Below are 281443 nucleotides of genomic sequence, written 5' to 3' on the forward strand. Positions count from 1 at the left end.
TTGGTAACCATAAATTTGTTTTCTATGTCTGTGAGTCTCTTTCTGCTTTGTAAATAAGTTCATTTGTATCATTTGTAAAGATTCCACATATAAATGATATCAAATGATATTTTTCTTTGTCTGACTTACTTCACTTAGTATGATCATCTCTTGGTCCATCCATGTTACTGCAAATGGTATTATTTCATTCTTTTTATGGCTGAGTAGTATTACATTGTGTATATATATATCATATCTTCTTTATCCATTCATTTGTTGATGGCATTTAGGTTGCTTCCATGTCTTAGCTATTGTAAATAATGCGGCTATGAACACTGGGGTGCATGTATCTTTTCTAATTAGAGTTTTTGTCTTTTCCTGATATATGCCCAGGAGTAGGATTGCAGGATCATATGGTAGCTCTATTTTTAGTTTTTAAAGGAAATACCATACTATTTTCCATAGTGGCTGCACCAGTTTACTTGGATTTTTCCTTTTAGTCTTTTTAAAACTTGAAGTGTAGTTGAGTTACAATATTGTATTAGATTCAAGTGTACAGCATAGTGATGCAGTATTTTTGCAGATTATACTCCATTATGTTATTACAAGATCCTTTTAGTTTTTTATTCATTTAATTTAAAAATAAATTTATCCTGATTTTACTCTTTGTTATTAAAATAAAATGGAAAAACCCAGAAATTTTAGATATCATTAATTGCTACTAATGGTATCAAAACACTCTTTTTAAGGATAGCTTTACTCCACCAATTTCCTCTGATTCTCGTTAAGATATTTGAGGAATTAGAATTTACAAAAAAAAATTATCTTGAAAAGAAAGTTCTAACTTGACACTCCCTGGATATTTGCTGAAACTTGTATACTGAGGAAGATCATTTGCCTGAGAGTCCTATATATCAAATTCCAGGTATTTAAGCATCTTAAATAGAGCTTTTGTCTGGGCTTCATCTACTGCTATTTTTCAAAAAAATTTCTGGTTTTTTCCGGATTTTTTTTTTTTTTTTTTTTTTTTTTTTTTGCGGTACGCGGGCCTCTCACTGTTGTGGCCTCTCCCGTTGCGGACCACAGGCTCCGGACGCGCAGGTTCAGCAGCCATGGCTCACGGGCCTAGCCGCTCCACGGCATGTGGGATCTTCCCGGATCGGGGCACGAAGCCGTGTCCCCTGCATCGGCAGGCAGACTCTCAACCACTGCGCCACCAGGGAAGCCCTTTCCGGAATATTTAAAGTGAAATTTATTTTAAAAATTTATTGCACAAATATGTTCACTGGAAAGTTGTTTGATACCACAAAACTGGAAACAATTAAAATGCACATCAAATATGAGGTTGATTAAATAAAAGAAAGCATATACATGAAGAGTAAAGTGACTATGCATCTGGTTTAGAGCAGTGGGCTCAGGAGGTCACACTAGTCCTGAGTTTGAATCTTGACTCAACCATTCCCAAGTTGTGCGATATCAGGCAGGTTAACTTCTCTAAGCCTCAATTTCCTTTTCTATGAAACTGGGATCATTGTGCCTACCTCACTGTGAGGATTAAATGGGATTATGTATATAAAACATGTGCCATAGTACCTGACACTTGATAAATGCAGGGCTCAAACAATTTGGCACATGGTTGGTGTTTAATAAAGATTTGTTGAATGATAACAAATTTTAAAAAATGTTATATGTTATGCTATAGCAGCTGGGGAAGACTAATAATACATTGTTAAGTAAAGAAAGACAGTTACTATGATGTCAATTTTATTTAAAATATTATATATATATATATATATAGAGAGAGAGAGAGAGAGAAATATATAGAGAGAGACAAAAGATAGTTTTGAATCATTGAAATGTAAAAAATGGTTATGTACAGATAGGACTCTGAGAGGTTTTTAATTTCTATTTTATGCATTTCTTAGGTAACCCAAATGTCTCCCAGTCTTCTGGAACCATTTATTCCTGTAATAACCAAATGTCTTGAGTTCCTACCCTAGGTAACGGCAGGGTCTAGCTCGCTACCCACCCCTCTTCCTCTAGGGTAACCTTCTTCTTAGATACCTGTTCATGAATTAGTCCAAGCTTCAGTTTTCCCAGTCCCTGGGTTCAACTCCTGCAGCTGCTGTCTTCTTTCAGCACCTCTGTCAGGCATGTAGCCTTCATCTCTCCATTTTCATGGCCCCAAACCACCAAGGCTAGTCTACTGACTTTCACTAAATTACTGGTAAGTGTTTTTCCATACAGCATCTAATAGGAAACAATTTAAAACTGAATACTGATATCTTAAAGAGAACATTTAGTGGCTATCTTGTGCCCTAGACCTTAGCCTACCACCATTTGGCCAGGTACTGCTCCTCAAGCCAAGAATTCTTCATTTCCATTTAATCTCTCTTTTCCTAGTTCCTGAAACACCCAGCCTCTTTCTCCAGATTGCTCCCTGGAAAAAAATCCAAGTTCTTCTTTTTATATGCAAAGAAATCTAATTCTCAGTCCTCATCCCAGACTAGGCTCTGGCTGGACTCATCTTGCCTTTCACATAAGGTTACTGTTGGGGAACTTTTCTAAACAAAAAAGCCATGCACCCATGATCTACACCCTCAGCTAAGCAAAGAGACAGCATAAGCAAAGTCATGATTTTCCCTTAATTGGAAATTTGCTGATAATATCTGGAAAGGAAGAAAATTCATATTCTTGGATGTGCTCAATTTTAACCAGTGCAAAATCTAGAGGTAATTTTTTGTCTGTCTGTTACAGATATTTTCCAAATGTTTTACAATGAGCATGTATTCTTAATAAAATAAAATACAGCAAATATTATAAAATATTAATCTTTTAATTGATGAATGTCTTAAGTTTTCATTTCAGAAAATATCCACATATGTTAGTTCTGTTCTCCTTGCCTTAAGTGCTTCCTCACCCCACTCCCCACCTCCTGCTTTTTCTTTTTCTTTCTTTTTGTTTGTTTGCATCTTACAGGGGTAAAAATAAAAAGCTTGTGAACTTAAAAGGGACAGGAAAAAGATGGGCTCTGAGGTACAGGGAGATTCCAACAAATTTGTCTGCTTGCTATAGATGAAAATTATATAAATGTCTTTCTCAATTGTGAATATTCATTTAGATGAAACCAAGCTGGGGTCAGAATTCCGAATGCTGGATTTTACATAGCATCTTCAGAAAAGGGGGTCTAATGTATTGTAGCAATTAGAGTTTAAGTGCATAAACATATCCATGTTTTTACACCTATGGGAGATGGCTTATACATCATACTAAATTAAAAACATTTTGGTAGAGCAGACCATGAACACACATTTTGAATTCTTAGAATTTGGCACGTATTGGCTTACAAAATTTACCACCTAGACTAGATCTGTAATAAAAGATCTGTATGTTAAGACTAAGATTATATTTTAGAAAATTTCTGATAATATCTGGAAATGATAAAAACCTGAAATTTAAATAATATGTACACCTTTATTAAATATAAACAAGGTTACAATGTTTATCATTTAGACTTTGTTTCTAAACTGGATTACATTTCTACCTTGTGGCAAAGACTTATTATTGATGCTTTTGTTTAAATATTGCAAAAAACTATTTTTTCCCTGATAATATACCAGTTATAGTGTGGAGATAATTTGCATGGCTGATGGAGACAGTCTCCTTCTGTTTCTAAGATGGAACAAGTTGTGTTAATAAGTAACTGTGAGCAAGAATATGCATTTTTGTGTGTCCCCTTAAAATCACCATTGTATAATGATAAAAAAAACATTAAAAATTAAAAACAAACTAGCACCTAAATCACCTTCAAGTGATGGAAAGTTCATGAGCCAAAGTACAAAAGAAACTTGTTAACAACTCTAGATCACTAAACTATAATTTCTAATTTTACCCCTTTAAGGCATCAGCCAGAAACCTAACACGTCTCCTCCTCTTATAAAGCAAAAAAGCAACGTCATTCATCCCCACAATAAATTATGAAAGTGATTTGATTTTGTAAAGCAAACAGCAAAATTCCTTCACCTCTTTTCTGGCATTTCAGAAAAGCCAAAATGAGAACTGGGTTTTCCTTATTTTGTCTGGAGTTTCAGTTGTGTGACTTAAATCAAGTTACCTAACCTCTCTGAATCTCAGTTCCTTTACTTGAAAAATGAACATAATAATATAATCTACCTCACTGGATTATTGTGAGCATTAAGTGAGCTAATATAAGTAAATTGCTCCTTAGACCCATGCCTAACACCACAGGAAGCATTCATAAAATTTTAGCTCTCATTGTTATTACAGGTCAATCAAGATCAGGAATGTATCTACATCTAATTTGTGTTGGGTTTGGCATAGTTCTGCAATGTGACTTAATTTGTCTGTCATGCTAAGAAGGTGGGCTCTCTAGTTTTCATTTATAGCTAGTATAGGCAAAATGGTGATTGTACTCTTTAGTTCTATTCGAACCTTCCATCTATGGGATGGGCTTTGGACTCTCCCCATTCTGGCATGTATTAGATTTTGGAAAATTAATCTTTCTAAGTTCCAGTTTCTTTATTGATAAAAATGGGGAACAAGAGTATATATCTCACAGGGTTGCTTTGATGATTAAATAAGTTATGCATACCTAAAGACCTTTTCGCAAAGTGTGAGACTTCACAGCTTCAACCAATGTTTTCTGGTATGTTTAGAAAATAAAAGACACTCCATCTACAACATTAGCACCAGTTATATAATATACATTGTTGAGGAAGTGAGCCAACAGATAAAAAGATGGGAGAAGGAATTCTGCGAGGGGGGATGGGGTGAATGGACAATATACCTGATCTTACAGATGTGGGGGGTGGAGAATAAGCATAGCATGTGTAAGGAGCAGGATAGTGTGATGGTAAAAACCCTGGAGTTGGAATCAGATAGACGTGGGTCTGAATTCAGGCTCTTTGCCAACTGTTCATGTCTTGGTTAGGTTGCCAAATCTTATGAATCAGTTTCCTTAGAACTGGGGATAATAGGGTTGCTGTGGGATTGAATGACAAAATGCAAAGTGCCTCCCACTGAACCTAGGTCATAAAATAACTCAATAAATAGTAGCCATAGTTATTCTTAATTATTTGTAAACAAATATTTTCTTCATTAGGGACTTGAGCACCTCAATAGGAGAACGCTTTTAAGCATTCCACTTTCTATGGTGTGGGGAAAAGGTAATAAGTGGAAGTCAGAACAGAAATAGGAAGTGAATTATTTCAGGGCTGGGGCATGGGGAAAACAGAATGGGTTAGGACAAATATCCTTACATTTGTTGGTTAAAACAGTGGACACTATTAGGGTGTCAAGCATATGCTCTGAGATTCCTCCCAGCTTTCTGCTTCAGCCTCTTAAGCTCTTGGGAGGAGGAAATAAAATGGTGTAGCGACCCCTGCCTCGCCCCTCCCCCACCACGTGGGGGAGCACTCACACACGTAAATAAGGGCACTATGACTTCATCACTGTGATGCAGTGATGGTGCAAGGTGGTGAAGCAGTAATACTCTCCCAGGTTCATTTTCTTCTTCCCCTCACTACCAGCCTGTTGGCAGGGAAAGGCCAGATGATAACCTGAAACCCAGCCAAGCCTACAGCTGTGATAGCTGGTAAGGTCAACTCCAGCAAATCGGAGGCATCAGTAATCTTCTTTAGGTAGCACTCCTTTATTTTTCCCATTCTCATCTTGATAGAAGGGTATCTCAAAGAACGAATCAAGTTGAGAAAAAAATAGAAACATCCTACAGCCTCCCACCACAGCACTGTAGTTAAGGGCTCCTGTTACATGAAGGCACTTAGTCATTGGCCAACCAGTTGTCTGCCAACCCATCATCCACCAACTAGTTCTAAACCAAATAGCCCTCAGCCAACCAGACACGAATCAACTGGGTATGAATCAATCAAGCTTACCAGACATGAACCAGCCAGGCACGATCTTACGTGGTATGAACCAATTGGACATGAACCAACCAAGTATAAGCCAACCTGACATTAACCGACTGGATCAACCAGGCATGAGGCAACTAGGCCTGTGCCAAATAAGCATGAGGCAACCTGGCACATGCATGCAGGCTTGAGTCAACTTGGCATGAGGCAAATAGTCATGAGCCAATCAAGCACGACCCAATCAGGCACAAGTCAGCCAGGCCTGAGTCAATCAGGCATGAGTCAACTGCAACCAGACCCAAGCAAATCCAGCATGAGTGAACCAGGTATAAGGCAAACATGCCCAAGCCAATCAATCATGAATCAGCCAGGCATGAGGAAACCATGCCTGAGCCAATCCAGTACAAGTCAACCAGGCCCGAGCCAATCAGGCACAAGACAAAGAGCCATGAGCCAAACAGGCAGGAGACAATCAAGCATGAGGCAACCAAGCATGAATTCTTTCTAAGTAAGACCTGCGGAGGCTCGAGACTGCCTATGTTTTCCTCTATGAGTTTTATAGTGTCTGGCCTTTAATCCATTTTGAGTTTATTTTTATGTATGATGTTAGGGAGTGTTCTAATTTCATTCTTTTACATGTACCTATTCAATTTTCGCAGCACCACTTATAGAAGAGGCTGTCTTTTCTCCATTGTATATTTTTGCCTTCTTTGTCATAGATTAGGTGACCATAGGTACGTGGGTTTATCTCTGGGCTTTCTGTCCTGTTCCATTGATCTATATTTCTGTTTTAGTGCCAGTACCATACTGTCTTGATTCCTGTCGCTTTGTAGTATAGTCTGAAGTCAGGAAGCCTGATTCCTCCAACTCTGTTTTTCTTTCTCAAAATTGCTTTGGCTATTCAGGGTCTTTTGTGTTTCCATACAAATTTTAAAATGTTTTGTTCTAGTTCTGTGAAGAATGCCATTGGTAATTTGATAGGGATTGCATTGAATCTGTAGATTGCTTTGGGTAGTATAATCATTTTCATAATCATTTTCACAAAATTGATTCTTCCAATCCAAGAACATGGTATATCTCTCCATCTGTTTGTGTTATCTTTGATTTCGTTCATCAGTATCATAATTTTCTGAGTACAGGTCTTTTGCCTCCTTAGGTAGCCCTAGGTATTTTATTCTTTTTGTTGCAATGGTAAATGGGAATGTTTCCTTAATTTCTCTTTCCAATCTTTCATTGTTTGTGTATAGGAATGCAAGAGATTTCTGTATATTAATTTTGCATCCTGTAACTTTACTGAATTCATTGATTAGCTCTAGTAGTTTTCTAGTAGCATCTTTAGAATTTTCTATGTATAGTATCATGTCATCTGCAAACAGTGACAATTTTTGTTCTTCTTTTCCAAATTAGATTCATTTTATTTCTTTTTCTTCTCTGATTGCCATGGCTAGGACTTCCTAAACTGTGTTGAATAATAGTGGTGAGAGTGGACATCCTTGTCCTGTTCCTGATCTTAGAGGAAATGCTTTCAGTTTTTCACCATTGAGAATGATGTTTGCTGTGGGTTTGCCGTCTACTGTATATGGGCTTTATTACGTTGAGGTAGGTTCCATCTATGCCCACTTTCTGGAGAGTTTTTTTTTTTATCATAAATGTGTGTTGAATTTTGTCAAAAGCTTTTTCTGCATCTATTGAGATGATCATGTGGTTTTTATTCTTCAATTTTTTAATATGGTATATCACATTGATCAATTTGCATATACTGAAGAATCCTTGCATCCCTGGGATAAACCCCACTTGTTCAAGGTGTATGATCCCATTAATGTGTTGTTGGATTCTGTTTGCTAGTATTTTGTTGAGGATTTTTGTGTCTATGTTCATCAGTGATATTGGCCTCTAATTTTCTTTCTTTGTGACATCTTTGTCTGGTTTTAGTATCAGGGTGATAGTGGCCTCGTAGAATGAGTTTGGGAGTGTTCCTCCCTCTGCTAAATTTTGGAAGAGTTTGAGAAGGATAAGTATTAGCTCTTCTCTAAATGTTTGATAAAATTTGCCTGTGAAGCCGTCTGGTCCTGGACTTTTGTTTGCTGGAAGATAATTAATCATAATTTCAATTTCAGTACTTGTGATTAGTCTGTTCATCATATTTTCTGTTACTTCCTGGTTCAGTCTTGGAAGGTTGTACTTTTCTAAGAACTTGTCCATTTCTTCCAGGTTATCCATTTTATTGGCATATAGTTGCTTGTAGTAGTCTCTTATGATCCTTTGTATTTCTGTGGTGTCCATTGTAAATTCTTCTTTTCCATTTCTAATTTCATTGATTTGAGTCCTCTCCCTTTTTTTCTTGATGAGTCTGGGTAAAGGTTTATCAATTTTGTTTATCTTCTCAAAGAACAAGCTTTTAGTTTTATTGATCTTTGCTATTGTTTTCTTCATTTCTATTTCATTTATTTCTACTGTAATCTTTATGATTTCTTTCCTTCTACTAACTTCGAGGGTTTTTTGTTGTTGTTGTTGTTGTTCTTTCTCTAGTTGCATTAGGTGTAATATTCAGTTGTTTATTTGAGATATTTCTTTTTTCTTGTTTCTTGTGGTAGGATTGTATTGCAATAAACTTCCCTCTTAGAACTGCTTTTGCTGCATCCCATAGGTTTTGGGCCATCGTGTGTTTTTGTCATTTTTTTTCTGGGTATGATTTGATTTCCTCTTTGATTTCTTCAGTGATCTCTTGGTTATTTAGTAGCATATTGTTTAGCCTCCATATATTTGTACTTTTTACAGTTTTTGTTTTTCCTGTAATTGATTTCTAATCTCATAACATTGTGGTCAGAAAAGATGCTTGAAACAATTTCAATTTTCTTAAATTTACAGAGGTTTGATTGCTGACCCAAGATGTGATCTATCCTGGAGAATGTTCCATGAGCACTTGAGAAGACCGTGTATTCTGCCACTTTTAGGTGGAATGTCCTATAAATATCAATTAAGTCTATTTGGTCTATTGTGTCATTTAAAACTTGTGTTTCCTTTTTTATTTTCTGTCCAGATGATCTGTTAATCGGTGTAAGTGGGGTGTTAATGTCTCCGACTATTATTGTGTTACTGTAGATTTCCCATTTTATGGCTGTTAGCATTTGCTTTATGTATTGAGGTGCTCCTGTGTTGGTTGCATAAATATTTACAATTATCTTCCTCTTGGGTTGATCCCTTGATCATTATGTAGTGTCCTTCCTTGTCTCTTGTAATAGTCTTTATTTTAAAGTCTATTTTGTCTGATATGAGTATTGCTACTCCAGCTTTCTTTTCATTCCAATTTGCTTGGAGTATCTTTTTCCATCCCCTCACTTTCAGTCTGTGTGTGTCCCTAGGTCTGAAGTGGGTCTCTTGGAGACAGCATATATATGGGTATTTTTTTGGATCCATTCAGCTAGTCTGTGTCTTTTGGTTGGAGTATTTAATCCATTTACATTTAAGGTAATTATCAATATGTATGTTCCTGTTACCATTTTCTTAATTGTCATGGGTTTTTTCTTGTAGGTCTTTTCCTTCTCTTGTGTTTCCTGCCTGGAGAAGTTCCTTTAGCATTTGTTGTAAAGCTGGATTGGTGGTGATCAATTGTCTTAGCTTTTGCTTGTCTGTAAAGCTTTTGGTTTCTCCTTCAAATCTGAATGAGAGTGTTGCTGGGTAAAGTATTCTTGGTTTTAGATTTTTTCCTTTCGTCAATTTGAATATATCATGTCACTCCCTTCTGGCCTGCAGTGTTTCTGCTGAGAAATCACCTGACGACTGTATTAGAGTTCTTTTGTACATTATTTGTTGCTATTCCCTTGTTGCTTTCAATATTTTTCTTTATCTTTAATTTTTGTCAATTTGATTACTATGTGTCTCGGTGTGTTCCTCCTTAGGTTTATCTTGCCTGGGACTCTCTGCCTTTCCTGGACTTGGGTGACTGTTTCCTTTCCCATGTAAGGGAAGTTTTCAGCTATTATCTCTTCAAGTACTTTCTCAGGTTCTTTCTCTTCTCCCTCTGGTACCCCTATAATGCGAACGCTGGTTGTTTAATGTTGTCCCACAGGTCTCTTAGACTGTACTCATTACCTTTCATTCTTTTTTCTTTATTCTGCTCCTCAACAGTTATTTCCACCATTCTATCTTCCAGCTTACTTAGTGGTTCTTCTGCCTCAGTTATTCTGCTGTTGATTCCTTCTAGTGTATTTTTCATTTCAGTTATTGTGTTGTTCATCACTCATTGTTTGTTCTTCAGTTCTTCTAGGTCCTTGTTAAACATTTCTTCTGTCTTCTCGATCCATGCTTCCATTCTATTTCTGAGATCTTGGAACGTCTTTACTGTCATTACTCTGAATTCTTTTTCAGGTAGATTGCCCATTTCCTCTTTGTTTATTTGGCCTTATGGGATTTACCTTGCTCCTTTGTCTGCAACATATTTCTCTGTTGTTTCATTTTGTCTAACCTATTGTGTTTATGGTCTCCTGCAGGCTGTAGGGTCATAGTTCCTCTTGCTTCTGTTGTCTGCCCTCTGGTGAGTGAGGTTGCTCCAGGGGCTTGTATAGGCTTCCTGGTGTGAGGGACTGGTACCTGCACTCTGGTGGGTGGAGCTGAGTCTTTTCCCTCTCAAGGGCAGGGCCGTGTCAGGTGGTGTGTTTTGGAGTGTCTGTGAGCTCAGTACGACTTCAGGCAGCCTGCCTGCTGATGGCTAGGGCTGTGTTCCTGTCTTGCTGGTTGTTTGGTGTGAGTTTTCTTGTGCTGGAGCCTGCAGGCAGTTGTGTGGGGTTGGGTCTTGATGTTAATATGGACTCCTCCAGAAGTGTGCATGCTGAATAATATTCCCTGGGGCCAGGAATTCTCTGGCAGTCCAGTGTCCTGGACTTGGTGCTCCACTCTGGAGGCTCAGACCCAACCACTGGCCAAGGAACGAAGAGCCTGCAAGCTGCACGGTGTGGCCAGAGTAAAAGGAAAGAAAAGAAAAGAAAACCAACAGACAAACAAAACCCAAGACAAATAGCAAAAACAATGGCAAACAAATAGCAGCAATAACAACACTACACACACACACACACACTGAAAAAATAAAATAAAATAAAATAAACCAAGAGAATAAGCATACAAAAGAATTTAAAAATGAGAATAGTCAATAAGGACTAAATGAACAAGAACAAAAAATGAAAAAGAAAACAAAATCAGAAAGCAAACACAGGCGCTTCCCTGGTGGCGCAGTGGTTGAGAGTCTGCCTGCTGATGCAGGGAACATGGGTTCATGCCCCGGTCCGGGAAGAGCCCACATGCCGCGGAGCAGCTGGGCCCATGAGCCATGGCTGCTGAGCTTGTGTGTCCGGAGCCTGTGCTCCACAGTGGGAGAGGCCACAACAGTGAGAAGCCGTGTACTGCCAAAAAAAAAAAAAAAAAAAAAAGCAAACACAAAACAAATACATAAAAATGATCAAAAAATATAAAGAACAAAAATAAACACAAAACAAAAGAAAAGTAAAGTAAAAATAGGAAAATCAAAAAATATATTAAATTTTTTATAGAATAAATAATAAAAAATAATAAATAATAACAACCACAACTGAACAAAATGAAAGAAACAAAAAAAGAATAATAGTAATAATAATATTTTCCTAGGCTGTCTGCTGTCAGTGTTCTCACTCCCACAGTGAGCTAGAGCCAAACCCTGCCTCCCCAGGAGGCCCTCCAATACCTCTATTTAGGTCTCTGGACCCACTGTGGGTACTGTGGGGGCAGCTCAGACTCTGGGCTGGCCCAACTCCTGTGTGTACTTTCCCCCAAAGCCCACTGCTGCTAAAGGTAGAACAGACTCAGTTGTGATAGCACTTTTTGTCCATTCACATACTCCACAGATGCAGGGTTTACCAAGCTGATCTCTGGGATTTATTCCTTAGCTTTTGCAGCTGCATGGAGAGATTTCCATTCCTCTTCCTTAGTTGCACCACCCTTGGTGCTCAGCTTTGGTTTTGGCCCCACCTCTGTGTGTGCACCACCCTCAGGTGCCTGTTTCTTTCCCCAGTGAGAGGGAGTGAAAGCAGTGGCTGATTGGGGCACACTTACTCACTTAGGCCAGGGAGGGGCATGGCGGCCACAACTGGGGTGTGTGTGAATTGCCTGCAGCTGCATAGACAGTTGCAACAGACTGGGGTGTGCTCGCTCTTGTGGGAGTCCCTCCCAGTGCCTGCTGAGGCAGGGGCTGGCATGTGGAGGCAGTGGTTGCCCTGCCCCCTTGCATGCCACTCAACAATGGAGCCTTGTTTCCAAGGTAGACCATGCTTCCTCTAGGGGCATTCCACCTGTGGAGCCCCTCACCCCCATCCCCTTTGTTATATATGCACAGCCAACATTGGTCCTGTCCCTGGATCTGCTTTCTTAACCCCATGCTTTAGCACTCAGCCCCCATCAGCTTTGGTGGATTCCCATTTCAGGCAGGGGTGACCAGGGCTGATTCCCAAGGAGGCTTTGGGATGGGCGGCACTCGGGTCCCCAGAGCCTACGCGGGTGGAGGAGACCTTGGCTTGAGGGGCGGGCAAGGCTGCTCAGATGGGTGACCCTCCCAGTGGCTGTGGAGGCTGAAGAAGCCAGCAGGTGGGGAAAAGGGTTGTAATTGTGGCTCCACCCCTTGCATGCCACTCAGCAATGATGCCTTGCTTCTATGGTGTCCCGGGCTTTTTCTGAAGACTTTCCTGGCTGTGGAGCTCCTTACTCCTGTCCCTTCAGGCTGTCTTTTCACAGCCAACAGCTGTCCCCTCCCTGGGTCCATGCTCCAAACCTCACTTTCCAACACCGAGCCCCCTTATGCAACAGGTGACTTACGACTCAGGCTGGAATGTGCAGAGCTGCTGTGTAGGCCATGTGTGCAGTTCTTACTTTGTCCTGCCTTCCACAGACCATCCACTGCATTCTCCTTTGATCCCCTGAATGTCCTTTTCTGTCCCAGCTGCTTTCCCCACCGTGAGGGAGTTTATCTGAGCGTGGGGACCTTCCCTCACTTTCAGCTTCCCGCCAGGGCTGCTGGTCCCTGTTTTGATTCCTCTTTCCTTTTTTTCTTCTTTCTTTCATCCTACCCAGTTTTGAGGGGATTTTTTTGTCCTTTTAGGTGTCCAAAGTCTTCCACTAATGTTCAGCAGGTGCTCTATGAGAACTGTTCCATTTGTAGATGTATTCTTGATGTACTTGTGAGGAACAATGAATTTCATGTCCTCCTATTCTGCCATCTTGACTTCTCTTCAATTTTAACTTTAAAAGAGGATCTTTGATAAAAGGAATGCTTAACTCAAATGAATGACCTGTCAGTGATAGAATTTCAGGTATTAATGGCTAAGATTTTAGGGTAGGGCCTCTTGCTTTGAAGACCACACCTACATGTAGAAGCTAATGATTGACTGCCCAGAAAACAATATTTATCCACAACAAATTTTCCGTATAATTTCAGACTGTTCTTTGACTCCTGAAGCCCATCCACAGATAGCCTCCCAGAAGTCCAAGGAGCAGGGTTAAGTTTCTGATTTAAAATTCATTTTAATGATTTTCCTGGAAATCATCCCAGTGCAGTAAAGGTGACAAACTATTAGCCATACTTCAGCTACTGTGCTGAAGTTCTGTGGCACTCAAGGCAATCATGTATGTAATACACAACCTAAACAATTCCATATAAAAGCCCATATAAAAGCAGTAGCCTAGATTTTTAAAAAGAGTAAATTTGTGGCTGGAACAAGGCACAGGTTATAGGTAAGGAAAACTTGTAAAAGAGTTTTGTAATGGAACTGTTTCCATATATATATATATATGTATATGTATATAATTTAAATTAGGCCAAGTTTCTGTTCCCTTTGATCAGAGCATGTATTTTAATGGACAAAATAAAATACCAGAAGTTTTCTAGTGAAATCTATCTGCTGAAATGATGCTAGGCCTGGTTACAGATCTGTAAGAACTGGGTTATCTATCTTCCCATGCCTTCCATTCTATTCTATCCCCAAAAGTTCCCACATCATTTCTCTAACTGGCATTAATCCGCATGACTAGGTCATCAATCAAAATACTATGCCCAACATGTTAATTATTCTAGAAGCACATTTTTCCAGGTAGAAAATAATTTTAAAGGTTTTTTTTTCTTAGCTTAGTATCTGACGCCCAGTTGGCAATTAATAAATTTATTATTGAATGACAGTGAATCTTTCTATCCAGAAAACTTACCTTCCTTATCTTTCCAAACAGTGCCCATTGTTATCACCAAGGGAAAAATACATCACTAGATTCTCCGACTTCAGTGAACCTGTATCTGTGAAGTTCCTAACCACATTTACTTTTGAATTTGCCTCATGTACCTGAATATACACTAGATGTTTCTTGGAAATAATTCTAATGACTATTCAGTGTAGAAAAATAATAGAAAAGCTAAATTACTCTGCATCACAGACATTAATATAATGATTAATTAGGTTTGGGATGTTATTCTCTGATACGTACATGTCCATTCACCCTAACTCCTGTTCACTGATAAGTTTTCAAAGCATTCTCTCTTTGCTTTGCAAGGGATTTACGAGAGTTTGCCATCTACAAACTGTTTCGATCTACATATATATGTGTACATCTACAAACTGTTTCCATCTACATATATATGTGTAATATATACATATACATATATATATTACACACACACACACACACACACACACACACACACATATATGTCACATATATAAATACTCATTCCTTAACTGAGTATTTTTCAGGTTTTACTTACTGCCCTGCCACTAAAATTCTTCCAACCATCCTTTGTATGAATCTGTTTTATCTTATTCTTAATCAAATAATACCACAGCATTATTTGGGGATCTAGTCACTTTATGTCTAGGAAGCTATAACTTCTTGCTTACCAGACTTTCCATTTAATGCCTTTTATTATGGTGGTTCTCAAACTGTGGTTTTTGGACCATTGATGATCCATACGAAGGACTGTGTATTATTAATATCTGATTTTTGTTCCTTATGCAAACACTGAGTGCATACTAGGGGAAGGCCACATGCTAAGTACTATAAAGGATATCAGATTATTAAATTATAGTCCCGGCCCTCAAAGAGCTTACAGCGTCTTAGGGAAGGTGCTCAAAACAGCAGCCAAGAGGCTCAAATTCCATTGGGCTCTGGTTGTACTGAGAATAAAATCCAAATTTCTTAGCAATGATGTACATAATCTGGCCCTTGCTGTCTTCCTTATATATTTTATACATTTTTTCCATTATAAATTTAATGGAATTCCAGTCAAAATCCCCAAATTTTCACGTGGAAGAATAAACATGTGACTGTTTCTAGAAAAATATCAAAAAGAAGAGTGATGAGGGGAGAAGATCCCTATCAGATATTATAAAACTGTAAGTAATTAAAATACTATGGTAATCTATTACCATAGATGCAGAGATAGATCATTGGAACAGAATGGAGAGTCCAGAAATTCTGTTAAGTATATATGAGAATGTAGTACATGATAAAATGGAAACTTCAAGACAGTTAATAAAAGATACGTTATTAAATAAACAGTGTTGGGATAACTGGGAGAAAAAGATAAAGGTGAAATTCCACCGTCTTACATAAACACACACAAACAAAACCAAATTAATCAATTTAATATAAGGAATTTAAAACAGATTGGTGGAGGAAGAGGAAGATGGTGGAAGAGTAAGACGTGGAGATCACCTTCCTCCCCACAGATACACCAGAAATACATCTACACGTGGAACAACTCCTACAGAACACTTACTGAACACTGGCAGAAGACCTCAGACCTCCCAAAAGGCAAGAAATTCCCCACGTACCTGGGTAGGGCAAAAGAAAAAAGAATAAACAGAGACAAAAGGATAGGGACGGGACCTGCACCAGTGGGAGGGAGCCGTGAAGGAGGAAAGGTTTCCACACGCTAGGAAGCCCCTTTGCCAGTGGAGACTGTGGGTGGTGGAGGGGGAAGCTTCGGAGCCGCGGAGAGCACAGCAACAGGGGTGTGGAGGACAAAGCAGAGAGATTCCCGCACAGAGGATAGGTGCCGACCGGCACTCACCAGCCTGAGAGGCTTGTCTGCTCACCTGCTGGGGCGGGAGGGGCTGGGAGCTGAGGCTTGGGCTTCGGTCGGAGTTCAGGGAGAGGACTGCGGTTGGCAACGTGAACACAGCCTGCAGGGGGTTAGTGCACCACGGCTAGCAGGGAGGGAGTCCGGGGAAAGGTCTGGAACTGCCAAAGAGGCAAGAGAATTTTTCTTCCCTCTTTGTTTCCTGGTGCGCGAGGAGAGGGGATTAAGAGCACTGCTTAAAGGAGCTCAAGAGACCCGCGTGAGCAGCGGCTAAAAGCGCGGACCCCACAGACGAGCATGAGACACTAAAGCTGCTGCTGCCACCACCAAGAAGCCTGTGTGCGAGCACAGGTCACTATCCACACCCCCCTTCCAGGGAGCCTGTGCAGTCCGCCACGGCCCGGGTCCCGGGATCCAGGGACAACTTGCCCGGGAGAACGCACGGCGTGCCTCAGGCTGGTGCAACGTCATGCTGGCCTCTGCTACCGCAGGCTCCCCCAACACTCTGTACCACTCCCTCCCCCCAGCCTGAGTGAGCCAGAGTCCCCGAAGCAGCTGCTCCTTTAACCCTGTCCTATCTGAGCAAAGAACAGACGCCCTCCGGCGACCTACACTCAGAGGCAGGGCCAAAGGCAAAGCTGAGCCTCCGGAGCTGTGAGAACAAAGAAGAGAAAGGGAAATCCCTCCCAGCAGCCTCAGAAGCAGCGGAGTAAAGCTCCACAATAAACTTGATGTACCCTGCATGTGTGGAATACATGAATAGACAACAAATCATTCCAAATTGAGGAGGTGGACTTTGAGAGCAAGATTTATGATTTTTCCCCTTTTTCCACTTTTTGTGAGTGTATACGTGTATGCTTCTGTGTGAGATTTTGTCTGTATAGATTTGCTTCCACCATTTGTCCTAGGGTTCTCTCCATCTGATTTTTTTCTTAATAATTATTTTTTTATTTTAACAACTTTATTTTATTTTATCTTACTTTATTTTATCTTATTCCTTTCTTTCTTTATTTCTTTTGTTCTTTCCTTCCTTCTCTCCTTCCTTCCTTCCTCCCTCCCTCCCTCCCTGCCTCCCTTCTTTCTTTCTTTCTTTCCTTCCTTTCTTCCCTCCTTCCCTCCCTTCTTCCTTCCTTCCTTCCTCCCTCTCTCTCATCTTCCCTCCCTACTTTCTTTCCTTCTTTCTTTCTTTCTTTTCTTTCTACTTTTTCTCCCTTTTATTCTGAGTGATGTGGATGAAAGGCTCTTGGTGTACCAGCCAAGAGTCAGTGCTGTGCCTCTGAGGTGGGAGAGTCAACTTCAGGACACTGGTCAACAAGAGACCACCCAGCACCACATAATATCAAATGGCGAAAATTTCCCAGAGATCTCCATCTCAACACCAGCACCCAGCTTCACTCAACGACCAGCAAGTTACAGTGCTGGACACCCTATGCCAAACAACTAGGAAGACAGGAACACAACTCCACCCATTGGCAGAGAGGCTGCCTAAAATTATAATAAGTCCACAGACACCCCAAAACACACCACCAGACATGGACCTGCCCACCACAAAGACAAGATCCAGCCTCATCCACCAGAACACAGGCACTAGTCCCCTCCACCAGGAAACCTACACAACCCACTGAACCAACTTTAGCCACTGGGGACAGACATCAAAAACAACGGGAGCTACAAACCTGCAGCCTGCAAAAAGGAGATCCCAAACACAGTAAGATAAGCAAAATGAGAAGACACAAAAACAAACAGCAGATGAAGGAGCAAGATAAAAACGCACCAGACCTAAAAAATGAAAAGGAAATAGGCAGTCTATCTGAAAAGAATTCAGAATAATGACAGTAAAGATGATCCAAAATCTTGGAAATAGATTAGACAAAATGCAAGAAACATTTAACAAGGATCTAGAAGAACTAAAGATGAAACAAGCAATGATCAACAACACAATAAATGAAACTGAAAATACTCTAGATGAGATCAATAGCAGAATAACTGAGGCAGAAGAATGGATAAGTGCCCTGGAAGATAAAATAGTGGAAATAACTATTGCAGAACATAATAAAGAAAAAAGAATGAAAAGAAGTGAGGACTGCCTCAGAGACTTCTGGGACAACATTAAACTCACCAACATTCGAATTATAGGGGTTCCAGAAGAATAAGAGAAAAAGAAAGGGACTGAGAAAATATTTGAAGGTATTATACATGAAAACGTCCCTAATATGTGAAAGGAAATAGGTAATCAAGTCCAGGAAGCACAGAGAGTCCCATATAGGATAAATCCAAGGATAAATATGCCAAGACACATATTAACCAAATTGTCAAAAATTAAATACAAAGAAAACATATTAAAAGCAGCAAGGGAAAAACAACAAAAAAACACACAAGGGAATCCCCATAAGGTTAACAGCTGATCTTTCAGCAGACACTCTGCAAGCCAGAAGGGACTGGCAGGACATATTTAAAGGGATGAAGGAGAAAAACCTGCAACCAAGATTACTCTACCCAGCAAGGATCTCATTCAGATTTGATGGAGAAATTGAAACCTTTACAGATAAGCAAAAGCTGAGAGAGTTCAGCACCACCAAACCAGCTTTACAACAAATGCTAAAGGAACTTCTCTAGACAAGAAACACAAGAGAAGGAAAAGACCTATAATAACGAACCCAAAACAATTTAGAAAATGGGTATAGGAACATACATATCGATAATTACCTTAAATGTAAATGGACTAAATGCTCCCACCAAAAGACACAGATTGGCTGAAAGGATACAAAAACAAGACCCATATATATGCTGTCTACAAGAGACCCACTTCAAACCTAGAGACACATACAGACTGAAAGTGAGGGGATGGAAAAAGATATTCCATGCAAATGGAAACCAAAAGAAAGCTGGAGTAGCAATTTTCATATCAGACAAAATAGACTTTACAATAAAGAATAGTAGAAGAGACAAAGAAGGACACTACATAATGATCAAGGGATGAAACCAAGAGGAAGGTATAACAATTGTAAATATTTATGCACCAAACATAGGAAAACCTCAATACAAAAGGCAAATACTAACAGCCATAAAAGGGGAAATCGACAGTAACTCATTCATAGTAGGGGACTTTAACACTCCACTTTCACCCATGGACAGATCATGCAAAATGAAAATAAATAAGGAAACACAAGCTTTAAATGATACATTAAACAAGATGGACTTAAATGATATTTATAGGACATTCCATCCCAAAACAACAGAATACACATTTTCCTCAAGTGCTCATGGAACATTCTGCAGGACAGATCATATCTTGGGTCACAAATCAAGATATGAAAATTGAAAACACCTGAAATTGTATCAAGTATCTTTTCCGACCACAAAGCTATGAGACAAGATATCAATTAAAGGTAGAGATCTGTAAAAAATACAAACACATGGAGGCTAAACAATACAATACTTAATAACAAAGTGATCACTGAAGAAATCAAAGAGGAAATAAAAAATACCTAGAAACAAGTGACAGTGGAGTCACGACGACCCAAAACTTATGGGATGCAGCAAAAGCAGTTCAAAGAGGGAAGTTTATAGCAATATAATCTTACCTTAAGAAACAGAAAACATCTCGAATAAACAACCTAAACTTGCACCTAAAGGAATTAGAGAAAGAAGAACAAAAAATCCCAAAGTTAGCAGAAAGAAAGAAATCATAAAGATCAGATCAGAAATAAATGAAAAAGAAATGAAGGAAACGATAGCAAAGATCAATAAAACTAAAAGTTTGTTCTTTGAGAAGATAAACAAAAGTGATAAACCATTAGCTAGACTCATCAAGAAAAAAAGGGAGAAGACTCAAATCAATAGAATTAGAAATGAAAAAGGACAATAACAACTTACACTGCAGACATACAAAAGATCATGAGAGATTACTACAAGCACCTCTACGCCAATAAAATGGACAACCTGGAAGAAATGGACAAATGTTTAGAAATGCACAACCTGTAAAGACTGGATCAGGAAGAAATAGAAAATATGAACAGACCAATCACAAGCACTGAAACTGAAACTGTGATTAAAAATCTTCCAACAAACAAAAGCCCAGGACAAGATGGCTTCACAGGCGAATTCTATCACACATTTAGAGAAGAGCTAAAACCTATCCTTCTCAAACTCTTCCAAAATACAGCAGAGGGAGGAACACTCCCAAGCTCATTCTACGTGGCCACCATCACCCTGATACCAAAACCAGACAAAGATGTCACAAAGAAAGAAAACTACAGGTCAATATCACTGATGAACAGAGATGCAAAAATCCTCAACAAAATACTAGCAAACAGAATCCAACAGCACATTAAAAGGATCATACACCATGATCAAGTGGGGTTTATTCCAGGAATGCAAGGATTCTTCAATATACGCAAATCAATCAACGTGATACACCATATTAACAAATTGAAGGAGAAAAACCATATGATCATTTCAATGGATGCAGAGAAAGCTTTTGAAAAATTCAACACCCATTTATGATAAAAACCCTGCAGAAAGTAGGCATAGAGGGAACTTTCCTCAACATAATAAAGGCCATATATGACAAACCCACAGCAAATATCGCCTTCAATGGTGAAATACTAAAAGCATTTCCAGTAAGATCAGGAACAAGACAAGGTTGCCCACTCTCACCACTCTTCCTCAACATAGTTTTGGAAGTTTTAGCCACAGCAATCAGAGAAGAAAAGGAAATAAAAGGAATCCAAATCGGAAAAGAAGAAGTAAAGCTGTCACTCTTTGCAGAGGTCATGATACTATACATAGAGAATCCTAAACATGCTACCAGAAAACTACTAGAGCTATTCAATGAATTTGGTAAAGTAGCAGGATACAAAATTAATGCAAAGAAATCTCTGGCATTCCTATACACTAATGCTGAAAAATCTGAAAGTGAAATCAAGAAAACACTCCCACTAACCATTGCAACAAAAATAATAAAATATCTAGGAATAAACCTACCTAAGGAGACAAAAGACCTGTATGCAGAAAATTGTAAGACACTGATGAAAGAAATTAAAGATGATACAAATAGATGGAGAGATATACCATGTTCTTGGATTGGAAGAATCAACATTGTGAAAATGACTCTACTGCCCAAAGCAATCTACACATTCAATGCAATCCCTATGAAACTACCACTGGCATTTTTTACAGAATTAGCACAAAAAATTTCACAATTTGTATGGAAACACAAAAGACCCCGAATAGCCAAAGCAATCTTTACAACGAAAAACAGAGCTAGAGGAATCAGGATCCCTGTCTTCATACTATACTACAAAGCTACAGTAATCAAGACAGTACGGTACTGGCACAAACACAGAAAGATAGATCAATGGAACAGGATAGAAAGCCCAGAGGTAAACCCATGCACATATGGTCACGTTATCTTTGATAAAGGAGGCAGGAATGTACAGTTCAGAAAGGACAGCTTCTTCAATAAGTGGTACTGGGAAAACTGGACAGGTACATGTAAAAGTATGAGATTAGAACACTCCCTAACACCATACACAAAAATAAGCTCAAAATGGATTAAAGACCTAAATGTAAGGCCAGAAACTATCAAGCTCTTAGAGGAAAGCATAGGCAGAGCACTCCATGACATAAATCACAGCAAGATCCTTTTTGACCCACCTTTTAGAGAAATGGAAATAAAAACAAAAATAAACAAATGGGACCTAATGAAACTTCAAAGCTTTTGCACAGCATAGGAAACTATAAACAAGACCAAAAGACAACCCTCAGAATGGGAGAAAATATTTGCAAATGAAGCAACTGACAAAGGATTAATCTCCAAAATTTATAAGCAACTCATGCAGCTCAATAACAAAAAAACAAACAACCGAATCCAAAAATGTGCAGAAGACGTAAATAGACATTTCTCCAAATAAGATATAAAGACTGCCAACAAACACATGAAAGAATGCTCAACATCCTTAATCATTAGAGAAATGCAAATCAAAACTACAATGTAGGGCTTCCCTGGTGGTGCAGTGGTTGAGAATCTGCCTGCTAATGCAGGGGACACGGGTTCGAGCCCTGGTCCGGGAGGATCTCACATGCCGTGGAGTAACTGGGCCCGTGAGCCACAAGTACTGAGCCTGCGCGTCTGGAGCCTGTGCTCCGCAACAATAGAGGCCGTCCATGATAGTGAGAGGCCCGCTCACCGCGATGAAGAGTGGCCCCCACTTGCCACAACTAGAGAAAGCCCTCGCACAGAAACGAAGACCCAACACAGCAAAAATTAATAAACTCCTACCCCCAACATCTTCTTTATAAAAAAACAACAAAAAAACTACAATGTGATATCATCTCACACCAGTCAGAATGGTCATCATCAAAAAATCTAGAAATAATAAATGCTGGAGAGGGTGTGGAGAAAAGGGAACACTCTTTCACTGCTGGCCAGAATGTGAATTGGTTCAGCCACTATGGAGAACAGTATAGAGGTTCCTTAGAAAACTACAAATACAACTACCATATGGCCCAGCAATCTGACTACTGGGCATATACCCTAAGAAAACCATAATTCAAAAGGAGTCATGTACCAAAATGTTCATTGGAGCTCTATTTACAATAGCCTGGATATGGAAACAACCTAAGTGTCCATCATAGGATGAATGGATAAAGAAGATGTGGCACATATATACAATGGAATATTACTCAGCCATAAAAATAAACGAAATTGAGCTATTTTTAATGAGGTGGATAGACTTAGAGTCTGTCATACAGAGTGAAGTAAGTCAGAAAGTGAAAGAGAAATACCGTATGCTAACACATATATATGGAATTTAAGAAAAAAATATATGAAGAACCTAGGGGTAAGACAGGAATAAAGACACAGACCTACTAGAGAATGGACTTGAGGATATGGGGAGGGGGAAGGGTAAGCTGTGAGAAAGCGAGAGAGTGGCATGGACATATATACACTACCAAACCTAAAATAGATAGCTAGTGGGAAGCAGTCGCATAGCACCGGGAGATCAGCTCGGTGTTTTGGGACCACCTAGAGGGGTGGGATAGGGAGGGTGGGAGGGAGGGAGACGCAAGAGGGAAGAGATATGGGAACATATGTATATGTATAACTGATTCACTTTGTTATAAAGCAGAAACTAACTCACCATTGTAAAGTAATTATACTCCAATAAAGATGTAAAAAAAAACCAGATTGGTGGTTGTTAGAGGGGGGAGGTAGGGGTGGGGGCAATGGGTGATGTTAGTTAAAAGTTAAAGGTTTCCAGGTATAAGATAAATAAGCTCTGGGGATGTCATGTACAGTATGGTGACTATAGTTAACAAAACCATAGTGTATATCTAAAAGTTATTAAGAGAGTACATCTTAAAAGTTCTCATCACAAGAAATAAATTGTAACTATGTGAGATTATTGATGTTAACTAACCTTATCGTGGTAATCATTTCACAACATATACATACATCAAATCATTATATTGCCCACCTTGGACTAATACAATGTTATATGTCAGTTATATCTTAATAAAACTGGAAAAAATAAAAAAAAAATTAAGAAGGGAACAAAAGTGACTATTTTTATAATCCAAAAGTGGGGATTTCCCTTCCAAGCTTGAGATCCAAACTATGAGGAATTGACTTGAATGTGTAGAATTATTTTAAAAAGACAAATAAACAAAGTCTAAAGTTAAATTGGGAAGAACACCTCACAAGCAATCACAACAGACTTCTCCGTAAAGTCTATGAGCTTTATAATTCATAGACTTTGTGATATCTACCTTGAATGCTCAGAAAAACTTTTGGCTTTACTTCCTGATTTCTGGTTGTATCCAAGGCTAGTTACCTAGACAGTTGACCTTCACAGGAATGATGTATCGACATAGTTAATCTTCTCTCTATATATTGTCTTGTTGCATATGCTGTTTTGGATTTTAAGTTTCTAGATGACTGGAGTTAAGTCTGACTCACTTTTAATACTACCCAGGACGTCGTACATTAATAAATACTCAATAAAATCTTCATGCTTATCATCTTTAGAATTTGTTACTAGGAATTCTCTGGCGGTCCACTGGTTAGGACTTGGCACTTTCACTGCTGTGGCCCAGTTTCAATCCCTGGTCAGGGAACTAAGATCTCACAAGGTGCTCAGTACAGCCAAAAAATTTAAAAAAGTAATTTGAAAAGTAATTTAAAAAATTTGTTACTAAACCATAAACTGAATGTTTTCTCTACTTTGACAGGAATTGGCTGCCTGTGAAAACATGCTAGATGCAATGAAGTTAACAGCAAAGGGTAAGATGTTTTATGGTATTTTCAGAGCTAGAAAAAGAAGCATGGCATAATGTATGCACAAAGCACTACTTGTACCTAAATATGTGGACACTGTTGTCCTTGGTACACAAAGAAGTTGTCATTAATAGTATTTAGATATACAGGGCAAAAGTTTGTATAAAAAGCTATTGTTTAATAGCTTTGTCAGTGCACCACTATTTTATATTTTCCTCATTTTTAAAGTATGAAATTGATAGTTAAGAGCTTTTACATCTTTACAGTGTCAATAAATTTCAACTAATTTTGGAAATGTAAAATGAGAAGTGTAGTTGGTCAAAGACAATATAATTTAATGCCCAATGTTAGTAGTAGCTTGATAGGATGAAATGGATAAAAGCAAAATGACTTAAAACTATTTTCAAGATATTTACTACATTTTGAGAGCCAGCAATATTAATAGCCAATGCTAGTGTTTTATGATGAATTGCAACATTTTAGGCAGGAAATGTGAACACTGAGAGAAGAGATGATTAAAGTGTACAGACAGTCCCTGACTTACTTACGGTATGACATTGAACAATTTTTCAACTTTATAAAGCAATACGCATTCAGTAGAAACTGTACCTCAAATTTTGAATTTTGTCTTTTTCCTGGGCTAGCTATATGCAATAGGATACTCTCTTATGATGCTGGGCAGCAGCAGTGAGCCACAGCTCCTAGTCAGCCATGTGATCATGAGGGTAAATAACTGATACACTTACAACCATTCTGTACCCATATAACCATTCTATTTTCACTTAGTATTCAATAAATTACATGAGATATTTGACACTTTATTATAAAATAGGATTTGTGTTAGATGATTTTGCCCAACTCTAGGCTAATGCAAGTGCTCTGAGCAGGTTTAAGGTAGGTCAGGCTAAGCTATGATGTTTGATAGGTTAGGTGTATTAAATGCATTTTCGACTTTTATGACATTTTCACCTTATGATGGGTTTATCAGGATGTAACCCTATTGTAGGTCAAGAAAAGTCTGTATAAAATTATACACTTGGAATTCTAAATGAATTTGAGGATCAGCTTTACCACTCCTGTAAAAAAGGATGTTAGAATTTTGATAGGGACGACATTGAATCTTTAGATCACTTTGGGTACTATTGACATCTTAACAATGTTAAGTCTTATCTATGAACACGGGATATCTTTTAATTTATTTAGGTCTTTAACTTCTTTCAGCAGTGTTTTATAGTTTTTAGTATGCAAGTATTTCACCTCCTTGCATAGATTCGTTCCTAGGTATTTAATTATTTTAGAGGCGATTGTAAATGGAATTGCTTTTTAAATTTACTTTTTGGTTTGTTCTTTGCTGGTGTATAGAAATAAAACTGATTTTTTGGTTGATCTTGTAGCCTGCAACTTTAATGAATTAATTTATTAGTGTTAGTAGCTTTCTTTTGGATTCTTTGGGATTGTCAATCAGTAGGATCATGTCATCTGCAAATAGAGATAATTTTACCTCTTCCTTTCTAATTTGGATGGCTCTTATTTCTTTTTCTTGTCTAATTGTCTAACTTCCAGTACAATGTTGAATAGCAGTGGTGAGAGTGGCCATCCTTGCCTTGTTCCTAATCTTAGGGGGAATGCTTTCAGTCACTCACCATTAAAGTTAACTTTTTAAAAAAATAGGTACCCATTATCATGTTAGGAATTTCCCTCTATTCCTAGTTTTCTAAGGGCTTTCATCATAAAAGGGTGTTGGATTTTGTTAATTGCCTTTTCTACACCAGTTGAGATGGTCTTGTGTTTTTTTCCCCCTTTGATTGATTTCCTTATGTTGAACCATCCTTTCGTTCCTAGGATCAATCACACGGTCATAGTGAATGATCCTTTTAATATGCTGTTGAGTTCAATTTGCTATTTTGTTGAGTACTTTTGCATCTGTATTGATAAGAAATATTTATTTGCCTTTTTTTCTGCTAGATTTGAGCTTAGTTTACTCCTTTTTCTAGTTTCTAATGTGTAAGATTAGGTCACGACTTGAGATCTTTCTTCCTCCCTCCCTCCCTTCCTTCCCTTTCTTCCCTTCTTTCTTTCTTTCTTTTTTTCTTTCTTTCTTTCCTTCCTTTTTCTTTCCTTTATTTCTTCCTTTCCTTTCCTTCCTTCCTTTCCTCCCTCCCTCCCTTCTACTTCCTTCCTTCCTTCCTTCTTTCCTTTCTTTCTTTCTTTCCCTCCCTCCCTCCCTTCCTTTTTAAATGTTGGAATTTACAACTATAAGTTCCCTTCTGAGCACTTATTTCACTGAATCCCATAAGTTTTTTATATTGCTTTCATTCTCATTTATCTCTGTTTTCTAATTCCTCTTGTTATTTCTACTTTGAGCCAAAGTTGTTTGAGTGCATTGTTTAATTTCCACATATTTGTGAATTTCCTAGTTTCCTTCTATCAGTTTCTAGTTTCAATCCATTGTGACTGGAGAAGGTACTTTGTATGGTTTCAATCCTTCAAAATGTATTAAGACTTGCTTTTTGGCCTAACATATGACATATCCTAGAGAAAGTTCAAGAAAAATTGTGTATTATGTTGTTGGGTGGGATGCACAGTATATTTCTGTTAGGTCCAATTGATCTATAGTTTTGTTCAAATAATCTATTAACATATTTATCATTGGTCTGTTTTTTAAGTACATTATTGAAATTGATGTAATGAAGGTTTCGAATATTATTTTAGAGCTCTTTCTGTCTTCAATTCTGTCAATATTTGCTTCATATATTTTGGAGCTCTGATGTTTGGTGCATATATGTTTATAAATGTTATATCTTCTTGGTAAACTGAACCTTCTATCACTATATAATATCCTTCTCTTCAGTAAGAGTTTTTTACTTAAAGTCTATTTTGTCTTATAGTAGTACAGCCATCCCAGCTTTCTTTTGATTACTATTTTCATGAAATGTCTTTTTCCATCATTTCACTATCAACCTTCTTGTGTTTTTTTTTTTAATCTAAAGTAAGTGTCTTACAGACAGCATATAGTTGGATCATTTTTAGAAGTTCATTCTGCTAATCTCTCTTTTGATTAGAGCATTTAATCCATTTACATTTAAAGTAATTACTGATAAGGAGGGACTTCTGACATTTTCCTATTTGTTTTCTATATAGTTTTTTGTCCTTCACTTCCAACATTTCTACCTTCGTTTGTATTTAGCTGATTTTTGTAGTAAAATGTTTTGATTCCCTTCTCATTTCCTTATGTATATATTCTATAGACATTTTCTTTGTTGTTATTGTGGGGATTACATTTAACATCTTAAAGTTATAACAATAAAATTTGAATTTATACTAGCTTGATTTCAATAGCATACAAAAACTCTTCTCCTGTACATGTCAATTCCCCTTTTATGTTATTGATGTCACAGATTACATCTTTATACATTGTGTGCCCAAGAACACACACTAATGACTAATTTTATGCACTTGTCTTTTAAATCATGTAGAAAATAAAAAGAACTACAAACAAATTTAAAATAACACTAGTTCTTTATAATTGCCCATGTATTTACCTTTAACTAGGCACCACTACCTTTATCTTTATTTCTTCATATGGCTTTGAGTTACTACCTATTTTCCTTCCATTTCAACCTGAAGGACTCCTTTTAGCATTTTATGCAGGGCAGGTCTAGAGATAACAAACTTCCTCAGGTTCTTTGTTTAGGGGGGGATGAGTCTGGGGATATCTTAATTTCTCCTTTTTTTTTTTTTTTTTCTTTTTGCAGTATGTGGGCCTCTCACTATTGTGGCCTCTCCTGTTGTGGAGCACAGGCTCCGGACGCGCAGGCTCAGTGGCCATGGCTCATGGGCCCAGCTGCTCTGTGGCATGTGGTATCCTCCCGGACCGGGGCATGAACCCATGTCCCCTGCATCAACAGGTGGACTCTCAACCACTGCACCACCAGGGAAGCCCCCTCTCCTTCATTTTTGAAGGACAGTTTTGGTGGATATAGAATTCTTGGTTGACAAGTTTCTGCACTTCTCCCCTCCTTCCCTGTCCCCAGTACTTTGAGTATATCAATCCACTGCCTTCTGGCTTCCAAGGTTTCTGATGAGAAAGCAGATGATAATCCCATTGAAGATCCACTGTATGTGACAAGTTACTTCTGCCTTGCTGCTTTCAAGATTTTCTCTTTGTCTTTCAACAGTTTGATTACATGTCTTGGTGTTGACTTTTTGGGGTTTATACCACTTGGAGTTTATTGAACTCGGATTTGTAGATTGATGTATTGCATCAAATCTGGGAAGTTTTCAGTTGTTATTCAAATATTTTTTCCTTTCTCTCTCTTCTTCTGAGAGTCCCATAATTTGTATCTTGGTCCATTTGATGGTGTTCCACAGATACCTTAGGCTCTTTGCTTTTCTTCATCTTTTTTGTTCCTCAGACTTGATAATTTCAGTTGTCCTATCTTCAAGTTAACTCATTCTTTCTTCTGCTTGCTTAGAAATTCTGATTTTGAACCCCTAGAGTGCACTTCTCATTTATTATACTTTTCAGCTTCAGAGTTTTTTGATGGGGATTCTTTTTTTAATAATTTCTATTTATTGATATTCCTATTTTGTTTATACATCTTTTTCTTGTCTTTGTGCATGTCACCCTTTAGCTCTTTTAGCACCTTTAAGACAGTTGTTTTAAAGTCTTTGTTTAGTAAGTCTGACATCTGGGGTTCCTCAGGTATGTTTTCTGTTAATTTACTTGGTTCCTTTGAATGGGCTATACTTTCCAGTTTCTTTGTATGCACTGTGATTTTTTGTTGTTGAAAACTGGACATTTTAATCTTATAATGTGTCAACTCTTGAAATCAAATTCTCTTGCTTCCCCAGGGTTGGCTGTTTTTTTATTGTTATAGGGTGCCTGTGTCAGAGATCAATCTGAGTTAAATGTTTTAAGGTATTTTAAGGTCTTTTCTAAGTCTGTATCTTTCCCTGATCATGCATGGTGGCTTTCTAGATTCTCCTGTATACATGGCTGTTTTTGAATGTCTAACAAAACTGGTGTGGCTCCTTTAAATCTCCTAGAAGCTGCTTTAGTTGGTGGAGGTTAGAAAAATAGCGGCCAACCTCTAAGTCCTCACCTCAGCATTGAGAGTAGCAATCCACTCCAGCAATTCAGGAGTCTCAGCAGTCCCTACAACTGCCTGCCGTGAGATGAGGTAGGACATGATGGAGTTGGGGGGTGTGTGCTTGGAAGCCACCACTGGGCTGATGGCTGAATTTTGCCAAAATTAACTGCAGTTTACCAGCTAAGCTGTCCTCTGGAAGTTGTAAGTATTCAAATAAACTCTACTGTTCCAAAATATTCACTTCAGGCAGTTTATGCCAGTACAGTTGTTGTATAGGTGAAGAAAGGAATTCTGGTGCTGCCAACTCCACCATCTTCCTTCTCTCTACTGTAAATTTTCTAACATATTTTATGTGAATTGATATTTCAGATGTACTCAGGGGTGGCATTGGGGATCATCCCCTTTTCTACTGCTTGATTGCAGAAGTACACAATCATCAAAAACCATTAGGTAAAATAAACCTTCCTTTTTCAATTTAATCTAGAGTATATTTTCTCTATCCTGAAAACAAAGTACAGTTTGATAGCATATAATTACTATTAAGCAGAGGAGAAGAGCAAAAGTACATAAACTGAGTCTTGTTTTTAAGAGAAAATGTATGGTATGTACTTATGTTTGTAAATGCATAGAAAAAAGATTTTAGGAAGAATATACTCCACACTGTTAAAAGATGGGTTATCTCTTAAAGGTTGTATTATAAAGGACTTAAACCTTCTACCTTATACATTTCTGAAATTTTGTCCAGCAAGCTTTTATTACTTTAATAGTTATTTTGGAGGAAAGAACATTACAAGATTCAAAGTATTAACCTCTTTATACCCTCTCTTTCCTCTTCCTAGGCAAAGTGACTGTTGGATTTGCCATGTACTACTTTACATATGACCCCTGGATTGGCAAGTTACTTTACCTAGAGGACTTTTATGTCATACAAGCTTACCGAGGTCAAGTAACACTTACAGTATTACTTATACTTTAAAAAGGTATATTTTAATTTAAGGAGAGTTAGTATAAATGTGTTTAAGTTAGTTTATGTAACTTATTTCTATTTCATGAGCCTGATCACTATCCTAGTTATCCTTGCTTATGGTGAAGACTCAATCACAGATTAGAAAAAGATTTATTAGTTCCCATCAAGGCTTGAATAAGCCAAGTTATGAAAGCTATACTTTCATGTTTAAAACGTGCTTTTACATTTTGTGTTGGTTTGTCTAAAATGAATAAGAAATATATTCTGTGATAAGATGATAGTGATAGGGACACATTTCCTCTTCACTGATCTTTAAAGTAAATCCAAAATCTTTTCCATTACCTTTGGAACCACATGCCAATTAGGAAAAAGAGATATGAAAAACATTCATGAGTTGAATTTCAACACAAGCTATTACTAGTATGTAACAACCAGATACAGGGTTTAAAGTAAAGCAAATAACTTTTTAAATGGAGTTTTTCAACTTATGTTTTTTTCATTTTGCATTATCTATTTAAAAGGTCTAGGTATTGGAGCTGAAATGCTGAAGAGGCTAGGTCAGGTATATATTACAGTTAGTATTCTTATTCTATATGCTATCCTTTTCTTCATCAAATGTTATTACTTAACATGGCATAAATTAGATAATTTATCTTAACATCTGAACATAATCTCAAAATATGTTTAATTTTTTAATTCTAATTACACTGGATCTTCAAATCAGATATTCATACAGGTCATAATTGAGTTATGTTTAATTAAGAGTTGTGTTCTATATAACACACAACCACATTATATACCTCTGTGCTACAAAGCAGAAGTAAGCAAAAGGGAGATTAGAAGGCAATTTTACCCATAAAATAGGTCTACAGTATGAATATGAGAACAGTATAAAAAGATTCTTTTATATTTTGGAAATACACATGAGAATTTTAGGTAAACTTTTTCTATAGAATAAAGAAAAAAATAGTGAAGTAGATTTATATAAAACCAATGAGTAGACTTTGCAAATGTGTTTTGGACTTCTAAAGAAAGTATTTTAAAACTTGATGGGAATTTTTTTCTTTTTACAGATTTAGAGAAGTCCAAGAGATAACTATTGTATTATTTTTTGGGAGTATTTTACACACACACAGTGCCTTGCATACAGACCTTTAATAAAATAAATGTACTAATGAAGATTATACTTTCAAGTAACAGTAATATCCATTTGTTTTTAAACAGATAGCCATCAGAAGCCAGTGTAACTGCATGAAGTTTCTGGTTGTCATTTGGAACCAGGCTTCTACTGACTACTATACTTGTCGAGGGGCTTTAGACCTTTCCTCCGAGGAGGGCAGGCATCTGTTCAGGTTTAACAGAGAAGAACTAATGGACATGGCAGGGGAAGAGTTAAAGATGACTCATCACAAATTGTCCCAATACAGGCTCCAATATTTAAATGTCACCTGAGTCCAACAGCAGTTTGATTTTGAGTGTTGTACAATACAACAAGTGAACAAACTCGTTTCAGCAGATCTTTTACTCTGAAAGAGATTTTACCAGTCAACTTTCCATTATCCAAACTAATATACTAATGGCTAGTAGCAGAGCTGATGATCCAAAATAGCAGATAATTCAAAAATAACTTACACTTGCCTTTAGGATATTTTTTATCCTCTATATCTTATTATATTTCAAATGCTTATATTTTTACACACTAACAGACCTGAAATCAGGGTAAGTATTATCATTAACTGGCAGCACTTTTTATTTTTTACCATCTTTATTGGAGTATAACTGCTTTACAATGGTGTGTTAGTTTCTGCTTTATAACAAAGTGAATCAGTTATACATATACATATGTTCCCATATCTCTTCCCTCTTGCATCTCCCTCCCTCCCACCCTCCCTATCCCACCCCTCTAGGTGGTCACAAAGCACCGAGCTGATCTCCCTGTGCTATGGGGCTGCTTCCCACTAGCTACCTATTTTATGTTTGGTAGTGTATATATGTCCATGCCACTCTCTCACTTTGTCACAGCTTACCCTTCCCCCTCCCCACATCCTCAAGTCCATTCTCTAGTAGGTCTGTGTCTTTATTCCCATCTTGCCCCTAGGTTCTTCATGACTTTTCTTTTTCTTAGATTCCATATATATGTGTTAGCATATGGTATTTGTTTTTCTCTCCCTGCCTTACTTCACTCTGTATGACAGACTCTAGGTCCATCCACCTCACTACAAATAACTCAATTTCGTTTCGTTTTATGGCTGAGTAATATTCCGTTGTATATATGTGCCACATCTTCTTTATCCATTCATCTGTTGATGGACACTTAGGTTGCTTCCATGTCCTGGCTATTGTAAATAGAGCTGCAATGAACAATTTGGTACATGACTTTTTGAATTATGGTTTTCTCAGGGTATATGCCCAGTAGTGGGATTGCTGGGTCATATGGTAGTTCCAGTTTTAGTTTCTTAAGGAACGTTCATACTGTTCTCCATAGTGGCTGTATCAATTTACATTCCTACCAACAGTGCAAGAGGGTTCCCTTTTCTCCACACCCTCTCCAGCATTTGTTTCTAGATTTTTTAATGATGGCCATTCTGACCGGTGTGAGATGATATCTCATTGTAGTTTTGATTAGCATTTCTCTAATGATTAATGATGTTGAGCATTCTCTCATGTGTTTATTGGCAATCTGTATATCTTCTTTGGAGAAATGTCTATTTAGGTCTTCTGCCCATTTTTGGATTGGGTTGTTTCGTTTTTTGATATTGAGCTGCATGAGTTGCTTGTATGTTTTGGAGATTAATCCTTTGTCAGTTGCTTCATTTGCAAATATTTTCTCCCATTTTGACAGTTGTCTTTTGGTCTTGTTTATGGTTTCCTTTGCTGTGCAAAAGCTTTGAAGTTTCATTAGGTCCCATTTGTTTATTTTTGTTTTTATTTCCATTTCTCTAGGAGGTGTGTCAAAAAGGGCTTCCCTGATGGCGCAGTGGTTGAGAGTCTGCCTGCCAATGCAGGGGACACAGGTTCGTGCCCTGGTCCGGGAAGATCCCACATGCCACGGAGCAGCTAAGCCCGTGAGCCATGGCCCCTGAGCCTGCGTGTCCGGAGCCTGTGCTCTGCAACGGGAGAGGCCACAACAGTGAGAGGCCCGCGAACCGCAAAAAAAAAAACAAAAAAAGGATCTTGCTGTGATTTATGTCACAGAGTGTTCTGCCTATGTTTTCCTCTAAGAGTTTGATAGTGTCTAGCCTTACATTTAGATCTTTAATCCATTTTGGGTTTATTGTTTTGTATGGTGTCAGAGAGTGTTCTAATTTCATACTTTTACATGTACCTGTCCAGTTTTCCCAGCACCACTTATTGAAGAGGCTGTCTTTTCTCCAATGTATATTCTTGCCTCCTTTATCAAAGATAAGGTGACCTGGCAGCACTTTTTTCTTGGATTTGATGAAATATCGGTGCATTTGTTTATAAACAGATCTGAGGTAAAAAAATTTATTTAAAATGCTGAAGCTTAATTTTGAAAAGCTTACCTATAAAAAACTAGCAAGTGAACTGCTTCCCCACCTTGAGCAGATCAAGGACCACTGCCTCCTTAACTTCATCTCAGAACTACGTTCCATCTCTGAGCATCCATAGTTCTTTTGTAGTACCTATCTTAGGGAAGATACTACATAGAACACTGTATTTGTGTATGTTTCTATCCTTTCTAGTAGAATGTAAGCCTTTTGATAGGGTGCAAAATAATTATAATTCTGTGTTACAACCAGCATGGTAGAACATGTGAGTTTCTACTACATACCAGGTATTCATGGGCATAAAAGCTACACAAATATATGATTCAGTCATACCCACAAGGAGCCTTGTAAGTGAAAAAATACTAACCTAGTTTTAGTTTTATAATAAAATGTATGTGCTATCACAGCTATAAATACCAAATGTAAGGGAATGTACAGGAGAGCGCATCTATATCCTACCTTGGAAAACTGAGAAAGGATAGGTTTGAAGGATGAGTAGGAAGCTGGAATGAAGCAGGATGAGACAGAAAAAATCCTAAGAGGAAACACCAACATAGGCAGAGAAAAAGAGACATAAAATAGCAAAGCATGTTCAAGAGGCAAGTGGTAAGTTATAGATAATATATAACATACATTGGCAGTACGGTGGGTGGAGAGAAGGAAGGAAGGATTAAAGTTTAGTTGGGATCATATATTAAGGGCTTTGTATGTCATACTAAGGGGTCTTGATTTGATTCTGTAGGCAATGATTAGCCACTGAGGACTTCAGGAACACAACTACCCAAAACAGTTGTTAGAAACATAACTATGTCATAATAATATGACAGATGGGTTAGAAGAACAAGGTGGCAGACACTGTGTGTTAGCTTAAACTCAACACCCATTCCAAATCCCTTACCCCTTGCCTTTCTCTCCATAGACAAAAATGTGACTTGCCAATCTTCCTTGAGCTAAATGTGGCTTACATGACAAATTCTGGTCAAGATATAGACATAAGTCTTTTGAGGAAGCACTTACTTCTCTGATAAAAGGGGGTCAGAAGCATCTGGTACAGTTTCTGTAACCCTTCTTCCTACTCTGAGTGTGTATGTGTTCCCCAGAGGTATAGGAGCCATTTTGTGATCATGAGGTGACAAATCAACATGCTAAAGAGCAGAGTAGAAAGAGAAAATGTCTAGATCCTTGATGATACCAATGAGCCACTATACCAACCCTGTACTGACCAATTCCCAGACTTTAAATAGACTCTCACTTATTTAAGCTACAGTTAACTGGTTTACTGTTACCTATAAGGAGAATGCATTGTTAAATGACAAAAAGCAAGATTGATATCAGGCAGATTAACCAGGGGCTACTATAATAATCCACGAAAGTGATGAAGAAGACTTGAATGACAGCAAGGATTAGAGAAGGTAGAAAAGATTTGAGAAAAACAGAAATGAGAGAGATGTAGAGACAATTTAGTTTTAAGTCTATTGACATTGAGGATATCTATGGGATATTAGGTGGATATGACTAACAAATAATTAGAAAGATAGCTATACACTTCTGGAGAAATATAGGAGCTGGAAATATAAATAATAATGACATATAAATGGTAGCTGAAGTCAGTAAAGTATGTTGAATGGAAATGAGAGAGCACAGAATGAGAAAAGACTAGAAATGCAACCTGAGGAGCCTCAGAATTTAAGGGATTCAGAGCAAGAGAAGAATGAAGAATAACAAGAGGAGCAGCAATGACACCAAAGGGAGAACTGAATTTTAGGAGGGAGTGGTCAAGAGTCAAACATTACAGAATATTCAAGTAGGTATAGAGGCCAAGGTGTCACAACTTAGAGAGGAATTGAAAGTGAGGAAGTAAGAAAGTGACATTAATTACTGTTTTATGAAGTCTGAAAATCATAGGAAAGAGAAAGAAAAGATAGCTCAAGAGGAAGAGGTAGAGTTGGGGAAAGGTTTTTGTTACTGTTGTCTTTGGATAAAGAAGATCTGAAGCTATTTAGAGATTGAGAAAACAAAATGAATGAAAAGAGAAACCAAAGACTGAAGATTAAATGGGATGGAATATGGTACTGGAAAAGATAGGAAAGGAGGAGATCAGGAACACAAATAGAAGCATTAGCTTTAGAAAAGGGGGATGCATGGCTGAAAAGAGGTAAGTCTTGAAGGTAGATGTGAAGAAGTTGGGAAAAACTATGTGTAATAACTTATTTTTTTCTCTATGTAATAGGAGACAGTCATCATTGGCAGGTATAGGAGGTTTGAGAATAAAAGGTCTGTAATGCCTCTCCTGGAAAACAGAATAGGAAACCACCCAGGAACCAGTAGAAGGAATGCTAAGCAGCATTGGGGGTCCCATGTAGCATATGTTCCTCTCAAATAGTTAGAGGTATTTTGGGACATTTAAGAGGAGTTAACATTAATAAAACAGAGACAAAGCCAAGCCCAAGTGTCATAAAATATGGATATTTTATTCCAGCTCTGGGAAATGAAAAACAGAGGGGGAGGGAACACATCCTTCCACACACAATTCTAATTTGGCTGACATTAATTCATAAAAGTTAAACAAACATATATGTGCATATATATACATAATTATATACACACATACATATTTTTTTCAGATTTTAGTCTCATCAGTGTTCATATATTTACTTTTATTTTTTTATAAATACCCTTAAAAATCACCAAATGCATCCTAATACTTTTACCTCTGCCTCCTCATCGATCATTTAGTATTGTTCGGATTGTATTCAATTTGAGTTTTAATCACTTATGTGATTTGTCTAACTGTACATTAGAAGATGTAAGGGAAAAACTTGGTTTAAATTATACTCCATGCATCACAGTTACCCATTACATGATTTTTTTCACTGTTATTCGCAACTTCACACATCTTGTAGTTCTCTATGCAGACTATTTCAGCTTCTAGTGCTGTACATATCTACATCTTCTGGATGGGACTGCCCGTGATCCATGAGCTTGGGGTCAGCCATAAACTGTGTAGCACCTGATAAAGTATTAAAATGAAAAATATTAGTCATTCATTTAACAAATTTCCTGTTGATATGGGGCACACATCAGCGAACAAAACAGATAAAAATGTCTGCCAACATGGACCTAACATTCAAGTTGGGTGAGAGAGACAATAAACTAAATGACATACCAGAAGGTGGTAAGTGCTACGCAAAAAAAAAATTAAATAAATCAGGAAGGAGGGGCATATGGAGTGCTTGGGTGGTTTGCAGTTTTAAATAGGGTGGCCAGGGAAAGCCTTCTATATTTGAGCAAAGAACTGAAGGAGGTGAAGGTGTGAGCCCTGTAGATATCTGAGGGAAATGCCTTACAGGAAGAGCAGGCAGCAAGTGTAATAGAACTTAGGCATGTCTGAGGAGCCATAAAATGGCCAGTATGGCTAGAACAGAGTTGGCAAGATATGCTGATGGTGGGTACAATGAGAGTGGTAGGAGGTATGATCAGAAAACAATGGAAGGTCAGGCCACATAGGGCCATGGCAAAGTTTTTCTCCTTATTCTAAGAGATGAGAAGTCTCTGGACAGTTTTGAGCAGAGGAGTGACATGATGTTATGTTTTTTAAAAGATTACTCTTGGCTATGGGGAGAAGAGAGTATAGGGAAACAAGCATGGAAGTAGGGAGAGCAGTTACGAAGCTATTGCAGTACCCCAGGAGGGAGATGCTGATGGCTTTTATTAGGGCAGTAGCAGTGGAGGTGGTGAAAAGGTACTGGATTCTGGATAACTTCTTAAGGTAGAATGGACAAGATTTCCTAAATGGACTCAATATGTTGTGTGAGTGAGACTCTTTAACTTGAGAAACTAGAAGAGTGGAGTTGACATTTACTGAGATAGGGGAAAGTGTAGAACCATGTTTGGGAGAAGGCAAACGAAGTGTTAAGTTTTGGATGTGCTATATTTGAATTGCTAACTAGACATCTGAATACAAATATTGAGTAAGCAGTTAGAAATGTGAATCTAGAGTTCAGCACAGGAGTAGCCTGTGCTGGTTTATAAATTTTATGCTCCTAGCCTATATATGGCATTTAAAACTATGAGACCATATGAAGTCTTCCAGAACATCAGAAAAGAGGTCCAAGAAATGAGCCCTTTGGATACTGCAACTTTTTGAGGTTAAGAACATTAGGAGAGGAGAGTCAAGATGGTGGTGGAGTAGATGGATATGGAGTTCATCTCTCTCCATGGGTGCAGCAGGACTACATCTATAGATGCAACAATTCTCATGGAACACCAGCTGAAAACTAGCAGAAGACCTTGGACGAAAGGACTATACAGATCCCTTCATAACTGGGTAGGACAGAAAAAAGAAGAGAGGAGGCAGGATGGGAAGAGCACCCTGGGGTTGGGGAGCTGAAGCAGAGAGATTCCTGAATTTGAGGAAACCCCCTCTCTGACAGGGAAATCAATTTGGACAGAAGGGAAGCATTTGAGGCTGTCGGAAGAGGGTGACACAGCCGATCTGTGGCAAACAGGACAGAGTAAGAAATACAGATGGTCCATACCACAGCCCTACGTACCCCAGACTGGGACATGTGTTCACAGGTGTGCAAGGGGGCTGGGAGTTGGTGCGTGGGGATTGGAGAACAGGCCCAGAGCGAGAACTGCTGTTGGCTGTGCGACGGACTGAGGAGACAGGAGGGAGAAAATCCACAGCAGTGAATGCCTATGGAGGAAGACCAGACTACCATGGAAGCAGGGCACTATTGCTGAGTCACACGTAAGTGGAGGAGCCACTATTGAGCCTCTTCCCACATGCCAGCGCCTGACAATGACAATAAAAGAAGCCTGCTCAGGGATGGCTCCTGTGCACTGGCTGCTGAGCAATAAAAAAAGCCCCCTTAGAGCTGGCCCTCACGCACTGGCTGCGGGGTAATAAAAATAAAAGCCCTCTCAGGGCTGGCCCTCACACACCTGCTGCCGGGTGCCAGAAAAACCCCGGCCAGGGCTGGCCCTCATACATATTACGCTGGGTGCCAGAAAAGGCCCTCACTAGGGCCATATCTCTTTTGCCTGTAGCTGCTGGCTTCTCTGCACATTTGGTGCCACCAGGGCTCCTGCGATCCAAGCAGTCATACCACCTCTGTGCCTGGTCCTCCCGGGGCTGACCCAAGAGCTCCAAGGCAGCCTCAGGACCAGACACCTGTGGGTGGACCACACGTAGAGATGGGGATAAAACCAAAGCTGAAACTCAGGGATGGGGGGGACTAAGGAAGAAGACTGAAAATCTTTCCATTAGCTGCACAAGCTGCAGATTAAATCCCTGCAATCAGCTAGGTAGACCCTGCATCTATGGAATATCTGAGTAGACAGTGAGTGTTCCCACAAATGAAAATGGTCTAGCTCTGGCAGCTGTGGAATTTGGGGGCAAGTGCACACAGGTAGTGGGCCAGATCAGAGTCAGAGTGGTACCCACAGGGCCCACAGCAGGTCCGGAGACCAGCCCAGAGGCAGAGGAGAGCCTCTTGGGCTGTGGTTCACAGCGTGTGCAAGGACAATTACCGTGGAGACCCCAGGGAAACATAATTATTACTATTAATTTTATTATGTTTTGATTCCTTCTGTTGTTTGTTCTAGATTATTTTTTGGTTTCTTTTTCTGTTTTTGTTTGTTGTTGTTTCTTTTTTTTAGTCTTTTGGGATCTCTGTGTTTTATAACGTATTTCTATTTTTTAATATATTTCTATTTATACTTTGCTTTTCTGTTGTGTTCTTTTCCCTTCTTTTCCTCTTTTTCTTTAATGTGTTTTTCTTTTTTAATATATTTCTATTTCTACTTTGCTTTTCTGTTGTCCTGTTTTTTTCCCTTTTTATTTTATTATTATTATTTTTTAAAAATCACTTTTATAGGTTTGTTCTGTTTCCTTGCTTTATTCTTCAGTTGGCTGGCATGGCACACGCTCTGGTTTTGGTTTTAGGTTATGTGTTTTTGTTAGTTTTAATCCTAATTGTTTGATTTCATTTTTGAGTTCTTCTATTTGTCTGGCTGTTCTCTTGCTTTTTGTTGTATTTGGCTCTGGTTTTGTTTGTTCCTTTTTTTTCTTTAATATATTTTTTCTTTTATTTTTTTATATTTGTTTCTACATTGCTTTTCTGTTGTTCTGTCTTGTTTTGTTTCTTTGCTTTATCTTTCAGTTGGCACTCTGCTTTGGTTTTGTTTTTTGGTTTTGAGTTTTTGTCAGCTTTCTTCTTAATTCTTTGATTTTGTTCTTGGGTTCTTTGGTTTGTCTGGTCTCTTGCTATTTGATTTATCTGGTTCTGTTTTCTGTTTTGTGTGTGTGTGTTTGTGTGTGTTTCCTTGTTTCTGTTTGTTTGATTTTACTCTTTACCATTTGTCTGGGGTTTTGTTAGTGTTTTTTTTTTTTTTAATCCCCTTTATCGCTGGGACGAGCAACTTGTGGGGTCTTGGTCCCTCGACCAGAAGTCAGGCCTGAGGCTCCGGAGTGGGAGCACCAAGTCGAGGATGCTGGACCACTAAAGAATTCCCAGCCCCAGGGAAGATTAATCACCTAGCGCTCTCATGGAGGCCTCTATCTGAATCTAAGACCCAGCTCCACCCAACTGCCAGCAGCTCCCAGTGCTGGATGCCTCACACCAAACAACAAACAAGATAGGAACACAAACCCACCTGTCAGCACACAGAAAACCTAAAGTCATACTAAGCTCACAGACACCCCAAAACACACCATCTGACACGGCCCTGCTCATCAGAGGGAAAAGACCCAGCTCCACCACCAGAATGCAGGCACCAGTCCCTCCCATCAGGAAGCCTACACAAGACACTGGACCAACCCCACCACCAGTGGCAGAGAACAGAAGCAAGAGGAACTACAATCCTGCAGCCTAGCGAAAGGAGACCTCAAATACTGTAAATTAGACAAAATGAGAAGACAGAGAAATATCTTACAGGCAAAAGAGCAAGATAAAAACCCACAAGACCAAATAAATGAAGAGGAAATAGGCAAACTACCTGAAAAAGAATTCAGAGTAATGATAGTAAAGATGATCCAAAATCTTGGAAATAGAATAAAGACAAGAATGTTTAACAAGGACCTAGAAGAACTAAACAGCAAACAAACAGTGATGAACAACACAATAACTGTAATTAAAAATACTCTAGAAGGAATCAATAGCAGAATAACTGAGGCAGAAGAACGGATAAGTGAGTTGGAAGATAGAATGGTGGAAATAACTGCTGAGGAGCAGAATAAAGAAAAAAGAATGAAAATAATGGAGGCCAGTCTCAGAGACCTCTGGGACAACATTAAGCACACCAACATTCGAATTATAGGTGTCCCGGAAGAAGAAGAAAAAAAGAAAAGGTCTGAGAAAATATCTGAAGAGATTATAGTTGTTTCCCCAACATGGGAAGGGAAATAGTCAATCAAGTCCAGGGAGCACAGAGAGTCCCATACAGGATAAACCCAAGGAGAAACACACCAAGACACATATTAATCAAACTAGCAAAAATTAAACACAAAGAAAAAATATTAAAAGCAGGAATGGAAAAACAACAAATAACATACAAGGGAATCCCCAGAAGGTTAAAAGCTGATCTTTCAGCAGAAACTCTACAGGCCAGAAGGGAGTGGTGGGACATATTTAAAGTGATGAAAGGGAAAAACCGACAACCAAGATTACTCTATCCAGCAAGGATCTCATTCAGGTTTGACAGAGAAATCAAAAGAGAATTCAGCACCACCAAACCAGCTTTACAACAAATGCTAAAGGAACTTCTCTAGGCTGGAAACACAAGAGAAGGAAAAGACCTACAATAACAAACCCAAAACAATTAAGAAAATGGGAATAGGAACATACATATCAATAATTACCTTAAATGTAAATCGATTAAATGCTCCACCCAAAAGACACAGACTGGCTGAATCGATACAAAAACAAGACCCATATATATGCTGTCTACAAGAGACCCACTTCAGACTTAGGGGCACACACCGACTGAAAGTGAGGGAATGGAAAAAGATATTCCATACAAAGGGAAATCAAAAGAAAGCTGGAGTAGCAATTCTCATATCAGACAAAATAGACTTTAAAATAAAGACTATTACAAGAGACAAAGAAGTACACTACATAATGATCAAGGGATCAATCCAAAAAGAAGATATAACAATTGGAAATATCTATGCACCCAACATAGGAGCACCTCAATACATAAGGCAAATGCTAACAACCATAAAATGGGAAATCAACAGTAACACAATAATAGTAGGCAACTTTAACGTCCAACCTACACCAATGGACAGACATCATCCAAACCCAAAATAAAGGAAACACAAGCTTTAAATGACACAACAGACCAGATGGACTTAATTGATATTTATAGGACATTCCATCCAAAAACAACAGAATATACTTTCTTCTCAAGTGCACATGGAACATTCTCCAGGATAGATTACATCCTTGGTCACAAATCAAGCCTTGGTAAATTTAAGAAAATTGAAATTGTATCAAGCATCTTTTCTGACCACAACGCTATAAGACTAGATATCAATTACAGGAAAAAATACTGTAAAAAATACAAATGGAGGGTAAACAATATGCTACTAAACAACCAAGAGATCACTGAAGAAATCAAAGAGGAAATAAAAAATTACCTAGAAATAAATGACAATGAAAACATGATGACCCAAAACCTACGGGATGCAGCAAAAGCAGTTCTAAGACAGAAGATTATAACAATACAATCCTACCTCAAGAAACAAGAAAAATCTGAAATAAACACAACCCTGGCTCTTCTGTAAAATGGGGCTTAGAGCAGTAACAATGTTAATTATTTATTTTTAGTATTCAACATAATGCACACAAAGTGGTACATACAATACCCTATGCATGGTAAGTAGGTAAGAACAATTTTTATATTTACTTTGTGACATAAGACTAAAAATATGTTTTTCACAAACTTGTTTTTATTTTAAATGTTTTTCAAACTCTGATTCATTTTGAAATGATTTCTTTTTTACATTTGGAAGACACACCTTTTTTCCATAGAGGAAATTAATTTCCAGTTTTATGATGAAACTGAAGGGGAAAAATTTACATACAGTTATTTATTTTACACCTACCTTTTCATAAACAGTTTCTGCTTTATGAACTGGGATAGACCTATATGTAATTTCACCACTAAGTATATTTTAAAAACAGCCAGATCTTAAATAATCACTATCTATGACATTAATACAGTTCTCCACAGACAGATTTTTAAACTGGGATCCCTTTGGGGGAGGGAGGTCTGTGGATAGAATTCATGTGATCTATGAAGTTGAAGGGGAAAATCTGTCTTTATTTTCATTAACCTTTGACTGAAGATGAACGTTTTCTTCGATAATGAATGCAGGCAACAAACCACAATACTATTCATGGTACCTTAGACTTTGTCACTAATAGAAATCACAGAGAATCATGCTGCAGCTGCAGATATCTTGAAATATTTACACTTACTACTACTTCAAAATTATAGCCTTAATCAGATATGTTGTTAGATACTGTTGATTAACACAATTAAGGAAGCTCATACATTACTATGCATTTTAGTTTATGCATTTAAAACATTCTGAGAAGGGGTCTGTAGCACACAGAAAAGGTTAAGCTTAGTGGTTCTGTCTGCTTCTTTCCCAAATGCATCTTTACTGCCACCTGGTGGAAGCCTTTGCTCAGTACAAGTGAAAAGTATACTATGAAATAGTTTAATCAATGTTTTTTTTAATCAAACAGACATACTATAGTAAGCATTGACAAATAGTTATTTTATGTAAGTCTGAATGTGTCTAATTTTATTAACAATTTCAACCAATTGACTAAGTTCTCTAACACTTCTACTCACTACCTTAATTTATATTCTTGTCCAAAATATGGTCAAAGGGTCCGATCACCTAAATTTGAAAGGCTCCTTTGCCTTTAGAGCTACACCTCTCAAAATTTGTTGAAAGGCTTCAAATTTTTAGTTTATCCATAGCTTATGTCAGATATTATTAACTAGAGGAATATGCATAGAGAATTCCCTGAGGAGCTTTTCCTACAATCCACCTGCTTGGAGGCCTCACCTCTGGAGATTCTGATTTATAATTCTTGTTAGAGTGAATTTTAGAAAAAAAAAAAACTCAAGAAATTGTGATGTGGATCCCTCTGGTTTAGAACCATTCAACCTAGGTCATTTGATTTCTGTCTTTTTTTTTAAAGGGTCATCTCATGCTTTTCTGAGTAATTAAGGATTATATCTTTCCTCTTAGAAATTTCTTCATCCCTTTTGATCCAGGGATCTCTGTCCTCCCAAAGAATTACCAATCATAAAAACTCTTCTTGAATCTCAATCCCCTAATCATTGTAATGATTTTCTTTGTACTTTATCATATTTAAATCTCTAATGAAAAACAATTTATGCTTAGTTTTTTTTAGTAGACTTTAAAAAAAGCTGGTGTTATACAAACAGGAAAGGAATAAAGATATTTAAAGTTATAAAACAGCAATGAATTATTATCTCAAATAGCCATTAGGTGTTATCTGTTCACTGATAATTTAGTTCACGTCTTATCTCATTTATATTTTAAGCAAGTTAGGTACAAAAAAAATAGGACAGATCACTAATAAATTGCTGAGTGAAGTTACGAATGTTAGAAATTCTATTTTTGTTTCTTTTGTATAAAATTGGGATGATATTCAGTATTCAGCTTTTCAGTAACTGAAACACTAAAAGATATTAGTCATTGCAAAGTAGTTTCACATGCTGTTCTATTCTTTCCAATCTTTTTTCTCTCTGTACTTCAGTTTGGCTATTTTTTTATTGTTCTGTATTTGAGTTCATTATTTCTGTCCTCTTTTTATATATGATCTGCTATTAAACCTATCCAATGAGTTCATAATTTCATGTACTGTATTTTTCACATCTAGAATATCCACTTGATTTTTTAATAGATTTCAACTTTCTGTGAAATTCTCCATCTTTTTATCCATTTTGTTCATCATGTTTTCCATTTGACATATTAGTAATAGTTAAAGTGCTTTTCTGCTAACTTCAGTATTTAGATCACCTGTGGGTCTGCTGTTATTTTTTTTCTCTTTTGTTAGTCACATCTTCCTGCCTCTTTGCATGATTAGTATTTTATTTGTATGGTGGACACCGTGTAAAAAAGAACTGAAGAAGCTCCAGATGATATCATCGGCCAGAGGGGGGACCCTTTTCCTCTTTTAGGAAGGGTGAAGTACTTATCATCTCACTCCAATCAGGCACTGAGCTGAGCTGCAGTTATAGTAAGAGTCAGTCAACCTCTGGTTCCTCCCTCCTCCTCAGGTATGATACTCTCTAGCTTCTGATTGACAGCCTGAGTTTCTGTCTCCCTCACACTAAAAGACTGTAGGAAATTTGGTTTTGCCCTTCAGGGTTCTGAGTTTGACTATTTAGTGTTATGACTTATAAAATAATCTGGGAAATATCAAAAGGGGAAGATGAGTCATGTATATATGGCATACATCATCCCTCTAATACAGAAATCAGCAAACTTTGCACAGGGCCAAAGTAAACATTTTCAACTTTGTAAACCATAAGGTCTCCATCACAACCACTCAACTCTGCCATTTTAGGGTGAAAGCAGCCACAGACAAGACAATACACAATGAGTGTGGCTGTGTTCCAATAAAACTTTATTTATTTATGGACACTGGAATTTGAATTTCATACAATTTTAACTTGTCATGAAATATTTTTATTTTTATTTTTAAACTATTTTAATCACATAGGAACCATTTGTGAAATGTACAAAAATAGTCCGTGAGCCAGATTTGGCACAGGGTCCATAGTTTGCCAACCTCTGAGAGGGACATTAATCTTGTGAGACTGTGAGAGATTTCATTCTGCTTTCATCAGATTTTGAAGAGGTCCATGTCACCAAATTTCCAAATTTGTGATTCCCAAAATAAGTTATTGGCATAAATGTATATGGATGATAGAGAACAACCAAACTCATATTCAGAGCCATGATATATAGTTGGACAGTACACCCAATCTATTCTGTATGGTGAGAAGTGGTGGCCATGGCTAGGTTCCCTAGCTAAGTAATGTGCTCCCAAAGTGTGCTCAATGACAATAAATTTGTTTATCGGCAAAATGGCTAATTACTCTAGGCCAATGATAATGATATCTTCTAACACGTACTGAGAACTTAGTATGTGCTTGACGTTGTACTTTTTGCTTTACATGCAATATCTCATTTAATCCTCACAACAAGCATGTCAGAAAAACACTATTATTGTCCTCCTTTTACAGATGAGGAGACCAAGGCTTGAGGTATTAGATAACTTGCCCCAGGCAATAAAACTAGTAAATGTTGGATTTAGGATTCAGATCCAGGTTCTATTCTAAAACCTGTACTCATAATCACTACTGTTTTCTGTGTCTTGGACCTTTGGGATTGCATATGAAATGTGGAAATAGTCTCAAGGGTCTCAAGTATAATCAAATCTGAATACTATATAAGGATGAATAGTACTGGGTATTTCTCTCTTCTACATGTCTCCTTAGAATGCTTTTCATTTACCACATTACCCATGACAGGCAGGCAAAATGTTCCAGAATCCAGATATGTGAAGAAAAGACATTGGCTGGGGATGGTTTGGTCCCATTGTGAAGCTGCAACATCTCCACAAAGATCTCTGGAGTTGACAGGCATTTAGAGAAATGACCAGATATATTATATGCCTGTGGGAATACGATCAACTGGGGATTACTCAGAGAGAGTCTAAACACTGTATAACTTATCTTGATTAGAAAGGAGACGTGACAGGAAATAGTAAAACTCAAATCAGGTTTACTCAGTGACAGCTTTTATAAAGATTAAGTAAGAGAGGAGGAGGCTGAAATTAGAGACTAAACTCTGGCTTTAAATTAGATAATCTATATGCAATGGAAAGTGCTGGAACTTTGGTGTCAGTAATATCTGGACTATAAACACAACTCTATTCATAAACTATAATTTTGGGCAAGTTACTTAAGCTCCCTGAGTCTCAGTCTCTTTATCATAAAACAATTATAATTACATATATACCAGAGTTTTTTTGTTTTGCTTTTTGGGAGAGGATTGAATAACATAACATACTAACAGTTCTTTGCACCACAGTAGTTGCTCGGTAAAGGGGAGATATTTTCATTATTCCCTAATTCTCTACCTCTGAGTTGGTCCTATTTGTAATAAGACAACTTAATGCATAGTACCATTTACTTGGTATAGATAAACCTACATAAACCAGTGACTGGTGAGTTTATGTGAATACACTACTGAAATGGTACTAAACACTCTGTTACTTTCTTTTTGATCACAGTAAAACCATGGTAGTATTTACCTAGGAAGTATAATTGTCACTATTTGGTCCCACAAAGTATTAATTGCCTGTATCTAATACTAGCAAAAATATTAATATTATATAACTTGTGTTATTTTTACTATTTGATGCTGAAAGTTCTTAGTATCTAAACTAAATAAAACTGATGGTAGAAGAGAAGATTGATAGGGGTAGATAGCACAAGAAATGGAAGCCTGATATTTCTTCTATGTAGATGTGACTCGTCATAGCCTGTAAACTGGTAGAATCCAGAAAGACACATTTTCCCCCACCTGATTAAAAATCTCACATCTATAAATTGATTAAATGCTTCACTCACCCAACCAGCCAGTGCTATTATTCTCTACTCCCATATGCCAAGAACTATGTTATGAGCTATGTGGCAATTAGAAAAAGTTCCACATATCTGAGTACCTCATAACCTAAAAAGATACACAGACTACAGATATGAGAAAAACAAAACATTTATGAGGAAAACACATAAATAAGTTCAAACTACTAATTATAATACTATAAAATTATTTAAGAAAAGAATGAAAACAAAATTGAATTATTCCAAACAAACCTGAGGTGGATTCTGATTTGGTCTTTGTTTCAGAGCTGAGTTCTGTTGACAAAGGCACTGAATGTTTCAGGTTGTGAGTTGTTTTTGCAGGTATTTCTATTTCATCAGAGCTTCCTAGCTGTTTACCAAAAAGGATTTTTCTTTCATAAGTAAATCATTTTACTAAAAGAATAAAATATCTTAAAAAATTATAGCATGTGTCTTTATTCCTGTCTTACCCCTAGGTTCTTCATGACACTTTTTTCCTTAAATTCCATATATATGTGTTAGCATACGGTATTTGTCTTTCTCTTTCTGACTTACTTCACTCTGTATGACAGACTCTAGGTCTATCCACCTCACTACAAATAGCTCAAGACCTACTAGAGAATGGACTTGAGGATATGGGGAGGGGGAGGGGTAAGCTGTGACAAAGCGAGAGAGAGGCATGGACATATATACACTACCAAACGTAAGGTAGATAGCTAGTGGGAAGCAGCCGCATAGCACAGGGAGATCAGCTCAGTGCTTTGTGACCACCTGGAGGGGTGGGATAGGGAGGGTGGGAAGGAGGGAGACGCAAGAGGGAAGAGATATGGGAACATATGTATATGTATAACTGATTCATTTTGTTATAAAGCAGAAACTAACACACCATTGTAAAGCAATTATACTCCAATAAAGATGTAAAAAAAAAAGATTTTATAAAACCTTCCTCAAAATAGAAATAGCCATAAGGAAAGTTGTAGCATGCTAATGATACAGTACTGTAAATCAAAATGCAATTGGTAATAAGGCCATAAATAACTTAGTTACAAACTGACTTTCTTTTGCTAATTGATTTTATGTCAATCTTGAGTTTAAATGCTATGTATCAGGGACTGAAAATTAATACGAATGCTATCTTTACAATGTATGTGCTATAATAGTTCTTGCTGCCCTATTCCTAATACAAAGCATGAAATGTTCTCAAGTTTGAGAGTACTGGTGTCATAGGAAACATGATTAAAACTAATCAATAAGGAACTATGAAATAATCTTCTATATAAGTTCAAACAGTCTGTTTTTGGTTGATTGTTAAGAATATAATTCTGTCTTGAAGCAATAACATGTAATATGTGATTTCCACATTTTTATAAGAAAACAAACTCTTTGTTGCTTAACTCATCAAAATTCTAGTTGTGAAAATTGATTTAATGGCATAATTCCTAAAGGAATTTACTTTTATAGATATCCAAAATTTCATCTTAAAATCAAACCAGAACACGAAAAATCTAGACCTCATTGCTTAGTCCATAATTAATATTAATATTGCTTCCAGTGAAATGGGCTTTATGTTATGTTGTTGACTAAAATGGAAGATGTTATGATTCAGGACTCTATTCATATATTGTTGCCAAGAATACCATACACACTTTACAAAGACCTAACAGCAACATATGTCTTAGGACTTAACTCTAGGAAAAACTGTTTCTCTTCTAAGCAGTCATTTTTAGTTTTTTTCATATTACTATATACAAAATTAAGAAAATTATTATTTTTTTCATTTACTATGTATTAGGCACTATTATTTGTACTAGGTATGTAATAATACATTGAATTTTCACAGAAAAATAAAGAAAATTATAGCATGCAAAGGTAGTATATTCCTTCATCTCTTTTCAATCCATCCTTGACTTCTGTCTAGGACTCTCATTACAAGCTAAAACCCACCCAAACAAAACTCAAAATCTACCTTTTTGGTCCATTTAAACTCTACCTTAGTTTTTTCTTTAGGTTCAGGAAGTGACTCTTTTTTGTTGTTTTTTGTCCACAATGATTTAACTGCTTCATAAATCTGCTGGCTTGTAGCATATGCCTTTTTCCCAGTTACCTAATTAAAACAAAAAGTGAGTCAAATAATATACACTTCTAAAAGTTAAAATAACAAATACTAAAAAATTTACATCTGGTATTTTATAAGAACACCCAGGTCAGAATCAATAATAAAGATATAAATCTCTAGATCATGAGAACACAAAGCCTCATTTTCTATATCTTATATGAAAAATTATTTGCCTCATGTAAAAGGCTAAAATATATATATTTAGTACACCACCAAGAGTGAATCCTAATGTAAACTGTGGACTTTTGGTGATAATGATGTGTCAGTGTAGGCTCATCAATTGTAAAAAATTTAGGAGACTCATTAGCGCAGTAGGTAGTGCACAGCCTCATAATTGTAAAAAATGTATCCCTCTGGTGAAGATGTTGATAACGGAGGAGGCTATGCATGTGTGGGTGCAGGGGGTGTACCAGAAATCTCTGTACTTTCTCCTTAATTTTGTCGTGAATCTGAAAGTACTCTAAAAAATCAATAAAGTCTTAAAAATGTATAGTTTGCATTCACACTGTAACGTGAATTTAAAACTCTGTTTAACAGGAGTTTGGGAAAGACAGTTTGAGATAACAAACAGCTGACTGAGAAAAAGATTTTAAGATGCTAAAAAGTTAATGCTTTTGCTTAAATTTTTATGTTGCTTTCTCCAATCACAAAGAAAAATAATTAATGTATTTCTCTAGAGAATGATACGTTTTTGGTAGAAACGTGAAATAAACAATGAACTACAAACACACTAAAGCAGAGGCTAGGATGCTAACTGAATTCCTGAAGCTGCTATTATTTTCATTCATATCTCTTTTCCTTTGGAAGAAATCTCTTTCTGATTCCTCCTTTCTATTCTTTTCCCATCCTTTTTTTTTCTTATCGTTAAAGTAATGTTAATAGCTATTGATTTCTCAAACTTTAAAGAGGTTTTGAGGCGCTTTCTAGTTTTACACTTTCTATAAACATAAATTTTTAAAAACTATGTTTTTCTTCCTTAAATAGAAATATTTTTATTATTTTTGCTAAGTATATATCTATACTTAAGAAAAATCAGTCAATCCACTAGTAACGAAAGTCCTCTTCCTCCTCTCAGTGTAATCTTTGTTAACAACTGTACGGATATTCTTCTTGAATTTTTACTCTTTTATCTTCATTATATATGCACACACATAGCATTTTAAAACAAACAGAATGTTGATACATATACATCTACCAAAGGGATGATGTAGATCTATATGCACTGACATGGATAGAAATCCATGATGAACCACTGAATTGCAAAAAAGAGAAGAAAGAATAGATTACCAACTACAATCTCAATTATGTTTTAAATTAACATTTAAAATAAACTGCCCACACATACACTTTTTTTCCTTTTAAAACACAAATGGAATCACGTGATACATATTGAGGTGTGATTTTTTAAAAGCTTAACAATATGTCACAGAGATGTTTCCATATCAGTTTATATGCCAGTAGATCTGCTTCTAACAGCCACACAGCTAGTATTCTATATGGATACATCACAATTCGTTTAACAAATCCCCTATTGATGGGCATTATGACTTGTTTAACAAATCCCTTGTTGATGGGCATATGGAATACTTCCCTTTTTATACTGGCAATTATAAGCCTGCTGTAATTAGCACCCTTACACAAATAACTGGGACCATATACTGTTGTGGTATTTCCTTGGAAAAATTTCTAGATGTGAAATATCTGGATTAAAGATTATATACATTTTAATTTTTGATAATATTGCCACATTGTCTCTAGAAAGTCAGTGCTATACTGTAGCAATTTACACTCCCACCAAGAGTATATATGTTTTCCAGTCCCATTTACCAGCAGAAGTGTTATGATTTTTTTAAATCTTTGTCAAATGGAAAGGCTAAAAAACAGTATATAAATGATTATTTAAATTTTCATTTATTTGATTGCTGATGAAGTTAAGCATCTTTCATATATTAGGCCATTTATGTTTCTTATTTTGTGGAATGCTTGTTCATATACTTAATTTTCATAGAGGGCATTCATTCTTTTCCTACTGATTTATAGAAGTGTTTAATATATGGAAGGATATTATTTAATCCTTTGTTAATATGTTGCAAATAGGTCTTCCAGTTTTTCATTTATCCATTTACTTTGTATACGGTATACTGTAGTCAACAGAAATGTATCACTTTGATGTAGTAAAATATATTCATTTTTCTTCTTCGATCACTTCTGGATTGTGTTTTGCTTAAGAAAGCCTTTCCTATCCCAAGATTACACAAAAATTCCTCTTTTCTCTTCTAACATTTTATAGCATTATATTTTATCATTAGATCTTTATTCCACCTGCAATTTATTTTTGCATGATATTTAGTAAAGGTCTAAGTATTTTTCCAAAAAACCAATTATTCCAACACATTTCTTGAAGAGTCCATCTTTTCTTTTTTTTTCTTTCTGATTCCCAGTTAAGTTTACTATCTTTTTTCTTTTTAATATCTTTATTGGAGTATAATTGCTTTACAATAGTGTGTTAGTTTCTGCTTTATAACAAAGTGAATCAGCTATACATACACATATGTTCCCATATCTCTTCCCTCTTGCGTCTCCCTCCCTCCCACCCTCCCTATCCCACCCCACTAGCTAAACCACCGAGCTGATCTACCTGTGCTATGCAGATGCTTCCCACTAGCTATCTATTTTATGTTTCGTAGTGGATATATGTCCATGCCATTCTCACACTTTGTCACAGCTTACCCTTCACCCTCCCCATATCTTCAAGTCCATTCTCTAGTAACTCTGTGCCTTTATTCCCATCTTACCCCTAGGTACCTCATCACCTTTTTTTTTTCCCCCTCAGATTCCATATATATGTGTTAGCATACGGTATTTGTTTTTCTCTTTCTGACTTACTTCACTCTGTATGATGGTCTCTAGGTCCATTCACGTAACTACAAATAACCCAGTTTCATTCCTTTTTATGGCTGAATAATATTCCACTGTAAACATGTGCCACACCTTCTTTATCCATTCATCTGTTGATGGACACTTAGGTTGCTTCCATGTCCTGGCTATTGTAAATAGAGCTGTAATGAACATTTTGGTACATGACTCTTTGAATTATGGTTTTCTCAGGGTATATGCCCAATAGTGGAATTGCTGGGTCGTATGGTAGTTCAATATTTAGTTTTTTAAGGAAACTGCATACTGTTCTCCATAGTGCCTGTATCAATTTACACTCCCATCAACAGTGCAAGAGGGTTCCCTTTATCCACACCCTCTCCAGCATTTATTGTATCTAGATTTTCTGATGACGGCCATTCTGACCGGTGTAAAAAGATATATCACTGTAGTTTTGATTTGCATTTCTCTAATGGTTAATGATGTTGAGCATTCTCTCATGTGTTTATTGGCAATCTGTATATCTTCTTTGGAGAAATGTCTATTTAGGTCTTCTGCCCATTTCTGGATTGGGTTGCTTGCCTTTTTGTTATTGAGCTGCATGAGCTGCTTGTAAATTTTGGAGATTAATCCTTGGTCAGTTGCTTCATTTGCAAATATTTTCTCCCATTCTGACGGTTGTCTTTTGGTCTTGTTTATGGTTTCCTTTGCTATGCAAAAGCTTTTAAGTTTCATTAGTTCACATTTGTTTATTTTTGTTTTTATTTCCATTTCTCTAGGAGGTGGATCAAAAAGGATCTTGCTGTGATTTATGTCATAGAGTGTTCGGCATATGTTTTCCTATAAGAGTTTGATAGTGTCTGGCCTTATATTTAGGTCTTTAACCCATTTTGAGTTTATTTTTGTGTAAGGTGTTAGGGAATGTTCTAATTTCATACTTCTTTTTTTTTTTTTTTTTTTTTTGCGGTACTGCGGCCGCTCACTGTTGTGGCCTCTCCCGCTGTGGAGCACAGGCTCCGGACGTGCAGGCTCAGCAGGCATGACTCATGGACCCAGCAGTTCCACGGCTTGTGGGATCTTCCCGGACTCGGGCACAAATCCGTGTCCCTTGGATCAGCAGGCAGACGCTCAACCACTGTGCCACCAGGGAAGCCCTAATTTCATACTTTTACATGTACCTGTCCAGTTTTCCCAGCACCACTTATTAAAGAGGCTGTCCTTTCTCCACTATACATTCCTGCCTCCTTTATCAAAGATAAGGTGACCATATGTGCATGGATTATCTCTGGGCTTTCTATCCTGTTCCATTGATCTATCTTTCTGTTTCTATGCCAGTACCATACTGTCTTGATTACAGTAGCTTTGTAGTATAGTCTAAAGTCTGGTAGCCTGATTCTTCCAGCTCTGTTTTTTGTTCTCAACATTGTTTTGGCTATTCGGGGTCCTTTGTGTTTCCATACAAACTGTGAAATTTTTTGTTCTAGTTCTGTGAAATGTGCCAGTGGTAGTTTGATAGGGATTGCGTTGAATCTGTAGATTGCTTTGGGTAGTAGAGTCATTTTCACAATGTTGATTCTTCCAATCCAAGAACATGGTATATCTCTCCATCTGTTTGTATCACCTTTAGTTTCTTTCATCAGTGTCATAATTTTCTGCATACAGGTCTTTCATCTCCGTAGGTAGGTTTATTCCTAGATATTTTATTCTTTTTGTTGCAATGGTAAATGGGAGTGTCTTCTTGATTTCACTTTCAGATTTTTTCATCATTACTGTATAGGAATGCCAGAGATTTCTGTGCATTAATTTTGTATCCTGCTACTTTACCAAATTCATTAATTAGCTCTAGTAGCTTTCTGGTAGCATCTTTAGGATTCTCAATGTATAGTATCATGTCACCTGCAAACAGTGACAGCTTTACTTCTTTTCTTTTTTTTATAGCTTTTTTTTTAAACATCTTTATTGGGGTATAATTGCTTTACAATGGTGTGTTAGTTTCTGCTTTATAACAAAGTGAATCAGTTATACATATGTTCCCATATGTCTTCCCTCTTGCGTCTCCCTCCCTCTCACCCTCCCTATCCCACCCCTCCAGGCTGTCACAAAGCACCGAGCCAGTATTCCTGTGCCATGTTGCTGCTTCCCACTAGCTATCTACCTTACTACGTTTGTTAGTGTGTATATATCCATGACTCTCTCTCGCCCTGTCACAGCTCACCCTTCCCCCTCCCCATATCCTCAAGTCCATTCTCCAGGAGGTCTGCGTCTTTATTCCTGTCTTACGCCTAGGTTCTTCATGATATTTTTTTTCATTAAATTCCATATATATGTGTTAGCATACGGTATTTGTCTTTTTCTTTCTGACATACTTCACTCTGTATGACAGACTCTAGGCCTATCCACCTCGCAACAAATAGCTCAATTTCGTTTCTTTTTATGGCTGAGTAATATTCCATTGTATATATGTGCCACATCTTCTTTATCCTTTCATCCGATGATGGGCACTTAGGTTGTTTCCATCTCCGGGCTATTGTAAATAGAGCTGCAATGAACATTTTGGTACATGACCCTTTTTGAATTATGGTTTTCTCAGGGTATATGCCCAGTAGTGGGATTGCTGGGTCATATGGTAGTTCTATTTGTACTTTTTAAGGAACCTCCATACTGTTCTCCATAGTGGCTGTACCAATTCACATTCCCACCAGCAGTGCAAGAGTGTTCCCTTTTCTCCACACCCTCTCCAGCATTTATTGTTTCTAGATTTTCTGATGACAGCCATTCTGACCGGTGGGAAAAGATATATCACTGTAGTTTTGATTTGCATTTCTCTAATGGTTAATGATGTTGAGCATTCTTTCATGTGCTTGTTGGCAATCTGTATATCTTCTTTGGAGAAATGTCTATTTAGGTCTTCTGCCCATTTCTGGATAGGGTTGCTTGCTTTTTTGTTATTGAGCTGCATGAGCTGCTTGTAAATTTTGGAGATTAATCCTTGGTCAGTTGCTTCATTTGCAAATATTTTCTCCCATTCTGAGGGTTGTCTTTTGGTCTTGTTTATGGTTTCCTTTGCTGTGCAAAAGCTTTGAAGTTTCATTAGGTCCCATTTGTCTATTTTTGTTTTTATTTCCATTACTCTAGGAGGTGGGACAGAAAGGATCTTGCTGTGATTTATGTCATAGAGTGTTCTGCCTATGTTTTTCTCTAAGAGTTTGATAGTTTCTGGCCTTACATTTAGGTCTTTAATCCATTTTGAGCTTATTTTTGTGTATGGGGCTAGGGAGTGATCTTATCTCATACTTTTACATGTACCTGTCCAGTTTTCCCAGCACCACTTATTGAAGAGGCTGTCCTTGCTCCACTGTACATTCCTGCCACCTTTATCAAAGATAAGGTGTCCATATGTGTGTGGGTTTATCTCTGGGCTTTCTATCCTGTTCCATTGATCTATCTTTCTGTTTTTGTGCCAGTACCGTACTGTCTTGATTACTGTAGTTTTGTAGTATAGTCTGAAGTCAGGGAGCCTGACTCCTCCAGCTCCTTTTCTCGTTCTCAAGATTGCTTTGGCTATTCGGGGTCTTTTGTGTTTCCATACAAATTGCAAAATTTTTTGTTCTAGTTCTGTGAAAAGTGCCAGTGGTAGTTTGATAGGAATTGCATTGAATCTATAGATTGCTTTGGGTAGTAGAGTCATTTTCACAATGTTGATTCTTCCAATCCAAGAACATGGTATATCTCTCCATCTATTTGTATCATCTTTAATTTCTTTCATCAGTGCCTTATAATTTTCTGCATACAGGTCTTTTGTCTCCTTAGGTAGGTTTATTCCTAGATATTTTATTCTTTTTGTTGCAATGGTAAATGGGAGTGTTTTCTTGATTTCACTTTCAGATTTTTCATCATTAGTATATAGGAATGCCAGAGATTTCTGTGCATTAATTTTGTATCCTGCCACTTTACCAAATTCATTGATTAGCTCTAGTAGTTTTCTGGTAGCATGTTTAGGATTCTCTATGTATAGCATCATGTCATCTGCAAACAGTGACAGCTTTACTTCTTCTTTTCCGATTTGGATTCCTTTTATTTCCTTTTCTTCTCTGATTGCTGTGGCTAAAACTTCCAAAACAATGTTGAATAAGAGTGGTGAGAGTGGGCAACCTTGTCTTGTTCCTGATCTTACTGGAAATGCTTTCAGTTTTTCACCATTGAGGATGATGTTTGCTGTGGGCTTGTCATATATGGCATTTATTATGTTGAGGAAAGTTCCCTCTATGCCTACTTTCTGCAGGGTTTTTTATCATAAATGGGTGTTGAATTTTGTCAAAAGCTTTCTCTGCATCTATTGAGATGATCATATGGTTTTTCTCCTTCAATTTGTTAATATGGTTTATCACATTGATAGATTTGCGTATATTGAAGAATCCTTGCATTCCTGGAATAAACCCCACTTGATCATGGTGTATGATCCTTTTAATGTGCTGTTGGATTCTGTTTGCTAATATTTTGTTGAGGATTTTTGCATCTATGTTCATCAGTGATATTGGCCTGTAGTTTTCTTTCTTTGTGACATCCTTGTCTGGTTTTGGTAAGGGTGATTGTGGCCTCGTAGAATGAGTTTGGGAGTGTTCCTCCCTCTGCTATATTTTGGAAGAGTTTGAGAAGGATAGGTGTTAACTGCTCTCTAAATGTTTGACAAAATTCACCTTTGAAGCCGTCTGCGCCTTGGCTTTTGTTTGTTAGAAGACTTTTAATCACAGTTTCAATTTCAGTGTTTGTGATTGGTCTGTTCATATTTTCTATTTTTTCCTTGTTCAGTCTCAGTAGGTTGTGCATTTCTAAGAATTTGTCCATTTCTTCCAGGTTTCCATTTCACTGGCATAGAGTTGCTTGTAGTAATCTCTCATGATCCTTTCTATTTCTGCAGTGTCAGTTGTTACTTCTTTTTAATTTCTAATTCTATTGATCTCAGTCTTCTTCCTTTTTTTCTTGATGAGTCTGGCTAATGGTTTATCAATTTTGTTTATCTTGTAAAGGAACCAGCTTTTAGTTTTACTGATATTTGCTATCATTTCCTTCATTTTTTTCATTTATTTTTGATCTGATGTTTATGATTTCTTTCCATCTGCTAACTTTGGGTTTTGTTTGTTCTTTTTTCTCTAATTGCCTTAAGTGCAAGGTTAGGTTGTTTATTTGAGATTTTTCCTGTTTGTTAAGGTAGCATTGTGTTGCTATAAACTTCCCTCTTAGAACTGCTTTTGCTGTATCCCATAAGTTTTGGGTCATTGCGTCTCCATTGTCATTTGTTCCCAGGTACTTTTTAATTTCCTCTTTGATTTCGTCAGTGATCACTTGGTTATTAAGTAGTGTACTGTTTAGCCTCAATGCATTTGTATTTTTTACAGATCTTTTCCTGTAATTGATATCTAGTCTCATAGCGTTGTGGTCGGAAGAGTTACTTGATATGATTTCAATATTCTTTAATTTACCAAGGCTTGATTTGTGACCCAAGATATGCTCTATCCTGGAGAATGTTTCATGAGCTCTTGAGAAAATTGTGTATTCTGTTGTTTCTGGATGGAATGCCCTATAAATATCAATTAAGTCCATCTTGTTTAATGTATCATTTAAAGCTTGTGTTCCTTTTTCATTTTCATTTTGGATGATCTGTCCATTGGTGAAAGTGGGGTGTTAAAGTCCCCTACTATGAAAGTGTTACTGTCAATTTCCCCTTTTATGGGTGTTAGTATTTGCCTTATGTATTGAGGTGCTCCTATGTTCGGTGCATAAATATTTTAAATTGTTATATTTTCTTCTTGGATCTATCCTTAGATCATTATGTTGTGTCCTTCTTTGTCTCTTGTAATAGTATTTATTTTAAAGTCTATTTTGTCTGATATGAGAATTGCTACTCCAGCTTTCTTTTGATTTCCATTCGCATGGAATATCTTTTTCCATCCCTTCACTTTCATTCTGTATGTGTCCCTGTGTCTGAACTGGGTCTCTTGTAGATAGCATATATACCAGTCTTGTTTTTGTATCCATTCAGCCAGTCTCTGTCTTTTGGTGGGAGCATTTAATCCATTTACATTTAAGGTAATTACCGATATGTATGTTCCTATACCCATTTTCTTAATTGTTTTGGGTTTGTTATTGTAGGTCTTTTCCTTCTCTTGTGTTTCCTGCCTAGAGGAGTTCCTTTAGCTTTTGTTGTAAAGCTGGTTTGGTGGTGCTGAAATCTCTCAGCTTTTGCTTGTCTGTAAAGGTTTTAATTTCTCCATCAAATCTGAATGAGATCCTTCTTGGTAGAGTAATCTTGGTTGCAGGTTTTTCTCCTTCATCACTTTAAATATGTCCTGCCACTCCCTTCTGGCTTGCAGAGTGTCTGCTGAAAGATCAGCTGTTAACCTTGTGGAGATTCCCTTGTGTGCTATTTATTGTTTTTTCCCTTGCTGCTGTTAATATGTCTTGTTTGTATTCAATTTTTGACAGTTTGATTAATATGTGTCTTGGTGTGTTTCTCCTTGGATTTATCCTGTATGGGACTCTCTATGCTTCCTGGACTTGATTAAATATTTCCTTTCCCATATGAGGGAAGTTTTCAACTATAATCTCTTCAAATATTTTCTCAGTCCCTTTCTTTTTCTCTTCTTCTTCTGGGACCCCTATAATTCAAATGTTCGTGCATTTAATGTTCTCCCAGAGGTCTCTGAGACTGTCCTCAGTTCTTTTCATTCTTTTTTCTTTATTCTGCTCTGCAGCAGTTATTTGCACTATTTTATCTTCCAGGTCACTTATCCGTTCTTCTGCCACAGTTATTCTGCTATTGATCCCTTCTAGAGTATTTTTAATTTCACTTATTGTGTTGTTCATCATTGCTTTTTTCCTCTTTAGTTCTTCTAGGTCCTTGTTAAAAGTTTCTTGTACTTTCTCTATTCTATTTCCAAGATTTTGGATAATCTTTACTATCATTTGTCTGAATTCTATTTCAGGTTGACTGCCTATTTCCCCTTCATTTGTTAGGTTTGGTGGGTTTTTACCTTGCTCCTTCATTTGCTGTGTGTTTTTCTATCTTCTCATTTTGCTTATCTTACTGTGTTTGGGGTCTCCTTTTCGCAGGCTGCAGGTTCATAGTTCCGTTGTTTTTGGTGTCTTTCTCCAGTGGCTAAGGTTGGTTCAGTGGGTTGTGTAGGCCTCTTGGTGGAGGAGACTAGTGCCTGTGTTCTGGTGGATGAGGTTGGATCTTGTCTTTCTGGTGGGCAGGTCCATGTCTGGTGCTGTGTTTTGGGGTGTCTGTGTCCTTATTATATTTTTAGGCAGCCTCTCTGCTAATGGATGGGGCAGTGTTCCTGTCTTGCTAGTTGTTTGGCATATGGTGTGCAGCACTATAGCTTGCTGGTCGTTGAATGATGCTGGGTCTTGGTGTTGATATGGAGATCTCTGGGAGATTTTCACCATTTGATATTACATGGAGCTGGGAGGTCTCTGATGGACCACTGTCCTGAAGTTGGCTCTCCCACCTCAGAGGCACAGCACTGACTCTTGGCTGGGACACCAAGAGCCTTTCATACACATGGCTCAGCATAAAAGGGAGGTAAAATAGAAAAAAAGAAAGAGGATAAAATAAAATAAAGTAAGATAAAATAAAGTTATTAAAATAAAAAATAATTATTAAGAAAAAAAATTTTTAAAGTAAAAAAGGATGGACAGAACCCTAGGACAAATAGGGAAAGCAAAGATATACAGACAAAATCTCTCACAGAAGCATACACATATACATTCACAAAAAGAGGAAAAGGGGAAAAAATAATATGTTTTGCTCCCAAAGTCCACCTCCTCAATTTGGGATGATTCATTGTGTATTCAGGTATTCCACAGATGCTGGGTACATGAGGTTGATTGTGGAGATTTAATCCGCTGCTTCTGAGGCTGCTGGGAGAAATTTCCTTTTCTCTTCTTTGTTTGCACAGCTCCCGGGGTCCAGGTTTGGATTTGGCCCCACCTTTGCATGTAGGTCACCTGAGGGCGTCTGTTCTTTGCTCAGACAGGGTGTGGTTAAAGGAGCAGCTGATTTGGCGGCTCTGGCTCACTCAGGTCAGGGGGGAGGGAGGGGTACAGTGTGCAGGGCGAGACTGCGGCGGCAGAGGCCAGTGTGTCGTTGCACCAGCCTGATGTGAGCCGTGTGTTCTGCTGGGGAAGTTGTCCCTGGATCATGGGACCCTGGTAGTGGCGGGCTGCACAGGCTCCTGGGAGGGGAGGTGTGGATAGTGACCTGTTCTTGCACACAGGCTGCAGCAGTAGCCTTAGCGTCCCAGGCCCGTCTCTGAGGTCTGCGCTGATAGCCGTGGCTTGTGCCCCTCTCTGGAGCTCCTTTAAGCAGCGCTCTTAATCCCCTCACCTCGCACACCATGAAACAAAGAGGGAGGAAAATGTCTCTTGCCTCTTCGGCAGTACAGACTTTTCCCCGGACTCCCTCCTGGCTAGCTGTGGCACACTAGACCCCTTCAGTCTGTGTTCATGCAGCCAACCCCTGTCCTCTCCCTGCGATCCGAACGAAGCCCGAGCCTCAGCTCGCAGCCCCCGCCCACCCCAGCAGGTGAGCAGACAAGCCTCTCGGGCTGGTGAGTGCTGGTTGGCACTGATCCTCTGTGTGGGAGCCTGTCCTCTTTGCCCTCTGCACCCGTTTCTGTGCTCTCGTCCACGGCTCCGAAGCTTCCCACTCCACCACCCGCAGTCTCTGCACGTGAAGGGGCTTCCTAGTATATGGAAACCTTTCCTCCTTCACAGCTCCCTCCCACTGGTGCAGGTCCCGTCCCTATTCTTTTGTCTCTGTTATTTCTTTTTTCTTTTGCCCTACCCAGGTACGTGGGGAGTTTCTTGCCTTTTGGGAGGTCTGAGGTCTTCTGCCAGCATTCAGTGTGTGTTCTATACGAGCAGTTCCACGTGTAGATGTATTTCTGATGTATCTGTGGGGAGTAAGGTGATCTCTGCATCTTACTCTTCCACCATCTTCCTCTGCTTCCGTCCACCTTTTCTTTACACACTGATCTGAAATGCCACTTCTACCATACCCTCCCCCTCCCTCCACCACGTATACGAAGATATACTCTACAAATCTGTTTTTGGACATTTTCTTTTGTTCTCTTGGTATATTTTATTATGTATGCTATAGCTTAGTATCAATCCCAATACATGGTACATGGACAACAAACTCTGGTTGAATGAATGTCATGTTTCCTCCAAATGCAGGAATTTTGTAAGAACCGAATTAAATATATAAATTTGAGAACATCTGCCATTTTCCAATATTGAGTCCTTTCATCCAGACAAGACATACCACTAAACCTATTGAATTAAAAAAAACGCTGTTCAGTAAAGTTTAACAGTTTTTGAAATATGTTTTAAAACATTATTTGATAAGTTTATTCCTAGATATTTTATAGTTTTCAAATACAGATTTTTTGTTACTCTTTACATAAGTTAATAATGAAAATCTTGTGAGAAAAAAATATAAAAAGCAAAGAGTAATTCCATTTTGAAGTGTATTTCCAAAATAGTGAATAACTGGAGTGTGACTTTTATTTTTCAAAGAACCTTCTGGACTACCATTTTGTAACCTTTTTTACACCATAGACAATCTTGGACAATCTCTTGAAATGTATGAGCCATTTCCTTCTGAAAAATACACATATACCTTACATTGTTTTAAGAGACTTGTCTGATTAACTAAAGCTGTTTTAAAAATGTATAATAGGAGGAGCTTCAAGATGGCAGAAAAGTAAGACGCAGAGATCACCTTCCTCTCCACAAATACATCAGAAATACCTCTAAATGTGGAACAACTCCTACAGAACACCTACGGAACACTGGCAGAAGACCTCAGACCTCCCAAAAGACAAGAGACTCCCCACGCACCTGGGTAGGGTGAAAAAGAAAAACAGACACGAAGAATAGGGACGGGACCTGCACCAGTGGGAGGGAGCCGTGAAGGAGGAAAGGTTTCCACACACTAGAAGTCCCTTCGTGGGTGGAGACTGCGGGTGGGGGAGGGGGCAGCTTCGGAGCCATGGAGGAGAGCGCAGCAACAGGGATGTGGAGGGCAAAGTGGAGAGATTCCTGCACAGAGGATCGGTGCCGACCAGCACTCACCAGCTGGAGAGGCTTGTCTGCTCATCCGCCAGAGCGGGCAGGCGCTGGGAGCTGAGTTTCGGGCTTCAGAGGTCGGATCCCAGGGAGAGGACTGGGGTTGGCTGCGTGAACACAGCCTGAAGGGGGCTAGTGAGCCACAGCTAGCCGGGAGGGAGTCTGGAAAGAAGTCTGGAGCTGCCGAAGAGGCAAGATCCCTTTTCTTGCCACTTTGTTTTCTGGTGTGTGAGGAGAGGGGATTAAGAGCACTGCTTAAAGGAGCTCAAGAGATGGGCATTAGCTGCGACTATCAGCACAGACCCCAGAGAAGGGCATGAGACGTTAAACCTGCTGCTGCCACCACGAAGAAGCCTGTGTGCAAGCACAGGTCACTCTCCACACCTCTCCTCCCGGGAGCCTGTGCAGGCCGCCACTGCCAGGGTCCCATGATTTAGAGACAACTTCCCCGGGAGAACACACGGCAGGCCTAAGGCTGGTGCAATGTTACGTTGGCCTCTGCTGCCGCAGGCTCACCCGGCATCCGTACCCCTGCCTCCCCCGGGCCTGAGCGAGCCAGAGCCCCCGAATCAGCTGCTCCTTTAACCCAGTCTTGTCTGAGCAAAGAACAGATGCCCTCAGGCGACCTACATGGAGGGGCAGGTCCAAACCCAAAGCTGAACCCTGGGAGCTGTGGGAACAAAGAAGAGAAAGGGAAATCTCTCCCAGCAGCCTCAGAAGCAGCGGATTAAATCTCCACAATCAACTTGATGTACCCTGCACCTGTGGAATATCTGAATAGACAATGAATCATCCCAAATTGAGGAGGTGGACTTTGGGAACAATGATATATATATTTTCCCTTTTTCTCTTTTTGTGAGTGTGTATGTGTATGCTTCTGTGGGTGATTTTGCCTGTATAGTTTTGCTTTTACCATTTGTCCTAGGATTCTGTCTGTTCGTTTTTTTTTTCTTTTTTACTTTGAAAAATTTGTTTTTGTTAATTAGTTTTTACTGTTAATTTTAATAACTTTATTTTATTTTATCTTAATTTATCTTCTTCTTTCTTTCTATTTTTTCTTCCTTTTATTCTGAGCCGTGTGTAGGACAGGCTCTTGGTACTCCAACAAGGCGTCAGGGCTGTGCCACTGAGGTGGGAGAGCCAAGTTCAGGACACTGGTCCACAAGAGACCTCCCAGCTCTACGTAATATCAAATAGCAAAAATCTCCCAGAGATCTCCATCTCAATGGCAAGACTCAGCTCCACTCAACGACCAGCAAGCTACAGTGCAGGATACCCTATGCCAAACGACTAGCAAGACAGGAACTAAACCCATCCATTAGCAGAGAGGCTGCCTAAAGTAATAATAAAGCCACAGACACCCCAAAACACACGACCAGATGTGGACCTGCACACCGGAAGGACATGATCCAGCCTCATCAACCAGAACACAGGTACTAGTCCCCTCCACCAGGAAGCCTACACAACACACTGAACCAACCTTGACCACTGGGGACAGACACCAAAAACAACAGGAAGAACGAAGTTGCAGCCTGCAAAAAGGAGACCACAAACACAGAATGTTAAGCAAAATGAGAAGACAGAGAAACACACAGCAGATGAAGGAGCAAGACAAAAACCCACCAGAGCAAAGAAATGAAGAGGAAATAAGCAGTCTACCTGAAAAAGAATTCAGAAAAATGATAGTAAAGATGATCCAAAACCTTGGATATAGAACAGAGAAAATATAAGGAACGTTTAACAAGGACCTACAAGAACTAAAGAGCAAACAGTGATGAACAACACAATAAATGAAATTAAAAATTCTCTAGAAGGGATCAATATTAGCATAACTGAGGTGGAAGAACGGATAAGTGACCTGGAAGATAAAATAGTGGAAATAACTACTGCAGAGCAGAATAAAGAAAAAAGAATGAAAACAACTGAGGACAGTCTCAGAGACCTCTAGGAAAACATTAAATGCACGAATATTTGAATTATAGGGGTCTCAGAAGAAGAAGAGAAAAAGAAAGGGACTGAGAAAACACCTAAAGAGATTTTAGATGAAAACTTCCCTAATATGGGAAAGGAAATAGTTAATCAAGTCCAGGAAGCACAGAGAGTCCCATACAGGATAAACCCAAGTAGAAACATGCGAAGACACATATTACTCAAACTATCAAAAATTAAATAAAGAGAAAAAATATTAAAAGCAGCAAGGGATAAATAAAAAATAACAGATAAGAGTATCCCCATAAGGTTAACAGCTGATCTTTCAGCAGAAACTCTGCAAGTCAGAAGGGAGTGGCAGGACATATTTAAAGTGATGAAGGAGAAAAACCTACAAACAAGATTGCTCTACCCAGCAAGGATCTCATTCAGATTTGATGGAGAAATTAAAAGTTGTAAAGATAGGCAAAAGCTAAGAGAATTCACCACCAAACCAGCTTTACAACAAATGCTAAAGGAACTCCTCTAGGCAGGAAACACAAGAGAAGGAAAAGACCTACAATAATAAACCCAAGACAGTTAAGAAAATGGTAATAGTAACATGCATATCGATAATTACGTTAAATGTAAATTGATTAAATGCTCCAATCAAAAGACACAGAATGGCTGAATGGATACAAAAACAAGACCCATATATATGCAGTCTACAAGAGACCCATTTCAGACCTAGAGACACATACAGACTGAAAGTGAGGGGATAGAAAAAGATATTCCATGCAAGTGGAAATCAAAAGAAAGCTGGAGCAGCAATTCTCACAGACAAAATAGACATTAAAACAAAGACTATTACAAGAGACAATGATGGACCCTACATAATGATCAAGGCCAAGAAGATGTAACAATTGTAAATACTTATGCACCCAAGATAGGAGCACCTCAATATATAAGGCAAATACTAACAGCCATAAAAGGGGAAATCGACAGTTAAACAGTCATAGTAGGCGACTTTAACACCCCACTTTCACCAATGGACAGATCACCCAAAATGAAATTAAATAAGGAAACACAAGCTTTAATGATACATTAAACATGATGAACTTAATTGATATTTATAGGACATTCCATCCAAAAGCAACAGAATACACATTCTTCTCAAGTGCTCATGGAACACTCTCCAGGATAGATCATATCTTTGGTCACAAATCAAGCCTTGGTAAATTTAAGAAATTTGAAATCGTATAAACTATCTTTTCCAACCACAATGATATGAGACTAGACATCAATTACAGGAAAAAATCTGTAAGAAATACAAACACATGGAGGCTAAACAACACACTACTTAATAACGAAGTGATCACTGAGGAAATCAAAGAGGAAATCAAAACTATCTAGAAACAAATGACAATGGAGACATGATGACCCAAAACTTATGGGATTCAGCAAAAGCAGTTCTAAGAGGGAAGTTTATAGCTATACAAGCCTACCTTAAGAAACAAGAAATATCTCAAATAAACAGCCTAACTTTACACCTAAAGGAATTAGAGAAAGAAGAACAGAAAAAACCAAAGTTAGCAGAAAGAAAGAAATCATAAAAACAGACCAGAAATAAATGAAAAAGAAATGAAGGAAACAATAGCAAGTATCAATAAAACTAAAAGCTGGTTCTTTGAGAAGATAAACAAAATTGATAAACCATTACAGACTCATCAAGAAAAAAGGGAGAAGACTCACATCAATAGAATTAGAAGTGAAAAGGGAGAAGTAACAACTGACACTGCAGAAATACAAAGGATCATGAGAGACTACTACAAGCAACTGTATGCCAATAAAATGGACAATCTGCAAGAAATGGACAAATTCTTAGAAATGCACAACCTTCCGAGAATGAACGAGGAAGAAACAGAAAATATGAACAGACCAATGACAAGCACTGAAATTGAAACTGTGATTAAAAATCTTCCAACAAACATAAGCCCAGGACCAGATGGCTTCACAGGCGAATTCTATCAAACATTTAGAGGAGAGCTAACACCCATCCTTCTCAAACTCTTCCAAAATATAGCAGAGGGAGGAACACTCCCAAACTCTTTCTACGAGGGCACCGTCACTCTGATACCAAAACCAGACAAAGATGTCACAAAGAAAGAAAACTGCAGGCCAATATCACAGATGAACATTGATGCAAAAATTCTCAACAGAATACTAGTAAACATAATCCAAAAGCACATTGAAAGGATCATACACCATGATCAAGAGGGGTTTATTCAAGGAATTCAAGGATTCTTCAGTATACGCAAATCAATGTGATACACAATATTAATAAATTGAAGGAGAAAAACCACAGGATCATTTCAATAGGTGCAGAGACAGCTTTCGACAGAATTCAACACCCATTTATGATAAAAACCCTCCAGAAAGTAGGCATAGAGGGAACTTTCCTTAACATAATCAAGGTCATATAGGACAAACCCACAGCCAACATTGTCCTCAATGGTGAAAAACTGAAACCATTTCCAGTAAGATCAGGAACAAGACAAGGTTGCCCACTCTCACCAGTATTATTCAACGTAGTTTTGGAAGTTTTAGCCACAGCAATCAGAGAAGAAAAGGAAATAAAAGGAATCCAAATTGGAAAAGAAGAAGTAAAGCTGTCACTGTTTGCAGATGACATGATACTATACACAGAGAATCCTAAAGATGCTACCAGAAAACTACTAGAGCTAATTATTGAATTTGGTAAAGTAGCAGGATACAAAATTAATGCACAGAAATCTCTTGCATTCCTACACACTAATGATGAAAAATCTGAAAGTGAAACTAAGAAAACACTCCCATTTACCATTGCAACAAAAGGAATAAAATATCTAGGAATAAACCTACCTAAGGAGACAAAGGACCTGTATGCAGAAAATTATAAGACTCTGATGAAAGAAATTAAAGATGATACAAATAGAGGGAGAGATATACTATGTTGTTGGATTGGATGAATCAATGTTTTGAAAATGACTATTCTACAGAAAGCAATCTACAGATTCAACGCAATGCCTATCAAATAATTACTGGCATTTTTCACAGAACTAGAACAAAAAATTTCACAATATGTCTGGAAACACAAAAGCCCCCGTATAGCCAAAGCAATCTTGAGAAAGAAAAATGGAGCTGGAGGAATCCAGCTCCCTGACTTCAGACTGTACTACAAAGCTACAGTCATGAAGACAGTATGGTACTGGCACAAAAACAGAAAGATAGATCAATGGAACAGGATAGAAAGCTCAGAGATAAACACACGCACATATGGTCACCTTATTTTTGGTAAAGGAGGCAAGAATATACAGTGGAGAAAAGACAGCCTCTTCAATAAGTGGTGCTGGGAAAACTGGACAGCTACATGTAAAAGAATGAAATTAGAACACTCCCTAACACCATACACAAAAATAAACTAAAAATGGATTAAAGACCTATCTGTAAGGCCAAGCACCATCAAACTCTTAGAGGAAAACGCACACAAAACACTCTATGACATAAATCTCAGCAAGATCCTTTTTTACCTACCTCCTAGAGAAATGGAAATAAAAACAAAAATAAACAAATGGGACCTAATGAAACTTCAAAGCTTTTTCACAGCAAAGGAAACCATAAACAAGACAAAAAGAAAACCCTCAGAATGGGAGAAAATATTTGCAAATGAAGCAACTGATAAAGGATTAATCTCCAAAACATACAAGCAACTCATGCAGCTCAATATCAAAAAACCAAACAACCCAATCCAAAAATGGGCAGGAGACCTAAATAGAGATTTTTTCAAAGAATATATACAGATTGCCAACAAACATCTGAAAGAATGCTCAACATCATTAACCATTAGAGACATGCAAATCAAAGCTACAATGAGATATCATCTCACACTGGTCAGAATGGCCATCATCAAAAAATCTAGAAACAATAAATGCTGGAGAGGGTGTGGAGAAAAGGGAACCCTCTTGCACTGTTGGTGGGAATGTAAATTGATACAGGCACTGTGGAGAACAGTATGGAGGTTCCTTGAAAAACTAAAAATAGAACTATCATATGACCCAGCAATCCCACTACTGGGCATATATCCTGAGAAAACCATAATTCAAAAAGAGTCATGTACCACAATGTTCATTGCAGCTCTATTTACAATAGCCAGGACATGGAAGCAACCTAAGTGTCCATCAACAGATGAATCGATAAAGAAGATTTGGCACATATATACCATGGCATATTACTCAGCCATAAAAAGGAATGAAACTGAGTTATTTGTTGTGAGGTGGATGGACACAGAGACTGTCATACAGAGTGAAGTAAGTCAGGAAGAGAAAAACAAATAGCGTGTACTAACACATATATACGGAATCTAAAAAAGGAAAGGAATAAAAAGTTCAGAAGAACCTATGGGCAAGATTGGAATACAGATGCAGACCTACTTGAGAATGGACTTGAGGATATGGGGAGGGGGATGGTAAGCTCGGACAAAGTGAGAGATTGGCATGGACATATATACACTACCAAACGTAAAATTGATAAGTAGAGGGGGGCAGCCACATGGCACAGGGTGATCAGCTCGTTGCTTTGTGACCACCTGGAGGGATGGGATGGGGAGTGTGGGAGGGAGGGAGATGCAAGAGGGCAGAGATATGGGGACATGTGTGTATGTGTAACTGATTGACTTTGTTGTAGAGCAGAAACTGACACACCATTGTAAAGTAGGTATACTCTAATAAACATATTAAAAAGAGTTATAATAAATGATGGTCATAGAATGCTGAACATTCATCATTAGTAGGTACTCTACAATATACGCAACTACTGTCTTTCACAAGTGATTTGTATGCTTATCAAGATTAAGTTGTATTTGTTTCCAGATCTCTAATCAGCTTTACTATAATTAAACAGTTTAAATGTAACATAACAGGATGAAATATAAGTGTAAAGAGAATTGTTCTGTTTACAAAAATTAAGTATTTTGTAAAGACTCAAAAGTGAATTAGTAAAAAAAAAACAAACTACTGTCAAATTAGAGGTGCTCAAGATAACTGTAAAAGGCTAGGAGAAATAAAAAATTAAACAGGATTCTGCACTCATATTATTTAAAAAATGTTTTTAAGTGTTGATTTGATGTTTGGGACTTCCCTGGCAGTCCAGTGGTTAAGACTCCTTGCTTCCACTGCAGGCGGTGCAAGTTAGATCCCTGGTCAGTGCAACTAAATCCCGCGTGCTGCGTGGGTGTGGCCCCCCCAGCCAAAAAAAGGCGTTCATCAGATTTTAAAGAAACCTCTAAACTGCAAACAGTAGAAGACATATTACAGATATGGATAATTATAAGAAAGATGTTATGGACCTTTAACTAGGAGACTCATACTCATAGAAAAGTCCTACTTCAAAAGACAGAAAAATGAACACACATTATGTTTTAAATTGAAATAAAATATTTAAGATACATATTTATGATTTTTAAAAAACTTCTTGCTTTAACATTTTCAATTAATTGTTAACTACTGGTCCTGATAATATCAAATTAGAAGGCTCCTATTGTATACCTACAAGTTTTTATATAGTTTTGGGCAGGGGAGTCACAGATTCTCTTAAGTCTATCATGGATCTCAGGATAAGAACCCATGTTTTCTCTCTCTCTCTCTCTCTCTCTATATATATATATATATACATACACACATATGTATATATATTACAATTCACCAGATATTACATGTGATGCTGTTATATGACAGTCAAAGAAAAGCAAAGGTCTCAACTCTAGGAATTTAAGTAAAAATCATTATTTAACTACAGAAGAACTTTTAGGAACTCACATTAATATCTTTTACCATAGAATTTTTTATTTGGAGTCCTGCAATTCTTTTGTTTTTATTTTCCTTCTGTTAAAGTAAAATTAAACTTCATACTTTATTTTTAAAATTAAAAATAAGATGCATACTATACTATGATCCTGTTCTTACGAAACTGTATCTATTCATCCATCTATCTTTCTATGTCTATGTATGCATGAAGAAATGTCTAGAATAGCATTCTATCAAATTTTAACACATATTTTTCTGGATGAAAAATTTCAGGTGGTTAGTTGGTTTTTTTCTTATTCTGTTTTGTAATGCTTAAATTATTTAAGAATAAGTAGGTACCAATTTTATTTAAAAAAAACCCCCACAAAGTCATTATTCTAAACAAACAAAAACAATCAGTGGCAGCATCATGCACTGGGAAGAGAAATGGACAGGGAAGCAAGATGTCTGAAGCTGAATAGAACCCTGGACAAATCAGTCACTGGAACTTCTCTGGGCCACAGTTTCCAAATTGGCAAATGAGAAAATGAGGAAGTTGAACCTAATGATCTCAAAGGTTTCTTTTAGTACTAACATTATATGAACTTAAGTGGCTAATTCCTATGTAAATTCTTAGAAAATATTAAAAAAAATAAGTTTATCATTTTACCCATCAATTACCTCAAGTTTAACTAGATTTAATGAATAATGCTCTCTTCCTTTGCTGTAAGCTTTTATAGCTTGATCATATTAGAAACTACATAGGGCACTATATCCTTGACATTCTCAAAATACTAAATAGGCAGCTTTATCGACATCAATAATTAAAGAGATGAAGTAATGAGAATACAAGTACAGAAAGTCCTGGTAACACCACACAATACTTCAAATGTGAGGGGGAAATGTTAAATGTTGGTAATTAAAGTAGAAGGAATGGAAGAAAAAAACTATATCCCAAAGTTCTCCTTCTCAATCCAAATATGTATTAAAAAATAAAATAACAATACTGACACAAACTCTTCAAATCATTAGGAGAATCTTTGGATTTGTAGGGTAAACTCACAAGAAAATGACAAAACAACTATAATATGGATTTCAAAATTGAGTGTGCATATGTGTGTGTATTTTTTTTAATCCTCAGAAGCCTCTGTTTTCTATCAGTTGGTTATTTCTTGCATTATTTTAAATTGCTGAACTGACAACTGCCAGCAGGTATAATTTTCTGTTAATTAAAAACTGAATTTTACACAGCTCAACAATGGAGCAGTATTTCTCCCCATAAATTCTAATTCATTGTCTCTGAACTTAACCCTCAAATCAACATTTACTTCCTTGAATAATATTTAAACAAATTCATCCTATTTATTTGTGATAATCATGTAATCAACCATGGCATTTACCACGCTGAGATGCTGATGTGATTTTGCCAACATAAGAGAATACCAACTATATTTCTCTGAAAATTAAATGTTGCAGGTGCTGTATGACATTTAAACATTGTCACACTGAGAGTTTAAACAAGTACTGAAATGAAGCTATTGCTTAAAAAGAACTTACCTTTGCAATTATTACTGATTGAACAGGGTAGCAAACAGTTGCTCCTAAAGTGGCCAGTCCCAGTGGATAAGCAATTCTCTTAAACCTAGAACCTATGACATTCAAACAAACTATTAAACTCCAAACAGATGCTACCAGAGACTTGATGCTTTTATAACTTTCATGCTTTCTTTGTTCCCCTTTAAGCCGTCACCCTATGTTAAATTTTCTTTAGGTAATAATACCAATCAAGATGATAGGTAAAATGTCTTTAAGTATTACAGTTCAATTAATACCCCTTAGTTGTCATGTCTAATTTAAGAAAAGTATTCTCAATCTAACATAATTACCTACACAAAGGGGGTTGATGATTTTCTTCTTTTAAAAAACTAGGTATTTTTTCATGTCCTAAGAAACCCACAGTTGTAACCACATTTTTTCAAGTATCTAATAAAACATGACAATATAGAGAATTAATCAACTACCATTTTTGTGACACCATGTTAAACTGAAATGGACTCTCAGAGATCCTTTTTTGATTAAGTCCTTAGATAGCTAAAGGATCCAACTAACTGGTCAGCTAAGGATTTTAAAAGGGACATAATTCCTTCGTGTCACTGATTTTGAATACTAAAGTAATAATTTAATAGAGAAGAAGAAATATCATATGATGCCGCTTATATGCAGAATCTTTAAAAAATGTGACAAATGAGCTTATTTACAAAACAGAAACAGACTCACAGACTTGGAGAACAAACTTATGGTTACCGGGGGGGATGGGTAGTGGGGAGAGATAGGGAGTTTGGGATTGACTTGTACACATCACTACTATATTTAAAATGGATAACCAACAAGGACTTACTGTATAGCAGAAGGAACTCTGCTCAATATTCTGTAACAACCTAATTGAGAAAAGAAATTGAAAAAGAATAGATACATGTATATGTAAAACTGAATCACTTTGTTGTACACCTGAAACTAACACAACATTGTTAATCAACTGTACTCCAATATAAAATAATAAAAAAAAAAGTTAAAAAAATTGCAAGTAACTTGCAATAATTCATTCATTTCCAAAAGTGCCTTAACTAAGCATCTGAGTCATTTTCAAACTTTTTTTTTTAAATAGCAAAATCCTTTAAAAAAGTCTTTTGAATAGAATCTCACCTGGAACTTCATATATAAAACTTACAGACTTGAAGCTACTCTGGTTAGCCTGAGGGAGTGAAGCTCATTATCAAGCCCTATCTACACCGCTTTTTCCTTATCCCTATACAACCCCTAAACACTTCCATGGAACCCTAGGTTCTATTGAATAGTGTGAAACCCACCACTCTAAGCCATAGCTTAGTTCCAACAGACTGTTGGTTGAAAACAATATGTACTTTAAATGCTTGTCTGGGTACCCTGGACTGTAAATGTGATCTGGACAATTAGATGATGGGGTTTCTAATTAGGGTAAGTACTTTTATTTTCTGAAACAGCTCTTACAACCCTTAATTTAAAAATGAGACACCCTATCTGGTATATCAGTAAAGACTATGATGAAAAATACCTGGCAATGTTTGCAGGCAACTTTATAGTTTAGGGTAGGTAAAAACAAGATGTATTTCTCTGTCCAGTTTATTAGTAAGGAGGCCTTCTACAGTCATGTCTACAACAGACAGAGCATTGAGGGAGGTGGGTAGTAGGCTGCTTCAACCTTTACTGTAGCTTTCCTTTAAATATTGACAGGTTTTTGTGATACTGGGAAAGAGGGTCTAGCTATATTAAAATATGTCTTGCTCACTATTATTCTAGTATCTGTAGTTTGGTTGTTGATTTTACTGACCTAGCATCCTTTAATGTAGGTTTCCTTGACTCAGTCAAATTCCCCTAATTGTGCTGCTCCTAAACTTGGAAGGTGGCAGTTTTTCCTTGATGTGTCATCTTATTTTATTTTTTATTTACTTTTTTTGTAGTTGTTATACTTTTTTGAAACCTTTTAACACATTTTTGACCAGAGATATATTATGGACACAGGTGTCAGTTTCTGCAAAAATCCCCCAGTCAATAATGTGTTAAAATTGAAGTATAGTTAATTTACAATGCTGTGTTAGTTTCAGGTGTACAGCAAAGTGATTCAGTTATATATATTTTCTTTCACATTCTTTTTCATTATAGGTTATCCCAAGATATTGAATATAGTTCTCTGTGTTATATAGTAGGTCCTTATTGTTTATTTTACATATAGTAGTATCTGTTAATCCCAAACTCCTAATTTACCTCCCTACACCCCCACCTCCGCTATCCCCTTTGGTAACCGTAAGTTTGTTTTCTATGTCTGTAAGTCTGTTTCTGTTTTGTAAATAAGTTCATTTACATAATTTTTTTAGATTCCACATATAAGTGATATCACATGATATTTGTCTTTCTCCGTCTGACTTACTTCACTTAGTATGATAATCTCTAGGTCCATCCATGTTGCTGCAAATGGCATTATTTCATTCTTTTTTATGGCTGAGTAATATTCCATTGCATACATATATATACACACACACACACACACACAATGGAATATTTCTCACACATACATCTTTGTTATTATTTTCAATATTAAAAAGGCTTACATTCATCCTCTCTTTACTTGATATGAAAGGCCAGTTTACAAGAAAATAAATTTCACTTGGGTTCAATAGCCCTACTCCTGTAAGTAGAAAGGGACTCTAGACACAAGACACTAACTAGCTATGTAATATGTACTATGAAATCATTGAATGATTTCCTTTCTCTGGACCTCTAGCTGTAGCATTATAGGGTTAGACTAAACCAACATCTTTCGTACATTTTTGACCATGACTCATACTAAAGAACAAATTTTACATTATGACCTCTCTCTCTCTCTGTTTCTGTCTCTGACGTTTCTCTTTTTCACACACACACATACACACTCCACTGAAACAGAAGTTTCACAATATTTATCCATACTGAGTACAAAACACTCTGATATTTGCTATTGTCCTCTATTTTATTTTTTAATAAAATGCTTCCTGAGAGTCACCACATTTATTTCACTACCTACTTATAAACTGAGCTCTGTAATTTGAAAAATACTGGGTTAGATTATTCTAGCTCTGACACATGGAGTCATTGTGAATGACCTAAGGAACATTTTCTCTTACAAGTGGATTATGAGTTTCTCACTGAGAAATGAGTAATATGCTTTGGCCGGTTTCATTCAAAATTTAATTCTTTCTCTTATTGTTACATGTGGTGATCCTGATTTTCAATGTCTTTCCTAATGAATAATTTATAACATGTATTCAATTAGAAGTTGCATATAGTGTTAGAATAAAAAATATGATACAAGCTATGATTAATACTAGCTATAGGGAAGATCTATTGGGATAAGATATATGGGCTAGAGTTAGAATGCTGGAATGTTCTTATAATTCAGATGTTTTGTATCTGATTAGGTGTACTTGGGTTAAGGCTACTTTAAGGACTAAAGCTGAGCAAACCAACCATAACATATCTGATGTCAGATTCCAGGTTGGTTCAGAGCTGTGACTTGCAACAACATGTAATTTAATTTGCAGACAATGACTGGCACTGGGGACAGAGGATGAATGGAAGGTGCCCCAGATGGCTACTGACCAGAGAACTGCACCAGCTTAGTAAGGGCTTAGGTGAGGAGTGGAGGCAGTAATCCTACTGAGAGAGATTTCTATACCCAGAGATGGAAGATGGGCAAATACAAAATTCACCATGTGCTTATGAAAGAGTTATTTAGTGATGTGCAGAAAAGAGTTAACATATGCCCAAGACTGCCGTTGTTAGAAAGGCATGCTTACAGGACTGGCCATTGGCTGGCATCTGGGAACCTGACTGGTAAGCAGTTCACTACACTAATAGAAAATGTTCCCTGAATCAGAAGAGTGGTACAGTAAGTCTCCTACATACAAACGAGTTCCATTCCGAAAGCGTGTTTGTAAGTCCAATTTGTTTGTTAAGTCCAACAAAGTTAGTCCTAGGTACCCAACTAACACAATCAGCTACACAGTACTGTACTGTAATAGGTTTAAAATACTTTTCACACAAATAATACACAAAAAACAAACACAAAAAATAAAGAAAACATTTTTAATCTTACAGTACAGTACCTCAAGAAGTACAGCAATACAGTACAACAGCTGGCATACAGGGGCTGGCATCGAGTGAACAAGCAAGGAGAGTCACTGACTGGAGGAGCGAGAGGAAATGGGAGATGTAGAGCTGAAGGATCATCAGCAACAGGAGATAGAGGGCAAGCTGCAATTTCACTCATGCCTGACGTTGATGGCATAGGTTCTGGCTCCTTGCTGGATTCATTTCTATCTACCCTCTAAAAGAAACGATCCAGTGATGTCTGGGTAGTAGCTCTTTTCTTCTCGTCACAGATGACACTGTAGCACTGGATTGCATTCTGAACGGCTGCTGCAACCTTTGTGTACCATTCTACATTAGGGTCCTGTGCCTCAAAAACTAAGAAAATCCCCTTGCCATTTCCTGCGCCGTGAATCTCTTCAGTTCTTCAGTTACTTCTTCCTCTTGTCTCTCTTCATCCTTTCTCTGGGCCTCCAATTCCATCAGGTCTTCATTACTAAGCTCCTCATGTTGCACAGAAAGCAGTTCAATGAAGTCGTCCTCTTGCAGATCTAGCTCCAGCTTCTCGCTGAGGGTCACTAAGTTGCTGAAGACCTCTTTGGACTCCTCATCCACCTTTTCAAATCCACAAAAATTGTGAACAAACTGCGGGCAAAGGTTCTTCCAAACCCCATTCATGGTGATGGCCGTAACCTCACGCCAAGCAAAGTCAATGTTTTTTATGGTCTTGTAGATGTTATAGTCCTTCCAAAATTGTCGCAAGGTTGTTCCTGATTCGTCACTTGCCTTTACTTCCTGACGAAAAGTGTGACGTAAATAATATTTCTTGAAAGTGGCTATAACTCCCTGGTCCATAGGTTGGATGAGCGATGTAGTATTCGGTGGTAGATGCACTACTTTGACATTGGGATGAAAGTTGTCCATGAATGGGGGGGTGGCCTGGAGCACTGTCGAGCAGCAAAAGAATGTTGAATGGGACGTCCTTCTCCAAGCAATATTTCCCTACCTCGAGAATAAAGTGGTGGAAAAAGCAGTACTGGAAAATGGCCTCTGTAACCCAGGCTTTGGGGTTACTCTTCCACACAACAGGAAGAGAGCCCTTGGCTGTTTTAAAGGGCTCTTGGGTTCTCTGAATGATAAACTAAGCGAGGCTTCAGCTTCATCTTGCTGGAAGCACTGCCACCAAACAACAGAGTTAGCCTATCCTTTGCTGCTTTATAGCCTGGCATCAACTTTTCTTCCTTGATGATATAACTTCGGTCTGGCATCCTCTCCCAGTACAGTCCTGTCTCATCCACATTAAAAACCTGCTCGGGTAAATACACGTCTTCATCAATAATTTCCCGAAGCATTTTAGGAAATTCCCAGGCAGCTACCATATCTGCACTCACGGCCTCGTCACTTACTTTTACGTTGTAAATGTTGGCTCTAGCCTTGAACTGATGAAGCCAGCCATGCCTGGCATTAAAAGATGGGCCCTCTGATTCTTTGCTGTATTTCTTCTTCAAGTCTTTATACAGGCTTTTCCCTTCCCCTTGAACCAGCATTAAGCTAAGTGGGACTTAACGCTGATGCTGATCCTGCATCCACACACTGAGAAGTTTCACCATGTCCTCCATCACTTTTCCACGCTTCTTTGATATTATTGTCCACATCACTGGCACAATAGATTTCCCATGTTCCACGATCTTGTTCTTGTTCTTTACAATCTTGCCGATGGTTGAATGATTCATGTTATAAGAAAGAGTGACGTCTACCATCTTTTCGCCTCGCTCTACTCTCTCAATTATTTTCACTTTTGTTTCCATCGTTATCACTTGGTGCTTCTTAGCAACGCCAGACACGTGAACTAACTTACATGATTGGACATGCGAATGCCTGTTTGCATCTTTGAAAGTTTGCAACTTGAAGTTTCATATGTAGGGGACTTACTGTACACTGTGCTTAAACTGTTTGTATAAATAAATTCAGAAATTAATATAATGGCATTAAAAGAAAGATTATATATTTTTAACCCTACCTTTTCTCGCTGAAATGAAGCCTGCCAATCCTGAAACTGTAATCACTCCAATTTTCGGAAGAAAATCTCGAGGTGGATTCTTCAAATAGACATATGCATCTCAAGAAATCATTTGAAAAATAATATAAATAACTTACTATAATTGACATTCTATATAGGTATGATGAAGAAAAGTTAGAGATTTGCTAAGATAATAGCAGATGGTTTAAAACATTCTTCAAAAGAACTACACAAAATAATGATTTGACCAGCAACTTAAAAAGCCAGTTGTTAATAGTTACTTGTTACAAAATAAAATCTTCCTTCCACAGCTGATTTAATGGTATTTGTTTCCTTAATACAGGCGATTATTACACTTTAATGAAATATAATGCTAGAGTGTACACTAGCATTATATGGATTAAGATGAATTACTATAAAGCAAATTCCTCATTGTGTATGTATTATATTCTTATAATGGAAATGCTTCTGGCCTTATCTGTTCAAACATTGGTAGGATCTAGTAAGAACTGAAATAGATACTTTAGCAGGAAACTTTGAATAACAGCCTAAGGAAACATGCAGCTATCACTCTGCTTGCCACTACTCCCCAGTAAACTCAGAGAAGCCATTGCTCTTGGTTAAAACCAATGAGCAGAATGAGAAGTGAGTCTAGACAAAAAATAGATGGAAAGGGGGCAGAGGTCCAAATTTCTTGGCTTTTTGTATATTTAAATGGTTTCTGGTTCCATGCAATCCAAAAAACACACTCTTCTATCATAATTATTTATTTAATTATTAATTATTAATTTAATGGAATTTAATCATATTCTTCAAGGTTGATGAGGAATATAATTTGGACTTAATTGGAATTAATTCCTACACACATTAAATAATGATAATACATACACAGAGGCATTTCAACATCACAGAGGCATTTAAAATTTTAGGTGTTCTTTCTGTCCCCCAATACACATTTATTTTGACAACTGGCTTAGTCTAAAAAATGTTAGGGAGCTATACCTGCTGCCAAACAACATTATCAAACTAACGAGTCAAACACAATTGTTTTCCAACACTAGCTCAAATATTCTAGGGTGACTAATTGATATCGTGTTTCCTAGCAATCAATAGCAAAATACTATGTATTTTAACATCAAATAGTACTTATTTAAACTAATTAATAACAATGGAGATATATGTTTAATTTATGCTGTATGAGTATACAATATGCGTTTCGTACCTAAAACAGCCAGTTTGAGTCCAGGTGTTGCCACTTACTAGCTATGTGACCTTGGTAATCTACTTAACCCCTCTAAACCCCAGTTTCCTCATCTGTAGAATGGGAGTCATTATAATACCGACATCCAGAAATTTGCTACAAAATAAAATTAGATAAATTATGTAACATGCTCATCATAATGCCTCAACATATAATTGCTAAATAAATAACAGATACTATTGCTTTGTTATTATTATTATAAACTGCTATATAGAGTATCTTCTGAGTTGGTAAAACGTGATAATGGATAACATACCAAGTTTATTTTTCTCACATTTAAACCTTGCAAGTTAAAAAGACAATAGAACATTTCTAATTATAGACAGTTCACTCAACCTACCTTTTCCAAATTGTACTGTATCCATTATCCCATATTTCATGAAGACATAAACACCCTAAGTAAAAAGGGGGAAAAAAGGACATCTGCATTTTTGAAGATGTTGACAATTAGGTCAAATAGCCCACATCTTTGAGATTATATGAAATTGCACCAAAATCTAAATCTAGTTTTCCTGTTTATTCTCTATGTGGACACTTGTTGAACTTAGCTTCTCTTCACTTCTTGCTTTTCATTCTATTTAACATGGATAATACTTGTTTGCTATATTCCTCATATAAATGGGTAAAGTAATGCCAATAAAATAATCAGAGCAGCTCACAGAAAAGTTATTACAGAAGTACAGAGATTTATCATCTTATTTTATGATAGCGTAGAAAAATGAATGGAATTTTTTAGAAGCATGAAGAGAGGTATATTTCAGCTTAGAAGCAACATCTGATTAATAAAGATGAGGCAGCAACAACATAATGATTTGTGGAGAAAACAACAAAAAGCCTAAAGAAAAGTGCTTCATCTTCTCCCTTTTTCTTAGTGTTCATTAGAATGAGAAAAATAAATCTAAATAAGACATTTATCTTAGAATAGAAATCATCCCACACAGACTAGTGTCCATCTTGTTTTCAACAGGAACATAAATTATCTGCAAATCAAGATTATATTAGCCCACTGAAGGGATTAAAGCTTTAAATCAAAGATTCTTTTTACCTGTTTCTAACTATTTATTTTAATGCAAGAAATATTGTTACACACATTTTTTGATATGTACTATCTCAAGTACATCAGAAGAAAAATGAAGGCATGGAATAATTTACCCATAGTAATTGCCCATAGTCATGCTGTACTCTATTGATAAAACTAGAAAACACAGTCTAAATATGTGGTCTCCATCTCTGAACTAGTTGCTATGAAACCATGGGATAAAAACAAAAAAAGAGATTTTCAAAGCAAAGACAATAGATATTATTATATTAGATAGGAAAGAATTAAATTATTTCTATTGATATATCTTGGTATTAGTAACTTTGTCTCAGACAGATACTTTCATGATGATCAGATGCAGAAGTTCATCCTGTTCATCATGGTTTAAAGCTGTACAAACCAACACAGACCCTAACTGCCACTGAGCTACTTCTCCTTGGGGACTGTCTCTTGAGAAAATTTCACCTCAAAATTATAATGCTTACTGATCAGTTGATTGGGAATAATGTAACTGTTGAGGAAGAAAACTTTGGGGAAATTTTCCTTAGCTGTGTTTAGGAATTCACTTTTACCACTGGAGGTCGCTGCTACCTAAATTTCGAAACACTAAGGAGTAGGAATAGAAATTGAATTTGCCCTGTGATTCTAAGTTTAATGTAGAATGTAATTTGAGACGGAGGTAATTTTTAAAGAATAGATTACATTTTAAGGAGAACATTAGAGAGGAAATGTTTACATTGAAGATGAAATGCATTTGAAAGTGCCCTTCTTCAATCTATTCATTTCAGCATATTACCAGAGTAAAAAGTCCTTTTAGTCTTAAATTGGGTGATAGTAACAACAGCAATTTGAAGATCTCACAGGAACAATTAACCTCACTGAAAACAACTTTGAGAACACTAGGGAAAATTAGGTGTCAAGAGACTTCAGTCTGAATCATCCAGCTGCTGGCATACAGCCTCAGGGGCATGACTCAGACCCTAATTAGTTAAGCTATTTCCTGCTGAGACCAAACTGTTAATAGTGTGTAGTACAACTAGTCAAACTATTAAAAGTGTATTATTAGAATTATAAAAGTCTATTAGAATTGTCTGACAGGCACAAATTTAAAAAAAATAACACCATGTATTCATCAGACGTTTTAAATATCTGAAATGACCAGAGTTCACAGATTTGATATTTCATAAGACCATTAGAATTTTCTTTTTAAAAAGAATGGATTAGAAACAAAAAAAAGCACAAGGGTTCACAATTGGATAGGTTAGACTTGAGGAAAAGTTTTGTGGTTATTAGGTCAGAATGATGAAAACAATGGTACCACCATTATCATTATGACACTGACACTGCAGATGTTGATGTTAGCACACATCTATGTTGATGTGATGATTATGAAACAGCAGTATTGTACTAGCTTACTCCACCCCTCTGCTGCTGGATAATGATGATTGAAGGCTAAGTATTAAAATAAGGTGAATTCTATTTTGCCCAATAGCTGACTATAGTCAAAACGGTCTTATGAACTAAACCTAACAAGTGAATATTTTACTCAGCCAAATAACTAACAATGCAGAAGTAATCTCAGAACTTCATATAAAAGGTCAAGCAATGTTTTGTACATGCCACGTGACATAAATGCTTGCTGAACTACTTTAATCTATGCAGTAGTGGTAGAGTAGATTAAATATGGCCACAAATTCTTTGCTGCTACTCATATTGAGAGATGGTATCTAATTCCCCTCCCATAAAAACTGGGTTGGCCTTAATGACTTCATTTAACAACAGAATGCTGTAGAAGTAACCTTCCTGGACACCTGAAGACAGGTAAGAAGCTTGGCAAATTCTGACTAAGGCCTCTTGCAACATATTCTCTAGGAGCCCTGAACTGTCCATGTAAGTTATCTGACTACCTGAGGCCAGGTGTGGATGCTTCAGTCAACATTCCCAGCTGAGCCCAGCCTTCTAGCCATCTGTGACAAGGTGCCAGCGAAGAGAATGAAGCTGTCTTGGACCCTCTAAATCAGCCCATTCACCTGATGAATACCACTGGGTGGCCTCTGTCAACACCACATGCAACAGAAGAATCAGCTGTCTGAAGTCTGATTAAATTTCTGACTCACAAAATCATGAGATAGAACAGTTGCTGTTTTAAACCACTAAGTTTTGGGGTAGTTTGTTACACTTCAATGAATAACTGGAACAACTGTTATGTAATAAAATGAGAACCCTCTGATATGAAACCACTATCAGAATTCACTTACCTTGCACCAGCCAATATAACGACCAGTTGTAGTGCGAATGGACTCAAAGCCCATTTGTAAATGACCAGGCTGCTCATCAACATATTTAGACTGGAGAGGTGGTGCAGTATATATGGGGAGCTAGAAGGAAAAAAATTCATGTCAAAAATATAAAATAGCTGAACTTCCTTTTCCAGCAGTATGGCAGAATAAGAATCCTCATCAACATTCCTACTGAAAACAACTAAAAATGCTGATAAAATGTATTTTAAGCCAGCTTTTACCTTGATGTCATTTGCTGTAAAACAGATGGTTCATGGAGTATGGGATCAGGAAACAAAACCCAGAATGAGCTTGAGGTGGGCAATCTTACTGGAGAGCCTATGAAATTGGCATCTCAAGGTGCTGCATGCTCAATTTAAGGTTGAACTAGAAATAAACAGTTCACTCCAAGGAACTGTTAGGAAAACTGATTGTCTCAAAGATTGAGCACGGAGTAGAGAGGAAAGAAATATTTCCTAAGAATTGGCAAGCACAAGTGAGAACTCATAATGTGCAGCATAAAACTATCTTGATAATCTAAGAAATCTCAAATTAAGTATACATTTAAGGTGCTCCCAGGCTGGTATCCCCCACAGATGCTTGGCAGAAGCAAATGAACATCTCCTCTCTGAAGGAAGCTACCCAGACTTCAAAGATTTACAACAGATAAAGGTCAAAGAAATATGAGACCACAATTTTGAAAAATTAAAAAACACAAAGAAGCAAAATCAGAAAACACAAGGAAGCATCTGGACAAGAGCTAGCAGAAACAACAAAGAGCAGAATCAGAGCCACAAAAAATGTATATACTAGAACATATGGTATCAAATACATATATTTTTTATTTTTAGAGAAATAAAAGAGGAAATTTGAGTTAAGAGCAAGAGACTACAAAAATTACCAAAGCTAATGAAAATAAAGAGAAAGAGAACTTCTAGAACTGGAAATTAAAACAAATAAAGAACTCAACTGATAAGTTTTAATAGATTGGATACAGTTTACAGTTGCTGAGAGATTTTGTGAATTAGTAGACCTAAAGAAATTTTTATGCAAAGAAATGAAAAATAAGTATGAAAGAGATATGTATGATAGAGTGAGAAATATTAATATATGTCTAATCAGAGTTCCAGAGAAAAGGAGAAAGATGGGGCAGAAGTAATATTTGAAGAGAATAGTCAAGATTTTTCCAGAACTTATGAACACTTGACAGGTTCAGAAAACTAACATATCCCAAACAGGATAAATAAAAAGTACTCCACAATTAGACAAGTTATAGTAAAACTCTATAACACCAAGGACAAAGAGGGGATATTAAAAAAAAAAAGCCAGAGAGAAAAGACAGATTACCTTCAAAGGAATAAAAATTAGATAAACTTTGATTTCTCAAAAACAACACTGGAAGACACAATATAATATCTTCAATGCACTAAAAAAAAGTAACTTAACTGAGAATTATATACTCAGTAGAATATCTTTTTTTCAAAAATGAGGGGAGAAGGACACAGACAGACAAAACCCAAGATAATGTGTAACCAAATGACCCTCAGTGGGAAATTTTAAAACATGTACTTAAGGCAGAATAAAAATATTCCCATTGAGAAGGTTTGTGATGGAAGAAGGAATGATTAGCAAAGAAAGTGGTAAATATGTGGGTAAAACTAAAACAATGAATGTATAAAATAATAATTTTTAGGCATGTGTTTAAAAAATAGAACTACATCTCTGAGTATCAATATAGTATAAGTTAGGAAGGGATGTCAGAAATTAAAATGTTCTCGGTTCTTAATATGGTTTGGACAGAGGGTAAATATACTGATGAGACTTGAAATGAATGCAGGTTAAAATTTCTAGGGTGACCAATAAAAGAAAATAAAAAGAAGGCAGAATTAACAAACTATGTTATAGAAAAAAAAGAGAGAGAGAAAATAAAGCAAAGAAAGGAAATAAAAGAACAGAAGAGGTAAGAAAAACAAAAACCACAAAAACTTGGTAGAAATGATTCCAAAGATATTAAAAATTATAATAGATGCAAACGGATAAAATGATCTAGTTGAAAGACAAAGATGACGAGATTGCATTTACAAAATACAGCCAACATTTTGTTTATGAGACATTGTTAAAACAACTATTTAGAAAGGTTAGGGAAAAAAAGGAATAAAAAATACATATTGGGCAAATAGCCACCAAAAGAAAGCTACTATAAGCTATATTAATATTAGACAAAACAGACTTTGAGACAAAAATCATTACTAGAGATCAAGTGCCTATATTAAGACAAAAAGTTTAAATAATGAGAGAGTACATTCTTAAACTTGTATACATCTATTAATATATTCTCAAAATACATGAAACAAGGGGAAATAGACAAATTTGCCATCATAGAGGAAGTTTAACTTATTCTCCATGATGGCTGATCAAAAACCAGATTAAAAATAAAAACTAATAGTAACGAGCAGAAGTGGGCAAACTATAGCCCATGGACTAGTCACCAGTTTATGTAAATCAAGTTTTATAGGGTCACCAGCTATACTCATTCATTAACGTATTGTCTACGGCTGCTTTTGTGCTACAACAGCAGTTGAGACGATGTGACAGAGTTGCATATGTTTAAAATATTTACTATAGGGCATTTTAAGAAAAAAATCTATTGACTGCTGGTACAGAAAAATATATTCAACAAGCTTGATCTCACGGATATATATAGCACAGTGCATTGAACAACTGCAAACTACATAATATTTTCAAGCACAAATGGAAATGTATAAAAAACTGACTGCACCCTGGACCATTTCAGGAATTGAAAGTCTTAGGAAATTTCAAAGGACTAATATACAGAATATGTTCTCTTAACACAAAACTCCCACAGCTAGGTCATACTTACTAGTAACAGAATGAGTGTTTTCTTCTTTACATCAGAAACATACAAAATGCCACTCTCACCACTTCTGTTCAACATTTTACTGGACGTTCTAGTCAGTGCATTCAGAAAAGAAAAAGAAATAGAAGACACTAAGTTGGAAAGGAATAAATAAAACTATCTCAAATCGGGAAGATGGCGGAAGAGTAAGACATGGAGATCACCTTCATCCCCACAGATACACCAGAAATACATCTACACGTGGAACAACTCCTACAGAACACCTACTGAACGCTGGCAGAAGACCTCAGAACTCCCCAAAGGCAAGAAACTCCCCACATACCTGGGTAGGGCAAAAGAAAAAAGAATAAACAGAGACAAAAGAATAGGGACGGGACCTACACCAGAGGGAGGGAGTAGTGAAGGAGGAAAAGTTTCCACACACTAGGAAGCCCCTTCATGGGCGGAGACTGCAGGTGGCGGAGGGGGAAAGCTTCGGGGCCGCGGAGGAGAGCACAGCAACAGGGGTGTGGAGGGCAAAGTGGAGAGATTCCCTCAGAGAGGATCGGTGCCGACCGGCACTCAACAGCCCGAGAGTCTTGTCTGCTCAGGGCGGGCGGGGCTAGGAGCTGAGGCTCCGGCTTTGGTCGCAACGCAGGGAGAGGACTGGGGTTGGCGGCATGAACACAGCCTGCAGGGGGTTAGTGCACCACGGCGAGCAGGGAGGGAGTCTGGGGAAATGTGTGGACCTGCTGAAGAGGCAAGAGACTTTTTCTTCCCTCTTTGTTTCCTGGTGCGCAAGGAGAGGGGATTAAGAGCACTGCTTAAAGGAGCTCCAGAGAAGGGCCCAAGCCGCAGCTAACAGTGAGGACCCCAGAGACAGGCATGAGACGCTAAGGCTGCTGCTTCTGCCACCAAGAAGGCTGTGTGCGAGCACAGGTCACTCTCCACACCTCCCTTCCGGGGAGCCTGTGCAGCCTGCCACTGCCAGGGTCCAGGGATCCAGGGACAACTTGCCCGGGAGAACGCACGGCACGCCTCATGCTGGTGCAATGTCACGCTGGCCTCTGCTGCCGCAGGCTCACCAAGCATCCGTACCACTCCCAACCCCAGGCCTGAGTGAGCCAGAGCCCCCAAATCAGCGGCTCCTTTAACCCCGTCCAGTCTGAGCGAAGAACAGACGCCCTCTGGCGACCTACACTCAGAGGCGGGGCCAAATCCAAAGCTGAAACCCAGGAACTGTGAGAACAAAGAAGAGAAAGGGAAATCTCTCCCAGCAGCCTCGGGAACAGCGGATTAAATCTCCACAATCAACTTGATGTACCCTGCATCTGTAGAATACCTGAATAGACAATGAATCATCCCAAACTGAGGAGGTGTACTTTGAGAGCAAGATTTATGATTTTTTCCCCTTTTCCTCTTTTTGTGAGTGTGTATGTGTATGCTTCTGTGTGAGATTGTTTCTGTATAGCTTTGCTTTCACCATTTGTCCTAGGGTTCTATCCGACCGTTTTTTTCAAAAAATTTCTCTTAATAATTATTTCTTATTTTAATAAATTATTTTATCTTACTTAATTTTATTTTATCCACTTTCTTTCCTTTTCTTCCTTCCTCCCTCCCTCCCTTCCTCTCCGTCTCTCTCTCTCTCTCTCTCTCCTTCCTTCTACTTTTTCTCCCTTTTATTCTGAGCCGTGTGGATGAAAGGCTCTTGGTGCTGCAGCCAGGAGTCAGTGCTGTGCCTCTGAGGTGGGAGACACAACTTCAGGACACTGGTCCACAAGAGACGTCCCAGCTCCATATAATATCACACAGTGAAAATCTCTGAGATCTCCCTCTCAAAACCAGCACCCAGCTTCACTCAACGACCAGCAAGCTACAGTGCTGTACACGCTATGCCAAACAACTAGCAAGACAGGAACACAACACCACCCATTAGCAGAGAGGCTGCCTAAAATCATAATAAGTCCATAGACACTCCAAAACCCATGACCAGATGTGGACCTGCCCAACAGAAAGACAAGATCCAGCCTCATCAACCAGAACACAGGCACTAGTCCCCTCCACCAGGAAGTCTACACAATCCACTGAACCAACTTTAGCCACTGGGGGCAGACACCGAAAACAACGGGAACTATGACCATGCAGCCTGCAAAAAGGAGACCCCAAACACAGTAAGATAAGCAAAATGAGAAGACAGAAAAACATACAGCAGATGAAGGAGCAAGATAAAAACCCGCCAGACCTAACAAATGAAGAGGAAATAGGCAGTCTACCTGAAAAGAATTCAGAAAAATGATAGTAAAGATGATCCAAAATCTTGGAAACAGAATAGAGAAAATGCAAGAAACATTTAACACGGACATAGAAGAAATAAAGATGAAACAAGCAACGATGAACAACACAATAAATGAAATTAAAAATACTCTAGATGGGATCAAGAGCAGAATAACTGAGGCAAAAGAACGGATAAGTGCCCTGGAAGATAAAATACTGGAAATAACTACTGTAGAGCAGAATAAAGAAAAAAGAAAGAAAAGAACTGAGGACAGCCTCAGAGACCTCTGGGACAACATTAAATGCACCAAAATTCAAATTACAGGGGTTCCAGAAGAATAAGAGAAAAAGAAAAGGACAGAAAAAATATTTGAAGAGATTATACTTGAAAACTTCCCTAATATGGGAAAGGAAATAGTTAATCAAGTCCAGGAAGCATAGAGAGTCCCATACAGGATAAATCCAAGGAGAAACACGCCAAGACACATATTAATCAAACTGTCAAAAAATAAATACAAAGAAAGCATATTAAAAACAGCAAGGGAAAAACAACAAATAACACACAAGGGAATCCCCAAAAGGTTAACAGCTGATCTTTCAGCAGAAACTCTGCAAGCCAGAAGGGAGTGGCAGGACATATTTAAAGGGATGAAGGAGAAAATCCTACAACCAAGATTACTCTACCCAGCAAGGATCTCATTCAGATTTGATGGAGAAATTAAAACCTTTATAGACAAGCAAAAGCTGAGAGAGTTCAGCACCACCAAACCAGCTTTACAACAAATGCTAAAGGACCTTCTCTAGGGAAGAAACACAAGAGAAGGAAAAGACCTACAATAACAAACACAAAACAATTAAGAAAATGGGAATAGGAACATACATATTGATAATTACCTTAAATGTAAATGGATTAAATGCTCCCACCAAAGGACACAGACTGGCTGAATGGATACAAAAACAAAACCCATATATATGCTGTCTACAAGAGACCCAATTCAGACCTAGAGACACATACAGACTGAAAGTGAGGGGATGGAAAAAGATATTCCATGAAAATGGAAAGCAAAAGAAAGCTGAAGTAGCAATTCTCATATCAGACAAAACAGACTTTAAAACAATAATTATTAGAAGAGACAAAGAAGGACACTACATAATGATCAAGGGATCAATCCAAGAAGGTATAACAATTGTAAATATTTATGCACCCAACATAGGAGCACTTCAATAACTAAGGCAAATACTAACAGCCATAAAAGGGGAAATCGACAGTAACTCATTCATAGTAGGGGACTTTAACACCCCACTTTCACCAATAGACAGATGATCCAAAATGAAAATAAATAAGGAAACACAAGCTTTAAATGATACATTAAACAAGACGGAGTTAATTCATATTTATAGGATATTCCATCCAAAAACCACAGAATACACATTTTTCTCAGGTGCTCATGGCACATTCTCCAGGATAGATCATATCTTGGGTCACAAATCAAGCCTTGGTAAATTTAAGAAAATTGAAATTGTATCAAGTATCTTTTCCAACCACAACACCTTGAGACTAGATATCAATTACAGGAAAAGACCTGTAAAAAATACAAACACATGGAGGCTAAACAATAAACTACTTAATAACTAAGTGATCACTGAAGAAATCAAAGAGGAAATCAAAAAATACCTAGACACAAATGACAATGGAGACATGACGACCCAAGACATATGGGATGCTGCAAAAGCAGTTCTAAGAGGGAAGTTTATAGCAATACAATCCTACCTTAAGAAACAGGAAACATCTTGAATAAACAACCTAAACTTGTACCTAAAGCAATTAGAGAAAGAAGAACAAAAAAAACCCTTAGTTAGCAGAAGGAAAGAAATCATAAAGATCAGATCAGGAATAAATGAAAAAGAAATGAAGAAAACGATAGCAAAGATAAATAAAACTAAAAGCTGGTTCTTTGAGAAGATAAACAAAATTGATAAACCATTAGCCAGACTCATCAAGAAAAAAAGGAAGAAGACTCAAATTAATAGAATTAGAAATTAAAAAGGAGAAGTAACAACTGACACTGCAGAAATACAAAAGATCATGACAGATTAGTATAAGCAACTCTATGACAATAAAAGGGACAACCTGGAAGAAATGGACAAATTCGTAAAATAGCACAACCTGCCAAGACTGAATCAGGAAGAAACAGAAAATATGAAGAGACCAATCACAAGCACTGAAATTGAAACTGTGATTAAAAATCTTCCAACAAACAAAAGCCCAGGACCAGATGGCTTCACGGGCAAATTCTATCAAACATTTAGAGAAGAGCTAACACCTATCCTTCTCAAACTCTTCCAAAATACAGCAGAGGGAGGAACACTCCTAAACTCATTCTACGTGGCCATCAACACCCTAATACCAAAACCAGACAAGGATGTCAAAAAGAAAGAAAACTACAGGCCAATATCACTGATGAACATAGATGCAAAAATCCTCAACAAAATACTAGCAAACAGAATCCAACAGCACATTAAAAGGATCATACACCATGATCAAGTGGGGTTTATTCCAGGAATGCAAGGATTCTTCAATATACGCAAATCAATCAATGTGATACACCATATAAACAAACTGAAGGAGAAAAACCATATGATCATCTCAAGAGATGCAGAGAAAGCTATCGACAAAATGCAACACCAATTTTTCATAAAAACCCTGCAGAAAGTAGGCATAGAGGGAACTTTCCTCAACATAATAAAGGCCATATATGACAAACCCACAGCCAACATCGTCCTCAATGGTGAAAAACTGAAAGCATTTCCACTAAGATCAGGAACAAGACAAGGTTTCCCACTCTCACCACTCTTCCTCAACATAGTTTTGGAAGTTTTAGCCACAGCAATCAGAGAAGAAAAGGAAATAAAAGGAATCCAAATTGGAAAAGAAGAAGTAAAGCTGTCACTGTTTGCAGATGACATGATACTATACATAGAGAATCCTAAACATGCTACCAGAAAACTACTAGAGCTAATCAATGAATTTGGTAAAGTAGCAGGATACAAAATTAATGCACAGAAATCTCTGGCATTCCTATACACTAATGATGAAAACTCTGAAAGTGAAATCAAGAAAACACTCCCATTTACCATTGCAACAAAAAGAATAAAATATCTAGGAATAAACCTACCTAAGGAGACAAAAGACCTGTATGCAGAAAATTATAAGACACTGATGAAAGAAATTAAAGATGATACAAATAGATGAAGAGATACACCATGTTCTTGGATTGGAAGAATCAACATTGTGAAAATGACTCTACTACCCAAAGCAATCTACCGATTCATTGCAATCCTTATCAAACTACCACTGGCATTTTTCATAGAACAAGAACGAAAAGTTTCACAATTTGTATGGAAATACAAAAGACCCCGAATAGCCAAAGCAATCTTGAGAACGAAAAATGGAGTTGGAGGAATCAGGCTCACTGTCTTCAGACTATACTACAAAGCTACAGTAATCAAGACAGTACGGTACTAGCACAAAAACAGAAAGATAGATCAATGGAACAGGATAGAAAGCCCAGAGATAAACCCATGCACATATGGTCACCTTATGTTTGATAAGGAGGGAGGAATGTACAGTGGATAAAGGACAGCCTCTTCAATAAGTGGTGCTGGGAAAACTGGACAGCTACATGTAAAAGTATGAGATTAGATCACTCCCTAACGCCATACACAAAAATAAGCTCAAAATGGATTAAAGACCTAAATGTAAGGCCAGAAACTATCAAACTCTTAGAGGAAAACATAGGCAGAACACTCAATGACATAAATCACAGCAAGAGCCTTTTTGATCCACCTCCCAGAGAAATGGAAGTTAAAACAAAAATAAACAAATGGGACCTAATGAAACTTCAAAGCTTTTGTACAGCAAAGGAAACCATAAACAAGACCAAAAGACAACCCTCAGAATGGGAGAAAATATTTGCAAATGAAGCAACTGACAAAGGATTAATCTCCAAAATTTACAAGCAGCTCATGCAGCTCAATAACAACAAAAAAACCAACCCAATCCAAAAACGGGCAGAAGACATAAATAGACATTTCTCCAAAGAAGATATACAGGCTGCCAACAAACACATGAAAGAATGCTCAACATCATCAGAGAAATGCAAATCAAAACTACAATGAGATATCATCTCACACCAGTCAGAATGGCCATCATCAAAAAATCTAGAAGCAATAAATGCTGGAGAGGGTGTGGAGAAAAGGGAACACTCTTGCACTGTTGGTGGGAATGTGAATTGGTACAGCCACTATGGAGAACAGTATGGAGGTTCCTTGAAAAACTACAAATAAAACTACCATATGACCCAGCAATCCCACTACTGGGCATATACCCTGAGAAAACCATAATTCAAAAAGAGTCATATACCAAAATGTTCATTGCAGCTCTACTTACAATAGCCAGGAGATGGAAACAACCTAAGTGTCCATCATCGGATGAATGGATAAAGAATATGTGGCACATATATACAATGGAATATTACTCAGCCATAAAAAGAAACGAAATTGAGCTATTTGTACTGAGGTGGATGGACCTAGAGTCTGTCATACAGAGTGAAGTAAGTCACAAATAGAAAGACAAATACCATATGCTAATACATATATATGGAATTTAAGAAAAAAAATGTCATGAAGAACCTAGGGGGAAGACAGGAATAAAGACACACACCTACTAGAGAACGGACTTGACGATATGGGGAGGGGGAAGGGTAAGCTGTGACAAAGCGAGAGAGTGGCATGGACATATATACACTACCAAACATAAAATAGATAACTAGTGGGAACCAGCCGCATAGCACAGGCAGATCAGCTCGGTGCTTTGTGACTACCTAGAGCGGTGGGATAGGGAGGGTGGGAGGGAGGGAGACGCAAGATGGAAGAGATATGGGAGCATATGTATATGTATAACTGATTCACTTTGTTATAATGCAGAAACTAGCACACCATTGTAAAGCAATTATACTCCAATACAGATGTAAAAAACACGCAAGCAAACAAACAAACCAAAACTATCTCCATTCACAGATGGTATGATCTTGTATATAGAAAATCCTAAGGAACCCCCATAACCCCTACTACAACAAATAAACAAATTCTGTAAGGTTGCAGGGTAAAAGATCAATATACAAAAATCAATTGTATTTTTATACACTAGCAATAAATGATCCGAAAATGAAATTAAGAAAGCAATTCCATCTAAAAGAGCATCAAAAATAAAATACTTAGGAATAAATTCAACAAAGAAGTGTAAGACTTGTACACTTAAACCTACAAAAATGTTGAAAGCAAGAGAGAAGATGTAGATAAATGGAAATACATCACAGACATCCCATGTTCTTGGATTACAAGGCTAAATATTATTAGAATGGCAATATTTCCCAAATTGATCCATGGACTTGAAGGAACCGCTATGAAAATCCTGATTGTCTTTCTTTTCCCCATATAACGAAAATTTGATGCTAAAATTCATACAGGTGTGAAAGGCAAACAGAATAGCCAAAACAATCTTGAAAAAGAAGAACAAAATTGGAGGACACATACTCCTCAATTTCAAAACTTGTTACAAAATAATAGTATGGTATTGTTATAAGGATAGATATATAGATAAATGGAATAGAATTTTGAGTCTAGAAATGAACCCATGCATTTATGGTCAACTGATTTTTAACAAGGTAACAAAGAAAATTCAATGGAGAGACAATAGTATTTTCAACAAACAGTACATGGACAACTGGATATTCACATACAAAAGAAAGAAGTTGGACCCCTACCTCATGCCACATACAAAATATTAACTCAAAATGGATCTCAGAACTAAATATAAGAGCTAAAATTATACAACTCTTAGAAGAAAACATAAAGGTAAATCTTCATGACTTTGGGTTAAGCAATGATTTCTTATATACAACATCAGAAGCACTAGCAACAAAAGCAAAAAAAAAATAAATTGGACTTCATCAAAATTAAAAACTTGTGCTGCAAATGATACCATCAATATAGTAAAAGGACAACCTATGAACAATACTTACAAATCATGTATTTCATAAAGAACTTGTATCTGGAATATATAAAGAACACTTGCAATTCAACAGTAAAAAGGCGATTACCCAATTTAAAAATTGACCAAGAATTTGAATAGACATTTCTCCAAAGATGTACAAATTACCAGTAAGCACATGAAAATATGCTTGATATCATTACTTATTAGGGAAATGCAAATCAAAACTCCAATGAAGTATCATTTCACACCCACTAGGATTGCTATAATCAAAAAAGAGACAATAACAAGGGTTGGTAAATATGTGGAGAAACTGGAACCTTCATACACTGCTGGTGAGACTGTAAATGGTGTAGTTGCTTTGGAAAACATCCTGGCAGTTCCTCAAAGGTTTAAAGATACAGTTGCCATATGGACCAGAAGTTCCACTCCTAGGTCTATACCCAAGAGAAATGAAAACATATGTTGACACAAAACTTACACAACAAAGTTCATAGAAGTATCAGCCATAATAGCCCCAAAGTGGAAATAACCCTAATGTCCATCAATTGATACATGGATAAACACCTGCTGTATTTACAGAATGAACTATTATTCAGCAATAAAAGGAAATGACATACAAATACATTCTATAACATGGATGAAACTTGAAAACATTTTGGTAATTGAAAGAAGTCAGTCACAAAAGGCCACATATTATATGATTCCATTTATATGCAATGTCTAGCATAGGCATATCCACAGAGAAAGAAAGCAGATTAGTGGTTACCAGGGGCTTAGGAGAGACTGAAATTGAAGTGATGATAATGGGTATAGGCTTTCTTTCTTTCTTTTTTCTCTTGGAGGGGCTTTCTTTTTGTAGTGATGAATTTTTTCTAAAATTAGCAGTAATGGGCTTTCCAAGATGGCAGAAGAGTAAGAGGATGTGAAGTTCATCTCTACCCACAAACACATCAAGAATACATCTACAAATGGAACAATTCTCACAGAGCACCTGCTGAACACTAGCAGAGGACCTTGGACACATAAAAGGAGAAGAAAGATCCCACGCAACCAGGTAGGATGAAAGAAAGAAGAAAGGAAAAGGAAGAGGAGAGGAAGCAGATTATGACCTGCACCGCTGGCGGGGAGCTGAAGATGAGGAGAGGTTCTTGTGTCTGCGGAAGCCCCCTCACGAGCGAGGAGATAAGCTGGGACAGAAGGGGAGCTTCGGGAGCTTGGAGGGGAGCCCAGCAACTGGTTGGTGGCAGGCAAGACAGTGAGACCTACACAGGGGGTCCGTGCCAGAGCACTGCACACCCCAGCCTGAGACAGATGTCTGCTGGTGCACACAGGGGCTGCGTGCTGGAACATGGGATTTGGCGGGCAGACCAGGGGAGAGGGCTGCTGCTGGCTGTGAGGAGACAGCCTGAGGGGACAGGAGTGAGGAGCTCCGCAATCAGGAATGCTCATGGAGGAAGCCAGGACCACCACAGAAGCAATGTGTTCGTGTTGAGTGATGCGCAGTGGGTGGGGCCCCCATTGCAGCCTTTCTCCTCAAGTGCCAGCCCATGCCTCCATGAGCACTTGGGAGGGCTCCCACCGGAGCCGGCACATGTGCCCCTGCAATCGTCTCCCCTGCCCCCCCACCTCTCTGCCTGGGCAACCTGCTCGCCCCAGTCACTGCCTGATGGGCTCACGCGTTCCAATTGCTACTCCAGCGCCCTGCCACCAGGGTGGCCTGCTCGCCCCAATTGCTGCCTTGGCTCCTTCCTGCCTGATGGGCTCGTGTACTCTAGCAACCTCTGGAGAGACTCCAGTGAGAGGAACACATGCAGAGGTGGGGCTGAAACCATAGCTGCGCCCCAGGGGTCGTGGGACTAAGGAAGAAGAGCTGAAATCTCTCCTCGCGCTGTGTGAACCACGGAGTTACACCTCCACTGATGGCTTCCTAAATTCAGTGCCTGCGAAACATCCAAAAGGACAAGTGCTCCTGTAGCTGGGACAGGTCTGGCTTTAGCAGCTGTGGGCTTTGTGGGCACGTACACGTGGGGATTGGGCCAGGTCAGAGTCTGAGCTGCCTCCATAGCTCCTACAGCAGGTCCAGGTGCACAACTACTGCAGTCCTGGGACCTGACCTCAGTGGATCTGTGTGAGTGACCAGGTGAAACCAATGCTTGAGAGTCACTATGGCCAAGTGCTCGCATACCCACAGTTAAGGTGGGACCAACAGCAGTGCCAACAACAGTGTACTTTGTGAGCCCACACAATGGGCGAAAGGGGACACAACAGAGCACATTCACAGGCGAACAGCTCCAGAGAAGGAATACACATTGACTTCTCTCCCAGTGGGAGTGCTCCAATCCCACCCACTTCACACCGCAGATGAGAAACACAGCTAAAATCTGGAGACATCTACTCCAACAATTAGGGAGCAGACCCTGCCCCTGACAGCGCAGTGACAACCACAGAACAAAGGGGAGGCCCTCTCAATATCCAGGGCAGGCTCTGGTCACCACACCATCAGTCAAATCACCTATCAAGGGGATAAGACCACAAGCCTCGGGACCAAGCTCACCCACTAGGGGGCAGGCAATAGAAGCGACAGGAACTACAATCCTGCAGCCTGCAGAAAGGAGACCACAACACCGTAAGTTTGACAAAATGAGATGACAGATATGCTGCAGATAAAGGAGCAAGATAAAAACCTACAAGAACAACTAAATGGAGAGGTGATAGGCAATCTATCTAAAAAAGAATTCAGAGTAATGATACTAAAGATGATCCAAGATCTCAGAAAAAGAATGAAGGCACAGATTAAGAAGATATAAAAAATGTTTAAGAAAGACCTAGAAGAACTAAAGAACAAACAAACAGAAATGAAAAATACAATTACTGAAATGAAAAATACACTAGAAGGAATCAATAGCAGAATAACTGAGGCAAAAGAAGGGAAAGAGCACTGGAAGGCAGAATGGTGGAAATCACTACTGCAAAACAGAATAAAGAAAAAAGAACAAAAAGAAATGAGGACAGTCTCAGAGACTTCTGGGACAACATTAAACACACCAAAGTTCAAATTATAGGGGAAGAAGAAGAAGAAGAAGAAAGAAGAAGAAGAAGAAGAAAGAAGAAGGGGACGGGGAAGGGGAAGGGGAAGGGAAAGGGGGAGAAGGAGAAGGAGAAGGAGAAGGAGGAGAAGAAGGAGAAGAAGGAGAAGAAGGAGAAGAAGGAGAAGGAGAAGAAGGAGAAGAAGGAGAAGAAGAAGAAGAAGAAGAAGAAGAAGAAGAAGAAGAAGAAGAAGAAGAAGAAGAAGAAGGAGAAGGAGAAGGAGAAGGAGAAGGAGAAGGAGAAGGAGAAGAAGAAGAAGGAGGAGGAGGACGAGGAGGAGGAGGACGAGGAGGAGGAGGAGAAGGAGGAGGAGGAGGAGGAGGAGAAGGAGGAGGAGAAGGAGGAGAAGGAGAAGGAGGAGAAGGAGAAGGAGACGGAGGAGAAGGAGGAGAAGGAGGAGAAGAAGAAGAAGAAAGAAGAGGAGGGGGAGGAGGAGGAGGAGAAGAAGAAGGAGGAGAAGAAGGAGAAGGAGAAGAAGGAGAAGGAGAAGAAGGAGAAGGAGAAGGAAGAAGAAGAAAAGAAGAAAGAAGGAGGAGGAGGAGGAGGGGCAGGAGGAGGGGGAGGAGGAGGAGGGGGAGGAGGAGGAGGAGGAGGAGGAGGAGAAGGAGGAGGAGGAGGGGGAGGAGGGGAGGAGGGGAGGAGGGGGAGGAGGAGGAGGAGGAGGGGGAGGAGGGGGAGGAGGGGGAGGAGGGGGAGGAGGGGGAGGAGGAGGAGGAGGAGGAGGGGGAGGAGGAGGAGGAGGAGGAGGAGAAGGAGGAGGAGGAGGAGAAGGAGGAGGAGGAGGAGAAGGAGGAGGAGAAGGAGGAGGAGGAGAAGAAGAAGAAGAAGAAGAAGAAGAAAGGAGGAGAAGAGGAGGAGAAGAGGAGGAAGAGGAAGAGAAAGGAGAGGAAGGAGAGGAAGGAGGAGGGGGAGGGGGAGGGGGAGAAGAAGAAGAACCATAGAAAATACTTGGGAGAAGGCGGAAGATGGCGGAAGAGTAAGACGCGGAGATCACCTTCCTCCCCACAGATACAGCAGAAATACATCTACACGTGGAACAACTCCTACAGAACACCTACTGAAGGCTGGCAGAAGACCTCAGAGCTCCCAAAAGGCAAGAAACTCCCCACGTACCTGGGTAGGGCAAAAGAAAAAAGAATAAACAGAGACAAAAGGATAGGGACGGCACCTGCACCAGTGGGAGGGAGCTGTGAAGGAGGAAAAGTTTCCACACAGTAGGAAGCCCCTTCGCGGGCGGAGACTGCGGGAGGCGGAGGGGGGAGCTTCGAAGCCGCGGAGGAGTGCACAGCAACGGGTGCGGAGGGCAAAGCGGGGAGATACCCGCACAGAGGATCGGTGCCGACCGGCACTCACCAGCCCGAGAGGCTTGTCTGCTCACCCGCCGGGGCGGGCGGGGCTCCGAGCTGAGGCTCTGAGGCTCGGGTTTCGGTTTCGGACGGAGCGCAGGGAGAGGACTGGGGTTGGCGGCTTGAACATAGCCTGAAGGGGTTAGTGCACCACAGCTAGCCGGGAGGGAGTCCGGGGAAAAGTCTGCACCTGCTGAAGAGGCAGGTGGAGACTTTTCCTTCCCTCTTTGTTTCCTGGGGCGTGAGGAGAGGGGTTTAAGAACGCTGCTTAAAGGAACTCCAGAGACGGGTGCGAGCCGCGGCTAAAAGCGCGGACCCCAGAGGCGGGCGGGAGACGTTAAGGCTGCTGCTGCCGCCACCAAGGGGCCTGTGTGCGAGCACAGGTCACTCTCCACACCCCTCTTCCGCGGAGCCTGTGCAGCCCGCCACTGCCAGGTTCCCGGGATCCAGGGACAACTTCCCCGGGAGAACGCACAGCGCGCCTCAGGCTGGTGCAAAGTCACGCCGGCCTTTGCCGCTGCAGGCCCGCCCCGCACTCCGTGCCCCTCCCTCCCCGCCGGCCTGAGTGCGCCAGAGCCCCCGAATCAGCGGCTCTTTTAACCCCATCCTGTCTGAGCAAAAAACAGACGCCCTCCAGCGACCTACACGCAGAGGCAGGGCCAAATCCAAAGCTGAGCCCTGGGAGCTGTGAGCACAAAGAAGAGAAAGGGAAATCTCTCCCAACAGCCTCAGAAGCAGCGGATTAAAGCTCCACAATCAACTTGATATACTCTGCATCTGTGGAATACCTGAATAGACAACCAATCATCCCAAATTAAGGAAGTGGACTTTAGGAGCAAGATCTATGATTTTTTCCCTTTTCCTCTTTTTGTGAATGTGTATGTGTATGCTTCTATGTGAGATCTTGTCTGTATAGTCTTGCTTCCACCATTTGTCCTAGGGTTCTATCCGTCCATGTTTTTTTTTTTTTAATTTTTTTTCTTAATAATTAATTTTAATAACGTTATTACACTTTACCTTCGTTCTTTCTTTCTTTCTTTCTTTCCTTCCTTCCTTCCCTCCTTTCGACAACGAATCATCCAAAATTGAGGAGGTGGTCTCTGACAGCAAGATTTATGATTTTTCCCCATTTACCTCTTTTAGTGAGGGTGTATGTGTATGCTTCTGTGTAAGATTTTGTCAGTATAGCTTTGCTTCCAACATTTGTCCTAAGGTTCTATCCGTCCCTTTTTTTTTTCTAAATAAGAATTTTTTAATTCAATAACTTTATTATACTTTATTTTATTTTTACTGTATCTTCTTTCTTTCTGTCTTTTTTCCTTCTTTCCCTCCTTCCTTCCTTCCTCCCTCCCTCCCTCCTTTCTTTCCTTCTTGCCTTCTTTCCTTCTTTGCTTCTTTCTTTCTTTCTTCCTTCCTTCCTACCCTCCTTTCCCTGTTTCTTTCCTCATACTTCTACTAATTCCCTCTACTTTTTCTCCCTTTTATCCTGAGCCGTGTGGATGAAAAGCTCTTGGTACTCCAGCCAGGAGGCAGGGCTCTGCCTCTGAGGTAGGAGAGCCAAATTCAGGACACTGGTCAACAAGAGACCTCCCAGCTCCACATAATATCAAACGGCGAAAATCTCCCAGAGACCTCCATCTTAACACCAGCACCCAGCTTCACTCAACAACCAGCAAGCTACAGTGCTGGAAAACCTATGCCAAACAACTAGAAAAACAGGAACACAACCCCACCCATTAGCAGAGAGGCTGCCTAAAATCATAATAAGGCCACAGACACCCCAAAACACACCACCAGACGTGAACCTGCCCACTAGAGAGACAAGATCCAGCCTCATCCACCACAACACAGGCACTAGTCCCCTCCACCAGGAAGCCTACACAACCCACTGAACCAACCTTAGCCACTGGAGACAGACATCAAAAACAGGAGGAACTACGAACCTGAAGCCTGCAAAAAGGAGACCCCAAACACAGTAAGATAAGCAAAATGAGAAGACAGAAAAACACACAGCAGATAAAGGAGCAAGATAAAAATGCACCAGACCTAACAAATGAAGAGGAAATAGGCAGTCTACCTGAAAAAGAATTCAGAATAATGATAGTAAGGTTGATCCGAAATCTTGGAGATAGAATGGACAATAGAATGGACAAAATGCAAGAATCAGTTAACAAGGACCTAGAAGAACTAAAGATGAAACAAGCAACGATGAACAACACAATAAATGAAATTAAAAGTACTCTAGAGGGGATCAATAGCAGAATAACTGAGGCAGAAGAACGGATAAGTGACCTGGAAGATAAAATAGTGGCAATAACTACTGCAGAGCAGAATAAAGAAAAAAGAAGGAAAAGAACTGAGGACAGTCTCAGAGACCTCTGGGACAACATTAAACGCACCAACATTCGAATTATAGGGGTTCCAGAAGAAGACGAGAAAAAGAAAGGGACTGAGAAAATATTTGAAGAGATTAGAGTTGAAAACGTCCCTAATATGGGAAAGGAAATAGTTAATCAAGTCCAGGAAGCACAGAGAGTCCCATACAGGATAAATCGAAGGAGAAATACGCCAAGACACATATTAATCAAACTGTCAAAAATTAAATACAAAGAAAGCATATTAAAAGCAGCAAGGGAAAAACAACAAATAACACATAAGGGAATCCCCATAAGGTTAACAGCTGATCTCTCAGCAGAAACCCTACAAGCCAGAAGGGAGTGGCAGGACATACTGAAACTGATGAAGGAGAAAAACCTGCAGCCAAGACTACTCTACCCAGCAAGGATCTCATTCAGATTTGATGGAGAAATTAAAACCTTTACAGACAAGCAAAAGCTGAGAGAGTTCAGCACCACCAAACCAGCTTTACAACAAATGCTAAAGGATCTTCTCTAGGCAAGAAACACAAGAGAAGGAAAAGACCTATAATAACGAACCCAAAACAATTTAGAAAATGGGAATAGGAACATACATATCGATAATTACCTTAAATGTAAATGGACTAAATGCTCCCACCAAAAGACACAGATTAGCTGAATGGATCCAAAAACAAGACCCTTATATATGCTGTCTACAAGAGACTCACTTCAGACCTAGAGACACATACAGACTGAAAGTAAGGGGATGGAAAAAGATATTCCATGCAAATGGAAACCAAAAGAAAGCTGGAGTAGCAATTCTCATATCAGACAAAATAGACTTTAAAATAAGGACTATTAAAAGAGACAAAGAAGGACACTACATAATGATCAAGGGATCGATCCAAGAAGAAGATATAACAATTGTAAATATTTATGCACCCAACATAGGAGCACCTCAATACATAAGGCAAATACTAACAGCCATAAAAGGGGAAATCGATAGTAACACATTCATAGTAGGGGACTTAAACACCCCACTTTCACCCATGGACAGATCATCCAAAATGAAAATAAATAAGGAAACACAAGCTTTAAATGATACATTAAACAAGATGGACTTAATTGATATTTATAGGACACTCCATCCAAAAACAACAGAATACACATTTTTCTCAAGTGCTCATGGAACATTCTCCAGGATAGATCATATCTTAGGTCACAAATCAAGCCTTGGTAAATTTAAGAAAATTGAAATTGTATCAAGTATCTTTTCTGACCACAACGCCATGAGACTAGATATCAATTACAGGAAAAGATCTGTAAAAAATACAAACACATGGAGGCTAAACAATACACTACTTAATAATGAAGTGATCACTGAAGAAATCAAAGAGGAAATCAAAAAATACCTAGAAACAAATAACAATGGAGACACAACGACCCAAAACCTGTGGGATGCAGCAAAAGCAGTTCTAAGGGGGAAGTTTATAGCAATACAAGCCCACCTTAAGAAGCAGGAAACATCTCGAATAAACAACCTAACCTTGCACCTCAAGCAATTAGAGAAAGAAGAACAAAAAAACCCCAAAGCTAGCAGAAGGAAAGAAATCATAAAGATCAGATCAGAAATAAATGAAAAAGAAATGAAGGAAACAATAGCAAAGATCAATAAAACTAAAAGCTGGTTCTTTGAGAAGATAAACAAAATAGATAAACCACTACCCAGACTCATCAATAAAAAAAGGGAGAAGACTCAAATCAATAGAATTAGAAATGAAAAAGGAGAGGTAACAACTGACACTGCAGAAATAAAAGAGATCATGAGAGATTACTACAAGCAACTCTATGCCAATAAAATGGACAACCTGGAAGAAATGGGCAAATTCTTAGAAATGCACAACCTGCCAAGACTGAATCAGGAAGAAGAGAAAATATGAACAGACCAATCACAAACACTGAAATTGAAACTGTGATTAAAAATCTTCCAACAAAGAAAAGCCCAGGACCAGATGGCTTCACAGGCGAATTCTATCAAACATTTAGAGAAGAGCTAACACCTATCCTTCTCAAACTCTTCCAAAATATAGCAGAGGGAGGAACACACCCAAACTCCTTCTACGAGGCCACCATCACCTTGATACCAAAACCAGACAAGGATGTCACAAAGAAAGAAAACTACAGGCCAATATCACTGATGAACATAGATGCAAAAATCCTCAACAAAATACTAGCAAACAGAATCCAACAGCACATTAAAAGGATCATACACCATGATCAAGTGGAGTTTATTCCAGGAATGCAAGGATTCTTCAATATATGCAAATCTATCAATGTGATACACCATATTAACAAATTGAAGGAGAAAAACCATATGATCATCTCAATAGATGCAGAGAAAGCTTTTGACAAAATTCAACACCCATTTATGATAAAAACCCTGCAGAAAGTAGGCATAGAGGGAACTTTCCTCAACATAATAAAGGCCATATATGACAAGCCCACAGCCAACATCATCCTCAATGGTGAAAAACTGAAAGCATTTCCACTAAGATCAGGAACAAGACAAGGTTGCCCACTCTCACCACTCTTATTCAACATTGTTTTGGAAGTTTTAGCCACAGCAATCAGAGAAGAAAAGGAAATAAAAGGAATCCAAATTGGAAAAGAAGAAGTAAAGCTGTCACTGTTTACAGATGACATGATCCTATACATAGAGAACCCTAAAGAGGCTACCAGAAAACTACTAGAGCTAATCAATGAATTTGGTAAAGTGGCAGGATACAAAATTAATGCACAGAAATCTCTGGCATTCCTATATACTAATGATGAAAAATCTGAAAGTGAAATCAAGAAAACACTCCCATTTACCACTGCAACAAAAAGAATAAAATATCTAGGAATACACCTACCTAAGGAGACAAAAGACCTGTATGCAGAAAATTATAAGACACTGATGAAAGAAATTAAAGATGATACAAATAGATGGAGAGATATACCATGTTCTTGGATTGGAAGAATCAACATTGTGAAAATGACTCTACTATCCAAAGCAATCTATAGATTCAATGCAATCCCTATCAAACTACCACTGGCATTTTTCACAGAACTAGAACAAAAAATTTTACAATTTGTATGGAAACACAAAAGACCCCGAATAGCCAAAGCAATCTTGAGAACGAAAGAAGGAACTGGAGGAATCAGGCTCCCTGACTTCAGACTATACTACAAAGCTACAGTTATCAAGACGGTATGGTACTGGCACAAAAACAGAAAGATAGATCAATGGAACAGGATAGAAATCCCAGAGATAAACCCATGCACATATGGACACCTTATGTTTGATAAAGGTGGCAGTAATGTACAGGGGAGAAAGGACAGCCTCTTCAATAAGTGGTGCTGGGAAAACTGGACAGGTACATGTAAAAGTATGAGATTAGATCACTCCCTAACACCATACACAAAAATAAGCTCAAAATGGATTAAAGACCTAAATGTAAGGCCAGAAACTATCAAACTCTTAGAGGAAAACATAGGCAGAACACTCTATGACATAAATCACAGCAAGATCCTTTTTGACCCACCTCCTAGAGTAATGGAAATAAAAACAAAAATAAACAAATGGGACCTAATGAAACTTCAAAGCTTTTGCACAGCAAAGGAAACCATAAACAAGACCAAAAGACAACCCTCAGAATGGGAGAAAATATTTGCAAATGAAGCAACCGACAAAGGATTGATCTCTAAAATTTACAAGCAGCTCATGCAGCTCAATAACAAGAAAACAAACAACCCAATCCAAAAATGGGCAGAAGACCTAAATAGACATTTCTCCAAAGAAGATATACAGACTGCCAACAAACACATGAAAGAATGCTCAACATCATTAATCATTAGAGAAATGCAAATCAAAACTACAATGAGATATCATCTCACAGCAGTCAGAATGGCCATCATCAAAAAATCTAGAAACAATAAATGCTGGAGAGGGTGTGGAGAAAAGGGAACACTCTTGCACTGCTGGTGGGAATGTGAATTGGTTCAGCCACTATGGAGAACAGTATGGAGGTTCCTTAAAAAGTACAAATAGAACTACCATATGACCCAGCAATTCCACTACTGGGCATATACCCTGAGAAAACCAAAATTCAAAAAGAGTCATGTACCAAAATGTTCATTGCAGCTCTATTTACAATAGCCCAGAGATGGAAACAACCTAAGTGCCCATCATCGGATGAATGGATAAAGAAGATGTGGCACATATATACAATGGAATATTACTCAGCCATAAAAAGAAATGAAATTGAGCTATTTGTAATGAGGTGGATAGACCTAGAGTCTGTCATACAGAGTGAAGTAAGTCAGAAAGAAAAAGACAAATACCGTATGCTAACACATATATATGGAATTTAAGAAAAAAAAATGTCATGAAGAACCTAGGGGTAAAGCAGGAATAAAGACGCAGACCTCCTAGAGAACAGACTTGAGGTTATGGGGAGGGGGAAGGGTGAGCTGTGACAGGGCGAGAGAGAGTCATGGGCATATACACACTAACAAACGTAGTAAGGTAGATAGCTAGTGGGAAGCAGCCACATGGCACAGGGATATTGGCTCGGTGCTTTGTGACAGCCTGGAGGGGTGGGATAGGGAGGGTGGGAGGGAGGGAGACGCCAGAGGGAAGACATATGGGAACATATGTTTATGTATGACTGATTCACTTTGTTATAAAGCAGAAACTAACACACCATTGTAAAGCAATTATACCTCAATAAAGATGTTAAAATAAATAAATAAATAAATAAATAAATAAATAAATAAATAAATAAATAAATAAAAAAAAAAAAATGAAAATACTTGGAGAGATTATAGTCAAAAAGTTCCTTAACATGAGAAAGGAAATAGTCACCCAAGTCCAGGAATCGCAGAGTCCCATACCGGATTAAGCCAAGTAGGACCATAACAAGGCACATATTACTCAAACTAACAAAAATTAAATACAAAGAAAAAATATTAAAAGCAGCAAGGAAAAAGCAAAAAATAACACAAAGGGAATCCCCATAAGGTTATCAGCTGATTTTTCAGCAGAAACTCTGTAGGCCAGAAGAGAGGGGCAGGATATATTTCAAGTGATGAAAGGGAAAAACCTACAACCAAGAATACCCTACCCAGCAAGGCTCTTGGTCAGATTTGAAGGAGAAATCAAAAGCTTTACAGAGAAGCAAAAGCTAAGAGAGTTCAGCACCACCAAACCAGCTATACAACAAATGCAAAAGGAACTTCTCTAGGCAGAGGAAAAAAAAAAAGAGGCCACAACTAGAAACAGGGAAATTACAAACGGGAAAGCTCACTGGTAAAGGCAAACATACAGTAAAAGCAGGAAATCATCCTTACACAAATATGATATCAAAATGAGCAACTGTGAGAAGAGAATATAAATGCAGGAAATGGGAATTGTATTTGAAATTAAGAGGCCACCAACTTAAAACCACCTTCTCTATATAGGCTGCTTTATCAAAACCTCATGGGAAATGTAAACCAAAAAATGACAATAGATATACACACAAAAAAGTAACCCAAACACAACACTAAAGATGGTCATCAAACTGCAAAAGAAGAGAACAAAAGAGAAAGGGCAGATAAAAGACCAAAAAAAACAAACCCAAAACAATTACAAAAATGGCAGTAGGAACATACATATCGATAATTACCTTAAATGTAAATGGATTAAAAGCTTCAACCAAAAGACACAGACTGGCTGAATGGATACACAAACAAGACCCGTATATAGGCTGTTTACAAGACAGCCACTTCAAACCTAGGGACACATACAGACTGAAAGTGAGGGGATGGAAAAAGATATTCCATGCAAATGGAAATCAAAAGAAAGCTAGGGTAGCAATACTCATATCAGACAATACAGACTTTTAAAATAAAGACTATTACAAGGGACAAGGAAGGACACTACATAATGATCAAGAGATCAATCCAAGAAGACGATATAACAATTGTAAATATATATGCACCCAACATAGGAGCACCTCAATATATAGGACAAAGGATAACAGCCATAAAAGGGGAAATAAACAGTAAAACAATAATAGTGGGGGACTTTAGCACCCCACTTACATGAATGGACAAATCATCCAGACAGAAAATAAATAAGGAAACACAAGCCTTAAATGCCACATTAGACCAGATAGACTTAACTGATATTTATAAGACATTCCATCCAAAAGCAGCTGAATACACTTTCCTCCCAAGTGCACAGAAACGTTCTCCAGGATAGATCACATCATGGGTAACAAATCGAGCCTTGGTAAATTTAAGAAAACTGAAATCATATCAAGCATCTTTTCTGACCACAACACTATGAGATTAGAAATCAATTACAGGAAAAACTGTAAAAAACGCAAACATGTGGAGGCTAAACAATATGTTACTAAATAACCAATGGATGACTAAAGAAATCAAAGAGGAAATAAAAAATTACCTAGAAAAAAATGGCAGTGAAAAGATGATGACCCAAAACCTATGGGATGCAGCAAAAGCAGTTTTAAGAGGGAAGCTTATAGCAATACAATCTTATCTCAAGAAACAAGATAAACAAAAATCTCAAATAAACAATCTGTCCTTATACCTAAAGCAACTAAAGAAAAGAGAAGAAACAAAACCTGAAGTTAGTAGAAGGAAAGAAATCATAAAGATCAGAGGAGAAATAAATGAAATAGAGATGAAGAAAACAAAGATCAATGAAACTAAAGGCTTGTTCTTTGAAGAGATAAACAAAATTGATAAACATTTAGCCAGACTAATCAAGAAAAAATGAGAGAGGACTCAAATCAATAAAATTAGAAATGAAAAGAAGTTACAACTGATAGCACAGAAACACAGAGGACCATGAGACTACTACAAGCAACTATATGCCAATAAAATGGACAACCTAGAAGAAATGGACAAATTCTTAGAAAGGTACAACCTTCCAAGACTGAACAAGGAAGAAATAGAAAATATGAAAAGACCAATCAGAAACACTGAAACTGATTGAAGCTGTGATTAAGTATCTTCCAACAAACAAAAGTCCAGGAACTGATGGCTTCACAGGTGAATTCTATCAAACATCTAGAGAAGACTTAACACCTACTCCTCTGAAACTCTTCCAAAAAATTAGAGGAAGGAACATACCCAAGCTCATTCTACAAGGCCACCACCACCCTGATACCAAAACCAAAAACGGTATCACAAAAAAAGAAAATTACAGGCCAATATTACTGATGAACATAGATGCAAAAATCATCAAGAAAATACTACCAAACCAAATCCAACCACACATTAAAAAGATTATACACCATGATCAAGTGGGATTTATCCCAGGGATGCAAGGATTCTTCAACACATGCAAATCAATCAATGTGATGCACCCTATTAACAAATTGAAGAAGAAAAAACATGATCAACTCAATAGTAAAACTATCTCTGGAGATGATAGGATTTTATACATAGAAAACCCTAAAGATGCTACCAGAAAACTACTAGAGTTCATCAATGAATGTGGTAAAGTTGCAGGATACAAAATTAATATACAGAAATCTTTTGCATTCCTACACACTAACAATGAAAGTTCAGAAAGAGAAATTAAGGAAACAATCCCATTTACCATTGCATCAGAAAAAATAAAATACCTAGGAATATGGGCTTCCCTGGTGGCGCAGTGGTTGAGAGTCCGCCTGCCAATGCAGGGGACACGGGTTCGTGCCCCGGTCCGGGAGGATCCCACATGCTGTGGACCGGCTGAGCCTGCGAGCCATGGCCACTGGGCCCGTGTGTCCGGAGCCTGTGCTCCGCAACAGGAGAGGCCACAACAGTGAGAGGCTCGTATACCACACACACACACACACACAAAAACCTAGGAATAAACCTACCTAAGGAGGCAAAAGACCTGTACTTAGAAAACTATAAGATACTGATGAAAGTAATAAAAGATAACACAAACTGATGGAGAGATAGACCATGTTCCTGGAATGGAAGAATCAATATTGGGAAATGACTATACTACCCAGGGCAATCTACAGATTCAATGCAATCTCTATCAAATTACCAAGGGCATTTTTCACAGAACTAGAACAAAAAATTTTACAATTTGTATGGAAACACAAAAGACCCCGAATAGCCAAAGCAATCCTGAGGAAAACAGACGTAGCTGGAGGAATCAGGCTCCCTGACTTCGGACTATACTACAAAGCTACAGTAATCAAGACAGTATGGTATTGGCACAAAAACAGAAGTATAGCTCAGTGGAACAGGATAGAAAGCTGCGAGATAAACCCACACACCTATTGTCACCTAATCTATGACAAAGGAGGCAAGAATACACAATGAAGGAAAGACAGCCTCTTCAATAAGTGGTGCTGAGAAGACTGGACAGCTACATGTAAACAAATGAAATTAGAACACTCCCTAATACCATACACAAAAATAAACTCAAAATGTATTAAAGACCTAAATGTAAGGCCAGATACTATAAAACTCTTAGAGAAAAATGTAGGCAGAACACTGACATAAATCGCAGCAGTATCATTTTGGTTCCACCTCTTAGAGTAATGAAAATAAAAACAAAAGTAAACAAATGGGACCTAATGAAACTTAAAAGCTTTTGCATAGCAAAGGAAAGCATAAACAAAACAAAAAGGCAACCCTCAGAATGGGAGAAAATATTTGCAAATGAAGCAACCAACAAGGGATTAATCTCCAAAATATACAAACAGTTCATGGAGCTCAATATCAAAAAGACAAACACCCTAATCAAAAAATGGATGGAGGATATAGATATTTTTCCAAAGAAGACATACACATGGCTAAAAAGCACATGAAAAGATGCTCAACATCACTAATTATTAGAGAAATGGAAATCAAAACTACAATGAGGTATCACCTCACAGTGGTTAGAATGGCCATCATCAAAAAACCTACAAACAATAAATGCTGGAGAGTGTGCGGAGCAAAGGGAACCATCCTACACTATTCGTGGGAATGTAAATTGGTATAGCCACTCTGGGGAACAGTAGGGAGGTTCTTTAAAAAACTAAAATAGAGCTACCATATGATCCAGCGACCTCACTCCTGGGCATATATCTGAAGAAAAACATAATTTGAAATGATACCTGCACCCCAATGTTCATTGCAGCACTATTTACAATAGCCAGGACATGGAAGCAACCTAAATGTCCATCAACAGAGGAATGGATAAAGAAGATGTGGTACATATATACAATGGAATATTAGTCAGCCATTAAAAAGAACGAAATTTGCAACCACATTTGCAACAACATGGATGGACCTGGAGACTGTCATACTGAGTGAAGGAAGTCAGACAGAGAAAGACAAGTATCATATAATATCACTTATATGTGGAATCTAAAAAAAAGGTATAAATGAACTTATCTACAAAACAGAAATAGAGTTACAGATGTAGAAAACAAGTTTATGGTTACCAGCGGGCAAGGGGTGGGGGAGGGATAAGTTGGGAGATTGGGATTGACATATACACACTACTGTATATAAAATAGGTAACCAATCAGGACCTACTGTACAGCACAGAGAACTCTACTCAATAGTCTGTAATGGCCTATATGGGAAAGGAATCTAAAAAAGAGTGGATATGTGTATATGTATAACTGATTCACTTTGCTGTACACTTGAAAGTAACACAACATGGTAAATCAACCATACTCCAATAAAATTAAAAAAAAAATAAAATTAGCAGTAATGATTGCACAACTCTAAATATACTAAAACCCAACTAATTGTAAGAAAAGAAAAACAACTAAAACATGAATAAATGCTTGTGACTTTTCGTTAGGCAAAAATGTCTTAGACATGACAGCAAAATAATAATCCATAAATTCAAAAATGAATAAGTTGGAATTTATAAAATTAAAATTTTCTGTTCCTCAAAAGACACTTTTAAAAGGAGGTAATGTGTGCAGAACGATTCCCCACCCAAAGACATTTATGTCTTAATCTACAGAAGCCACGAATATGTTATGTTACAATGGCAAAGTGGAGTTAAGGTTGCATATGTAATTAACATTAATCAGGTGACCTTAAGATAGGAAGATTTTCTTGGATTATCTGGGTGGGTTCAAAGTAATCACAAGACATTAAAAGTAGAAGAGGGAGGTGGAATGGTAATGACAGAAGATGTGACTACAGAAGCATGGTCAGAGTTATGTGACATGAGAATGACTTACACTACTTTTCCTGGCTTTGAAAATGGAGGAATTGGACCACAAACCAAGGAAAGTGGGCCAGTCTCTACAAGATGATACAATGAAGAAATGGATTTTCTCAACGGCCTTCAGAAAGAAATGCAACCCTGCCAACATCTTGACTTTAGCCCAATGTACATGTGTTAGAATTCTAACTTAACAGAAACTATAATAAAATTTTGCTGTTTAAAATCACTAATTTCATGGTAGTTTGTTACAGAAACAATGAAAAAGTAATACAGAAGGAAGAGATAAGCCACAGTTTGGGAGAAAATATTTGCAAAACACATACCTATATACCTGATATAGGGATGAAAATCCAGAAATATATAAAAAACTTTCAAAGCTCAATAATAACAAAACAAACAACCTAATAAAAATGGGCCAAACATTTTAACATACTCTTCACCAAAGAAGAATGGCAAATAAACACATGAAAAGATGCTCAACATAATTAGTCATTAGAAAAATGCAAGTTAAATGTACAGTGCTATACCTGTACATAACCACTAAAATGACTAATATATAAAATGATGTTCAACTTCATTAATAACATGGAAATGCAAATGAAAACCACAATGAGATAGCATTTCAGCTCCAACTGTTTGGCAAACTAAAGTCTGACAATATCAAGTGTTGACATGAATGTGGAGCAACCTCAACATCTATATACTGCTTATGGGAATGTAAATTGGTACATATACTTTGAAAAACAATTTGGCATACTATAGCAAATGTGAAAATGATACATATTGTATGACTCAGTAGTTCCACTCCTAGGTATATTTAGAGAAACGATTGTAATTGTGTACCTAGAAATATGTACAATAATGTTCACAGCAACATTTTAATTGCAAAAATCTGGAAACACCTCAAATGTTTGTCAGCAGTAGAATGGATAATTAAACTGGGATATATCCACAAAATGAAATACTATAAATTAGGGGAAAATATATAAATTACAGGTACATGGAAAAATCTGGATGGATTTCAGGAATTTGAGCATAAAAAAGTATTTGTAGAGCAAAAAAGGTAAAATGTAGAAAATTATATGTAATATATTTCTATCAATATATAGCTCAAAAACATTGTTTAGTAATACAGACATATAAGGTGAAGTTAAAAAATTAAGAAAGGGAACAATAATCAAAATTCAGGGTAGGGTAGTGGTTATCTCTGAATGGATAGGGAATGGGATGAGAACCAGGGTATTTTATTTTGTTTTTCCTTTAAACTGGGTAGTAGGTAGGTATATGGTTGTTCATCATGTTATTATTTTTATACCTTTCATAAACTGATTAAACAGTCTTTTGGTTCTAATCCATATTTAATAAATACAAATATAAAACATAAAAGAATTATGAAAAATTTAATGAGGTAAGGACTTATTTCCTTCAAAAATACTTATTTTTTACTTTATGTTCAGGGTATAGCACCTTTCTATAAGGTTTGGTAAAGACATATTTGGGGAGAATCAAGTTTACAAATCAACAGCAAGGGAACTAGATTATTAATAGCTTCAGATTTGATCTTCTATCAGCAACAAACATGAAACAGTGTAGGTTTTGTAAAACTTTAACAGTAATGGGTCACAAAAGTCTTGTTTTTACCATTAGATAAATGAGCCTTTGCTACCTGTACCAGGATTAAAGTGTTTATCTTTCCAGACTAATACTTGAAATTTAAATTCACCACATTGGCAACTATGTATAGCTAGGAAGGTCAGAGGTGCAATTTTATATTAAAGGTGCACTACATGCATAAAAAGCACGCACACAGCAAGTAAGGAAGTTCCCCAACTCCTCAAGGAAGAATGCATGTGGATGCATGGGTGTTAAAGTAGATAACATTTGTCCATTATGTCCCCATCCTCTCTATTCTTTATGCTCCTCAATTCCAAACTTTATGAGTCATTAAGTGTTCTTGTTTTCTCTTCTATCCTAATCAAAACCTACTGATTCTTCATTTATACCCTAGTATAAATTAGCTTAACAGTTTAAAGAACAGGTTTGTTATTTGTGGTCTACTGTAAGCAAAATTTTGTATATGTACTTTTCTAGGAAGAGCATCCGAAGTTTTCGTCAGATTCTCAAACGGGTCAAAATGGTTAAGAACCAGTGCTGTAAAGTATTTTCCTTCTTAGATATGGGCATTCAAGCACACTTGAAAGGTTTATGATAAAAGTATTTATTGAAATGGTAAACAAAATTGACAAACTCTTAGCTAGACTAATAAAAAAAGAGTAGATTCAAATAAATAAAATTAGAAATGAAAGATAAGACGTTACAGTGGATGCCTCAGAAACAAAAAGGATAATAAAGGATTATTATGAATAGGTATATGCCAACAATTTGATAACTTAGAAGAAATTGATAACTTTCTAGAAACTAACAACTTACCAAGACTGAATCAAGAAGAAATAGAAAGCCTGAACAGACCAATAACCAATAAGGAGATTGAATCAGTAATCAAAAATCCCTCAACAAAGAAGAACCCAAGGTCAGATGGCTTCATGGGTGAAGAATGGTATTCGAAGAATACCAGTTCTTCTTAAACTCTCCCAAAAAATAGAAGAGGGAACACTTCCAAATTCATTTGATGGTATCACTCTGATATTAAAGCCAGACAAAGGCACTACAGGAAAAGAAAACTACAAGCCAATATCCCTAACAAACACAGATGCAAAAATCCTCAATAAAGTAACAGCAAACTAAATTCAACAGCATATTAACAGGATTATACAACAGGAACAAGTGGACTGTATCCCTCAGATGCAAGGATGATTCACCATATGTGTATCAATGTGACACACCACATTAACAGAATAAAGGATGAAAACCACATTTGTGATCACCTCAGTAGATACAGAAAAAGCATTTTACAAAATTCAAAATCCATTCATGAGAAAAAGCTCTCAACAAAATAGGTATAGAAAGAACTTAATTCAATAAACATCATATATGAAAAGCCCACAGCTAACATCAAAATCAATTGGGAAAAACTGAAAACTTATTCTCCAAATCCAGTACAAGTCAAGGGTGTCCACATCTGAAACTTCCATTTAACATAGTATTGGAAGTCCTAGCCAGAGCAACTAGACAAGAAAAAGAAATATAAGGAATTCAAATCAGAAAGGAAGAAGTTAAATATCTGCAGAAGACACAATCATATATGTAGAAAACTCTAACGACAACCACAAACTATTAGAATTAATAAACAAATTCACTAAAGCTGCAAGATACAAAATCGACATACAAAATATCAGTTGTGTTTCTATACACTAACAATGAACTATCCAAAAAAAATTAAGAAAACAATTCCATTTCCAATAGCAATAAAAAGAATGAAACAGTTAAGAATAAACTCAACCAGAGGTGAAAGACTTGTACACTGAAAATTATAAAAAAACTGATGAAGGAAATTAAAGACACAAAAATGGGCTTCCCTGGTGGCGCAGTGGTTGAGAGTCTGCCTGCCGATGCAGGGGACACGGGTTCGTGCCCTGGTCCGGGAAGATCCCACATGCCGTGGAGCAGCTGGGCCCGTGAGCCATGGCCGCTGAGCCTGCGCATCCGCAGCCTGTGCTCCACAACGGGAGAGGCCACAACAGTGAGAGGCCCGTGTACCACAAAAAATAAAAAAATGGAAAGACACCCCATGTTCATGGATTGGAAGAATTAATATTGTTAAAATGTCCATGCTACCCAAAGTGATCTACACATTAAATGCAATTCCTATTAAAATCCCAATAGCATTCTTTACAGAAAAAGAAGAAAAATCCTAAATTTTATATGGAAACAAAAAAGACCCTGAAAAGCAAGTCTTGAGCAAGAACAAAGCTGGAGGTATCACACATCCTGATTTCAAAATATATTACAAAGTTACAGTAATCCAAACAGTATTGTATTGGCATAAAAACACACATAGACCAATGTAACAGAACAGATTACAGAGAAATAAACCCATGCGTTTATGGCCAACTGATCTTTGACAAGGGTGCCAAAAACACAGTAGGGAAAGGATAGTCATTTCAATAAATGGTGCTGGGAGAACTGGGTATCTAGATGCAGAAGAATGAAATTGGATCCTAATTTCCCATCTCACACCATATAAAATATCAACTCAATATAGATTAAAGACTTAAATGTAAAAACTGAAATGTAAAACTACTAAAAGAAAGCACAGTGTAAAAACTTCTTGACATTGGTCTTAGCAATGACCCCAAAAGCACAGATAACAAAAGCAAAAATAAACAAGGGGGACAACATCAAACTAAAAAGCTTCTGTACAGCAAAGGAAACAACAGAGGCAACCTATAGAATGGTAGAAAATATTTGCAAACCATGTATCTGATAAGGGTTAACATCCAAAACATATAAGGAACTCATACAACTCAACAGCAAAAAAATAACTGACTAAAAAATGGGCAAAGAACAGTAATAGACATTTCTCAAAAGAAGACATAAAAATGGCCAACACGTATATGAAAAGTTGCTCAGCATCACTAGTCATCAGGGAAGTGCAAATTAAAACCACAATGATATATCACCTCACAACAGTTGAATGGCAAAAAGTCACGAGATAACAAGTGTTGGCAAGGATGTGGAGAAAAGAGAACCCTTAAACACTGTTGGTAGGAATGTAAATTGGTATAGCTATTATGGAAAACAGTATGGAGGTTCCTCAAAAACTCAAAAATAGAACTACCATATGATCCAGTAATCCCACTTCTGGGACTATATCCAAAGAAAATGAAATCTGGATCTTGAAGAGATACTTGCACCTCCCATGTTCATTGCAGCATTATTCAAATAGCCAAGATATGGAAACAACCTAAATGTCCATCAACAGATGAATGGATAAAGAAAATATCATGTGTGTATGTATGTGTGTATATGTGTGTGTGCGTGTTAATACTGAAGACTGCAAATTTCATGGTTTAAAAATGTATATACATATATGTGTGCATGTGTGTGTATACACACACATGCATACACATACGTACAATGGTATAAAGAGGATATCCTCCCATTTTTGACAACAAGGCTGAACCTGGAGGACATTATACTAAGTGAAATAAGGCAGACTCAGAAGAGAAATACTGTATGATCTCACTTACATGTATAATCTAAAATAGACTCAAAATCAGAGAGAAGAATACTGGTTACCGGTGTGGGGTAAGGTAGAGGGGAAAATGGGGAGGTGTTGGCCAAAGAGTACAAAGCTTCAGTTATGCAAGAAGAGTAAGTTCCAGAGATCTAATACATATCATGGTGACTATGGTTAATAATGTTGTATTGTATACTTAAAATTTGCTAAGAGGGTGGATCTTAAGTGTTCTCACCACATACACACACATACACAATAAAATGGTAATTATATGAGGTGACATATATGTTAATTAGCTTGATTGTGGTGATCATTTCACGATGTATACATATGTCAAAACATCAAGCTGTACACTTTAAATGAATATTCTGATCCTGGATTGGAGGCCCTGGCTTAAATGCCATTTATTGTATTGTATAAATACAACTTGTTTGTATTCAATTAGAAATTAAGATTAGATTTAGTAAACTATAAAACAACATTTAAATTAAATTGAACGAAAGTAACTAGAACTCTCAAATCAATATTTTTCTCTGTTATTTTTTGCCGAAAACAAGCAAATGACAAGCAAATAAGTCAAACTCATATTATAGAAATACTTTAAAAAGAAACAACTGGTAATGTCTATGGCTGACTGTATACACACAGCCCAACCTCCAGTCATTTTACAGTCTGAATACTGAGAATTTTATGGTTTAAGAAAAGGGTCACCCCACAACTCTGCAGAGTTTTCTAATAGAGAGATTTAATTACATTCATGACATCATAATTAATAAGGCAGGAGTATATTGATACAGTTGAAAAAGATGTTTAACAAGAGAGTTGAACTGAAAAAGGATCTTCTCATTAGCCACAAGTTTACCAGAAGAGTCAATTAACCAGAACACCTCATTCATAAAGCATTCTGGCTTAGTACAGATTTATTGTAAATAGATTTAAACAAAGGCATAACTCACTTTACACAATAAAAGTACCGGGGAATAGTTCATGCAAATCACATTTTCATTCCTTCAGCAATTCTAAGTTTCTCAAGGATTGAATCCTGATTATATGAATAGTCCCTAGCACTCAGCTGGCAACTTTATTTAATAAGTAATTCAATTGAATTCTATTTAAAATGTACTGGGGAATACAATAAATACCAAGAAATCTTGTTTATTCCATAATATAGTAAAGAGCAAAAATTTATTTTAAAATTCAGAAATATGTAAATTCAGCTATTAGGGACAAATGCTAGTTACTTATTATCCAATCTAGATTTTGAGCTTTCCAAACATAGGAGTATCAAGGTAGGCTTAAAAACATCATCTCTCTGAGATTAATAAAAAGGAGAAAAAATACTGAGAGTCAGCAAGTATATAGGAGAGTGAATCTATTCTAGACTGCTAATGAAAATTAATAAAACTTTACCCAGTGCTTCGTATATGACTCAAACATATATAAGAGAAGCTCAGGAAATATTTTTCTGTTTAATAAATGAATAAATACCACCTTTATGTATGTCAGTTTGGCAATACATTGATATTTTTCATGCCTTCTGACTTACAATTCCATTTCTAGAAATTTATTCTAAGGAAACAGTTATAGATGCACATAAAGATTTATGTACAAGGTGTTTCGACAAAGCATTGATTACATTAGCAAAATAATTGGAAATATGTTAAATTTCCAAAAATTTATGAAAATTGTACATTTGAAAATGGTATATTCATACACAGAATATTTATGCCACTGTTAAGAATTCTGTCCAATGCCATCCAACTACTCAGTGGTGGGGTCAGGATTCAGTTTCAGGCCTGTTTGACTCGAGTTTATATTTCTAAGCATATAGATAAATTCAAGAATAACTTGAGGCTAGAAAAGATGAAAAGTACAATGGTGAATAGAATCAGTTACTACAATGAGATACCAATAGGCTGGCATGATAGATTAGATCAACAAGATAAAAGTTAAAAAGACATAAATGTACCTGTAACTAAGTCCAAAAAGTCTATATGCTTAAGTACAGACTGAGAAAAGACATAGCTTACCAGTGGCCCATGTAAAAAAGTTTAATGAATTTTAGAGAACTGCACAATCACTATATCATGGTCAAAGGCTGATTATAAGCAAGGTTGATTGTGATGACTCAAAACAAAAATAAATATAAAAACAAATGTGATCTTAGGTAGTTTTAACAGAAATATATTATGTAGAACAAGAGAAGTCAGAGTCTTACTCTATCCTGCGGTAGTCAAAATACTTACACCCGAAGAAAACACTAACCATCCTGAACATGTTTGGCAGAGAATGATCATGAAAGTGAAGGAACTCAAAGCTATGACATATGAGGAATGGTTAAACTACTAATACACTTATCCAGGAAGCAAAACTACTTAAAGTGTAACTGACATCTGAAGAGTTGTTTTGTGGAAGAGAGATGAGAATTGTTCTGTATGGCACCAATGCAAGAGATACAGGGCCAATGGGTAGAACTTATAATTATGACACAGGTTTGTGTTTGACATAAGAAAGGACCTTAAGTTGAATGAGAGCTGCCAGAAAATGGAATGGACTGCCTTAGGTTCCTTAATCCAGAGTTTTATTCATGTAGAAGAAAACAGCCAGTTAGCGTACCTATTGTAGAGGGGAGTACGGTACCACAGTGAAGACTGAACTAGAAAACATTTAAAATTACTTTCAAAACTGAGATCTTAATGAATTTCTTAAACTCAGGCTTCCAAATATCAGGTGTACCTGTATAAACATTTTAAGAAAGAAAAGTCAGACTGCTTAGAAGAACTAAAACCCTGTACTACTCATTGATTATTCGTTAAGAAAAATCACCAATTGTTTTTCATTGGAGTTAGGATTTTAGATGTTTGGGTTAAATATAATAGTGTTTACTTTGAGATGCCTTGTAACTATTTCTCACAACTTAAAAAACGAGCCTAACAAATAGTTCAAAGACGTTTTTGATGACTAGAGCTAACAAACAAACCAACCTCACAGCTTTTACATCATATTTCTGTTATACAAAATTCAAACTTTTGTAGGCAAGTTACCTGCTCTGGTTTCACTAGATGCTTTCTGGACTCCTCTTCTTTGGCCGCATGCACACTTATAGATGCACATATTAGAGCTGCTGGCATGGTTGTCAGCTTTCCCATCTGAGAAAGAAATATCAAAAAGGTATTTTTAATTGAAAGCTTCCCACCCTCTATTTCCTGATAAAGTTTGGGGGGCATCTGAGGAACACTATTGGTTTCATTTAAATTTATTAAAAACTCAAGCACTCCAAATTATTCATACATTTTTAGGATATAATTCCTAAAATTCTTTTCTCATGGTAGAGTCTTATTTTTACCAATTTGTTAACTATCTACTTCATATGGAATATAGCAATATAATAATTACTAGTTACAAGTGAATATAAGCTTTGAGGGATGAAGTGAGATATAGATTATGATATTCACTCAGTCCACAAATATTTATTGAGCAATTACTATATGTCAGATCCATCAGGGAACAAAACAAAGATCCTTGCTCTCATGGAGCTGACATTCTAGTGGAGAAGAGGCAGGAGATGAACACAATACATATATTATATAGTATATTAAAATCGATAAATGCTATGGAAAAAGTAAAGGATAAGGGTGATCTGGAGTACTGGGTGATTCAGGTTGTATTTTGAAATAAAATATATAATTACATTATTTATAAAAAATAACAACCTACCATTACAAATCTTATGCCCCTAACTAACATATTCCTTTTTACCTATTTCATGCTTGATCTAAAGCCAAAAGTGACCTTAGTTTTAGATATAACTTGATTTGAATTAAGAATGCAGGAAAATTACTGGCTCTAAGAACAAAGTGTTCCAGTGTTTATCCAGGTACAGAATAATTCCTAAAGATTATTCATTCAACAAGGCCAAATGAAAAGCTTTCCAGGGAATGACTATTTTAAGAGCTTGATTCTTTAGACTCAGAAGGAGGCCTGCTGAAATTGACCAAAGACATCCAGAGGGAAGAGGTCTCTCTGGCTTACACATAAGTGGAATTGTTCAAGAACTGGAAGAAACACTGGCCAAAGGATTCCAAATCTTATTGAATAACAGTGATCGTGTCTGCACTTCATTTCTGACATATTTTTCAATATTTTCTGGACAGAATACGGGAAGCTGCAGGCACTAGTTAAGCAATTTCCTGTTTAAACTAGGCATGATTCTGATTTAGATTGAGACTCCAGAAATATAGGGTAAAAGGAAGACTCAACACTAATAAAAGAAATTGTGTTCACTGTTTTTCCCCTTCAAGCCTCCCTCTAGTACATAAGTCAGCATCACAGAACAATTTATCTAGGCCTGCCTTCCAAAAGGCATCACTTCTGATTTCTTACACACAGTTGGTGTTCACTAATGAAATAAGATTTCCACTCAGTATCTAATGTCGGGTATCAATAAAAAACATATTAAAATGGATGCCAGCAATGGATATTCTCCCATGTACCTGAAAAAACTTTTCAATAAAGCTCTGATTATTTGAAGCATGTCAATTCTTACAATATTTAAAACCTATTTTAAAAATACCGGATTAGACCTTACTCCCTAGATAGAACATTTGAAGTATGCTAATATCTGAAAAAATTTCAATACCCTATGTTCTTAGTATAGTTATTTTATTTCACATAATGGAAAAATAATAGCATGTAGACTATAAAATAAATTCTTAGGTATTACTTAATAACTATGATCGACTGCTCCAGAGTGTGGACTAATTGAACTAGTGGCCTAAAAAGTTAATACAGTATACCTTGAAAAATGCTTAAGTATCTTTGCTACATTTTCTACTCTATAGGGCAGGGTCCATCCACCTTGACTTTTATTAATAAGGCAGTGGGGCATAATGGTAAAAACGTAAGCTTAGGAGTTGCACAGACCTTGTTTTGAACTCAAGTTGTGGAACTTACTACCTAAATCTGGGCAAGTTACTTAAGCTCTTAAGAATTATGCTGCCCAATATGGTAATTACTAGATGCATATGGTTATTTAAATTTAAATTTATTAAAAATAAATAAAATTTAAAATTTAGTTCCTTAGTCACATTAGCCCCATTTCAAGTGCTCAACAGCATAATGTAGGGCACAGATATACAATATTTCCATCACTGAAGAAATTTCTACTGGACAGAGCTATCTTAAGAGTCTCAGGTTATATATCTGAAAAGAAATGGGAATGCCTTCCTTTTTATGATTACCTTGAGGATTAAAGAATTACATAAAAATGGCTTGCACTTGGTAAACGGGCAATTAATTCTAGCTCCCCATTCTTTCTGATTGCTGAATAAAGATGTTAAGTGGTGGTGCTTACTCCCCATTTTTCTTCTCACATGTATTTGATGTTAATCAGGCTCTAGTGAGGGCCATAATAACAATAAAAAACATAGCATACTTACTGCCTCTAAACAAAAAAGGCCAAGACTTTGATCAAAAGAAAAGAGGCAGGGCTCCCCTGGTGGTGTGGTGGTTGAGAGTCCGCCTGCCGATGCTAGGGGACACGGGTTCATGCCCCGGTCCGGGAAGATCCCACATGCCGCGGAGCGGCTAGGCCCATGAGCCATGACCGCTGAGCCTGCGCGTCTGGAGCCTTGCTCCGCAACGGGAGAGGCCAGAACAGTGAGAGGCCCGCATACCGCAAAAAAAGAAAAGAAAAGAAAAGAAAAGAGGCAGATTGGCACACTCAGGCCTTTTCAAAACACAGGTTATACTGATGAAAAAGGCATCACTATCCAGAGAGACAGCTGATTATATACCACACTGAAAAAATTAGAATATGGATTGGTAAACTACAGATCTGGGCTAAATCTGGTCTGGACTCTGAGCTAAAAATGCTTTTTCTTAAAACATATTTAAAAATTTATAAAAACAAAATAAACAAACAGAAAACAAAGAAGAATATGTGACCTTTTGTGTCCTACAAGTCTAACATATTTACTATCTGCCCCTTTATAGAAAAAACAATTGCCAATGCCTAATTTAGAAAATAAAATAAGGTATTTAAAGAACATCAGAGCTTGGGGGTATTATAAAATTTACAGGCTCATAAGGCTGTTAGTTAAATAGTATTAAAATTGGGCAGAGGCAATCCTAGTTTTCACAAGGTAAGACCTTGAGTTAAAATTATTTGTAACTTCAAAATAATGACCTGTCAATTCAAAATTATGTGTCTTGTTTAAAATCAATTATCTTCCTATTAAAGATAACAAACAGGCCCTAGAACAGAATTCTATCATATAGAGATTTACAAAGAGCAAGACTGAAGATGAGCATCAGTTAACTCCCCCATGAGACTCAACCCTTCCAATTACTTCTGTAATCAAAATATAGTTGATTTGCATTATTTGCAGTAGTTATATTCCATAAAGTAGCCCTGAACACTGATTTAGGGAATAATGAACACTACTCCTAGGGAAAATACAGGGTTAATTTCTTGTGAACCTCTGGTTACATTTTCATCAACTGATCAATACATAACCTTGTTTTATATGTGTTTCTGTTTAAAGACACCTTGTTTACTATATATTGTTGATTCAGTAACATTGAACTCACAGCCAACAGCACTCTAACTCATGCCACGATGAAGTTTATCCAACATACATATTTTCTCCCTAAGGCATATCACAGCTTTCTTGCACTTAAGAACACTAGATAGCACTTCTGCACTATGCATGGAGACATTTCAAATAGCAGCATTTCCAAAAAAAAAAAAGTGAAAACACTTAGCACTATTTACCACAAAAGGGACACTTGTTCACAGTATGAGAGCTGGAAAAATAAGGCAGAGAATTAACTGGTCCAACTTTACTTGGGAGTACAAACATATCTGTTTTCTCTTCTTTACTAACAGAATTGAAATTTAAACTTCTCTCCTATAAGAATTTTTGTTACTTATTTTGTAAGAAAGAGCATATAATTATTATAGGCTAATCTAAAATCAGTCCTAATCATTAATTCTGCTTTAGAGATATATTATCATGTAGTAAATGCTATTTTATTAAATCAAGAGTCCTGTGATAAGTATAAAACAAAACTGAAATTTAGAAAGGTAAGCCCTAAAAACTAAAAGGAAAATGAAATAAACAATGTTGAGGCAATGATCACACAGACAGGAACAATTCAAAATGAACTTACAACCAGTAATTGGGCTATATCCAAAGGACAAAGAGAACATCAACAAACAAACAAACAAACCTTAAAACTTAATAATCATATTGTTAGTGGCAGTTTTGATACTTTATTATGAACCTGCTCTGTGTGTTATACAAGGAGACATTTAAATATGCTGGCATTTTAAAGATTGGGATTTTCAGTGTGGGAGAAAGATGTAAGATTAATGAAGTTAAAGCAAGATCCTGTAGTTCTGAATTGGAATAAGATTTATCAGTTGATTATATTATCATGATACAGGAAATATAGAAGACGGAGAAATACATTAAAAGACACCATGGTGTACTGGAATATAGCTATGCAACAAAGTACCCCACGCAAACAGCCAGATAGACCTTCGAGTTGAGATTTGTAAGAAAATTCAATTGTGCTTGCAATATTGCAAGTGTAAACTGCTTTAAAATATTTGGCTCAAGAACTTGATGAGTCTATTTCCAGCACCCAATGAGTTGTGACAAGTTGACATTAGTCATCAAAGTTCAGTACAGCAGCTTAACAGAACTTTGTATGCTGTAGTGCCTTTTGAGTTGTTTACTTGTGAAGATCTGAGAGGAAGTAGTGATACAGTTGAAAGAACACCAGGCTGTGAATTGGAAAAGCTGTGTTCTAGTCTGTGCTCTGCTAATAATTCACTATGTCACCTTTTACAAGTTAATTCCCCCTCACTGTGTGTCAGATTGCCCATTTGTGAAAGGAAGCTGCACTACAAAATGTCTACACTTCCTTCTAATTTTGACAATGCATGATTCTAAAGTTCAGTGATAATTTCCAAGTATATAATTTACTACAGATAAGATATTGCCATTTTGTTTCTCTAAAAACCAGAAGGAAAGTCACCAACAAATAATTACCTTATATTGAAATAATACTCTAGATTATATAATCAGAATCACACTTTTACTCACACCGAACATCTTAAATGCAAAGACCACAGAGGGAATTTCAAGAATTTAAAAGTCATTTAAAAACATACACAACTAAAAATTACCTCTTACTTAAATAAATGAATTTAAAAACCTTCTTCCTAAAAAAATAAAAAATAAAAACTTCTTCCTAAAGACAGCATTTTTTTTTCTTAACATCTTTATTGGAGTATAATTGCTTTACAATGGTGTGTTAGTTTCTGCTTTATAACAAAGTGAATCAGTTATACATATACATATGTCCCCATATCTCTTCCCTCTTGCATCTCTCTCCCTCGCACCCTCCCTATCCCACCCCTCCAGGTGGTCACAAAGCACCGAGCTGAAAAAGACACCATTTTTTTAAAATGGAGATAATGTAAGTGTGTGTGAAGGAGAGGAAGCAGTAGAAAGGATAGGAAAAATGGGTAATTATTACTAAACACAATAAATGGAATAAAAGTAATAATTCCAATTTGATTAGCAACTTAAAACTTCAAAGTGATCTAGTAATACCACTGACTTGGCCATCAAGACACTTGTGTCTAGTCCCAGCTCTGTTCTTGAACAACTATGTAATCTCTAGTTAGTCATGTCATCTCTCTGGGCCAAAGCATCTTTATTTGTAAAATGAAAGACCTTGAGCAGATAATCTCTTAGGGCCTTAGAATTGCACTATCTAATAAGGTAGACAATATCCACATGTGTTATTTAAATTTATGTTTCAATTAATGAAAACTTAAAGACTAAAAATTCAGTTTTTCCAAAAAAAAAAAAAAGTGAAAACACTTAGCACTATTTACCACAAAAGGGACACTTGTTCACAGTATGAGAGCTGGAAAAATAAGGCCACTTCATTCCCTTAGCCACATTTCAAGGCCTCAGGAGATACATGTGACTCCAGTGGGTACCATACTGGACAGCACAGAAATAGAACATTTTCACCACTGAAGAAAGTTTTATTGGACAGCACTGCCTTAGAGCTCCAACCTTTAGGATTTTCTTATGATTCTATCAAAAAGAAGAGATTAAGATTTTGATGAGGGGACTTCCCTGGTGGTCCAGTGGTAAAGAATCTGCCTTCCAATGCAGGGGACGTGGGTTCAATCCCTGGTCAGGGAACTAAGATCCCACATGCCACAGGGCAACTAAGCCTGCAGGCCACAACTACTGAACTCGCGGACCTCAACTAGACAGCCCACATGCTGCAAACTACAGAGCCCACGCGCCACAACTAGAGAGAGAAAACCTGCACGCCACAACTAGAGAGAAGCCCACACGCCACAACAAAGATCTCCCATGCCTCAAAGAAGATCCTGCATGCCGCAATGAAGACCCAATGCAGCCAAAAATTTTAAAAAATTAATTAATTAATCAATTAAAAAAGATTTTGATGAGATATATACACTCTTATGTTTATCACAGCATTACTCACAACAGCCAAGATACGGAAAAAACCCAAAAACCCACCAATGGATGAATGGATAAAAAAGATGTGGTACACGTACCAAATGGAATATTATTCATCCATGAGAAAGGAGGATATCATGAGAAAGGAGGATATCATACCATTCGCAACAACATGGATGGACTTTGAGCACATTATACTAAGCCAGATAAGTCAGAGAAGCAAAAGTACTGGATGATGTCATTTATATGTGAAATCTAAAAAAGTCAAACCTGTAAAAACCAGAGAGTAAAATGATGGTTACTAAGGGAAGTGGGGGAGGGGAATAAGATTGATGGGTTTTAAGGGTACAAACTTATTAGTAAATAAGCCACAGAGATCTAATGCACAATAAAGACACTATTGTACTGTAATTATGTAATTTGATAAATATTATTATAACAGCAGTCATATTATAACATATAAATGTATAAAAGTAACACGCTGTACACCTTAAACTTACACAACATTACATGTCAAATTTATTCAATAAGAAAAGAAAATGATTTATATGATTTTTGCTTTCAAACTTACCAGTTTTAACTCTATATCCATCCATTCAGGGCATATATGCTAACCTGAAAACAGCAGAAGGAAGAACTGGATACTGTTTATACCACTGTAGAAGAATATAATGGCATTACATTTTCAAGAAAGTAAAAGGAAAATAGGAAAATAAGAAATTTTATCCTTTTATAGGAATGGTTCTAAAAGATGGTCTAAATCTATAAATCAGAAAATAGTCTCATAAAATCATGAAAACAAACCTATAATACTGTGTCTCCTGTACTACTTCCAAGGGCATTTTCCTTAAAGACAAGGACTAAATCTTAGCAGTTGTTGTAGCTACTTTACTCCAGCCTTGTATCAAGTACATGTTTTAGTATAAACTAACATGATAGTAAATCATCAGGTCAAAGTAACCTATCCTTGGACAAATGTAAGATGTAAGGTTTAAAATATGAAGTAATCATATCACCTTTATCCATTCTTTAGATTTTCATTTGGCCTACAGATCATTACCACTCTCCTGAAGTGTTAAAACTTAGAGATGGGGATAATAATTAGTATATCCAAGATAACCTCTCTGAAAGGGAACGCTTGTACACTGTTGGTAGAAATGTAGAGTGGTGCAGCCACTGTGGAAATCAGTACGGAGGCTTCTCAAAAAAACTAAAAACAGAAGTACCATATGACCCAACAATTCCACTCCTGGGTATATATCTGAAAAAGATAAAAACACTAATTTGAAATTTTACATGCACCCCAATGTTCATACAGCATCATTATTTACAATTGCCAAGATATGGGAGCAACCTAAGTGTCCATCAACAGATAGATCGATAAAGATGTATGTATACACACACACACACACACACACACACACACACAGACACACACACAATGGAATATTACTCAGCCATAAAAAAGAATGAAAATTTGCCATTTGCAGCAACATAGACTTGGAGGACATTATGCTAAGTGAAATAAGGCAGAGAGAGAAAGACAAATATCACTTACATGTGGAATCTAAAAAATATAACAAACTAGTGAATATAACAAAAAAGCAGCAGACTCACGGATATAGAGAACAAACCAGTGGTTACCAGTGGGGAGAGGGAGGGAAAGTGACTGTACAGGGGTAGGGGATTAAGAGGTACAAACTACTGCATATAAAATAAGCTACAAGGATATACTGTACAACACAGGGAATATAGCATTTTATAACTATAAATGGGACATGACCTTCAAAAGTTGTGAAACACTATACTGTTCACCTGTAATTTATATAATATTATACATCAACTATACTTCAATAAAAAATAAAAGAGGAGGGGGATGAGAGGAAGATGGTGGAAGAATAAGACGCGGAGATTATCTTCCTCCCCACAGATACACCAGAAATACATCTACACGAGGAACAATTCCTACAGAACACCTACTGAACACTGGCAGAAGACCTCAAAACTCCCAAAAGGCAAGAAACTCCCCACATACCTGGGTAGGGAAAAAGCAAAAAGAATAAACAGAGACAAAAGGATAGGGACGGGACCTGCACCAGTGGGAAGGAGTTGTGAAGAGGAAAGGTTTCCACACACTGGGAAGCCCCTTCGCAGGCGGAGACTGCGGGTGGCGGAGAAGAAAGCTTTGGAGCCGTGTAGTAGAGCACAGCAACAGGGGTGCGGAGGGCAAAGCGGTGAGATTCCTGCACAGAGGATCAGGCTGGTGAGTGCCAAGAGGCTGGTCTGCTTACCCGATGGGGTGGGGTGGGCTTGGAGCTGAGGCTTGGGGGGTTTCGGTCGGAGTGCAGGGAGAGGACTGGGGTTGGTGGCGAGAACACAGCCTGCAGGGGGTTAGTGCACCACGGCTAGCCGGGAGGGAGTCCAGGGAAATGTCTGGACCTGCCGAAGAGGCAAGAGATTTTTTTCTTCCCTCTTTGTTTCCTGGTGCGCGAGCAGAGGGTAATATTAAGAGCACTGCTTAAAGGAGCTCCAGAGACGGGCGCGAGGCGCGGCTAAAGGCGCAGACCTCACAGACGGGCATGAGACGCTAAGGCTGCTGTTGCCGCCACCAAGAAGCCTGTGTGCGAGCACAGGTCACTATTCACACCAACCTTCCGGGGAGCCTGTGCAGCCCACCACTGCCAGGGTCCCGGGATCCAGGGACAACTTCCCTGGGAGAACGCACGGTGTGCCTCACTCAGGCTGGTACAACGTCACGCTGGCCTCTTCCACTGCAGGCTCGCCCTGCACTCCGTGCCCCTCCCCCCCCCCACTCCCCGGCCTGAGTGAGCCAGAGTCCCCGAAGCAGCTGCTCCTTTAACCCCTTCCTGTCTGAGCTAAGAAAAGATGCCCTCTGGCGACCTACACGCAGAGGCAGGGCCAAATCCAAAGCTGAGCCCCTGGGAGCTGTGAGAACAAAGAAGAGAAAGAGAAATCTCTCCCAGCAGCCTCAGAAGCAGCGGATTAAAGGTCCACAATCAACTTGATGTACCCTGCATCTGTGGAATACATGAATAGACAACAAATCATCCCAAATTGAGGAGGTGGACTTTGAGAGCAAGATTTATGATTTTTTCCCCTTTTCCTCTTTTTGTGAGTGTGTATGTGTATGCTTCTGTGTGAGATTGTTTCTGTATAGCTTTGCTTCCACCATCTGTCCTAGGGTTCTATCTGTCCGTCTTTTTTTTCTTAATAATTATTTTTTATTTTAATCACTTCATTATATTTTATCTTACTTTATTTTACTTTATCTTCTTTCTTTCTTTCTTTTTTTCCTTCCTTCCCTCCTTCCTTCCGTCCTCCCTCCCTCCCTCCTTTCTTTCTTTCTTTCCTTCTTTCCTTCTTTCTTTATTTCTTTCATTCTTTCTACTTCTACTAATTTTTTCTTTCTACTTTTTTCTCCCTTTTATTCTGAGCCGTGTGGATGAAAGGCTCATGGTCCTGCAGCCAGGATTCAGTGCTGTGCCTCTGAGGTGGGAGAGGCAACTTCAGGACACTGGTCCACAAGAGCCCTCCCAGCTCCACATAGTATCAAACAGCGAAAATCTCCCAGAGATCTCCATCTCAACACCAGCACCCAGCTTCACTCAACAACGAGCAAGCTACAGTGCTGGACACCCTATGCCAAACAACTAGCAAGACAGGAACACAAGCCCACCCACTAGCAGAGAGTCTGCCTAAAATCATAATAAGTCCACAGACACCCCAAAACACACCACAAGACGTGGACATGCCCACCAGAAAGACAAGATCCAGCCTCATCCACCAGAACACAGGCACAAGTCCCCTCCACCAGGAAACCTAAACAACGTACTGAAGCAACATTAGCCACTGGGGACAGACACCAAAAACAGCGGGAACTACGAACCTGCAGCCTGCAAAAAGGAGACCCCAAACACAGTAAGATAAGCAAAATGAGAAGAGAGATAAACACACAGCAGATGAAGGAGCAAGATAAAAACCCAGCAGACCTAACAAATGAAGAGGAAATAGGCAGTCTACCTGAAAAAGAATTCAGAATAATGATAGTAAAGATGATCCAAAATCTTGGAAATACAATAGACAAAATGCAAGAAACATTTAACAAGGACCTAGAAGAACTAAAGATGAAACAAGCAATGATGAACAGCACAATAAATGAAATTAAAAATATTCTAGAAGGGATCAATAGCACAATAATTGAGGCAGAAGAACGGATAGTGACCTGGAAGATAAAATAGTGGAAATAACTACTGCAGAGCAGAATAAAGAAAACAAAAGGAAAAGAACTGAGGACAGTCTCAGAGACCTCTGGGACAACATTAAACACACGAATATTCGAATTAATGGGGTTCCAGAAGAAGAGAAAAAGAAAGTGACTGAGAAAAGATTTGAAGACATTATACTTGAAAACTTCCCTAATATGGGAAAGGAAATAGTTAATCAAGTCCAGGAAGCACAGAGAGCCCCATACAGGATTAATCCAAGGAGAAATACGCCAAGACACATATTAGTAAAACTGTCAAAAATTAAATACAAAGAAAACATATTACAAGCAGCAAGGGAAACAAAAACAAATAACACACAAAGGAATCCTCATAAGGTTAACAGCTCATTTTTCAGCAGAAACTCTGCAAGCCAGAAGGGACTGGCAGGACATATTTAGAGTGATGAAGGAGAAAAACCTACAACCAAGATTACACTACCCAGCAAGGATCTCATTCAGATTTGATGGAGAAATGAAAAGCTTTACAGACAAGGAAAAGCTGAGAGAGTTCAGAAACACCAAACCACCTTTACAAGAAATGCTAAAGGAACTGCTCTAGGCAAGAAACACAAGAGAAGGAAAAGACCTACAATAACGAACCCAAAACAATTAAGAAAACAGGAATAGGAACATACATATCGATAATTACCTTAAATGTAAATGGACTAAATGCTCCCACCAAAAGACACAGATTGGCTGAATGGATACAAAAAAAAGACCCATATATATGCAGTCTACAAGAGACCCACTTCAGTCCTAGAGATACATGCAGACTGAAAGTGAGGGGATGGAAAAAGATATTCCATGCAAATGGAAACCAAAAGAAAGCTGGAGGAGCAATTCTCATATCAGACAAAATAAACTTTAAAATGAAAACTATTAGAAGAGACAAAGAGGCACACTACATAATGATCAAGGGATTGATCCAAGAAGAAGATATAACAATTGTAAACACTTATGCACCCAACATACCAGCACCTCAATACATAAGGCAAATACTAACAGCCATAAAAGGGGAAATCAAGAGTAACAGAGTCATAGTAGGAGACTTTAACACCTCACTTTCACCCATGGACAGATCATCCAAAATGAAAATAAATAAGGAAACACAAGCTTTAAATGATACATTAAAAAAGATGGACTTAATTCATATTTATAGGACATTCCTTCCAAAAACAAGAGAATACACATTCTCCTAAAGTGCTCATGGAACATTCTCCAGGATAGATCATATCTTGGGTCACAAATCAAGCCTTGGTAAATTTAAGAAAACAGAAATTGTATCAAGTATCTTTTCCGAACACAACGCTATGAGACTAGATATCAATTACAGGAAAAGATCTGTAAAAAATACAAACAGATGGAGGCTAAACAATACACTACTTAATAACGAAATGATCACTGAAGAAATCAAAGAGGAAATCAAAAAGTACCTAGATACAAATGACAATGGAGACAGGATGACCCAAAACCTATGGGATGCAGCAAAAGCAGTTCTAAGAGGGAAGTTTATATCAATAAAATCCTACATTAAGAAACAGGAAACATCTCGAATAAACAACCTAACCTTGCACCTAAAGCTATTAGAGAAAGAAGAAAAAAACCCCAAAGTTAGCAGAGGGAAAGAAATCATAAAGATCAGATCAGAAATAAATGAAAAAGAAATGAAGGAAATGACAGCAAAGATCAATAAAACTAAAAGCTGGTTCTCTGAGAAGATAAAAAAAGGGACAAACCATTAGCCAGACACATCAAGAAAAAAAGGGAGAAGACTCAAATCAATAGAATTAGAAATGAAAAAGAAGTAACAACTGACACTGCAGAAATAAAAAAGATCATGAGAGATTACTACAAGCAACTCTATGCCAATAAAATGGACAACCTGGAAGAAATTCTTAGAAATGCACAACCTGCCAAGACTGAATCAGGAAGATATAGAAAATATGAACAGACCAATCATAAGCACTGAAATTGAAACTGTGATTAAAAATCTTCCAACAAACAAAAGCCCAGGACCAGATGGATTCACAGACTAATTCTATGAAACATTCAGAGAACAGCTAACACCTATCCTTCTCAAACTCTTCCAAAATATAAGAGAGGGAGGAACACTCCCAAACTCATTCTACGAGGCCACCATCACCCTGATACCAAAACCAGACAAGGATGTAACAAAGAAAGAAAACTACAGGCCAATAACACTGATGAACATAGATGCAAAAATCCTCAACAAAATACTAGCAAACAGAATCCAACAGCACATTAAACGGATCATACACCGTGAACAAGTGGGATTTATTCCAGGATTGCAAGAATTCTTCAATATACGCAAATCAATCAACCTGATATACCATATTAATAAATTGAAGGAAAATAACCATATGATCATCTCAATAGGTGCAGAGAAAACTTTCGACAAAATCCAACACCCATTTATGATAAAAACCCTGCAGAAAGTAGGCATAGAGGGAACATTCCCGAACATAATAAAGGCCATACATGACAAACCCACAGCCAACATCATCCTCAATGGTGAAAAACTGAAAGCATTTCCACTAAGATCAGGAACAAGACAAGGTTGACCACTCTCACCACTCTTATTCAACATAGCTTTGGAAGTTTTAGCCACAGCAATCAGAGAAAAAAGGAAAGAAAAGGAATCCAAATCGGAAAAGAAGTAAAGCTGTCACTGTTTGCAGATGACATGATACTATACATAGAGAATCCTAAAGATGCTACCAGAAAACTAGTAGAGCTAATCAATGAAATTGGTAAAGTAGCAGGGTACAAAATTAATGCACAGAAATCTCTGGCATTCCTATACACTAATGATGAAAACTCTGAAAGTGAAATCAAGAAAACACTCCCATTTACCATTGCAACAAAAAGAATAAAATATCTAGGAATAAACCTACCTAAGGAGACAAAAGACCTGTATGCAGAAAATTATAAGACACTGATGAAAGGAATTAAAAATGATATAAATAGATGGAGAGATATACCATGTTCTTGGGTTTGAAGAATCAACATTGTGAAAATGACTCTACTACCCAAAGCAATCTACAGATTCAATGCAATCCCTATCAAACTACCACTGGAATTTTTCACAGAACTAGAAGAAAAAATTTCACAATTTGTATGGAAACACAAAGACCCAGAACAGCCAAAGCAATCTTGAGAATGAAAAACGGAGCTGGAGGAATCAGGCTCTCTGACTTCATACTATACTACAAAGCTACAGTAATCAAGACAGTACGGTACTGGCACAAAAACAGAAAGACAGATCAATGGAACAGGATAGACAGCCTAGTGATAAACCCACACACATATGGTCACCTTATCTTTGATAAAGGAGGCAGGAATGTACAGGGGAGAAAGGACAGCCTCTTCAATAAGTGGTGCTGGGAAAACTGGAGAGATACATGTAAAAGCATGATATTAGATCACTCCCTAACACCATACACAAAAATAAGCTCAAAATGGATTAAAGACTTAAATGTAAGGCCAGAAACTATGAAGCTCTTAGAGAAAAACATAGGCAGAACACTCCATGACATAAATCACAGCAAGATCCTTTTTGACCCACCTCCTAGAGAAATGGAAATAAAAACAAAAATAAACAAATGGGACCTAATGAAACTTAAAACTTCTGCACAGCAAAGGAAACCATAAACAAGACCAAAAGACAACCCTCAGAATGGGAGAAAATATTTGCAAATGAAGAAACTGACAAAGGATTAATCTCCAAAATTTACAAGCAGCTCATGCAGCTCAATAACAAAAAAGCAAACAACCCAATCCAAAAATGGGCAGAAGACCTAAATAGACATTTCTCCAAGGAAGATATACAGACTGCCAACAAACAGCTGAAAGAATGCTCAATGTCACTAATGATTAGAGAAATGCAAATCAAAACTACAATGAGATATCATCTCACACCAGTCAGAATGGCCAACATCAAAAAATCTACAAAAAATAAATGCTGCAGAGGGTGTGGCGAAAAGAGAACACTCTTGCACTGTTGGTGGGAATGTAAATTGATACAGCCACTGTGGACAACAGTACGGAGGTTCTTTAAAACACTACAAATAGAACTACCATATGACACAGCAATCCCCCTACTGGGCATATACCCTGATAAAACCATAAGTCAAAAAGAGTCATGTACCAAAATGTTCATTGCAGGTCTGTTTACAATAGCCCAGAGATGGAGACAACCTAAGTGTCCATCATCGGATGAATGGATAAAGAAGATGTGGCACATATATTCAATGGAATATTACTCAGCCATAAAAAGAAATGAAATTGAGCTATTTGTAATGAGGTGGATAGACCTAGAGTCTGTCATACAGAGTGAAGTAAGTCAGAAACGGACAGAAAAATACCGTATGCTAACACGTATATATGGAATTTAAGAAAAAAAAATGTCAAGAACATAGGGGTAAGACAGGAATAAAGACACAGACCTACTAGAGAATGGAGTTGAGGATATGGGGAGGGGGAAGGGTAAGCTGTGACAAAGCAAGAGAGAGGCATGGACATATATACACTACCAAACGTAAGGTAGATAGCTAGTGGGAAGCAGCCGCATAGCACAGGGAGATCAGCTCGGTGCTTTGTGCTTGCCTGGCGGGGTGGGATAGGGAGGGTGGGAGTGAGAGAGATGCAACAGGGCAGAGATATGGGAACATATGTACATATATAACTGATTCATTTTGTTGTAAAGCAGAATCTAACACACCATTTTAGAGCAATTGTACTCCAATAAAGATGTTAAAAAAATACACAAGGTCATGAGAGATTACCAGAAGCAACTCTAGGCCAATAAAATGGACAACTTAGTAGAAATGCACAAATTCTTAAAAATGCACAACGTGCCAAGACTGAATCAGGAAGAAATACAAAATATGAACAGACCAATCACAAGCATTGAAATTGAAACTGTGATTAAAAATCTTCCAACAAACAAAAGCCCAGGACCAGATGGCTTCACAGGCGAATTCTAAAAAACATTTAGAGAAGAGCTAACACCTATCCTTTTCAAACCCTTCCAAAATATAGCAGAGGCAGGAACACTCCGAAATTCATTCTACGAGGCTAACATCACCCTGATACCAAAACCAGACAAGGATGTCACAAAGAAAGAAAACTACAGGCAAATATCACTGATGAACATAGATGCAAAAATCCTCAACAAAATACTAGCAAACAGAATCCAACAGCACATTAAAAGGATCATACACCATGATCAAATGGGGTTTATTCCAGGAATGCAAGGATTTTGCAATATATGCAAATAAATCAACGTGATACACCACATTAACAAATTGAAGGAGAAAAACCATATGATCATCTCAATAGATGCAGAGAAAACTTTCGACAAAATTCAACACCCATTTATGATAAAAACCCTGCAGAAAGTAGGCAAAGAGGGAACGTTCCTCAACACAATAAAGGCCATATATGACAAGCCCACAGCCAACATCATCCTCAATGGTGAAAAACTGAAAGCATTTCCACTAAGATCAGGAACAAGACAAGGTTTCCCACTCTCACCACTCTTCCTCAACACAGTTTTGGAAGTTTTAGCCACAGCAATCAGAGAAGAAAAGGAAATAAAAGGAATCCAAATCGGAAAAGAAGTAAAGCTGTCACTGTTTGCAGATTACATGATACTATACATAGAGAATCCTAAACATGCTACCAGAAAACTAGTAGAGCTAATCAATGAATTTGGTAAAGTAGCAGGATACAAAATTAATGCACAAAAATCTCTGGCATTCCTATACAGTAATGAAGAAAAATCTGAAAGTGAAATCAAGAAGACACTCCCATTTACCATTGCAACAAAAAGAATAAAATATCTAGGAATAAAACTACCTAAGGAGACAAAAGACCTGTATGCAGAAAATTATAAGACACTGATGAAAAAAATTAAAAATGATATAAATAGATGGAGAGATATACCATGTTCTTGGATTGGAAGAATCAACATTGTGAAAATGACTCTACTGCCCAAAGCAATCTACAGATTCAACGCAATCCCTATCAAACTACCACTGGAATTTTTCACAGAACTAGAAGAAAAAATTTCACAATTTGTATGGAAACACAAAAGACCCAGAATACGCAAAGCAATCTTCAGAATGAAAAATGGAGCAGGAGGAATCAGGCTCCCTGACTTCAGACTATACTACAAAGCTACAGTAATCAAGACAGTACAGTACTGGCACAAAAACAGAAAGATAGATCAATGGAACAGGATAGAAAGCCCAGGGATAAACCCACGCACATATGGTCACCTTATCTTTGATAAAGGACGCAGGAATGTACAGTGGAGAAAGGACAGCCTCTCAATAAGTGGTGCTGGCAAAACTAGACAGGTACATGTAAAAGTATGAGATTAGATCACTCCCTAACACCATACACAGAAATAAGTTCAAAATGGATTAAAGACCTTAATGTAAGGCCAGAAACTATCAAGCTCTTAGAGGAAAGCATAGGCAGAACACTCCATGACATAAATCACAGCAAGATCCTTTTTGACCCACCTCCTAGAGAAATGGAAATAAAACAAAAATAAACAAATAGGACCTAATGAAACTTAGAAGGTTTTGCACAGCAAAGGAGACCATAAACAAGACCAAAAGACAACCCTCAGAATGGGAGAAAATATTTGCAAATGAAGCAACTGACAAAGGATTAATTTCCAAAATTTACAAGCAGCTCATGCAGCTCAATAACAAAAAAGCAAACAACCCAATCCAAAAATGGGCAGAAGACCTAAATAGACATTTCTCCAAAGAAGATATACAGACTGCCAACAAACACATGAAAGAATTCTCAACATCATTAATCATTAGAGAAATGCAAATCAAAACTACAATGAGATATCATCTCACAGCAGTCAGAATGGCCATCATCAAAAAATCTAGAAACAATAAATGCTGGAGAGGGTGTGGAGAAAAGGGAACACTCTTGCACTGCTGGTGGGAATGTGAATTGGTACAGCCACTATGGAGAACAGTATGGAGGTTCCTTAAAAAACTACAAATAGAACTACCATATGACCCAGCAATCCCACTACTGGGCATATACCCTGAGAAAACCATAATTCAAAAAGAGTCATGTACCAAAATGTTCATTGCAGCTCTATTTACAATAGCCCAGAGATAGAAACTACATAAGTGTCCATCATCGGATGAATGGATAAAGAAGATGTGGCACATATATACAATGGAATATTACTCAGCCATAAAAAGCAATAAAATTGAGCTATTTGTAATGAGGTGGATAGATCTAGAGTCTGTCATACAGAGTGAAGTAAGTAAGAAGAGAAAGACAAATACCGTATGCTAACACATATATATGGAATTTAAGAAAAATAAAATGTCATGAAGAACCTAGTGGTAAGACAGGAATAAAGACACAGACCTACTAGAGAATGGAGTTGAGGATATGGGGAGGGGGAAGGGTAAGCTGTGACAAAGTGAGAGAGAGGCATGGACATACATACACTACCAAACTTAAGGTAGATAGCTAGTGGGACGCAGCCACATAGCACAGGGAGATCAGCTCGGTGCTTTGTGACCAACTGGAGGGGTGGGATAGAGAGGGTGGGAGGGAGGGAGACGCAAGAGGGAAGAGATATGGGAACATATGTATATGTATAACTGATTCACTTTGTTATAAAGCAGAAACTAACACACCATTGTAAAGCAATTATACTCCAATAAAGATGTAAAAATAAATAAATAAATAAAATAAAAGAGGATAACCTCTTTGTTTATACATTATTATATATTATTCCATAGGTTTAATCTTGGAATAAGCCAGATTTATGCCTCAAACAGGTCTCTCATCTGAAATTTGTTATGGTATGAAACACCAAGCTTATGAAATACGAACATGGTGTAATTTATTAATGGTCATGAAAAGTCTACAAATAAACCCAAAATCTATTAGAGAAACATTTGTTCGCTTATTTGACATAAAAACTGTCAAATCATGAAAGTTCTTATTTTTCCCTTAGCCGTGAACTGACATTTTTGCTAAAAACAAAACCAAAATGGTACCACCTGGGCAAAATTATGAAACCTGTTACTTGTACTATAAACACAAGGCTTCTTTCTATGATAGTTATCCACTATCACCCAGTGTTTTTCTAAAATAATATTTATAAAATATTTGAATAGCAGTTTTATTACTTCTAGTCTAACAACACTATGGGGACACATGATGATCAAATGCAATCCCAAACTGAAATAACGGGGTGCTCGGGAGACATTCTGCAAGAAAAGATATTTTTTTTCCCAATGACATCAAACTTACCTAATGTTAAGATGTAAAAATATACGTGGTACTATGGACTGAATGTTTATAGTATCCCCCCAGTTTCCTATGTTGATGTACTAACCCCTATTGTGGTGGTATTAGGAGGTGGGGCTTTTGCGAAGTGATTAAGTTCAGAAGATGTCACAAGGGTGGAGCCCCCCCATAATGAGATTAGTGTCTTTATACGAAAAGGAAGAGACATGCGAACTCTCCCCACCTCCCCTGCAGCATGCACAAAGAAGATGTCATGAGAGCACGCAGCTTGATGGTGGCAGTATGCAACCCAGGAAGAGAGCCCTCATCAACAACCAAATCTGCTGGCACCATGATCTTGGACTTCCCAGCCTCCAGAACTGTGAGAAATAAATACCTGTTGTTTAAACCAGCCAGTCTGGGGTATTTTGTTATAGCAGCTGGAGCTGACTAAGAAAAATGGTGTGACTCCAAAGTAAGATTAATTTTCCCGCAGCTTTTAGAAATCTGTCTCTTTCATAAACCATGCTTATTATTAGGTACAGTATGACCTTTGCTACCTAAAACTTTTAGGTACCTAGAGGAGTTCTAAAACGCGGGTAGGGGGGAAAGAAACAAGACCTCATGTTGTAGAATCTCTTGTGGCTAAGAAGCTGTCCCTGAACATCCAGTAACCGACAAAAGGGAAAAGAACCAAAGAGCTGAGTATTACAGGCAAGCGTATTCCAATTGGCTAGTTGTGTTTATAAAAGGCTAGATTTATTATACAAAAGCCAAAAAGTGGAAAAAGTAACAAGAAATGTAAGAGATAAGAAAGAATAAAAGCAGAATAAAAGATAGTAGCAGAGGCACACACCATGGCTGGGAAAGAAAGAGAATCAGCAATGAAGTTAAAAATGCAACAGCTCTACAACCTGGTAGTGGTACCTGTTCTATGCCTTAATATAATGTCCCTGAAAATATAAAGGATCCCTGAAGACAGGGTGTTCTGTGTTTATGGAGCACTTACTATGTGCCAGGTGCTTTACATCCACTGAGTTTTTTAATCTTTACAAAAATTCAATATTGGGGATTTAGGATGGTTTTGGCTAAAGTTTTCGAATCCCCAACTTAAACAGGCTTCAACAATGACAAACATTATTCTCTCATGTGATAGGAAGTCTAGAAGTAGACAGAACTTTAGGATTGATTTGGTGACTTATCAAAAACCCAGGTTCTTCCATCTCTCTGCTCTGTTGCCTATATTTAAAATGCCATTTGAAATGGTGCATAGGATCTGGTCTTTTCTTGGAAATTAAATATCAAGGAATACTAAGAGGAAGTAGTGACCTATAGCGCATCTGTAAAAGTGAAATTATCTGAAGATAAATGTGATGACAAAATAATACTTCTGCTCTAATACATTAGTAACAGGAAAGGGATAAATAATGTTTTCTGAATGCCTACTACTATGCATCAGAAAGTATCTTATGTTAATGGTGCAGGAAACATACAGAATATTTTCAATGGGGCAGACAAGGAAAAGGACACAAGTAACAGCAGTGACCTTTGGAGGGCAGAAAAACCCTTGGAAAAAGGCTGCCTTCAGTTTATTGAGCATGTGACACTGCCCACAAAGCTAAGAAGTTGCATATATTTTATTTCAAAAAAAGAAAATGACACCAGAAATGTTTTCAAGATAGCGTATCCTAAGGCTATTTCTGCGTTCAATACCATTCACTATCTATATAGCATCTTCATTAAGAATAACAGCTATAGCATATTAAAATCGGCAAAGTTAAACAATGAAGATACCGAATGATGATGAATAGGTTTAAGATGGATGGGAAGTACATGGTACACTTGAGCTCTAATCTTCATCAAAATTAAAGTTCTGGCACTTAAAAGGCCAATCTTAAATTAGACAGAATAAATAACTGCCCACCTCAGTGTGGCTTGGATAGGTATGGTTTTTACTGTATTATTAAATTATAGAACATTAATTAATGTTAAAGCATTTCAAGCACCTAGTACTTTAATTATGATGTATGAAAGAACAAAATTATTTTGGAATTTATGAACACTCAATAATTGTGATGTAATTGTTACTGAGTAACACTTGAAAGTGTCAAAAGTTTACCTTAGATACATAAAAATGTAAGTAGAAAATTAAAAATAAAAACAGGGAATGTAGCAGTTACGTAAACATTTTTTTAAAAATCCTCCAGAAATAGTAACACAGATTGGCATAATTCAACTTTAGTAAGTTTATGGTAATCAGGGTCAGACAAATACTAACTTATTGTCAAAATCAGTAACTAAATTTTAAAAAACACCTAACAGCTCCCTTTCACAATACATATTTACAAACGTGTGCTATCTATAGCAAAGAAATTAGGCTATATCTACCTTGTAGTGATGTGAGAAAGGAATATTGAGAGCATTCTATTTACTTGAGAAGATAGTAATACTCCAGTAAGAGATGATTTTCAAGATGTTGTCCATTTAGAATTCAGTTGCTGCTAAATTTCAAAATAGGATTAAGTAAACTATACAGGAAATGAAATGAATCTTTCTAAAATACGGCTTTATTCTCCTGGTTCAACAAACAAATAAACCATCTTAGTTTAACCTTCTCTATATACCCTCTGGGGTTAGCAGATATTTGGTGTTGTGCAAAACGTCCAAAAGACATGCCAAAAGGTCCTTGATATTTGGTCCTGTCCAAAACCATTTGGCACAAACCAAACATGTTCATGGACGTTTTAGATAGGACCAAATTTCAAGGACTTTTTGGTGTCGTCCAAATGTCTTATAAACCAAATGCCTTATGAACCAATGTCCTGTTAGGCTCTCTGGCTCTAGCCAAATTAATCTTCCTAGGCTGAAACATGTCAAGTACATTCCTTCCTCAGTGCCTTCACTCACTTCATTTTCCCTGCTAGAATGTCTTCACCTCTCCTGCACCTAACAGTGCCTGGCACGTAGCAGGTACTCAACAACTATTTGTTGAATGAATACACTGCCTAAACTCTGTCCTTCCTTGAAGGTTTAGCTCAAGTCCTACTAGATCACTCATAGTCATCTCTCTGAGTTCATAAAGTTCTTATTTGTATGAAACACTAATCTGGAATTAAACAAACATAATGTTACATTATTATTTACCCGTTGAAATATATATAGCCTATTCTTCTACTAAAATGCAGGTTCCTTGTGAGTAGTCTTATGCCTCTTTGTATTCAAAGGGCTTTGCAGGACTAAGGATCTCAAAAAAAGTAATAAAATCATTCACAGGTTTAAATAAGGCAGTGTACATAGGTAATCTAGCAAGTTTTTCTATGTAACATTTACTGACTACCTATGTGCCAAGTATTTGTGAAGGCAAATGATAACTAAAAGTCCTAAAGCTGATCTGAAATTGTAAGACTGATTTAATGATCTTAATTTTTTGAGAATCCAATGAAAACTATGAATTATGGTCCCCCAAAATGTAGTTATTCTCAAAATTTTGCATATGCTTGCAGGCTCCACCATACTCTCTGAAGCATTTGGGGACCCAATTAAATCCAGGCCCACCACAACTAAAATTTATCACAAATGCATCCTATCCTGATACAAGTATAAATGCAATAGAGAATATTTCTCTTCTTACAAAAAATTCTCACAAGAATGTTCTAAGAATCAAATACTATAATACATGAAAATTTTATAAACTGTTTAGTGCTAGATAAATGGAAGGTAGTATTCTTATAACACATTTCTTGACTAAATTTCAAACTTCTGAAGACTATAGCTAAGTGGACAACAGAGCAAGCCTGATTATTTCTTACTAGAAACAATATTCTACTTTCAATGTGCCATGACAAAACTTCTTGGCCAAATTAATGTGGTGATTATTATACTAAATCAAATAAATACCTTAAAATATAATACTTTCTATCTAAATTGATGCATTTTTAGCTAGAATGGTCAATAATACCTTGCTTAAAGAATCCCGTAGGAAAAATTATTCCTTTATACCATAATTGCTTAAATATAGTTTTAAAAAGGCTTCATTTTTTGGAGGTCAAAAGATTCAGAAATGGGGGGAGTTGGAAAGGTATGAAAAGAAGTATTCCTTTCAGTGTGGGGCTGGTGCCTGAGGAGCTGTTCACAACGAAAATCTCATCACCACAGGGCTGTTTATGATTTGAGACCACGAGACTTGGGTAGGGAAGAGAGGAAAGTTACAGTCTTCCATCCCTGGTAGAAGAAAAAGTAGCTTACCCATCTCCAATCATCTCCAATTGCTCCCACTTTTTGCTCTTTCTTGTCCTCACCTCTTTCCCCCACCCTTTTTTTTTTCAGCGACTATTTGTTCCAATTATTTTTCAATCCTTATTTTACCTCCATTTCCTACTTTTCTTTCTTTCTCCCTTTCCTTTGCTTAGCAGATCTGAAGGGCTAAGAGCTTGCCTTATCGGCAGGGGAGAGAAGACTGTGACTTACTGGGTGATTTCCTTTGTCCACCGAGCTAAAGTACAAATACTCCAGAGGAAACCAAACACAGGGGCATAACTATACAACTGATAAAGTTTAGCCTCTTCTGAAATATTAGGTAGGAGATGGGAAGAACAAAAATTGGCCTGAAAGATCAAGTACTGCTCCTGAGTAAACTAATGATTATTGAAACCAACATAAAATGGTAAAAGAGAGACTGGTTTCAAAATATAGTGCTGAGTTTCAGGCATACTACCTTCTTTGTACTAGAGTTTTAGTCTCAGAATGCAAAGGGACCTTAAAGGTCTTCTGGTCCAACCATTCCTCTGATGATAGAATCCCTTCTGTAACACACTATTAAGTGACCCTAAAGTTTATGTATGACCCCCTTTAGTAATGGGAAACTCCACTAATAGATCATTCCATCTTTTTACAGCTCTTTAAGAAAGTTCCTCCATAGACTGAACTGAAACACATATCCATATAATTTTCACGGCTCCTAGTTCCACTCCTTTGGGTCACGCAGCACAGGTCCAGCCACTCTTGCCAATGAAAGCATATTTTAATTCCCCATTATTAACTTCTGGAATGCACTCCTGTGTCTCCTTGTACTACTTCCAAGGGTAATAAATTTCTGACAATGGCAAGTGCTACTGAACTCATCTTCTGTTTTAACAGAGATATTACCATATCTTTTTTCTGAGTAAAACTGAAACAAGAAAAAGGTGCTAATGCTTCATTTTGTAGCTATCGTGTAACAGCTAATATTTCTCGACAGTAACATAAAACTCTTACACAAGGATGCCCTGTTTTAAAGTAATCACCAGTGAGTCACTAACAAGTCTGTATATATCATGGTGCTTATTTTCTTCAGAAAATGAGTGGGTGAATCATCTTTAAGAGAATAAACTATCATTAATCTACTGAGAACAGAGTCTATCAGCTACAGCATTATTTATTACACTGGTACATGAAAAGCAGATACCTTGCTGAAATAGGGAATTTGAAAACTCTGCCTGTATTTTTTCATAAAACTCTTGAAAAAGATAGTGGTACTGAAGAACAAATAATCAAACTATGAAAACGTATCTGTACAATTTGGGCCTTCCATGTCAGCATTTCAAACAGTCTATTTCAAAGGACTGAAATACTGAGATCAAAAATAAAGAACTTGTGAAAAAGCTATAGGGGTAAAACAGCCACAAACTATAAAGCCTTTAGCATCTCAATCCTTAAAGGTTTGAGACTCCAGTATGCCTTAATTTACACTCTTATCAGTTAGGCTTTTATAGATGATCAATGAAAATCTCATTCCCACTCTACTAGAATTTTACCAATGGAATCCTTAAATCTGGGTTATTCTTAAAAGAAACTTAAGTCATGTTTCACAGGATAGTTTTTTAGTAAACAATCTCTGCAACAATCTCTGCATTCAAATTACACATAAATGGTATGGTAACCAAATAAACACATTATATTTTATACTTTTAAAAATGATTTCTGTTATTAAAAACATCATGAATAACCATCAAGGGTCTGAAAGAAATCAAAATAAGTCTAAGAAGAAACAAGGCTGTAAATATATACTCATTTTAATAAAAATTGATAATATAACACAACAAATTCCTATTCTACTTGCTTGAGACTAGTGATGTTCACTGCCATGAGAAACAGGTTATCAGCCCACTGGCATGAAGGAGGTGTGATTTAAATTGGGAACTGAAGGTCAAAAGAAATGTAGCATTATACTAGGTGCTGGGAATATAAAGATCCTTTTAAATACTGATAAAAACAGCAGCTAGAAATTACTGGACATTTGCTATAGCCTGGGCATAGCATTGTGCACAGCATAGATTATCTTTTAATATTTCCTAGTATAAAATGCTACAGAATAAGGTTTAGACAGGTTAAGTGATTTGACCAAAGTCATACAGCAGGTAGAGCAGGGAAACTCTCACACGAGCCCAAGGAGACTTGCATATGATTGCTCATAACAGTCTTATTTGTAACAGAAAAATGTGGGGGGGAAGTCACCACAACATCCATTGAAAGAATAGAGAAGTAAATGTGGTATATTCTTAGAGCAGAATATTACGCACAATGGAAAGGAATGAACTAGAGCTACACATACAAACATGAATAAATATCACAAACAATGCTTTGATAAAAACAAGATGCAGGAGAACATAAGCAGCATAAATAAAATTCATATAACGCTTAAAAACAAGCATAGCAATGTTAAATACAAAAGTGAGGAGAGTGGCTATGGGGAGTTCAGGAAGCAAGGGGAATGCAATCAGAGTTGGAAGGATACACAGGAGGCTTCAACTGCACTTGCAGTGTTCACTAATACCTCTTTGTACATTGGTAATATTTTACATTAAATTTAAAAAATCATAAAGTATTTTGGATCTGTTTCAATGGCTTTTGCTGCCTTCAAAATAAAATTCCAAAATAAAATAAAATAAAATTCCAACTTATCCTAGCATTCAAACACTCCACCATTTTCCTATTTCTAATCCAATTGTATCTTCTATAAGTAAACCCAAATTAACCTTTCTGATTTAGTCAGCCTGTCTTAAGTTCCTAGAACATATAACAATGTTAACCCAAAGCCATTGCTGACAAGCTAACTTCTTCATTCTTAGTAAACTAAATGCTACCATTCAAGTTCTGAGGGGCCTTATACTATCATAATATATGTTGGTTACTTCTTGAATTGCTAAGGATTTTTATATATATTACATGTTTTATTATTTAAATATATGCTGTCTTATATTATCCATTGCATGTGGATATGTCTTCCGTCAACAAAACAGTAAGCTCCTTTAGATCAGAAATGATGTTGTAGAATTTGTGCACACCTGTACTGTACTTGGTGTGTAATCAATACTATTTCAGCAGTCGAACGGAACTTGAGGCATTTTGTAGAGCTAGAATCCTCAGATAATTTAGGTTTTAATACAATAAGAAATTCCTAAATACAAGTTCATAACAGAGGTTCAGGACAAATCAAACACCCCATCGTGGAATGATGTTAAAGATACAGTCCTAAAAAAAGTAACTACATACCTCTATTTGATAAGGAAGCTGAAGTGTGATTACCATGATATAAAATCTGGTATAGGGCACAAATAAATATTTCCTTTACCAGTATAAGGTGCAGATTTTGGAGTTGGGGGTTATTTTTGTTTTTAAAGATGAGAAACCTCAATTGTTCAAAAGAAAAGCAAGTAAGAAGTATAATTTAACAACTCTGAGTCACAGGCAAAATCACAAAGAATACTCTCCTTAAGAAATATTATTTAGTTTATGTACTTTCTGAGAAATATAATGTAATTCTCATCTCTTTTACTCCTTATGTAATGCGTCTTTCTTCTCTGGCTAGATTTTCTCTTTTTTTCAGAAGTATGGAAATGATGTGTACCAGGGAGTGGGATGTGTTTGTGTGTATGTGTGTGTGTGTGTGTGTTGTATTTATTTTACATGAGGTTTTTTCTGATTCTTAGATCTGTGATTTGATGTATGTCATTATTTTTGGAAAATTCTGTCATTATTTCTTCAAATATTTCTTCTGGACTGCAGAAATATTATCAAAAATATCAATAAAGGTTCAAACTTCAAATCACTAGAAGAGTCATTCTTTAAAGAAAATTTTTTCAAATGAAGTTTTGAAAACAATGCATGTTAACATTACCCTTTTAATCAATTATTTTAAAATCTATAGTTATGATAAATTTCCCTCTAAATATATTTAAATATAAGTACCTAAACATAAAAAATTTAATCTTATAATTGCTTATATGGGTGTCACAGAAAGCACTCATTCATTCATTCAACAACCATTCAAGTGTCTACCGTATACTCTATCTCAAGAGCCTGAGAGACTTGAGATACAAATATGAATAAAACATGGTCCCTGGTTTTAAGGAAACTCTCAACTTAATGTGGGAGAAAAACACAAAAATAAATGCAATACATGGTTTTAAGCAGTATAACAGAAGTGTGTACAGTGGGGACACAGAGAAGGAATTGATCTATTCTATTTAGGGGGCAGAGATAAGGAACATATCCTCATTTTCAAGTATTTCAAAGAGATGGAAAATTTTACCTATAAAGGACATAAACTGCCCAGTCTATGAAGGCCTGGGATAATTTAGGATTTAACCATGTACTATTACTTAATTAATATTTCTCCAACCAGGATACTTTGTTCTTAAGGGCAAGAAGTCTAAAAGTTATTCGAAGTTTTAACTCAGTCAACAAATACTTCCTGAAGAAACACTATGCTCCAGGCAGGTGCCCTCTTAGGCCATGAGGGGTATAAATATGCAAAGACATTGTTCTTGTCCTCAAGTATTGTATAATCTCTAGTGTGGGAGTCAGACAAATATATCACCAGTAAAGGATGATAAAAGTATATGATGGAGGACTTCCACTTATGGAAAGATGAAGTAGATATACTTTTTCCAATTCTATCTACTGAGTATAGCTCAAAAGCCTGGATATTATATAGAAAATAAGTACAGGAAGACTCTGGATGGTGCAGAGAAGATGGCAGACCAGTTAGAGATGACAGGACCTGAGGAATGACATGGCAGTGAGGTCCCTGGATTTTCTTTTTGCCTCATATGTCTTAGACTGGGTGCTGGAGAAGCTAGCAACACAGAAATGGCAACCAGTGAAGACAAAGACCCAAGAAAAGCCTGCTCTCTCTAGCCAAAACACCAGGAAAGGGGCAGCCTAGCAAGACACAAAACTTTTATACAACAGCCACTCTACTATAGCCAAACACCACAGACAAAACTGAGGCCATAACCCCACCCACACAAGCAAAGCCTGAGGGGAGAGCCTACACTTCCCCTCTAGCTCGGCTGAAGTAAGGTATTCTAACACTCCCCATCCCACCAAGGTAGTGTTAAAGAAGGTAGAACTTTCATCTCTGCCAGGTGGTAATGAGCCCTGGCCCCCAAGATATTAGTGGAGACCATATAGGGAACATGAATATCCATCACCACCTGATGTTAATGAGGCAGACCCTCCCCTTCCCTGCTAAGGTGGTATCTGAGAAGGCCTAGTGGAGAGTCAGGATTTTCATTATCATCAAATGGTAACAAGGTCACTCCCCCCCACTGCCCCAATAGTGGTCATTAGTGGGGAGCACTAATGAGGTACTCCTACCTCTCCCAGCCAGGGTTGTAAAAGCAGAAGCCTATGGGAGACCTAAACTCCCACTCTTCTCCAGGAATAGCAAAGGGGCCCTCCTCTCCTTGGGTGTCAAGAGACTGAGCAGGGAACCTTGACTTCTACCCTCCACCTGGTAGTAACAAAGCAGCACTGCCCTTTCCTTTGCCAGAGTAGTGTTAGAGGAAGCAACTGAAACAGAAGTTTTGAATAAGATTATATTATAATATCAAAACATACAGATATTAATTGAAAACTACTCATTATAACAAGAACCAGGAAAATCTCAACTTGAGTTTAAAAGGACAATAGACAAATACCAACAATGAGATGACAGGGATGCTAGAATTATCTGACAAATATTTTAAAGCAACCACCATAAAAATGCTTAACAAGCAATTATAAACATATTTGAAGCAAATTAAAAAATAGAAAGTCACAGCAAGGAAACAAAGTCTTGGCAGAGAAATACAAGCTATAAAGAAAAACCAAGTGGGTAATTTAGAACTGAACAATACAATGACTGAAATAAAAAACTCAATGGATGAACTCAAAGAACCCAAAGAAGTTCATACCAAGACACATCATAGTTGAAACTCTGAAAACTAAAGAAAAAGAGAAACTGTTGAAAACAATGAAAGAGAAACAACATCTAAAGTATAGGGGGAAAATGATTCAAATAACAGCAGATTTCTTATCAGAAATCACAGAGTCCAGAAGGAAATGGCACAACATTTCTCAAGTGATGAAAGAAATGGACTGTTAACCTGTACTTCTATATCCAGACAAGATTTCCATCAGGAATGAAGAGGAAAGAAAACTAAAAGAATTTTTCACCAGCAGACCAACCCTAAAAGAATGGTTAAAGTAAGTTCTCTAAAGAGAAAGAAAATGATAAAAGAAGGAACCTTGGGACATCAGGAAGGAAGAAATAACAGTGGAAAGAGTAAAATTATGGATAACTACAAATAAAATAGCTATTCCTAGAAAAATCACTAAAAGAGTTATACAGAAGATACAGCCAAAGTACTACAGATAAATCAAAATGGAGTTATAAAACAGGTACAAAAAACCCATAGAAAAACCCAGGGAAAAGAGAAAGCAGTAATCAAAAGAAAGCAGGCTATATTAATATCAGGTAAAGACCAACTCAGGACAAAGAAAATTACCAGTGTCAGAGACATTTAAAACGATAAGAGGACTGTGATAGACTGAATAATACCTTACCCTCCTGCAAAGATTTAGATGTCTGAATGCCCAGAAGTTGTGAATATGTTCCCTTAGATAGTAAAAGGAACTCTGCAGATGTGATTAAGTTATAGATTTTGAGATAAAGAGATTACGGTAGCTTATCAGGGTGGTCCCGATGTAATCATGACTGCCCTTATAAGGATGTTGAGGGATTTTTGACTATAGAAGAGGAGTATTGAAGTAATGCATCATGTGAAAGACTTGACCAGCCACTGATGGGTTTCAATATGGAAGAAGAGGTCATGAGATATGGAATGCAGGTGGTATCTAGAAACTAGAAAAGGCAAGGAAATGGATTCCCCCCTAGAACCCCCAGAAGAAATTCAGGCCTGTCAACACCTTGATTTTAGCCCAGTGAAATTGATTTTGGACTTCTGACCCCCAGAACTGTAGGGTAATAAATTTGAGTCTGTGGTAATTTGCTACATCAGCAATAGGAAACTAATACAGCAGTCAATCCACCAATAACCAGTTTTTCAAAAAACTAAACATAATTACCAAAGAACACAGAAATCACACTTTTGGGCATTTATTCCAGTGAAATGAAAATTTATATCCACACAAAATTGTGTACATGCTTCTTCATAGTAGCTTTATTTGTAACAGACCCAAACTGGAAACTTGCATTTGGTTCTTGTATGTAGTGTGAGGAGCTTGGTGAAACCTCTCCCTCAAAGAGACATCTTTTAAACTAGTCAAATTAGCAAATTCTCTGGATATGGATCAAAGGGCTTAAAACAAATTGAGATGCTTCTTTCCACAAAATCTACAGAACATGGTAAGAAGAGTGGGAGACAGTTGCACTCAACTTAGAGCCTGTAGCCCTCTCCCCTAACCAGTGCTGTGTTATAGAAGAGCTATTCTAGAAAGCTCTCCAGCAGAGTGGTAACTCCCATCTTCCTCTGAGCTAAAAAGAGGTATTCTAGGTGGATTTGGCAATTGGTGAAAACTGGCAGATACCATACATACTGATTCCCCATCCCCAGATCCTGCTCCATGGAGAGGATTCAGGAAAGCAGCTGGTGAAAATTCCAGTCCCCTATTCCCTCATATCTCTATGCTGCTAAAGAGCTGTTCTGATACTCACAGTACCTGACTGGCACAGCATAAAACATCCACTGAATACAAGAAAAGGCAGTAAAGAAGGAAGAGAAGAACAAAAAAGACATGAGACATAAAAAATGAAAGCAAAATGGCAAAAATAAATCCAATCACATTAATAATTACATTAAATCTGAATGAGTTAAACAATTCAATCAAAAGACAAAGATTGTCAGATTTTATTAAAAAAACAAAATCCTGTCCAAAGGAAACACATTTCAGATTTAAAGATATATTTAGGTTAAAAGTAAAAGCATGGAAAAAGATATACCAGGAAAACAGCCACCATAATTTGACTTTGAGACAAAAATTGTTAATAGAGTTAAAGAGACATATTGTAATGATAAGAGGGTAAATCTATCAGAAACATATAACAAGTATAAACATATATGCACCTAACAACAGAGCCACAAAATACTTGAAACAAAAACTGACAGAAAACACAGAAAGGAAAAGCAGAACAAACAGAAAACAAAGAACAAAGAAAACAGAGGGAAAAAATAGACAATGTAATAATAATAGTTAGAAAATTCAATACCTCATTTTAATAATGAATTCAACTAGGCAGAAAGTCAGCAATATAGAAGATTTGAACAACAATATAAACTAAGTAGACCTGACAGACTTCCACAGCACGCTTCCACCCAACAACAGCAGAATATACATTCTTATTAAGTGCATATGGAACATTCTTCAGGATAGACCATACAGTAGGACAGGTCTCAAAAGATTTAAAATTGTACAAACAAAGCATGGTCTCTGACCACAACAAAATTAAATTAGAAATTAACAATAAAAAGATCTGGAAAATTCACCAGTATGTGAAAAATAATTAAAATACAAAATACTCCTAAATACCAATAGGCCAAAGAAAAAAAGTCACAAGTAAAATTAGAAAATACTTTTGAGTCGAATGAAATGAAACAAAATAAAAACAAAAGACACCAAAACTTATGGTGTAGTGAAAGCAGGGCTGAAAGGGAAATTTATACATAGCTGTAAATGCTAAAAAAAAAAACCCCTCAAATTAATAATTTAATAATTTACCTTAGGAAAATAGAAAAGCAAACTTAACCCCAAAGCAAGCACAAGGAAGGAAAGAGTGAAGATTAGAGTGGAAATAAATGAAATACAGGAAAGAAAATCAACCCAGAAAATCAAAACAACCAAAAGTCATTTCTTTGAAATGATCAAGAAAATTGACAACCCTTTTGATAAGGTAACAAAGAAAAAATAGAAAAAAAAGGCTCAAATTATGAAAATTAGTAATGAAAGAGAGGATATCACATACTGACCTTACAGAAATAAAAAACATTTTAAGTTAATACTATGAACAACTATACAGCAAAAAATTAGATAACTTGGAAGAAATGAACAAATTCCTAGAAAGACACAAATTACCAAAAGGATGAAAGAAGAATGGAAAATCTGAATATGTAACCAGTAAAGAGATTTAATTAATAATCAAAAATCTTCCTATAAGGAAAGCCCAGGCACAGACTGCTTCATGGGTAAATTCCACCTAAAGTTTAAAGAAGAATTAAAACTAATCTTTCAAAAACTTTTTCCAAAAAATAGCAGAGGAGGCAACACTTCCCCTCTCATTCTATAAGGCTAGTACTGCCCTGGCACCAAAACCAAAGACGTCATAAGAAAACTACAGACCAATACTGTTTATAGATATAGATTAAAAATCCTCAATGAAATAATAGAAACTGAATAAAGACACATATAAAAATAACTATGTATTGACCAAGTGGGATATATTAACATATCAAGAATGCAAGGTTAGTCTAACATACGAAAATTAATCAATGTAATATACCATATTAATAAAATAATGGACAATACATACATGACCATATCAGTAGACATAGAAAAAGCATTTGACAAATACTAGTACTCTTCCATGTTTTAAAAAAAAAACTCTCAACAAACTAGGAATAGAAAAGAACTTCCTTAACCTGGTGAAGGGGGCCTACAAAAAATCCCACAGCTAACATATTTCATGATGAATAGCTGAAAGCTTTCCCCCTATGATCAGGAACAAGAACAGAATGTCCGTTGTCACTACTTCTATTCAACATTGTACTGGACGTTCCAGTCAGGGCAATTAGACAATAAAAAGAAATAAAAGGCATGCAGTTTAGAAAAGAAGTAAAACTACCTCTATTTACATATGACATGATCTTGTATGTAGAAAATCCTAAGGAATACACTCACTCACACACACGTACATGTGTGCACTCAACTATTCAAGCTAATAAACGAATTCAGCAATGTTGCAAGGTACACAGGATATAAATCAATATACCAAAATATATTTTATTCCTATTTGCCAGTAAGGAACACTCTGAAAATGAAATTACAAAAACAATTTCATTAACAAGAACATTAAGAAGAATAAAATAGGAATAAATGTAATGCAAGGCTAAATTTGCAAGTCTTGCAAGACTTGCAAAATAAGTGTAAGACTTTTAGACTGAAAACTACAAAATATTGTCGAACAACATCAAAGACCTAAATCAATTGAAAGACATCCCAAGTTCATGGATTGTTAGACTTAGCATTGTTTAGCATTGTCAAGATAGCAATACACCCCAAAGTGATCTACTGATTCAAGAGAGTTATTATCAAAATTCCAGATGCCCTTTTTTTAAATTGGCAAGCTGTTTCTAATATTCATATGGAAATGCAAGGAACCTAGAAAAGTCAAACATCTTGAGAAAAAAGATCAAAATTGGTATTCTCATCAAAGGAAAATTTTTTTTTCTATTTCTTTAATTTTGTATCTAAATGAGATGATAGGTGTTCACTAAACTTACTGTGATAATCATTTCATGATGTAAGTCAAATCATTCTGTACAACTTAAACTTATGCAGTGCTGTATGCCAATTATATCTCAATAAAACTGGAAGAAAAAATCCTGTCAAGGTCACTAATGAAAGACAAGAAAGAGTAAGGAAATATTCCAGATTAAGCAGATCAAAGAGATATGATAAGGAAACATAATGCATGATCCTAGACTTGGATCCTGGCCTAGAAAGGAAAAGGAGACATTGTGCAGTGGGTGAAATTTGAATGGCATCTGTGGATTGGATGATAGTGTTGTATCAGTGTTAACATCCTGATTGGGAGGCTTGCACAAAGGTTATAGAACCGTATACTTCTTTTTGAGGAAATACACAGTGAAATATTTAGGGGTGAAATAGCAACATGTCTGCAACTTGCTCTCAGACTGATCAGAAAAGGAATAATTATAATAGAGGAGAAAGGGAGAAAATGTCAAAAGTTAACAACTGTAGAATCTGATTTAAGGAGATGAGTTCTTTGTACTCTTCTTGCAACTTTTCTGTAAATGTGAAATTATTTCACAATAAATTATACTAAAAAAAGGACCAAGTTAGAGCACTCACATTTTCCCATTTCAAACTTAATAAAAAGCTACAGCAATGAAGACAGTGCAATACTGGCATAAAGATAGAAATATAGATCAATGGAATAGAATTAATTGAGAGTCCAAAAATAAACCTTACATTTAGGGTCAATTAGTTCTTGACAAATGTGCCAAGACAATTCAATGGGAGGATGAATTGTCCCTGCCAGTTACATGGCTCTGTGAATTTCTGTCACAAGAGCTCTATTGTGAATTTTGTCACAGGGGCCCAAAATTTCAGGTTTTGCTATAGGCAGAAATATAAGTATAAAAATACATCCCAAAGTTAAGTGCAAATATTGGTTTTCAATTATTTATGCTGTTCCTTTCCTTCCATTAGTCCAGATGAGTGAATGGATATAACGGTATTTTCTCTGCTTACAAAATTAAGTTCTGTTTAACTCTACTGGCTCTTTCATGATAAACAGAAGGACTTGTGTTTCAATTAGACTAAGGTAGAGTAAATATTTTGCTTTAACCATATTTTGATCAGTACCAAAATATGCCAAAAACAAATTATAAAATTATTTACCTAGTAAAGTAATACTAGTCATTCTTGAGGTAGAGGGAAAGAATAAGAAATCTAGGCAGGGGTGTATAATCCTCTCACAGGAAGAGAAAGCAAATATTTGAAATAAAAAATACAATCTACCACCACATGGCAAGTAGCAGTTCTTAACCCATGGTAGGTGCTTAATACATACTTGTTGAAGAACTAAATGAATGAACTAAAATGAACAAATATTATGAAGCAGCCTTATGTTCTGTAGGCATTTAAACTACTTCTTCCTCTTTTCTCCCATAGTAACTTTTAGATACCTTTTATTTTGAATACAACTTGTGTTTACTTATCAGTTTCACCCACTAGAGTCCATTCCTTGAGGACAGTACTTTGGTCTTGTTCTTCTTTGCCCTCCCTCCTTTATAACTGATTGATTAATTCATTCATTTCCTTTAATTGCCAAATTTCACTCTAATTCATCCACCATAGGTAGCTATTTTCAAATATTTAATGATTATCTTTTTGTTTGAATTTTTACAAAATGCATATTGTATTAATGTGTACATGTATTTTTAATTTTGTTACACATCTCATTTTTTCTTACTGTTTTCACAAAATAAATGGTGTATTACAGTTGTTTTGTTTCTTATCCTATTTTCATAAAACATAGCCTTTTATATCCATCTGTGTTCCTATGTGTACATATAACCCATTTCTTCTAGCTGCTATATAGTACTACATGATGTACATCCACCACATTTCACCTAACCCTGTCAGTGATGGACACCTATATTGCCTCAAACTCCCCATCACCATAAAAAAACACTGCGATGAATATCCTCCTATAAGTGCCCTCATGAACTTGTATATCTTTGTGATATACACTCAAGAACAGAATTGCCATGCCATAGGACATGAGTATATATTTAATTTCACTAAATAATATCAGATTGATCTCCACAGTGGCTGTACCTGCCAATACTCCCACCAGCAGTCCATGGGGGCGCTTACATTCCAATATCCCTAACAACATTTGGACTTAACCAGCATTCTATTTTCCTCTAGCTTAATAAAATGTTATCTCATTGTTCTAATATGTAGTTATCTGTTAATTATTTTGAGCATCTCTTCATGTGCTTATTAGTTTTAGTGTTTTCTCTTCTATATACCTCTTGTTCTTATCTTGTTGATCTTTGTATCCCCAATGTTTATCACCATCTCCTGCACATTATAGGCATTAAGATTTTTTTGAAAGAATGTATAAAATAAGAAGAATGTATGAAAATATAAAGTATTCACAAGACTTGTTAACAGTATGGATGTAGACGATTCTTTAAAATGATGGAATACAGCAGAAAAATCAAATGTGGTAAAGATAAAGGAATTTTGCACATGTTGAATTTGATGCACCTAAAGATATCGAATAGGAATTTGGATGTATGAATGAATGAGGTGAACTATAGAGCCAGGCTGAGGGGATATGACAGTAGCAGTTAGCCTAGTGATATGAGAAGTCCCTATTAAGTTTCAGAATGACTGAGAGAAAAGATCCAAAAACAGCCAGGCCAAATCTACATTAAGTATGCAACTCATGCCTTAGCTTAGAGTACTAATATCCATCAAGTCTATATAACTCAGGAGAGATTACAGAAGTGGGTTACATTTTCCCTGAATATGTTCAAATTATACTAAGCAAATTTTATTATCCACCACAGATTGCTACTTACACTGGTTGTCTCAGTGTATTTTTATCCGTGGGCAACCAATTTCCCAATTTAAATTACAAGATCTTAATAAGTTAGCTTTTAATAACAACTCTAAATATATCCTACCATATTTTCAACAACTGTATCACTTCTGGAAAGTATTCAAAAGTAAATTGTACCAGACCATGAACCCCAAAAGTATCCATCCATTGCCTTGTCCCTTCTAAGAAGTCTTAGAGCATCTGACAACTATATTGCTCCCTTCTGTGATTTCTAACATAGGTCACTATGCTGTTAACTACAGGACTGATGCACTGGCCAAAATTGACTGGACCAGGGATTGGTATCTGAGCCAAAGGCAGCCAACAAGAGACTGCCTTACAAAGGGGCCCGATGTACAATTTCTGCCTAAGAAGGGTATTTTGCAGTGGTTAGTGACTAGCCAACCTGATCAGATCTTCTCTCTAGGGAAGTCTGGATATGAAACATATAGAGTTAGCAGAAGCAGAAGTCATGAGAATGGTAACTACCAGAGTTGCTATGGTATCCTGAACGGTTCTTCTTGAGATTTGTTTAGCTGCTGAGACAGTTTCCTAGGCTTTCTTCCTAACCTATGCAACTTTCCAATAAACTACCACTTAAGATGACTTGAACTTGCCTCTGTTCTTCATAACCTGAAAAGCCTAATACCCTTTCTTCTCTAACCTGTATAAAAGCCACAAATTCTCGCCTAAATCAGTGGTTCTCGAACCTAGCAACACATCAGAATCACTCGTGGGCTTTTAAAATATTAAAATGCCCCATCTGGGGCGGGGCTCAGGCAACAGTACCTTTTCTAAGCTGCCCAGATGATTCTAATGCACAGCTAAGATCAGGAAATACTGACTTACATGCACCCATTATGCAAACATTTTAGGGTCCATGTCAAGCAATTTTTAATTTCCATATTAAATGAGGTTCACAGAACACCTAACAGCCACCTGTGAGGATGGCATCACAGGGAATAGCTCAGTCATATAGGTGTGGTAGGAGGCAAGGCACAGATCATTTTCACTCCATGGCATAAAGCAACATCCTGGAACCTATACCAAGTATGGTTAAGGATTTCAAAGCATACTTTCAAAGTTGCACTGAAAATACAGATGCTCAACAATGCTGAGTGGAAAGTGAAAAACTGATTTTGCTGGAGATAACCAACCGTCTTCCCAAGAATGAACTTCATTTGTTAGGTTCCAACTAATTTCTGATATCAGTCACATGAAACAAAAGAGGAAAGAGACAAAGACTAAAGTTGACACGAAGGCTGGTATTATCAAGGATTTTGAAACCTTTAGGTCTATGGCATCCATGTTCCTTCCCATCCCCATCATCCTTGACTCAAGTCCCAAAACACAATCCAGAGTCATGTATCATCTCCTGTATTCTAATTTCTACAGTGATCTGTATTTTCTCTTCACTGACCAAAGTTCCTGCTACTCCACCAAACTCCAAAAGCCCTTCCATTGTGTCTACCCTCTTCTCTCCTTGCCTGAAATGAAACATGACTGTCCCCTGAGGTCACTGCTTCCCTTGTAACTCTCAAGTGGAGGCTATTCAAAGTGTCTCAGGTATAGGAGGTAGAGTTTGTCTTCTTCTGATTGCCAATGCTGCTTCTAAGCCATTACTTCCCCAGCCTTAGGTAAAAATATCTGTTCTTGTTAGTGAGAAAGTGGAACAACTGGAACCCTCATGAATGGGAATGTAAATTGGTACAACCACTTTGGAAAACTATTTGGCAGTAGCTACCAAAGCTGCATGCCCTATGACCTGGCGATCCCACTCCTAGGTATATACTCAACAGCAATGTGCACTTATGTGCGCCAAAAGACATATACAAGAATGTTGATGGGAGCATTATTTGTAATAGCTCAAAACTGAAAATAATTCAAATGTCCATTAACAGCAGAATGGATAAATAACTCATGATATATTCACCCTCTAGAATATCACAGAGCAATAAGAATGAATGAACTAGCATACATGTGTAACGGCTGAATCTCAAAAACAATGTTGGGTGAAAGAAGCCAGACATAACAGAGTAAATACTGCCTTATTCCATTTACATAAAGTTAAAAATAGGCTAATTAATTTATGGTGGAGAAGGAGCAAAGGGGAGGGCTTCGGGGCTGCTGATAATTTTTTTTTTTAATTTGGCTGCTGGGTGAACAAGTATGATCATTTTTGAAACTTTACCAAGCTGCTTATGATTTGTGTACTTAACTGTATGTATGCTATACTTCAACTGAAGAAAGTTTTCATAAAGGAAAGAAAAGTAATTCTCCTTTGAGACTTACACCACCCATCTATTCTTCCTTAGCACCTGCCTCCTGGTCACTTCATCGCATTGAAGATTTAGGATACTGGTTAATAGTCTTCTTCTATACTCTAAATCCTGCCATAACTCTGAGTGACTTTAACGTCCATATGGCTGAACCACTCAAAAGCCTCACCTCACTCTTCTTTGACCTCACCTTTTTAGACCTTCATATTCACTCCACTGCAGTTACCCACTCCATGAGTATACCCTGAATTTACCATTTCCCAGAACTTGTTAATAGCTAAAATCATAAACTCAACAAGCTTTTCTCTGACTACAACCTCCTATTTCAGCTTTGTTTTCCTTACTGCTTTACTCCTGTTCTTTAAGCCAATAAAACTATCTACCACAGAAAACTTTTTGAGAGAATTAAATGAAATAATGTGCATCAACAGCGTAATACAGTGTCTGACACATAGGAAATACTCAATACATGGTAGCCATATTTCAATATTAAGTATTCTATTAGAAACAAGTATCTTTTAGGATGAAAATTTTCCTCAAATTCACTCAATCTCTGGCATTAATGAAATCTAGCTTTTGACACTACATTCCTCCCAATCCTTTTAAATGAAAGCCAGTCATCCAGCCATTCTCTCTGATTCAGGAGGTCAGGAGGAGAGATCAGTACAGTACTTGTTCTCAAGGCTAATTCCACATCAGTGTTCCACCATCACATTTGCTCAAAAAGTTCTTATCTCTCAAAATGTATGTAAACTATTTTCAGAGTTATCTACCAACTTTCAGGACTCCTTTCTACCTTATTCCTTGTTATTAATCTCTGGGGCTTCAAAATTAACACAGATCAGCATTTTTGTACCTAGGCCTCACAGATGCTTCCTCAAGCTTAAGCCCCACGATTCGAACTCAGACCATAGCGATTTCAGATCCAGATCTACCACTTATGACTGAGTGACTGTGGGAAAGTTACTCAACCTTTCTAAGCTTCAGTTTCTTTACCTTTAAAATGCTGGTAATAACAGTACCTAGATATAGGGTCACTGTGAAGCATAAATGCGAAAATTCACATAACGTGCTTAGCAAAATGCCTAGCACAGTAAATATTCAATAGCATAATAGCTGTGATCACTATTATTAATTCTTACCAGTTCTTGGCATATTTCCACTTGTCTCCAAACCTGCTCAGGTCTCCTGAATTTTTTTTTTCACCAGTTTTATTGAGATTTAATTGGCATATAGTCTCCTACTTTTTTAAATGAAAAGAAACTTTCCTGGAATTTGCTACCCCCAACTCAAGATTTCTTCCGTACCTTTTGCTGCAACATTTCTCTAAAGAGTAATGTACACCTCCCTTCCAGAGGAGGCAAGGAGTAGTGGAAAGATCAGGGACTTTGAAGCCAAATATATCTGTGTTTGAACCTGGTTCTTCCACTTGGATAACCCGGAGCAAGCACTTTTTATAAACCTCAGTTTTTCCATATGTAAAATGGGGATACTACCCATTTCTTAGGGTCATCAAGAAGATTAAACTGAAATAATACATGTAAAGCAGGTGGTCAAAGAAGGTGCTAAATGAATGCCAGTTTCCCACCCCTTATCCTTTCCCTAACCCCTTACAATCTAGGTTCTCACTCTACCACTTTACCTCACTTCAGTTCTTATTAGCATTGTGACTTTGGGCAATTTAATTGAATTTTCTAAACCTTAGTTTTTCATTTGTAAAATGGTGATCATTATCATCTACAACATAAAGTTGTCTTGAGAATTAAGTGAAATAACATATGCAAAGTATTTTAGCATGGTGCCTGGCCTTGCAGTAAGCACTTAATAAATGGCAGCTACCAGTGACTTATTAATAGCCAAATCAAAAGACTGTTCAACTCGCTCCTTCTACTGTTCAACTCGCTCCTTCTCTAGGCTTCAGTGACAACACACTATTCAGGTCTTCTTTTTAACCACTGACCATTCCTTCTCTCTCTGCACTCCCTCCATAATGTCTTTCTTTATTCTCTTCAACCAAGTGTGAACTCTCTCTTCTGAACCCTCAGATCACTTTGTACTTCTCCTGAGAACAAGGCACTTCCTCTACTCTGAATGACAATCATTTGTTATATGATACATCTCCACTACTTAATTTAATATATTTTATGTCCATTGCCTGGCACTTATTTATTCATGTAGAATTTATTGAGTCCCTAATATAGCTCATATATGTGCTAGGTACTAAGGATACAAAAAATAACATATTATAATTACTGTCCTCAAGTAGCTTATAGTTTAGGAGGATAGAATACACAAGTAAATAGTCTACTATTTACAGTATGATAAGTCCTATGGTAAAAGTATGCCCAGAATCCTCTCGAGCACAAAGAGGAGTTATTTAATCAGACTGGGGAGATCTGGGACACTATCTTGGAAAAGGCATTTTGTATTTAGCATACGGGGAGGCAGTACACAAATCCCTGTTAAATGAACGAGTGAAATATGAATAGGAACTAACTAGATGAGGATGGGAAATGGCACTTCAGGCCCAGAGAAAGAGCAGGGAAAAAAGGCTTGGAGTACAGATATTAGGAGAGTTCCTGAGAGACAGGAAATGAAGCTGGAAAGCCAAAGCAGAGTCGGCTCTTCCAGACATAGGAGCCTGACCTGACCCTAGAGGGCAGATGATGGAGTGCCAATAAAGATTTTTAAGTAGTGGAAGGGCATAATCAGATTTACATTTTAGTACTCTGGCAGTGCAGGGGGAAATTAATTCCATGAGAGCCAGGCTAGAGGCAGCGAGTCCAGTTAGAAGGGTGTTGTGATAATTCAAATAAATTCTGAAAGCAGAAATGGAGTGAGAATGGCGAATCAAGACGGATACTGAGCCTGAATTATTCATATTTGTATCTCCTGCAAGCAGTGCATTTTACACTTAAAACCCGCTACAAATATCTACTCGTAGGTATTTGTCTACTCATAGATATTTGTCGACTACTGTTACTGAAACCTACTTAGGGAACTGCAGCTTAGCAGCCACATGTGTCACTTCCTGTACACAGATTCCTAAGTAAAGGCACCTTTTCCCATTACAGAACTCAAAAGAAACTTAGGTTTGTCATTCAAAGCTGTAAAGTAACAACAGTGAATACAAACCCAGGCACTGCAGAGAGACTTGAGACGTCTCTATCCTGGTCTATTTCACCCGAAATAATGTTTGAACAAAGTCCTTCAAAGGGTCGTGAGGCCCCACCCTGTGCACCCAGACAAATGCCCAGGATTCTTTTCTCTTTGTTTCATCTCAAGACCCAAGTCTGTTCGCTGCTCGTCGCCTGGCGGGCCATTTTCGCCCAGCTGTTTCCCAGTTTTCACCCTGCCGCTGTGTAAACAGTCAACAGCAGGGGATTGAGGAGAGAGAACCGTCCCAGGCTGAGGAAACTCTAAAGAGGAGAAGCAGGTGTCTTGAGGCTTCAAACGTTAAAGATTCCCTGACCTTGCCAATTCTCTCGCAACCCCATCTCCACCTCGCCTCTTGCTGTGGGACTCCCTTCTGAAGTTAGGAGGATCCCTTCTACAGTTATCAGAGGGCTACCAGCATCCAGAGAAACTAAGCAAAGTAATTTTTACTTACCCTAACGGCCGCCATAGCTGTAGCGCTCTCCGCCCAGGTCTTCGCACGGAGAGCGGAAAGGGACAAAATAGCTCAACTAGGCACCGCTCAAAGTAGCCCCACCCAGTTCCGCCCCTCGCCAGCTGGCTCCGCCCTTTCTCCGCCTTCCTAGTGCCGCTCTAGGAAGTTGCACAAGTTGGCCCTGTTTCTCCGGGGAAAACGGTTCAACCCTGTGGTGGACTGTCGCTATCCCTGATAACACCTTTCAGAATATTCTCCATAGTCTATTTGAAAGTTACTTTGCTGGGTGCAGAACTTTTCATTATGTTCGTTTTTTTCAGGCATATGTGATTTGTCTAGTTGAGGACTTAAAATCCAAGTCCGGCTGCCTTAATAAATAACTGTATAGTCACAAAAAGAACATGTTACCTCTGCAATACGTGGGCAAGTTCATACAGCCTAAGAGTATGTCACTAAGCGCCTGCTACGTGCCAGGCACTTGTTCAAAGTACAGACATAACGTAATGCCTTCCCTCACGGAGCTTGTGATTCTAGGAGGAAAAGAGAAACAAATAAATGTTACAAAGTGCCAAATGCTGTGAAGGAAAATAAAACAGTATGGGGATGGGGTGGGAATTTATTGATTTAGATAGATTAGGGAAAGGCTTTCTGATAAAGTGACATTTGAGAAAAGTCCTGAAGGAATTTAGGGAAGAACCTTCCATGCAGAAGGAACAGCAATGAAAAAGGCCGGTGTGTCAGAAGTGGCTACATCTGATGGCACTGACTAATTTAACGTGAGAGGAAAAGTATATGCAGCTTCTTAAATTTGCCCCTAGGCATATAATAAATCTCAGGGACCTCTGATGGCCATACTAAAGAAAGCCCCTTTACTTCTCATGGTCAAGAAAAGCTGAAATTTTTAAAAGCTAAACTCAAAGACTGATTCCCTTGGTTTCTAAAATTATTTCAGTTGAATTTATACCTAACCTTGATAGGTCACTTATTGAAAAATTTAGAACTTTGAGCAGGAGAGAGTGGTAGTCTGACATTTTAAGGGGGCTATCTGGGAGGATCTGGAGGGCTAAGAGTATTCAAAATCCCTACACCTTTCTCTCTGAACTACTCTTTATTCCTGATACCAATTCCTGTATTGGTCAGCATTCTTTGATTACAAGCAACAAAACCCGGGCCCCCTGCACTGGGAGCACGGAGTCTTAACCACTGCGCCACCAGGGAAGTCCCTCATTCAAGTTTTTATTTGCATTTCCCTGATGGCTAATGAAATTGATCACCATTACATATTTCAATTGGCCATTTTGATGTTATCTTTCATAAAGTGCTTATTCAAGTTTTTAGCCCACTTTTTCTATTCTGTTGTACATTTTTCTCATTTATTTGTAGGTGTTCTTCAGAAGACTGTATACATGCACTTTGCCAGTTTTATGTGTTGTTAATATCTTCTCTCACACTGTGGCTTGCCTTTTTTATCCCTTCAATGGTGTCCAGAAACCAACCCTGCTGGACCTGGATCTGGGACTTCCAGCCTCCAGAGCTTAGAAAATATATTTCTGTTGTTTAGGCCACCCAGTCTATAGTTTTTGGCTATGGCAGCCTAAGCAGACTAATACATTATTCTTCTCATATATTGCTTAATTCCATTTGCTAATATTTTCATTGGGATTTTTACATCTATGTCCATGATGGTTATTGGTTTGTAATTTTCTTTTAAGACTTTGGTATCAGTGTTTTATTAGCTTCATAAACAAATTGGGAATTGTTTCCTCTTTATTTTCAGGAAAAGTTTGTTTAAGATTGGCATTATTACTTCCTTAAATATCTGAAATATTTCACCAATGAAGCCATCCAGGCCTGGAGATTTCTTTGTAATAAGGTTTTTAATTATAAATCCAAACTATCTAACATGCTCTCAGATTTTCCATTCTTTCCTGTGGCTGCTTTGCTGAGTTGTGCACAGTCAGTTCTACAATAACACTTATTTAAAAACGTGAATTTGTTCCAAAATGGTGGATATATTAGGAAACAATTTGAAAATTACATAAATTTCATGTTCACTCATGCACTGTTTCGTCCATAAGAAACACGATGTGAATGCAGAAAACAGCACCCAGCACAATCAGACTGTGTAAGAATGCATAAAACACACACACAGACTCCTCAAACATCTACCAGATACCTTGGTTCACTCAGGTGTTACCTACAAAATTGTGTTTTGTTACTATTTTTTAATTGTGAATTTTTCTATGTAAGTAAACAATATCCTAAACGTGTCTAAGCACTCTGGCCCCAAAACACCAAGCACTGCATGAGAAAGGAAAGCTTTAAATATCAGGTGAAGTTTGAAGTAACCAAGAATTTTGAAAGAAGTGTGAGAATATGTGATATCTCCTGAGCAGTAGGTGTAAAGAAATATGCATTTTTGGACCTTCTGAGACAATACAGTGAAAATAAAGGAAACACCTATGTCTGGAAAAACTTCAAGAAATACAAAATCAGTAATGAGACCTAAAGTAATAGAAGAAATGAAAAGATTGATGAATCTATGGATTGAAGACTAGACAGTAAAAAAAATTAAGAACAACCTTTCTCACATGCAATGAGAAGGCACTATCTATACACAAAGACCTTTAACGAAAATTGTCAGATCCTGCAGAAGTGGCTCCTTCAATGATGGTTTGGTGATTTAAAACACTGTTGCAATTTCCAAAGCTTTCAGCCTTGGGTGAAGATGTGATTGCAGATTTAAAACTTGCAGAAGAATTTCTAGCAGTGAAACACATGATAATTGAAGAAGAAGGATTACATTGGATTACATTTTCAATTTTAATGAAACAGTTATCTATTATATATGCATCTCTTGAAGGGCCTACATTTGAAAGAAAGAATAATATGACCTAAGATTTAAGGCTGTGAAAGACTGCAAATTTTGATAACCCTGCTTAAAACTACTTCACAATGACGCACAAGCTGCAACCCTTCCTACATCCACTGCTATAAGGAAACTTCAGTTGACTTTCCTATGTATTGTATGTAGTATTTATATATTTCTTAAAAGTGTGCTACCATGTTTATTAAGTTCCTATCTTTTTGTAATGGGTCACTGATGAAGTGTTTGGGTGTTGCGCCTCTAATCTCATTTTCCCCATAAGATCTTCAGTTTTTATGCATGATTTCATGGTGCATTGATTTTTAGGGATTCATATGTTGAGTTATAGTAGTACTGACATCTCATTTCACCTTAGTTGTCAAATATGTTGGCACAAAATTATTCATAATCTGTTAACCTAAATGAGTGAAGTACAAGACATGTAAGAAATATATAGCTTTTTTTGGTCTACCTTTTATTTTCCCATTTTTGGAAAAAAGGATACAAAGAAAACAACACTAGTGCAATGATCAATGGCCCCTGGTACTCAGCCTCAGCATCAGGAAGACAATAGAAAGAGAGAGATATTCTGACAAACGTTACAGCAGTTCCTTCTACTCAGTTCCAAGTTTTCAAGACAAAATATTCTGATATTTAAATATTTAGACCACACTCATAGTCTGCAACCTAAATCCTGGACGTTATGAGTAGTAGGAAGTGGCAGGAAGTCCCAAGTCTTGTGCTCATTTTGTATTGTTGTTACCGACCAGGGTTCCTGGACTCTTTAATCAATAGAAATTGATATAAGGCCAGACAAGAAAATTCAGGCAATGTTTTATTGAGGTTCATGCTGCTGCATGGGGGAGTGAGAACAGGAAACATGTTCCCTTGCTCAATTCCTGAGGGGGGGCAAGCTGGTCCCTTAAATGGGGTGAGGGAGGGGGCAGACTCGTGGGTTAGGCAAGAGGGGTGGCTTAGGTGGTCTGCTCACCCCTTTGGTGGTGCTATCTGCAGGGATCTTGTGAAGTATCCTGCTTTTGCCCCGACACCTCAGAAGTGGCAGTTGGGTTTTGGTCTTTTTGTATCTTGTTGCTCATAATTTGCCTCAACTGCGCATGTGTGCAGTTATTTTTAGTCCCTTACAGTTTCCTTGTATTCTGTTGCTCGAGGAGATATTTGTCTAGGTGCAAGCACTGCAGCAAAGGGTCCCAGGTCCCAGCCTATCTCATTGCAATACCTTGAGGCACAATATGGCAAGGTTTCCACTCAGGTTAAGTGGCCTAACCAGGTGAGTCATCTCCACGCTATGGTGCTGGTATGAATTCTCCATTTAATAAGAGATTTTGAGCACTTGCACAGTGCCCTTCATAGCAACGCACTAGCTGCAGCACCTTCCAGACTATAGTTTATGGGACTCAAGGTTATGGCCAGGCATATGAACTTCAGGACACAGAGCCTATTCAATCTGTCTTTTGCCCCGCTCTTTCTACTCACTTTTTCTTTAGAATTTTATTCATAAAAGCTTTCATTCTAAAATGTCTCCCCCATAATAGGGCCTGATGATCATGAGAAAGAGCCTGATGTCCCCAGTCCTTCACAACACATTAACTTTTAATTTTTTACATCTTTTCCCAAAGTCCTTGGAAATAGAATTTTCCTTCACTGGAAGAGACGAATAAATACTCCACAATTTGTACAATTAGTGTCCCTCAATCTAGGATAGAAGAGAAGCTCATCATTCAAGCAGAAAACCAAATCCCATAACTATTATGCTCTGCAACAGTTGGGTTTCATGAGATGAAAAGAAGAAATGTGATCAACCTTGAGTAAATTTCTGTTTATTACAATAAAATGTGCCCAAGGACAGTTGTATAGTGGAGCAAAGGAGGATGTGAATTGATGATGAGTTCAGTTTTGGATGTGCCAAATATGAGATATTTGTGGGACATTCAGTTACATATTGGAGCTTGGATGAGAGGTCTGAACTCTCTACAAAGATTTTGGAATCTTGTATATAGGTGATCAACAGATGAGGTTGCTCAGGGTGAGCATAGAGTGGTCTTTCTCCCAGTTATCTCTTAAGGCTATTTGGAAGTTTTAGAGTAAAAATATGAGAAAATAATTTTGTTCACATATTCACCAATTTGAGATTTTAGATTAATATTTTTACAGAAATCTCTTTATAGTCTTAATAATAATTGTAGACTCAAAGGTTATGTGTGCACATCAAGGACATTTTATTTTATTTAATTTCTAGTTAATGGTTCGTTTTCTCTTGCTTAGTATATTTTCCAGTATTTGCATTTTATCTTTAGACTTGTTAAATTTGCATTTTATTGTTACTAATTAGGTTGCTTTAGGTCTTCAATTAACAAAAATTAATCATTGGTGGAAGAGTGTGTCAATAATATGTAAAAGAGTTGTTAAGATAGTCTAAGTACTACAATGAGTAACCTGAAAACCACAAGCCATAACAATATAAATATGGATAGTGAACATAACTTTTATGTTTTTCTCTATTTCTGTATCAGTTGAAATTTCTTCTGATGTATTACATGTATTACATATTTAATAAAAATAAAGATATAAAAAGGTGAAGAATTAGTGAAGAGTTAGAGAAAACAGTATAAACAACTCTTTTCCTATAGACAGAGGTAAGACATTATTAGTTAATTAATAATGAGACATTAATTATTAATAAGACTTCCTTATTATCTAGAAGGAAAAAATAGTAGTATATTTTTAGTATATTTTTTGAGCAAATATAGACTATTGGTCATTATGCACTTAGACACATAAATCTGGAAATGTGATAATTTTGCAAAAGTAGCATAAGTAGCTTTTTAAAAAAAGGAAAAAAGGTACCAGGAACTACAATGGTAAATATCTAAAAATTAGATTTCATTGGACCAGTGATGCATTCACTCCGAATCCTTAGGATGTTGTCCATTATGAGAATTATGAAAATAATGGATTGATTTTATTGATGCTTTTGTGCCATGCTCAGAGTACATTCAAAGTAAACTAACTGAGTTTTTCTAAAACAAGTACAAAGTAATTATTTATGAAATAAAATTGATGACTTTTTTCTCTAAAAGTTGGGAAGAGACCAAAACAAAGAAGCATCATTCAAAGATGTACTTATCATAGGAAACAGAGGAAAAGACTTCCTTTTGGTAAGAACTGTGTAAATCTAGCTGTAAGAACCGTGTAAAGCTAGCCACTAAGCATTTGTACAGAGAGAACAAACTGTTGGTAAAATTCCTCTATGAAACCATACTGTTACACATTGCATAATATCAAAGATATATACAAGACAGGAGAGAAATTATTATAAAGGATGTGCACAAGGCAAATCTTCATGACTGTGGGTTAGGTATTCTATATTTCCTGTATATAGTATTTCCCAGATATAATACCAAAAATGAAAACACAGAAAGAGAAGATTAAGTTGGACTTATCAAAGTTATAAACTTTTGTGCTTCAAAGGACACCATTGAGAAAGTGAAAAGAATATGTATATAAAATATGGAGAGAGAGAGGATGGGAGAGAAAATTTTTGCAAATCATATAGCTGAAAAAGGGACTTTTATCTAGAATATGTAAAGAACTCTTACAACTCAATAGACAACCTAGTTAAAAATGAGAAAAGAACCTGAAATGACATTTCTACAAAGGAGGTTTACAAATGGCCAACAAGTGCATAAAATATGTTCAACACCATTAGTCATCAGGGAAATGCAAATCCAAATTGCAATGAGACATCACTTCACACTCACTTTTTGATTAGCTATAATTAAAAAAATGGAGAATAACAATTGCTGGTGTGGATGTGGAGAGAACCCTCCTATACTGCTGATGGAGACATAAAATTGTATAGCCACTTCGGTAAATAGTTTGGCAGTTCCTTAAATTGTTAAACCTAGAAATAATTTATGACCCAGCAATTCCACCATTAGGTATCTAATCAAGAGAAATGAAAAGTATGTGCACACAAAAACTTGTGCACAAATGTTCACAGCAGCACTATTCATAGTAGCTAAAAAGTGGAAACAAGCCAAATGTCCACCAATTGATGAATGGATAAACAAAATATGGTATATACATTAAATAGAGTGTTATTTGACAATAAAAGGGAATAAAGTACTTATATACACTACAACATGGTTGAAACTTTAAAACTTTATGCTAAGTTAAATAAGCCAGTCACACTAACTGGAATAAAATAAGAAGTGAATTTTTGTGAAGTCTAATATTCTTGTATGTTTTCTAAATGATGATTTAAATTATTTGTGTAACAGGCAAGTTTTATATATATATATATATATGAATTATATATATGTAAAATATATGTAAACATGAATTTATAAAATTCATGTTATCTAGTAGCCATCCATATTTATCAGATAGGAAGAACTGCATACCATTCATTTTTAAATGTGTTACAAATAAATGCAGTTTTATAAGTATAGGGATGAATGTAATCACATTTCCCCTAACTGCTCATCTCATGATTATTCATACTTTTTTTCCTTTAAACACACAGCCTAATTCCAAAATAATTGGTCACAATTATCTTTCCTCCTCCATATGCCTGTGTATGATGAGGTCTTCAAAGGGAAATAACCATGTTAATAAAATGTTTATTGTCATTGTATTCTTATTATAGTCTTTCAATAAATATTTGTTGCCTAAATAAAATGATGATATCTTTTTAAAATAAAAGGGAAGCCAGTAGCAAAAGTCCACATATTGTATGATTCCACCTATACGAAATATCCAGAATAGGGAAATCTATAGAGACAGAAAGTACATTAGTGTTTTCCTAGGGCTGAAAAGTTGGGGGGAAATGGAAAGTGACTGCTAATGGGTAAGGGCTTTCCTTTGGGATTATGAAATGTTCTAAAACTAGATTGTGTCAATGGTTGCACAATTCTGTGAGTATACTAAAACAATTTTATAAGGGTGAATGTTTATATAACTTGTATCTTAATAAAACTGGTACAAAAGAGTATGTGCTAGCATATATTTTCTTTACAGTGGTGTGAAACCACACATATGCAGAACATGAACTATTTCTTGAAATAAGTCCAATTCTTATAAGAGAGAAATGTTCTACAACCTTGTTGGGTACATCACTGAAAGTGTATTACACAGAAGAGATCTTTTGATTAGTTAATTATATTGTGAGTTAATTATATATATAAACTTGAAAACAATCATAGAACTAGGACATTGGTGGCCATGTGAATCTAAATGTTTTCATATACACTCCAACAAAGGAGTAAAATCAGCTAGGGGTGTAAACAAAACCACACATGACCCATGTCTTAAGCATTACTAGGAGACCATACCACAAATCACATTGAGTGATTTGCATACGTTGATCATCCTTGCATCTTAAATAAAAATCCCATTTCATCATGGGGTTTAATCCTTTTAATTCACTGTTAAACTCATTTTGTTAGTATTTTATTGAAGATTTTTGCATCTATGTTCATTAGGAACATTGACTTGCAGTTTTCTTCTGGTGTCTTTGTCTGGCTTTGATATCAAGGTGATGCTGGTCTCACAAAATATATTTGAAAGTGTTCTGTCTTCTATTTTGGAAGAATTTAAGAAGAATTGATATTAATTCTTCTTTGAATGTTTGGTAGAATTCACCTGTGAAACTATCTGGTCCTAGACTTTCCTTTGTTGGGAGGTTTTCAATTACTGTTTTAATCTCCTTATTTGTTATTGGCCTGTTCTGGATTTCCAATTTGTTTTAGTCTTGGAGGCTTGTATATTTCTAGGAATTTATCCATTTCTTCTAGGTTATCCCATTTGTTGACATAAAATTCAAAATAGATTTTTATGATCCTTTTTGTTTCTGAGGCAGCCATTGTCATATGTCCTCTTTCATTTCGAATTTTATTTGAGTCTTCTCTTTATTTTTCCTTAGGTAATCTAGATAAGAGTTTATCTTTTCAGAAAACCAACTCTCAGTTTTATAGACTGTTTCTTATTGCTTTTCTAATCTTTATTTATTTCTACTCTAATCTTATTGTTTCCTTCCTTTTGCCAACTTTGGGCTTAATTTGTTCTTTTTCTAATTTCTTGAGATGTAAAGGTAGGTTTTTTATTTGAGATTTTTCTTCTTTTTTAATGTAGGTATTTATCACTATGAACTTCTCATTTAGCACTGCTTTTACTACCTTTCATAAGTTTTGGTATGTTGTGTTTTGTTTGTTTTTCTTACAATATTTTTAAAATTCCCTTTTGATTTCTCTTTGACCCAATGGTTGTTCAAGTGTGTATTGTGTATTATCCATGTATTTGTCAATTTTCCTGGTTTCCTTCTGTTATTAATTTCTGATTTCATTCTACTGTGCTCAGAAAAAGTACTTGGTATGATTTTAGTCTTCTAAATTAGTTAAAACTTGTTTTGTAACTTAATATGTGATCAATCCTGGAGAATATCCCATGTACTGCTGAGAATAAGGTGTTTTCTTCCACTCTTGAGTGAAAATTCTGTATATGTCTGTTAGGTTCACTTGGTCTATAATGTTATATAAGTCAGCTGTTTCTTTATTGATTTTCTGTCTAGATGTTCTATCCATTATTAAAAGTGGGGGTATTGAAGTGTCCCACTATTATTGTATTGCTATCAATTTCGCCTTTCAGATCTGTCAATATTTGCTTTATATATTTAGATGATGTAACGTTGGGTGCATATATATTTATAATTATTTCATCTCCCTGGTGAACTGACCCACTTCCCATTATAATGACTTTATTTCTAGAGACAGTTTTTTATTTTAAGAATTTTATTTTATTTTATTTTTAACATCTTTATTGGAGTATAGTTGCTTTACATTGTTGTGTTAGTTTATGCTGTAAAACAGAGTGAATCAGCTATATGTATACATATATCCCCATATCCCCTCCATCTTGTGTCTCCCTCCCAACCTCCCTATCCCACCCCTCTAGGTGGTCACAAAGCACCAAGCTGATCTCCCTGTGCTATGCAGCTGCTTCCAACTAGCTATCTATTTTACATTTGATAGTGTATATATGTCAATGCTACTCTCTCACTTCGTCCCAGCTTACCCTTCCCGCTCCCCGTGTCCTCAAGCCCATTCTCTACGTCTGCATCCTTATTCCTCTCCTGGCCCTAGGTTCTTCAGAACCATTTTTTTTAAAGATTCCTCATATATGTATTAGCATATGGTATTTGTTTTTCTCTTTCTGACTTACTTCACTCTGTATGACAGTCTCTGTGTCCATCCACCTCACTACAAATAATACAGACAGTTTTTGACCTAAAGTCTATTTTGTCTGATATAAGTATAGCTACCCCAGTTTTCTTGTTACCATTTGTGTGGACTATGTTTCCTACCCGTCCACTTTCAGTCTATGTGTGTCCTTGAATCTAAAGTGAGTTTCCTGTAGACAGCATAAAGTTGGATCTTATTTTTTATCTATTAAGCCACTGAATATCTTTCTTTTTTTTGATTGAGGATTTAATCCATTTGCATTTAAATAATAATAATTGTTGTGTTTACATCTTTATTGGAGTATAATTGCTTTACAATGGTGTGTTAGCTTCTGCTTTATAAAAAAGTGAATCAGCTATACATATACATATGTTCCCATATCTCTTCCCTCTTGCATCTCCCTCCTTCCCACCCTCCCTATCCCACCCCTCTAGGTGGTCACAAAGCACTGAGCTGATATCCCTGTGCTATGTGGCTGCTTCCCACTAGCTATCTATTTTACATTTCATAGAGTATATATGTCCATGCCACGCTCTCACTTTCTCACAGCTTACCCTTCCTCCTCCCCATATGCTCAAGTCTATTCTCTAGTAGATCTCTGTCTTTATTCCTGTCTTACCCCTAGGTTCTTCATGACATTTTTTTTCTTAAATTCCATATATATGTGTTAGCATACGGTATTTGTCTTTCTCTTTCTGACTTACTTCACTCTTTTTGACAGACTCTAGGTCCATCCACCTCATTACAAATAGCTCAATTTCGTTTCTTTTTATGGCTGAGTAATATTCCATTGTATATATGTGCCACATCTTCTTTATCCATTCATCCGATGATGGACACGTAGGTTGTTTCCATTTCCTGGCTAGTGTAAATAGAGCTGCAATGAACATTTTGGTACATAACTCTTTTTGAATTATGGTTTTGTCAGGGTATATGCCCAGTAGGGGGATTGCTGGGTCATATGGTAGTTCTATTTGCAGATTTTTAAGGAAACTCCATACTTTCCTCCATAGTGGCTGTACCAATTCACATTCCCACCAACAGTGCAAGAGTGTTCCTTTTCTCCTCACTCTCTCCAGCATTTATTGTTTCTAGATTTTTTGATAATGGCCATTCTGACTTGTGTGAGATGACATCTCATTGTAGTTTTGATTTGCATTTCTCTAATGATTAATGATGTTGAGCATTCTTTCATGTGTTTGTTGGCAGCCTGTATATCTTCTTTGGAGAAATGTCTATTTAGGTCTTCTGCCCATTTTTGGATTGGGTTGTTTGCTTTTTTGATATTTAGCTGCATGAGCTGCTTATAAATTGTGGAGCTTAATCCTTTGTCAGTTGCTTCACTTGCAAATATTTTCTCCCATTCTGAGGGTTGTCTTTTGGTCTTGTTTATGGTTTCCTTTGCTGTGCAAAAGCTTTGAAGTTTCATTAGGTCCTATTTGTATGTTTTTATTTCCATTACTCTGGGAGGTGGGTCAAAAAGGATCTTGCTGTGATTTATGTCATAGAGTGTTCTGCCTATGTTTTCCTGTAAGTGTTTGAGAGTTTCTGGCCTTACATTAAGGTGTTTAATCAATTTTGAGCTTATTTTTGTGTATGGTGTTAGGGAGTGATCTAATCTCATACTTTTACATGTACCTGTCTAGTTTTGCCAGCACCACTTATTGAAGAGGCTGTCCTTTCTCCACTGTACATTCCTGCCTCCTTTATCAAAAATAAGGTGACCAAATGTGCGTGGGTTTACCTCTGGGCTTCCTATCCTGTTCCATTGATCTATCTTTCTGTTTTTGTGCCAGTTCCATACTGTCTTGATTACTGTAGCTTTGTAGTATAGTCTGAACTCAGGGAGCCTGATTACTCCAGCTCCATTTTTTGCTTTCAAGATTGCTTTGGCTATTTGGGGTCTTTTGTGTTTCCATACAAATTGTGAAATTTTTTGTTCTAGTTCTGTGAAAAATGCCAGTGTTAGTTTGATAGGGATTACATTGAATCTGTAGATTGCTTTGGATAGTAGAGTCATTTTCACAATGTTGATTCTTCCAATCCAAGAAAATGGTATATCTCTCCATCTATTTGTATCATGTTTAATTTCTTTCATCAGTGTCTTATCATTTTCTGCATACAGGTCTTTAGTCTCCTTAGGTAGGTTTATTCCTAGATATTTTATTCTTTTTGTTGCAATGGTAGATGGGAGTGTTTTCTTGATTTCACTTTCAGACATTTCATCATTAGTTTATAGGAATGCCCGATATTTCTGTGCATTACTTTTTTATCCTGCTACTTTTCCAAATTTATTGATTAGCTCTAGTAGTTTTCTGGTAGCATCTTTATGATTCTCTATGTATAGTATCATGTAATCTGCAAAGAGTGACAGCTTTACTTCTTTTCCAATTTGGATTCCTTTTATTTCCTTTTCTTCTCTGACTGCTATGGCTAAAACTTCCAAAACCATTTTGAATAAGAGTGGTGAGAGCGGACAACCTAGTCCTGTTCCTGATCTTAGTGGAAATGCTTTCAGTTTTTCACCATTGAGGACAGTGTTGGCTGAGGGTTTGTCCTATATGGCCTTTATTATGTTGAGGAAAGTTCCCTCTATGCCTACTTTCTGCAGGGTTTTTATCATAAATGGGTGCTGCATTTTGTCAAAAGCTTTCTCTGCATCTTTTGAGATGATCATATGGTTTTTCTCCTTCAATTTGTTAATATGGTGTATCACATTGATTGGTTTGCGTATATTTAAGAATGCTTCCATTCCTGGGATAAACCTCCCTTGATCATGGTGTATGATCCTTTTAGTGTGCTGTTGGATTCTGTTTGCTAGTATTTTGTTGAGGATTTTTTCAGCTAAGTTCATCAGTGATATTGACCTGTAGTTTTCTTTCTTTGTGACATCCTTGTCTGGTTTTGGTATCACAGTGATGGTGGCCTGGTAGAATGAGTTTGGGAGTGTTCCTCCCTCTGCTATATTTTGGAAGAGTTTGAGAAGGATAGGTGTTAGCTCTTCTCTAAATGTTTCATAGAATTCGCCTGTGAAGCCAACAGGTCCTGGGCTTTTTTGTGTTGGAAGATTTTTAATCACAGTTTCAGTTTCAGTGCTTGTGATTGCTCTGTTCATATTTTCTATTTCTTGCTGATTCAGACTCAGTACATCGTGCGTTTCTAAGAATTTTTCCATTTCTTCCAGGTTGTCCATTTTATTGGCATAGAGTTACTTGTAGTAATCTCTTATGATCCTGTGCATTTCTGCAGTGTCAGTTGTTACTTTTCCTTTTGCATTTCTGTTTTTATTTGAGTCTTATCCCATTTTTTCTTGATGAGTCTGGCTAATGGTTTATCAATTTTGTTTATCTTCGCAAGCAACCAGCTTTTAGTTGTATGGATCTTTGCTATCATTTCCTTCATTTCTTTTTCATTTATTTCTGATCTGATCTTTATGATTTCTTTCCTTCTGATAACTTTGGGGTTTTTTGTTCTTCTTTCTCTAATTGCTTTAGGTGCAAAGTTGGTTGTTTATTTGAGATGTTTCCTGTTTCTTAATGTAGGATTGTATTGCTATAAACTTCCCTCTTAGAACTGCTTTTGCTGCAGTTTTAGGTCATCGTGTCTCCATTGTCATTTGTTTCTAGATATTTTTCGATTTCCTCTTTGATTTCTTCAGTGATCAGTTCTTTATTAAGTAGTGTATTGTTTAGCCTCCATGTGTTTGTAGTTTTTACAGATCTTTTCCTGTAATTTATATCTAGTCTCATAGCGTTGTGGTCAGAAAAGATACTTGATATGATTTCAATATTCTTAAATTTACCAAGGCTTGAATTGTGACCCAAGATATGATCTGTCCTGGAGAATGTTCCATGAGAAATTGAGAAAAATGTGTATTTTGTTGTTTTTGGATGGAGTGTCCTATAAATATCAATTAAGTCCATCTTGTTTAGTGTATCATTTAAAGCTTCTGTTTCCTTATTTATTTTCATTTTGGATAATCTGTCCATTGGTGAAAGTGGGGTGTGAAAGTCCCCTACTATGAATGTGTTACTGTCGATTTCTCCTTTTATGGCTGTTAGTATTTCCCTTACGTATTGAAGTGCTCCTATGTTGGGTGCATAAATATTTACAATTGATATATGTTCTTCTTGGATTGATCCCTTGATCATTATGTAGTGTCCTTCTTTGTCTCTTCTAATATTCTTTATTGTAAAGTCTATTTTGTCTGATATGAGAATTGCTACTCCAGCTTTCTTTTGGTTTCCATTTGATGGAATATCTTTTTCCATCCCCTTACTTTCAATCTGTATGTGTCTCTACGTCTGAAGTATGTCACTTGTAGACAGCTTATATATGGATCTTTTTTTGGTATACATTCAGCCAGTCTGTGTCTTTTGGTGGGAGCATTTAATCAATTTACATTTAAAGTAATTATCGATATGTATGTTCCTATTTCCATTTTCTTAATTGTTTTGGGTTTACTATTGTAGATCTTTTCCTTCTCTTGTGTTTCCTGCCTAGAGAATTTCCTTTAGCATTTGTTGTGAAGCTGGTTTGGTGGTGCTGAATTCTCTTAGTTTTGCTTGTTTGTAAAGTTTTTTATTTCTCCATCAAATCTGAATGAGATACTTGCTGTGTAGACTAATCTTGGTTGTAGATTTCTCTCCTTCATCCCTTTAAATATGTCCTGCCAGTCCCTTCTGGCTTGCAGAGTTTCTGCTGAAAGGTCAACAGTTAACCTTATGGGGATTCCCTTGTGTGTTATTTGTTGTTTTTCCCTTGCTGCTTTTAATATGTTTTCTTTGTATTTAATTTTTGACAGTTTGATTAATATGTGTCTTGGCATGTTTCTCCTTGGATTTATCCTGTATGGGACGCTCTGTGCTTCCTGGATTGATTAACTATTTCCTTTCCCATATTAGGGAAGTTTTCAAGTATAATCTCTTCAAATATTTTCTCAGTCCCTTTCTTTCCCTCTTCTTCTTCTGGAACCCCTATAATTCGAATGTTGGTGCTTTTAATGTTGTCTCAGAGGTCTCTGAAACTGTCCTCAGTTCTTTTCATTCTTTTTTCTTTATTCTGCTCTGCAGTAGTTGTTTCCCCTATTTTATCTTCCAGGTCACTTATCCGTTCTTCGGCCTCAGTTATTCTGCTATTGATCCCTTCTACAGTTTTTTTTAATTTCATTTATTGTGTTGTTCAGCATTGTTTGTCTCATCTTTAGTTCTTCTAGGTCCTTGTTAAATGTTTCTTCCATTTTCTCTATTCTATTTCCAAGATTTTGGATCATCGTTACTATCATTATTTTGAATTCTTTTTCAGGTAAACTACCTATTTCCTCTTCGTTTGTTAGGTCTGATGTGTTTTTATCTTGCTCCTTCATCTGCTGTGTGTTTTTCTGTCTTCTCATTTTACTTATCTTACTGTGTTTGGGGTTCCCTTTTTGCATGCTGCAGGTTCGTAGTTCCTGTTGTTTTTGGTGTCTGTCCCCAGTGGCTATGCTTGGTTCAGTGGGTTGTGTAGGCTTCCTGTTGGAGGGGACTAATGCTTGTGTTCTGGTGGATGAGGCTGGATCTTGTCTTTCTGGCAGGCAAGTCCACGTCTGGTGGTGTGTTTTGGGGTGTCTGTGGACTTATTATGATTTTAGGCACCCTCTCTGCTAATGGGTGGGGTTGTGTTCCTGTCTTGCTAGTTGTTTGGCATAGGGTGTCCAGCACTGTAGCTTGGTGATCGTTGAGTGAAGCTGGGTGTGGGTGTTGAGATGGAGATCTCTGGGAGATTGTTGCCATTTGATATTACGTGTAGCTGGGAGGCCTCTTGTGGACCAGTGCCCTGAAGTTGTCTCTCCCACCTCAGAAGCACAGCACTGACTGCTGGCTGCAGCAGCAAGAGCCTTTCATCCACACGGCTCAGAATAAAAGGGGGAGAAAGTAGAAAGAAAGAAAGAAGGAAAGAGGGTAAAATAAAATAAAGTTATTAAAATAAAAAAAAGATTATTAAGAGTAAAACTTTTTTAAAAAGTAAAAAAAGAAAAAAAATACGGACGGATAGAAACCTACGACAAATGGTGAAAGCAAAGCTATACAGACAAAATCTCACACAGAAGCATACACATACACACTCACAAATAGAGGAGAAGGGGAAAAAATAATAAGTCTTGCTCTCAAAGTTCACCTACTCAGTTTGGGATGATTCGTTGTCTATTCAGGTATTCCATAGATGCAGGGTACATCAGGTTGATTGTGGAGATTTAATCCGCTGCTCCTGAGGCTGCTGGGAGAGATTTCGCTTTCTCTTCTTTGTTCCCACAGCTCCTGGGTTTCAGCTTTGTATTTGGCCCCACCTTTGCGTGTAGGTCACCTGAGGGCGTCTGTTCTTCGCTCAGAGAGGACGGGGTTAAAGGAGGAGCTGATTCGGGGTCTCTGGCTCACTCAGGCCTGGAAGAGGGAGGGGTACAGATGCAGGGCGAGCCTGCGGCGGCAGAGACCGGCGTGACGTTGCACCAGCCTAAGCCGCGCCGTGCATTTTCCCGGGTAATTTGTCCCTGGATCCTGGGACCCTGGCAGTGGCAGGCTGCACAGGCTCCCCGGAAGGGAGGTGTGGAGGGTGAGCTGTGCTAGCACACAGGCTTCTTGGTGGCGGCAGCAGCAGCCTTAGCGTCTCATGCCCATCTCTGGGGTCCGCGCCTTTAGCCGTGGCTCGCGCCGGTCTCTGGAGTTCCTTTAACCAGTGCTCTTAATCCCCTCTCCTTGTGCACCAGGAAACAAAGAGGGAAGAAAAGTCTCTTGCCTCTTCGTCAGGTCCAGACTTTTTCCGGACTCCCTCCCTGCTAGCCGTGGTGCACTAACCACTTCTGGCTGTGTTCACGCCTCCAGTCCTCTCCCTGCGCTCCGAGCAAAGCCCGAGCCTCAGCTCCCAGCCCCGCCCGCCCCGGTGGGTGAGCAGACAAGCCTCTCGGGCTGGTGAGTGCTGGTCGGCACCGATCCTCTGTGCGGAAATCTCTCCGCTTTTCCCTCTGCACCCCTGTTGCTGCGCTCTCCTCCACGGCCCCGAAGCTCCTCCCCTCCGCCACCCGCAGTCTCTGCCGGCGAAGGGGCTTCCTAGTGTGTGGAAACCTTTCCTCCTTCACGGCTGCCTCCCACTGGTGCAGGTCCTGTTCCTATTCTTTTGTCTCTGTTTATTCTTTTTTCTTTTGCTGTACCCAGGTACGTGGGGGAGTTTCTTGCCTTTTGGGAGGTCTGAGGTCTTCTGCCAGCGTTCAGTAGGTGTTCTGTAGGAGTTGTTCCATGTGTAGATGTATTTCTGATGTATCTTGTCAGGGCAGGGGTGGCAGTGTGACCTGGGGGGCTGCTCATCGCCGACCAGTGTGGGGCGCGGCCTGGGGGATGGTGGTTGACCCTCAGCAGCCAACTTAAATAATTATTGATAGGGAACGATTTACTATTGCCAGTTTGTTAACTGTGTTCTCTTTGTGTTATAGGGGTTTTTTGTCCCTCTTTTTCTCTCTTGCTATTTTCTTTGCGTTTATTTCCTTTCCTTTCCTTTCCTTTTTGTATTGATAGGCTTTAATTCCTTTCTCTTTTTCTTTTGTGTAACTTCTATAGGTATTTATTGGGTAGTTATCATGGGGCTTACATAAAATATCATGTATTTATAACAGCTTTTTAAACTAATAACAAATTATCTTCACTTGCATACAAAAACTCTATGCGTCCAAACCACAGTCTTTGTTCTTAGTGGTCCCCAGGAGGCTAGAGTATGCTAAGTCCCATCAGAGCCCTGTGACAGATGAGATAGAAGCCAGTCCATTGAGTAGTAGCAAGAAAAGCTGGGGCACTAGATGTTTGGTCCAATTCCTTCTCTCCCCAGGAGAAGATAGGAGCTGGATTTTATCTTCCATTCCCTGTGCACTAAGCCACAGAGAGGAGTTGTTGCAGATGTCTGCACACTTGTTCAGACAACATGCTGTTTTAAACTGTTGCTTGGCTCTCCGTCATCCACAGGGACCTAGCTAATGCTGGACAGTATCAGCTCTCAGAGACTTGTGGACTAGAAGCCAGCCCTTTGGGTAGCAGCCAGAAAAGTTGGGGGACTAGAGGTACAGTCCAATTAACTCCTAACATGCTGGAGGCAAACTGCCTTCTACAGTGGCTGTATTATTTTGTATCCCACCATTAGTGAGTGAGAGCTCTTGTTGCTCCACATCATCCCCAGCAATTGGTGTTATCAATGTTTCAAATTTTGGCCATTCTAATATGTGTGCAGTGATATATCATCGTTGTTTTAATTTTCAGTTCCCTAATGACACATGATGCTGAGCATCTTTTCATATACCTACTTGTCACCTGTATATTTTCTTTGGTGAGGCATGTGTTCAGGTTTTTTGCTCATTTTTAAATCAAGTTGTTCATTTTCTTATTGATTTTCAACAATTATTTGTATATTTTTTATAATAGTCCTTTATCAGATGTGTCTTTTGCAAATATTTCCTGCCAGTGTGTGGCATGTCTTCTCATTCTCTTGTTCACTAATGATTTTTTTTACCAAGGTACAAAGTCAATTCTGTGGCAGAAGGAGAGCTTTGTTAACAAATGTTGCTGGGACAATGATGGGATATGCAGATGCGAAAAAAAAAGGAAAAAGAAAAAAGGAAGGAAGAAAGAATTTTAACTTTAATCCATTTCTTCCACCATATACAAAAATTAACTGAAATGGAGAATAGAAATAAATATAAATCCTAAAACTATAAACTTCCAGATGAAAAAGAGAGAAAAAATTTCTGTGACCTTAGGTTTGACAAAGATTTCTCAGATATGACACAAAAAGGAGTAGAGGTGACAGTGGTGGTGGTATGAAGTAAATATTTATGTATCTTAGCATAAAGTCAATAGATAATATCTAAAAATGTTTTTAAATAGTAGTATAAGCATATGATTTGAAATTAATTTTTGAATTTTACTTAAAGAAAAATGTTAAGTAATGATTATTAGAAGAAACAGCTAAAGTATTTAAAAAGTGGGTGCCTCTGAAGAACTGGACTGGTGATAGGAAGAACTATTACAAGAAAAGGTCAGTTTGGAGCATGACAGAGGTTTGGATGCTGTTCATCACTTTAAGGACAGCATTCCTTGTGGAAATGTCAGCAAGGCTATTTCAGTTAGTTTCCAGAGAGTAAAGTTTAGAATGCCCCAGAATCTTAATAATAGCTAAACGGTGGGTAAAAGTACTGTATCCAATAATTCCTGAACATACGGACTATTTAATATTTTATTTATGCTGGAAGTAAGGAAGTCACATGGTTTCTACAACATTCCCTCCGAAAGCATATCTACTATTAGTATAAATACTGGTAGATTTGTTCTTGGCTAAAGTGCAAGCTGGTGTAAGAGTGTATAATTTGGCAGGTTGGGCTGAAGCAGTTGTAGGCAGAGATGCTGCCTCAATAACATCAAACAGAGTTGGAATAGCATACACAGCACAAGATTTGCCATTATCACCTTTTAAATATGAACCATCAGTGAACCATGAGTGTTACTCAGAGGAATTTCCTATAGATCATCACGAGGAGTCAGGAGGTGATCCGTCAACATTAAGCAGTTGTGAGGATCTCCATTGGTGACAGAGGGGAGAAGAGTAGCAGGATTAAGGTTACTACAACATAAAAGAGTTATGTGAGGGATAGTTAACAAAAGGACATCATAGGAGGTGAGGTGGCTGGCTGAGAAATGTTGAGTGTGATAATAATTCAGGAGACCTTCTACCACATGAAGTACAAAAATGGTTAAAGGGGATCCCAGTAATTTTCTCAGTGACCTTAACCAAAAATGGCAGTGGCTATAATGGCTCTAAGACAAGAGGGGTATCCTTGTTCCACAGAGTCCAGTTGCTGGTTATAATACCCTAGGTGTGGATGGTTGTCCTCGTGTTTTTGGATGCATACCCCAAGGACATTGTCTTTCTTTTCATATACGAAAGGGAAAAAGAGAATCTGGGATGCTGAAGGGCAAGCAGGTTCATCAAACTCTCCTTTGAGGCCTTAAAAGCTATGTCATCTGATTCTTCCCATAAAGTTTTTGGGTTGGGCAAGTTATTCTTTAGTAAAACATACAGGAGTTTGGCCATAAAAGAGAAATTTGAAATTCAATTTCAGCAATAACCAACTAACCCAAGAAGACCTCCCAGCTGACATTTAATTTTGGGTTTTGGGAAACTTAGGACATCATGAAGTCTATCTGGATTTAGATGTAACCCTTGTTCTGATAGCTAATGCCCTAAATATCAAAACAGTTTGGGAAAACTGCAATTTTGGCGGGCAACCTTATGTCCCTTTAAGGCTGAAATCTTTAGCAAATGGATGTTGTCTTCTTCTGAGTCATCTTGAGAAAGAGAGCAAAGAAGCAAATCATCCAAATAGTGCAACAAAGTAGAACCTCTAGGGAATTTTATATCATCCAGATTAGCTTTCAGGATTTGTGAGAAATAAGAAGGACTCAGTAGAACCCTGAGGCATTACAGTTCAGGTGAATTGTTTTTCTTCAGAAATGAAGGCAAAAAGGTATTGGCTAGCTTCATCAACTGTAATACTAAAGAATGTATTGCATAAATCATTTACAATAAATAATATATTTCTGGTGGGAATAGATGTTAATAATATATGAGGGTTAGGAACAACAGGGTGTTGAGAGATAATGTTATATCGATATATTTTTAGGAGGTCCTAGACAAACTTCCACGCTTGGCCCTTATGTTTTCTCATCAGTAAAGTAGGAGCATTATGGGGACTGATACAAGGGATAATGAGGCCTTGAGTTTTGTAATCTTCTAGTATGGACTTTCTACCTTGAAGAGCTTCTTTACTTTCATGGTATTGATTAATTCTGTGAAGAGGTTTTGACCAGTATATTTGAATTTTGATGGATATGTGCTGTGAATTTTGCGAACATCAGTTGGAGATTTTGCCTATAAATAAAGTGGTACCTGATTCAATAGGGACAAATGATCAGTGTTTCCAGAATCCGCTCTAGTACTGTCAGAGACAGAACAAATAAAAGGTGACAAAGGGTCTTTTAATTAACCTGGTTGGTTACTTTGATGACTGCTGTTAAATTCTAGAATTATTTCTCCCTTTTGGGAGAAAGGAATTCTGTCATGATACTTCTTTAAGAAGTCTTGACCTAATAAATTGATGGGGAAAAGGAACTAAGGAGAAAAGAATGTGTGTCTCTCAAAGAGTCTAAACAAAAGGGAATAGGTTCAGAGACAGGAATCTCTTGAGGTTCATTAGGGATCCCCACTATTTGAACTATTTTAGTATTCTGAGGTAGGGGTTGCTTTATAGTAGTGGAGTTGAGCACCAAGAGTGTGGTTCTGGTGTCAATTAAGACTGGAAATGATTCATCCCCAATCTGGCAAAATGCTTCTCCAAGCTGATTAGAGGGAGGACTGGGAAGAACCCTTGTAGTTCCTCATAGCTCCATCATTGAGATTTGGGAGGACGTTGGAAAGGCTGGTTAGAAGGTTGAAAGTGCCTAAGACACTTAAATTTGTAGCTATTTCTGTTCCATTTTCTTGGCTCTTTGCAGTAATAGCAGAAACCAGGAGAATTTGGGTTTCATTTAGGGGCCTTCAACTGCTGTAGTTGAAGATTTTTTTAAATCATTTTTTAAATCATTTTTTTCTTTTTTATTTTTATGGAGCTGATGATTGAGAATTTTATTGGTCTTCGTTTTTACATCTAGAGTGTGAGAGAGCTGGTTTGCTAGATTAACTAAATCTGGAGTGGACATAATTTCCCATTCCATCCTTGTCTTTTTACTGGAAGGGAAAGGCCTCAGTTCAGCTCATTAATAAAACATAGAGTTAAAAGCTACCTGAGTGGAATCAACATTTGAAGGAAGAGCAGAATTTGCTTAAAAATTATCTGAAGTAAATTGTAATAGTCATGAACTGGTTCATCAGATTTTTGTGTGCAAGTCTGATTTTTTTCCCAATCAACAAGACTTGGAAAAGCCCTAGGAATTGCTTAATAAAGTTACCCAGTGATTGCCTGAACCTAATCATATAGTAAGTTAGTGGGCTGGTCTCCTGGTTGTCTCCTGTAGACGTTTCAAGATTTCCCAGTTGGTGGTTTTCATCCAGTGTTTGTCCTGGCCCTCACTAACAAGAATATGCACTAGCTAATATAAATCGGAGAAACAAGGTTGATAAGTTTAAATGACTATATTAAATTGCTCAGCAAATCTTTGAGGATCTTTGGTTATTTGGGGAAAGTCTTTGATTATGGCTTGCAGTTCAGCTTTAGCTCAGGGAATATAAGAAATTAAGGGCTTAGCCCTTGGATCCTCAGAAAGCTTAACTTTAAAGGGACGGTTTCTGGTAAGTTCAGAGAAAAGGGAGTGGGGAGAGTTTCAGAGAAAAAGGAAAGTTCAATGAGAGAATTAGTATGAGGGGACTCAGGATTTAAAGGAGATGTAGGGTGTATAGAAGGAGAGGAGGAAGATGGTGCCAGAGGTGGAGGCTGACCATTAGGAGCTGAGGAAGAAATGACAGTGTTGAACGTGGAACCTGAGACAAAGAAACCAAGGAAGAAGAGTCTGAGGTTTTGGGAGTCATTTTACCTTTCATTAATTTTTTGACTCAGTTAATCTTAAAATTTCATTTTGCAGAGAGGCAATTTAGGTTCTTGATAACATTTGGAAGCCTCAAAATACCCATCACAATAGACATAACATTTACTTATGGAAGTTTTTGAGCTATTGTAATCTAATTCAGTTTTAAGAAAATTAAGTTTGGGAATTTCAGGGGTTCCCCATAATGGCCACTGATATTCTAAATTGCCTTTGGTCAGGTCAGTCAATTTAATTAGAAATGTGCATGAGGAAGAACCACAGTATTTTTTTTTCTTTCTAAATTAATTATTTTTTTAACATCTTTATTGGAGTATAATTGCTTTACAATAGTGTGTTAGCTTCTGCTTTATAACAAAGTGAATCAGTTATACATATACATATGTTCGCATATCTCTTCCCTCTAGCATCTCCCTCCCTCCCACCCTCCCTATCCCACCGCTCTAGGTGGTCACAAAGCACAAAGCTGATCTCCCTGTGCTATGCGGCTGCTTCCCACTAGCTATCTATTTTATGTTTGGTAGTGTATATATGTCCATGCCACTCTCTCATTTTGTCACAGCTCACCCTTCCACCTCACCATATCTTCAAGTCCATTCTCTAGTAGGTCTGTGTCTTTATTCCCATCTTGCCCCTAGGTTCTTCATTACCTTTTTGTTTTTCTTAGATTCCATATATGTGTTGGCATACAGTATCTGTTTTTCTCTTTCTGACTTACTTCACTCTGTATGACAGACGCTAGGTCCATCCACCTCACTACAAACAACTCAATTTCATTTCTTTTTATGGCTGAGTAATATTCCATTGTATATATGTGCCACATCTTCTTTATCGATTCATTTGTTGATGGACACTTAGGTTGCTTCCATGTCCTGGCTATTGTAAATAGAGCTGCAATGAACATTTTGGTACATGACTCTTTTTGAATTACGGTTTTGTCAGGGTATATGCCCAGTAGTGGGATTGCTGGGTCATATGGTAGTTCTATTTTTAGTTTTTCAAGGAAACTCCATACTGTTCTCCACAGTGCCTGTATCAATTTACATTCCCACCAACAGTGCAAGAGGGTTCCCTTTTCTCCACACCCTCTCCAGCCCTTATAATTTCTAGATTTTTTGATGATGGCCATTCTGACCAGTGTGAGATGATATCTCATTGTAGTTTTGATTTGCATTTCTCTAATGATTAATGATGTTGAGCATTCTTTCATGTGTTTGTTGGTAATCTGTATATCTTCTTTGGAGAAATGTCTATTTAGGTCTTCTGCCCATTTTTGGATTGGGTTGTTTGATTTTTGATATTGAGCTGCATGAGCTGCTTATAAATTGTGGAGATTAATCCTTTGTCAGTTTCTTCATTTGCAAATATTTTCTCGCATTCTGAGGGTTGCTTTTCGGTCTTGTTTATGGTTTCCCTTGCTGCGCAAAAGCTTTTAAGTTTCATTAGGTCCCATTTGTTTTCATTTCCATTTCTCTAGGAGGTGGGTCAAAAAGGATCTTGTTGTGAATTATGTCATAGAGTGTTCTGCTTAGGTTTTCCACTAAGAGTTTAATGGTGTCTACCCTTACATTTAGGTCTTTAATCCATTTTGAGTTTATTTTTGTGTATGGTGCTAGGGAGTGTTCTAATTTTATACTTTTACATGTACCTGTCCAGTATTCCAAGAACCGCTTATTGAAGAGGCTGTCTTTTCTCCACTGTATATTCTTGCCTCCTTTATCAAAGTTAATGTGACCATATGTGCATGGGTTTATCTCTGGGCTTTCTATCCTGTTCCATTGATCAATATTTCTGTTTTTGTGCCAGTGCCATACTGTCTTGATTACTGTAGCTTTGTAGTATACTCTGAAGTCAGGGAGCCTGATTACTCCAGCTCCATTTTTCGCTTTCAAGATTGCTTTGGCTATTCGGGGTCTTTTCTGTTTCCATACAAATTGTGAAATTTTTTGTTCCAGTTCTGTGAAAAATGCCAGTGGTAGTTTGATAGGGATTATATTGAAACTGTAGATTTCTTTGGGGGAAGAGAGTCATTATCACAATGTTGATTCTTCCAGTCCAAGAAAATGGTATATCTCTCCATCTGTTTATATCATCTTTAATTTCTTTCATCAGTGTCTTATAATTTTCTGCATACAGGTCTTTAGCCTCCTTGGGTAGGTTTATTCCTAGATATTTTATTCTTTTCGTTACAGTGGTAAATGGGAGTGTTTCCTTGATTTCACTTTCAGATATTTCATCATTAGTGTATAGGAATGCCAGAGATTTCTGTGCATTAATTTTGTATCCTGCTACTTTACCAAATTCATTGATTAGCTCTAGTAGTTTTCTGGTAGCATCATTAGGATTCTCTATGTAGAGAATCACGTCATCTGTAAACAGTGACAGCTTTACTTCTACTTTTCCAATTTGGATTCCTGTTATTTCTTTTTCTTCTCTGATTGCAGTGGGTAAAACTTCCAAAACTCGGTTGAATATTAGTGGTGAGAGTGGGCAAACTTGTCTTGTTCCTGATCTTAGTGGAAATGCTTTCAGTTTTACACCACTGAGGATGATGTTGGCTGTGGGTTTATCATATATGGCCTTTATTATATTGCAGAAAGTTCCCTGTATGCCTACATTCTGCAGGGTTTTTATCATAAATGGGTGTTGAATTTTGTCAAAAGCTTTCTCTGCATCTATTGAGATGATCATATGGTTATTCTCCTTCAATTTGTTAATATGGTGTATCACTATGATTGATTTGCGTATATTGAAGAGTCCTTGCATTTCTGGAATAAAGACGACTTGATCATGGTGTATGATCCTTTTAATGTACTGTTGGATTCTGTTTGCTAGTATTTTGTTGAGGATTTTTGCATCTATGTTCATCAGTGATATTGGCCTGAAGTTTTTTTTTTTGTGACATCTTTGTCTGGTTTGTTTTCAGGGTGATGGTGGTCTCATAGAATGAGTTTGGGAGTGTTCCTTCCTCTGCTATGTTTTGGAAGAATTTGAAGAGTATAGGTTTTGGCTATTCTCTAAATGTTTGATAGAATTCGCCTGTGAAGCCATTTGCTCCTGGGCTTTTGTTTGTTGGAAGATTTTTAATCACAGTTTCAATTTTAGTGCTTATGTTTGGTCTGTTCATATTACCTATTTCTTCCAGGTTCAGTCTCGGAAGGTGGTGCATTTGTAAGAATTTCCCCATTTCTTTGCATTTGTAAGAATTTCTCCATTTTATTGGCATAGAGTGCTTTGTAGTAATCTACAGTTTATTGTCCAGTTTATTGGCATAGAGTGCTTTGTAGTAATCTCTCATGATCCTTTGTATTTCAGCAGTGTCAGTTGTTACTTCTCTGTTTTCATTTCTAATTCTATTGATGTGAGTCTTCTCCCTTTTTTTCTTGATGAGTCTGGCTAATGGTTTACCAATTTTGTTTATCTTCTCAAAGAACCAGCTTTTAGTTTTATTGATCTTTGCTTTCATTTCCTTCATTTCTTTTTCATTTATTTATGATCTAATCTTTATGATTTCTTTCCTTATGCCAACTTTGGGTTTTTTGGTTCTTTTTTCTCTAATTGCTTTAGGTGCAAGGTTATGCTGTTTATTTGAGATATTTCCTGTTTCTTAAGGTATGATTTTATTGCTATAAACTTCCCTCTTAGAACTGCTTTTGCTGCATCCAATAGCTATTGGATTGTTGTGTCCCCATTGTCATTTGTTTTTGATTTCCTCTTTGATTTCTTCAGTGATCACTTCGTTATAAAGCAGAGTATTGTTAAGCCTCCATGTGTTTGTAGTTTTTACAGATCTTTCCTGTAATTGATATCGAGTCTTACAGCATTGTGGTCGGAAAAGATACTTGATATGATTTCAATTTTCTTAAACTTACCGAGGCTTGATTTGTGACCCAAATTATGATCTATCCTGGAGAATGTTCCATGAGCACTTGAAGAAAATATGTATTCTGTTGTTTTTCGATGGAATGTCCTATAAATATCAATTAAGTCTACCGTGGTTAATGTACCATTTAAAGCTTGTGTTTCCTTATGTATTTTCATTTTGGATGATCTATCCATTGGTGAAAGTGGAGTGTTAAAGTCCCCTACTATGATTATGTAACTGTTGATTCCCCCTTTTATGGCTGTTAGTATTTGCCTTATGTATTGAGGTGCTCCTATGTTCGGTGCATAAATATTTACAATTGTTATATCTTCTTCTTGGATCAATCCCTTGATCATTATGTAGTGTCCTTCTTTGTCTCTTCTAATAGTCTTTATTTTAAAGTCTATTTTGTCTGATATTGGAATTGCTACTCCAGCTTTCTTTTGATTTCCATTTGCATGGAATATCTTTTTCCATCCCCTCACTTTCAGTCTATATGTGTCCCTAAGTCTGGAGTGGGTCTCTTGTACACAGCATATATAAGGGTCTTGTTTTTGTATCCATTCAGCGAGTCTGTGTATTTTGTTGGGAACATTTATTCCATTTACATTTAAGGTAATTATCGATATGTATATTCCTATTCCCATTTTCTTAATTGTTTTAGGTTTGTTATTGTAGGTCTTTTCCTTCTCTTGTGTTTCCTGCCTAGAGAAATTCCTTTAGCATTTGTTGTAAAGCTTGTTTGGTGGTACTGAATTCTCTCAGCTTTTGCTTGTCTGTAAAGGTTTTAATTTCTCAATCAAATCTGAATGAAATCCTTGCTGGGTAGATTAACCTTTGTTGTAGGTTTTTCTCCTTCATCTCTTTAAATATGTCCTGCCAGTCCCTTCTGGCTTGCAGAGTTTCTGCTGAAAGTTCAGCTGTTAATCTTATGGGGATTCCCTTGTGTGTTATATGTTGCTTTTCCCTTGCTGCTTTTAATATGTTTTCTTTGTATTTAATTTTTGATAGTTTGATTAATATGTGTCTTGTTGTGTTTCTCCTTGGATTTATCCTGTATGGGACTCTCTGTGCTTCCTGAACTTGATTAACTATTTCCTTTCCCATATTAGGGAAGTTTTCAACTATAATGTCTTCAAATATTTTCTCAGTCCCTTTATTTTTCTCTTCTTCTTCTGGGACCCCTCTAATTCGAAGGTCGGTGTGCTTAATGTTGTCCCAGAGGTCTCTGAGCCTGTCCTCAGTTCTTTTCATTCTTTTTTCTCTTCTGCTCTGCAGTAGTTATTTCCACTATTTTATCTTCCAGGTCACTTATCCATTCCTCTGTGTCAGTTATTCTGCTATTGATTCCTTCTAGAGAATTTTTAATTTCATTTATTGTGTTGTTCATCATTGTTTGTTTGATCTTTAGTTTCTAGCTCCTTGTTAAACGTTTCTTGTATTTTCTCTATTCTATTTCCAAGATTTTGGATCATCTTTACTATCATTATTCGGAATTCTTTTTCAGGTAGACTGCCTATTTCTTCTTCATTTGTTAGGTCTGTTGGGTTTTTACCTTGCTCCTTCATCTACTGTGTGTTTTCCTGTCTTGTCATTTTGCTTAACTTACTGTGTTTGGGGTCTCCTTTTTGCAGGCTGCAAGTTCATAGTTCCCATTGTTTTTGGTGTCTGTCCCCAGTGGCTATGGTTGGTTCAGTGAGTTGTGTAGGCTTCCTGGTGGAGGGGACTAGTGCCTGTTTTCTGGTGGATGAGGCTGGATCATGTCTTTCTGGTGGACAGGCCCACGTCTAGTGGTGTGTTTTGGCGTGTCTGTTGCCTTATTATGATTTTAGGCAGCCTCCCTGCTAATGGATCGGGGTGTGTTCCTGTCTTGCTTTGTTTGGCATAAGATGTGCAGCACTTTAGGTTGCTGGTCTTTGAGTGCAGCTGGGTCTTGTTGTTGAGATGGAGATCTCTGGGAGATTTTCGCCATTTGATATTACTTGGAGCTGGGAGGTCTCTTGTGGGCCAGTGTCCTGAAGTTGGCTCTCCCACCTTAGAGGCACAGCACTGACTTCTGGCTGGAGCATCAGGAGCCTTTCATTCACATGACTCAGAATAAAATGGAGAAAAAATAGAAAGAAAGAGGATAAACTAAAATAAAAGTAAATAAAGTGAAATTAAATAAAGTTATTAAAGTAAGAAATAAAAAATAATTATTAAGAAAAAAATTTTAAAAAGTAAAAAATCAAACAAACAAGCCAAAAGATGGATGGACAGATCCCTCAAACTAATGGTGAATGAAAAGCTGTACAGACAAGATCACACACGGAAGCATACACATACTCACAAAAAGAGAAAAAGTGGAAAAATAATATATCTTTGCTCCCAATGTCAACCTCCTCAATTTGGGATGATTCCTTGCCTATTGAGGTATTTCACAGATGCAGGGTATATCAAGTTGATTGCAGAGCTTTAATCCACTCTTCCTGAGGCTTCTGGGAGAAATTTCCCTTTCTCTCCTTTGTTCGCACAGCTCTCGGGGTTCAGCTTTGGATTTGGACATGCCTCTGTGTGTAGGTCACCTGAGGGCGTCTCTTCTTTGCTCAGACAGGGCGGGTTTAAAGAGTAGCTGATTCAGGGGCTCTGGCTCACTCAGGCTGGGGGTACGGAGGTGTACAGATGTGGGGTGAGCCTGCGACAGCAGAGGCCAGTGTGACATTGCACCAGCCTGAGATGTGCCATGCATTCTCCCCATGAAGTTGTCCCTGGATCATGGGATCCTGGCACTGGCAGTCTGCATAGGCTCCCGGGAGGGGTGGTGTGGATAGTGATCTGTGTTTGCTCACAGGCTTCTTGGTGGTTGCAGCAGCAGCCTTAGAATCTCATGCCTGTCTCTGGGGTCCGTGCTGATATCTGCAGCTCACGTCCACCCCTGGAGTTCCTTTAAGCAGTGTTCTTGATCTCCTCTCTTTGCACACCATGAAACAAAGAGGCAAGAAAAAGTCTCTTGACTATTTGATAGTTCCAGATCTTTTCCCAGACTCCCTCCCAGCTAGCCGTGGTGCACTTTCCCCCTTCAGGCTATGTTCACACAGCCAACCCCTGTCCTCTCCATGGGATCCGACTGAAGCCCTAGCCTCAGGTCCCAGCCCCTACCCATCCCGGTGAGTGAGCAGACCAGCCTCTTGTGCTGGTGAGTGCTGGTCGGCACTGATTCTCTGTGCAGGAATCTCTCCACTTTGCACTCGGCACCTGTGTTGCTGTGCTCTCTTCTGTGTCTCCAAAGCTTCCCCCCTCTGCCACTCACAGTCTCTGCCCATGAAGGGGTTTCCTAGTGTGTGGAAAGTTTTCCTCCTTCACGGCTCCCTCCCACTTGTGCAGGTCTTGTCCCTTTTCTTTGTCTCTCTTTTTTCCTTTTTTCTTTTGCCCTACCCAGGTACGTGTGGAGTTTCTTGCCTTTTGGGAGGTCTGATGTCTTCTTCCAGTGTTCAGTAGGTGTTCTATAGGAGCAGTTCCACATGTAGATGTATTTCTGATGTATCTGTGGGGAGCACGGTGATGTCTGCATCTTACTCTTCCGCCATCTTGAAGCTCTCCCCCGAGAACCACAGTTTTTAAACATAAAATCAGCCAGAGTCCCTGTGGGGGTAGTGTTACCCTCAAAATATTTGGATAACTTTGATCCCATTTCTCAGGGGTTTTCATGTAGAGTAAAAGGAAAATTTTTAAATGGCTTAAACAGTTTACAGCTCAAACAGATTCCAATGCAAACAGCCTGCAAGCCTAATACCAGCCAGTTCTAAGGAAACAGCTTGATTCCCAGAGGAGCAAGGCCAATGGCTATTCATAGAACAGCTATTATTCTAAAAGAATGGACCAAAGTCTGAAAAACCAGCACAGTTTCAGTAAAACAACACTTGTTCCCAAAATAATGGGATGAAGGCAAGACAGTTCCAGGAGAAACAGCCCCTGTTCTGAAAGGAGTGTGCCAAAGGCTAGTCAGTTTCAACTGAAGCAGTGTGATCTCAAGATCAGACCAAACTGCCAAGTGAATACTTGTATACAGAACAAGGCCTTAACCAGAAAGACAAAACCTTAAAATAGGTATTGAGTAGAGTCTGGAGTTTCAAACGCAAAGAGGGTATGAGCCTGGATCCAGGAGAAAGACATACCTTCCAACCCCAAGGTTGGTGAGAAAAGTGGCAAGCTTAATGGGTTCAATTGTGGGTAGCACCGCTATTTGCTCACGAGAGCCACTGGGGGATCTTCTCTTGTCCCCTTACAGGCCACCAAAATGTTGACATAAAACAAATAGACTGTTAGATATTTCTCTGGCAAAGATGTGTTTATTCAAGATGAGCAGAGAATTGCAGTTCAGGTTTTGCCACCATGGTATGCCACATGCAAGTCCCCTTACTCTACGAGAAGGAGAGCACTTTTTATAGAGGGGGAAGGATGTTGGGAGGGCTATAGTAAACAAAGAGTCTGCTGATTTTCATTGGCTGAATCCTTGCCATAATAGAAGAGGAGTCTTTCTTCTTTTGGTTGGGCTTTCCATCATTGCAGGGTCTGAAAGCCCTCCCTTCTAGTCTCCTGACTATACTTAATCGAGGTTTCTGTTTATTAATTTTTTACAAGGTCTTCTATACTTGAGAAGACTGGGATCTACTGTGATGGTATGGCTGAAGAGTTGATATCCCTGCTACTCTACATTCCGATACAAACTTGACTAAACTCGCATTACAGAAAGTATTGTATGCATTTACAACATTAGTGAGCCAAAACTATGAAGAAAATATTATAAAGAGTGGGATTTCAAGCAGCATGTCTTCCAACAGGCTGTAAAGTTAGATATGGTGTTATGGCTGGTAATGGGAGGTGGGCCTGAGAGGTTCTGGGTGTGAGAAGCAAGGTTATTTGTGGTAATGGATCTTACTTGTATTTCTGGTTATCTTTCAACTCTGCTCCAAGCCCCACCCCCTTTGAGATTAAAAGGCTTTTCTTATATGTGCTGTCCTATTCAGGAATGCTCTAGAAGTCACAGGAACAAAAAGAGAAACAACACAACCAGAGTTGGTTGGGCCTATTTGCCAGTAATAAAAACTTAATTTTCAACCAGATGGGGCAGCAATCTAAGAAGAGTGGTCTAATATATCTTTCTTTCGGCTTAAGGACTATATTGCCCCATACATTAATTGACCATCAGGACCCAAAGGTCATACTTTCACCAGAGAAGTTCCAGGCCTATAAAAGAGGCTCAGCTTAATTCAAACATATAGAGCAGGACATCTTTCCTCATACATTATATTCTGAAAAAGATCATTTAATAAACTGGAGACCTTTGAATGAAAGGGAAGCCAAGAAATACTAAAGTCTTCTAATGCCTCAAATATGATTTGTGATTTTATTTATAGCCTTTCACAAAGGAACCTGAGCCAGTATAAACATCCATGTGACTGAATACTGAGGGAATGAGAATTATCATGGTTTTTTTTAAACATCTTTATTTGAGTATAATTGCTTTACAATGGAGTGTTAGTTTCTGCTTTATAACAAAGTGAAACAGTTATACATATACATAAGTTCCCATATCTCTTCCCTCTTGTGTCTCCCTCCCTCCCACCCTCCCTATTCCACCCCTCTAGGTGGTCACAAAGCACCGAGATGATCTATCTGTGCTATGCTGCTGCTTCCCACTAGCCATCTATTTTACATTTGGTAGTGTATATATGTCCATGCCACTCTCTCACTTTGTCATAGCTTACCCTTCCCCCTCCCCATATCCTCAAGTCCATTCTCTAGTAGGTCTGTGTCTTTATTCCCATCTTACCCATAGGTTCTTCATGACTTTTTCCCCCCATAGATTCCATATATATGTGTTAGCATATGGTATTGGTTTTTCTCTTTCTGACTTACTTCACTCTGTATGACAGACTCGAGATCCATCCACCTCACTACAATTAACTCAATTTCGTTTCTTTTTATGGCTGAGTAATATTCCATTGTATATATGTGCCACATCTTCTTTATCCATTCATCTGTTGATGGACACTTAGGTTGTTTCCATCTGCTGGCTACTGTAAATAGAGCTGCAATGAACATATTGGTACATGACTCTTTTTGAATTATGGTTTTCTCAGGCTATATGCCCAGTAGTGGGATTGCTGGGTCGTATGGTAGTTCTATTTGTAGTTTTTAAGGAACCTCCATACTGTTCTCCATAGTGGCTGTATCAATTTACATTCCCACCAACAGTGGAAGAGGGTTCCCTTTTCTCCACACCCTCTCCAGCATTCATTGTTTCTAGATTTTTTGATGATGGCCAATCTGACCAGTGTGAGATGATATCTCATTTTAGTTTTGATTTGCATTTCTCTAATGATTAATGATATTGAGCATTCTTTCATGTGTTTGTTGGCAATGTGTATATCTTCTTTGGAGAAATGTCTAGTTAGGTCTTCTGACCATTTTTGGATTGGGTTGTTTGGTTTTTTGTTATTGAGCTTCATGTAAATTTTGGAGATAAATCCTTTGTCAGTTGCTTCATTTGCAAAAATTTTCTCCTGTTTTGATGGTTGTCTTTTGGTCTTGTTTATGGTTTCCTTTGCTGTGCAGAAGTTTTAAGTTTCATTAGGTCCCATTTGTTTATTTTTGGTTTTATTTCCATTTCTCTATGAGGTGGGTCAAAAAGCATCTTGCTGTGATTTATGTCAAAGAGTGTCCTGCCTATGTTTTCCTATATTTAGGTCTTTAATCCATTTTGAGCTTATTTTTGTGTATGGTGTTAGGAAGTGTTCTAATTTCATTCTTTTACACATAGTTCTCCAGTTTTCCCAGCACCACTTATTGAAGAGGCTGTCTTTTTTCCATTGTCTATTCTTGCCTCCTTTGTCAAAGATAAGGTGACCATATGTGCGTGGGTTTATCTCTGGGCTTTCTATCCTCTTCCATTGATCTATATTTCTGTTTTTCTGCCTTGATTACTGTAGCTTTGTAGTATAGTATGCAGACAGTGAGCCTGATTCCTCCGGCTCCGTTTTTCGTTCTCAAGATTGCTTTGGCTATTCAAGGTCTTTTGTGTTTCCATACAAATTGTGAAATTTTTTGTTCTAGTTCTGTGAAAAATGCCAGTGGTAGTTTGATAGGGACTGCATTGAATATGTAGATTGCTTTGGGTAGTAGAATCATTTTCACAATGTTCCTTCTTCCAATCCAAGAACATGATATATCTCTCCATCTATTTGTATCATCTTTAATTTCTTTCATCAGTGTCTTATAATTTTCTGCCTACAGTTCTTTTGTCTCCTTATGTAGGTTTATTCCTAGATATTTTATTCTTTTTGTTGCAATGGCAAATGGGAGTCTTTTCTTGATTTCACATTCAGATTGTTCATCATTAGTGTATAGGAATGCCAGAGATTTCTCTGCATTAAATTTGTATCCTGCTACTTTACCAAATTCATTGATTAGCTCTAGTAGTTTTCTGGTAGCATGTTTAGGATTCTCTATGTAGAGTATCATGTCATCTGCAAACAGTGACAGCTTTACTTCTTCTTTTCCTATTTGAATTCCTTTTATTTCTTTTTCTTCTCTGATTGCTGCGGCTAAAACTTCCAAAACTATATTGAATAATAGTGGTGAGACTGGGCAACTTTGTCTTTTTCCTGATCTTAGTGGAAATGGTTTCAGTTTTTCACCATTGAGGTCGATGTTGACTGTCGGTTTGTCATATATGGCCTTTATTATGTTGAGGAAAGTTCTCTCTATGCCTACTTTCTGTAGAGTTTTTATCATAAATGGGTGTTGAATTTTGTCAAAAGCTTTCTCTGCATCGCATGAGATGATTATATGGTTTTTCTCCTTCAATTTGTTAATATGGTGTATCATATTGATTGATTTGCATATATTGAAGAATCCTTACATTCCTGGAATAAATCTCACTTGACCATGGTGTATGATCCTTTTATTATTTTATTTATTTATTTATTTATTTTCTGATACACGAGCCTCTCACCATTGTGGCCTTTCCCATTGCCAAGCACAGGCTCCGTACGCGCAGGCTCAGCGGCCATGGCTCACGGGCCCAGCCACTCCACGGCATGTGGCATCATCCTGGACCGGGGCACAAACCCGTGTCCCCTGCATCAGCAGGTGGACTCTCAACCACTGCGTCACCAGGGAAGCCTTATGATCGTTTTAATGAGCTGTTGGATTCTGTTTGCTAGTATTTTGTTGAAGAATTTTGCATCTATATTCATCAGTGATATTGGCCTATAGTTTTCTTTCTTTGTGACATCTTTGTCTGGTTTTGGTGTCAGGGTGATGGTGGCCTCGTAGAATGAGTTTGGGAGTGTCCTTCCTCTGCTATATTTTGGAATAGTTTGAGAAGGATAGGTGTTAGCTCTTCTCTAAATGTTTGATAGAATTTGCCTGTGACGCCATCTGGTCCTGGGCTTTTGTTTGTTGGAAAATTTTTAATCACAGTTTCTATTTCAGTGCTTATGATTGGTCTGTTCATATTTTCTATTTCATCCAGGTTTAGTCTCTGTAGGTTGTGCATTTCTAGGAATTTGTCCATTTCTTCCAGGTTGTCCATTTTATTGGCATAGAGTTGCTAGTAGTAATCTCTCATGTTCCTGTGTTTTACTGCAGTGTCTGTTTTTACTTTTCCTTTTTCATTTCTAATTTTATTGATTTGAGTATGCTCCCTCTTTTTCTTTATGAGTCTGGCTAATGGGTTCTCTATTTTGATTATCTTCTCAAAGAACCAGCTTTTAGTTATATTGACCTTTGCTATTGTTTCCTTCATTTCTTTTTCATTTATTTCTGATCTGATTTTTATGATTTCTTTCCTTCTGCTAATTTTGGGGTATTTTTGTTCTTCTTTCTCTAATTGCTTTAGGTGCAAGGTTAAGTTGTGTATTCGAGTTGTTTCCTGTTTCTTAAGGTGGGATTGTAATGCTATAAACTTCCCTCTTAGAACTGCTTTTGCTGCATCCCAAAGGTTTTAGGTCACCGTGTCTCCATTGTCATTTGTTTCTAGATATTTTTTGATTTCCTGTTTGATTTCTTCAGTGATCACTTCGTTATTAAGTAGTGTATTGTTTAGCCTCTATGTGTTTGTGTTTTTTACAGGTCTTTTCCTGTAATTGATATCTAGTCTCATGGCGTTGTGGTCCGAAAAAATACTTGATACAATTTCAATTTTCTTAAATTTACCAAGGCATGTTTTGTAACCCAAGATATGATCCATCCTGGAGAATTTTCCAGGAGCACTTGAGATAAATGTTTATTCTGTTATTTTTGGATGTAATATCCTATAAATATCAGTTAAGTCTGTCGTGTTTAATGTATCATTGAAAGCTTGAGTTTCCTTATTTATTTTCATTTTGGATGATCTGTCCATTGGTGAAAGTGGGGTGTTAAAGTCCCCTACTATGAATGAGTTACTGTCAATTTCCCCTTTCATGGCTGTTAGTATTTGCCTTATATATTGAGCTGCTCCTATGTTGGGTGCATAAATATTTACAGTTCTTATATCTTCTTCTTGGATCAATCCCTTGATCATTATGTAGTGTCCTTCTTTATCTCTTGTAATAGTCTTTATTTTAAAGTCTATTTTGTCTGATATGAAAATTGCTACTCCAGTTTTCTTTTGGTTTCTATTTGCATGGAATATCTTTTTCCATCCCCTTACTTTCAATCTGTATGTGTCCCTAGGTCTTAAGTGGGTCTCTTGTAGACAGCATATACATGGGTCTTGTTTTTGTACCCATTCAGCCAGACTGTGTGTTTTGGTGGGAGCATTTAATCCATTTTCATTTAAAGTAATTATCGATATGTATGTTCCTATTCCCATTTTCTTATTTGTTTTGGGTTTTTTACTTTAGGTCTTTTCCTTCTCTTGTATTTCTAGCCTAGAGAAGTTCCTTTAGCATTTGTTGTGAAGGTGGTTCAGTGGTGCTGAACTCTCTCAGCTTTTGCTTGTCTGTAAAGTTTTTTATTTCTCCATCAAAACTAAATGAGATCCTTGCTGGGTAGAGTAATCTTGGTTTTAGGTTTTTCTCCTTCATCACTTTAAATATGTCCTACCACTCCCTTCTGACTTGCAGAGTTTCTGCTGAAAGATCAGCTGTTAACCTTATGGGGATTCCGTTGTGTGTTACTTGTTGTTTTACTGTTGCTGCTTTTAATATGTTTTCTTTGTATTTAATTTTGGATAGTTTTATTAATATGTGTCTTGGTGTGTTTCTCATTGGATTTATCCTGTATGGGACTCTCTATGCTTCCTGGACTTGATTAACTATTTCCTTTCCCATATTAGGGAAGTTTTCAACTTTAAACTCTTCAAATATTTTCTCAGTGCCTTTCTTTGTCTCTTCTTCTTCTGGGACCTCTATAATTCAAACGTTCATGTGTTTAATGTTTTCCTAGGTTCTCTGAGACTGTCCTCAGTTCTTTTCATTCTTTTTTCTTTATTCTGCTCTGCAGTAATTATTTCCACTATTTTATCTTCCAGGTCACTTATCTGTTCCTCTGCGTCAGCTATTCTGCTATTGATCCCTTCTAGATTATTTTTAGTTTCATTTATTGTGTTGTTTATCATTGCTTGTTTCCTCTTTAGTTTTTCTAGGTCCTTGTTAAATGTTTCATGCATTTTCTCTATTCTATTTCCAAGATTTTGGATCATCTTTACTATCATTATTTTGAATTCTTTTTCACGTAGACTGCCTATTTCCTCTTCATTTATTAGGTCTGTTGGGTTTTTACCTTGCTCCTTCATCTGCTGTGTGTTTTTTTGTCTTCTCATTTTGCTTATCTTACTGTGTTTGGGGTCTCCTTTTTGCAGGCTGCAGGTTCATAGTTCCTGTTGTTTTTTTTTGTCTGTCCCCAGTGGCTAAGGTTGGTTCAGTGGGTTGTGTAAGCTTCCTGGTGGAGGGGACTAGTGCCTGTATTCTGGTGGATCAGGCTGTATCTTGTCTTTCTGGTGGGCAGGCCCACGTCTAGTGGTGTGTTTTGGCGTGTCTGTTGCCTTATTATGATTTTAGGTAGCCTCTCTGCTAATAGATCAGGGTGAGTTCCTGTCTTGCTAGTTGTTTGGCATAGGATGTGCAGTACTGTAGCTTGCTGGTTGTTGAGTGAAGCTGGGTACTGGTGTTGAGATGGAGATCTCTGGGAGATTTTCGCTGTTTGATATTATGTGGAGCAGGGAGGTCTCTTGTGGACCAGTGTCCTGAAGTTGGCTCTCCCACCTTAGAGGCACAGCACTGACTCCTGGCTCTAGCTCCAAGAGGCTTTCATCCACACAGCTCAAATTAAAAGGGAGAGAAAGTACAAAGAAAGAAAGATGATTAAATAAAATAAATTTAGATAAAATAAATAAAATTATTAAAAATAAAAAATCATTATTAAGAAAAAAGTTTTTTTTAAAGTAAAAAAAAAAACAAATGACAAACAAGAAAAAATAGATGTACATAACCCTAGGACAAATGGTGAAAGTAAAGATATACAGACAAAATCTCACACAGAAGCATACACATACACACTCACAAAAAGAGGATAAGGGGAAAAAATAATATGTCTTGCTCTCAAAGTCCTCCTCCTCAATTTGGGATGATTCGTTGTCTAATCAGGTATTCCACAGACGTAGGGTACATCAAGTTGATTGTGGAGATTTAATCTGCTGCTCCTGGGGCTGCTGGGTGAAATTTCCCTTTCTCTTCTTTGTTAGTGCAGCTCCCAGTGTTCAGCTTTGGATTTGGCCCCGCCTGTGCGTGTAGGTCACCTGAGGGCGTCTGTTCTTCGCTCAGACAGGACGGGCTTAAAGGAGCACCTGATTCGGGGGCTCTGGCTCACTCAGGCCGGGGGGAAGGAAGGGTGCGGGTGCGGGGCGAGCCTGCAGCGGTAGAGGCCAGTGGGATATTGCAGCAGCCTGAGGTGCACCATGCGTTCTCCTGGGGAAGTTGTCTCTGGATCACGGGAACCTGGTAGTGGCGGGCAGCACAGGCTCCCCAGAAGGGTGGTGTGGATAGTGACTTGTGCTCGCACACAGGCGTCTTGGTGGCAGCAGCAGCAGCCTTAGCATCTCATGCCCGTCTCTGGGGTCCGCAATGATAGCTGCACCTCGTGCCCATCTCTGGAGTTCTTTTAAGTAGCGCTCTTAATCCCCTCCTCGCACACCAGGAAACAAAGAGGGAAGGAAAAGTCTCTTGCCTCTTCGGCATGTCCAGACTTTTTCCCGGACTCCCTCCCAGCTAGCAATGGTGCACTAAACCCTTCAGGCTGTGTTCATGCCGCCAGTCCTCTCCCTGCAATCCGATGGAAGCCAAAGCCTCAGCTCCCAGCCCCTGACCATTCTGGCGTGTGAGCATACAAGCCTCTCGGGCTGGTGAGTGCTGGTCAGCACCAATCCTCTGTGCGGGAATCTCTCCGCTTTCCCTCTGCACCCCTGTTGCTGCACTCTCCTCCATGGCTCTGAAGCATCCCCCCTCCGCCACCCGCAATCTCCGCCCCCGAAGAGGCTTCCTAGTGTGTGGAAACCTTTCCTCCTTCACAGCTCCCTCCCACTGGTGCAGGTCCCATCCTTATTGTTTTGTCTCTGTTTTTTCTTTTGCCCTCCCCAGTTACCTGGGGAGTTTCTTGCCTTTTAGGAGGTCTGAGGTCTTCTGCCAGCCTTCAGTGGGTGTTCTGTAGGAGTTGTTCCATGTGTAGATGTATTTCTGGTGTATCTGTGGGGAGGAAGGTGATCTACGCATCTAAGCTTCCGCCATCTTCCTCAACTCCCCAATTATCTTGTTTTTGACTGACCCTGATCTAACACTAATTCCTGAAGATTTCAAGTTTCATGACAATCTATAGGTTAGGAGGCAGATGCTGAAATGGAATTCAAAGTGTAAGAGGCCTACTGGGTAGGAGTAGTAATAAAGATTCCCTATCCATTGATTCTCATAATTTTACTGATCTAATGGTACCTGAATGCCTGTTGAAGCACAGAATCTCAGGCCCTTTTCAGATGTAATGAAGGGTCAGCCAACATAATGGGGTGTTAAGGAGCAAAGATTTCCTATTAGAGGAGTTCCACATTGGGCAGAAATGGCCAGGCCCTAGTACCTCTGCCATGCTCAGTCACTATCTGGGGTTACAAAGAAGAGGAGGGCCTCAGCTCAAAAACTGAAGTCGATCCTGAAGTTGCTAACTGTTGGAGGCTCTCTGCTAACTTAACTACTAAAGCTGAACAGCAAATTCTCTCTTGAAGGAAGATCTGAGTGGTGCATTTCCATGGCTGCCCAGAGGGTAATATACTTGATATTTTTGCCTCATGTTAATTTCAGTGGGTCCTCAAATTCATTCTGTATTTATCAGCTCAGTTCCTGAAACAGTAAGTGAAGCTAATATCTTTGGTAACTGGTAGAACCTTCTTTTAAGTTCTTTGACTCATTGAGTAAAGGTTAGCGTTAGAAAAACTGAGTGAAAACCAGGGACACACCACTTTTCTATCAAAAGACTAAATCAAAGATGATAGTACCACCTTGCTAGGGGAATTCCAGATATTAGAGTCACTATCAAAGATTTGTGTGACGTCTTCTATTCATTTTTCCAGTTCAGTCATTGCAAAAGTCCAATGGCCATTGACTACTAAGAACTTAACAAAATGATATTTCTGGTTATATTTTCTATTCTGGATTGGATTTCCTCTCTGAACAAAAAAAATTAACTTCCTTAATTTAATATGTAGATAGTAATCTATATAATGCCTTTTTTTCTGTTCCTATCTCCTAGGTGACTATCTGAAGCAATTCACCTTCACCCAAAAGTGTTTATATTATATCTTTACCATTCTACCCAAGGAATATATCATTTATTTTGCTATGTTACACAAATTAGTTTGTCAAAACATTGACTTAGTCTGCTAGAAACTTGATCATCTTACTCTCCTCCAAGGCATCATCTTATGCACCATAATTATTATGGTGTATAACTTTTATGGTGCACATAAAGATGCTATTGTCTTCATTGGTCCTGGTTAACTGGAATTTAGAAAAATGCTAAATATGGGTAAGCACTACTGGGAAATAAATACTGAAGAAAATATTATGATTTGTTCCCTCAGTAAGGGGGTTCTTTATTAGGAAAGTGCTGTGGTATGAGGCATGTGGGATTTCCCTGCAAAGTGAAAGATAAACTGTAGACTCTTGAGCTCCCTACCACTAAGAAGAAGGTACAACACCTGATGGGTGTCTTTGGATTTGGGAGCCAGCATGAACTTTGCATGCATGCCTTTTCCCACTCAGTTAATGTGCAATGGAGAAACTGTTACCTTTTCATGGGTCTGAAAACTCTCAAGCCAGTCCAGGATGAGGCACATGCTTCTCTACCCATTGATTCTCATAATTTTACTGATATAATGGTATTTGAATGTCTATTGAAGCCTGAGACAAAACCAAGTTTTAGGTTGGGGAAAGCTCAAAATGCAGTGGAGCCTCATGGGATTTTAGAGGAAGAACATGACCCTTGTGTATTTAGCTACTTCCCTTTTGAGATATAGCTTCCAGATTGCTACTTGATAATTATGGAGACCAAACTCTTAGTCAAGGAAAACCAGTGAACCATTTGTCTTGAGATGCTAGTCATACACAGAACAGTCTCATTTGCTTAGTCACAAGGTTTGATGTGCTCAACGATAGATGCTCATTAGGTTGAAATAGTTTGTTGAAGATAGCCCCCATAATCTTCAAAGACACAAGTAGGCAACATTAAATAGATTTACCTTAATCCCAGTGTGTATAAACTTGTTATGTTTCTATGCCTTCTCTTTCAAATAACATCTATAGCTTAATGAGGACTTCCCTACAGCCAATTGACCAATGATAAAAGCTTCTTCCTTGGTTTACAGATGGCTCTTTCTGATATGCTGGCACCTGCCAGAAATGGACTGTTGCAATGTTACAGCTTTTCAAGAGGTAGCCTTGAACGGTAATTGAGAAGGAATATTCTTCTGTTAGGTAGAACTTTGAACTGTACACTTTATATTCCACCAATCCTGGAGAAGCATTGTCTGAGGTCAGGGTTTGAATTAATTTGGGTTAAATGGATAACCACTCGGCCAGGTAGTTAAGGTTTTACTCTAATGTCATATATATAATGTGTATTAGTGGTGGTTTTATTTACTACTTAGAATGGTAGAATTGTGACAAATAACAACTGGGTGGAATCCTGACAAAACTGGAGTAGAAATGAGTACAAGAAATTGAATCACCTGGAGATCATGGAATATGAGAATGACAATCAGTGTTTGAAATAGTCTCACTGTTGACATCTGGCTGCAATAGTTAGATGTGAATTTAGTTTGTTCTCCATTAAGAAAATGATTAGTTCCTTTTGTGATGTATTCAGGAAACATTAGAAATCTCTCTGGATATATATGTGCAAAACGCTGGGTGTTGTGTGTTAGACAAGCAAAGAATAGAATATGTTAGATTGAAGTTCATAAGTCCAAACTTCTTGCAATGCTTATATCTGTTTTTTTTTTTTTGAGGAAATAAGCTCTAATAAATTCTTCCTGAAGTGTCTTAATGTGAAACTCTGGACTGTGGAAGTGCTTAAGATAAGTAAACTGAGTAGTAGAGTGACATTACTAAGGCCACACGGCTTTTGGTGTGACCTACAGATGCTCTGTTGAGTGCACTTCCCCTCTCCTTTCTCGCATCATTCACTCTCCTTCTGTGGAGCCCTCGAAATATACCCCTTTTAAATCTACTACTACAGGAAGTATAGTTGACCAAGGGCCCCAGCTGCAGCACTCTGAAATACACTGTTACATTTGCACTGAGACCATGCCTCCCGTGGACTGCTCTTGACATGTGACTGAACATGGCAGAGAAATTAAGGTAGGCACATTCTTGAGAGACGTAGGACTTCTCTGAAGGGTGATTTGGGTTTGTGAGCTTCAAAATGGTCTTGGTGAAACTTCCTTAGACTATAAAGTGGTCCAGAATGCTTCCACCCAACTTTCTTTCCCTCTTTCTTTTACTCAAGGCCTGATAGCTCTCCCAGTCTTTCCTAGCTCCCTTCCCATTTTCTCTTATGAGTATTTCCTTTAATAAAATCATTGTATGTTTATCCATATCTTGGCATCCAGTTCTCAGAGGACGTAGACTTAACACACCTTTCTTTCCCATTCCTTCCTTTCCATTTATTCCTGAACAATTCAGTCCTAAAGCCATTAGGTAAGAATCCGTGATGTCAGAGGTAGGGGACTAATGATCCACAGCAAGGTGTCATAGGCCAAGCATAACGAAGAAGATGTCTATAGGAGGAGCGGTGGCCCAGTGTGGGGAGTCAGAATGCAAACAGAGCAAGGAAGGCAACCTCACAGAGGGGTAGCCTGCTGTGGAGTATCACAGTCAAATCAGAGTAAAGAAGGCATCCCTGCATTAAAATAGCCTTGCAGAGGAGTAAGACCAAGCTGAGCAAGAAAAACATCCTTGCTAAAGGGCAGTCTGGTGAGGTGTGTCAGCCCAAGCAGGATGAGGAAGGTGTACACATGGAAAATAAGCCTGACATGGGTATTCAGAGCCTCAGCAAGGTGAGAAAAGCATCTCTTCAGAGAGATGGCCTGGCACAGGATGTCACAGCTTGAGTAAGATGAGGAAGGCATCCATGTGAGTGAAAGAGGACTATGTTTGACTCAGAATTGGGACTCAGAATGGGAACAGGGAGAAGACAGTATCTGCGAGGGGGAAGGATGTGGCTGTATAAATGGGATATTGCTTATTAATCAAGTAAGTAAGTATATTAAGTATAATTAAAGCCAGGTTTCTCACTGTCAGAGAAGGATATTGCAAATGCAGAAATGGAGAAAATTAGAATGAAAACTGTTCATTCTAATGGTTTTGGATTGGAATTGGAAGTATTGGTATTAGCTCATGGTTTTCAATATACGTTGATAGACATAGAAATAAATATAGATGTAAATATGTTTGCATCATTATCTATCTATCAGCAGTCATCTATCTATTATCTATTCCCTTGTTCTGTATACTAAAAGTAGCCACACATTTATATTAATGAGTTCACTTAACACCTAGATTTTGGCCTCTAAATACCAATCTCCAAAAAGAATGAGGGTTCCTTGGAGAAATGGCTGATTCCAGGATGGTGGCAGAAAAAATACTGGATGATTCTGGAACAACTTAGGCCAGAGATCCAGGAAGTACAAAAGAATGATGGGGACATGCTGAAAGGATGTCAGCTTTTAAGGGGATCTCACTGACTAAATGAAGGACATTTTGTGCATAAAATTAAATAATGATAATAATAGATTATAAATCATTCATTAAAACCAGAAACTATGTATCCTTATATAAATAAATAAGTGGAAAAAATTTTGATGGGAACAGAATACTTAAATGAGACAAATCAAATTTGTGTGCCATTTGATAGGATGCAATGATAAGTACCCAACATCCTGATATATCTGCTGGAGATGCATAACCTGAATCTAATTATGAGTAAAAATCAGATAAATCCACATTTAAAGACATAAAAAAAAACTCTTATAATTTTCAGAAGAGTCAAGGTCTTGAAATTCAAAGAAAGACTAAGGGACTGATCCTGGTTGAAGGAGACTAAAGTATCCTGGCATATAAATGCAACATGTGATTCTAAACTGGATCCTCTGCCATAAGGAACATTATTGAGACATTTGGAGGAACTTGAATAGGGTCCAGTAGTTCCCTGATTTTGATGGATGCATTGTGATTATAGGTGAATGTCCTTGTTTATAGGAAATACACACTAAATTATTGAAGGGTGGTGGTGCATCTGGTCAGTAACTTATTCTTTAATGTTCCAGAAATAAAAATGTTCTCTACTGTACTTATACTATTTTTCTAAGTATGTGATTGTTTCAAAATGGAAATATAGATTTCTTGTGCCCCATCCCTAGAAATTCTTATTTACTATCAGGGTCTGGCTTCAGAATTTGTCTTTTTAACTAGTTCTCTAGGAGATTTTGATGCACATCAAACCTGAGAGTTATTGCAATCAAGAAAATTGTCTTAGCAACGAGTTAGACAGAAGCAGCAAATGTGACTTGATTTCTTTGCTGTGATTGTATTAAATCATGATTGGATGCCATGCCTTAGGACTTTGCTGTATTTTAGAGAGAAAATATTCTTCCAGAATTCTTGTAGTAACAGGGATCACTCGATATTTGTCCAAAACTATTTTACATTGTAATAACACAATAAGGACCTAAGCAGATCTTTTTTTGTCTATGTGAATACTTCATTTATTGTTAGTTTTAAGAGTTATTTGTTATAAGAAATGGAGCAAAATGATTACCAGTTACTACCAGAGTGCCCTTTCATGACCACCTTAACCATTTACATTGTTTCTTCAACTAGATTGTAAGCTCTAGGCATGTATGAATGGGTTTCTTTTTCTCACCATTATATCCACTATTGCCTGGTACAGTACATGTCCCATGGTTGATGCTCAATTGTATGTTGAAGAAAATGAATGAATGCCATAGCTCCCTCAGGTTTTCTGCAGTAACTCTCTCTTTCTCAATGAAACATTGCCATCAGGATACTGATGTTTATTCATTCATTGGTTGGAATAATTTTATTCCATATAAAATGTTTAGCTTTTTAAATCATAAAGACAACCAAAACCATCAGATTAAAGTTGGAACTTAGGTAAGAACAATAGCTATTTTGGTTTGGTCTTATTCATGATTTTTTGTCTCACCAACATAATGTAGTTGGAATAAACTTTAATGTGTATAATATGTAAGTATATATACATATATTTTGACTTATATTCATTAAAAATATAAATATTTGCTCAATATCTGTTTAATGAAAAGTGATAAACAGTGCTCTTCTAGAGGTATGTTAACCATAGTGGGACCGCTGAAGTTCTTGGAGACCCCAAAAGAAGAAGTCAGCCCATCTACACCCAGAGAGCACCAATGAGATTATTTCGAGTTTGGTGAACTGGGAAGAGAGGCATTTAGCAAAGTTATAGCTGTGGACCCATGCATTACAGAATCCTGGGATGTAATGGAAGTTTGTGTTTCTCAGAAATCCTGAGGTCATTAAGCCTTGGTCACACACAACTAGATTGAAAAATCAATTCCTCAAGATTTGAAGTAATGCCATCAAACTTGCTTGACAATTTTTAAAATGACTGGACTATTTTGGGTGGGGTGTTATTGCTTAAGCTTTCAAACACTCAAAGAGTTAACTCTTATTATTTGCTTGCATTAAGGATACCTGAAGTAGGGATGTTTGAACACTAAGCAAAGGTTTTCTAAAAGAAATTTAAAAAGAAAACAACATTTGAATGCAGGTGACACCATTTATTGAAATGTGAATTTACAAATGAAGTTTGTAAAGCAAAAGACAAATTTGGATTCAGAAACAAATAGGTTCCTTTCACTACTGTGCCAAATATATATATTTTTTGCAAATTGATATGTTAGATAAAATTTTTTTATCATTTTTGCAATGCACCTTACACATCATTGTAATGTATTGGAAAATATATGCCTAATGAGGACAACATAGTGACATTTACCATCAACAAGTTTTATCAGACACAAAATATTAACAAGGTAATCTGGCAGGTATATGATAGGAAAAAATGGCATCAATTACAATCAGTATCACAATTTATTTGAAGAGAAACAATGAACACTTACAGCTTACATAACCTAGAGTATAAGTCTCAACATGGTACAAATACGAAATTGAAAAATTTAGGACAAACAGTATATTATTCAGGAGTTGAAATTTAGTTTTAAAGATACAAGAGAGGAATTAATTAATTCCTATTTCTATAGCATCAAACATTTCTAGTGTTCTAGTTTATAAGATTTCTAATCAAGTCTGTGTTTGAGAGAAGAGTTCACTTTCTAAAAATCTTTAATTTTGATGAGATTTTGTGTATAAATAAAACACTTGGAACACATAGAACCAACCACAATTTTCACTGGAGATTAACTGTCCTTTCTATTTTAATTCATAATTGATTAGGACACAAAAGTCAACATTTGGCATATCTATTCCCTGGCTTGCCACCTTAGCAAGACAAAGGTTAAGAACAACAAGTTTATATTATGAATGCAGATGAAGTTATATTGGAAGGAATTATTTGGGAGAAATTATTTTCTAGCAAAATATAAAATAATACTTTTAAGTTGGTTAAGAAAAAATACATTGCATTGTCAAAACTGTCAATGATTGAACATAAGTGCTAATAGTAGTGTATGTACATTTCTCTCCAGATCCCCTTGTCTCTCTGTCATTCACATGTGTGTGTGCACACACAAACCTACACATACATGCCCGCAGAAAAAGATCCAAAAATGAAAATGTTCACATTGACACTACTCTTGGACAAAAGGTCATGGAATAAGAGCAGCAGCTGCATCATCAGGTATAGAAATAATTTTGGTTTCGTCTGTTTTTGAAAATAGTCCTAATGAATGTTTGGTGCATTTTGCTACAGAAATAAGATTAATTTGGTAGTTTAGCTTTTAAATGGTCATAACGCTTTGTACTAGTCTTTATTAAAATTTTAAGTTAGTAAGGTATTAAAATACCTGTCGAGAGCTTCACAAGCTTAGGATAACCTCATAGACTGAGCAGCAGGAGTTCTGTAGTCCAGTGCTGTGATAGTTCAACCCCTGAATAAATAAATGCATCACATCAATCTACACCACACTTTATTTAAAGATACAATACAGTCCAAGATACACATATCACAAATACATTAAAATATCACCTTGAACGATACACTGTTTGAACATATCACAGTAGATACTTAATAAATGAGACAGCACGCAACAATGGCCAGCAATTAATAGCAATATACATTTTGAAAAATGTAATACAGCATCAATGTAAAATATTTCACAATACCAGTGTACTTTACTGTCTTCCTTTTCTCTGAAAATAAAACCAATTGAAATGCTTCATTTTCAAAAGGTGGAAAATTTTAATTCATAATGAATGCTAAAATCATAAGCATTGCATCAGTTCTCACTGATTTTCTTGGAGCTGAGCTGTTATTTTTTTCCCCAAGTTAAAACAGATTGTTCTCTAATCACTGGTAATAAATGTAGTGAAAGAGAAATATGGAGTTACTTACTTGAACATATTGGACATAGTCAAAACAAGCTGAACACTCAGTTTGAGAGCTTGATGGGTTTATAGGTTTGAGAAGGTGTAATGTGTAAAGGTGTTATTATCAAATTTTAACAATAATGGGTATTTCCAAATCAATTATGCTTTTTAGTTAGTTTTTCTTCTTCATAGACTTTTGAAACCCTCCAAGTACTTCACATGTATTAGCATTAACTCTTATTATACTGTACTGAAACGTTAGGTTTAAGGAATGAACTTTGAACATTATAATTCTGCAACTTTAAAATTATCAAATTTATGTGTATTTATTTTTAAATGACTAGATGCATTTCTGGAGGAATTATCAAAATTAGTTTATATCTTCAAGATTCTTGGGCTCTGCGGGACAAATTGGTAATATGATGTTTCTAACACTGTTTAGTATTATATTAGCTATAGTCTTGAATGTCACTGCATTTTTTAAAGTGAATTTTATTTTGAAGATGATCTTTTTTTTTTTTTTTTTTTTTTTTTTTAACATCTTTATTGGGGTATAATTGCTTTACAATGGTGTGTTAGTTTCTGCTTTATAACAAAGTGAATCAGTCATACATAAACATATGTTCCCATATGTCTTCCCTGTTGCGTCTCCCTCCCTCCCACCCTCCCCATCCCACCCCTCCAGGCTGTCACAAAGCACCGAGCCAATATCCCTGTGCCATGCGGCTGCTTCCCACTAGCTATCTACCTTACTGCGTTTGTTAGTGTGTATATGCCCATGACTCTCTCTCGCCCTGTCACAGCTCACCCTTCCCCTTCCCCATAACCTCAAGTCCGTTCTCTAAGAGGTCTGTGTCTTTATTCCTGCTTTACCCCTAGGTTCTTCATGACATTTTTTTCTTAAATTCCATATATATGTGTTAGCATACGGTATTTGTCTTTTTCTTTCTGACTTACTTCACTCTGTATGACAGACTCTAGGTCTATCCACCTCATTACAAATAGCTCAATTTCGTTTCTTTTTATGGCTGAGTAATATTCCATTGTATATATGTGCCACATCTTCTTTATCCATTCATCCGATGACGGGCACTTAGGTTGTTTCCATCTCCGGGCTATTGTAAATAGAGCTGCAATGAACATTTTGGTACATGACTCTTTTTGAATTTTGGTTTTCTCAGGGTATATGCCCAGTAGTGGGATTGCTGGGTCATATGGTAGTTCCATTTGTAGTTTTTTAAGGAACCTCCATACTGTTCTCCATAGTGGCTGAACCAATTCACATTCCCACCAGCAGTGCAAGAGTGTTCCCTTTTGTCCACACCCTCTCCAGCATTTATTGTTTCTAGATTTTTTGATGATGGCCATTCTGACTGGTGTGAGATGATATCTCATTGTAGTTTTGATTTGCATTTCTCTAATGATTAATGATGTTGAGCATTCTTTCATGTGTTTGTTGGCAGTCTGTATATCTTCTTTGGAGAAATGTCTATTTAGGTCTTCTGCCCATTTTTGGATTGGGTTGTTTGTTTTCCTGTTATTGAGCTGCATAAGCTGCTTGTAAATTTTGGAGATTAATCCTTTGTCGGTTGCTTCATTTGCAAATATTTTCTCCCATTCTGAGGGTTGTCTTTTGGTCTTGTTTACGGTTTCCTTTGCTGTGCAAAAGCTTTGAAGTTTCATTAGGTCCCATTTGTTTATTTTTGTTTTTATTTCCATTACTCTAGGAGGTGGGTCAGAAAGGATCTTGCTTTGATTTATGTCATAGAGTGTTCTGCCTATGTTTTCCTCTAAGAGTTTGATAGTTTCTGCCCTTACATTTAGGTCTTTAATCCATTTTGAGCTTATTTTTGTGTATGGTGTTAGGGAGTGATCTAATCTCATACTTTTACATGTACCTGTCCAGTTTTCCCAGCACCACTTATTGAAGAGGGTGTCCTTTCTCCATTGTACATTACTGCCACCTTTATCAAAGATAAGGTGTCCATATGTGCATGGGTTTATCTCTGGGCTTTCTATCCTGTTCCATTGATCTATCTTTCTGTTTTTGTGCCAGTACCATACCGTCTTGATGACTGTAGCTTTGTAGTATAGTCTGAAGTCAGGGAGCCTGATGCCTCCAGTTCCTTCTTTCGTTCTCAAGATTGCTTTGGCTATTCGGGGTCTTTTGTGTTTCCATACAAATTGTGAAAGTTTTTGTTCTAGTTCTGTGAAAAATGCCAGTGGTAGTTTGATAGGGATTGCATTGAATCTATAGATTGCTTTGGGTAGTAGAGTCATTTTCACAATGTTGATTCTTCCAATCCAAGAACATGGTATATCTCTCCATCTATTTATATCATCTTTAATTTCTTTCATCAGTGTCTTATAATTTTCTGCATACAGGTCTTTTGTCTCCTTAGGTAGGTTTATTCCTAGATATTTTATTCTTTTTGTTGCAATGGTAAATGGGAGTGTTTTCTTGATTTCACTTTCAGATTTTTCATCATTAGTATATAGGAATGCCAGAGATTTCTGTGCATTAATTTTGTATCCTGCCACTTTACCAAATTCATTGATTAGCTCTAGTAGTTTTCTGGTAGCATCTTTAGGGTTCTCTATGTATAGGATCATGTCATCTGCAAACAGTGACAGCTTTACTTCTTCTTTTCCAATTTGGATTCCTTTTATTTCCTTTTCTTCTCTGATTGCTGTGGCTAAAACTTCCAAAACAATGTTGAATAATAGTGGTGAGAGTGGGCAACCTTGTCTTGTTCCTGATCTTAGTGGAAATGCTTTCAGTTTTTCACCATTGAGGATGATGTTTGCTGTGGGCTTGTCATATATGGCCTTTATTATGTTGAGGAAAGTTCCCTCTATGCCTACTTTCTGCAGGGTTTTTATCATAAATGGGTGTTGAATTTTGTCAAAAGCTTTCTCTGCATCTATTGAGATGATCATATGGTTTTTCTCCTTCAATTTGTTAATATGGTTTATCACATTGATAGATTTGCGTATATTGAAGAATCCTTGCATTCCTGTAATAAACCCCACTTGATCATGGTGTATGATCCTTTTAATGTGCTGTTGGATTCTGTTTGCTAGTATTTTGTTGAGGATTTTTGCATCTATGTTCATCAGTGATATTGGCCTGTAGTTTTCTTTCTTTGTGACATCCTTGTCTGGTTTTGGTATCAAGGTGATGGTGGCCTCGTAGAAGGAGTTAGGGAGTGGTCCTCCCTCTGCTATATTTTGGAAGAGTTTGAGAAGGATAGGTGTTAGCTCTTCTCTAAATGTTTGATAGAATTCGCCTGTGAAGCCATCTGGTCCTGGGCTTTTCTTTGTTGGAAGATTTTTAATCACAGTTTCAATTTCAGTGCTTGTGATTGGTCTGTTCATATTTTCTATTTCTTCCTGATTCAGTCTTGGCAGGTTGTGCATTTCTAAGAATTTGTCCATTTCTTCCAGATTGTCCATTTTATTGGCATAGAGTTGCTTGTAGTAATCTCTCATGATCTCTTTTATCTCTGCAGTGTCAGTTGTTACCTCTCCTTTTTCATTTCTAATTCTATTGATTTGAGTCTTCTCCCTTTTTTTCTTGATGAGTCTGGCTAGTGGTTTATCTATTTTGTTTATCTTCTCAAAGAACCAGCTTTTAGTTTTATTGATCTTTGCTATTGTTTCCTTCATTTCTTTTTCATTTATTTCTGATCTGATTTTTATGATTTCTTTCCTTCTGCTAGCTTTGGGGTTTTTTTGTTCTTCTTTCTCTAATTGCTTGAGGTGCAAGGTTAGGTTGTTTATTCGAGATGTTTCCTGCTTCTTAAGGTGGGCTTGTATTGCTATAAACTTCCCCCTTAGAACTGCTTTTGCTGCATCCCACAGGTTTTGGGTCGTTGTGTCTCCATTGTCATTTGTTTCTAGGTATTTTTTGATTTCCTCTTTGATTTCTTCAGTGATCTCTTCATTATTAAGTAGTGTATTGTTTAGCCTCCATGTGTTTGTATTTTTTACAGATCTTTTCCTGTAATTGATATCTAGTCTCATGGCGTTGTGGTCAGAAAAGATACTTGATACAATTTCAATTTTCTTAAATTTACCAAGGCTTGATTTGTGACCTAAGATATGATCTATCCTGGAGAATGTTCCATGAGCACTTGAGAAAAATGTGTATTCTGTTGTTTTTGGATGGAGTGTCCTATAAATATCAATTAAGTCCATCTTGTTTAATGTATCATTTAAAGCTTGTGTTTCCTTATTTATTTTCATTTTGGATGATCTGTCCATGGGTGAAAGTGGGGTGTTTAAGTCCCCTACTATGAATGTGTTACTGTCGATTTCCCCTTTTATGGCTGTTAGTATTTGCCTTATGTATTGAGGTGCTCCTATGTTGGGTGCATAAATATTTACAATTGTTATATCTTCTTCTTGGATCGATCCCTTGATCATTATGTAGTGTCCTTCTTTGTCTCTTTTAATAGTCCTTATTTTAAAGTCTATTTTGTCTGATATGAGAATTGCTACTCCAGCTTTCTTTTGGCTTCCATTTGCATGGAATATCTTTTTCCATCCCCTTACTTTCAGTCTGTATGTGTCTCTAGGTCTGAAGTGGGTCTCTTGTACACAGCATATATAAGGGTTTTGTTTTTGTATCCATTCAGCTAATCTGTGTCTTTTGGTGGGAGCATTTAGTCCATTTACATTTAAGGTAATTATCGATATGTTTGTTCCTATTCCCATTTTCTAAATTGTTTTGGGTTCGTTATTATAGGTCTTTTCCTTCTCTTGTGTTTCTTGCCTAGAGAAGATCCTTTAGCATTTGTTGTAAAGCTGGTTTGGTGGTGCTGAACTCTCTCAGCTTTTGCTTGTCTGTAAAGGCTTTAATTTCTCCATCAAATCTGAATGAGATCCTTGCTGGGTAGAGTAGTCTTGGCTGCATGTTTTTCTCCTTCATCACTTTCAGTATGTCCTGCCACTCCCTTCTGGCTTGTAGGGTTTCTGCTGAGAGATCAGCTGTTAACCTTATGGGGATTCCCTTATGTGTTATTTGTTGTTTTTCCCTTGCTGCTTTTAATATGCTTTCTTTGTATTTAATTTTTGACAGTTTGATTAATATGTGTCTTGGCGTATTTCTCCTTGTATTTATCTTGTATGGGACTCTCTGTGCTTCCTGGACTTGATTAACTATTTCCTTTCCCATATTAGGGAAGTTTTCAACTATAATCTCTTCAAATATCTTCTCAGTCCCTTTCTTTTTCTCTTCTTCTTCTGGAACCCCTATAATTCGAATGTTGGTGCGTTTAATGTTGTCCCAGAGGTCTCTGAGACTGTCCTCAGTTCTTTTCATTCTTTTTTCTTTATTCTGCTCTGCAGTAGTTATTTCCACTATTTTATCTTCCAGGTCACTTATCCGTTCTTCTGCCTCAGTTATTCTGCTATTGATCCCATCTAGAGTACTTTTAATTTCATTTATTGTGTTGTTCATCGTTGCTTGTTTCATCTTTAGTTCTTCTAGGTCCTTGTTAACTGATTCTTGCATTTTGTCCAATCTATTGTCCATTCTATCTCCAAGATTTCGGATCAACCTTACTATCATTATTCTGAATTCTCTTTCAGGTAGACTGCCTATTTCCTCTTCATTTGTTAGGTCTGGTGCATTTTTATCTTGCTCCTTTATCTGCTGTGTGTTTTTCTGTCTTCTCATTTTGCTTATCTTACTGTGTTTGGGGTCTCCTTTTTGCAGGCTGCAGGTTTGTGGTTCCTCCTGTTTTTGATGTCTGTCTCTAGTGGCTAAGGTTGGTTCAGTGGGTTGTGTAGGCTTCCTGGTGGAGGGGGCTAGTGCCTGTGTTGTGGTGGATGAGGCTAGATCTTGTCTCTCTAGTGGGCAGGTTCACGTCTGGTGGTGTGTTTGGGGGTGTCTGTGGCCTTATTATGATTTTAGGCAGCCTCTCTGCTAATGGGTGGGGTTGTGTTCCTGTTTTGCTAGTTGTTTGGCATAGGTTTTCCAGCACTGTGGCTTGCTGGTCGTTGAGTGAAGCTGGGTGCTGGTGTTAAGATGGAGGTCTCTGGGAGATTTTCGCCGTTTGATATTATGTGGAGCTGGGAGGTCTCTTGTTGATCAGTGTCCTGCAGTTGGCTGTCCTACCTCAGAGGCAGAGCCCTGCCTCCTGGCTGGAGCACCAAAAGCTTTTCATCCACAGGCTCAGGATAAAAGTGAGAAAAAGTAGAGGGAATTAGTAGAAGTATGAGGAAAGAAAGAAGGAAAGGAGGGTAGGAAGGAAGGAAGAAAGAAAGAAAGAAGCAAAGAAGGAAAGAAGGCAAGAAGGAAAGAAAGGAGGGAGGGAGGGAGGGAGGAAGGAAGGAAGGAGGGAAAGAAGGAAAAAAGACAGAAAGAAAGAAGATACAGTAAAAATAAAATACAGTATAATAAAGTATTGAATTACAAACTTCTTATTTAGAAGAAAAAAAAAAAAGGGACGGAAAGAACCTAGGACAAATGTTGGAAGCAAAGCTATACAGACAAAATCTTACACAGAAGCATACACATACACCCTCACTAAAAGAGGTAAATGGGGAAAAATCCTAAATCTTGCTGTCAGATACCACCTCCTCAATTTGGGATGATTCGTTGTCTAAAGGAGGGAAGGAAGGACGGAAAGAAAGAAAGAAAGAACGAAGGTAAAGTATAATAAGGTTATTAAAATTAATTATTAAGAAAAAAATTAAAAAAAAAACATGGACGGATAGAACCCTAGGACAAATGGTGGAAGCAAGACTATACAGACAAGATCTCACACAGAAGCATACACATACACATTCACAAAAAGAGGAAAGAGGAAAAAAAATCATAGATCTTGCTCCTAAAGTCCACTTCCTTAATTTGGGACGATTGGTTGTCTATTCAGGTATTCCACAGATGCAGGGTACATCAAGTTGATTGTGGAGCTTTAATCCGCTGTTTCTGAGGCTGCTGGGAGGGATTTCCCTTTCTCTTCTTTGTTCTCAGAGCTCCCAGGGCTAAGCTTTGGATTTGGCCCTGCCACTGCGTGTAGATCGCTGGAGGGCGTCTGTTTTTTGCTCAGACAGGATGGGGTTAAAAGAGCCGCTGATTGGGGGCTCTGGCGCACTCAGGCCGGCGGGGACGGAGGGGCACAGAGTGCGGGGCGGGCCTGCGGTGGCAAAGGCCGGCGTGACTTTGCACCAGCCTGAGGCGCGCTGTGCGCTCTCCCGGGGAAGTTGTCCCTGGATCCCGGGAACCCGGCAGTGGCGGGCTGCACAGGCTCCGCGGAAGAGGGGTGTGGAGAGTGACCTGTGCTCGCACACAGGCCCCTTGGTGGCGGCAGCAGCAGCCTTAACGTCTCCCGCCCGCCTCTGGGGTCCGCGCTTTTAGCCGCGGCTTGCGCCCGTCTCTGGAGTCCGCGCCCTCAGCCGCGGCTCGCGCCCGTCTCTGGATTCCGCGCTTTCAGCCGCGGCTCGCGCCCGTCTCTGGATTCCGCGCTTTCAGCCGCGGCTCGCGCCCGTCTCTGGGGTTCGCGCTTTTAGCCGCGGCTCGCGCCCGTCTCTGGAGTTCCTTTAAGCAGCGTTCTTAAACCCCTCTCCTCACGCCCCAGGAAACAAAGAGGGAAGGAAAAGTCTCCTGCCTCTTCTGCTGGTGCAGGCTTTTCCCCGGACTCCCTCCCGGCTAGCTGTGGCGCACTAACCCCTTCAGGCTATGTTCAAGCCGCCAACCCCAGTCCTCTCCCTGCGCTCCGGCCTCAGCTCTCAGCCCCGCCCGCCCCGGCGGGTGAGCAGACAAGCCTCTCGGGCTGGTGAGTGCCGGTCGGCACCGATCCTCTGTGCGGGAATCTCCCCGCTTTGCCCTCCGCACCCGTTGCTGTGCACTCCGCAGCTTCGAAGCTCCCCCCTCCGCCTCCCGCAGTCTCCGCCCGCGAAGGGGCTTCCTAGAGTGTGGAAACTTCTCCTCCTTCACAGCTCCCTCCCACTGGTGCAGGTGCCGTCCCTATTCTTTTGTCTCTGTTTTTTTCTTTTGCCCTACCCAGGTACGTGGGGAGTTTCTTGCCTTTTGGGAGGTCTGAGGTCTTCTGCCAGCCTTCAGTAGGTGTTCTGTAGGAGTTGTTCCACGTGTAGATGTATTTCTGGTGTATCTGTCGGGAGGAAGGTGATCTCCGCGTCTTACTCTTCCGCCATCTTCCGCCTTCTGAAGATGATCTTTTAATTTTATTATATGTATAAGAATAGAGAACTTGGTTTCTAGATGGATACTAATTGCATAAGATAATGAAATTTACTAGAGGTGAATCAGCTGTAAAAATAAACGTTCAAAATATTACTTTTTAATAGCAAAAATATGCTCTAGGTAAATTCACAAAGTGCATATTTTATCTTTTTTTCATTAACTTATCTTACAACTAAAATTAAGAAATTGGTGAAGTACAATATATCTGTTCATTTATCCAAAGATCCTAAAATGAGTACTTGTTTTAAGTGAAAGGTAGTTTATAATATATGAAAAAAGGAAAAAAAAAAACTTCAAGTCTTTTGAAAGTCATTTAAAAATAAAACAGACAAGGGCTTGAAATGTTGTTTATATGGTTTTATAATCTTTGAAAGTCTGATATAAACCAGTCTATTTTCCATATTAAGGATGTCTTTGGGGGTACATGGTATTCAGGTCCCTACATTTTGACAAAATCATTTTGACTTAGCTGCTTTGATATCGTGGATGTCATAATTTGGGATATCTTGACATAATCTGGAAAAAAATCCAACTTTGGGATTTTAATTTAATAAATCAATAAAGGTATGAAATAAATATCTTTAATTCATTCATGATGCTCATATTAGTCTTTATTCTGTCCTTATCTCTGAAGGTCAAGATTGAGGAAGAGTTTAAGATTAGTGTTAGGGTGGAATCGAAGGGTCTATGATAGGGTGATGCTTGGGATGGGTGAGGTCAAAGGTGGAGTTAGGGTTGGGATGAGGCTCAGGAATAGGCTAAGGGAAAGAATGATGATAGGAAATGGGGTGCAGTACATAATAGAGTAGAGATCAGGGACAGGGTGTGAACTTGGAATGGTATGGGAGGAGAAAAATAAGTGGGGAAAGAGATGGGGAAAAATATCCAGAATGAGGTAGGGTTGGGTAAGGACAAGGGAGAAATGAAGTGGGAATGAGGTGTGGAAGGTATGGAGAAGAGGTCAAGCATAAGGTAAAGAGAGGGGTGGGACAAGGTGAAGGATGGATTGGAATAAGGTTTGGGATGAAGAACATGTACAAGGAGTGAAAATTTGGGAATCAGGGAATAGTATAACATTTAGAGATATAAATGATAAAATTGAATTATTTTAAGACTTATTTGTTCATATTAATAAGAAAATAACTTTCAAAAGAGCAAAAAAAGCAAACAAAATTACCTTCAAAATAATATTTTTAAGAAGATATCATTTACCTTAAAAGCTACAATTTTATTCTAATTTTTATTTTTCTCTTCTTTCTTCCTTTCACTTTCCACTCGATTGTCACTCACGTCAGTGAGTATCTCTAGTCTTGAGATATGTAAAAGGCACATGTACTTTACACCCTATGACCTATTAAAAGCACTTTGCTATATTTTGAATTTTCACTTCTAAAGCACACTTAAAATATAATCATTAGATGGAAAATGTCACATGCAATTAATTAAACTTTCTTCCTAGTTAATGGATTTTAGAATAAATAATGCATACTGCCTATATTTACTTCATCTTTAAATAGAGATATCATTGTACATTAATTTACTATTATATTAATCATCAAAAACAATTACCCTTGTTTGGTTTTTCTTTTGGTTAAATTTTTTTCTATAGTTGTATGTTTTAATATTATAATTGCTCTTGATACTGTGGTTTTCTGAAATAAATTTTCACTCCATGTATAAATCCTCAATTCTCTATTTTACTATTTAATTATGGACATAATTTGGCCTCAATTTAGAATTCAAGATCATTTTTCATTGTTAGTCAAAATTCAGTTTTCTTAGGTTGTTCTTAATATAAAAGTTATTTTATTTATAAGCTCATTTTTTTTCACCAGGTGGTCACAGTGACTTGTTAGTTGGACAGTAGTAATTGTCTTATATACTATGTCTCACTTCTGGTAAATTTCAACTTTAAATAACAGAAGAAGCTCAAATCAATATAAAAATGAATAATTTTATTTTATATGATTTTTAAACTTATTGTTACTATCCCATACAAAGGAGATTAAGGGTATTAAAACTTCTAATAATAGATCGATTCAAAGATTTATGAAAAAAGATATTTTATAAACTGTTGAAGTCCCTATGGTCCAAGGTACCAATTATGCTTATGGATGAATGATTTCTCTACTCAGAATCCTTCAAAAATATTGTGAATTCAATTAAATGCCTTGCAAATATTTTTGTAACACCATGCTGGTTAAAATGAAGGTGGCAGTTATGTGATTTGAATACCATACTTTTGTTGGTTCTTAGAGGGGTGTTTTTGTGAAAATTTTCCCTTTGCTCCATTTTAGTAACTGTTGAAAACATGCTTTCATTTGGTTAATTTTTAAAAACTTAAGCAGAGATAAATGAAACTTTATTTGGTAAGGAAAACTTTTTTATTTTTCAAATCAGAATTGCTAGGTAACTAATTTGTGAATTAAAAATCACTTGGATTTGTCTGAATGTACATTGCTCAGTTTAATTTAAAAATGAAAATCAATTTGATATAATTCCCTAACTAGTGGATTGGATGTTAAAAAAAATCTGTAAAGTTAGAAAAATTAATCTGCTATTCACACTGAGAAGAGCACACTTCACACTTTTCTAGAACCTTGGAAGGAAATGATATGGCTAATTAGGGATGTTAAGCTAACTATATATTACTGTTTTTTAATCAACTCTTATTTCTTGTACAGAACAATATGCAGGAAAATTTTAGAGTTATTTCCCCTACTTTATGCCATCATCAATTTTAGCATGTAATTTTCTTCTTATTTTACAGGGGATATATTAAAATATAGAAGTATACATGTAAATTTAACCTATCTTCTATTTGGTAAGAGCGAGAGAGCTACAAATGGCTTATTTTCTTTCTTCAACAGTATGCATTTAGATTTACAATTTTAACTTTTTTTCATGAAAACCTCAAATTCAATTGGTGAAATTTGTGACAAAGTTTTCTTATTCAATATATCGCATACTCTTTACTCTCTTTTTGTTGACTTATGATGATTACTGAGTGACTTTAGATAACTTACTTGATATGTATAACCCTAAGACATGGCACAACCTTTGAATGTAGATAACAACGTGTCACTGAAACTTTTGCATTGCTCAGTTTTGAACTAACAACATTTAGCAGAATAAAACCAATGCTATAAGTAACTTTCTCTACCAATTTGATAATTATTTTCTTAGACCGTCTTCAAATTTGACTCTTTACCTAACTTAGTTTCATTCAATTTCTTAAAATTTTACAAAGAAGAAGCTGCTGGCTATTTACATATAATTTTTATATTTAAATTTTAAGTCACTAAACATAATACCCAAAATTATATGAACATAAGCATGAGGAATAACACTCACATAGCAGGTATATTTTTTGTTGTTCTTGATGGTAGTGTGGTGGTGTTTTGTTTTGTTTCAGTGACCATGTTTAATTGTGTATCAGTGTTATATATAGTTGAGTGTAATGGGGTTTTTTTTTGTTGCCTTTCTTTTCACTTGCTGTTAGGTAAATGTTAGTTCTCAGTAAGTCATCTCTCAGTTTCCACCTTACTCTTTTTGCACTCACAAGGTGGGTTCCCTTTGAAGGCTGAAATGCAATAGTTCTGTTTCACAAAATCAGTGTTACAAGAGAGCATATAGAGTAGACTTCTGGTTAAACAAGGTGAACTGTCAGTTTGGTTTTTTCTCAGTCAGAGGTTGGCAGTCGCTGAAGTATGGCAGCCTGTATTCTTCCATTACTTCTGTAGTTTTGCCACCCCATTCAAGATTCAGGTTACTCAAGTAACCTGAATGGTACCCCTGACTGTGGGCTCTAAGAAGTAGGAGAAAGAAATCTCACTACTTTTCCTTTTCTTCTGAGGACTGTGTTCTGGTTCAGTAACCACGCTGAACCAGCAGAGAGTGAAAGAGGGAGGCTAGCCAGCCTCTTTACCTCTTTCCTCAAAGGCCAAATGGAACTTGTGAGTAGGCAAGAGTTTTCCTTCAGACCACATATTGCCACCCCTTCCACTATGTGGTAAGGCATACAATAAGGGGTTAGGTGGTACCCATAATTAAATTGCCCTTGATTTTGTAAAAACAACATCTATCTTTATTCAGGAAAGTTGAAAATTTAAATGTACAAATTGAGTAGTGGCCCATATGCCCTAAAACTTTGGACAAAATTTATATTATGTATGAATATAAAGTAATTAGATTATTTTCCCCATGTAGTTTATGGAGTGAGTCTCATTACCTTATACACCTTATCTTAAGAGAGTTATGAAATAAATGTTTTAGAAAATCAAATTTTATAGATAACTATGGTTGTGTGACTTGAATACTATACTGATCATATGTGACAATTAAAAGTGGTCCTCTTTTTTCTGAGAAAGGCATCCTATTCAGTAATTTAGTAAAATATTTCACTAATTTCTCACTTCTGTCTTGCATTTTTTATGCCAAACTAATTTAGTAGCTGGGAAGAATAAGCAAAATTAATTTCCTAAAAAAAATACTGTTTTAACATGCAATAGTTTAGGCATCCTGTCATGCTGTTAGTGTTGTCTTACCCATATTATTTACATCTCAACCATGTATACTATTTACACTTCTACAGTTTTGCCTCCTTGTATTTTTAAGGCTTCCAGTAAATATTTACAATTTTGTCAAATATGTGTCACAAAAATAAATATGCATGTTTAAGCATTCTTGTTAGTGAGCTTTCTTCATAGGTTCTATCAGAAATGCATTGTATTCAAGAATCTTCTGCCAAATCTTCCGGTTCCTTAATGTTCAGTCAATAAACTTCTTGGACATTAAGCTGGACTCATCCAGATAACTTGATAACTATGAGATCACTTTCATTTGTCCATCAAAATATCCAAGAAAACCTGAAGTTTGGGGAACTATGAGATGTAAAATATTATTTGGAGGTTAGTTGTTATTTTGTTTCGTGATAAAGACACTGTATCTCTTTACTAAATAGAAACCTAGGCTTGATGAAGTAAGTGTTTTACTTCTCCACAACTCATCCCCTCCAGCCATATTATTCCACTGGTTAAGAGAGGGTTGCCATTCAGAATAAACTAGTAAGTACACTCCAATCTAATTCCAAAATTTCTGATAAAAGACATCCATAATAAATGTATTAATATGATTATTTATACATTCTGAATTTAGATTTTTCTTTTATTATTTTGGATTGTAAGATTTGATACAGCTATGTTTTGATGTTTATTGTCTTGGTGTGTTCCTTTAACTATTAGAACCACTTTGTAAGGTGTTAATTTTTATAATCTGTGTTCACCTATCTTTGAGAGCTCAGCAAGTGGAGAGGATACAATACGTCTGGAAGTTCCAAGATTATTCCTGAGAGTTTCAACATTACCAATGGGAATTCCAACACTACTTCTCCTGGGAAGTCCACCATTGCCTCTAGGAACTTCAAAATTACCAATGGGGACACAATCTCTGCCTCTGGGAATTCCAGAATTATCCAAAGGAACAGTAGTGTTATCCATGGGGATCCTAACATTATTCATGGAAGCCCCAATATTACTCATGGGGACTCCACCCTTGCTCCTGGGAATCCAAGCATTATCCATGGAAACCCCAACATTGCCCATGGGAACTCCAACATTAACCTTGGGGATGATGACATTATTCCTGGGAACTCTAACATTGCCCCTGGGAAGTCTGGTATTATCTCCAGGAATTCCAATTTTATCCCTCATTGCAGAAGAATTCTCAAAACTTGGATCGATAGGAAGATGTTCTCCAGAAGGTGACAAAATGGCCTTTTGCCAAGCTGCTTTGATGCTGTCACTTTCCTTTGCGTTTTCTAAAACAGAAAATCAAAAGTTTTTTTTAATGATCGAAGATTGACTTTCGTTTCAAGAAAAAAATTCTATGAGTAAGAATGAGAGACTAATAATTCCAAATTTTATCTCAGTCTAATTGTTTTAACAATTTAAAATTACACGGCAATAGTATCACAGTATGTAACATTTTGTTTAGCAAAATATCTTGATAAGCTGTTTTGGGTGTAAAAGATGGACAGAAAAAAATAAAAATCTGGCTAAATAGTCCCACACAATGACCAGGAATCGGGTAATGGAAAATATAAGAGGGAGTGGAAGGAGAGGAAGAGAGAGGCTAAGTAACATTGTGATGGGAGGTGGACTACAGAAGGATGTTAGCCAATGAGAAATTACAGTGGTAGGTAGCTGAAAGGCTTTTAGGAACAAAGACATTTAGTATTCAATTTTATTTCTTTTGCAGTATGAGAAATTAATGAGATTAAGAATTCAGTAGTAACATGAAATCAGAGAGGGGTAACCATGAGGATGGAAGCACATAAGTATTTGCAGGAATCTTGAGGAGGGGATTGGATGTGAGATTGAGATTGATCCAATTTTAAGATGAAGTGATCCAAGCTGATTTGGGGTTATACTTGGATTTCAGTTGTTGTTAAAGAATCTCTCAGAGTCCTAAATATGTGTAGAAAAAGAAACAAATTATATAATGGTCAGATTATGATTTCCAGACAAAGTTTAGGCTAGATTCCAGATACTGGAACTACCTTCGATAGTTTGGTGGGGCTACTTCAACGAGAGGTTTCTAACTGATGACACCATTTTCAGGAAATTATGTGGGTAGGCTACTAACATGAGTTAAATTAAAAATTCCTAATACTATATGGTATCTATAGTAGCATTGTTTATATGTTTAAATAGTTGTAATGATAAAAACAAAAATGTTACCTTATATTTAATAGCAAAGATCAATCTAGGATTTTAAAATACATTATAAATACACATAAAATACATTCTAAATACTTCTATTAATATTACTTTTAAGCAGGCACAGGCTATAATATTAATCATTCATTTGTCAATTAATATTTTCTAGCCACTGGGGTGCACACATGCAGGAGGAAATGGAGAGATTCTCATCCTCCTCCTCCCTCTCTTCTGCTGCTCCCCTTCTTCCTCTTCATCCTTCTCCTCCTCCTCTTCCTCCTCCCCATCCTTCTTCTTCTTTTTTTTTTCTTCTTCTTTAAACAGCAGGATCAGGTCCATTATCCTATTAATTTTCTAATCTAAGCCCCTATTATTTAGTTACTGGGTGATAGGTGTGCAGGGTAAAATGTTCTATTCTATTGGTTAAAAACCATGATACAATGTAATTCTCTGAAGATTACCCACCTAACTGGAAGTTGTTTTTAGAAGAGAATATTTTATTAAAATTTCTAAAGTTATAACCAGTCTGTATATTTAAGAGTTTACTTTCATATGGTTAATACTGGTATCTGATTGAATTTATACAACTTAATGTCAGACTGTAAACACCAAATATAAGGCTTAAATTATAAGATGGTATCCATTTTTTTTTTAGAATAAGCTAATGTTTTATCGAAAGAAATAGATTTCCAGGTGTTGAGTTTGAAAATAAATTCACTGATGAAAATCTATTTGTCTGGAAAATTATATGTGATTTATAAAAACAGTCACAGCAAGTTCAAAAATCTTACCTCTTGTAAGCAAATTATGATCACTTGGGAAGAAGAAGCATGTCTCCTCTGGGTTTAATGTTAACTGAGGTGCATTGACTTTTTGGCTTCTGCCATCACTGTATGGTGGCAAGCTGTGGCTGTGCTGCTTCTGGAGCTTAGGACGCTGGGGAAGCAATGGGAAAGGTCCTTGCAAAGCATGGAGATGGTGACCCCTGAGTGAGGTGGTTGTTCGATTCTCCTCTGGTGGCAGCTGGAGGTAGCAATTTCTCTTTCGTCTGTAGTAGTAGTTTGGAGTATGTGGAGTCTTTCACTGTTCAGTGGTGCCTCTAAGAGCTCTTCCCAGGAACGCTGGAAGATGGGTCTTTCTCTAAAAGGATACATGCTTCTTGCTACCTCCAGGTCATCACTTCCTGGGGACTCTGCATTTTCTGAAGATTCCAGCCACAGATTTCTTGGGCGACTGTTTTCTGAGGATGGTGAACATTTATTTATTAAAGCCTACAGGTGTATAAGCCCAGTGAATTTCAAAGTTGGAATTTCTGTATCATCTAGCTCCTCATTTCCAGGCACACCAGCAACAAGTATTGTGGTGACTTTCTCCCTTTTCTCTGGACTGGCAATTCCTGTAACTTCTAAAAGTTGAGATTCTGGTACCCTTGGAGATTTAACTGACATTTTCTCTAGGCGAAGAAGCCCTGAAGGTTTTGGTATTATAAGGATAATGCTCTCTAACTCTTTATTTACTGGGGTGGGGGAGGTGGTCAACATCACCACCTGATTTATAATCCCCAAGTCCCTCTGATGGGTACCTTCTCTGGTGTGTTGATGGGAGGCCATCGTTGATTTCTGTTGTTTTTGTCTTCTGGCCTCTTCCCAAACTCCTGGATCAATAGGACGAAAATAGATGAACTCATCAGAAACGTCTTGAGCACGTCTGTATTGGAAGGTTGGACTCGCAGAAACAATCTGAAAGAAAATTCAAGTTCAAAACATTACATAATACAATAAAAGTCCATGTGATTAAACCATTAATTTAAAAAATCAGACTATGAACTTTTTTTGCTATCCAGAAATAAATACAGTTCATTGCATTACATTAACACATTTACTACCCTTGTCTTATTTTTGACACATACTATCCTAGATCTGTAAGTCTAGACACTGTAAACATACTCAGATTACTCCAAATCTTTGAGAAATATAAGGAATCCCCTAAAGATTTTTTTTCCTTCAAGGGATACATTATTCTAGTCTAGTGTTTCCCAAAGTGTTTCCTAGCACCTTAGTCTCATCAATGGCTCCAACACACACACACACACACACACACACACACACACACACACACAGAGGATTCCATGGATAATAATAATTTAGAAAACAGTATATATTCTGTCTTACAACTTCATAATGTAGAGGAGCCTATTAAAGGCTGAGAAGTTTGTTTTATTAATATATAACTCACTGTATTAACCATGTCTTATATTTTCTGTATTCTGATGCTTTGATATCTGGGGCCTTGCTGACTCTGGAGGGACTGCCCCTTACAGGGTTAGTCAATTCCTAGAAATAGTATACAACTCATCCATAAACAAGCCTTTCATACAAAAACCAAACAATTTAGATCCCACACTCAACCACCTCTTTTATCAGGCTCTCACACTCTGGGCCACTATCTACCTACCTTAATCACCCCAGGGCCAGGTATCATATAACTAGGGACAACTCCTAGGTCCCAGAGCCTGCTAAAATTATACAAATTAGCCAATTCTAAACCTGCATACCCTGGCTTGCTTGTTTCTTCCTGTGGAAACCACAGTGAAGCCCCCATTACAAGGGTGCCCTTCTTGGAATCTGTAAGTATAACAAACTATCTTTTCAATGGCAATTATCTCCTGATCTGTTGGCCTTATCATACCTAAATAATAAACTTTCCTCCAATAAACTTTCTTTTTTCTCTTGATGACTTCCCTGTCCCACACTCCCTTCTATAAAAGCCTTCCACTTTGTACAACCCCTTTGAGTATCTGCTTGCTAGATGAGATGCTGCCTGATTCATGAATTGTTTAATACAGCCAATTAAATGTTCAAATTATTCAGTTTATTTTGTTTTTTAACAGATTTGTGGTAGCCAATTAATTAAAACAGTTGACACAGTGATCAGAGTGGTTTGGCCTCATACTGGAATGATATGTCATTAGACTCTTCTTGACTTACTGACTGGTTCTATCAGACTGCCTGGGACAGTGACTCTGCTTGCTAGCATGTTCTTGTGCTATGGCTCTGATTTCTATTCCATTTATTGGGTGTTGCCATGAGTTTCCAACCTAAATTTGGAATTCAAAAGCTGAGTCATCCCCAAGTCCTGGGCTGAGCTTAGTCAATTGCCTAGATACCTGGACAGTGCTCCTGAGGGAACTCTCTTATATAGTTTAGCTAAGCTTATGAAAGGCTCCTCTGAGGTATAACATCCCTCCAAGTATTGTGAGATGGGCCTGATTAGTCGACCAGGCAACAATGACAAGTAGTAGAGCAAATTAGTTGCTATTTTCCTATATGTTTCAGCCTGACCTGCTGGGTGGAAGGAAAGTGCTCTTCAGAGGTGCTTGTGTGTTGTGAGGGACACACAGAGTCAGTGTGAGGACATTCACCTCAGGGACCATGACATGGCACCCCAAAAAGGTGTCATTCTGGAAGTAAACTCTTGTGTTGCTGCATGCCTTGCTGCTGTTGCAATTTGTCCTCTGACCAGTAAGGCACAAGGATACTTGTCACCCTTGGATACAAGTGGCATATGCATAAAGAAAAAGGAAAAGGGGAAGGGACACTTTATTCCTGCCCCACCTAAAACCGTCAAGGAGGTTATGCAACTGATTCAATGTATAAAATGCTTTATTGAGCACTGCTGCTTACTAGCATGCCTAGGGCCTTATGCTCAAAATCCAGAGACTCAAAAATACTGGTAAGGTCACTGTTACTCTCTTGGAAGTGGATCGAAGCACCTCAGAGGTCAATTAGGACCCCTTAGAGAGGGAGGCTTTTATCTATGTACAGGTCCACTCAGGGCTACCAGAAGTTTATCTAATAAACACCAAAAGATAAAAAATTGGGGGACAGACAGAAGACAAAAGTAAAAAAAGAGAGAAGAAAAGAAAGAAATTTCATCCTCCTAGAGATAAAAGCTATTCTAAAAGATTTTGTTAAAAAAGACAATGAAAAGGGACTAATACTTCAGACAGGGGGCTAACTTTGCTATAGCTCTCTGGATTCAAATCCCAATCCCTGGGAAGTGGACTGGGAAAACCTGAAACAAGAAATGACTGCCTAGAGGCAGGCCACTGGGCCCCTTCTCTCTCTCCCTTTTTCCTGTAACCACCTAGAAAGTCTACTCTATGAGTTAATAGCCAAAGACAGAAACTATAAACTGCAGATGTAAGCAACAAGAAACCCCATTTTAAAAGAAGAATAAGAAGAAAAATAAACAGAAAACCAAAAAAAAACCCACAAAAAACAAAACCAACCTATATAAAGGCATACAAAATAAAAGGTAAATAAATAAATAATATATAAATATGTATTTTTAATATATTTTAACATTTATATATTAAATTACTTGTATGTGTGTCTATCTACCAACGTATCTAGTTATATATATGAGGGTCCATAATTTGATCCAACTGGAAACCCAAAATTTACTAAAAGGAATTATATTAAAAAATTTTAAAAACTTATGTAGAAGTATATGCTTACATAGAAGTGAAATGAATGGCAGCAATGATACAGGGGATGGGAGGCAGTTGGTTCATCTATTTTGTTATTATAAGGTACTTAACACTACCCGTGAAGTGGTATAGTGTTATTTGAAAATGGAAGTGGATTAGCTGTGAAAGTGTTGCAAAGTCTAGGGCAACCACTAAAAAAAGCTAAGAAAGAAGAGAAAAAAATCATATAAAATGCTCCATTAAAACCACAAAAGGCAGAGAAAGAAATAAGGACAAAGAACAAGGGCAACAAATAGAGAACAGTGACAAACATGGTGCATATTAACCCAACTATAACAATAATCATTTTGAACCTCAATGGTCTAGATGCACCAATTAAAAGACAGAGATTGTTAAAGTGGACCAAAAAGCAAGACCCGCATATAAGCTGTCTACAAAAAACTCACTTTAAAGACAAATATAGATTAAAAGTAAATGGTTGGAGAAAAAATACCATGCTAACACTAATTAAAAGAAAGCAGGAGTAGCTATATTAATTTCAGAGAGAACAGACTTCTAAGCAAGGAAAACTATCAGGGAAAAAGAAAGGCATTGTATAATGATAAAAGGGTCAGTTCTCTAAGAAGACAACAATCCTTAACATGCATGCACCTACCAGCAGAACATCAAACTACATGAGCCAAAAGCTGATAGAAGTGCAAGGAGAAATAGATGAATCCACTATCATAGTTGGAGACTTCAACACCCCTCAGTTAAAAATGGACAGATATAGTAGGTAGATAATCAGTAAGGACACAGTTAAACTAAATAACACCATCAATCAACTTGATATAATGGACATATATAGACTACTTCATTCAACAACAGCAGAATACACATTCTCAAACTCACATGGGGCATTCACCAAGATAGACCATATTCTGGGCCACAAGACACACCTCAACAAATTTAAAATAATAGGAATCATATAATGTTTGCTACTCTCAGACCGCAATGGAATTCAAATAAATCATACAATGTCTTCTTTCAGACCACAGTGGAATTAAACTAGAAACCAATAACAGAAAGATAACTGGAAATCCAAAGATGTGAAGATTAAACAACACAGTTCTAAATAACACATAGGTCAAAGAGGAAAAAATTTTTTGAATGAAATAAAAATGAAAATGCAACTCATCAAAAGCAGTGATTAGAGGGAAATTTATAGCATTGAATACATATATTACAAAAGAAGAAAGATCTAAAATCAATCATCTAACTTTCTACCTTAGAAAACCAGAAAAAGAAAAGCAAATTAAATTCAAAGTAAGCAGAAGAAAAGATATAAAAAGTAGAGCAGAAGTCAATGAAGAAAAGAAGAAATCAATAGATAAAATAAAGATCTTCAGAAAGATCAATAAAATCAATAAACCTCTAGCTAGACTAACTAAGAAAAAAAGAAAGAAGACACGTGTTACTAATATCAGAAATAAAAGAGGGGACATACTGCAGAGCCTATGGACATTAATAGGATAATAAAGTAATACTATAAACAGCTCTATGTCCATAAATTTGTTGACCAATATGAAATAGATTAATTCCTTGAAGGATACAATTTTCCAAAACACACTCAAAAAGAAACAAACAATCTGAAGAGGCCTATATCTATTAATTAAACTGAATCAATAGTGAATACCCCTCCCCGAAAGCACCATGTCCCAGATGGGTTCACTGATGAATTATGCCAAACATTCAAGGGAAAAGTTATACCAACACTTTACAATCTCTTTCAGAGAATAGAAGCAGAGGGAATACTCCCAAATCCATTCTATAAGGTCAGTATTACCTTAACACCAAAACCAGGCAAATAAATTAAGAAAAGAAAACTACAGACTGATATCGCTCAAGAACACAGACGTAAAAATTCTTAGCAAAATATTAGCAATCAAATCCAACAGTGTATAAAAATAATTATATACCACAACCAAGTGGGATTTATTCCAAGTGTGAAAGGCTGGTTCAACAGTCAAAACCAGTGTTTCCCAAAGTGTTTTCTAGCACCTTAGTCTCATCAATGGCTCCAACACACACACAGACATACACACACACACAGGATTCCATGGATAATAATAATTTAGAAAATAATATATATTCTGTCAGTTTGGTGGCAGCCATAATATTTGAAGCAAACTTGGTTTGTTATGTTGTTTTTAATTCTGCTCTGCATACTTGTTTGTAAGTTCTGTACCTGCTGTTTGTCAAATCTGTAAAAAATGACATGCTTAATAAGGTGATGCTAGCTCAGTGCTTTGAGATGATTTCCAATGCTATCTACCTTGACAAAATATAGACTTGCAATAAGAAATGCCTGAGAGTTCTCCCTACTACCCTTCCTTGTCACTCAAATGTGGCCTCAAGCCATTTCTGGTCCATGTACTTTCCCTCCCACGTGGGATAAGACACCCAGGAAAGGTCCTTCCTGGCACTGAGTGTTGCAGGCTACTGAATTTGGAAAAGCTGACTCTTGATCAGCGAAGGTTTCAGAGAAAGATCTTGATCAAAAGGGGGGAACTGTGAAATTAAAAAAAAAGGAAGCCTAAATTAAAATTGGAGCTAGGAAAGAGTGTAGAGGGAACTCTTACACATTACCACTCATTGTCAATTACCCCAAACAGGAAGAAGCATTAATTACAGATCCCAGTCTGAAGAGACAAACTTGCACTCCCAAACAGGACGTGCAAACTCCAACAGGAGGAAGGAAGATTTTCTTTATGACTAGCAACAAGCCCAGACAATGGAAATGCTGCAGCTCAGCCAATGAGAAGCTGTTGGCACATGAACTCTATTCTTCTCCAATAATCTTTCATTTTTCTCCTGTTGGCAACTTTCTTGTCCCACCCCCCTTTCTATAAAAGCCTTGTACTTTCTATAACTCCTCAGAGTATCTCTTTGCTTGCTATGTCAGACACTGCCCGATTCATTTAATAATGCCAATTAGATCTTCAAATTTAGTTAGTTGAATTTGTTTATTAACATGTTAATATGCAGATAAAACATTTGACAAAATGCAATAGCCATTCATGATAAAAGCTCTCAGTAACCTTGAAAACCAACAGCCTGCAGTCGCAGTGAAAACCAGGGGCCTGACAGCTACTGATGGAGGAAGAATGGGGTTGGAGCTCCTTCAAAGCCTCTTTCCCAGACAGCTGTCATTGATTGACCTGTATGATAACAATTAATCTACTTTTTGTCTGAATTTTCCTGCTCTGTCCATTTCACATAAATAGAAACATTCAATATGTTGTCTTTTGTGTCTGGCTCCTTCTGCTTAGCGTAGAGTTTTCAAGGTTCATTCATGTTATTGCACGTATTAGTGCTTCATTACTTTTTGTGGTCAAATAATATTCCAGTGTATGGCTATGTTCCATTTTGTTTATCCATACATTAATTGATGGAAATTTGGGTTGTTTCCACTCTTTGGATCTTAGGAATAATGCTGCTATAAGCATTCATGTATGAGTCCTTGGATAGACATAAATTTTCATTTCTCTTGGGTATATACCTCAGTGTAGAATTACTAGGTCATATTATAACTCTATGTTTAAACATTTGAGGAACTGCCAGACTATTTCCTCAGGTGGCTGTACCATTTTCCATTCCTGAGAAATCTTTTAAAATTGTATTTAACTTAGTTGTTCATTAACATACTTTAATATGTAACATTTTAAATAGAACCACATATTAACATTTGATTGGAACATTCTGTGGGAAAGTGTTCTAATCAAATAGGCAAGGGTCTCCTCATATTGTTATCCCATATAGAGCAAAAATGGAGGACTGAATAGATAGACATTTTTTCTCCTAAAAATATCTAATAGTAAAAGGTAAAAAATTTAGAAAAGTGTTTTTTGAGGACCTAATCTCATTTTCCAATTGATAATGCAGCATGAAATAGATAAATATTAGCCTGAAGTTTGCATGTGATGTTGTTGCTTTAGTCACTCTGGTTCTGGGTTATATTAAGCATTATTATATCATGAAAGCTAGAGAAAAAATATGAAAAATAGTAACTTTTAAAATCAAATGCTAACAAAATTTAGTGACTATTTTGAATTTTACTACAGCTTTTACTAAACTCTGTATTTTATACACTTCAAAAATCTCAGGGGAATAAATAAAATCCTACCTGCAGCTGTAAATAAGATTCTAAGATAATATTACAAATTAATATAGTATATGAATAAGAATTTTATTTCTTGAAGTTACATTCATTCAGTCCAATTTATGCTAATACTATCCTTTCAACGTTCAAAGAAAGAAAAATCTGCATGTGTTAAACGTCCACCTAACAACAGTCTTCATCATGCCAGCTAGGGCAGCAAAATGAAGGGGAAGGTAAATTATTGTCCTCTCTCTTTTGTTATTTTTCTCTATGGATTCTTCAATTCTATTTTCTGGAAATGGTATTCATATTTTCACTCTAAGGCGTTTCAATAAGAAACTGCTTTGAGACACAAATACAGTTTTAAACAATTGAAAATTTGAGTGTTCTACATTTGGCCATGGCTGACCAACTTCGAATCAGTACTTACAGTGGTTGAATGGTAGCAAGGGTTACACTGGATCACAGGAAAATCTCTTCTCAGGGCCAAAATACAGTTTGCATAAATGATAGTACCTATGCGTCTGTATTCTGTAAGAAAAGATAGAACTCTGAGTTTGAAGAGTCTACCCAAGGATATCTTGCAGATTGCCATCTTTGTGATCATTTAAAATATATGCTGTAGTTGAATAAAGAGAAGATGACAAATAAAAAGAGAAACACTTTTAACTCTTCTTTTCCTTCTAGCACATAGCAGTATACCCAGTGATGACAGTGGTTGATATTTTTAGCTAGTCTGGAAATTTTGGCTATGTGGCTAGTGCTACTGCTACATCCAGGATTTCACTAAACAGCCATATAGAGATATTCTGCATTCTGAGGTATCCAATCAACTACCAATCTTAAAATAATTGAAACTGAGGTCAACAGTGGAAATAATGGTAAGTGTAGCATGCACATATTACACTTTGCCACTCTATATTATTGTGCACATGTATGCTGTGTGTTGGTGGAATATTTCAGTAAATAATTAGCTATACAGAATAGCTCTTTTAAAGTAATTTTATTTTATTTTATTATTTTATTTTTGCGGTACGCGGACCTCTCACTGTTGTGGCCTCTCCCGTTGCGGAGCACAGGCTCCGGACGCGCAGGCTCAGCAGCCATGGCTCACGGGCCCAGCCGCTCCGCGGCATGTGGGATCCTCCTGGACCGGAGCACGAACCCGTGTCCCCTGCATCGGCAGGTGGACTCTCAACCACTGCGCCACCAGGGAAGTTCTTAGAGCAATTTTGTTATATATTTATTTATTCATACTCAGAAACATATTCCAACTCTGCAATAAAGTTGCAGCTATCTCTTTATCAGTAGATAGTGGGATCTGGTATCCCATTTATACTTGCTTTTTGATGAATATGCAAGTAAAATTTATATGTAATATTTCTGTGTAAACCTTTGCTTTACTGTCCTTTTTCCTTTATTTTCCAGATCAGTTTACATGCAAGATTTCTTTTTATTATTGGTAACAATAATGAATACTTGAGAATGTTTTACATAATAAGAACTTTATTTCCTTAGTCTCAAAATCACTTGATAAATGAATTCTTCTATCAATGGAAGTGATCAAGCGATTTTTCATTTCTTAGGAGGTACTGAGTAATCCAGGGATTATATAAATTAGGTTAACCTGGTCTTGCTTTTTACCCTTCAGGAATTTGTCATCTAGAAGAATAAAAGTAATGTGTGCAGAATTACAAAAGAGCATATAGATATACGATCCATTATATTTAAGAATGTGTAGTCTCTGATGAATAGGTCAGAAAATTGTGGTTTGAATTATGACGTGAAAGAGTAAAGAAGCAAGTGATAAGGGGTATTTCACCCATAAAATACCTGTTTCCTAATCTAACAAATCAATATCTCTCCAAAAGATTACATAATACATAGTTCATTTCTATTTCTCTGCACAATTCAGTAATTCTTGAACATATATTCAAAAGTAATCCTTTTGTATTTATTAAATGCATTATAGTGAAACTTCTGATAATCTTTAGATGATACCGTATACGGAAAGATGTTTTAATGATGAACTTATAGTTAAATCATGTTTCTGCATTTTAAAAAGTGAAGTATAGTTGTCTTACAACGTTTGAACTGCACAAATCTTTAGACCAAAGGGACTTTGAAGTTCTTACCTTCATTAGCAGCTGAATCTCCAAAGGAGGAACCATATGCTAACAGTAACATTTGTCCAACCCAGCTGAAAAAAATACCAAGGAGATAAAAAGCAACATTTAATAAGAACAGTCAATGATTATTGAATGACTATGATATGTAAGGCACTTTCTCATTTAATACTCACATCAACCATAAGAGGCAGGAACTATTATTCCCATTTAACATGAGAAAAATGAGGTTCAGAGAGGGTAAATAGTATGCCCAAATTCACACAGCTAGTAGTTGGTGGTACTCTTAATCCAGGCAGTCTAGCTCCAGGGTCCACAGTCTTCACCACTACAATATATGGCTTCAACCTGTGATTAGAAATATCTTAAAATTCAAAGGGATATATTCTGACACCAAACACTGAAGAGGTCCATAGACACAATATTTTTCTTTAGGGAGAAATTTTAAATTAATAATAGAGTAATAGTACAAACCAGAATTAAAACAAGTAGAGATCATGAGATAAGGTCAATATAAATTATGTAAGAACGTTCTTTAATCACGAGATCAAAGAAAGCTGCATCATTGATTGTTGGATACTCTCTAATCAGCTTTTCATATTACCAACGTTAGAAATCTAAGTACAAATACATATCAATCATCCTTGTTTATAGACTGGCTTTCAAGCCAAAATAGAACTGCCCTGATGGCACCTAAAGAGGCAAGATTCAGTCATAATTTCCTTATTCTAATAAATGTAAATCATACTATTAAAAATCATGGCAAACATTTTGCAAGCTAAAAGTGTTCAATTTTATATTGGATACTTTGATTTAGAAAGTACCTGTTAGTGATTTTACCAGGCAAAACCTATGTCTTTTGATACCTAGGATAGACTCTTTTCCCCAGATCAGCTCTGTTATTTTTGCTTCTGGAAATAGTAACAGAACAAAATTCACCTCTCCCTCCTGTAATCCAAATACAAATTTTAATGATTCATAATTGATTTCACTTAAATTTAGGAAGTGGTGGCTGGGGATTGACACAGAAGATGAAAGTGAACATTCTGAATTAAAAAAAACATATTAAATATTCTAACCAGAAATGGTATTACCATCCCAGAATGGCCAATTTGATTGCCTAAAATAGTCCTGCTTAGATTTTATTGTTTAGCACCAAATATTTACTATTATGTGGTTTTAATTTTATGTTGAAAATATATTTGAAGCAAAATAATAAAGGTACATAATTAGTAACTATGTATTGGATTATTATATGAAAAATCATAATATTGTGAGATCATTTTAATCTGAAGCTTCTTCCTATTACTACTGATGACCTATATATATACAATCTTTGCAAAACAAATTTTTGTTAGCTTCTTGGGAACAGACTATAATATTGAATTTCTTTGTTAGAATTCATTAAGTGGCAATGTTTCAACCCCCTACAAATATTAGATATATTCTTAGCATGCCTATTAAATCAATAATCTTTAGTGATATAGACAGAAATTCTATTCACTTTTGCAGTCACATTTCATAATGTAAATATTTTGTAAAAATCTCTGGGTGGTGTAAAAAACCCTAAAAAACAAAGATTCAAAGGTGTTTGGTTAGCAAACCATGCAATAAAGGACGTTTTCAGTCAAAACTAGGTAAAAACAGAATTCTCTCTCCCCTCTCAATTTCAAATGTTCAAAAGCCATAAGTGGCTACTAGCTACTGTATTGCATAGTATAGATATAGATTATTTCCATCATTGCAGAAAGTTGTATTAGGCAGCACTGCCTTAATATATCAGAGAAAGTGATATTTTATGTTTTAGGGGTTAGTTATCTTTGACACAGAAATCAAAGATTTTCATATATTTATTTGATTGTTTTAATAAGGAATTAAAATCTTAAGCAATTGACATTTTCATATCTTTACAAAATTATAATCTCTCCATCTGCCCTTAAAAGAATAGATTATAGCTAAGATACTAAAATTGTTATTTTTCCAAAAGAAAAATTTTTTAAAAGTCTAATTTAGAAACTAAGAATTTCTCAAGTTAAGTGAGAAATTAATGTAATTTTTAAGTTACTGTATTTAAGTAGAAATGTTTTTCTGTGTTTTTTTCTTCAAGGTCCTAGGTATGAGAAAATCTGACATTTCTTGAAAATATAACATCAGTAGCATTGCCAGCATTCAAAAAATTATTTTATATAATCATAAAAGCAGTAAGAAACTAAGCATACATTTCCCCTATTTATCTGTTATTCGTCTTCTCTTCTTGAAATGTTAAAGAATGAGCTTCTTTTTTTTAAAAAAAAATGACCATCCTTAGCCTTACTGACATTGGATAATATAATTGATTAAATTGTAAAAAGTTTAAAAATATGATAATGCTAATAATCTGCTTATTACACTGATCAGTCATTCCAGAATGTAGTACATGTTCTAAAGGAGAAATTGGATTTTTTCAATACACACAAGTATTTTTATAAAATTAATTTTTACCTTTACAACCAGTTAGAGCCAAGCAGTTAAAACTGTTGGGGAAAAATTCTCCACAGTGTTTCTACACATCTTGTGACAGCATTTATCCTGGACTATTGTTTCAAGAACGTTTGTATAGCAAACAACTTTGGAAGATAGAGGGCCCTCCAGAGCAGAGGATAGATTTGTTTCCTGAGCAGGTTAATAAAGACAACGTCTCTCCCTGGGGCAAAGTTTGATCAAATCTGCTAGAATTCCTCTTTCAAAGACTGGGGAGATCCTGGGCTTCCCTGGTGGTACAGTGGTTGAGAGTCCGCTTGCCGATGCAGGGTACACGGGTTCGTGCCCCAGTCCGGGAGGATCCCACATGCTGCGGGGCGGCTGGGTCCGTGGGCCATGGCCGCTGGGCCTGCGCGTCCGGAGCCTGTGCTCCGCAACGGGAGAGGCCACAGCAGTGAGAGGCCCACGTACCGCAAAAAAAAAAAAAAAAAAAAAAAAAAAGATTGGGGAGTTCCTAATCTTGGGGGTGCTCAGATGTGACACAAACCCACTGTAAATGCAGCACTCTTCTGGTCTGATCCACATCTCCCCCCTTGGATTTTGGGGGGCAAGGGGAACTGATGTCAGTGAAGCTCATTCTGTCTGATGGGCACTAAGTCCTTGTGTCATTCTGCCAGCCTCCATTGGCTCACGTATAGGTTTGTAAGCTGGGTAAAATCTTAGACCTTACACAGTTGTTGAGAAAACATAAGACAAATGAATACTAATAGGTATGTCCTGAGAAGCAGTCTACAATCCAGAGTGTGGGAGAGAAGGAGATTGACAACAAGGATAGGGACTGAAGGAATAAGAAGTGGAGAAGGCTGGGAACAAAACATATCATTTTATTTTGTAACAATTCCTAATCCATTTAATTTTTTGCCAGCTAAGCCTGGACCTCAAAAAAGAACATATGGGTTAATATTAATCTTGGTCAAAAACAAAACACCAGAAGACACACATTTTTCAGAATAAAATGGATACCTAACTAGCTTTGTAATCTTCAACCAGTTTTTCCTCACCATTGTCAGTTCTAAAATAATCCACATTTAAAATTTAAAATTATCCCATTTGTTGATGGAACTGTTCTGTTTCTTATCCTAAAGCCACCCACCCCCTTGTTCTTGCTTTCTCAGCCCTAAATCAATAAAGAAAGCATTTAGTTAAAACTGGTCACTTAAATATCATATGATATCACTTATATGTGGAATGTAAAAATAAATGATAGAAATGAACATATTTACAAAACAGAAATGGACTCACAGACTTAGAGAATGAACTTATGGTTACCAGGATGTAAGAGTGGAGGGAAGGGGTACTTAGGGAGTTTGGGATTAACATGTACACACTGCTATATTTAAAAAGGATAACCAACAAAGACCTACTGTATAGCACAGGGAACTCTGCTCAATGTTATGTGGCAGCCTGGATGGGAGAGGGGTCTGGGGGAGAATGGATACACGTATATGTATGGTTGAGCTGCATTGCTGTGCACCTGAATCTATCACAGCATTGTTAATCAGCTATACTCCAACATAAAATAAAAAGTTTTAAAAAAAACTGGTCTCTTGGTCTCACATTTACCCACATGCACCCCACTCCTATACTCCCTCCACTGCTGCCACCAACAGGATCCAAGAGCTGTCACTGGCCAGGGACCAATGTGCCATGAACGAGATGCCCACTGAGGGCAGGAGTCCTTTCATGGTCACCAAAATTGTTACCAAACTGAAGTTGGGTCTGCTCATCCAATGTGCAGCAAAGCCAATCTACAGACACGGGGTTGTGGTGAAGGAAAGTAGAGCAGTACAGCATTTATTGCAAGGTGCCAAACAAGGAGAATGAAGAGGTAATGATCAAAAGCCCTGAACATTCTGATGGCTTTCAGGGAAGGGTTTTTCTTTTTTTTCCCCATTCACGGATGGGTTTTTTAAACCCACTTTTATTCATTAATTTTAAGTAGTACAAATATTCCAAAAATATAAATAGACACTTAATGGCGTCCTACATTTCAAGTTTTTGAATACAACAAGTTTATCAAACTGTAAACAAGGTAGTCAGAACCCCACAGCCCAGTCACAGTGGGAAGCAGATCTCCCCCACCCTCCAAACAGTATCTTGAAGGGAGTTACGTGGCACGACATGGAACATGTAAAATCTGGATACTACAAGCAAAGAAACTCATGGGGTGCAAAGAGGAGGGTCTGCTCCAGGGGCAAGACCCACAGCAGTAAAGGAATGGGGTAGGGGGCCAGACCCCTGCCTACCTTCCACTGCTTGAAGGCAAGTATTTACCAGTACTAAAATAAAGAACAAAACTAAACAGGGAAGGGTTTTTAAAGACAGTGTGAGGGAGAGGGCCACAGAGTGCATGATCAGCACATGCACAGTTCTCTGATTGGTTGATGATGAGATAAGAGGGTAATGTTTCGGGAATCTCGCTCCTTAATCTTCTGGTTCCAACTGATCTGAGGAATACATGCTGGTGGTCAAGATGTAGTTAACTTCCTCCACTTGGCAGGGGCTTTAGTAGCTGCAAAACAACTCAAGGATATGCTTCAGGATATTATCTATAGCCCTTGAGGAGGAACTAAAAGTCCTTGACTTGGTTTTATGGCTAAACTATTATTTTCTCTTACTTGACTGTTTTCCTTTGTTTATTTTCTCACTTCCTGATTAAACTTTCTCTTTGGAACTGGGCCTAGGAAGCTAAAGTTTTTTTACCATCAAGAGATGGGGGGTTCAGGATGACAGAAGAGTAAGACGTGGAGATCACCTTCCTCACCACAAATACACCAAAAATATATCTACATGTGGAACAACCCCTACAGAACACCTAGTGAATGCTGGCAGAAGAACTCAGACCTCTCAAAAGGCAAGAAACTCCATACATACCTGGGTAGGGCAAAAGAAAAAAGAAAAAACAGAGACAAAAGAATAGGGACGGAACCTGCACCAGTGGGAGGGAGCTGTGAAGGAGGAAATGTTTCCACACACTAGGAAGCCCCTTTGCGGGCGGAGACTGCAGGTGGAAGAGGGGGAAAGCTTCAGGGCCACAGAGGAGAGCACAGCAACAGGGGTGCAGAGGCCAAAGCGGAGAGATTCCCGCAGAGAGGATTGGTGCCAGCCAGCACTGACCAGCCCGAGAGGTTTGTCTGCTCACCCGCCAGGGTGGTGGGGGCTGGGAGATGAGGCTTCGGCTTCGGAGGATGGAGGTTGGATCCCAGGGAAAGGACTGGGGTTGACCGCGTGAACACAGCCTGAAGGGGGCTACTGCACCACAGATAGCTGGGAGTGTCTCCTGGAAAATGTCTGGAGCTGCCGAAGAGTTAAGAGACTTTTTCTTGCCTCTTCGTTTCATGGTGCGTGAGGAGAGGGGATTAAGAGCACCACCTAAACGACCTCCAGAGACGGGCAGGAGCCACAGCTATCAGCGTGGATCCCAGAGATGAGCATGAGGTGCTACGGCTGCTGCTGCCGCCACCAAGAAGCCTGTGTGCAAGCACAGGTCACTATCCACACCTCCTATCCTGGGAGCTGTGCAGCCCGCCACTGCCAGGGTCCTGAGATCCAGGGACAAATTCCCCAGGAGAATGCATGGCACACTTCAGGCTGTTGCAACATCATGCCTGCCTCTGCAGCCACAGGCTCGCCCCACATTCTGTACCCCTCCCTCCCCCCCGCCTGAGTGAGCCAGAGCCCCCTAATCAGGTGCTACTTTAACCCCTTCCTGTCTGAGCAGGGAACAGACGCCCTCAGGCGACCTCCACACAAGGGCAGGGCCAAATCCAAAGATGAACCCCAGGAAATGTGTGAACAAAGAAGAGAAAGGGAAATCTCTCCAAGCAGCCACAGGAACAGCGGATTAAATCTCCACAATCAATTTGATTTACACTGCATCTGTAGAATCCCTGAATAGAAAATGAAGCATCCCAAATTGAGATGGTGGACTGTGGGAGCAAAGATATTTATATATATTATTCCTTTTTCTCTTTTAGTGAGTCTGTATGTATATGATTCTGTGTGTGATTTTGTCTCTATAGCTTTGCTTTTACCATTTGTCCTCGGGTTTTGTCTGTCTTTTATTTTTTTTTTAGTATAGTTTTTAATGCTTATTATCATTGGTGGATTTGTTTTTTGGTTTGGCTGCTCTCTTCTTTCTTTCCTTTTAATTCTTTTAAAATTTGTAATAATTATTTTTTACTTTATTTTATTTTATTTTTTTCTTTCTTTTTTTTTTCCCTTTTATTCTGAGCCATGTAGATGATAGGGTCCTGGCTCTCTGGCCGGGCATCATGCCTGTGCCTCTGAGGTGGGAGAGCTGAGTTCAGGAACTTGGCCCAACAGGGACCTCCCAGCTCCACGTAATATCAAAGGGCAAAAATGTCCCAGAGATCTCCATGTCAACGCCAAGACCCAGCTCCATTCAATGACCAGCAAGCTACAGTGCTGGACACCCTATGCCAAACAAATAGCAAGACAGGAACACAACACCACCCATTAGCAGAAAGGCTGCCTAAAATAATAATAAGGTCACAGATACCCCAAAACACACCACCGGACACAGAACTGCCCATCAGAAAGACAAGACCCAGCCTCATCCACCACAACACAGACAGAAGCTTCCTCTTCCAGGAAGCCAACACAACCCATTGAACAAACCTTAGCCACTGGGGGCAGACACCAAAAAGAACAGGAAATACGAAACTACAGGCTGCAAAAAGGAGACACCAAACACAGTAAGAAAAACAAAATGAGAAACCAGACAAACACACAGCAGATTAAGGAGCAAAGTAATAACCCACAAAGCCAAACAAATGAAGAGGAAATAAGCAGTCTACCTGAGAAAGAATTCAGAATAATGATAGTAAAGGTGATCCAAAATCTTGGAAATAGAATGGAGAAAATGCAGGAAACTTTTAACAAGAAACTAGAAGAACTATACAGCTGAAAAACAGTGATGAACAACAGAGTAGATGAAATTAAAAATTCTCTAGAAGGGATCAATAGCAGAATAACTGAGGCAGAAGAACGGATAAGTGAACTGTAAGATAAAACAGTGGAAATAACTACTGCAGAGCACAATAAAGAAAAAGAAAATGAAAAGACAGAGGACAATCTCAGAGATCTCTGGGACAACATTCAATGGAACAACATTTGAATTATAGGGGTCCCAGAAGAAGAAGGCAAAAATAAAGGGACTAAGAAAGTCTTTGAAGAGATTATAGTTGAAAATTTCCCCAATATGGGAAAGGAAATAGTTAATCAAGTCCAGGAAGCACAGAAAGTCCCATACAGGATAAATCTAAGGAGAAACACACCAAAACACATATTAAGCAAACTATCAAAAATTAAATACAAAGAAAAATATTAAAAGCAGGAAGGGAAAAACAACAAATAACATAAAAGGGAATCCCCATAAGGTTAACAGCTGATCTTTCAGCAGAAACTCTGCAAGACAGAAGGGAGGGGCAGGACATACTTAAAGTGATGAAAGGGAAAAACCTACAACCAAGATTACTCTACCCAGCAAGGATCTCATTCAGATTCAGTGGTGAAATTAAAATCTTTACATACAAGCAAAAGACAAGAGAATTCAGCATCACCAAAGCAGCTTTACAACAAATGCTAAAGGAACTTCTCTAGGCAGGAAACACAAGAGAAGGATAAAACCTACAATAACAAACCCAAAACAGTTAAGAAAATGGTAATAGGAATATACATATCGATGATTACCTTAAATGTAAATGGAATAAATGCCCCAACCAAAAGACAGAGATTGGCTGACTGGATACAAAAACAAGACCCATATATAAGCTGTCTACAAGAGACCCACTTCAGACCTACAGACACATACAGACTGAAAGTGAGGGGATGGAAAAAGATATTCCATGCAAATGGAAATCAAAAGAAAGCTGGAGGATGAGGGGAAGATGGCAGAAGAGTAAGACACGGAGATCACCTTCCTCCCCACAGATACATCAGAAATACATCTACACGTGGAGCAACTGCTGCAGAACACGTACTGAACACTGGCAGAAGACCTTAGACCTCCCAAAAGGCAAGAAACTCTGCACGTACCTGGGTAGGGCAAAAGAAAAAAGAATAAACAGAGACAAAAGGATAGGGACGGGACCTGCACTAGTGGGAGGGAGCTGTGAAAGAGGAAAGGTTTCCACACACTAGGAAGCCCCTTCAGGGGTGGAGACAGCCGGTGGCAGAAGGGGGAAGCTTTGGAGCCGCGGAGGAGAGCACAGCCACAGGGGTTCAGAAGGCAAAGTGGAGAGATTCCCGCACAGAGGACTGGTGCCGGCCAGCACTGACCAGCCCGAGAGGCTTGTCTGCTCACCGGCCGGGGCGGTGGGGGCTGGGAGCTGAGGTTCGGGCTTCAGTCGGAGCTCAGGGAGAGGACTGGGGTTGGTGGCGTGAACACAGCCTGCAGTGGGTTAGTGCACCACGGATAGCCGGGAGGGAGTCCGGGAATAACTCTAGACCTGCCGAAGAGGCAAGAGACTTTTTCTTCCCTCTTTGTTTCCTGGTGCGCGAGGAGAGGGATTAAGAGTGCTGCTTAAAGGAGCTCCAGAGACAGGCGCAAGCCGCAGCTAAAAGCGCAGACCCCAGAGACGGGCATGAGACGCTAAAGCTGCTGCTGCCACCACCAAGAAGCCTGTGTGCGAGCACAGGTCACTATCCACACCACCCTTCCGGGGAGCCTGTGCAGCCCACCATTGCCAGTGTCCCGGGATCCAGGGACCACTTCCCCGGGAGAACGCATGGCATGCCTCAGGCTGGTGCAACATCACGCCAGCCTCTGCTGCCGCAGGCTCGCCCCGCATTCCGTGTCCTTCCCTCCCCCCGACCTGAGTGAGCCAGAGTCCCCGAAGCAGCTGCTCCTTTAACCCCGTCCTGTCTGAGAGAAGAACAGATGCCCTCCAGCGACCTACACACAGAGGCGGGGCCAAATCCAAAGCTGAGACCCTGGGAGCTGTGAGAACTAAGAAGAGAAAGGGAAATCTCACCCAGCAGCCTCAGAAGAAGCGGATTAAAGATCCACAATCAACTTGATGTACCCTGTATCTGTGGAATACATGAATAGACAGCGAATCATCCCAAACTGAGGCAGTGGACTTTGAGAGCAAGATTTATGATTTTTGCCCCTTTTCCTCTTTTTGTGAGTGTGTATGTGTATGCTTCTGTGTGAGATTTTGTCTGTATAGCTTTGCTTCCACGATTTTTCCTAGGGTTCTATCCATCCGGTTTTTTTCTTAATAATTATTTTTTATTTTAATAACATTATTTTATTTTACTTTATTTTCTTTCTTTTTCTTTCTTTCTTTCTTTCTTTCTTTCTTTCTTTCTTTCTTTCTTTCTTTCTTTCTTTCTTTCTTTCTTTCCTTCCTTCCTTCCTTCCTTCCTTCCTTCCTTCCTTCCTTCCTTCCCTCCTTTAGACAACAAATCATCCCAAATTGAGGAGGTGGACTTCAAGAACAAGATTTATGATTTTTTCCCCTTTCCCTCTTTTTGTGAGTGTGTATGTGTATGCTTCTGTGTGAGATTTTTCTCTGTATAGCTTTGCTTCCAGAATTTGTCCTAGGGTTCTATCCGTCCATTTTTAAAAAAAATTTTTTTCTTAATAACTATTTTTTATTTTAATAACTTTATTATATTTTATCTTACTTTATTTTATTTTACTTTATCTTCTTTATTTCTTTTTTCCTTTCTTCCCTCCTTCCTTCCTACCTTCTTTCATTCCTCCCTCCCTCCCTCCCTGCCTCCCTCTCTCCCTCCATTCTTTCTTTCTTTCCTTCTCTCTTTCTACTTCTACTAATTCTTTCTTCCTACTTTTTCTCTCTTTTATTCTGAGCCATGTGTATGAGAGGCTCTTGGTGGTGCCAGCAGGAGTCACTGCTGTTCCTCTGCGGTGGGAGAGCCAACCTCAGGACACTGGTCCACAAGAGACCTACCAGCTCCACATAATATCAAATGGCAAAAATCTCCCAGAGACCTCCATCTTAACACCAGCACCCAGCTTCACTCAACGACCAGCAAACTACAGTGCTGGACACCCTATGCCAAACAAATAGCAAGACAGGAACACAAACCCACCTGTTAGCAGAGAGGCTACCTAAAATCATAATAAGTCCACAGACACCACAAAACACACCACCAGACATGGAACTGCCCACCAGAAAGACAAGATCCAGCCTCATCTACCAGAACAGAGGCACTACTCCCATCCACCAGGAAGCCCACACAACCCACTGAAACAACATTAGCCACTGGGGACAGACACGAAAAACAACGCGAACTATGAACCTACTGCTGGCAAAAAGGAGGCCCCAAATACAGTAAGACAAGCAAAATGAGAAGACAGAAAAACACACAGCAGATGAAGCAGCAAGATAAAAACCCACCAGACCTAATAAATGAAGAGGAAATATGCAGTCTACCTGAAAAAGAATTCAGAATAATGATAGTAAACATGATCCAAAATCTTGGAAACAGAAAAAACAAAATGAAAGAAACATTTAACAAGGAACTAGATGAACTAAAGATGAAACAAACAATGATGAACAACACAATAAATGAAAGTAAAGATACTCTAGAGGGGATCAATAGCAGAATAAATGAGTCAGAAAAACGGATAAGTGACCTGGAAGATAAAATAGTGGAAATAACTACTGCAGAGCAAAATGAAGAGAAAAGAATGAAAAGAACTGAGGACAGCCTCAGAGACTTCTGGGACAACATTAAATGCACCAACATTCGAATTATAGGGGTTCCAGAAGAAGAAGAGAAAAAGAAAGGGACTGAGAAAATATTTGAAGAGATTATAGGTGAAAACTTCCCTAATATGGGAAAGGAAATAGTTAATCAAGTCCCGGAAGCACGGAGAGTTTCACACAGGATAAATCCAAGGAGAAATACGTCAAGACACATATTAATCAAACTGTCAAAAATTAAATACAAAGAAAGCATATTAAAAGCAGCAAGGGAAAAACAACCAATAACACACAAGGGAATCCCCATAAGGTTAACAGCTGATCTCTCAGAAGAAACCCTACAAGCCAGAAGGGAGTGGCAGGACATACTGAAAGTGATGAAGGAGAAAAACCTGCAGCCAAGACTACTCTACCCAGCAAGGATCTCACTCAGATTTGATGGAGAAATTAAAATCTTTACAGACAAGCAAAAGCTGAGAGAGTTCAGCACCACCAAACCAGCTTTACAACAAATGCTAAAGGAACTTCTCTAGGCAAGAAACACAAGAGAAGGAAAAGACCTATAATAACGAACCCAAAACAATTTAGAAAATGGGAATAGGAACATACATATCGATAATTACCTTAAATGTAAATGGACTAAATGCTCCCACCAAAAGACACAGATTAGCTAAATGGATACAAAAACAAGACCCTTATATATGCTGTGTACAAGAGACCCACTTCAGACCTAGAGACACATACAGACTGAAAGTAAGGGGATGGAAAGGGATATTCCATGCAAATGGAAACCAAAAGAAATCTGGAGTAGCAATTCTCATATCACACAAAGTAGACTTTAAAATAAAGTCTATTAAAAGAGACAAAGAAGGACACTACATAATGATCAAGGGATCGATCCAAGAAGAAGATATAACAATTGTAAATATTTATGCACCCAACATAGGAGCAACTCAATATATAAGGCAAATACTAACAGCCATAAAAGGGGAAATCAACAGTAACACATTCATAGTAGGGGATTTTAAGGCCCCACTTACACCAATGGACAGATCATCCAAAAAGAATATAAATAAGGAAACACAAGCTTTAAATGATACATTAAACAAGATGGACCTAATTCATATTTATAGGACATTCCACCCAAAAACAACAGAATACACATTTTTATCAAGTGCTCAAGGAACATTCTCCAGGATAGATCATATGTTGGGTCACAAATCAAGCCTTGGTAAATTTAAGAAAATTGAAATTGTGTCAAGTATCTTTTCCAACCACAACGCTTTGAGACTACATATCAATTGCAGGAAAAGGTCTGTAAAAAATACAAACAGATGGAGGCTGAACAATACACTAATTAATAACAAATTGATCTCGGAAGAAATCAAAAAGGAAATCAAAAAATACCTAGAAACAATTGACAATGGAGACACGATGACACAAAACTTGTGGGATGCAGCAAAAGCAGTTCTAACAGGGAAGTTTATAGCAATAAAATCCTACCTTAAGAAACAGGAAACATCTCGAATAAAAAATGTAACCTTGCACCTAAAGCAACTAGAGAAAGAAGAACAAAAAAATCAGAAAATTAGCAGAGGGAAAGAAATTATAAAGATCAGATCAGAAATAAATGAAGGAAATGATAGCAAATATCAATAAAACTAAAAGCTGGTTCTTTGTGAAGATAAACAAAATTGAATAACCATTAGCCAGACTCATAAAGAAATAAAGGGAGAAGACTCAAATCAATAGAATTAGAAATGAAAAAGAAGTAACAACTGACACTGCAGAAATACAGAAGATCATGAGAGATTATTTCAAGCAACTCTATGCCAATAAAATGGACAACCTGGAAGAAATCGACAAATTCTTAGAAATGCACAAACTGCCAAGACTGAATCAGGAAGAAATAGAAAATATGAACAGACCAATCACAAGCAGTGAAATTGAAACTGTGATTAAAAATCTTCCAACAAACAAAAGCGCAGGACCAGATGGCTTCAAAGGTGAATTCTATCAAATATTTAGAGGAGAGTTAACACCTATCCTTCTCAAACTCTTCCAAAATATAGCAGAGGGAGGAACACTCCCAAACTCATCTACGAGGCCAACATCACCTTGATACCAAAACCAGACCAGGATGTAATAAAGAACGAAAACTACAGGCCAATATCACTGATGAACATATATGCAAAAATCCTCAACATAATACTAGCAAACAGAATCCAACAGCACATTAAAAGGATCATACACCATGATCAAGTGGTGTTTATTCCAGGAATGCAAGGATTCTTCAATATATGCAAATCAATCAATGTGATACACCATATTGAAAAATTGAAGGAGAAAAAACATGATCATCTAAATAGATGCAGAGAAAGCTTTCGACAAAATTCAACACCCATTTATGATGAAAACCCTGCAGAAAGTAGGCATAGAGGGAACTTTCCTCAACATAATAAAGGCCATATATGACAAACCCACAGCCAACATCATCCTCAGTTGTGAAAAGCCTGTCCACTAAGATCACTAAGTGGATCTTCCACTAAGATCAGGAACAAGACAAGGTTACCCACTCTCACCACTCCTTTACAACATAGTTTTGGAAGTTTCAGCCACAGCAATCAGAGAAGAAAAGGAAATAAAAGAAATCCAAATTGGAAAAGAAGAAGTAAAGCTGTCACTGTTTGCAGATGATATAATACTATACACAGAGAATCCTAAAGATGCTACCAGAAAACTACTAGAACTAATCAATGAATTTGGTAAAGGAGCAGGATACAAAAATAATACAGAGAAATCTCTGGCATTCCTATACACTAATGATGAAAAATCTGAAAGTGAAATCAAGAAAACACTCCCATTTAACATTGCAGCAAAAAGAATAAAATATCTAGGAATAAACCTACATAAGGAGACAAAAGACCTGTATGCAGAAAATTATAAGACACTGATGAAAGTGATTAAAGATGATACAAATAGTTGGGGAGATATACCATGTTCTTGGATTGGAAGAATCAACATTGTGAAAATGACTCTACTACCCAAAGCAATCTACATATTCAATGCAATCCCTAACAAACTACCACTGGCATTTTTCACAGAACTAGAACAAAAAATTTCAAAATTTGTATGGAAACACAAAAGACTCCAAATAGCTGAAGCAATCTTGAGAACGAAAAACTGAGCTGGAGGAATCAGGGGACCTGATTTCAGACAAAGGTACAGTAATGAAGACAGTATGGTACCGGCAGAAAAACAGAAAGATAGATCAATGGAACAGGATAGAAAGCCCAGAGATAAACCCTCGCATATATGGTCACCTTATCTTTGATAAAGGAGGCAGGAATGTACAGTGGAGAAAGGACAGCCTCTTCAATAAATGGTGCTGGGAAAACTGGGCAGCTACATGTAAAAGTATGAGATTAGATCACTCTCTAACACCATACACAAAAATAAGCTCAAAAAGGATTAAAGACCTATATGTAAGGCCAGAAAATATCAAACTCTTAGAGGAAAACATAGGCAGAACACTGTGTGACATAAATCACAGCAAGATCCTTTTTGAACCACCACCTAGAGAAATGGAAATAAAAACAAAAACAAACAAATCGGACCTAATGAAACTTAAAAGCTTCTAAACAGCAAAGGAAACCATAGATAAGACCAGAAGACAACCTTCAGAATGGGAGAAAATTTTTGCAAATGAAGCAACTGACAAAGGATTAATCTCCAAAATTTATGAGCAGCTCATGCAGCTCAATAACAAAAAAAGAAACAACCCAATCCAAAACTGGGCAGAAGACCTAAATAGACATTTCTGCAAAGAAGATATACAGACTGCCAACAAACACATGAAAGAATGCTCAACATCAGTAATCATTAGAGAAATGCAAATCAATACTACAATGAGATATCATCTCACACTGGTCAGAATAGCCATCATCAAAAAATCTAGAAACAATAAATGCTAGAGAGGGTGTGGAGAAAAGGGAACACTCTTGCAGTGCCGGTGGGAATGTGAATTGGTACAGCCACTATAGAGAACAGTATGGAGGTTCCTTAAAAAACTACAAATAGAACTACCATATGACCCAGCAATCCCACTTCTGGGCATATACCCTGAGAAAACCATAATTCAGAAAGAGTCATGTACCAAAATGTTCATTGCAGCTCTATTTACAATAGCCCATAGATGGAAACAACCTAAGTGTCCATCATCAGATGAATGAATAAAGAAGATGTGGCACTTATATACAATGGAATATTACTCAGCCATAAAAAGAAATGAAATTGAGCTATTTGTAATGAGCTGGATAGACCTAGAGTCTGTCATACAGAGTGAAGTAAGTTAGAAAGAGAAAGACAAATACTGTATGCTAACACATATATATGGAATTTAAGAAAAAAAATGTCATGAAGAACCTAGGGGTAAGACAGGAATAAAGACACAGACCTACTAGAGAATAGACTTGAGGATATGGGGAGGGGGAAGAGTGAGATGTGACAAAGCGAGAGAGAGGCATGGACATATATACACTACCAAACGTAAGGTAGGTAGCTAGTGGGAAGCAGCCGCATAGCACAGGGAGATCAGCTCGGTGCTCTGTGACCAACTGGCGGGGTGGGTTAGGGAGTGTGGGAGGGAGGGAAATGCAAGAGGGAAGAGATATGGGAATATATGTATATGTATAACTGATTCACTTTGTTATAAAGCAGAAACTAACACACCATTGTAAAGCTATTATACTCCAATAAAGATGTGGAAAAAAAAAGCTGGAGTAGCAATTCTCATATCAGACAAAATAGACATTAAAACAAAGAATATTACAAGAGACAAAGAAAGACACTACATAATGATCAAGGGATCAATCCAAGAAGAAGATATAGCAATTATCAAAATTTTTGCACCCATCATAGGAGCACCTCAATGCATAGGGCAAATACTATCAGCCATAAAAGGGGAAATTGACAGTAACACGATCATAGTAAGGTAGTTTAAATTCCCAGTTTCACCAATGGACAGGATATTCGAAATGAAAATAAGTAAGGAAACACAAGCTTTAAATGATACATTATACAAGAGGGACTTAATTGATATTTATAGGATATTCCATCCCCAAACAACAGAATACACTCCTGTCTCAAGTGCTCATGGAACATTCTCCAGGATAGATCATATCTTGGGCCACAAATCCAGCCTTGGTAAATTTAAGAAAATTGAAAACTTATCATGTATGTTTTCTGACCATAGCACTATGAGACTAGATATCAATTACAGGAAAAAAAAATCTGTAAAAATTACAAACACATGGAGGCTAAACAATACACTACTTAATAACGAAGTGATCACTGCAGAAATCAAAGAGTAAATTAAAAACTACCTAGAAACAAATGAAAATGAATACACAACGACCCAAAATCTATGGGATGCAGCTAACACATTTCTAAGAGGGAACTTTATAGTGATAAAATCCTACCTTAAGAAACAAGAAACATCTCAAATAAACAACTTAACCTTACACCTAAAGCAATTAGAGAAAGAAGAACAAAAAAAAACCCCAAAGTTAGCAGAAGGAAAGAAATCATAAAGATAAGATCAGAAATAAATGAAAAAGCAATGAGGGAAACAATAGCAAAGATCAGTAAAACTAAAAGGTGGTTCTTTGAGAAGATAAACTATATTGATAAACCATTATGCAGACTCATCAAGAAAAAAAGGAAGAAGGCTCAAATCAATAGAATTAGAAGTGAAAAGGGAGAAGTAACAACTGACACTGCAGAAATACAAGGGATCATGCAAGATTACTACAAGCAAATATATGTCAATAAAATGCACAATCTGGAAGAAATGGACAAATTCTTAGAAAAGCAAAACCTTCTGAGACTGAACCAGGAAAAAATAGAAAATGTAAACAGACCAATCACAAGCACTGAAATTGAAACTGTGATTAAAAATCTTCCAACAGGGGGGACCTTGAAGATGGCGGAAGAGTAAGACGCGGAGATCACCTTCCTTCCCACAGATACACCAGAAATACATCTACACGTGGAACAACTCCTACAGAACACCTACTGAACGCTGGCAGAAGACCTCAGACCTCCCAAAAGGCAAGAAACTCCCCATGTACCTGGGTAGGGCAAAAGAAAAAAAAGAAAAAACAGAGACAAAAGAATAGGGACGGCACCTGCACCAGTGGGAGAGAGCTGTGAAGGAGGAAAAGTTTCCACACACTAGGAAGCCCCTTCGCGGGCAGAGACTGCAGGGGGCGGAGAGGGGAGCTTCGGATCCGCGGAGTAGTGCACAGCAACGGGTGCGGAGGGCAAAGCGGGGAGATACCCGCACAGAGGATCGGTGCCGACCGGCACTCACCAGCCCGAGAGGCTTGTCTGCTCACCCGCCGGGGCGGGCGGGGCTGCGAGCTGAGGCTCTGAGGCTCCGGTTTCGGTTTCGGATGGAGCACAGGGAGAGGACTAGGGTTGGCGGCTTGAACATAGCGTGAAGGGGTTAGTGCACCACGGCTAGCCGGGAGGGAGTCCGGGGAAAGGTCTGCACCTGCCGAAGAGGCAAGAGACTTTTTCTTCCCTCTTTGTTTCCTGGTGCGTGAGGAGAGAGGTTTAAGAACGCTGCTTGAGGGAACTCCAGAGACGGGCGCGAGCCGTGGCTAAAGGCGCGAACCCCAGAGACGGGCGCGAGCCGCGGCTAAAAGCGCGGACTTCAGAGACGGGCGGGAGACGCTAAGGCTGCTGCTGCCGCCACCGAGGGGCCTGTGTGCGAGCATAGGTCACTCTCCACACCCCTCTTCCGCGGAGCCTGTGCAGCCCGCCACTGCCAGGTTCCCGGGATCCAGGGACAACTTCCCCGGGAGAACGCACAGCGCGCCTCAGGCTGGTGCAAAGTCACGCCGGCCTTTGCCGCCGCAGGCCCGCCCGCACTCCGTGTCCCTCCCTCCCCGCCCCTCCCTCCCCGCCGGACTGAGTGCGCCAGAGCCCCCGAATCAGCGGCTCTTTTAACCCCGTCCTGTCTGAGCAAAAAACAGACGCCCTCCAGCGACCTACACGCAGTGGCGGGGCCAAATCCAAGGCTGAGCCCCTGGGAGCTGTGAGAACAAAGAAGAGAAAGGGAAATCTCTCCCAGCAGCCTCAGAAGCAGCGAATTAAAGCTCCACAATCAACTTGATATACCCTGCATCTGTGGAATACCTGAATAGACAACCAATCATCCCAAATTAAGGAAGTGGACTTTAGGAGCAAGATCTATGATTTTTTTCCCTTTTCCTCTTTTTGTGAATGTGTATGTGTATGCTTCTGTGTGAGATCTTGTCTGTATAGTCTTGCTTCCACCATTTGTCCTAGGGTTCTATCCGTCCATGTTTTTTTTTTTAAATTTTTTTCTTAATAATCAATTTTAATTTTAATAACGTTATTATACTTTTCTTTCTTTCTTTCTTTCTTTCTTTCTTTCTTTCTTTCTTTCTTTCTTTCTTTCTTTCTTTCTTTCTTTCCTTCCTTCCCTCCTTTAGACAACAAATCATCCCAAATTGAGGAGGTGGTCTCTGACAGCAAGATTTATGATTTTTCCCCATTTACCTCTTTTAGTGAAGGTGTATGTGTATGCTTCTGTGTAAGATTTTGTCTGTATAGCTTTGCTTCCAACATTTGTCCTAAGGTTCTATCCGTCCCTTTTTTTTTTCTAAATAAGAATTTTTTAATTCAATAACTTTATTATACTTTATTTTATTTTTACTGTATCTTCTTTCTTTCTGTCTTTTATCATTCTTTCCCTCCTTCCTTCCTCCCTCCCTCCCTCCTTTCTTTCCTTCTTGCCTTCTTTCCTTCTTTGCTTCTTTCTTTCTTTTTTCCTTCCTTCCTTCCCTCCTTTCCTTCTTTCTTTTCTCATACTTCTACTAATTCCCTCTACTTTTTCTCCCTTTTATTCTACGCCGTGTGGATGAAAAGCTCTTGGTGCTCCAGCCAGGAGTCAGGGCTCTGCCTCTGAGGTAGAAGAGCCAACTTCAGGATACTGGTCAACAAGAGACCTCCCAGCTCCACATAATATCAAACGGCGAAAATCGCCCAGAGACCTCCATCTTAACACCAGCATCCAGCTTCACTCAACGACCAGCAAGCCACAGTGCTGGACAACCTATGCCAAACAACTAGAAAAACAGGAACACAACCCCACCCATTAGCAGAGAGGCTGCCCTAAAATCATAATAAGGCCACAGACACCCCAAAACACACCACCAGACGTGAACCTGCCCACTAGAGAGACAAGATCCAGCCTCATCCACCACAACACAGGCACTAGTCCCCTCCACCAGGAATCCTACACAACCCACTGAACCAACCTTAGCCACTGGAGACAGACATCAAAAACAGCGGGAACTACGAACTTGCAGCCTGCAAACGGAGACCCCAAACACAGTAAGATAAGCAAAATGAGAAGACAGAAAAACACACAGCAGATAAAGGAGCAAGATAAAAATGCACCAGACCTAACAAATGAAGAGGAAATAGGCAGTCTACCTGAAAAAGAATTCAGAATAATGATAGTAAGGATGATCTGAAATCTTGGAGATAGAGTGGACAAAATGCAAGAATCAGTTAACAAGGACCTAGAAGAACTAAAGTTGAAACAAGCAACAATGAACAACACAATAAATGAAATTAAAAGTACTCTAGAGGGGATCAATAGCAGAATAACTGAGGCAGAAGAATGGATAAGTGACCTGGAAGATAAAATAGTGGAAATAACTACTGCAGAGCAGAATAAAGAAAAAAGAATGAAAAGAACTGAGGACAGTCTCAGAGACCTCTGGGACAACATTAAACGCACCAACATTCGAATTATAGGGGTTCCAGAAGAAGAAGAGAAAAAGAAAGGGACTGAGAAAATATTTGAAGAGATTATAGGTGAAAACTTCCCTAATATGGGAAAGGAAATAGTTAATCAAGTCCAGGAAGCACAGAGAGTCCCATACAGGATAAATACAAGGAGAAATACGCCAAGACACATATTAATCAAACTGTCAAAAATTAAATACAAAGAAAGCATATTAAAAGCAGCAAGGGAAAAACAACCAATAACACACAAGGGAATCCCCATAAGGTTAACAGCTGATCTCTCAGAAGAAACCCTACAAGCCAGAAGGGAGTGGCAGGACATACTGAAAGTGATGAAGGAGAAAAACCTGCAGCCAAGACTACTCTACCCAGCAAGGATCTCACTCAGATTTGATGGAGAAATTAAAATCTTTACAGACAAGCAAAAGCTGAGAGAGTTCAGCACCACCAAACCAGCTTTACAACAAATGCTAAAGGAACTTCTCTAGGCAAGAAACACAAGAGAAGGAAAAGACCTATAATAACGAACCCAAAACAATTTAGAAAATGGGAATAGGAACATACATATCGATAATTACCTTAAATGTAAATGGACTAAATGCTCCCACCAAAAGACACAGATTAGCTAAATGGATACAAAAACAAGACCCTTATATATGCTGTGTACAAGAGACCCACTTCAGACCTAGAGACACATACAGACTGAAAGTAAGGGGATGGAAAAAGATATTCCATGCAAATGGAAACCAAAAGAAAGCTGGAGTAGCAATTCTCATATCAGACAAAATAGACTTTAAAATAAGGACTATTAAAAAAGACAAAGAAGGACACTACATAATGATCAAGGGATCGATCCAAGAAGAAGATATAACAATTGTAAATATTTATGCACCCAACATAGGAGCACCTCAATACATAAGGCAAATACTAACAGCCATAAAAGGGGAAATCGACAGTAACACATTCATAGTAGGGGACTTAAACACCCCACTTTCACCCATGGACAGATCATCCAAAATGAAAATAAATAAGGAAACACAAGCTTTAAATGATACATTAAACAAGATGGACTTAATTGATATTTATAGGACACTCCATCCAAAAACAACAGAATACACATTTTTCTCAAGTGCTCATGGAACATTCTCCAGGATAGATCATATCTTGGGTCACAAATCAAGCCTTGGTAAATTTAAGAAAATTAAAATTGTATCAAGTATCTTTTCTGACCACAACGCCATGAGACTAGATATTAATTACAGGAAAAGATCTGTAAAAAATACAAACACATGGAGGCTAAACAATACACTACTTAATAATGAAGTGATCACTGAAGAAATCAAAGAGGAAATCAAAAAATACCTAGAAACAAATGACAATGGAGACACAACGACCCAAAACTTGTGGGATGCAGCAAAAGCAGTTCTAAGGGGGAAGTTTATAGCAATACAAGCCCACCTTAAGAAGCAGGAAACATCTAGAAGAAACAACCTAAACTTGCACCTCAAGCAATTAGAGAAAGAAGAACAAAAAAACCCCAAAGCTAGCAGAAGGAAAGAAATCATAAAAGTCAGATCAGAAATAAATGAAAAAGAAATGAAGGAAACAATAGCAAAGATCAATAAAACTAAAAGCTGGTTCTTTGAGAAGATAAACAAAATAGATAAATCACTAGCCAGACTCATCAAGAAAAAAAGGGAGAAAACTCAAATCAATAGAATTAGAAATGAAAAAGGAGAGGTAACAACTGACACTGCAGAAATAAAAGAGATCATGAGAGATTACTACAAGCAACTCTATGCCAATAAAATGGACAATCTGGAAAAAATGGACAAATTCTTAGAAATGCACAACCTGCCAAGACTGAATCAGGAAGAAGAGAAAATATGAACAGACCAATCACAAGCACTGAAATTGAAACTGTGATTAAAAATCTTCCAACAAACAAAAGCCCAGGACCAGATGGCTTCACAGGCGAATTCTATCAAACATTTAGAGAAGAGCTAACACCTATCATTCTCAAACTCTTCCAAAATATAGCAGAGGGAGGAACACTCCCAAACTCCTTCTGCAAGGCCACCATCACCTTGATACCAAAACCAGACAAGGATGTCACAAAGAAAGAAAACTACAGGCCAATATCACTGATGAACATAGATGCAAAAATCCTAAACAAAATACTAGCAAACAGAATCCAACAGCACATTAAAAGGATCATACACCATGATCAAGTGGGGTTTATTCCAGGAATGCAAGGATTCTTCAATATACGCAAATCTATCAATGTGATAAACCATATTAACAAATTGAAGGAGAAAAACCATATGATCATCTGAATAGATGCAGAGAAAGCTTTTGACAAAATTCAACACCAATTTATGATTAAAAAAAACCCTGCAGAAAGTAGGCATAGAGGGAACTTTCCTCAACATAATAAAGGCCATATATGACAAGCCCACAGCAAACATCATCCTCAATGGTGAAAAACTGAAAGCATTTCCACTAAGATCAGGAACAAGACAAGGTTGCCCACTCTCACCACTCTTATTCAACATAGTTTTGGAAATTTTAGCCACAGCAATCAGAGAAGAGAAGGAAATAAAAGGAATCCAAATCGGAAAAGAAGAAGTAAAGCTGTCACTGTTTGCAGATGACATGATCCTATACATAGAGAACCCTAAAGATGCTACCAGAAAACTACTAGAGCTAATCAATGAATTTGGTAAAGTGGCAGGATACAAAATTAATGCACAGAAATCTCTGGCATTCCTATATACTAATGATGAAAAATCTGAAAGTGAAATCAAGAAAACACTCCCATTTACCATTGCAACAAAAAGAATAAAATATCTAGGAATAAACCTACCTAAGGAGACAAAAGACCTGTATGCAGAAAATTATAAGACACTGATGAAAGAAATTAAAGATGATACAAATAGTTGGAGAGATATACCATGTTCTTGGATTGGAAGAATCAACATTGTGAAAATGACTCTACTACCCAAAGCAATCTATAGATTCAATGCAATCCCTATCAAACTACCACTGGCATTTTTCACAGAACTAGAACAAAAAATTTTGCAATTTGTATGGAAACACAAAAGACCCCGAATAGCCAAAGCAATCTTGAGAACGAGAAAAGGAGCTGGAGGAGTCAGGCTCCCTGACTTCAGACTATACTACAAAGCTACAGTTATCAAGACGGTATGGTACTGGCACAAAAAAAGCAAGATAGATCAATGGAACAGGATAGAAAGCCCAGAGATAAACCCATGCACATATAGACACCTTATCTTTGATAAAGGTGGCAGGAATGTACAGTGGAGAAAGGACAGCCTCTTCAATAAGTGGTGCTGGGAAAACTGGACAGGTACATGTAAAAGTATGAGATTAGATCACTCCCTAACACCATACACAAAAATAAGCTCAAAATGGATTAAAGACCTAAATATAAGGCCAGAAACTCTCAAACTCTTAGAGGAAAACATAGGCAGAACACTCTATGACATAAATCACAGCAAGATCCTTTCTGACCCACCTCCTAGAGTAATGGAAATAAAAACAAAAATAAACAAATGAGACCTAATGAAACTTCAAAGCTTTTGCACAGCAAAGGAAACCATAAACAAGACCAAAAGACAACCCTCAGAATGGGAGAAAATATTTGCAAATGAAGCAACTGACAAAAGATTAATCTCCAAAATTTACAAGCAGCACATGCAGCTCAATAACAAAAAAACAAACAACCCAATCCAAAAATGGGCAGAGGACCTAAATAGACATTTCTCCAAAGAAGATATACAGACTGCCAACAAACACATGAAAGAATGCTCAACATCATTAATCATTAGAGAAATGCAAATCAAAACTACAATGAGATATCATCTCACACCAGTCAAAGTGGCCATCATCAAAAAATCTAGAAACAGTAAATGCTGGAGAGGGTGTGGAGAAAAGGGAACACTCTTGCACTGCTGGTGGGAATGTGAATTGGTACAGCCACTATGGAGAACAGTATGGAGGTTCCTTGAAAAACTACAAATAGAACTACCATATGACCCAGCAATCCCACTACTGGGCATATACCCTGAGAAAACCGAAATTCAAAAAGAGTCATGTACCAAAATGTTCATTGCAGCTCTATTTACAATAGCCCGGAGATGGAAACAACCTAAGTGCCCATCATCGGATGAATGGATAAAGAAGATGTGGCACATATATACAATGGAATATTACTCAGCCATAAAAAGAAACGAAATTGAGCTATTTGTAATGAGGTGGATAGACCTAGAGTCTGTCATACAGAGTGAAGTAAGTCAGAAAGAAAAAGACAAATACCGTATGCTAACACATATATATGGAATTTAAGAAAAAAAATGTCATGAAGAACGTAGAGGTAAGGCAGGAATAAAGACGCAGACCTCCTAGAGAACGGACTTGAGGTTATGGGGAGGGGGAAGGGTGAGCTGTGACAGGGCGAGAGAGAGTCATGGACATATACACACTAACAAACGTAGTAAGGTAGATAGCTAGTGGGAAGCAGCCGCATGGCACAGGGATATTGGCTCGGTGCTTTGTGACAGCCTGGAGGGGTGGGATAGGGAGGGTGGGAGGGAGGGAGACGCCAGAGGGAAGACATATGGGAACATAAGTTTATGTATGACTGATTCACTTTGTTATAAAGCAGAAACTAACACACCATTGTAAAGCAATTATACCCCGATAAAGATGTTAAAAAAAAATTAAAAAGTAAAAAAAAAAAAAAAAAAATCTTCCAACAAAGAAAAGCCCAGGACCAGATGGCTTCACAGGCGAATTCTATCAAATATTTAGAGAAGAGCTAACACCTATACTTCTCAATCTCTTCCAAAATATAGCAGAGGGAGGAACACTCCCAAACTCATTCTATGAGGCCACCATCACTCTGATACCAAAACCAGACAAAGATATCACAAAGAAAGAAAACTACAGGGCAATATCACTGATGAAGATAGATTCAAAAATCTTAAAGAAAATACTAGTAAACAGAATCCAACAGCACATTAAAACGATCATACACCATGATGAAGTGGGGTTTATCCCAGGAATGCAAGGATTCTTGAGTATATTCAAATGAGTCAATGTGATACACCATATTAACAAATTGAAGGATGAAAACCATATGATAATTTCAATAGATGCAGAAAATGCTTTCGACAAAATTCAACACAATTTATAATAAAAATCCTCCAGAAATTTGGCATAGAGTGAAGTTTCCTCAACATAGTAAAGGGCATATATGACAAACCCACAGCCAACATCGTTCTCAATGGTGAAAAACTGAAAACTTTTCCTGTAAGGTCAGGAACAAGACAAGGTTGTACACTCTCACCACTATTTTTCAACATAGTTCTGGAAGTTTTAGCCAGCAATCAGAGAAGAAAAAGAAATAAAAGGAATCCATATCGGAAAAGAAGAGGTAAAGCTGTCACTGTTTGCAGATGACCTGATACTATACATAAAGAATCCTAAAGATGCTACCAGAAAACTACTAGAGCTTATCAATGAATTTGGTAAAATAGCAGGATACAAAATTAATTCACAGAAATCTCTTGCATTCCTATACACTAATGATGAAAAATCTGAAAGTTAAATTAAGGAAACACTCCCATTTACCATTGCCACAAAAAGAATAAAGTATCTAGGAATGAACCTATCTAAGGAGACAAAAGACCTGTATGCAGAAAACTGTAAGACACTGTTGAAAGAAATTAAAGATGATACAAATAGTTGAGAGATACACCATATTCTTGGATTTGAAGAATCAACACTGTGTAGCTTCAAAACAAATTTGTGAGTCCTGTCTATGCTCTGAGACAAATGAGACAGATAACAGTCCCACAGCGAGCCCCCAGACTAGCCAGAACTTCGGATGCATTGTCCATCCCTTTGTTCTGTCACTAGGGTGGATCCTCTATGTGGGAGGTTTCCTCTAATCCTTTCAGGTTGTTCCTTCTCTACCCTTGCCGCATTTCCTCACACACATGAGCTGACCTGTACTCTGCTGAATACTGGAGGGGGAACTTATGCTGATCTACAAGGCTTTCTCTTTGTGCAGCTATTTCCTCTCCCGTATGCTCCTTTATAAATTCTAGCCCTCTTTTTCTCCCCAGATTCTTAGCTCTGTCTCGTCATTTCAGTGAATTGTCAGGCTCTGCCTGGGTTTCTCCTTCCTGTTCTTTGGCATTGAAACATTGTTTCCAATGTCTCTGGGATTACTGTCATTTATTGCCTAATGTCCAATGTCTTGAAAAATCATTTTTCATAGGTTTTATCCAGTTTTTTTAAAAATTTCAGGCAGGAGGTAAAGTCTGGCATCTATTACTACATCTTAGTTGGAAATAGAATTTATCCCTATCCATTTTTTATATGACTGTCAAAAACACATGCCTTTGCAATTGTTAATCATATTGCCCTTGCTATAGATATAATACTGTTAGAGACAGAGGAAGTATGAACAACACTGAAACAAGATAAAATTGAAAATTTTCTATGTAGGTATAAGAAGTAGAATTTGAAACTCAGGAGAAAGGTAAGTTGTTGAAGTTTTTAAAGGGGACCATTCAATCAACGCTATTTAAGAAAAATAAAGACATAAGGATAAACTTGTTTAGAATATGTACATGCTCTTTATTTTGTATGTTTTTCTTATCAATACTTAACATTAAGAATATTGTTTTTTACACTTGATGGTGTGACTAGGATAATAAATATGAAGGTATGAGGCAGAATATACCCTGGAATAATTATTAGAAACTTTCTTACAGAAAGATATACACGTAATTTAATAAACTAAATACATAAATATAAAACAACTCCTAGATAAAGACAAACAACCAAAACTATGTGTACAGGTGCCAATAATTCTTCCACTTTGATTGGACTGATTGGTCAGGTTAGTTAACACCTAGTATATCTAAATGATTGTTCATTTAATTAGCCAATTGCTAGACTACTTTGGGTGGATATATTATCTATTTTGGTGTGTAAATAAATTGGACAATGTATTGGTAGAAATCAAAAATAATATGTTGGTTTTAAGAATAAGATACTTAGTGCATCACAAGTTTTATTTAATTCTAAAACATGAATTGTAGTGACTGTGCCTTCATATTTTCTTTGGATTAAATAACTGTAGTATTTATTCTGTAATTTTGTATCTTGAGATACTCTTCCTGCCTTTGACAATCTTTTTTTTTTTTTTTTTTTTTTGCGGTACGTGGGCCTCTCACTGTTGTGGCCTCTCCCGTTGTGGAGCACAGGCTCCGGATGCGCAGGCTCAGCAGCCATGACCCACGGGCCCAGCCGCTCCGCAGCATGTGGGATCTTCCCGGACCGGGGCACAAACCCGTATCCTCTGCATCAGCAGGCGGACTCTCAACCACTGAGCCACCAGGGAAGCCTGACACTCTTTTTTATTTTGGTTAACAAGTGAAGAAAGCAGTATAATATTTTTATATCTTGCCACATTATATCTGTTTTTTCACTTTATTGCCAATATATTTATCATCTTGTGTAAATAACCAAAAAATAAAGAAGATTAATTTATCTTGCAGTTACTTTTTTACAAGCATGTAAACATTTTCTGAGCTATTTTTGTCTGTACCACTAATCAAATAAGCTTTACTCACAGGTGAAAGTAGCTTGCACTTGTAGCTTCCAGCCTTTCTATTTTCTGTCTTACTGAGAAGAAAATAATTGACTTTCCAAACAGAAACAAGGGTATACAGACTTTCTGTAATGAGCTCATCTATCCAAATTAGTCAAATCTTAAAAGCAATTATACTTTCTAAGGTTGCTGAGTCTTTATAAGTAATGCCACTCATGGGATCAAGCATTTGCTCTGACTTGGTAATTCAGCGTGGTTTTGTTGACAATCCATGCTGACTATGTGTGCATATCTTTTCTTTTTATGTAGCTAATGGGATTGACAAACAAACCTATAACCCTGTCACCTCTATGCAGAGCATTGCCCCTTTAGTTTTAAGTTCAAATGGCCCTGTATAAATGCATTGATAATATTACTAATTTTGTATTACATAATATTTAAAGTAAAAAACACAATATTTTACATAAAATTGAAACACTACATATCACTTTATAACAGAAAAGTTTATATACGTTGAGTGGAGAATCAGGGTTATACAAAGTCTCAAGTATTCTAACAGGGATAGCCAGAACTGGGGCACAACATTTAATCCAATCAGTGTCTCAGATTTCACATCTATTAAAATGAAGAAGAGCACAATCTTTGAAAAATTTGATCCAAATATATATCAAATTTTCTTTAAGAGAAAATCATATTGGATATATTTTTAAAGTAAAATCTAATTTAGTTTATAAGCCTTTTCCTATTGTATCATAGCTTAGATCATAGAAACTGCATTAATTTAGATGATATTTTAGTCATGATCTTTTAAATTTTGTGTAGTTTTTATTCATCAATTGTTAGTTTTCAAATGCAGTCTCCTTCACTTTCAAAAGAAAACATGTAATATAAATCAATCCATTCTCAATGATTTAATTTTCATTATCCAGTTGTATATTTAAAATTGATTATGGTATTTCTATGTAGACAGAGATTTATTTTAATTGAAACAATTCTATACTTCTTTCGCTTTCCCAATGAAATTACTCATAAGAAAGGTAGCTTTTTCAGAGAATAAAAGACAGAACATAACTACATGTTTTAAACTAACCAACTTCTGAAAATTTCTAAATTACATAAAATTCCTGGAAGAAGGTTAAGAATTTTAGCTTCTTGCTTTACAATCAATAGGTCAAGTTTGGTCAAGTTTAATCAACAAAGACTTACCATAGACTACTTCTAACATTTCTCTAACTGAAAGAGAAAATAATTTTGATGGAGAGAACAAAGCAGGCATTAAGATTCTTTGTCTATTATTGTTTTGTTACTGGTTTACTCGTTATGGAATGCGTTTACTTAGGTTGTGCTTGCACTTTGAAAGTCAAGGTGAGTTCGGCATCTCTACTAATGGTCCAGGCTAAAAGCTGCTTTTACCTGAAAACATTCATATCATTTTAGTGTTGTTTAGTGCAAATATTTAAAGGTCTCAGACTCAGTTCTGTTATTCACTTTGTATGTAATGACACATTTTTCCTTTTATATGTATCATTTAAAAATTACTTAATGGATTTATCTCTTTCAGAGCACCTTGCCTCCTTCTTCATGAAGATAATAGGAAGTCAACAAGCATGATCAGCCCTAAATGTTACTGTTTATGCAAATTTGCCTGCATTCCAGTCCATCCTCAGTTCTTTTACTCTTTTTAAAAACCTAATTCCTCACACATGTTTTTGATCACATCTTCTCTTGCCTCTGATTCATCAGTCATTTCCTTTAACATTATATTTTTAATCTTCCCCAATATTGGTTCCTTCCTTTAGGTCTGTAACATATTTCCCTTTTATAAAACCACAACACTCTGCCTTTAATCCTTATTGTCTCCCAGAAACCAAATAACCTTCCTACTTTACTTCTTGATAGAACAGAACAACACATTTATTGTTTTCACATTTGCATATTTTTCAATAACTTTCCAGGGGAGTCATAGCTACACTCATCACTCAGTCTTTTTCTGGGAATATTCACATAACCTCTTTAATATTGTTAGAATTTTATTTTGTTTTATGACAACTTATTACTTAAGTGCTGTCAACAAAAAGGTTATATTTTTTTCTCAAGACAATAAGAATGTTGTTGTGCTTGGTTGTCAGAGGCATAATTAATAGGTTAGCAATAAGACAGGATTCAATTCAACATAATTAAAATTGAGAGTGAACTATATACACTCACTAAGAGAAGAACAACCATTCTTTATGGCATGTTGAATACAAATATAAGAAATTTTCTCTTTCGAGTTATAGATAATTTAATTCTTTTTAAATGTAAATTAAACATGAACATAAGAGCCTTTTATAGTCAAAGATTCATTGAAGTTAGTCAACTCACTCTGAAATAAGTAGGATGTAATTTGATATACCAATAATCCGCTGCTTTCCCTAATTGAATTAATATCTTATAGTGCATATTTTATTCACATGGGAAATTTTTGTTACAAAAGTAAAAACTGTATTGATCAAATTCTACAGGACCATGTTTGATATACAAACAGATACAATATGATTTACTTGAAAAGATGATAAGCTTTAAATTAGTGTCACAGAGCTGTTGTCAGCTTATGGACAGCAGAATGATCAAGATAAGCATAAAATAACTTTTCAATTTTATTGTTCATTCTTTTAAATTCAAGTTCTCAACTTGTATCATGCTACTTCTTCTTCTACATTCCAGAACACTGGCCTTGTTTTCGTTAATATAACTCTATTCAACTATATTAAACTTTATTAGGATTAAAAAATATAATTTTACTTTTAATAAAAAACATGATATTGCATTATCTAGACTTAGTATGGTACCTGACACAAAAATGAGGCTCAATAAATATACATATGTTGGATTAATGAATGAATAACAACTACTTACTAATTCATTTCATCTGAACACTCAGCAGCAAAGTAGAAATTCTTGATTCTTGCATGGGAGGCTTGGAAAGCACTAGAGGCAAAAAGAAAGCAGAGAAGTCAATTTTCTTTCCAACAATCAATGAAACATTTTATACTACAACCAGAAAGGGGTTACAGCAACCATATAGTACTATCTCCATTTTGTATATAAGTAAACTAAAGTCCAATGAGATGAAATGACTTGCTAAAGTTAATATGGTAGTGACAGAGACTTAATTAGGACACTGATTTTTAGTCCCGTGCTCTGAGAATGTTCTATGTTTGTTTGTTAGAGAAGATTAACAGCTCTCTTGTTTTTAAATTAAATGTCACAGTCAGCATGAAAAGGGTGAAGTATGATGGCTTAACAAAAACTGAACTATTAATCAGAATCTACATTTCTGCAGAATTATTAGGTTTCTCTTCTTCTAAATGCCAATATTTTTTGCTTGGTATGTGAACACATAATTAACATGTGTCCCTCTTTGTTCTATCAGCTTACGTCTTATTAAAAGCAAATGAAATATTTATGCCTATGAATTTGAGCTTCTGTTGCCCAATATTCTAATTACGAGATATGATATTATATATACAGGCTATCTGCATTATATATTTGTTAACAAATTATTTTTCCTGTTTTGAGAATTGTCAAATTATTTTGCTCATATTTCTAAAGGAGTCTTACTACTTGAAATTAGCACTTCAGATAATAAGAATATTAATCTTTTTTGTTTCTCTGGTGATTTGTCTTGATTTGTTTTCCTTTTTGTATCATTTTTTGACCTATAAAAGCTGTAAATCTCATGTAGTCAAACCTTTTTTTTACCTTTCCCTTTATGATTTCTTCTGACAAGCTTAGATACATCTCTACAGGTTTGAGAAGGAGTCACCTCTATTTTCTTCTAAAGTCTGGCTAGCAGGACATTTAATATATATGCTTTGATAGATAAAATAATCACAGTATTGTTTATCACTTTCTTTTGGTGCATATGTAAAACCATGGCCTATTTGAAACTATTAAAACAGGCATTGCCTTCAGGTCACTGAATGGTGATGCTCATGGAAAATCATAAGGTTCTTCTACTTCTGAGAATACTTTCAACAAATACCAGTGTTGTTTATCCAAAACACATCTTATCCTAATTATTTTTAACTTACAGCTCTATTAGGAATGTAAGATGTTGAACACAAACTTATCCAATAAGATAGATCTTCTACTTTCTCTTTGTAAAATAAGAACTAACTTTCTTCATATCATTAAATACATTTGTGACTTTGAAATCATTAATAATATTGCAGTGAAAAATTTTAAAAGTTTGTAAACAAATATAAGTTCTAGCGGTAGGCTAGAAAAAATTTATGATGCAACTTTTAGCTTCCATTTAAAAACCTTCAGATTTTAAATATAAAACTATAGCCACCACTCCATTATTTTATGGTAGATAGTTCTTCTCATTTGTTCACTCCATTCACCCTTCTTCAATAAGCATTACTGAGGTTTTCCAAATAACACTCATTAGTCTCCCCCTGCCCAAAAAAAGGGTGTAGAATGGAGTGGAAAAGGAGGTAAACACTTTTTATCAACTTTTGTTGTTTAATTCTTGCTGGATGCTTTCAGACATTTTTCTAGCACTCTGTCATTTCTGGTACAGTGTCATTTTGTGTGTATCTCTCACCTCTAACTCCTAGTTATTTTGATATGTGTGGATGATCTATTCAGTGTCCTTTAAAGACTGAGAACTACCCCGTTCACTTTAACTTTCTTAGTAACAAGCACAGTGGTTTCCAAATAGAATGTAATTAAGAAACGTCTTTGGGTAATGAATACCCATGTTTTCTATGGTTCTGGGAAAAATTTGAAATATTCTAGATTTTATTTCTATAAATGTGAACGTTGCAACAGATTAAAATACATTTTTTAGAAAGGCAATGTATTGATGCTTATTTTCAGAATGTGATTATTATCTATGCTATTGGATAATTAATTATAAAATGTTTTTCCTTTCCTCCATATTACTAAAAGCAAATTAAGTATCTAAAACATATAATTATATTTCTCTATCAGAGGTATCTTGAATCTGTCAAAAAAAAATTCTTTAACATATATGAATGCTGATACGTATTAGATTTGATCTGCACAGCCCCAAACAATTTAAAAAGTTAAACAATGAGTCAAAAATCTTTTTGTTAATAAGTAGACAAAAAGATTCCTGTTGTTTATCTATTGATTTCAACTTAAAAAGTAAAATAAATTCTGTTCAGTTAATTTGTGATCAGGAATAGATATAAATATCCAAGTTTCTGTTCATTTCACTACATGTTTAATGTCAAAAGTTTAAAATTCAAGTTAATTTTCAATTTATGAATATATGGATTCACAAGGATTTATATATATGTGTATCTCTGTCTCTCTCTCAATCATTTGAGCGGTAGTGATATACTTTAGAGGTGATTGGAAGAATCAATATTGTGAAAAAGACTCTACTGTCCAAAGCAATCTACACATTCAATGCAATCCCTATCAAAATACCACTGGCATTTTTCACAGAACTAGAACAAAAAAATTCACAATTTGTATAGAAACACAAAATACCCCAAATAGCCAAAGCAATCTTGAGAACGAAAAATGGAGCTGGAGGAATCAGGCTCCCTGACTTCAGATTATACTACAAAGCTACAATAATCAAGACAGTATGGTACTGGCACAAAAACAGAAAGATAGATCAATGGAACAGGAGAGAAAGCCCAGAGATAAACCCACACACATATGGTCACCTTATCTTTGATAAAGGAGGAAGGAATGTACAGTGGAGAAAGGACAACCTCTTCAATAAGTGCTGTTGGGAAAACTGGACAGGTACATGTAAAAGTATGAGATTAGAACAGTCCCTAACACCACACACAAAAATAAGCTCAAAAAGGATTAAAGACCTAAATGTAAGGCCAGAAACTATCAAACTTTTAGGGGAAAACATAGGCAGAACACTCTATGAAATAAATCACAGCATGATCCTTTTTGACCCACCTCATAGAGAAATGGAAATAAAAACAATAATAAACAAATGGGACCTAATGAAACTTCAAAGCTTTTGCACAACAAAGGAAACCATAAACAAGACCAAAAGACAACCCTCAGAATGGGAGAAAATATTTGCAAATGAAGCAACTGACAAAGGATTAATCTCCAAAATTTACAAGCAGCTCATGCAGCTCAACAACAAAAAAACAAACAACCCAATCCAAAACTGGGCAGAAGACCTAAATAGACATTTCTCCAAAGAAGATATACAGACTGCCAACAAACACATGAAAGAATGCTCAACATCATTAATCATTAGAGAAATGCAAATCTAAGCTACAATGAGATATCATCTCACACCAGTCAGAATGTCCATCATCAAAAAATCTAGAAACAATAAATGCTGGAGAGGGTGTGGAGAAAAGGGAACACTCTTGCAGTGCCGGTGGGAATGTGAATTGGTACAGCCACTATGGAGAACAGTATGGAGGTTCCTTAAAAAACTACAAATAGAACTACCATATGACCCAGCAATCCCACTTCTGGGCATATACCCTGAGAAAACCATAATTCAAAAATAGTCATGTACCAAAATGTTCATTGTAGCTCTATTTACAATAGCCCGGAGATGGAAACAACCTAAGTGCCCATCATCGAATGAATGGATAAAGAAGATGTGGCACATATATACAATGGTATATTACTCAGCCATAAAAAGAAACGAAATTGAGCTATTTGTAATGAGGTCGATGGACCTAGAGTCTGTCATACAGAGTGAAGTCAAAAAGAGAAAGACAAATACCATATGCTAACACATATATATGGAATTTAAGAAAAAAAATGTCATGAAGAACCTAGGGGTAAGACAGGAATAAAGACACAGACCTAATAGAAAATGGACTTGAGGATATGGGGAGGGGGAAGGGTAAGCTGTGACAAAATGAGAGAGTGGCATGGACATATATACACTTCCAAACGTAAAATAGATAGCTAGCGGGAAGCAGCCGCATAGCACAGGGAAATCAGCTTGGTGCTTTGTGACCACCTAGAAAGGTGGGATATGTAGGGTGGGAGGGAGGGAGACACAAGAGGGAAGAGATGTGGGAGCATATGTATATGTATAACTGATTTACTTTGCTATAAAGCAGAAACTAACACACCATTGTAAAGCAATTATACTCCAATAAAGATGTAAAACAAAATAATTAAAATGCGACCTAATATAAAAAACTAATCATTTATTTGAAGATCGTACCTCATTTAAGTCACTGAAATAATTTTCCTTTATGATCAATGGTAGTTATACATGAATGCAATGTCCAATGTCCTGTCTTCCACTTTCACACTAAAGATTCACGCACTTAAATGTCATTAGATGTAACAAATTTTCTTTGGAAATGCTCCATTTATCAATGAATGCATTTCATTTTTTCAGACTTCTTAAAAACAACTTTTTTTCTTTTTTGCGGTACGCGGGCCTCTCACTGTTGTGGCCTCTCCCATTGTGGAGCACAGGCTCCAGACGCGCAGGCTCAGCGGCCATGGCTCACGGGCCCAGCCGCTCCACGGCCTGTGGGATCTTCCTGGACTGGGGCACGAACCCGTGTCCCCTGCATCGGCAGGCAGACTCTCAACCACTGTGCCATAAGGGAAGCCCAGGTGTCATTCTTGATTCCTCCCTTGCACTTGTCATCCACTTCCAGGTCACCAGACAGTCTGGTTGGTCCAATATCCAAAATCACCTTAATGAGAGCTTCCCTGGTGGCACAGTGTTTGAGAGTCCACCTGCTGATGCAGGGGACACGGGTTCATGCCCCAGTCCAGGAAGATCCCACAGGCCATGGAGCGGCTGGACCCGTGAGCCATGGCCACTGAGCCTGCGTGTCCGGAGTCTGTGCTCCGCAACAGGAAAGGCCACAACAGTGAGAGGCCAGCATACTGCAAAAAAAAAAAAAAAAAAAAAAAAAAAAAAAAAAAGAAAAAAGAAAAAAACAACTTTTTTATGAAAATTGAGTTTCTTTTTGGTCACTCAAAAACTGATCTTATACATAATTCCTAAAGCAATTATTTATTTTTTTTTTGTAAAATACAACATTGCTTATGTTCATCTCCCTAGTAACTTAAGCCCTGGCTGATTCTTTTGTGGGTATTGCTTGCAAGGCACTTAAAGGGGCTGAGAATTTCCTGATACACCCTTTTACAAGAACAACCATTTATATAACTGCTCTGTTCCCACAGTTGCTCCCCATTGTAGCAATAAAAGAGTGTGCTAACACTACTTTATTTATTAGGACTTTACTCTCAATATATTATGACTTTCCAGTTAATTCAATGCTTTTCAATACATATACATTCGATGAATGGACACTACTTGCCAGGCACGATCCTACTAGGCCCTGATGGAACACTTCTAACAGTGCTTTTCCATAAAACAAGGATGTTGGACCTATCAGGAAAATTTCTTCTGGCATTTAATTTTTTATGAATCTATAGGTACACACAGTAGGTTAAGTTCAAGTTCCTTGAAGGGAGGACATAATTTTTCTTTTACTAGCAATAGATACTTGTATTTAAAATTTTCCTGTAGCATGATGTGGAGTTAAGAGTTCAAGATTTAGAATTAACCAGATGGGCTTAAATACAGACTCTGCCAGTTACTAGCTGAATGACTGTGGACAAGTTAACTTAACCTCTCAGTCTTTTTATTTGTCAAACTAGGATAGTGCCCCACAGTGAGCATTAAATGAAATAGTGTATGGAAGTTGGGAGGAGCTTCAAGATGGCAGAAGAGTAAGAAGTGGAGATAAACTTCCTCCCAAAAAATACATCAGAAATACATCTACATGTGGAACAACTCCTAGAGAACACCTACTGAACGCTGGCAGAAAACCTCAGACCTCCCAAAAGGCAAGAAACTCCCCACGTACCTGGGTAGGGCAAAAGAAGAAAGAATAAACAGAGACAAAAGAATAGGGACGGGACCTGAGCCAATGGGAGGGAGCTGTGAAGGAGGAAAGGTTTCCACAAACTAGGAAGCCCCTTCACGGGCGGATACTGTGGGTGGCGGAGGGGGGAGCTTCAGAGCCATGGAGGATAGCGCAGCAACAGGTGTGCAGAGGGCAAAGTGGAGAGGCCCCTACACAGAGGATCGGTGCCGACCAACACTCACCAGCCCAAAAGGCTTGTCTGCTCACCCACTGGGACGGGTGGGTGCTGGGAGTTGAGGCTCGGGCTTCGGTCAGATCCCAGGGAGAGGACTGGGGTTGGCTGTGTGAACACAGCCTGAAGGGGGCTAGTGTGCCACTGCTAGCTGGGAGGGAGTCCGGAGAGAAGTCTGGAGCTGCCGAAGAGACAAGAGACTTTTTCTTGTCTCTTTGCTTCCTGGTGGACGAGTAGAGGGGATTAAGAACACTGCTTAAAGGAGCTCCAGAGACGGGCGCGAGCTGCGACTATCAGCACGGACCCCAGATACGGGCATGGGATGCTAAGGCTGCTGCTGCAGCTACCAAGAAGCCTGTGTGCAAGCACAGGTCACTATCCACACCTCCCCTCCCAGGAGCCTGTGCAGCCCACCACTACCAGGGTCCCGTGATCCAGTGACAACTTCCCAGGGAGAATGCATGGCACGCCTCAGGGTGGTGCAATGTCACGCTGGCCTCTGCTACCGCAGGCTCGCCCCGCATCCGTACCCCTCCCTCCCCGCTAGCCTGAGTGAGCCAGAGCCCCTGAATCAGCTGCTCTTTTAACCCCTTCTTGTCTGAGCAAAGAACAGAGGCCCTAAGGTGACCTACATGCAGAGGTGGGTCCACATCCAAAGCTGAACACTGGGAACTGTGCGAACAAAGAAGAGAAAGGGAAATTCCACCCAGCAGCCTCAGGAGCAGCGGATTAAATCTCCACAATCAACTTGATGTGCCTGCATCTGTGGAATACCTGAACAAACAATGAATCATACCAAATTGTAGAGGTAGACTTTGGGAGCAACAATTTATATATATTTCCCCCTTTTTCTATTTTTGTGAGTGTGTATGTGTATGCTTCTGTGTGATTTTGTCAGTATACCTTTGCTTTTACCATTTATCCTAGGGTTCTGTCTGTCCATTTTTTATATTTTTACTTAAAAAAAATTTCTTTTCCTTGTTTTATTTATTTTTTCTTTTTGGGGTACGGTACGTGGGCCTCTCACTGTTGTGGCCTCTCCCATTGTGGAGCACAGGCTCCAGACATGCAGGCTCCAGATGCACAGGCCCAGTGGCCATGGCTCAAGGGCCCAGCCGCTCTGCGCAAGGTGGGATCTTCCCAGACCGGGACATGAAACCATGTCCCCTGCATCGGCAGGCAGACTCCCAACCACTGTGCCACCAGGGAAGCCCCCAAAAATTGTCTTTTTCTTAAAAATTATTTTTTATTTTAATAACTTTATTTATTTTATCTTCTTCTTTCTTTCTTTCCTTTTCTTCTCACTTTTATTCTGAGCCATATGGAGGACAGGCTCTTGGTGCTCCAGCCAGGCATCAGGGTTGTGCCACTGAGGTGGGAGAGCCAAGTTCAGGACATTGGTCCTCAAGAGACCTCGCAGCTCCACATAATATCAAGCAGAGAAAATCTCCCAGAGATATCCATCTCAACGCCAAGATGCAGCTCAACTTAATGACCAGCAAGCTACAGCAGAGGACTCCCTATGCCAAACAGCTAGCAAGACAGGAACACAACCCCATCCACTAGCACAGAGGCTGCCTAAAAGCATAATAAGGCCACAGATATGCCAAAACATACCACCAGATGTGGATCTGACCACCAGGAAGACAAGATCCAGCCTCATCCACCAGAACACAGGCACCATTCCCCTCCACCAGGAAGCCAACACAAACCACCGAACCAACCTTAACCACAGGGGGCAGGCACCAAAAACAACAGAAACTATGACCTGCATCCTGTGAAAAGGAGACCCTAAACACAGTACGTTAAGCAAAATGAGAAGGCAGAAAAACACACAGCAGATGAAGGAGAAAGGCAAAACCTACCAGACCTAACAATTGAAGAGGAAATAGACAGTGTACCTGAAATAGGATTCAGAAAAACAATAGTAAAGATGGTCCAAAATCTTGGAAATAGAATGGAGAAAATACAAGAAACATTTAACAAGGACCTAGAATAACTAAAAAGCAAACAAAGAGAGATGAACAACAAAATACATGAAATTAAAAATTCTCTAGAATGGACCAATAGCAGAATAACTGAGGCAGAAGAACGGATAAGTGACCTGGAAGATAAAATAGTGGAAATAACTACTGCAGAGCAGAATAAAGGAAAAAGAATGAAAAGAATTGAGGACAGTTACAGAGACCTCTGGGAAAATATTAAATGCACAAACATTCGAATTATAAGGGTCCCAGAAGAAGACGAGAAAAACAAAAGGACTGAGAAAATATTTGAAGAGATTATAGTTGAAAACTTCCCTAATGTGGGAAAGGAAATAGTTAATCAAGTCCAGGAAGCACAGAGAGTCCCATACTGGATAAATCCAAGAAGAAACATGCCAAGACACATATTAATCAAACTATCAAAAATTAAATACAAAGAATAAACATTAAAAGCTGCAAGGGAAAAACAAGTAACACATAAGGGAATCCCCATAAGGGTAACAGCTGAACTTTCAGCAAAAACTCTGCAAGCCAAATGGGAGTGGCAGGACAAATTTAGAGTGATGAAAGAGAAAAACCTACAACTAAGATTACTCTACCCAGCAAGAATCTCATTCAGATTTGATGGAGAAATTAAAAGCTTTATAGACAAGGAAAAGCTAAGAGAATTCAGCACCACAAAACCAGCTTTACAACAAATGCTAAAGGAACTTCTCTAGGCAGAAAAAACAAGAGAAGGAAAACACCTACAATAATAAACCCAAAACAGTTAAGAAAATGGTAATAGGAACATACATATCGATAATTACCTTAAATGTAAATGGATTAAATGCTCCAACCAAAAGACACAGACTGGCTGAATGGATACAAAAACAAGACCTGTATATATGCTGTCTATAAGAGACACACTTCAGAGCTAGGTACACATACAGACTGAAAGTGAGGGGATGGAAATAGGTATTCCATGCAAATGGAAATCAAAAGAAAGCTGGAGTACCAATTCTCATGTCAGAAAAAATAGACATTAAAACAAAGAATATTAGAAGAGACAAAGAAGGATACTACATAATGATCAAGGTATTAATCCAAGAAGAAAATTTAACAATTGTAATTATTTATGCACCCAACTAGGAGAACCTCAATATATAAGGCAAACACTAACAGCCATAAAAGGGGAAATCGACAGTAACACAATCATAGTAGGGGATTTTAACATCCCACTTTCACCAATGGACAGATTATCCAAAATGAAAATTAATAAGGAAACACAAGCTTTAAATGATACATTAAACAATATGGAATTAATTGATATTACAGGACATTCCATCCAAAAACAGCAGAATACACATTCTTTTCAAGTGCTCGAGGAACATTTTCCAGGGTCGCTCATATCTTGGGCCACAAATCAAGCCTTAGTAAATTTAAGAAAATTGAAATCGTATCAAGTATGTTTTCCGACCACAACACTATGAGACTAGATTTCAATTACAGGAAGAGCCCTGTAAGAAATATAAACACATGAGGATTAAACAAAACAGTACATAATAACCAAGAGATCACTGAAGAAATCAAAGAGGAAATAAAAAAATACCTAGAAACAAATGACTTTGAAAACATGGTGACCCAAAACCTATGGGATGCAGCAAAAGCAGTTCTAAGAGGGAAGTTTATAGCTATACAAGCCTAACTTAATAAACAAGAAACATCTCAATTAAGCAACCTAACCTTACACCTAAAGCCATTAGAGAAAAAAGAACAAAAAAACCCTCAAGGTTAGCAGAAGGGAAGAAATCATAAAGATCCAATCAGAAATAAATGAAAAGAAAATGAAGGAAACGGTAGCAAAGATCAAGAAAACTAAAAGCTGGTTCCTTGAGAAGGTAAACAAAATTGATAAACCATTAGCCAAACTTATCAAAAAAAAAGAGAAAACTCAAATCAACAGAATTAGAAATGAAAAAGGAGAGGTAACAACTGACACTGCAGAAATAGAAAGGATCATAAGAGATTACTACAAGAATCTCTATGCCAATAAAATGGACAACCTGGAAGAAATGGACAAATTCCTAGAAATGCACAGCCTTCTGAGACTGAATCAGGAAGAAATAGAAAATATGAACAGACCAATCACAAGCACTGAAATAGAAACTGTGATTAAAAATTTTCCAACAAACAGAAGCCCAGGACCAGATGGCGTCACAGGCAAATTCTATCAAACATTTAGAGAAGAGCTAACACCTATCCTTCTCAAACTCTTCCAAAATATAGCAGAGGGAGGAACACTCCCAAACTCAGTCTATGAGGCCACCATCACCTTGATACCAAAACCAGACAAGGATGTCACAAAGAACGAAAACTACAGGCCAATATCACTGATGAACATAGATGCAAATATCCTCAACAAAATACTAGCAAACAGAATCCAACAACACATTAAAAGGATCATACACTGTGATCAAGTGGGGTTTATTGCTGTAATGCAAGCATTCTTCAATATACGCAGATCAATCAACGTGATACACCACATTAACAAATTGAAGGAGAAAAAACATATGATCATCTCAATAGATGCAGATAAAGCTTTTGATGAAATTCAACAGTGATTTATGATAAAAACCCTGCAGAAAGTAGGCATAGAAGGAACTTTTCTCAACTTCATAAAGGCCATATATGACAAACCCACAGCCAACACCGTCCTCAATGGTGAAAAACAGAAAACATTTCCACTAAGATCAGGAACAAGACAAGGTTGCCCACTCTCACCACTATTATTCAACATAGTTTTGGAAGTTTTAGCCACAGCAATCAGAGAACAAAAAAAGAAATAAAAGGAATCCAAATCAGAAAAGAAGAAGTAAAGCTGTCACTGTTTGCAGATGACATGATACTATACATAGAGAATCCTAAAGATGCTACCAGAAAACTACTACAGCTAATCAATGAATTTGGTAAAGTAGCAGGATACAGAAATGTCTGGCATTCCTATACACGAATGATGAAAAATCTGAAAGTGAAGTTAAGGAAACACTCCCATTTGCCATTACCACAAAAAGAACATAAAATCTAGGAATAAACCTACCTATGGAGACAAAAGATCTGTATGGAGAAAATTATAAGGCACTGATGAAAGAAATTAAGGTGATACAAATAGATGGAGAGATATACCACATTCTTGGGTTGGAAGAATCAACATTGTGAAAATGACTCTACTACCCAAAGCAATCTACAGATTCAATGCAATCCCTATCAAACTACCACTGGCATTTTTCACAGAACTAGAACAAAAAATTTCAGTATTTGTATGGCAACACAAAGGACCCCAAATAGCATAAGCAATCTTGAAAAAGAAAAACGGAGCTGGGACAATCAGGCTTCCTGACTTCAGACTATACTACAAAGCTACAGTAATCAAGACGGTATGGTACTGTCACAAAAACAGAAAGATAGATTAATGGAACAGGATAGAAAGCCCAGAGATAAACCCACGAGCATATGGTCACCTTATCTTTGATAAAAGAGGCAAGAATATACAGTCGAGAAAAGGCAGCCTCTTCAATAAGTGGTGCTGGGACAACTGGACAGGTACATGTAAATGAGTGAAATTAGAACACCCCCTAACCCCATACACAAAAATAAACGCAAAATGGATTACAGACGTAAACAGAAGACCAGACACCATCAAACTCTTAGAGGAAAACATAGGCAGAATACTCTATGACATAAATCAGAGCAAAATCCTTTTTGGCCCACCTCCTAGAGAAATGGAAATAAAAACACAAACAAACAAATGGGACCTATTGAAACTTAAAAGCCTTTGTACACCAAAGGAAACCATAAACAAGATGAAAAGACAACCCTTAGAATGGGAGAAAATATTTGCAAATGAAGCAACTGACAAAGAATTAATCTCCAAAACATACAAGCAACCTATGCAGCTCAATATTAACAAGCAAACAACCCAATTCAAAAATGTGCAGAAGACCTAAATAGATATTTCTCTAAAGAAGATATACATATTACCAACAAACGTATGAAGGAATGCTCAACATTGTTAATCAATAGAGAAATGTAAATCAAAACTACAATGAGATATCATCTCACCCTGGTCAGAATGGCCATCATCAAAATATCTGCAAACAGTAAATTCTGAAGAGGGTGTGGCGAAAAGCGAACCCTCTTGCACCTTTGGTTGGAATGAAAATTGATACAGCCAGTATGTCTAACAGTATGGAAGTTCTTTAAAAAACTGAAAATAGAACTACCATACGACCCAGCAATACCCCTACTGTGCATATACCCTGAGGAAACCAGAATTGAAAAAGAGTCATGTACCAAAATGTTCATTTCAGCTCTATTTACAATAGCCAGGGCATGGAAGCAACCTAAGTGTACATCAACATATGAATGGATAAAGAAGTTTTTGTATATATATACAATGGAATATTACTCAGCCATAAAAAGGAACGAAACTGAGTTATTTGTACTGAGGTGGATGGACTTAGAGTCTGTCATACAGAGTGAAGTAAGTCAGAAAGAGAAAAACAAATACTGTATGCTAACATATATATGGAATATAAAAAAAAATAAAGAAAAAAGTGGTCAGAAGAACCTAGGGACAAGAAAGGAATAAGGATTCAGGCCTACTAGTTAATGGAATTGAGGATATGGGGAGGGGGAAGGGTAAGCTGTGCCAAAGTGAGAGAGTGGCATGGACATGTATACACTACCAAACATAAAATAGCTAGTGGGAAGCAGCCACATAGCACAGGGAGATCGGTGCTTTGTGACCACCTAGATGGGTGGGATAGGGAGTGTGGGAGGGAGGGAGATGCAAGAGGGATGAGATATGGGGACATATGTATATGTATAACTGACTCACTTTGTTATAAAGCAGAAACTAACACACCATTGTAAAGCAATTATACTCCAATAAAGATGTTAAAAAAATTAAGATGTTAGGGGGATGGCAGTATAGAACTAGGAGATGTTTAAAGAAGTATATATAACTTACTGAATGCTATACTTTCTCTGTTATGTTAGTCAGGCTTCTTTTATTGCTTATCTTTTTCATCACATTTCAGAACAGATATAATGAAACTTGAGTGGTCCAGGGAAGATAAATAAATCCAAGCAAAATTATAGAAAAATAGATTCCATGAAGAAAGTTTAAAGAAATTGGTGTAGTTAAGTGGTAGAGAGACTGATGTAATTCATTATTATAATGTAGAACTTTTAAAATTATACGAAAAGACAATTGAACAATTGAGAAGAGAATTTTAAAGGAGTGCATTTAAATCAAAGCAAGAGAGCTTAACTTATCTATAACTTGAAACATATGATCAGGACTGTCTACTGAGAAAGGTGGTATAGTTTCCACCTTTTGATATCTTAGCCTCTCTCTTGGAGATTTTAAGTATTCAAGCCTGGAGTAAGAAGTAGAAACAAAATTTTCTCTTATGGAGATTTCCAACTATAAAATTGCATACCTTTTTTAGTGTCGACTTAAAAAAGTGTGTCCAGACAGTACTTATCTGCACGTTGGTCATTGCTGTGGAAGAGAGTATAACTTTTCCACATCTGGCCTGTGATGTAAAGGAGTGATTTATCAAACAGTGACAAGTCACTTGCCATTAAGGTAGTTCACTAAATGATAAAAAGAATAAATGGTCGTATGAATCACATCTCAGAAATTTCATGTACATTAATTAAAAGCTCCTTGGACTGGAAAGTTTTGGTTCCATTCCTAAGAATAAAAGGTGGCTTCTAGTTCTGTGAAAAATGCCAGTGGTAGTTTGATAGGGATTGCATTGAATCTGTAGATTGCTTTGGGTAGTAGAGTCATTTTCACAATGTTGATTCTTCCAATCCAAGAACATTGTATATCTCTCCATCTATTTTCTTATAATTTTATAATTATAAAAAATCTTATAATTTTCTGCATACAGGTCTTTTGTCTCCTTAGGTAGGTTTATTCCTAGATATTTTATTCTTTATGTTGCAATGGTAAATGGGAGTGTTTTCTTAATTTCAATTTCAGATTTTTCATCATGTGTGTATAGGAATGCCAGAGATTTCTGGGCATTAATTTTGTATCCTGCTACTTTACCAAATTCATTGATTAGCTGTAGTAGTTTTCTGGTAGCATCTTTAGGATTCTCTATGTATAGTATCATGTCATCTGCAAACAGTGACAGCTTTACTTCTTCTTTTCTGATTTGGATTCCTTTTATTTCTTTTTCTTCTCTGATTGCTGTGGCTAAAACTTCCAAAACTATGTTGAATAGTAGTGGTGAGAGTGGGCAACCTTGTCTTGTTCCTGATCGTAGTGGAAATGGTTTCAGTTTTTCACCATTGAGATCGATGTTGGCCGTGGGTTTGTCATATATGGTCTTTATTATGTTGAGGAAAGTTCCCTCTATGCCTACTTTCTGCAGGGTTTTTTCATAAATGGGTGTTGAATTTTGTCTGTTTACAATAGCCAGGAGATGGAAGCAACCTAAGTGTCCATCATCGGATGAATGGATAAAGAAGATGTGGTACATATATACAATGGAATATTACTCAGTCATAAAAAGAAAAGAAAATGAGTTATTTGTAGTGAGGTGGATGGACCTAGAGTCTGTCATACAGAGTAAAATTAATCAGAAAAAGAAAAACAAATACCGTATGCTAACACATATATATGGAATCTAAGAGAAAAAAAAAAGGTGGCTTCTGCCATCTAGTGAATACCATCAGATTGTTTCTTTTTTAAGTATTTCTTACCTACTCTTTGGTTTTTGAAAACAAAATTCAAATCATTCTCAGGATTTGGTAAATTACTTGCAGTACTATATTTGTTTATATTGATCAGAACTATATCTTTCCTTTTAAATCAGACTTTCTGTGTATTTGGTCACTCCACAGAGAAAGAACAAATCCCCCACCCTCCACCTTTGAATTTAGTTCTAATGTCAAGATTGATAACACCACAGAAATACACACCAGGAGAATATGTAAAGGTTTATTATTTGCATAATGAGATTTTCTGGGGCGATCAGGACAAGCACCCTACACGGATCCAAAAAATAGCTTGAGAGAGAAGGGAAAAGAGACTGGCTTGTCTTTTCTGGTGGTTAGAAGCTGAGGTTGAGATGAAGAAGGGAAAGATGAGAGTAGGGTTTGCAAGCTGTCAGCATCCATATATCATAAATGGAGTCAGACTCTTTATTGCCCTTCCTAAAGTATATCTTGTCCTATTCAACTGTATTCAAATATATAAGAGGAAAATAGAACTACATAATTTACATGGTCAATACCAATAGATGAGGTCTTTGCAAATATCCCCTAAGTGTATTGTTCATGTGATCCACACAAACACAGATAGTGATGACTACTTACCCTACTTGTATCCTCCAACTTTGACTTGCTTCCCTTCCTTTTTATTGCCATCAATAAGGTTAAGTGAGAATATGTAGCTAAAAACATATAAACTCATTCTTCCTATGCTAGACTTATGTATATTCTAATACTAGAGTTTAGAAATCATTTGCAGTGGAAAATATCTCTCTTGCCCCAATTACTATAGGAAACTCAAAACTCTAAATCAGATTCAAC

The 281443-nt window shown here is 37.5% G+C and overlaps 2 protein-coding genes across 4 annotated transcripts; one reads left to right on the forward strand and one right to left on the reverse strand.

Moving 5' to 3' along the window:
- Positions 1-5899: 5899 nt before the first annotated feature.
- SATL1 (spermidine/spermine N1-acetyl transferase like 1) lies at positions 5900-31750 on the forward strand. The gene is made up of 7 exons (XM_070044665.1): positions 5900-6003; positions 12991-13069; positions 24193-24244; positions 29701-29781; positions 30171-30272; positions 30820-30860; positions 31523-31750. Exons 1-7 carry the CDS (start codon positions 5900-5902, stop codon positions 31748-31750), a joined length of 687 nt encoding a protein of 228 aa, XP_069900766.1.
- Positions 31751-36267: 4517 nt separating this feature from the next.
- APOOL (apolipoprotein O like) lies at positions 36268-161708 on the reverse strand. Of its 3 annotated transcripts, none has more exons than XM_070044681.1 (9): positions 161643-161708; positions 119005-119109; positions 82590-82709; positions 79633-79687; positions 78032-78130; positions 71908-71999; positions 49466-49603; positions 47752-47869; positions 36268-36817 (listed from the first exon to the last, which is right to left on the reverse strand). In XM_070044681.1, the coding sequence occupies exons 1-9, from the start codon at positions 161655-161657 to the stop codon at positions 36729-36731; spliced, it is 831 nt and encodes a 276-aa protein (XP_069900782.1). In that variant the 5' UTR covers positions 161658-161708; the 3' UTR covers positions 36268-36728. The 3 variants fall into 3 exon arrangements, with proteins under 3 accessions (XP_069900782.1, XP_069900781.1, XP_030706172.1); XM_070044680.1 differs by lacking the exon at positions 161643-161708 and adding an exon at positions 126053-126187; XM_030850312.3 differs by lacking the exon at positions 161643-161708 and adding an exon at positions 126053-126180 and having other exon boundaries at positions 49490-49603.
- Between the last annotated feature and the right edge of the window lie 119735 nt (positions 161709-281443).

The sequence above is a fragment of the Globicephala melas genome, chromosome X (genome assembly GCF_963455315.2).
Source record: "Globicephala melas chromosome X, mGloMel1.2, whole genome shotgun sequence".
Lineage (NCBI taxonomy): Eukaryota > Metazoa > Chordata > Mammalia > Artiodactyla > Delphinidae > Globicephala > Globicephala melas.

What these genes read in the sequence shown, in the direction of transcription:
- APOOL (XM_070044680.1), bottom strand. Translation starts at nt 126,073, where the DNA reads ATGGATATAGAGTTAAAACTG. An exon ending in TGGATATAGAGTTAAAACTG is followed by an intron (nt 119,110 to 126,052) that starts GTAAGTTTGAAA and finishes TTTCTTTCTCAG; the next exon opens with ATGGGAAAGCTGACAACCAT. An exon ending in ATCTAGTGAAACCAGAGCAG is followed by an intron (nt 82,710 to 119,004) that starts GTAACTTGCCTA and finishes TTTTCCTTCTAG; the next exon opens with CTCCCCATATATACTGCACC.
- SATL1 (XM_070044665.1), top strand. Translation starts at nt 5,900, where the DNA reads ATGAACCAGCCAGGCACGATCTTACGTGGTATGAACCAATTGGACATG. An exon ending in CAATCATCAAAAACCATTAG is followed by an intron (nt 29,782 to 30,170) that starts GTAAAATAAACC and finishes TCCTCTTCCTAG; the next exon opens with GCAAAGTGACTGTTGGATTT. An exon ending in TGTCATACAAGCTTACCGAG is followed by an intron (nt 30,273 to 30,819) that starts GTCAAGTAACAC and finishes TCTATTTAAAAG; the next exon opens with GTCTAGGTATTGGAGCTGAA.